This window comes from Somniosus microcephalus, chromosome 6, assembly GCF_052327205.1.
Source record: "Somniosus microcephalus isolate GS21.2 chromosome 6, FLI_Smic_1.0, whole genome shotgun sequence".
NCBI lineage: Eukaryota > Metazoa > Chordata > Chondrichthyes > Squaliformes > Somniosidae > Somniosus > Somniosus microcephalus.
Window position 1 is genome coordinate 212,268,060 of NC_140992.1, and position 288,358 is coordinate 212,556,417.

Genomic DNA, 288,358 nt, shown 5'->3' on the forward strand with positions numbered 1-288,358 from the left:
CATGAAATGGGAGGAAAGTTGTGTGCAGTTGGTACCAAAGATTGTGATAAGCACTTACACCTCAGTAAGTTCTTACACTCAGGCGCTGAAGGGGAAAATCCACCCCCGCTATCTAACCTGTGCCAGTGACAGATGTTTTACTGGCTAATTAGAGGACTTTCCACCCTCTCATTAAATAAAAGGAATTATTCTAATTATTACAAGGTAACATAATATTTATATAACTATAGAAGGGAAGCTATTCAACTGAAAGTTTATTTAGGTTGGTGCCAGTAGGCATTTTCCTCTCTCCTTCCCTTTCTGCCTCCCCTGCCCGAGTATTTACCTAAAAAGAGACCTGCTGCCAGATGTGGAAATGCCAGATCACGCTCCAAAACAAGGAATGTATGCTTTATGAACAGTAGCCAAAGATACAGAAAAAACAACGAAGCAGATAGAGATTCCAATCTGCCTTTGTTCACTATATAATTGATGAAAACGTACAACCTCAGATTTTCTTTTAAAGCATTGCATTTTTTAAGCAAGAAGACTGGAAGCACTTAGTCAGAAGGCAGACTTTTCCATAGTCTTCATTCAGGAACTGAAACCTACTTCTGAGCTCACCGCCTTTCGGCAGTTGATGGCGTGGTCGCCGTGACGGTTTTCACACACACATTGGCACTGAAAGCATTCACATGCAATGTCGGTAGTGAATATCACAGATTGCACAGTGCTGCATAGGACTTTTGCCCTGCCCTTCTAGATAAAAGTACACCTGCAGGAAACTGAGTAGCTTAGGAAGTTCCTTCAACCCATGCAGCAAACAAAAGAGAGAGCTCAAGCTGTGCATCTTAGTACAGGCCAAACCACCAACTCCCTTCTGCTAAAGAAGACCCAATTAGAGAAATAAAGATCCGACTGCCTATCAGAGCACATCGTGAGATTTGAATCTGGGTGTTTTTCAGTATTTATGCTACATAATGATCCACGGATGGTACACCCTTACTACAGCTATTCTGGTCTCGGACCAGTAGTTGTGGTATCAGTTCGATACAGCCAATACCTCATTTTTACTAGTACGATAGCAAAATACTGCAGATGCTGGAAATCCAAAATAACAACAGAGAATGCTGGAAAAACTCAGCAGGTCAGGCAACATCTGTGGAGAGAAATTCGAGTTGACGTTTCGGGTTGAAACCCTTCTTCAAAACTGGAAAGAAAATAAAAAGATCGAAGGCAAAGCTGCGATCAAACAAAAGAAGAAAAGGAGACAATAAAAGGTATTAGAAGCCAGATGAGATGGTAATGGGCCGGTGGAGACAAAAGGCAGCTGAGATTAGGTGTGAAGTGTGCCTGGTTTCAATTGCAATTGTCCTGCCCAGGAGAGAGATTGGCTTATGCATGCACACAGCTCATAGTGATGCATTTTCTCAACACTTGAGCCAACTCCAGGTTTAACACTGTACTCCACATAGTAGCAAATTCAAGTTGTGTGAGACTACATCTGCAGGGGGACATCTGTCCAGCAGTATGGGCTTTAGGGGTAAGCAACCAGGGCAATTTCCTTGGGACCCAGGCCATCTGGGGGCCCCACTAGGCTAAGTTAGGTCGTATCTACAGAGTAGTGGAAAACATAAATTGAACCACATATGTCATCATAGAGTGCCGCAGTCTAGTTCGTCAATCTGTTTAATTTGATGACAATTATTACTATAAAGTGTCAGCTGTGGCTCAGTGGGTAGCACACTCACCTCCTGAGTCAGAAGGTTGTGGGTTCAAGTCCCACTCCAGGGACTTGACCTCATAAATCTAGGCTGATACTCCAGTGCAGTGCTGAGGGAGTGCTGCACCGTTAGAGGTGCCATCTTACAGATGAGATGTTAAACCGAGGCCCCGTCTGCTCTCTCAGGTGGACATAAAAGATCCCATGACACTATTTCGAAGAAGAGCAGGGGAGTTATCCCTGCTGCCCTGGCCAATATTTATCCCTCAATCAACATAACAAAAACAGATTATCTGGTCATTATATCATTGCTGTTTGTGGGAGCTTGCTGTGCGCAAATTGGCTGCCGCGTTTCCCACATTACAACAGTGACTACACTTCAAAAGGTACTTCATTGGCTGTAAAGCGCTTTGAGACATCCGGTGGTTGTGAAAGGCGCTATATAAATGTAAGACTTTCTTTAAAATGGCACGATTACCCTTTAACAGGTACGCAACAATAATTAGGCCTAGTTATCTTTTTGTTCTTATTTCAGTTTCGTATCTCCGTATTTGGTTTGTAGCAGGACATATTTGTTCCACACATACTCTGCAAAGCTCGACAAGCACACAGTATTGATGTGCGAGACACCAAGTGTTGCTTTCGTCCAATGAGCTGGTGTCTGAAAATTCTAGAACCCTGTGCTGGCCTTGACTACACGATCGCTACCTATGCGTCACACGGCAGTTTGTCTGTGGGCTGCAGTGCCGGTCAATCACACTGTAGTAGCAATGGAAAACTTGCATTTCAGCGGTGATCAAAGATGACGGATCTCACAGGAGAAAGCCAAATGCTTGGTGGCAGATCCCAAATTAACCACACTCTTTGCATCACAAGAGGCAGAAAATGTTGGAACTTTCACCTCTGTTGAACAAAACGCTTCTTTGACTCACATATCGGCTTCGACAAGCTGCAGGTACTCGGGCTGGAATTTTCCCGCTGCCGTGCGTGCGGGTTTGGAGACAGGTCGGTGGTAAAAGTTGCAGAAATTGCGAACGCGTCGGGAACCTGCCGTCATCCCGTCTCCTCGCACCTTTAACTCGGGCGCGTTTGCCAGTGTACCACGGACCCAAACAGCAGAGGTAGGTGACTTAATTAAGCTCACTAACTCCTTGTTGTGCGACCCTTAACAGGGTTTTTAACCAGACCTTTTGATTTTTACTGGATGACCACTGGAATCTTGCAGCTCGGGATCCACAATTGTCCATTAATGGAGAGCATGCAAATCCCAATAAATACTCCCACATGACACCTCATTACTTGCCTAAGGGAAAGCCCTTGCTGACTCCATTTTGAGCACAGATTTAAGTGTCTAGAATTTGCAAGTCTTTTCTGCAACCTCAGAAGCCACTTTCACCACATTGCTAGTAACTATCACAACATTGACAGATTGCTCCCCTGATCTCTACTTGACCTGCCATCTATTACATCAGCATGGGTGCTGCTTATACTGTCTCACCACCAGTAGCTGTAGGCACACCAGCAGCAACAACAGTACCAACCTTCTCCTCAACCACCTGATGCTCCACAGGACAGAGGGCATCAGCGCAGGGCTGCACCGCGCCGGAGGCAATACCCCCAACACCGGGTATACAGGCAGAGTATGAGCTTCCTCAACATGACTGAGCAGCCAAAGGAGGCTCAGGCTATCGCGCCAGGTCATCGCAGACATTTGCAGATTGCTGGAGCAAGACCTGCAGCCCAGAGGACCTGGTGGACATGCCTTACCATTGGCTGTCAAAGTCACCAGTACCCTCAACTTCTTTGCCTCAGGCTTCTTCCAGGGATCTGCAGCAGACATTTGTGGCATCTTGCAGTCAGCTGCCCACAGATGCATCACACAGGTTACCGATGCCATGTTTAACAAGTCAGCCAATTATGTGAACTTTGCCACTGATGAAGCCAGTGTTACTGAGCGGGCGCTCGGCTTGCCACTCTAGCTGGCTTCCCATGGGTGCAGGGCATCATCAACTGCACACATGTGGCCATCAGGGCACCCCCACATCACCTAGGACTGTTTGTGAAGCACAAGGGCTTCCACTCCCTCAATGTGCAGCTAGTCTGTAACCATAGGAAGATCATCATGCATGTGTGCGTCAAATTGCCTGGCAGCTGTCATGACTCTTTTGTCCTGTGGCAGTCCACCCTCCCTTAGCTCTTGGCACCGCCAAACAGACTTTCCGGCTGGCTGCTTGGAAACAAGGGCTATCCACTGAAGACGTGGCTCATGACACCCCTGAGGAGGCCAAACAATGATGCTGAGGAGCGTTATAATGAAAGCCACATGTCCACCAGATGTCACTGAGCAAACAATAGGTATGTTCAAGATGCGCTTCTGTTGCCTTGACAGATCTGGAGCAGCCCTTCCGTATGCACCAGCCAAGGTCTCCAGAATCATCGTCATCTGCAGCGCCCTGCACAACACAACGCAGCAACGAGGATTAGAGCTGCATGAAGAGCAAGGCGCAGAGCGCACAGCCTCTTCAGAGGAGCAGGAGGAGGAGGGGGAACATCAGCTGGAAGACAAGAAGGAGGAGCAGGAGGAACCTGAGGTGCAGGTGGCACCAGCAGTGGCACACATTGCTGCCCGGGAGGCCAGGGATGGCCTCATTATGGCTAGATTTACTTAACTTCCTGTATTGCACCCACATGCTGTGCCTAGTTCTCCCCCACCCACAACACCATAAAGCATCCCTACAATGAACAACCATTCCTTTCACATTGACCCCCATTGCTGGAGGTTACGTTATGTCTCACCATTCACTCCAACTCACAAAGCCACTTCCAAAGTAGCAGACAAAAATGGGCATGACCGGAAAGTGGTGAAAATAGATACTTTTATATGTGTGATAATAGTAGCGGAACCTTAACAATAATACTTCTTTATACACCCATGTGCTTACCCTTGTGCATCTACTTTTGTGTCATTTTTCTTCTACGCGTGCTTCTACGAGATGCAACCCCTGTGGCTTCAGCAGAGGTAGAGGCAGGTTGCTCACTTCCCTGCTGCAAATGCTTTGACACTTTTAGTGGACATCCTCTGGGTTTTGGAGCCTGTGAGGGCCCCACTAAAGTCTGCTCCTCTTGCGACTGTGCAAGGGCAGACTTGGCCATCGGGATCCGAGGAAGTATCTGGGACTTTGACTGTGGGGGAGGGGGGGGGCAGCGGGGGAGAAGTGTGAGCACTTTGAAAGGAGCCCCCATTTCCATGTCCCCTGTCACCATCATCCCTCTCATGGGCCACCTGCACTTCCCTGCTAGCAAGCAGCTGGAGAGCACCTTGCTGCGCAGCAGTGGGGCCATGAGGACCCAAGTCTAGGTTTAGATCCTTCCTTGAGAGGAGGTCTACGAGCCTCTGCCATCTGTTCTCCATAGCTCGCATGTGCTCATACGACTGGCGCATATGCTGCTCCATGCAGGTGGCCACCCTTTCCATGGACAAGCACATCGTCGCCATCACCTGCAACATGGTGGAGCTCATGTTGGAGATGGACTCTTCCATTCTCTGAACATTTGCAGACATTGCAGCTGCAAAACCAGCTAGAATCTCTTGCATTTCTTGCTGCCTCTCCAGGATCACCCTCTTTCTCAATGGCCCCTGAGACTCATAAGAACATAAGAAATAGGAGCAGGAGTAGGCCAATCAGCCCCTCGAGCCTGCTCCACCATTCAATAAGATCATGGCTGATCTGATCCTAACCTCAAATCTTCTATCACTCTGCATCCACCCGAACCCATGTGATCTCCCGGGAGAGGCGAAAAACCAGATAAAGACCCAATGGCCAATTTGGGAGAAAAAAATCTGGGAAATTCCTCTCCGACCCATCTAGGCGATCGAAATTCTTCCAGGAGATCACTCTGTCCCTATATTTTCTACAGTACTTACCTTCTGTAAAGGCGATCTCCACCCCAGCCAGGAACAGGAATAAAACCATCTCCTGAAATCTAACAGAATTAGAACACAGTAGGAGCAGAACAAGGCTACACGGCCCCTGGGCCCGCTCCACTACCCACAGGGCCATGACCATTCCGAACCCAGACTCATGTCCAATTTCCTGCCCGCTCCCCGTAACCCTTAATTCCCTTTACTTCTAGGAAACTATCTATTTCTGTTTTAAATGTATTTAATGATGTAGCTTCCACAGCTTTCTGGGGCAGCAAATTCCACAAACCTACCACCCTCTGAGTGAAGAAGTTTCTCCTCATCTCAGTTTTGAATGAGCAGCCCCTTATTTTAAGATTATGCCCCCTAGTTCTAGTTTCACCCATCATTGGGAACATCCTCACCGCATCCACCCGATCAAGCCCCTTCACAATCTTATATGTTTCAATAAGATCGCCTCTCATTCTTCTGAACTCCAATGAGTAGAGTCCCAATCTACTCAACCTCTCCTCATATGACCACCCCCTCATCCCCGGGATTAACCGAGTGAACCTTCTTTGTACTGACTCGAGAGCAAGTGTGTCTTTTCTTAAGTATGGACACCAAAACTGTATGCAGTATTCCAGGTGCGGCCTCACCAATACCTTGTACAACTGCAGCAATACCTCCCTGTTTTTATATTCCAACCCCCTAGCAATAAAAGCCAACATTCCATTGGCCTTCTTAATCACTTGCTGCACCTGCATACTAACTTTTTGAGTTTCGTGCACCAGGACCCCCAGATCCCTTTGTACTACAGTACTTTCCAGTTTCTTGCCATTAAGATAATAACTTGCTCTATGATTTTTCCTGCCAAAGTGCATAACCTCACACTTTCCAGTATTGTATTCCATCTGCCAAATCTCTGCCCACTTACTTAGCCTGTCTATGTCCCTTTGCAGGTTTTTTATGTCCTCCTCACTCACTACTTTCCGTCCCATCTTTGTATCATCTGCAAACTTTGATATGTTACACTCGGTCCCCTCCTCCAAATCGTTAATATAGATTGTAAAGAGTTGGGGACCCAGCACTGACCCCTGCGGAACACCACTAGTTACTGGTTGCCAATCTGAGAATGAACCATTTATCCCAACTCTCTGCTTTCTGTTAGAGAGCCAATCCTCCACCCACGCCAGAATATTACCCCCAATCCCGTGATTTTTTATCTTGAGCAATAATCTTTTGTGTGGCACCTTGTCAAATGCCTTTTGGAAGTCTAAATACACTACGTCCACTGGTTCCCCTTTATCCACCCTGTATGTTACTTCCTCAAAAAACTCAAGCAAATTTGTTAAACATGACTTCCCCTTCATGAAACCATGCTGAGTTTGCCCTATTAAATTATGTTTATCCAAATGTCCCGTTACTGTCTCCTTAATAATGGACTCTAACATTTTACCAACCACAGATGTTAGGCTAACAGGTCTATAGTTTCCAGCCTTCTGCCTACTACCCTTTTTAAATAAGGGTGTTACATTAGCAGTTTTCCAATCTGCCGGGACCTTTGCTGAGTCCAGTGAGTTTTGGAAAATTATTACCAATGCATCCACAATCCCTACCGCTACTTCCCTCAAGACCCTGGGATGCAAGCCATCAGGTACAGGGGATTTATCCGCCTTGAGTCCCATTATTTTACCAAGTACCACTTCCTTAGTGATTTTAATTGTATTTAGTTCCTCCCCCCCTAGAGCCCCCTGTTTGTCCAGTGTTGGGATATTCTTAGTGTCCTCTACTGTAAAGACTGATACAAAATAATTGTTCAGTGTTTTTGCCATCTCCATGTTTCCCACCATTAATTTCCCGGTCTCATCCTCTAAGGGACCAACATTTACTTTAGCCACCCTTTTTCTTTTTATATAACTATAGAAACTTTTACTGTCTGTTTTTATATTTTTTGCTAATTTACTTTCATAATCTATCTTCCCTTTCTTAATCAATCTTTTTGTTATTTTTTGCTGTCTTTTAAAGACTTCCCAATCTTCCATCCTCCCACTAGATTTGGCTACCTTATATGCCCTTGTTTTTAGTCGGATACTATCCTTAATTACTTTACTTAGCCACGGATGGCTATCTTTTCTTTTACACCCTTTTTTCCTCAGTGGAATATATTTTTTTTGGAAGTTGTAAAATAACTCCTTAAATGTACACCACTGGTCATGTACCGTCTTACCCTTTAATCTATTTTCCCAGTCCACTCTAATTAATTCCACTCTCATACCTTCATAGTCTCCTTTATTCAAGCTCAGCACGCTTGTTTGAGATCCAACCTTCTCACCCTCTAATTGAATATAGAACTCAACCATGTTATGGTCACTCATTCCAAGGGGATCCTTTACTAGGACATTTTTAATTAATCCTGTCTCATTACACAGGACCAAATCTAAGGTTGCTTGCCCCCTGGTCGGTTCAGTTACATACTGCTCAAGAAACCCATCCCTAATACACTCAATGAACTCTTCCTCAAGGCTGCTCTGCCCAATTTGATTTGTCCAGTTAATATGATAATTAAAATCCCCCATAATTATAGCTGTTCCCTTATTACAAGCCTCAACTATTTCCTGATTAATACTCCGTCCAACAGAGTTGCAACTGTTCGGAGGCCTATAGACTACACCCACTAGTGTTTTTTTCCCCTTATTATTCCTTACCTCCACCCAAACTGTTTCACTATCCTGCTCCTTTGACCCAATATCATTTCTCTGTATTATAGTGATTCCTTCCTTTATTAACATAGCCACCCCACCTCCTCTCCCTTCCTGCCTGTCCTTCCTGATTGTTAAATAACCTGGTATGTTTAATTCCCAGTCATGGTCACCCTGCAGCCATGTTTCTGTAATGGCCACAAGATCATACCCATATGTCATTATTTGTGCCGTTAACTCATTCATTTTGTTACGAATGCTACGTGCATTCAGATAAAGAACTCTCAAATATGTTTTGTAACACTTAGTTCCTGTTTTTTCCCTTTTTAGTACTTTACTTTTTACTCCATACCTTCTGTCCCTTCCTGACTCTTTCTGTTTTTTAATTCCCCCACTGCTACCTAAGTCTATGACCTTCTCTGTTGTCATTTCTATTATTTGCTCTCTAGAAACCTCCCCCCCACTAATTAGTTTAAAGCCCTCTCTACAGCCCTAGTTATATGATTCGCCAGGACTCTAGTCCCAGCACTGGCCAAGTGGAGTCCGTCCCAACAGAACAGCTCCCTCCTGTCCCAGCACTGGTGCCAGTGTCCCAAGAAGCAAAACCCATTTCTCCCACACCAGTCTTTGAGCCACGCATTTAACTCTTTAATTTTATTTATCCTAGCCAAATTCGCTCGTGGCTCAGGTAATAACCCAGAGATTATTACCCTTGAGGTTCTGTTTTTTAATTTGACCCCTAGCTGCTCATACTCCTTTAACAGAACTGTCTTCCTTGTCCTATCTACGTCGTTTGTACCAACATGGACCACGACAACTGGATCCTCCCCCTCCCACTGCAAGTTTCTTTCCAGCCCAGAAGAGATGTCCTTAACCCTGGCACCAGGCAGGCAACACAGCCTTCGGGACTCCCGCTCTTGACTGCAGAGAACCCTATCTATCCCCCTAATGATACTATCCCCTACCACTACAACATTTCTTTTTACTCCCTCCACTTGAATGGCCCCCTGTACCACGGTGCTGTGGCCAGGTTGCTCATCCTCCCTGCAGTCCCCGCTCCCGCCCTCACAGGGAGTAAGAACCTCGATCCTGCTGGACAAGAACAAGGGCTGCGTCTCCTTCAACACTACATCCTGGATCCCTGTACCTTCCTCACTCGTAGTCACACCGTCCTGTCCCTGACCACGGACTACATCTGCAGTAATTAACTTCATAGGTGTGACCATCTCCTGAAACATAGAGTCCAGGAACTTCTCCCCCTCCCTGATGTGTCGCAGTGTCCGAAGCTCGGTCTCAAGCTCCATAACATGGAACTTGAGTTCCTCTAGCAGCAAACACTTGTCGCAGATGTAATCACCGTTAGCCTCAATGGGGTTCAACGGCTCCCACATCTCGCAACAGTAACACATCACCTGCTCCATTCTATATAATTAATTTAATTTCTTATTATTAGTTATGAAGACCCTGCCCGGATATATATGATAATATCACACCACTATTCAATAGGACTTACCAACTTAAAGGTATGAAAGAGAAGAGAAGGAAGAAAACCAACCAACCAGCTGATCACCAACCTCCTCCTTGAATACTGTCTGTGGAGCCTGTTTGGTTGACTCGTCTCGCTGCTCCTCCTCCGCAGTGCTGTCTAAGCCTGGGAGTGGGGAATAAAACAGAGCAAAAAACACACCCTCACCTCCCACTTATCCGAACTCTCCCACTTAGCAAAACTCCAACAGCACTCAATGCACAAAGCACTCAGCATCTGCATGCAGCTGAGCAGAGCTTGGAGCATCCTGCGCCCTCCAGTGAGGAGTCTCCACAGCTGTTCCTGTCAACACCATCTGCTCTTGCTCACTTGTGAAGTGTGAGACACCAGGTGACAACACTACTCTATCTTGCATAGGACCCACCGAGGTGTGCGTATCTGTGCTGGTGCTGGGTGCGCTTGGGTCTGCTGACAGTGCACCCTCAGAAGCTAGAGGTTCCTCTGAGGAGTCGTCTTCCTTCTCTGGCTGGACAGTTGGGGGGGGGGGGGCTCTTGATGGACCTGTGGGAGAGTAAAGAGATGATTTATAAATGTTACTTTAAAGAATGGGTAACGATACCATTATGCATATGATGAACATTCACTGGCTGCTGACATCAGTCATCAAGTGACGGCTGTATGCCATGTGGCTGTATGAGATGTATTTCTGTCACCAGGTTGCTGAGAGGTCCCCCCTCCCACCACCATCAGCTCTGCAACTCTTGAGAACCTCCAGGACTACCTCCTCTGCTGCAGTTAAAGTACTGAAGGATGGAGGACCACCTCCAGTTCTCTCCCTCTTCCTGTTGTTGTGGGCTCTCTTCTCCTGTAAGGAGGGAAAGAAAAGTTTGAGTGAGAGTGATGGCATAAGTGTAAGGAATGTGTGGGTTACATCTGTAGATGGTGACTATGAGGGAGTGTGGTGCCAATGCCAAGTGGCCTCTTATGTGGTGTTACTTGGTATGATTACATTAGGATGAGGGTGAGTGTGAGGGGTGGTTAGTCAAATGGGGATGTGAGTATGTAGATAGAGAGAGAGGGATGGGTGGATGTGCAAGGTATGTTGGTGTGAGTAATGATGTGCAGGAGAAGGGTTGGGAAGGCAGAGTGATGGGGGATGTGGTGACAGGCACATCAGGATGAAGGTGAGTGTGGCTTGGCACTCACCTTTCCTGTTCTCATCAGATCATTGAATCTCTGCTGTTGACCTCCTCAGCAATTTGGAGCCAGGCCCTTTTGGTCTCTTGGGAAGGTCTCTTCTGCCCATCAGCAGGGAAGAGGACCTCCCTGCGCACTCTGACTCCCTCCACAAGAATATGTAGGGATTCATCAGAAAAGCAGGGTGCAGCCCTCTCTCTTTGTGAACTCATTTTTATAATTCTCAGCAACAACACACTCCTCTCCAATCTTCTCTCCACATTCCTACATGAACCTTCAAAAGCGATGTGGCTAAGGCTGCTTTAAATATCCCCGCTGGAAATGAGTCATCGATGACGTCATCAGACCAGCACCATTTAATAGGGCTGGGAAACGCATATGCCTGCTTTAATAGGGGCCATTATGCTAAAGTTGCTATGAAGAGCAGACTCATCAATACATCACGGCCTGCACGTACCCGACTCGACTCGGTAGGGAAAATTCCAGCCTTGGTCTTTAGAAATGGGTGACGTTGATGCTGATGACTTGAATCAGGAGATTCGCTCAGCTGGAAATGCCTTGCCAGCTGAAGTGTCCAATTCGCTGTTGGAGATGCTCAACTATATTTACACGGAAAACTTGCTGGATCTTTATCCAAACTGTAACATTACATTGTGTCTCCTCTTGACTCTGCCTGTTGCTCTTACAGCAGGAGAGAGACGCTTTTCATGATAATCAACAACTATATGCGTTCAACAAGGTCACATGAACATCTGAACATTCCGGCTTGAGATATCCATTGAGCCTGATGTTTGTCGCTAGTTGAACTTCTCTAAAATAATTGAGAACTTGCCTCCACAAAAGCACGAAAGATCAATTTTCTAATTGATTGGGGCGAGTTTGCCTAGTTTCAGTCGCTAAAAAATGTATCCCGATTTTTTTTTACTGGTTTGTTTACTTTTTATGTGGAAGTCCTTTTCCAAACATAGTGCAGGTAGAGGCCCATGCCTTAGCCTCTGCCCAGAGACACGAGCCTAACACCGGTGCAGTTGTCCAGAGTTATGTTGGACCCCGCTCACCACCAACTCCAGATTTATATTACAACTTTACCATCGCCGAAACTGCTTCACAGCAATGTGACAGTTGCAGTATAAACACAATCTTATTTTCCATCTCCACATTCCCGGCAGGCAGTCTCACCTGCTGAGTGCATATTGGAAATTCCAGCATACACTGTCCATTATTGTGCATTCAATAGTTGGAAAATCATGTGCAGCACGCACTGGAATCTCCAAAATGCACTCTTGGCAGGAGACGTTCCCTGCTGGAAGCACGAAGGTTGGAAGAGTATCCCTTTGGTGCCGAGGAAAGCACGTTCAGCTTCCTCTACTCACAGGCCAACCGTTTCAACAAAAGGCTACTTTTAAGCAGTTGCCCTTTATTGTTTTGGCTCTCCAGAGTCTGGTGCACTCTGGGGCAAATTACTGTTAAAAGGTCATTACTGATTCACAACTTGATATTTCACATTGCAAGTAAAACACCTTTGGTAGCAGGCTCAACACCTCCGTTCAGTCCGTAAGGGGGACCCCGAGCTCCCGGTGACCTGTCACTTTAATTCTCTGCTCCACTCCCACTCAGACCTCACCGTCCTCGGCCTCTTGCACTGTTCCATGGAAGCTCAGCGTAAGCTCAAGGAACAGCACCTCATCTTTCGATTAGGCACTTTACAGGCCTCAACATAAGAGTTCAACAATTTCAGATCATAACCTCGGCCCCGATCACATACATATATTTTCTTTTTTTTTTATCCACAAGTTTTGTTTGGCCCCCTTTTTTCTTCTTCCCTCCCACATGGCAGCTGCCCTTCATTCTGCCAGCGCAATTCACACCCCATCTAGAGCCATCCTTTGTTCCTTAACCTGTCCTATTACCACCTCTTCTTGCCTTGAATATCTCTTAATGTCTCTTAATCTCCCCTGCTTTCTATCCTATCACTGGCCTTCCCTTTTGTTCTTTCATCCCCTTCCCCTTTTCCCAGCCCCTAAACCTGCTTTCCATTTCCTGCTTTTTTCCAGTTCTGACAAAAGGACATCGACCTGAAATGTTAACTCTGTTTCTCTCTCCACGGATGCTGCCCTGGCCTGCTGAGTTTTTCCAGCATTTTCTGTTGTTTTTCTATTTTTAATGTTTGTTATGAGGTTAGTGACATTCATTGATGATATTTTATTGCAGAAAACAAAAGAAAGTTGTTTAATGGTCAATCTTGTGTCATGTTAGGCAGTAAAAGTTGTGTATAAGTATAGAACTTGAAGAACTTACATAGAAGAATTAGATTCTACTCGAAAGTCTGTAACCTGCTGCAAAGAAGTGCATGGAAGTGGGCTGGGGTGACTCAGCTACCCACTTTGGCTCCTTCCTGTACAGAGGCATCTAGCTCCCTCAGTTCCTGTCCTTGATAAGCTGGCTGAGATCATGAGATTAGTGTGTGGGGAACCCTTGCCACGAGGTTACATTCATGACTTAATTACACAAAAAGAACCTGGTTCCCCACTCCCCTCCCAACACACATCAACAGTTACGAGAGGAGCCATGGCACTAGTAAATAGAAGCACTTAGAACCAGGGGTCACAGTCTCAGAATAAGGGGTCAGCCATTTTGGACTGAGATGAGGAGAAATTTCTTCACTCAGAGGGTGGTGAATCTTTGGAATTCTCTACCCCAGAGGGCTGTGGAGGCTCAGTCGTTGAGTATATTCAAGACAGAGATCGATAGATTTTTGGATATTAAGGGAATCAAGGGATATGGGGATAGTGCAGAAAAGTAGAGTTGAGGTAGAAGATCAGCCATGATCTTATTGAATGGCGGAGCAGGCTCGAGGGGCCGAATGGCCTATTCCTGCTCCTATTTCTTATGTGCTTATGTTCAGTACTAGCAGAGGGAGGGATGGGTGGGCTCAAGACAGTTGAGCTGGTTGCTATGTTTTTTGGCTGTTTCTTTCTGTCCTGCTGGTGAAATAGTCCTGAATAAAGTTGGTGGCTTCATCCATGGGAGGGTGAAATCTCAAATATTACAGAGCTGCTTTCAATAGTGAATCTGTACTATAAACATTATTAGTGAACCAAACTTCTGCTCCACTGGGGCTGCCTTGTTGCTGAGAGCTGTGCGCCTTGCTTGTCCTGACTTGTCCTTTTGTTTGCTAATCCTGAGGCCGTCCATGTACTTGGCCAGAACTTGACTTTTGGTTCCTTGGGATTCCCCCATATTTACTTCATTATTTGATAAACTACCTTCAAGACACAAGTCTTTATTCTTTTGGGGGTTTGGGGGGGGGTGCAGGGGAGAGACTTTCAAACACATTTTCCCAGCAAGGAAGGTTATAATGTAATAAGATTTTTTTTAATTTTAAGCAGATGCAAAATCAATAGTTGGGGTACCAGAAGATGTTGTTTGGTATCATCCAGGGATTTACAATATTGACTTTTTAATGCTAATGAAATAAAAATAAAATGATCTGATCAGGTGTTCAGTATCACACAATGTTATTAAAGAAGTCATGTGTTAGCACAAACAAGTCAAACAAAAGGCAAAGATCAAAAGCAGCTCAATTGTCATCGTTGGTTTTCTAAATTTAACTGCTGCACTGCATATGTCAACAGGTACAGTTGATGATATATCAATACTCTGCTGTACTGTGTATTCACAAACAGCCATACCTCATTTTATCCAACAAAAGATTCTCCTTCAGTTTAATGCATTATATTCCTTGTTTTGTTGGGAGAAAGCCTTCAATGGTGATCCCTTTTAAATTGATTATTTGCAGTAATTATATGTTCAAAGGCTCTGCCCTATTGTGCTAAACATCCTTTTTCATCTAATATTTATTTCAACCACATCAAAGTGATCATATTTTAATGCAGTTGTACATAGTAAACATGCATACAAATTGAACATACGGTTACAGTTCAGGCTTTCTGTAAAGGTGTGTTTTCATAAGTAGAACATAAATGCTGGGAGTGGGATAGTGTGCTACGGGACGATCAATTACCCTCGAATTATGGTGCAACACACTGGAAATAAGGTGGAATGCCCATCACCTTTCCTGTCTTCTCCTAAAGGCAGTAAATACTACACTATATCAGACCATTATATTCAGGCTTAATTACAAAGAGAGAAGCAGTAAAGCACTGTCAGAAACTAGTGGTACAATACTTAAAACAAAGATAGAATCAATTCACAAGGAATTACAATTACACTTGCTAGAATATATTTTTTAACCAGTCTGATAATCTGCAAGAGTTTTGAATGAAACAGATTTTGGTAGACTTCCCAATACATCATCAGACATGGGTGACATGATCCTTATGTTGACCAACTGTGGCCAGCTGATTGATTCAGAACATAAGAACATGATTCAAAACATAAGAACATTGGAAATAGGAGCAGGAGTATGACCTACGACCCATCGAGCCGGCTGTACTATTCGTTAAGATCATGGCTGATCTTCTACCTCAACACCCGCCCTATTCCCATAGCCCTCATATACTCATGGACTGAGCTTCCACAGCCCTCTGGGGTAGAAAATTCCAAAGATTCGCAACCCTCTTAGTGAAGAAATTCCTTCCCATCTCGGTCTTAAATGGCCGACCCCTTATCCTGAGCCTATGACCCCTAGTTCTAGACTCTACAGCCAGGGGAAACAACCTCTCAGCGTCTAATCTGTCAAGCCCTCTAAGAACTTTATATGTTTCAATGAGATCACCTCATTCTTCTAAACTCCAGAGAATATAGGCCCATTCTACTCAACTGAACAAAAAGGCATTAAAGAAATCTCCAGAGCTTATTCCATTCTACAGGCCCCTGAAGGTGAAGTTGACAATCAACCAAGATCAAGGACACAGGGTGGCGCAGACACGATGGGCCGAAGGGCCTCTTTCTGTGCTGTAAAACTCTATGACTCTATGACAATGAAGTGTGCATAGGATGACTCAACAAGCAGGTGTTCCTACCTCATGTAGGTCTCACATATCAATGCTTTGACCATATATAATTTGATTAGTATCTAGGCAAATGTCTCTGTATTATGACTAATTTGCAGATCTAACAACTTGACCTGGTTCCATAGCCAAATTGGCTCCAGACCTCCATCTTTAAATTGGGATGAAGGAAAACCTAACTGTAGTTAGTTCATAAAATTGATAAATTTCCCCTATTTGATGCAGGATGAAAACTCTGCTTTCCTTAGACACACTTAACTGAAGGAGGATATATTTAAAGAAAAAAAACAGATTTTATGTATATAGGAGGAAACACTTAAATCTTCTGAGCCACATCACTATGAGTAAGTGCAATTACTTTGGTTTGTGTCTGTTGGCGATTAGTATTTTATGATTCACCATGACTGACAACAATTTTCCTACCTTTGTAGACCTTTGTTCACTGCAATTTTTTAACTACAAAGGGATGATCTCATCATTTCAGCAACCTAAAGAGTGATTGAGTACTTTTTGCTGCACAGAACAAATCAAACAATATTGAGACAATATGATCCTAATCACATCCCACGCAACAGTGAGACCAGTGCTCCAATTATTCTCATACAGTAAACACATTGGCTTATTATGTTTTTAAGAGGCTATCTGAATTGAGATACATACATTTTTCAGAAGCAGTTAAATATTTTATAAGCAACTAAAAAGAATTATATGTGCCAAAGAGTGATTACAAACAGCAATGGCAATTTTAGGTTCAGATGACATCACAAAACACAAGAGATGCACTTGAGTCGCTCATAACCATCAATTTAACCCTGAGATCAACACCGTGCATCAGATTTTATATTTATATATATGATGTACAGGACAATTTGATTATTTTTTGTTTGTCACATTGACTAATAACAGTGAGGATGCTCCATGACTAATAACAGTGAGGATGCTCCATGTAATGATGTCCACACACTGGAGGATTAACAAATGGGTCATATTCACTGCAAATTCAGGGTGACAGCCTACAATTATAAGAAAACAAGTCTATATGTGTTATAATAGAAATAATCTATTTCTTCTACATAAGAGGTCATCTTTATCTTCCACATATATGCTGACATCACCGCCTCCTCCCTCAACTTTAAGGTCATTGACACTCGCTCCTATTGCTTGTCTGACATTATGACCCAGATACGCAAGAACCTCCTCCAGTTTAAGATTGACATAATGGAAGCCACCTTCTTTGGCTCCCAAAAATACCCATGCACCTCTGCCCTCAACCATCAACCTCCTTGACATACTGCTCAACCTGACCTCAGTAACCACGCTTATCTAATTACCAAGATTATCGTCTTCTAACTCTGCAACATTACGTTTCTCCATCCCATCTCTCCTCCTCCATGATAAAAATCCTAATCTGTGCCTTATTAACCTCCAGATTCAATTTTTCCAATGATCTCTTTACTGGCTTCCCTTGTTCCATCCTCCACAAACTGCAACTCATCCTGGACATCATGGCATATGTCCTCACCCAAACAAAGGCCCACACCTCCATTGTCAAAATGTTCCTTTGGTTCTTCTTTTCCCAGTAAATTTACTTTAAGGTCCTCGGCTTCAAATACCTCCATGTTCTTGCCTCACTTAACAATCTGCTCCAGCTTAATGTCCATGTGCATCATTCCACTCCTTTGTTACCGCCTCAATCCTTACATCGGTGTCGTGTCATTCTTACAGTCACTATATCCTGTCCCTCCGAACTCTCTTCCTCCATATCGCTGCCTTGGCACTTCCCTCCCTGTTTTCAAAAGCCTCCTAAAGACCTTTCTCTTCAGCCATACTTTCAACAACAAAAACAACTTGCATTTATATAGCGCCTTTAATGTAGTAAAACGTCCCAAGGTGCTTCACAGGAGTATTATAAGGCAAAATATTTGACACCAAGCCACATAAGGAGAAATTAGGGCAGATGATCAAAAGCTTGGTCAGAGGGGTAAGTTTTAAGGAGCGTCTTAAAGGAGGAAAGAGAGGCGGAGAGGTTTAGGCAGGGAATTGCAGAGCTTAGGGCCTAGGCAACAGAAGGCACGGCCACCAATGGTTGAGCGATTATAATCAGGGATGCTCAAGAGGGCAGAATTAGAGGAGCGCAGATATCTTCGGGGGGGGGGGGGGAAGGTGGGGGTTGTGGGGCTGGAGAAGATTACAGAGATGGTTGGGGGGGGGGGGGGCGGGCAGCGAGCCCATGGAGGGATTTGAAAACAAGGATGAGAATTTTGAAATCGAGGCATTGCTCAACTGGGAGCCAATGTAGGTCAGTGAGCACAGAGGTGATGGGTGAACGGGACTTGGTGCAAGTTAGGACACGGGCAGCCGAGTTTTGGATGACCTCAAGTTTACGTAGGGTAGAATGTGGGAGACCAGCTAGGAGTGTGTTGGAATAGTCTAGAGGTAACAAAGGCATGGATGAGGGTTTCAGCAGTGGATGAGCTGAGGCAAGGGTGGAGACGGGCAATGTTACGGAGGTGGAAATAGGCAGTCTTAGTTATGCGGTGGATATGTGGTCGGAAGTTCATTTTAGGGTCAAATATGACACCACGGTTGCGAACAGTGTGGTTCAGCCTTAGACAGACGTTAGGGAGAGGGATGGAATCAGTGGCTAGGGAACAAAGGAGTTTGTGGCGGGGACCGAAAACAATGGCTTCGGTCTTCCCAATATTTAATTAGGGAAAATTTCTGTTCATCCAGAACTGGATGTCGGACAAGCAGGCTGACAATTTAGAGACCGTGGGGTTGACAGAAGTGGTAGTGAGGTAGAGCTGCCTGTCGTCAGCGTACTTGTGGAAACTGACACTGTTTTCGGATGATATCGTATGAGAAATAAAAGGGGCCAAGAATAGATCCTTGGGGGACACTAGAGATAATGATGTGGGAGCAGGAAGAGAAGCCATTGCAGGTTTTTCACCTCTTCCAAGAGATTACATGGCTTTCAGCTGGAGGTGAAGAGTGTATATATTATGATGCACAAGACATCGCAGTTGGGTGGGACAGGCTGGATGGACCAGATGGTCTTTTCCTGTCCATCATTGTTTGTATATTCGTATGAAAGTCAAAACTGAGTAACTTTAAAACTTGGCAATACTAAATTCATACATTCTTAGTACAGTTTATTTCTGCGACTTCTCTTTTCAGTTGAAATTCATTGATATCTCAAGTTCAGGAATTACACAGTGAAACATTTTTATTGCAACATTTCACAGGATTATATAAAAGTTGTAGTTTTTTTTTAGAATGTTGACCGTTAATCACAGAGTTCGTATTTAAATCTTAAGTTTGATGTGTGTTTGAACTCAGCTACTGTCCTTGCAGTAGTTTAACCAGTTCTTATCTGAGCTTCTAGATATGATGTCTGGGTAGAAAAATTGCTTGGACCCATCTGACATAAGTTCAAGTTAGTGCCAGCAGCCATAGAAATGGCCATAGCCCAGATTGTTCTACCTTACAAGTTGAAGGCAAGAGTTAACTTAAGGAGGAATTATGGCAACAGGTGGCAAGAGTGGGGACCTAAGGGAGTATATAAATAGGAACAAAGTTGCTTTTTTTTTTCTAAAGGTAACTGCAAATGTTTCAGTATTATTTGTCAACTTGTGATATTCTAAAATTGCATGCAAGAGGCAAAATATAGCACCTTTCATGACCCCCAGGACCCCAAAGCGTTTTACAGCCAATGAAGTACTTTTGAAGTGTAGTCACTGTTGAAACGTAGGAACAGCCACAATAATGATTTCCTTTAACAGGTAGAATTCAGATGCACGTCAGCAGTTAGCAGTAAAAAGGCTTTGCATGTCTTTAGCCCACCTGAAACATGTAGAATGCCAGAAAATAATTTTGCTCAGTCCGAGACAACGACCAGAGTAGAGAAGGTTGCCAAATTGCACATATTTATTAGCAACCAACTGCAAACAGCAATGAAGGTGCAAATATTGCCCTGTCTTAAAAAAATTGAGGCTTGTCTGTTTTTAATGTGCTGCAGAGTGTGAAGTTCACTGATCCTTCAGCTAGGATACCAGAGGTTTGGGTTTCCAAACTCTCAATGAATCTCGATATTAGGGCTGCTCCTTTGTTGAACCCCTCATATGTGAAGATGAAAAGCAAATAAAGATAGATCTTAAATAAAATAGCTGGAAACAGTCAGCAGGTCACTCAGAATCAGAGAAAATAAGACAGTTTAGTGTTTCAACTGGGACCCAGCATCAGAAGTTCGGATGAAGGGTCGCACTCAAAACATTTAACTATCTTTTTCTCACTCAGATGCTGTGCAATTCAACAATTTCTGCTTTTGTTTTAATTTCAAGCATTTGTGTGTTTTCTTTAATTATTACTATAGGTGAGCCTCATTAGTCATCAACGTCTACACATGCAACTGGTGGGGAGGGACATACTCCTCGCAATCCTGATTGCAGATGGAAATATTTTATGCAGCTTTATCATTTAACTGAGGTTGTGAAAGGTGCAAGTTTGTTCTTTCTTAGAGCAAGCGAAGACTATATTTAACCCTCCAAAAGTCCATGCACGTTTCACACTGCCATGGTCTCTCCTCAATCACATGAAGGAGATGAATAATTGTAGAAAAAAATTAAGACTTTTAAAGCAAGCTTATGAAACTTTTAACCAATTCCTAAAATTTGGCATAAACTGCAAGATATCAAGCTAATATTTACAAAATAAATTTAGACCTGACCCAGCATTCCAGAGGACAGCAATGGAACCATAATGTTCTATAAAGTACTTGATCAGCCATGTCCAAGTTTCTCCTTCTAATCATCAACACCCTTCATAACCAAATATTCATCTGCAACCCCCTTCATAACCAAATATTCATCTGCAAAGGAACTCACTGGCACTGAATTAATTACTTGTGATGGCAATCTATTTCACAGATCTGCTACTCTATATCGATTTATATAAAAGTTATGAAAGTTAATCATACTCCAGGTATCACATATCAGTGTCAAAAGTAATAAGCAGAAAGGCAGGTGGTTTTCCCCTGACCTGGAGCTAGAAATTTACAAGTGCTTAGTTGATCAACAAACTTCTCTCACCAAATAGCAATTATACTCTGACTGACCTTGAGGCGTATTTAGACATTTCCTCACAGAAAATACCTGAGCAATGACTTTAAAGGAAAATACCTGATTATCAGCTAAATATCACAACCAAGGTTCCTTGTAGGCTGCACTATGTTTTGCGTGGCCTGTTTCTGTCAATGCGCGGTCCCTTTAAATTTCTATGCATGCGGGTGATTTCAAATGTAAAAGTTTGAGCGTGGTCTGCGTGGGACCTTGCCGATTACTGTGCGGCTGCGCACACATGCAGCTTAGAGGGAACATTGATCACAACCATGCTCCAGAGCACAGACTATCATTTTTATTTCATATAAAAAAAATCTCATGTCTAGCATTCTTTCACTGAACTCTGGAGGTCACACTTAGAAGTGTCAAACTTATTATAGATGCAAAATAATGTTAAAAAGACTGTCTTTTTATACAGGAGTCTTCTGGACTGGAGCCTGACGTATACAAGCAGCTACAATTACCTGGATTTGTCAAATCATACAACTTCCTCATAGGAAGTGCCTGAACCAGATAGGCCTGGTTGGCAGCTAAACATCACATTGTGCTCCAAACCACTGATGGGTAATGCTGCAAACCATCAACTAGCAGAGAGAAAAATAAAATCTCCTAATTTCACATCTCACTTGGGGGCTCATTAACTTGAATTCTAATCCTGTAATCACAACTTACATTAAAACTAGTTTGTATCCTTTACTTTCAGGATTATAAAGACTAGGATCATGTCCCCCTCATTTTCAAGATGCACAATATATTCCAAATATAACCTCACCAATGAGGTATACAGGGCTAAGATAACCAGCAGTGTGCTATTACTTGACTTGGCTTGTTGACAAGTGGCATGTTGAGACTTTTAATTAAATACTTTCAGTGAATGGTTAATAATCATCATGCATCACTTTTCCAATGGATAGTCATCCATTATGTACAGGTTGCATGTTTCCTGTTCTGTGAATAGCCACTATTTTACATTAAATTTTATTGACTTTTCATCTCATCTATTTAATTTGGATAACATTTGAGTGCTGTAAATCTTCCTTTACACGGATCACCTGGCCACATAGTTTTATTAATGGAGGGGAATACAAGTGACAACAGCTATGCCTAGTTAAGAATGGAGAAACTTGAAAGACTGAGACACCTCATAGAAGTACATAAAAGGTAAATCCAAAACATTACTTCAAATTAAACACAGTAAGACAGTACATTTACAATAACTTGCATTTATATACTGCCTTTAACATAGTATAATGTCCCAAGGCACTTCACAGAAGCGTTATCAAACAAAATTTAACACCGAGCTACATAATGAGATATTAGGGCAGGTGACCAAACGCTTGGGCAAAAGAGGTAGGTTTTAAAGAGCTTTTAAAAGGAAAGGTAGAGAAGCGGAGAGGTTTAGGAAGGGAATTGGAAAGCTTAGGGCCTAGGCAGCTGAAGGCACGGCCATCAATGGTGAAGTGATTAAAATCGGGGATGCACAAGAGGCCAGAATTGGAGGTGCGCAGAGGTATCGGACTGATATTAGGAATTATCAACACATGGAATGGATTTTATAGGCCAGGTAGAAGAGTCAAAATCATCAAGAAATAGTTGGATCATGTGATGGGCGGTTCTATACTTTTTGGATGGTTGAGTGACCTTACTCATCCATATCTCTCAGGCACTTTAATCTCCTCAGTACTACATCCTTAGATTTATTTTCAGTTCTTGCTCTACACCCTATGCAACTAAAGCCAGTGATGAGTGAAAAGGAGGGAGCAGTGAAAAATGCTGAAGCAAGGAAGTATGGAACACATCAATTGTGATATTATTGCTGTATACTATGTGTGATTCAATGGGCATAATCCAGAAAACTGCTCTTAAATTTGCAGGATTGCAAAACCTTACAATGTGAGAGTGATATAGTTGAGCACATGGTTTAAATACACCAAGTGTAAAATTGTAAAGTGTTATATAGTAAAGATTAACGGTTCTAATACATTTGTTGTATTATAGAAGCAGTTCTGTAATTGACAGGTTTCATTGCTGTCAAATTGGCCCATTTATATTGCAGGATGTATTTGGTAACAACAGAACTGTACATGTATAAAGTTGTATTTGCAATTCAGTCATGCTGGCTGGGTCTTTTCCTGACAAAGGAAGTTAAGTATGCTTTGCCCTTGCTGGCTTGCAGCCTGAGCCAAGACCCAAGTACTAGCTGTGACACTTTGTTGTTAGAGGCACACAGAAAAATGTTTTTCTGATGAAGGTTTAGTGCCTCCAACAGCACCGAGGCAAGGTCATTTATGTCATAGAACTGTCAGGCAAATGGGACATTAGAAGCAAAAGATTTTCACAATGGCTAATAGGCATAACAGGCTAATAGGCAAACTTAGCCTTTGAACGTACCAAAGATTTGGGAGTTAATTACTGGGGAGGTGGGGTTAGGTGAAGAACCTCTTATGGACTTTCCTGCTAGATTTTGACCAAACACCTGGGTTACAGATGGAGGCATGACAGACTTAGCCACTTCCTCTTCTCACCTATTTTAAATTTTAAAGACCTTGGATACAAAGGAGTAATTTCGCAATCCCATGTCTCAGCAGGGAAGCCACACTTGACGGAAGTGTTGGATCAAGAAATTACCCCAACAGAATTTTGCCAAAAAACCTTCTGAACATCCAAAAGATGGTCAGGTTGTATTGTTGCAGCTGGAGAACTGTTGCCTACTACAACTGTTTTGCACCATTAGCAACATTTCATAATTGGATATTGTAACTCAGAAGTTTGTTGTCATTTAAAAAAAAAGATTTCAATAAAATCTAAGTAACGCCTACAGATTTCAGCTCCTTACTTCAGCTCTATCACAGCCAAGCTTGGAGGTAGGGAATGTTGTTTTTCCACCTGTTTGGGAATGGTTCATGTGTACAAGTACCTACTGCACCATACCTTGAATTTTACATTATCCTCAAACTTAATTTTTTTTGTAACAGATTTTGTATCCTTCTTGCTTTTAGCAAGGAGTCTTTGATTTCTTCAATCACCCAAATCATACTTGTGGTGAGTCTAGCAGCATGGCTACAAATGGTGGTCTTGTTTTAATTTTTCCCCCTTTTCCACTTCAAACTTTGACTCCCTGCTAGAGTATGGTTTGCCAGACACCCTCTGGTACCTCAAACTCATTGTTCCATTAGGCCTGCCCAAATTCAGGTAATTTAATGTCTGAAATAAGGAGAACAGGAACCCCAGATGAAGAAACTTCAAAAGCATGGTTAATAAAATGTTTCCTGATGACTGCAAATACACAGTTGTAGTCCTATCCACCGAGGACACTGTTTCTGACAGGAGAAACACAAAATCAAAGTGTCGTTGTTCAAGCTACTTCTATTCGTCCTCTTTGGGATCAGGGTAGTAACTTTGCTAAATTATCCTCCAAGTAATGTTATTCGAAACACGTGGGCAGTAAGCCATTATCAATATGAGGGAGAATTTGGAAATGGTTTTGCCTAGCAGTTACCATGGTCCATTGCAGATTCTGTTTTTATCCTCTCCAGTTTCATAGTAGCTAACATAGGGTGCCACAGATTGCTTCCAGATTTTTTTTCTCTAGATCTTATTCCTAGCAAGCTACAACTGTAGCAGTGCTAGGCAGGCAGAAACAATATTGAGGAAAAAGCCAACCAACACTTTAGTGGCACGAACATGGATAGTACTACACATGATAGAAGATATAGAAACTTGGTCCTACTGGGGTCAGTTATTCTTTTCTAGTGTAGGTATGTTGCAACTAACAGTCCTATATTTGAAAGTTTTTGATAATACTAAATTGGGACAAGGACCGTGAAAGACTCCAGAACATAGAATAGGCGAGCAAGGTAGGAAGCTGCATTTCAATGCAGAGAAATATGAAATAATAAATTTTGAACGCAATAGGGAAAGCAAGTACACCTTAAGCAGCAATATTTCAAATGGTATAGAGCAACAGAAACCTTGGTGTGCAGATCATAGGTCAATAAAGGTGGCAGTGCAAGTAGATAAGCCACAAAAAAGACAAGCAGAACTGTATCTAGTGGCATAAAAATACAAAAGCAAGCCGGTCATACTGAATTTGCACAGGATCTTCATTAGGCTACAACTGGAGTATTATGTACAGTTTTGGGCATCTCTTTATAGGAAGGATGAAAAAGGTGCAGTCTACACTCACATGGATGTTAACAGGGATGGGGAGCGGGTTACTGTTATTAAGAGATACTTGAGAAATTAGGGCTTTCTCACGAAGGTGAGAAGGTTAAGGGATGACCTAATAAAAGGTGTTCAAGATTCTGAAGGGTTATGATAGGATAAATAGCAATACTATATAGTGTTTCCATTTGTCAGCAAGATGGCAACAAGAGGGGACAAACATACGATCATCAAAAAAATAATTGAAGGAATAATGCGAGAAAAAATATAATTTGAGCGTGGTCAGAATTTGGAATTCTCTGCCACAAACTGTTGTTGAAGTAGTGTTAGCAAATTATTTCTGGAACCTGCAGTGACAACATCACAGCTTTGAATAGTTTTCCACAATGGCCATAATATAGTTGCTTGTACATCAGCTTAATGCACAATCTTGGAATCCACATAAAAATGGAGCCACCTTACTTTAGTTTGAAATGAAACAGTGGAAATTACAACTTAATTACAACTAGATTTTTATATTCTTACTTATAATCAAGCATAGCTAGGAGGCAGTGACTTGAAACTTGCATTATAATCTCTGTGCTCAGATAACAGTCAGAACCTGCTATTGTAGTTTAGGGCAACATCTGAACCACTTGATCAAGGGCCATTTACTTTCTGTTATTTGTTATTTTACTAGTAGCTGACATATTATGTTAGTATTACAAATCTATTCTCCCTATTAAAAGAATGTGGCATTTACAAAGAGTGGAATATATAGCAATTAGAAAGAGAACATTCAAGCCTTCTGCCTATGTCAAGTAACTGATAAAAACACTCAAGGTTACACATCTTACATTTTATTTAAACACTATGATTTAAGAGCCTAGGATGCAAGTTCTTTCATTTGTATGTCTCTCAACAGCACAGCAATCTTAAAATTCCTTACAAAATTTTAAAATACAAAATGTACATGAAATTACAAGGCTCTGTAAACATCTGCAAAACAGTTGACTTAGCCTGTAGTAGTTTTGCTCCTTTTACAAAACGTACAATTGTTGAACAAATCCGACCGTTAGGAATGACATCTGTTTTGAGTATCAAAAATAGAGTTTTAAAGCAAGTGTTCACACCAGCAAGTGAAAGTTTTTATTCTTTGGTTAAAAAAAGGATGGCAGTTCCATTGACACAGTAATGTTTTCCAAAGGATGAACATAATTGCACTGAAGCCAGTTTCAGTTCCAAATTATACAATCCTATTCCATCCTTTTTGTAACTAACATGATTATAATCCAGTACCCTTAATGTAGTTTATTTTACTAAAATGCAACCACAGTTCATTGAAATTTACAGATTTTTTTTTCTTGTAGCTTTTGAACAAAAGAAGAATTAAGGCTTTCCTACAGCTTTCCAAACATTCTACACGAGTCAGGAAACTGTTTTTTTTAAATACACATCAGAGCAGCACAGAGTACCACGTACATCAGCTTATTTTTTTTTAATGAATACCAACAGGCCAAAACCCCAACGTGCTGTTTACAAAACTGAATTTGCATAGCCTAATAAGTCTGTGCTTTTACGACAATCGATTAAAACAACTGAGAGTCATAAAGTTGTTTTTTTTTCTACACTCCTATGAAAGAATTAAAGCAACAAAATGCAGTTTTATTAAGACCCTTGTACGTAATCCTTAACAAAGCAGATACATAGAAGAAGTGGTTGCCCACCGCTATAGGTTTTTTAGGATTTTAATTTTTTTTTTAAAGCCGTTCTAGAATTTCTACGTCTTTAGGCGTCACGGTAATTTGAAGGCATCGGGAGGCTCAGTGCATAGGATTTTCTGGGGGTTGTACGGGCTTCCATACACTAGTACAGTACAGCTTCACAAGTCACTCCAGAGGATTTGCAAAGAAAACTCGGATGGTGTACCAGTCATTACAAACTCCACATGCTATGATATCCAAGGTCAAAAGCGAAGGCAGGAAAACAGTCTAATCCTTCATAGATTTCTTTATGCAATAAGTGCTAGATATATTGTGAAATAAAACATGCCTGAACACTGTATGGTGCCGGTTCAGTACAGGGAGATGAAAACAACAGAACCTTTCACTACTGCATAAGTGCTATCTAACATTAAGAGTGATACTCATCTCAAAGATTCTGATTATGGAGATCAGTGGCATTAAAAAAATATCCTGCTCAGTTAACCATTTTATATTTTTTAGAATAATGTTTTTAATGGTACTTAACCAAGCAATAATCTAATTGTAATTTGGCAGTTAGAAGGTCGACCCTAAACTCATAAAAGCTCACAACATAATTACTCCCAATTAACTATGAATAGGACTTTTCACTGGCCCTATAATAATCTGAATTGTGCTCAGATTTGTGTTCTTTTGGGATGGGTAGTAAAATTAAACGTTCTCATGTGTTCTTTTTATATTCCTCATGTATGGTGCAGATTTTTTTTTGCATTTAACAAGCAATTTCCTTAGCATTGCAAGCAAATAAAAAACAAAATTTATTATGCTGATAAAAATAAAAGCAACCTTTGTTTCACCTTTTATATTACGTCATCCCCTGCCTCGTTCTGTAAACTGCATTTATGCCATTTCATAAAACAGCCTTTGAGTGTGCTTTCTGCATGAAACAGATACAGACTGGCCTAATAACGGAGCGGCATCATTTGAATTTCATTTGCTTTTATTTAAATGTTTAGACTGGTATCCCTATTTCAGTGACTATTGCATTGTTTTTATAAGAGTTGATGATTAGGGATGCTATGGAGCTGTTAATAAGGTGAGGAACATGATTTCAACTATACTTTATGTGCCAGTCCTTTGTATGTTGCACAATTTCACTGGGATGAAAAACACATATATGGTGTTTCTCAATTACAATATATTTCCACTTTACCAACAGCAATGCTATAAATTATAGTTACATCTACAATCATTTTAGATGTAAACCAGAATATATCTGGTCTAAACAATCCTAATCATAAATCAGATATACCAGTAATGCTGTGCGAATGAAGCACTAGTTTTCTCCCCACCTGTCGCATTTTGCATACACAGCTTGTATGACTGCTCCTTCATAGAACCTTCTTGATGTCAACCAGTGGAGATTCACGTGTCACATGGGCTATTACAAATGACCAAAACACTTCAAAAGCACTTGAAATCCTCTGCAAACTGTAGTCATTTAACTTATATTTCAATGGCTTCAACTTAAATCCTGTACATAGTAAAAGTTATTTATTCCAGAAGCCCCATTTTATTACAAAATGCATCAATTCTATGAAAGCTTCTGACAAATTCTAAAAGCTAAATTAGTAAGGCGCTTGTATTTGTGCTAACTTGAAGTATAGAGAAACATATCTACAAAGTTTCAAAAACTCCTTGCATTTGGAATGTTGTGTCCCCCCTCCCCTCCCCACCACCCCCCCCCCATCCCGACCACATATTTCCATGATGGAATGGTCTGTTGAATCTACAAGATACCATTTTAAGTTTAGAAACAAATGCAGTACTACAGTTGGCTTTGCTTCCTATTAACAAAGAATTGTTAGTCATTTTACATGATGGCTTCCATGCCATTGGCTACACTGGACAGGTTTTCTTGTCTCTGGAAGTTTTCATTTTCAAGAAACCTTTTGCACAGCCTACAAGCTTAAGCACTCTTCAGAATGACAAAATGCAGAATACGTCACTACTTACAGCATTTCTTTTACCATCCATTTATATTACCACCAAACCATAGACCATACTAAACCCCCTTTTAGCTTAAAATGTGTGTAATATTTATGGTAGATACTACAGCAGATACAAATCACCCTAATTGTGATAAAACACTCTATCCATATACAGTATACTACTTGAATTAATCTACTAAAGGAGAGTTAGCTCTCTAAAATGTATTTCTAAAGTAGATTAAAGTCACTTCTATGTTTTTTCAGAGATTTCGGAGACGGCATTTGTAGAGCATTACGATGTGGGACTGACACCGTATGGTTCAGTTTCAGTAGAGAACTGCAGCACCCCTTGCAAGGGTCCACTGTTCCAGTTTATAAAAGGCCACAATGTTGGAAGCACAACAATTTTTTTTTTTTTTTTTTTGAGGGTTGGGTGGGGGAAGGGGGGAAAAGAGGGCTTGATGTTGGGTATCAATCGGAAGAAGAACAGCAAGACAACGGAATACGTGGTGTTTGTAGTTGACATTAGACTCCCTCGGGTATTCCACTTTCCAAAGCTCCAGGGCAGGCACACTGTGATTGGACATGCACTGCTGTTGCACGAGAAGTTGGAATCTGTGACATATCTCTTCCTATAATTTCGTTTACTAGAGAGAAAAAGAAAAAAAAAAATCAGGAAATTTCTAGGTATACATAATTTAGGCATACAAATTTCTACAATCATAAAGGCAACTAAAACCTCTTAACGGTTTAGAAGCACAGGATTCAGAAAAAGGCACATGAATGTATTTCAGTAGTTCTACGATTTTATTGAAGACCCCTTTTACAAGTCAAATCATTATATAATTAATTTGAACAGTTTTTAATCTATATATTTTTTAAATATTAGTTAATAACAGCAACCCCTATTGACATCACTGGGAGCACTGTCTTGGAAAATTTACTGATTCTAACAGAAAGAAAGATGAATAATCAGCAAACTCATTAACCCAGAGTGGTGTATTTTAGTCCTGTTTTCTCACACTACTAGGTTCATTGAGTCTTTATATTACACAGTACGACTTCAAGTAGAAATTATCTTGATTCTCAAAGCTCTAGAATCTATTTAATTCATACTGGAGGGGTAGTGGATTTCAGACCACTGGTGCCAACATAAAAGCAACTTTCACAAGCCAAACTTGCACAAGTGCAGTTAGTTATTTAAAAGTTCTCATTTCTCCGACAGTCAATTTTTCCCAACTAGTAAAGTCCTTACAGGCCACTGATACAAATTCACCCACATTTCTAGCTTGTGTAGATGGGCCGATTACTCAGCCCATCTATAGCCAGAAAAAGTAGTGGCCAGCACTGCCAATTATGGGACTGAAAAACCACCTTTAGAGCCCAGAGGTATTAGGCACTTACATTTACATTATAGCTCCACTGCCAAAAATAGGATCGCACGTGGCCTCAGCACTTCAGTGGAAATGCAGCATGCCATTACCCATCTGATCAACACTCGCTGGTAAAAAAAAAATTGTAAATAAATCCAATTTGATTGTAATTGTTTTTAAACTGTTTATTTATTTTTAAATCACTCTTTGCAACAATAACTCAATCTATGAAGGGAAATTCTGTGGTTCATGCCGGAAGTACATGGGAAGATGTTTACATGTTTTTCAAAAGTGAACTCAAGGTATCTTTAGTCGGAGGTGCCGTCTTTCAGACGAGACGTTAAACCAAGGCCCCGTCTGCTTTCTCAGGTGGATGTAAAAGATCCCGCGGCACTATTTCGAAGAGGAGCAGGGGAGTTCTCCCCGGTGTCCAGGCCAATATTTATCCCTCAACCAACATAACAAAAACAGATTATCTGGTCATTATCACATTGCTGTTTGTGGGAGCTTGCTGTGCGTAATTTGGCTGCCGCGTGCATTTCCTACATTACAACAGTGACTCCACTTCAAAAATACTTCATTGGCTGTGAAGCGCTTTGAGATGTCCGGTGGTCGTGAAAGGCGCTATGTAAATGCAAGTCTCTCTATTAAGAATATCAGTGTACAATAGCTGGTCAAGTCTGGGTTATTTGTAATTTTACAGCAATTCAAACAGATAGGCAAATATTAGCAATAAATCAGAGGCTTTGAAATAAAAAGGTAAAATGTTGCATGTATTTACCTAGAAAAGAAAAAAAATTAACTATTACTATGAAAAGTTCAGTAGAAGCATTATAGAAATCTTTCTGCCGATTGAGTCTTTGACCAAAAGGAATTTGCTGCTGGTGATGTTTTTCCTTTTAAGAAAATTAATAAATTTTACTCAAAATGGAGATCATAAAGATTAAATGTTTATTTATGACAATACAAACATAGATCTACATATATTGCAGGACAGTTCTCTACTGACCACTGCTGCAGGACAGCAGGACAATTTGTTTCTGTACTAAGTGTACTCTTTCATTACATGCTCTGTGGCTACAAGAGGAAACAGTAAGGTGTTGTAGACAAGGGTACAGATAAAGATGTTAATTCTTCAAATCAATGAGTGTAGGTGGTTGAAAACAAGCCAATGACGTCAATGGGTTGCATTTCTTTTTGGTCATTTGAGGCCAATTGAGGTAGAAATTAATTGTTTTTGAAGGAAAATTTGTTATACAAGCTTAAAATGCTACGAACTGAAAAAGGTAACTGTACACTTAATGTGCAGCAAGTTAATCAAATGAGCCACAAACACAGGACTGAAGTTATGTTGAAACTCTCAAAACACTGAAAATATAAATTTAATAGAGAGAACATTTTGCATTGATAACAGATTTCTTTTGGAAAAGATTACAAGTCTATGCATGATCTCAGCTTTGTTTACTACATTAGGGACTGCTACAATACTTCTATTTTCTAATTGTGAAAGCATGCCTCTTGTCCACTAGGCTTCTGTGGTAAACCACTGTATTGTATATTGCCACCTCTGGGTGGCGCTGTGTATGGAGGCATGCCTCAGCTGACTCCACCCACCACTGTGTGGGTTTCGTTCAGACTTGTTCAGTCACTCACGAAGAAGCATGGTCTCTTCTTAGCTAATAAAAGCCTTATTCATCTCTTCTTCGACTCATCACCTTTTATGAAGTAATTGATAAGCGTATCAATTTTATTAGCTAAAAGTTAAATGGCGACACCTGAGGAGCAACAACAGCAACGGATACAGCAGACATTGCTGAGAGCCCTCAGACCACCACGCCTGGACCTCGACCCTCAAGATGTGGGTGCATCAGCCAAGTTTGAACACTGGCTGAGCTGCTTTGAATCCTTCCTCGCAATCTCACAGGTTACAGAGGAGGATCACAAACTGAAAATTTTGACCGCCCAGGTGAGCCATCAAGTATATATGCTAATCCGGGACTCTAATACGTACGTGGCGGCCCTCGAGCTACTAAAAGGGCAATATACGCGCCCAGTGAACACAATTTACGCCCGACACCTCTTGGGATCCCGCAGGCAGCAACCGGGAGAATCGGTAGGGGCATTTGCACGGGCGCTACTGGCACTCTGCAGAGACTGCGATTGTAAAGCGGTAACGGCTGTGGAGCACGCGCAGGGACTCGCCTGTGATGCCTTCGTCAGGGGCCTCCAGTCAGACCACACCCGGCAGAGACTGCTAGAAAGCAAGGAACCCGACCTGAAGACGGCCATTGCCCTTGCGCTCTCGTTAGAGGAGGCCCACCGAAACCTCGAGGCATACCCCCGTAACGGCGCCGAGACATGGCAATCGAAACCGTGGGACACGGGACCGCCGCCCCCGGCACCAACCGCTGCAGCGACCCAACCGAGACAGCAGCCTCCGGTAAGAACTGCTTCGATGCCCAGTAACCAGGCCCAAAAATGCTATTTCTGTGGCCAGTTAAAACATCCCAGAGCGCACTGCCCAGCTAAGACAGCTACCTGCTCGGGCTGCGGGAAGAAAGGCCATTACGCTAACGCCTGCAAGGGGAAGCCAGCCAGCAGCACAGCGTGCGGGCCGTGGGAGCAGCCATCTTATCCGCCATTTTGTGTACCCCCGGCCGCATGGCATCCGCCGCCATCGTATCCAACGCACTCAACCGCCATTTCGTCACCGGAACCGACCACCGTCTCGGCGGATGACTATAGTGACTCACTAAGCCACATACTGGCCTCCGTGACGCTGGATCAAGGCCACCCTCACCATCTATCCAGCTCCATGATGGATATCGCGGTAAACGGCCGCGCCACCAGTTGCCTGATCGACAGCGGGAGCACAGAGAGTTTCGTCCACCCCGACACGGTACGTAGCCACTCCCTCACGATTCTGCCAACGCACCATCGCATTTCTATGGCGTCCAAGTCCCAGTCAATGGACATCAGCGGCTACTATGTGGTGACCCTGTCAGTAGGGGGCACTGAATATCAAAAATTTAAACTGCTAGTCCTGCCCCGTCTTTGCGCTGCCGTCCTGCTAGGGTTGGATTTTCAGTGCCACCTTAAGAGTGTCACACTAGCATACGGTGGACCCCTCCCCCCACTCACAGTCTGCAACCAACAACTTTTAAATCGCCCGCTGCAAACCACCTGCAGCCTTTCCACATTAAAAGTCCCCCCCCCCTCCCCTGTTCGCTAACCTCACCCGCGACTGTAAACCCATCGCTACCAAAAGCAGGCGGTACAGTGCCGGGGACAGAGCTTTTATCAGCTCTGAGGTGGAGCGGCTCTTGAAGGAGGGCATTATCGAAGGTAGCACTAGCCCCTGGCGAGCCCAGGTTGTAGTCGTTAAAACCACTGCAAAACGCCGCATGGTAATCGACTACAGCCAAACCATAAACCGGTACACCCAGCTGGACGCGTACCCCCTCCCTCGCATATCTGATATGGTCAATCAGATTGCGCAATACAAAGTATTCTCCACCATCGACCTTAAGTCAGCGTACCACCAGCTGCCCATCCGCCATGAGGACCGCCAGTATACTGCCTTCGAGGCAAACGGCCGCCTCTACCACTTCCTTAGGGTCCCCTTCGGCGTCACCAACGGGGTTTCGGTCTTCCAAAGGGAGATGGACCGAATGGTTGACCAGAACGCGCTGCGGGCAACCTTCCCCTATTTGGATAACGTCACCATCTGCGGCCACGACCAGCAGGACCACGACGTTAATCTAGCAAATTTCCTCCGTACGGCCCAACGGCTGAACCTAACGTACAATAAGGAAAAATGTATGTTTCACACCAAGCGCCTGGCCATCCTCGGCTGCGTGGTGGAGAACGGAGTCATCGGGCCCGACCCCGACAGAATGCGCCCCCTAATGGAGCTACCCCTTCCCCACTGCCAAAAAGCACTGAAGAGATGCCTGGGGTTTTTCTCCTACTACGCCCAGTGGGTGCCCCTCTATGCAGACAAAGCCAGGCCCCTCATCAAAGCCACCTCCTTCCCCCTGACACCAGAGGCGTGTGCAGCCTTCACTCTTATCAAGAACGATATCGCGAAGGCCGCAATGCACGCGGTGGATGAGTCCATCCCCTTCCAAGTGGAGAGCGATGCCTCCGACTTCGCCCTAGCCGCGACCCTTAACCAGGCGGGCAGACCCGTGGCCTTTTTCTCAAGGACCCTCCAGGGCCCCGAGACGAGACACTCCTCCGTCGAAAAGGAGGCCCAGGCTATTGTAGAAGCGGTGCGTCACTGGAGGCATTACCTGGCCGGGAAACGATTTACCCTGCTCACTGACCAGCGTTCAGTAGCTTTTATGTTTAATAATAAGCAGAGGGGTAAAATCAAGAACGACAAGATCTTGAGGTGGAGAATCGAACTCTCCACCTACAATTATGATATCTTGTATCGGCCAGGGAAACTCAATGAGCCCCCAGATGCCCTATCACGTGGTACATGCGCCAACGCGCAGAGTGATAGGCTGCAGTCCCTCCACAATGACCTCTGCCACCCGGGGGTCACCAGGTTTTTCCATTTTATCAAATCCCGTAACCTGCCCTACTCCATCGAGGAGGTCAGGACCATGACCAAGAGCTGCCAAATCTGCGCCGAGTGCAAACCGCACTTCTATAGGCCGGACAGAGCAAGTCTGATCAAGGCCACCCGCCCCTTCGAACGCCTGAGCGTCGATTTTAAAGGGCCCCTCCCCTCCGCTGACCGCAATGTGTACTTCCTCAATATAGTTGATGAGTACTCCCGTTTCCCCTTTGCCATCCCTTGCCCAGACATGACCAGTACCACGGTCATCAAGTGTCTGAATGACATCTTCGCTCTGTTCGGGTTCCCCAGCTATATACATAGCGACAGGGGCTCATCGTTCATGAGCGACGAACTTCGGCAGTACCTGCTAACAAGAGGTATCGCCACGAGCAGGACCACCAGTTACAACCCCCGGGGGAACGGCCAGGTGGAAAGGGAGAACGCGACGGTTTGGAAGGCAGTCCTCTTAGCACTAAAATCTAAGGGCCTTCCGACCTCCCGCTGGCAGGAGGTCCTCCCTGCAGCGCTTCACTCCATTCGGTCACTGCTTTGTACTGCCACTAATGCGACCCCTCATGAGAAAATGTTCGTTTTCCCCCGGAAGTCTACATCGGGAACCTCGCTACCGGCATGGTTGACTTCTCCTGGGCCCGTCCTACTGCGGAGGCACGTGAGGACGCATAAAACGGACCCCCTGGTCGAGCGGGTGCACCTCCTACACGCCAACCCCCAGTATGCCTGGGTGACATACCCAGACGGGCGGGAGGACACGGTCTCCATACGAGATCTCGCACCCTCGGGTACCCCTGAATTACCACCGTTATCCCCCTTACCACCGTTATCCCCCTTACCACTGTTATCCCCCACCACCCCTCCCAACCCAACCCCTGCAGACGGCATGCCAAAGCCCCAGGAATCTTCGCCAACCACCCAGACACCAGACCCGACGTCGGATGCTGCAACACCACCGCCGCCACGACGACGATCAGGACGTCAGACAAGGCCTCCTGATAGACTTAACTTGTAGTACCCTTCACCCCGCCGGACTTCACATTAAACAAGGGGTGAATGTGGTAAACCACTGTATTGTATATTGCCACCTCTGGGTGGCGCTGTGTATGGAGGCATGCCTCAGCTGACTCCACCCACCACTGTGTGGGTTTCGTTCAGACTTGTTCAGTCACTCACGAAGAAGCATGGTCTCATCTTAGCTAATAAAAGCCTTATTCATCTCTTCTTCGACTCATCACCTTTTATGAAGTAATTGATAAGCGTATCAGCTTCGCATCCAATTATAAAGTGCATGGCTGTATTCTCGTCAGCCACATTCAGGAATACAGCCCAAGGGTAGAATAATACTTTTTATTATATAGCAGTAGTGCAATTGCTTTATAACTTGGAATGGAACAAGTGAATATTTCATTCAGTTTGGTCATCTGAATGAAGATTATAAAGGCTCTTGTATAGACAATGCTCGACATCAACTTATAAAGAATTAGAACTAATTTCAAAAATCTCATTTAATGAAAAAGGTTGACTGCGAAGGCTCTGCAAATAGCAGACCTAAGTGCCATATAAAATCCTACATTCTTCAAATGAGTCTCACAGGTACAGCTCAACAGTTACATCCCTATCTACTAATGAATATAATGATGTCCAGCAGGGGAACCGGAAATGCTTAAAGCACACAGCTATACTTCATCTTCTCATCTCTCCATCTGTCTGCTATATGATCAAAAAACATGCATTCTAAACATAGCACAACACTAAGTATCTGCCATAGGATTTAAAATATCCATTTGGCTTGGACCACACCATAATGATTTTTTTTATAATGGCCCAGAAATTCGGGTCAGGGGCTTCCCGCGGGTGCAAGCCCCCGACCTACACTTACCTAGCGCGCCGGCAGTTGAGCTCTGGGCCTGCGTAAAATTCCTCTCCGGGGCCTGGCCCAGAGGCCGGCACGCTGTGCTGGCGTGTCCCAGGGACGTAGTTAGTGCGATGCGTCCCCTGGGATCACGTGAGCCATGGGCAGCCAATCGGAGGAGGGAAAAGCCCATTCATAAGATTGACAGAAAGACCTGTCAAAATGTATGAATGCTGAGGGCCCAAAATAGTAGTTAACCTTCAAATAATTTTTTTTTTTTTTAAATCACTTTTTAAATAAACTCTAAATTACATTAAATAACTATTTTAAACAATAATTTAAATATTTGAAAAAATAATTTTATAAAAAAACAGGGCTAAAAATATACTTACCTTGCTTTAAAGTATTTAAAAATAATAAACCTGTGGAAAAAATGTTTTAATTTTAATTAATTGACCACTTACCTTTTAAAATGCAGTCCTTGCGCCTGCTTTTTACATTTCTAAAATCTAAAGACTTACCCTCACGGAAAAACCTGTAAAAAAACCGTAAGTTCAAAGCGCGCGCGCAGACTCCCGCGCGCACGCGCAGAATCCCGCGCGCACGCGCAGACTCCCGCGCGCACGCGCAGACTCCCGCGCGCACGCGTTAGACCTCTGAACCCCTTCGTTCAGAGGATCGGAAGTGCTGGTTTCCCGCGCATGCGTAGTGCATGCAAGAAACCGGCACTTCCATCGGGTCCACGCGTGAGTACCCCATGCGTATTCACGTATTGGGACCCGAATTTCTGGGCCAATAAATAAAAACAGAAAATGCTGGAAATACTCAGCAGGTCAGGCAGCATCTGTGAAGAGAGAAACAGAGTTAACGTTTCAGGTCGATGACCTTTCGTCAGAACTGGAAAAAAGCAGGAAATGGAACAGATTTTTAAGCAAGTGTAGGAGCTGGGAAACAAAAGGGAAGGTCTGTGATAGGATGGAAGGCAGGAGAGGTTAAGAGACATTAAGAGATATTCAAGGCAAAAGGAGATGGTAATGGGACAGGTTAAGAAACAAAAGATGGCTCTAGATGAAGTGTAATTTGTGCTGGCAGAATGAAAGACAGCTGCCATGTGGGAGAGAAAAGAAAACACAAACAAAAAAAGTGAAAATAATGATTTTTTTTATACTTGCTGGGTTCATGTTATAAAATATTAGACCACGTATCGTTGCCATGTGAACCAGTCATATGTGTCGACAACACCATGTCATAATTAGTAAATTACATGGTCAGTCAGTAGATTAGAGCATCTGCATACTAGAACACAAGACTTTCCAAAAATTAAGCCCCGGGTTTCAGCTGCACCAGAGACGAGGTATCATTATGGTGATCAATCCCATTGAGAGAAAAAAAAGGACGGCAAACCCTGAAAAACTTGCATATATTTCTTAGTGACACTGGTAGAAAGCTGAGGTGATCTCAGCCAGAGTGAGGAGCCTTTACAAAGGAAAAAGGAAACAAAACAAAACATAATGGTTCATTTCATATTCTGCTAAGATGTTATATTAACTCCATCTTTCAATGTTTATAATTGTTGCATGGATGACCTATCATAATGTAATTAAAAATGTAAGAGGCAATGATTTAAAAAGTTCCTGAAATCAGAATTACCTGCAATTTAACCTCAGCTGTATTTTAAATCTTTACCGATTTTCTCCCCTTTCCTCCCCCCTCATGCCATAACCCCACCCCCAAAAATATTGATTCTCTGTTGGAGAAGTCGTGCATAGGTACCAGGTGCTGCCCTATGGTAACGCTCCCAAATGGCCATTATTCGCAGATACCGACAGTGAATGTTAGCAGACTATTCAACCACATGGCACATCACAGATAAGCCAAATTCCGTTCTTAATCAATATCCACTTTCCAACAGGTCACTGATTTGCGATCAAGTGAGAATTCTGCTTTTTACCTTCCTAGTCCAAGAGAACGGAGGTCAGTAACTTACTGCTTCCTCTATCGATTTAGTATTTCATAGATATAGTAGATAATATGGGGACTGTTACCAGAAATGACAGAAACTTAAATAGACAGTGACGCATGAGCAGCAACCCCTTTTAGATCTTCCTACATGCTCTGAATGCATTTCATTAATGGTAGTGTTTAAATATTAATCAAATTCTAAGCATTGTAAACATACAGAAAGCACCTTCATTGGGTTTTTAAAATTACTTTAAATACCCAGATGATTAAAAAAGTTATATGTTGTGCTGCTGTTTGTGAACAGAAACTTGTCTTTGGATTTCAATTTGTGGATAGAGGTATTGTGACTCCAATATTTCCTGTCTAAATACAATTCACAAGACCATGACTAATATTTGGTCTGGTCTGTGTGAACATGGCATGTTTATACCACATCCTAGGGCTTAGTGTGACTGTGAGGCTGAATTAAGATGAGCCACCCCATTTACACTTCAAATCCTTAGCAGTGTAACTCCATGGAAGCTCTGTTCATTCCTTTTTTGTGCTTGTGCTCTTTGTGCCATAAGTACAGTTTACTCCTAATAATTTGCAGTTGTTTGTACTAAAAAATTGAATTTTCCAATAATTTGAATTAAAAGGAGTAGACTGCATATAATGACACCAACGAAATGTGGAGGCCACGCAGATGATTCATTCTATGGGAAACACTTTACTCCTTCCGCATTATTCCTCGTGTTAAGCTCTTCTTGGTACCGTCTGATTGCCTCTTGTCCTGGAAAGGGGCCCTGGTAATAACTGAATGGGTTGTCTTCTCATGGAGATGCCCTTATGCAGTTGAAGATGTCTTTAGTTTAGTTCTACAAGTCAGTCAGGTGCTGGGCTGACAGATCCACAGAATTTGCAATATGGCATTGATATAGGGGCAAGGGAATATTCCTGCCCGTTTGTTGATACTGTAAACCATAGTTATGTTGTCAGTCCACACCCTGTCTTGTTCTGAACGATGTCCTTGTGGTAGGTCAGCAGCCACACAAATCATCGTTCCAATCTGCTTGTGTGTCAGGAGTATTGTGGGGGGATCTCAGACCCCTTACACCCAGTGTCCCTCAAGGTGCGCTTTTCATTCAGAAAGGGAGGTAGTCAACAAAGTTGGATGGTTAAGAGAGCTGCAAAGAGATGATAGCAGCACATTTGAGCTGTTACCATCAGAGGAGACAAGCTGGTTCATTACAGCTGGTTAAGGGTTATAAACAAGGTGCACATATTTAAATATTCCTCAATATCATCTTTGTTATATGGGTGAGTTGGAGCAAAATGACAAAAATGATTTTACTAAAGTTTCTTTGAATAACATGAACGATAAATAAAAGTGACATGTCTCAATAACCTGAAAACAGATTTTGAACTGGAACATTTAAAAAAGACATTAATTGACAGCTAGATGGATCAAACCATGTTCATTTTCAAATGGAACTAGTGTCTTGTGAGTGGAAAATATTAATGAACTTTGGTTAAAATTCAGTGAAGCCTCCTGAAGTTAATTAAAGGACAAATTTTTGTTCACAAACAGCAGCACAACATATAGCAAGGGTCTAGAAGAGAGGGTCTATCAGGCTGGTTTCTAGGAAGAAGACTGGTAAGTAGGTATATATTGAACCGAGTGTTTCCACATACCGTACCCCAAGCTAATTTGAAATTAATTTGAACACAGGTACACAGGGTTTTTTACTGCCACTTTGGTAATGCCCACATGACTGGAGAAGTTGTATATTCAATCTTCTAAAATTCCCATTCTATAAGAGGTTTAAGGAAAACTTGTTGGCACTGCCATTAGTACAGTTTGCAAATGCTATAAAGTATAGCACATATAAAGTATATGACACTCACAGAAACCATGATATTGAGTCTCCAAACTGAGGTACAGAAAATTTTACACAAGTAAAATTTTGTTTGCCCAATATTATTGCATGCTTCCTTCCCAGAGGGACAGCCCCACTTACCCAAAACTTGGTGCAGGTTGACTTAGGGAACTCCAAGTGTGTGCAGGAGTACTGTTGGAGTTTAACCAGCTAAAACCATACAAATTACCTGTTCACGAGCATTGGCAAGCTTTCCGTTGCATGGGCAGCTGGGACCACCTTACCAGATAGAGCATTGGATTGTATGGTTATTTGCAGTCAACTGGGGAGAATCACAGCCTCCTGTGACAGTTCTACATCTCCAAATCACAATCATGAGCCAGATTGGCTGGTTATTCATCAATAATGTTCTTGAGTCACAAGTTGGTTATTAGAACCATCACTAGGTAAGACTGCAGATACCGGAATGGCACAACTCACCTTAAATGTGTGACTCTTTTGCTAGCATCATCCTGACCACGTGTACTGACACATACTTTACCCCTTATATCTTATTTCTGTAAAATTTAAAGTGAAACTAGTTGACAGTTCAATGCTTCTAATGTGACATAATTGGCGTTACGCACTTTTACATTTGTAAATAATTACCTTCATCAGCGATTACACACATTGGCCCGTATTTTGCGGCCCCTACGGGTACATACGCACCGTGCATGTACAACAACCCGGAACTTGTGATCTGTCAAGAATCTTCTTGACAGATCCAATGCATACTCGGGAAAAGGGCATCCATGGGTGGAGAGCCCAACTCCTGCCCAGCGAATGCCTGTGAAATTCTTATGCCTGGTAAAAGCAGGCATAAGGCCAGCTTTTACCCGCCTAAGAGTTTAAATTAATATAAAAATTACTTTTTTAATCATTTAAACATTAAAAAACCTGTACAATAAGGCATGGTTATTTTTAGCCCCTTTAAAACATTTAAATGTATTTTTCAAAAAATTAATTAAAATTAAAAAAAAAATTAAATGGCATTTTAATTAATTTTAAATGTAATTTTTTAAAAATTTATTTGATGTGCACATGTATTTTTTGGGGTATTCCCATTCATGCTTATGGGGTTTCTGTACATATGGAATCCCCATAAACATGAATGGGGATTCCCTTCTTTCATTCGTTGGACCGGCCCAAGTGATCCTGGGGCGCTCGCAAACCGCATGCGCCAAGGGATACATGGGCCTGTACCCACGGGTATCCAGAAAGCACCAGGACCGTGGAGTCTCCGTACCTCCTGGGCCACCAGGTACACGGGCACTTCCCCGCGGGAAGCTTCCGACCGCAAATTCAGGGCCAATATTTCAGTGTATATAAAGAATAAAAAATAAGTATAAGCCAATTTGAACGAGCAAGCTAACATATTACACAAGTGTGTACACATACAAATGTGCAAAATAGGAGAACAAAGACATTTCTAATCCTTTCAAAACTGATGGGCATCTTGGAAGGACACGTTACCCTTCTGAAGGTTTTGAAGATTTATTCTGGTTGTAATGTACAGCCAGTGGATATGCTTTTAAAGATTTAGCTGCAAGCTAAGTAATTTTTCATGTAAAATAAAATATGGATTTTTTTTTAAATCTACCATAGTAGCTGGTGAGAAATTCAAATTATGAATTACTGGATATTACATTTTAACAGGAGATGCTGTTTTAGAAGAGCTCGTGTGGTTAAAGATAATGAACAACCCCAATAAACCACCTGCAACTCAGGATTCTTTTTTATATGCTAGTTTGCTGACTCAAATTTGCTTAATCAACAACATCTTTTATCCTTTATACACTGTGCATGAAACACCTGCTTCTGCAAATGCATAGTCAAAGGATGCATTATTGTCAATGCTTCCAAATAGTTGATGACAGCCAGAAATACATGGCACTGAATCAATAACTGAGTAGCTTGTTAGCTACAATTGTCTTTTTGGTATCTGAGCAAAAATATAGCACTACTCCCTGAAGGTGAAAATTCTAATTACAATATATTTATCTCAATTTAGTTTGCTCAATCATAGTGCACTGTTAGATGGAAAAATACTAGCAATCTTGTGTTTTGTGCCATTAACTCCACCCTTTTAAAATTAAATGTTTAGTCCACAGAGGAAAAAAGCCACATTTGTGTTTCTATTCCCATGGGTCCTTTTTGCTATCAACTTAACAATATTCATGATCCTGTGTTTCATGCCACTAAGTTAAAGTGATAACAGAAGGAAAAAAAGAAAATGATATGGTTTTCTACTTTGTTCAATTAAAGAATATAGGAAGCTTTTAGCAGCTATATTTTGGTTATTATGCAAAATTAATAATGAAGTGCTATATGGAATTGTGACTTTTACAATATTCAGAGAACAGTGCTACAATCATATTTTATTTTAAGGAACAAGAAAAAGCTCCTCATCCACATTAGGCTTTCTCCACAACTTAGTTTTCAGAGAAAGTTACCAACTACAGGAAACTTTCGTTTATCCGGAGGTTAAATGTCCGGAAAGCTCTATCTACCGGCAAAATTCAGGAGTCGGTTCAGATAATTTTTTTTCTTTTCGTTGCTTCTTTTCTCCAGTCCTGGCTCTGCAAGCGTCTCTGTAGCTAAGCAACAGCTTCAGCTAGATGCTTGCAAGCTGCGCCGACTGTTTTAAAGCTGTTGCTAAGCAACAGGGTTTGTTGCTTCACACGGAGCTCTGAGCTCCGTATGTTTTAACATTAGCACTGGTTTCTACGGCAGTTTTGATCTAACGGCACCAGCTCGGTCCCGTCGGTGCCGGATACCAGAAAGTTTCCTGTAATATGATTCGGAGTTCAAAAGAAATTCCAAAGATAATCAGAATACCAACCTACCATAGCATTATCATTTAACTTTGACCAGCTGCAGTCCACAGGTGCTTTTCAACAAATATCTTCCCCTAAGCAAACCTCTTCAATATGTTCATTTTTTCTTTGCTTTTAATTATCTCAAATTAAATAGAGCCAATTTTTGGATAGAATTATTTATTTTGTGTATGTGTGCTGAAAGTTGGTCCAAATCCTTTCTTGTTTTGAGAACAAATAAAATTATAAATGACTGAACAGGGTTGTTCTTTTCATGTTGCAGTGAACTTTCTCTTTAGAGGAGTTGAACTGTGCTCACTGGTCTCTTCCAAAAGATTCTACACGATCACCATACAGGAAACTTTGGTTTATCCGGAGGTTGTAGGTCCGGAAACCTCGATCTAACGGCAGAAATCAGCAGCCGTTTGGGTTAGGTTTTTTTTCTTCTCCTAGCATTTTTTTTCTTCTCCTAGCATTTTTTTTAATAAAAACAGTCAGGCTCTGGAAAGCGTCTCTGTAGCATAGCAACAGCTTCAGAGACGCTTCCAAGGTACCGGCCGAGTGTTTACAAGCTGTTGCTAAGCAACAGTGTTTGTTGTCAGATACGGAGACGAAAACCTCTGTATCCTTCAACATTAGCGCTGGTTTATCCGGAAGTTTTGATAGATCGGCAGCAGCTCGGTCCCGTCGGTGCCGGATATCGCGAAGTTTCCTGTATTTTCCCTTTTCTGGATAGAACCACCTGTGTTTTTACCATCTGGGATGGAAAGCCCTCCAATATTCATCCAGTGTGGCCCAAATTACCACCCTTGGTCCCCCCTCCTATTCTTCATCTGCATGTTGCTTCCAGACAATATTTTCTGGACGCATGGGGTCAGCTGTCACAAGTATGTGGACAATACTCAGGTTTACCTCTTATCTCATGCTCAACTTCACAAATGTCATTATGTTGTCTTACATCAGGTTGTGGATCAGCAATACTGGCAAGACTCAAACTATTTGTTCAGCTTAATCCCGGTTCCCATACCTATTTTTAGATGTCTGTTCGAGCTCGACCCAATGGTGTACAACCTTGGTTCCTTGTTCAACCCAGAGTTGAGCTTCAAATCCCACATCCAGTCTATCAAGAAAATGCTCTACTTCCACCACGGCCCCTCGCCATCCTGATCTCACACCTATTGCCACCAAAACCATCATTCACTTTTCTCATCTCTAGATTTGACTTTTTCCAGTGCTTTCTGGGTCAGCCCACTGAGCTCAACTCTACATAAGCTCCAACTTATTCAGAACTCAATCATCCTCATCCTACCCCACACAAGTCCCACTACCTATCACTCCATACCTGACAGCCTCTTTTGCCTCCCTGTCCCTCATTGCACTGACTTCAAAATCCTCACCGCAATAGATGCTCCGCCATACATGTGGAACCTCTTTCCACCCTGTTTCTGCTTGCAACATTTCTTTTTTCAACTCTGGTATATTGTACATTCTCCTCTTCCTGCACTCTATCATCATTGGCAGAGCCTTCCACCATCGTGCCACCACACACACAATCTCACAATCTCCTTAAACTCCCACCTTGTTACATCTCTTCCCCATCCTTCTAAAGCCTCAGTAAAAACTTTTGGCCACCACCCCAAAATTCCACTCTGTTGCTGCTCGGGTCTGACCTCCAGCTGTGAAGCACTTTGGGATATTGTGCTAAAACTGCTATGTAAATGTATAAAGTTGGTACGGTTGCATATACCTTTAAGACAATTGCATGTGCTCCAGGAGTTGAAGAGGACAGCAGTAATATAGCTCAAAAGTTTCATTGTGAAATAAAAACACCCTGAAAACCTCATGCCAGGAGTGTGATGGAATACTCTCCACTTGCCTGGATGAGTGCAGCTCCAGCAACACAAGATGCTCGGCACCAGCCAGGACAAAGCAGCCCGCTTGATTGGCACCCCATCCACCACCTTAAACATTCACTCCCTACACAACCGGCGTACCGTGGCTGTGGTGTGCACTATCTACAAGATGCACTGCAGTAACTCGCCAAGACTTCTTTAGCAGCACCTCCCAAACTCGCGACCTCTACCACTTAGAAGGACAAGGGCAGCAGGCACATGGGAACACCACCACCTGCAAGTTCCCCTGCAAGTCACACACCATCCTGACTTGGAAATATATTGCTGTTCCCTCATCGTCACTGGGTCAAAATCCTGGAGCTCCCGAACTAACAGCATTGTGGGGGTACATTCACCTCACAGACTGCAGCGGTTCAAAAAGGCGGCTCACCACTACCTTCTCAAGGGCAATAAATGTTGGCTTTGCCAGCGACGCCCACATCCCATGAATGAATAAAAAAAATACCAGTCATGAAAAAGATTTGAAAGAAAGTACTGTTGCAATATTTTTGGTCATGTTACTTCTTGTATGTCATATAATATGACTGCTGTTTAATTAGTAAAACTTTGCTTCACTACGTTCTGTCCTAAAAAAAATGTAAAAAAACTTGCAGGATACAGCCAAGATAAAACAGTTACTCTGTAATGCCCAAAATGATGAGTGAGGAAACCATTTTATATTTCATTTGTATTACTGCACTGTTACCAATAGCAGCAAGACTTCTGTGGCAGCCCTATATTAACAAAGCAATACTACTGCTGTCAGAGGGGCCAGGAACTATTTTACAAGGTGGTTTTCTAAGGCTCCTCTGGAGGCAGCAATGCTTGCACTTCTGAACATAAACAGCTGCAGCAGCCATGTTTTCAAGTTACTGGTGAGCTAAATGTGGATTTTACATTGCTGGCTTTACAGATCTTCTCCAATATTGGGGAATGTCCGTAGCCAGAACTGTAATAGCATCTTGAAAGTAAATGTAAGTGTGCAGTTGTTTCCCGGTTACCACGCTGCTCTGAACTTTACCCTGCGGTTCTGCGCACCAGCAGCTTTGTCTTTCTGCTGGGTAATGTTGTATTTTACTAACACCCATCACTGTCGCATGGGTACTGTGAATAGCACCAACACTTGCACTACTAAAGTTCTTGGTTCAAGTCTTGATGGCAGCTGGCATTAATACTTGACTATTTTACCTGCAACAGTTTCACGGTTGGTAAGAGCACCTTCTATCAAAAAAGACCCATCATTTAAAGACCGTGCACCTACTGTTACCTGACTGTACCTGTACTAAAATTTCACACCAAGTTATTCCCTCCAATATGATTTTGCAGTAAATACTCCCAACTGAGTCTTTTCAGAACTGTATGATGCTGTGAAGCTGGAAATTTAAATCAAACTAGCTTAAGCACCTAATGCAAAACTCATTTCATCAGTCCATGCTTGAATGGGTAATTTACCACCTCCCTCCGATGACTTGGCTCTGGGGAAATTACATTCACACCCAAACTAAATACAATCTATGGAGATGGAAAGTGTATCGACATGACTTTGGAGTGGAATCAGTGGTTCATAAAGTGCAGTCTCTGAGCTACTGCTCACAGCCACAGGTGGTGGAGGCTTCGCAATTTTCAAAAGGGGAAAGGAAACGAGGAAAAAGGAACCCCGCAAAATACAATCATTTTCTGCCCATATTCTAAAATTATCCCTTCCCCCACTATCAGTGACTGAATGCACCATACAGAACTGGTTCATGTTTGCAATAAATTGTATCTAGATTGAATTTTACTTGTTCGAGATTGGCCCTTTTGAACTTTTTCCATCTTTATCACCTGCTCTGTCTACAGCTTCTTCTTGTAAAGCACCTTGGGGTGTTTCACGACGTTAAAGACAATTTATACACAGAATTTACAGGCCAGTTAAAGACAATTTATACACAGAATTTACAGGCCAGTTAAAGACAATTTATACACAGAATTTACAGGCCATTCGGCTCAACTGATCTATGCCAGTGTTTATGTTCCACACGAGTGTCCTCCCACCCGACTTCATCGAACCCTATCTGCATATCCTTCTATTCCTTTCTCTCTCATGTGCTTATCTAGCTTCCATGGGGTAGCAAGTTCCACATTCTCACCACTTTCCTGAAGTTTCTCCTGAATTCTTTATTGGATTTATTAGTGACACTCTTATATTTATGGCCCCTAGTTTTCAACTCCCCCACAAGTGGAAACATCTTCCCTATCAAACCCCTTCAGAATTCTAAGGACTTCTATTAGGTCACCCCTCAGCCATCTCTTTTCTAGAGAAAAGAGCCCCAGCCTGTTCAGTCATTGCTGATAGTTATAACCTCAGTGTTCTGGTATCCTCCTTGTAGATCTTTTTTGCACCTTCTGCAGTGCCTTTATATCCTTTTTGTAATATGGAGACCAGAACTGTACAAAGTACTCCAAGTGTGGTCTAACCAAGGTTCTACATAAGTTTACACTAACTTCACTGCTTTTCAATTCCTCGAGAAATGAATCCCAGTGCTTTATTTACATTTTTAATGGCCTTGTTAACTTGTGTTGCTACTTTTAATGATTTGAGAATGTGTACGCCTAGATCCCTTTGTTCCTCTACCCCATTTAGTCTCTCAATTTCCAAGGAGTATGTGGCCCCCTTATTCCTCCAACCAAAATGCACCACCTCACAATTAACTATATTGAAATTAATTTGCCATTTACACGTATACTCTGCAAGTTTAACGTCTTCTTGTATTTTGTCACTCTTCCTCAGTATTAACTACACCCCCAATTTGCTGTCATCTGCAAATTTTGAAATTGTACTTCCAATTCCTGAATCCAAATCATTTATGTAAATGCTGAACAGCAGTGGACCCAGCACCAATCCCTGTGGAACAAGATTTCCCACCTTCCGCCAGTCTGAGTAACTAGCTCTAATCCCGACTCTGTTTTCTGTTTTGTAGCCAGCTTGCTATCCACTCTAAGTTGTTGTATTATCAATAGGGCATCAGCTTGCAAAGACCCCAAATCATTCTTACTAACTTCTCTGAGCACTTTTCAATGGATCATATGCCTTTTGAAGGCAAGCCACCCAAAACTGCAAATAATGTTCCAAATGTGGCTAGATTAATGAGCTAAACAAAAGAATGCAATCTATTTTTGACTTATACTTAAATGCCATCCAAGTGTATTTTAGTTCCCGATTAGACTTTTCGGTAATTTCATACTGACTGGATACTTTCAATGAACTGTCAATCACATCGAGATCCTTTTCCTTTGCTAATGGACACTTTTTTTTAGTACACATTTCATGTTTCCTGTTCCAGTGTGCATAACCTTACATTTATCTGCAAACAGTCCCCTCCTACGCACACAAATATGTTTTGCTCTTATAAGCTTTTCTCTTTTGCCAGCAGTATATCATCCCTAGAAAACAAAGTGCATAAATGACTGACATATTAACTATTTCTTGCACCTCGTGCTTTTTCCTATGGTGGTGACTGTTGCTTTCTTGGCCATTAACATAAGATTTTGTTGGGTCTGTATGTGCTCATTGCTGTAGTATTACAACATGGCCAGGAATTCACTGTTATTAATGCAGAATTTATACCCTTCATTATGGATCCCCCCCCCCCACAGAAATTGTTTTGCACTTGTGCTTCACATAGAAACAAAAGAAGCGCAGGTAAAATAACTGAAAAGGAAGTTAGATCTTCTGTCAACTGTTGCTCTTTTGTTTCCTTTTATGATGACACTATAAAAGCATCAACGGCAGAGCCGTACCCACAGTGCGGGACACAAAATCCTGTGATAATAGAACTATTAAACCTCAGTAGCCATACTGTCTCACTTGCAGCATATAGCCATTTTGTCCAGCAGTACAATTTCAATATGTTGCTTCTCCATATTCCCCACGACTAACTAAGGTACAACTTAAACCTTAGTTGCATAATTTTTCCATTTTGTGTTTACAAGTATTTCCTAATTTTTAAAACAGAGTTTATCTGTATTCGCAAGTAAAAATAAAAATAGTATCAAAGCTCTTGCATAACAGGAAACAGACTTAAATGTGGTCTTTTATAATACCTCCCTGTGCAATAAATCACAGTTGTGGCAGTCTCTTTTCAATTAGGCAAGCCAAAAATTAACTGAGGCAAGCATGACTATCAAACTCTGAATACATTAATATGAATTTCATAAAATATACCCTGCAGCCAAATTGAACTCCTATTTCTCATTTTTAAATTTGTGGTAATTTTCTTTCAATTTAAACATTACCAAAATATATATAGCTTACACCTCATGCTTTCTTATTTTTGCTATATTCTCTCTTACTCTTGCTATATTAATTCCCAGCTACACTGCCTGGTCACACATGTCCAGATTTAACAAAAGTAGCCTTTATTTCACAATTGCCTATTTATTGGCATGTTACTAAGCCAAGATGAACAAAAACAAACCAAAATTTTGACGTTTTAAGTACCTGCATTAATAAATTTAAATGTCAATATTAATCACGCACTTCTTTAATTTACTGACACTTGATCTTGTTGCTACATCACAAGCAGCAATGGATCACTTTCATTAGAGGTCAAACAGCTGCACTACACACTGTAGAACAGAGGCCTATACATTAACTTTGTTTTTTCTTCTAAAGGGAACTGGCTAAAATAACTTGCAATTGCGGAGAAATATTCCAGACTCCGAATTCATCAAGTCATAAATTACTAATGGCATGGTAGAACAAAGAAAAAAAATGGCATTGTGTATAATGGGTATAGAATATCAATAATTCAGAATTGGAAATGAGTTACAAAGCTGTAGTCTAATCGAAGGCTCAGATCAGGTTATAAACTATGAGCCTGAAGCTATCAGTTAATTGTCACCGAATTCTTTTTGAAGGCTACCAATCCAAAAATACTAACCTCAAACTGGCAAGTAGCAGGAAGCAACCAAACACTTCCGAAAATTGTGTGAAGTTGGTTTGAGCTATCTTGATTTTTTCCGCAGAAGAAAATGTATGAGGAAAAATAGCATTTATAACATAAAAAACCCGTTATAATATCTAAACAATTTTGAATAAAATGCTTATTCACATCAGCAGGGTGACTGAGAATAACTTAGATTGGGTTGGGTGGTCTTAACTATGAAAGTCTCCCACCAAGAGTATTTCTTGGCCCGCCTGCCGAGTAGTTGCTGGCCTGCATGGGCGCACAACTATTCGCAGAACTTCCCAATCTGTCCACTCCAGGTGTTTACCAATCAAACCTTCTGCCCATCCAGAGTGATTCCCAGTCTCCCAGCTTGCTCACTTGTCTCTCCACCCATCCCAAGTGCTTTCTGACCCACTTGCTCAGTCTGAGCGGTTCCCAGCTTGCCAACTCGGCCTATTTACCTGCTTTTACCCTCTTGCCTTTAGTGTTTGCTGGTCAAGTGCTTCATGAACTGCCATGAACTAGATATGAAGGAAAAGAACAAGAGTGCAAAAGGTAAAGAGGGAGAAATTGAAGTGATGGAGAACAAGAGGGAAAGGTGATAGTGAGAAAAATACAGAAGTGAAGGTGGAATAGGAGGTAGAAGAAGGATAGAGAGCATGAGAGAGAAAGAGAGCAAGAGATAGTGATGGGGAGAGAGCACAAGAAAAAGCATAAGTGAGGGAGCAAGAGATCGTGAGTGAGAGAGCAAGAGTGAAAAAGAGCACAAGAGTGTAAGAGCAAGACAGCATGAGTGAGAAAGAGCAAGTATTAGATTGTTTTGGTGATATTTATCAAGGATGGGATTGGTTACTCAAATGAGCTGCAAGTGAAGGCCAATGGATGTCACGTATTACTGGCCTAACTGGGAGAAAGTTCTATCATTCTACTTAGCAGCCAAAGGAAAGGACTCAGAAGCTCGCCATGTAACTAAAGATGCTGAATAACACATTTGTCAGACAGTATTTCTTACAGCATTAACACAGTTGAGTACAATCAAAGTTTCTCACTGGGTTGCTAAGTGTTGATCTTTGATTTGATGAACTGTTATACTCAACACAAATAAAGAATTAAAAATACATTTTCTAAGGATAAACTCTACATTACTATCAACAAACAGTGGGGAGGGAAAGGGGAAAAATATTCCCGGAAATAAATACAGGAATCATCCTCAGTCATTTAATGACTATGGTGAAACATCGAACAGATTTACACTGGGGTAGGGCATCTAAAGTTGAGGAGTTTGACTCTAATCTTGAGCTTCAATTATCTTTCAAACCCTGATCCAGCACAAAACTATGGTTTGATTCTGAATATTTTATTATTATTTTAAAATACTGAAAGTGAATTATTGACTTTATTTACCCACAATAGCTCTAACCTAGAGAACACCATCTGCTTTTATAAACAAAAAATTATGTTGTCTTCAGTGTGTACTATACTGGTAATTACTATGTATATATGCTTGCACTGCAAACAAGACTGTAATAAAGAAAATCAGATACCTAAACAGAAAAATAATCTGTTTTATGGGGTCAGACTTCCAAAGAGAACATTTTAAGCTCTGTAATCTTGGTTAAAAGGCTGTAGCTTTTTATAGCATCTCAAGACACCTCAGCTTACCATTGCAATAACCTGTAACTTTTGATAAGCAACATACACACGTAAATGTTCTTCGTTTTTAACAAATTTATATGCTTTCTAATTTCTAACAATTCTGTTTAATCCAAAAATCTTCCACCACAAATACTACACACTGCCGTATTTTTTATATTATCTGAGTTAGTTTGTAAAGAAACTTACTGCCATAAAAATAGTTACTGAAATGTTGTATTTGGCTCAATAATTTGCGTTAGCTTTCATACTGATCCCATTTCTCTGCTATTGCCCTGAAGCCTGTAACTTTTTTCTGTCTAATCATAACCTGCTCCATATGTATGTAATTTCTGTATGGCAATATAGATGTGACATTTACTCTATTATCTACTATACAACAAATGCCATTTTAGCAAATCATGTTCCTATCTGCATGAATACAAGAGCATATTGCATCAACTTAAATGGAAAGATCATCATTTTATTAGTGGGAGCTGTTAAAATATTGGAATTTGTGATTATTGATTCATTGTTGAAGCATTAAAATTGAAGTTTAAAGATTCTACATATGGATTCTACAACTGATTTTTCAGTGTCAATGTCCAGAAATACAGAACTGATTACAAAGAACCCCTTCACCAGCATGTGTCATGGGTAGACTTTCTAGTTTTTAGTGTTTACTTTAGTGGTTTATGTTTTCTGACTTTTTTTTTTCTGGTTAAAGAAGTCAGTAAAGGAATGGAAGGAGTCATCAGTAGTGCTATCAAGAGACAACGACTCACCAATAAGTTCAGGATTTGCCAGAGCCACTCAGCTCCTGATTTCATCACAGTCTTAACCCAGACACGAATGCAAGAATTGAATGGCAGGAGAGTAATTGCGCTCAACTTCAAGGCAGTCTTCCACTACCTACAAGACACAAGTCAGGAGTATGATGGAATATTCTCTACTTGCCTGAATGGATGCACCCGCAACAACACCCAAGAAGCTCAACACCATCCAGCACAAAGCAGTCTGCACTTCATCCAATAGCCAAAACATCCACGCCCTCCCTCCACCACCGTACCATGTACCATGGCTGCAGTGTGTACTATCTGCAGTGCAACAACTCTCCAAGGTTTCTTCGGCAGCATCTCCCAAACACGCGACCTACACCACCTAGAAGGACAAGGACAACAGGTGCAGGGGAACACCATCGGCTCCAAGTTCCCCTCCAAATCACACCTGACTTGAACATACATCACCGTCCCTTCAACGTCGCTGGGTCAAAATCATGGCACTCCCTACCAAATAGCATTTTGGGAGCACCTTTACCACATGGAGCATCTTTACTGCAGCATTTCAAGAAGGTGTATTCACCTCCACCTTCTCAAGTGGGGATGGGCAATAAATGTCGGTCTTACTAGTGATGCCCACATCCTGAGAATGAGTAAAACAAAAAATTTCGACCAAATATGACACCAAGGAGTCCTAGCAAAATTGAGATCCGTGGGGTTCAAAGGGAAAACCCAATTATACCCAACACAAATGACGGATTTAGTTATCGGCGGCCAATCATCACCACCAGGACATTGCTGCAGGAGTTTCTCAGGGAAGCGTGGTTAGCCCATCTTCAACTGCTTCATCAATGGAATTTCCCTCTGTGAAAAGGTCAGTGATGATTCCAGTGTCCAGCACCATTCGCAACTCCTCGGATAACGAAGGAGCATATGCCAGCCTACAGCTGGATTTGGATATCATCCAGGCTTGGGCTGAGAAGCGGCAGGTAACATTAACACTACATAAGTGGCAGGTAATGACCATAGAATCATAGAATAGTACAGAACAGAAGGAGACCTTTCGGCCCACCGAGTCAGCACCGGTTCTTTCGAAGAGCAAACCAGTTAGTCCCACTACTCCGCTCTTTCCCCATATCCCTGCAATTTTTTCTCCTTCAAGTATTTATCCAATTCCCCTTTGAAGGCTACTATTGAATCTGTATCCACCACCATCAGGCAGTGCATTCCAAATCCTAATCACTTACTGCGTAAAAAAGCTTCCTCTTATGTCGCCTCTGGTTCTTTAGCCAACTATCTTAAATCTGTGCCCATCTAGCCAAGAGAAAGCCCAGCTGTCACTCCTTGATCTTCAACAGCACCATCACCGCCTAGACCCTCAACATCAATATCTTGGAAGTCACCATCGATAAGAAGCTTAACTGAACCAGCTATATCATCACCTTGGCTACAAGAGATGGACAGAAGCTGGGTACGCCACAGCAAGTGGCTCACTTGTTAACCCCTCAATGCCTCATCACCATCTACAAGGCTCAGCAAGAAGCATGATGGAAAACCTAACACTTCCCGCAACAATACTCCAGAAAATCAACACCATCCAAAACAGAGTAGTTTACTCAATTGGCCCCGTATCCACCCCCTCCAGCATCAGTGCACTGTGGCTGTAGTAAATACGATCTACAGGATGCACTACAACTCGCCAAAGTTACTCTGACAACACCTCCTTCCGCTGCAACAGCTACCACCAAGAAGGAAGAGCAGTAATGTCATGGGAATACCATCACCTCCAAGTCACAATGCCATCCTGACTCGGACATATACATCACCGTTCCTTCATAGTCGTTCTATCAACATCTGCTGATGGGTCACTAACTGAAATCTTCAGATGTTTATATTTTCTGTGAAGTGAGCTGATCGGTTATAACATAGTACAGTATCACAAATTTTTGTTCTACAAGCCAGATTGGCATTATAAGATACTCTTGTACAAAACCCTTAGATTTCCCCTGTCCCTGACAGGACTGTGAAAAGTCAGTAAACCTGGCTAAAATAAAGTCAAACCAATTTTGAGAATCAGAGCCTGGAGCAAATATAAAACTGGTACATTCAGTACATCAGATGCAAGATCATTCTACTGAATAAGATCCATACTACAACATATCCTATGTGTCACAGAAATGTGGCAAAAGTATGCCTTCATGGTTATGACAGAATGCAAGAACTGCTATATCTGCATCTCATTTTGCATTAATACAGAAAGTCTAAATAGAAGACTAGATTCAAAGCTTTACAGACCAGTGTTGTCACCTGTCCCTTGCATGCAATTCAAAAGTACTTCAATTAAACATACTCAAAAAAGTTAAACATTTTAACACCCAAAAACAGGTGGGTTGAGTTAGATGCTAACTTCTTTAAAATCTCAAACCCGCCCATTAACAGAGGCGGGACAAGGGGTATACAGCTAACTTGCTCCCAGGAGGCGGGTTGACAATTTAAATATTTTAATGATGCTGGCAGCCTCTGATTTAATCTGTTTTACAGGTTTAACTGTGGCCTGCCAAGTTTCCCAGGCTTCGGGAAACCCGGCAGTTGAAGGGAGGCGAGGACAGCTTCGGGGAGAAGGTTAAGTGCCTTTACAGCACTGTTTGTGGGCCAGGAGGAGCAAGAGCGCTTCCCCCAACAATGACGTCCTGAATCGGGGATCGGACCTACCTGCTCCTGCGGTCTGGTTATTTATTAATTTATTTTAAACGGGTTAAACCTTGGGTTAAAGTAGCACAATTATCAAAAAACTCCAGAAACAGTTTTCACATTGACTGTTTCAACAGAATCGTAGCTTGCCCATATTTATAAAGCTGGGAGAAAGATGTACCCTATGCAGATCTTCCTTAACCTCTTGTAGGTTTTAGTAGGATTGCCAACCCTCCTGGATTGTCTGGGAGTCTCCCAGTTGGGGGCATGAATCTCTCGGCTGGGAATCTGGGAGAATTTCATCAGTTAAAATTCTTACCGCAGTAGCTGCCCTTCTGCTCCATGTCCACGCCGGCTGCCACCGCAGAGAAGCCTCTGGCTTGGTGACTTAAAAAATGTTAAAATTGTGGGAAGGCTTCAGGATTTTAATCTGGAAATCTAAGATGAGGTAAATGTAACACACAGATATACAAACTGAAAAAGATTGTTTCAGTCCTCAAGTTTCGGAACCATTAGCATCTGTTGGAAATTAGTACACGCACAGAATTAGTAATTATAGTTTACTTCTATATTATAAAAATCTAGACGGTTTTATAAAAAGTCTAATTAAATATTACCAGAGTATCAAACAGAAGTGTAGATTATTTTCTTTTGCTGTGACTAAAAAGATTTAATTTTAAAAATACAAAAGCAAGCCTCCACTTCAGTTGAGTAAGCTTTAAGAAACACAAAGCATCTGGATAACCACAAGGATAAAACTTAGAAATTCAATTACTATAAATTTAACACATAGGCTGAAGTCTGTTTAGACTAGTGTCAGAAGAAAAACCTGTTAAAAATTTATTACAGTTAAAAAGTTAACTTGAACTCCAAGGCACCCTCCAGTAAGCTATCTGACATGTAATAAAAAGACAGCATGATCAATACATGGGCAAAGACAATGCTGGTCTAAGTGGAAACTATTACCACAAACTGACGTACATTAGGTAGAACTTTCACTACTACTTTTTCCATGCCAAAAACACATTTAATCAATTAGCTTTACAAGTGCAAATTTGTGGTAAATATTTAAACCCAATTTAAATACATATCACTACAGCGTCCAGAAACCACACTGCATATTAAATGTTCCCTGTTGAAATTTAGGGTGCATTTACACTGCAAGTTTAGTGTTGGTGCAATGCAATTTCAGTTTTACACCAAAGCTAAACTGGCAATGTAAGTCTCGATTCCAGAACAAAGTTGAATGAGACTCCCTGACGAGTAGGTACTCCTGCACTGTTTTGGTTTGACATCATATGGAGTGTAAATCCAGTGTGGTGTGAAACCTGGCTTAAAAATGCTCAAGGGGCTCCTTAGGCCCAATGGACACTCTGCAAACCCACCCAACCCCAATTTAAATGTTGGGAGAACAGGGATTCTCTTCTCTACTTTCTAAACATTTTAAGTTGTGAAGCTATTGGGAGAGAGCTCTACCCACATCTGTATCTGAGCATACTGACAGCTCTATCCTGGGTAGGGCTGCTACAGTTCCAGCCAGACAGGAGCTAGGTCATGTAAATGAGGTATGCCTGGTTGGAACCTAGTCTGAGACCAGTGGTTGCAGTGCAAATGCACCTGAAGATAATTATCTGGAAAACAGTGATTGTAAATAGCTCTAAGGCCTTGTTCTGTGGATTGTTGAATTCACATTTAAAAAATTACTAGAACTCATAAAATGATCAAACTTTTCATAATCAAAAATTTTAAATGTCATTTAAGAAAGCACTTTGCATCATTTCAATACAGTACAAGATTAAAATATTGCAATATCATTGCTATAGATAGATTTACCAGTTCTTATTTAATTGAATGCAACTTTGTATGTCTTCTGATACAGGCATTTCAGGGATCCAAACACCCACAATGACAGCCCTGGCTGCAATGATGCAAGAGGCGCTCTACAGGCTTCTCCCAGAGTGCATCACTGGCAAAGACAATGCCTGCGACACAGTCATACGTAAGGAAGAACCCCTCTTCTAGAACAGCCAAACAGGTGTGTACTCGATTCCATATCGGATCATATAATTCTGGATAAGGAAAAAATCCATGTTTCACAGTATAGTTTAATAACAGCAGTACTTTATAAAGTTCGCCAATATATTGGCACAGATTTTGCTGGAGCGGGGCATCTTGTGGCGCCCCGCTAGTTAGACTTGTTCCCTCAGCCGTCAGCTTAAAAAAATTTTGCCCTGTAAGTTGCTGGAAGTGCGAGCTGATAACGGAGGGGGCAACGGGACATCTGGGACTTTGGTGAACAACGGGACCAATGATCTATCTCCTTAACCAATGAGATTTAACGATTGAGAAAGAAACAGGGGAATGATTGAGAAGGAAATAGAGTGAATTAAGAGTCAAATCACATACGAAGAGAGAAAGATTGATTAAGAAAGAGAAAAAGAGGCAGAAAGGAAAAGTAAGAAAATGTTAATTTTTTAAAATCTCCAACAACTTACGATCTGCAGGAATGAGACTTCACAGTTTAAAATTGTTTCCTTTATGGGCCAGAGAGGTTGACTGGCATTGCAGAAATATAAATCTCCTCATAAAAAGGTACTTACCGCTGTTAAGTAGCAGCCCTAACCTTCTACAGGGTGTTTAATTGACAGTTCATGCGCTAATGCAACAATTTCATGAAATGCACGGGGAGGTTGAGGATGAGCTGCCATTTTTGTGAGGCTAGAGGCGGAGTACTGCAAATCGTCCAACAACTTGTTGCGATGGCAATTCACGGGGTACCTCTTACTTGCCACAAGGTGCTGGACAATTTACACATTAATAAATGCCGTGCAACCTGCTGTTATTTTGGTAGCAAAATCTGGGCCATTATATTACATGTATTTTAAGACAAACACGGATTTGTATAAAATATAGGATATTGTTTCCTGTTGACCCATCTTGTTTTTGGTGTGACATGCACCACAAGATATTTATTCGAAGTTTAAACAACCCACGCACACTTGCAAAAAAAACTGCTTGCTCAAGTGATAAGTTCAAAACCACATCTAGTTCCTAGGTTTTAAATTGATAGTTTAATTTTATCTCCATTTTACTGTGATAAATTGTCTTTTCCAGAGAAAGCAAGGCACAAACTACAGAAAACAATTTAAAAAGAGTTCCTGTATTTACATATACAGTATTACAGGAGTCCTTTACAAAATATTCTCCCAAAAGTATTTTTGTTGAGCTGTTTAACAAAACCCTCCTCTTAACATTTAAAACTGAGAACAAATTAAAGAGAACACAAGAGGAGGAATTGGGTTGAAAATTAGAAACCATTTAATTCAAAATATTGCTTCATGTTTGGTTAGGAAACAATGGGCTCACCACATGGCATGAAACTGATGTTATCACCACATAACAATACACTGGCAGCTATTCTGAAAATGTTAAACTTTACAAGCTCAATGCCAAATACATTTTGGCACTTCATATTACCTTATTCTATACAAACTTTACAACAGTACATAAATTATTTTCCTGTTTGACATTATAAAGTTGTTTCACTTATCTTTCAATATAGCCATTATATATCAAGGTCATACATCATAATAGATACACACTTTGCAGGAGATTATTCTAAACAAAATGATAAACAATGCAACAGTTTTATGTTAAAACGACAGACACACTTCAGTTAACTCTTTGGAAGCTGCCATGCTATCAAGTCTCCACAACACCTGTTCTACTGGGCTCCCATCAAGATAGCTTACCAAGTGGCTAGAGCGCCAATGTTGAGATTGGAAAAACATCAAAGATTTGGTCTATTCACTTTAATGGCACAAGGTAAAACTACGATGTCCTAAGTCACAACTGGCTGAAAAGCAGCCTGTCATGAGATTTGATCCTTTCAGGAGGTCAATACTTGACAATGCAAATCCCAGATCCAAAATGGAAGATGTAGGAAAATGGGAAAGTTTGTCTGAACCCAAGAAAAGTTGCAGAGAAGTTAAAAAGATTATTTAAAATAATGTAGTAGATTTTAAACAGCAAAAGTAGAAGAGAATGGCGACGGAGCGTGCATAGGGGAAGAAAAGTGAGAGGGAGGGAGAGACAGATGGGGGAAAAGAGAAAAAAAGAGAATGAATGTTTAAAATATTTTTAATTTAAGAAAAAGACTCCCAACATCTGAATGGCTCAATGAGCCATTAAGAGTGTTGCAGTGTTACAAAGACCAAAAAAAACTGGCTGGCCCAAATTGCACAATTCCCTGGAGTTGCCAGCAGTTTACGGGCTAAAATAAAGAAAACATTAAATGGTGTCTAAGTTTTCATGAAGCAATTGAGCATAATTGTCAGGCTTAAAAAGTTTGCAAAGTGTTTACTGGACTCTTAAAAATATAGTCAGAACTATCACCTTAAAGCAAAGCACAAGTTGTAATTACAGTTTGGCCAGTATAATGTTGAACGTTTCTACCTTTTTGTAGTGGAAATTACATTTCTATTTATTTAACTGTTACAGTATTATGAATACTCACTTTAAAATGATAAGCTATTTTTGAATTACATACTAAAACCCAATGGACAAGAGGCAAATATAGTTTTAATCAGCTGTTTTACTTTAGAGTAAGTATGTTTTAGAAAGTCAACTTTGGAAGAAAACTACAAATCTGGATCTTGTATCTAATTTATTTAAGTAGAGCAGGTAGAGGTTGGAGATTGTAAATAAACAACCATAAGAATGGTACCCATTTAATTTATACCTATAGTGGAACAATTTGTTTACCCCCAGATAATGTCCAGGTAATGGTATTCTCATATTTATGTTAGAAGTACTGAAGGCCTCAAGTGGACTTAAGACCCGCAGGATTTCACTTAAGACCTAAATAAATTATAGAAAATGTGCGCGCGTACATGGACTGGTAATACAGTACCATCGAAAGCAACACTGAAGACAGGGCCATAGGCAAGAGACATTTGGAATTCTCATCCCAACAAAGAACAACCACCTTTGCGACAGAGGGAAATTTAAGCCATTATTTTTAGCTTCATATACTGGTGCAAATGAGGATGAAAAGGGGTGGATAAAAGCAGTTCAAAAAATTATTTGAGCAATTTGATTAGTTTCATGGTAGTTGGCTTCTTGTCCCTAATTGGTAGTGGTAGTAATCAAATATCTGGGCAAACTAGAATGGTTAACTGAACATTTTCTGATTGTTTAAGTCAGTCATTGAAATGTACCAGACAGACTTAAACTGTGATGTTCAGATTTAAAAAGTGTTAAATGCACATTTGATGTGCAACACATCATACACAAGGTTTAAAGTAATGCATGGTATATTAAGCGACACCAAATGCACAATTAAAGCGAAAGAAAAATTGTATGATTATTAATTATTCATGAAAGTTTACAGTTAACACAAAACTTAACAAATCTAATCAAATACTCAGTTATATCTCAAGAACATTTGAGGGCAGTAGTTGGCCACTGAATAATGAGGATTTGAAGATGGATAAATATTTTTAGTTTTGCTAAATTACCTTTAGAATCTGAGTGTATTTATACATAACTTCTCCTTCAGAAGACTAAATGGGTTGAGTAGAGTTCATAATAGGTAGAATTTGTGCAGTGAAAGCTGATCTGCAGGATGACCATAAATCCTCGTGCAACTGTAATAATGGATATTATGCCGTGGAACACACTGTTTAAGCAAATCAATGCTGAGGCCTTTGATAAATCCTCAGAGTCAAGAATGTCCAGTATATTTGGTGATGGGTTACTGACTTCTGTAAAATGTCTTTCAGGGAATATTATATACATCCTAAGTGGTCAGTCATTCGAATTCCTCTTTTATTTTCCTGGATCTGTATTTCATCATGCTTCTGCCAGACTAGGTACATGACAGCTGTCAAACACAAAAGCCCCAACAACAGATACAACAGTCAGAGTTGATGTGTCTGCAAGGCCCAGCATCGGTGAGCATTATTCAGATCTTGCCACATTTCCCTTTGAGCATAAAAAGCACACTAAAACAGAAGTCAAAAACTGATGGGCTAATTTTCAGCAAGGCCTTCTAGGACCAAGACATTCTGACCCCAGGCTACTCTTGCATTAATGGTATCAAAAGGTCAATATATCCAGAAGCAGCTAAGGAAGCAGAAAGATGATGTTTCTTGACGACCAAGATCAACTCATCTACAAAGGAAAAATTGCGATCATATACAACTACCCCATTTCAAAAATTGACGAGACTAGCGGATGAGGTGAACACTCTGTACCTCCTACAGCTCTTGGAGTCAAGGTGTCCATAATTAGGTACATTCGCCAACTCTGACAGCAGTAAGTGGGAAGACGGCTTAAAGAACCATTGGATAGAAATCACAATGTGGATAAGTTCACACTTCAGATAGAAGAGTGTTGATGCATGCCTTTACATGATGCAAAGTAAGGCATTGCTCTCACAAAATTCTCTCTCAGGAAATGCATTCAGTCATTCTCCTTATTGGCAACCTGAATTTACTCCTGTGGGACAAGAAGGGTACTGAGAAAGGAAGAACACCTACTGTATTTTAAATTTCAAATTTAACATTGCCACATGAATGCAGCGCCTTGGCTATAAAATGTGGGCGGGCATGGAAATAGGGCAGAACTCGCAGATGTGTTAAGATAATCAGTATAGTGATTCAATTTCTGAATAGTGGGGAATAAAGGTTTGAGCAGCTTAAAGGGAATTATGAAATCCCTCTTTTCTCCTATCAGACAAAAACATCTAAAAAAGAAACCACATCCATAAGACTGAAAAGTGGAATTAGATGATCAATTTTGGTGAGGTGAGATTTCACTTCAAAACATTCATCTTTCTTCTAGTACCACCTCTTGGAAAATTGTTTGGTTGTGTCAATAGATTATGTAATACTCAGGAACCGAAAACACCTCGTTTGAAGTCATCTTCAACACCACTATGTTAATTGAGACAGCATTCATTTTTGAAGTACACGAGGATAATTGTTTTTGTGCCAGCACATGTAAAAATATTCCTTTGCAAATTGGTTACGGTCTGTGTGTTGTTTTTACACAAATCATATTGTATGTTATACATCATTACCTCACATGCCACCAAGACAAGACGTTATCTTTTCCAATATAGATATTTCTCACAGGAAAACTATTTACTTTAGGTCTGTAATGTACTCTCTGCATCTTGTTTAAGTAGGATGATGGCTTGTCCCATTCCATAAATCTCTACAGACTCAATAATTGCCACTTACTGGAAAAGTACATGTGGCCTGGAAGGGAATAGGGTCACATACTGCTCACATTCGCTTTCTAAACCAGGTGAAAATCCACAAACTCGCTTTTGAAGGTAAATCCATAAGAAAATTTCAGTCAAAACAGGTTTTTAAATAGAAAGCAACCATTTGATGCAATTTTAGTGCAAGTCCCAAATTTAAAAGAAAATAAAACTACTTTTTAAACTAGAAAGATGCATGTTTAATGATAAGAGAAAAGAACCTTAAACCTGCCAACAAACTTGCAAGTTGTTTATTTAGCTCAGCACTTTAGATTATAGGGGAACCATTTGAGGCACTCTTCTATAAAAGGAGTTAAATATGTCAAACATAGATTTATAAATGTTTTTGTGGAAGGTAGTCACAGCATTATAATTTTAATAACAAAAATAAAATATAACTTATATTGTCATTACCGTGGCCATTTTTATCAGAAATGCAACAAATTTTGAAATGTAACAATAATTATGCATTTCACTTTCTTCACAGCCCATTTTTTGTTGATTTATCAACATTGTAGTTTACGATAACACTGGGGAGGAAGTCAACAGTAAGTTTATAATGGTTCTCATACAATATCACAATTTTAAATTGTAATAAACAGAATTTTAACACTCAAAATCTTTTATTTACAGAATTAATCTGTAGACATGAGATTTTCATCTTCACCGTCTGGGCGGTTACCTGGTGTAGTGTATTGCCAACTCGTCGTAGAACCGGTCCAATTTCCATTCAACAGAATGAAAACCAGGCAAGTTCTATAATGGCCGGACAATCCGCTCCGCTAGATTACTGCCTTGGCAATGAAAATGAAAATCTAGCACGAGCATCAATTCAACCAACTACATTGTAATTAAAATACAAACAGTGATCAATTTATTTGTTATATATGTGCTTGCATTATTAGCCATTCCCAGAGACAGTCCAGTTAATTCCAAAAACCTTAGGAAGCAATTATTACCCAGTTAATCAAGATTAACAGTAAGGCTCAAGGAAGCTTAAGGGCAACACTTGACATACAGAACCTATTGCTTGTCATCTAGATGCACGGTTTTAACAGCTGTGGCTGTGTAGAGATTCCCTGTAGCTGCACCAGATTATTTAGCAAAGTATATTTAGATTTGTCCGTGACTGAGTGCAACCTGCGAGTGGTATGGTGTCAACTTTCACCATAGCAGCAGCCTTCACCTATAATTAACCCAGATTATTCTTATAGCTGAGCAACAGCTGCAATCTCTTTGCGCCTGTATGATCAATGTTAGACATTTGGTAGACATCGGAACTTCATGGTGAAATGAGACTGTGCAAATAGAATCATTCTAAGTAGACTAATCTTTTGGTTAATGCTAACAGAATATCTAGCCATTTGGTACAATATATATTTAGTATCTCTCAGAATAGAGACTCTATTTCACAAACTTTTACAACCCATGATTTGGTAAAACATCGAGCACTTAATATTAGCCAAGGAAAAAATAACAACGTGCATTTATATAGTGCCTTTAACGTTAAAAAAAAAAATCACAAGGCACTTCACAAAGGTGTAAGTAAAAAATAGTATCCAAGCCATAGCTGGAGGAGTTAAGAGGGTCGATCAAAAGCTTGACTAAAGAGGTGGATTTTAATGAACAAATACAGAGCAAGGGGCCTAGACAGCTGAAAGCAAGGCCGTTATCGTGAGGCAAAAAAGGCCAGTATTGGAGGAATGGAGAGTTCTGGGGAGGGAGTGGGGAAGTGTGTAGGACTGGAGGGGTTACAGAGATAGGGAGGGGCAAGGCCATGAAGGGATTTAAACACTGGCTACGATCAGTTGGAAAAAAGAGTGCAATCAAGTGATGGCAAGACCAAAGAGGAGGGGCATTGGAGGAGGATGGTGTGGTCAATCATGACAAAAGCTATAGATGGGGTGAAAGAGGGACCACAGGCATACAGCCAGAGGATGCCATTTGTGACTTTGGTTAGGATAGTTTGTGCTTTGGCAGGGGCAGAAACCTGATTGAAAGAAGCAGTGTTACAGATATATGTAGACTTCATTAAAATACATCTTCCTTTTGAGTCTGAAGAAAAGTATAATAGAAAGTTTGAATTAATATGCTATTTAAGTCTTTGAAATTCAAATACATACCAACCAGGTTGCAATTTTCTTTATTCAAAAGATTATGCAAATGAAGAAATTAATATTTTGTACCAAACTAGATTTCACAGGTAACAATTACGTTGGAGAATACTCAGGGCAAAAGGGGTTAAATTAGTGTCAACTGCAACATGTATTTCTGGGAACATAGGATTTTTCATTGGCAATGCACATTCATCACCTTTCATTTCTAGCAAGTTTAAATTTTAATAATTTTTTGTGGCAAACAGGAGGGTACTACCTGTACAGCTGTTTATCTTTTACTGTGCTATCCTTTACTGTGCATTAGTCAAATACACAACAGTTCAGTTCTAAGTTTTCTTTAAGAAATGTATAAAACACTCCAGAATAAAACAAAACATTAATAAAATTAGTCAGGTTCAAGGTCAAAATATCGCATACATCCACAGTTATAAACTGCATCAACCTAAAGGACTTTGAAATAAAGACAGTTAATATTTAAAATGTCTTTGAATATCTTCTCTTAAATGTTGCAGTAGCTTGGTAAGCTACAAGTGAACTTCGAACACTGAGGGCAGACTAGTGGTGCACTGGCTGCAGGTTTGTACTTGGCATATTTTCTACCTTTCTCTTTCTCCTTCATGGGCATATGCTAGTACACGTACACGCTCGCGCACACACGTTCTTGATTTCACTTGAGCTATCCATGAAGTCCTCTTCAGAGAGGGTGGAAAAATTAGTAGTCTCTCTCTGCGTCACTGCCCAGTCTCGGTCAGAAAATGATGCACGAGGATTTCAAGTATGGGATTAATAAAGTAAAATTGGTAGGATGTGGAATTAGAAACCAGACAATTTTTTGGGTGTATATCAAAAACACTTTGCCAATAGCTATTTTAGCTTGTAGCAACAGTGCCTTGAAGTCTCCAAATTAATTGGCGTCACACCCAATTGCAAAGGGAATGAGCAGGAGGGGCTCTGTTGAAGGTGGAAAACTCACATTTAAAAAAATATATATTTTGGCAATGTCATTTTGTCTCTTGAACAAAAACTACCCCCAGATGTTCCTACCCCTTTTAAATAAAAATCGAGATGCTTCCTCTGGCCTCTGTACCAACTTTGCGCAAATTAAAATAATTTTTTTTATTCGTTCATGGGATGTGATCCTCGCTGGCAAGGCCAGCATTTATTGCCCATCCCTGGTCGCCCTCGAGAAGGTGGCAGTGAGCCACCTTCTTCAACTGCTGCAGTTTATGTGGTGAAGGTACTCCCAGTGCTGTTAGGGAGGGAGTTCCAGGATTTTGACCCAGTGACGATGAAGGAACGGTGATATATTTCCAAGTCAGGATGGTGTGTGACTTGGAGGTGGTGGTGTTCCCATGCACCTGCTGCCCTTGTCCTTCTAGGTGGCAGGGGTCACGGGTTTGGGAGGTGCTGCCGAAGAAGTCTTGGCGAGTTGCTGCAGTGCATCTTGTAGATGGTACACACTGCAGCCACGGTGGTGGAGGGAGTGAATGTTTAAGGTGGTGGATGGGGTGCCAATCAAGCGGGCTGCTTTGTCTTGGGTGGTGTCGAGCTTCTTGTGTGTTGTTGCAGCTGCACTCATCCAGGCAAGTGGAGAGTATTCCATCACACTCCTGACTTGTGCCTTGTAGATGGTGGAAAGGCTTTGGGGAATCAGGTGGTGAGACACTCGCTACAGAATACCCAACCTCTGACCTGCTTTTGTTGCCACAGTATTTATGTGGCTGGTCCAGTAAGTTTCTGGTCAATGGTGACCCCCAGGATATTGATGGTGGGGGATTCAGCAATGGTAATGCCGCTGAATGTCAAGGGGCGTTGGTTAGACGCTTGCTTGTTGGAGACAGTCATTGCCTGGCACTTGTGACACGAATGTTACTTGCCACTTATCAGCCCAAGCCTGAATGTCGTTCATGTCTTGCTGCATGCAGGCATAGACTGCTTCATTATCTGAGGAGTTGCGAATGACACTGAACACTGTGCAGTCATCAGCGAACATCCCCACTTCTGAGCTTATGATGGAGGGAAGGTCATTGATGAAGCAGCTGAAGATGGTTGGGCTAGGGCACTGCCCTGAGGAACTCCTGCAGTGATGTTCTGGGGTTGTGATGATTGACCTTCAACCACCACAACGATCTTCCTTCATGCTAGGTATGACTCCAGCCAGTGGAGAGTTTCCCCCCCCCCCCCATTCCCATTGACTTCAGTTTTACTAGGGCTCCTTGATGCCACACTTGGTCAAATGCTGCCTTGATGTCAAGAGCAGCCACTCTCACCTCACCTCAGCTCAGGAATTCAACTCTTTTGTCCATGTATGGGCCGAGGCTGTAATGAGGTCTGGATCAGAGTGGTCCTGGCAGAACTCAAACTGGGCATCAGTGAGCAGGTTATTGGTGAGTAAGTGCTGCTTGATAGCACTGTCGACGACACCTTCCATCACTTTGCTGATGATTGAGAGTAGACTGATGGGGCGGTAATTGGCCAGGTTGGATTTGTCCTGCTTTTTGTGGACAGGACATACCTGGGCAGTTTTCCACATTGTCGGATAGCTGCCAGTGTTATAGCTGTACCGGAACAGCTTGGTGCGGCTAGTTCTGGAGCACAAGTCTTCAGCACGACAGCCGGGATGTTGTCGGGGCCCACAACCTTTGTTGTATCCAGTGTGCTCAGCCATTTCTTAATATCACGTGGAGTGAATTGAATTGGCTGAAGACTGGCTTCTGTGGTGGTGGGGACCTCAGGAGTAGGCCGATATGAATCATCCACTCGGCACTTCTGACTGAAGATGTTTGCAAACGCTTCAGCTTTGTCTTTTGCACTCACGTGCTGGGCTCCACCATCATTGAGGATGGGGATATTCATGGAGCCTCCTCCTCCCGTTAGTTGTTTAATGGTCCACCACCATTCATGACTGGATGTGGCAGGACTGCAGAGCTTTGATTTGATCTGTTGATTGTGGGATTGCTTAGCTCTGTCTATAGCATGCTGCTTCTGCTTTTTAACATGCATGTAGTCCCGTGTTGCAGCTTCCCCAGGTTGGCACCGCATTTTTAGGTATGCCTGGTGCTCCGCCTGGCATGCTCTTAGACACTCCTTATTGAACCAGAGTTGGTCCCCTGGCTTGATGGTAATGGTAGAGTGAGGGATATGCCGGGCCATGAGGTTACAGATTGTGGTGGAATACAATTCTGCTGCTGCTGACAGCCCACGGTGCCTCATGGATGCCCAGTTTTGAGCAGCTAGATCTGTTCGGAATCTATCTCATTTAGCACGGTGGTAGTGCCACACAACACGATGGAGGGTGCCCTCAGTGTACAAGCCTCTAAATGTGGGTTTCTGCATTTAAATGGGAGAGGAGGATAAAAGGTGTAATTTGTAGGCGGACAAATGTTTTGTTGTAATCCAGCCCACTGAGATTGAAAATAGTGGCTCTGATAGACTAGCAGACGAGCACAAGTGCAATCAAACCATGATACGGTAGATTTAGAAATAAAAATCTTGTGAATAGTTCACAGTGGAATCATACAAGTGATTCTACAGTAAACAAATTCAATCCAGCTCGTGGTTACTGTAAATGTAGAAACATATAATTTCATTACTGATTAAAGATCATTTTCAAAAACCTGAATTACATTAAAAGATCAATATGTTCAATTTTTAATTTTTCTTAAGAGCATATTATTCTTAACTGCAGTACCTTGCCAATCATTACATCATATCACTATTATACAAAGTTCAGTTTCAGTGCTTAGCACTCAATTACAAATTATCTCAATTGTGTGAAGTAAGAATTGAGTCAAAAGCAGAAACATGCAGCGCTCCATAATTAATTTCAAGTTATAATTCAAATTCTATCTAAACCTAGCAGCCCACAAAGATCTAGACTACAGTACCTTTACTGTCGGTGAGTTCTTAAAGATAGCTATAAGTTACAAGTTGAAAATATGTTTGCGAATCACAGATATCACAGAAACCTCTCAGTGCAGATAGAGGCCATTTCGGCCCATCGAGCCTGCACCGACACATATCCCACCCGATCCCCGTAACCCCTACACCAACACATATCCCACCCTATCCCCGTAACCCCACGTATTTAATCCCCCTAACACTAAGGCCTAGAAATTGGGTTCTGGTCTTGCCAGGGCTGTAGCGCCAGAAAGTTTGCGCCAGCGGTAACGCGGCAGTGCCCGACGAAAATTCGGGTGCGCCGGGCCCAGACGGCGGCGGGCGCTAAAACCCTCCTTTAGCGCCTCAAAACGGGCGTGAACTTGGGTTTCCCGGCGCTAATCCCCCGCTGCGGCACCCGATGCGGTGCGGCAGGCGGGGGAACTGCAGGCCTCCTCCTCCTGTTAAGGAGGAGCTGCCTGCAGCCGACAACTGTCCGGCGGATTGACCCGACATCTGAGCCCGGCACCTCGGGGAAGTGCCGGGCTCGCATGAGACACTGATCAGGGCCGCGGGGGGGGAATGCAGGAGTCCGGGAAGGGAGGTGCGGGCAGGCGGCCGCCGGGAACGCGGCCGGCCGCCGCTCCACCTTTATGCGCCGGCGCACACTGGGGGAAGACTCTGTTGCCAGAGTCTTAGTTGCGCCTGCCACGGGCGAGGCGGGCGCAACTGAATTTCGGCTTGGGGCCGGGTTACCACGGCAACCGGGACGCTGCGCACACCGATGACGTCATCGGTGCCGGCGCAGCGCTACCGGTGCAACGCCGATTTAGGGCCCCAGGGAATTTCTCAACTGGCCATAACTCCGGCGCTAGGCCCTCTAGCTCCTCAAATGCGGCGCTAAGCCTACCGAATTTCTAGGCCTAAGGGTCAATTTTATCATAGCCAATCAACCTAACCCGCACATCTTTGGACTGTGGGAGGAAACCGGAGCACCCGGAGAAAACCCACGCAAACACGGGGAGAATGTGCAAACTCCACACAGACAGTCACCCGAGGCCGGATTTGAACCCGGGTCCCTGGCGCTGTGAGGCAACAGTGCTAACCACTATGCCACCGTGCTCATTAAAGCACCGTATTTCACGACAACTCATTCATTCTGCAAAAATTGACAGATTAACTGCTTTCTTCTACACTGTAGACACGAAGATTAACTTAAAAAAAAATCTTTCTCCTTTTTCACATATTTTCTTCCCACCCCTCAAAGAGCGGATTCCTTGCAGGGGTATGTCTCAATTGGCCCAGGTGCACTCTGGTATCTGTGAAGTGTGACAATGAGTGTTAGCAGGGGGCATCACAACCATACCACATCTGGTTTCTCTGCATCCACACATCTGCATTTCCAGCAGGGGTCACTAAATAATGACCAGGAGCAGAAATGCTGGCCAATTGTGTGCTCCCATTACTGCCTGGACTCAGATCAGCTAACTAAGCATAGACCAAAGATCAAACTTGGAACATTCTAGGATCGTATAGTTTAGCTACTCACTGCCTTAACCAGATGAACCGTTGTGTTAGCTCCTAGTATTAAGATTAAAGATCTATGACGTACAATGTACAAGAAATTGCACAATAATCTTCAGGGACACAAACAATGGCATAAAGTTAGCTTTAGATTAAGTTGCAAGTGTAAAATTTTAATCTACTTGATGGTATATAGTGAAAATTTGGGGTAAAATAAAGAGGTTAATAGCCATGACAATCTATTATTAATAAACTTATTTATACGTACTTCACTTGCATAACTGTGAAAAATTTGACAAAGTGACTTATTCCTTTAAAGGTTAATAAAATAATACACCTGAGCCACGAGCAAATTTGGCTAGGGTAAATAAAATCAGAGAGTTAAATGCGTGGCTCAAAGACTGGTGTGGGAGAAATGGGTTTTGCTTCTTGGGACACTGGCACCATTACTGGGACAGGAGAGAGCTGTTCCGTTGGGACGGGCTTCACTTGGCCAGTGCTGGGACTAGAATCCTGGCGAATCGAATAACTAGGGCTGTAGAGAGGGCTTTAAACTAATTAGTGGGGGGGGGGAGGTTTCAAGAGAGCAAAAAATAAAAATGTCAGCGGAGAAGGCAATAGAGCAAGGTAGCAGTGGGGGAATTAAAAACCAGAGCGTGTCAGGAAGGGACAGAATGTATAAAGATAAAGGTAAAGTAGTAAAGGGGATAAAAGCAGGAATAAATTGTCACAAAACATATTTAAAAGTTCTTAATCTGAATGCACGCAGCATTCATAACAAAATAGACGAGTTGACGGTACAAATAACTACACATGGATATGATCTGGTGGCCATTACAGAAACATTGCTGCAAGGTGACCATGACTGGGTACTAAACATCCAGGGGTATTTGACAATTAGGAAGGACAGACAGAAAGGAAAGGGAGGTGGGGTGGCTATGTTAATAAAGGATGGAATCACTGCAATAGTGAGAAATGATATTGGGTCAAAGGGTCAGGATAGTGAAACGGTTTGGGTGGAGATAAGGAATAATAAGGGGAAAAAGTCACTAGTGGGCGTATATAGGCCTCCTAACAGTTGCAACTCTGTTGGTTGGAGTATAAATCAGGAAATAGTTGGGGTTTGTAATAAGGGAACAGCTATAATCATGGGGGATTTTAACTTTCATATTGACTGGACAAATCAAATTGGGCAGGGCAGCCTTGAGGAAGAGTTCATAGAGTGCATTAGGGACGGGTTCCTTGAGCAGTATGTAACTGAACCAACCAGGGGGCAGGCAATCTTAGATCTGGTCCTGTGTAATGAGACAGGATTAATAAAAAATGCCCTAGTAAAGGATCCCCTTGGAATGAATGACCAGAACATGGTTGAATTCCAAATTCAGTTGGAGGGTGAGAGTTGGATCTCAAACCAGCGTACCAAGCTTAAATAAAGGAGACTATGAAGGTATGAGAGCAGAGTTGACTAAAGTGGACTGGGAAAATAGATTAAAAAGTGTAAGACGGTACATGAGCAGTGGTGTACATTCAAGGAGATATTTCACAACTTTCAAGAAAAATATATTCCACTGAGGAAAAAGGGGCGTAAAAGAAAAGGCAGCCATCCGTGGCTAAGTAAAGTAATAAAGGATAGTATCCGACTGAAAACAAGGGCATATAAAGTAGCCAAATCTAGTGGGAGAATAGAAGATTGGGAAGCATTTAAAAGCTAGCAAAGGATAACTAAAAGATTAATTAAGAAAGGGAAGATAGATTATGAAAGTAAACTAGCAAAAAATATAAAAACAGATAGCAAGAGTTTCTACAGTTATATAAAAAGAAAAAGGGTGGCTAAAGTGAACGTTGGTCCCTTAGAGGACGAGACCGGGAAATTAGTGGTGGGGAACATGGAGATGGCAAAAATGCTGAACAAATATTTTGTATCAGTCTTTACAGTAGAGGACATTAAAAATATCCCAACACTGGACAAATAGGGGGCTATAAGGGGGGGGGGGAACTAAACACGATTAAAATCACTAAGGAGGTGGTACTCGGTAAGATAATGGGACTAAAGGCAGATAAATCCCCTGGACCTGATGGCTTGCATCCTAGGGTCTTGAGAGAAGTGGCGGTGAGGATTGCGGATGCATTAGTGGTAATTTTCCAGAACTCCCTGGATTCAGGTAAGGCAAAATGCAAAACTGCTAATGTAATGCCCTTATTTAAAAAGGGAAGTAGACAAAAGGCTGGAAACTATAGACCAGTTAGCCTAACATCTGTGGTTGGTAAAATGTTGGAGTCCATTATTAAGGAAGCAGTAACAGGGCATTTGGATAAGCATAATTTAATTGGTCAGAGTCAGCATGGTTTTATGAAGGGGAAGTCATGTTTGACAAATTTGCTCGAATTCTTTGAGGACGTAACAAACAGGGTAGATAAAGGGGAACCAGTGGATGTGGCGTATTTGGACTTCCAAAAGGCATTTGACAAGGTGCCACACAAAAGATTACTACATAAGATAAAATATCATGGGATTGGGGGTAATATACTGGCATGGGTGGAAGATTGGCTATCTTAACAGAAAACAGAGTTGGGATAAATGGTTCATTCTCGGGTTGGCAATCTGTGACTAGTGGTGTTCCACAGGGGTCAGTGCTGGGACCCCAACTCTTTACAATCTATATTAACGATTTGGAGGAAGGGACCGAGTGCAACATATTCAAGTTTGCCGACGATACAAAGATGGGAGGGAAAGCAGTGAGTGAGGACATAAAAAACCTGCAAAAGGACATAGACAGGCTAAGTGAGTGGGCAGAAATTTGGCAGATGCAATATAATGTTGGAAAGTGTGAGGTTATGCACTTTGGCAGAAAAAAATCAAAGAGCAAGTTATTATCTAAATGGAGAGAAACTGCAAAGTGCTACAGTACAAAGGGATCTGGGGGTCCTGGTGCATGAAACACAGAAGGTTAGTATGCAGGTACAGCAGGTGATCAGGAAGGCCAATGGAATCTTGGCTTTTATTGCAAAAGGGATGGAGTATAAAAGCAGGGAAGTCTTGCTTCAGTTATACAGGGTACTGGTGAGGCCACACCTGGAATACTGCGTACAGTTTTGGTTTCCTATTTAAGAAAAGATATACTTGCTCTCGAGGCAGTTCAGAGAAGGTTCACTCGGTTGATTCCGGAGATGAGGGGGTTGACTTATGAGGAAAGGTTGAGTAGGTTGGGCCTCTACTCATTGGAATTCAGAAGGATGAGAGGCGATCTTATCGAAACATAAGGTTGTGAGGGGGCTTGATCGGGTGGATGCGGGGAGGATGTTTCCACTGATGGGTGAGACTAGAACTAGGGGGCACAATCTTAGAATAAGGGGCTGCCCATTCAAAACTGAGATGAGGAGAAACTTCTTCACTCAGAGGGTAGTGAATCTATGGAATTTGCTACCTCAGAGAGCTGTGGAAGCTGCGACATTAAATAAATTTAAAACAGAGATAGACAGTTTCCTAGCTGATAAGGGAATTAGGGGTTACGGGGAGCGGGCAGGAAAGTGGACGTGAGTCTAGGTTCGGATCAGCCATGATCCTATTGAATGGCGGAGCAGGCCCGAGGGGCCTTATGGCCTACTCCTGCTCCTACTTCTTATGTTCTTATACTATTTTGTACAGGGATCCTTGTAGTCCCTTGATATTTTATGTACTAACCACTGAAATAAATATTTAGCTTTTGCAATACTCATTTTAAAACAACACTTCTTGAAACTTCTCAAATTATAACAGATACTGAAAGTGTAACAATATTAATGGAAATAACTATCTGTAATTTGCTTTTTGGTTTTGTTTACAAAAAGAAAAGAGCAATGGCTTGAACGCTGATCTGGCAGGAAAGGGGATGTACAATTAGCACAATGTCTCGATAACTGTTTCAGATTAATGGCAAAGATAGTGCAAATTAGAAGGAAAAAATTATGAGGAAGTACTATTTTTCACAAAAATGAAATTATTCTACACTGGTCATTATTTAAGCACTCCAGCTCTGGAGATTTTAAAATCATTGGAGAAAACGGTATACCTAGTTCTTAAAGTCTTAAAATACACACACCATTTTGTACACTAATTGGAACCTTCCTTGTTATAAAAAATATTTTGGGCACAAAAAGTCAACTGAACTCAAAAGGTTGTGAAAGTTGCAGGTTTAGTTCTTGCTAGTAAATTTACTTGAACAGTTTAAAAAAAGATTGAGAATTGGAAGTAATTTTCTGTAGTTTTATAACAGAAAACTTTACTCGCACCACCATGAGGTGCTAGGGATTGGTGAATTATAAAAGCTGAACTTTTATATTTGAATGTATAATTTTTTATGACAAATATTTTATATTAGTCATCGTGTGAATCATTTAGAAGCAGATCAGAACATCTGTGTCCATGATCGTGAAGAGTAGATATTTGTAGGCAGTTGATGCTTTATACTACTGAAACATTTCATAAAAATACAAAGCATATTTGCATAAAAATACAATTAATTGTCACAGTCACCATAACTGGCAATTAGTTATTTTAAGATTTCTGCATTTGAAATAAGATGGACTTTAAAAGCTGGTTATAGTTGTGCAGCATTTTTTTAAAAACTTAACCCCCTATAACAAACAAAAGGTTTCCTTCAACTTCTGGTGGATCTCCAGTAGGGCAGCACGGTGGCATAGTGGTTAGCACTGTTGCCTCACAGCGCCAGGGACCCGGGTTCAAATCCGGCCTCGGGTGACTGTGTGGAGTTTGCACATTCTCCCCGTGTTTGCGTGGGTTTTCTCCGGGTGCTCCGGTTTCCTCCCACAGTCCAAAGATGTGCGGGTTAGGTTGATTGGCCATGATAAAAATTGGCCCTTACGTGTTAGGGGGGATTAAATGTGTGGGGTTACAGGGATAGGGCTTGGGTGGGATGGTTGTCGGTGTAGGGACCGGGTGCTAGGGTTTGGATGATCAGCCATGATCTCGTTGAATGGCGGAGCAGGCTCGAAAGGGCCTAATGGCCTATTCCTGCTCCTATCTTCTATGTTTCTATGACCCAGAGTCTGGAGCACTGTTGTGATCTTTGGCTAAGTAAACGAATCCAGCTAATTGCAGCTGCTTGTAAACTGGAGGCCAATTAGAGAGCAACTGTAACATACATTTCTGGCTCTTGGTCTAAAGAACCAAGCAAAAAATATTTGCTTTTCTTTTCAGTTTTTTTACAACTGTAACAAAATGTGACTGACATATGCTAGCTTTTTTAATATATAATTGCAGATCTCCTGTGATGGTAGTCACCTTGAGTCAGACAATATTAAAAAAAATCAAAATAGAGTTGTTATACCATGGTGAAACAGCAATTTACCTATACTTCTTGCAATTTAGTATACTGTATTCGCTGCTCACAATGCATTCTCCTGTATATTGGGGAGACCAAACGCAGATTAAGTGCCTGATTTGCGGAACACCTCCGATCAGTCCACAAGCGGGACCCCAAGTTTCCGGTCATCTGCCATTTAATTCTCCGCCCCACTACACTGTTCCAATGAAGCTCAACGCAAGCTCGAGGAACATCATCCCTTTTGTCACTGAATCTCTCCTGCCTTCCCCCCCTTTTGTTCTTTCCTCTCCTCCCCTCCCCCATTTCCCTGCCTCTGTACTTGCTTAAAACCGGTTACATCTCCAACATCTTCCAGTTCTGATGAAAGACCATCGATCTGAATTCTACACAGCAGGCTGGAGCCAGCAGCAAGACCAGGACCTGCCACCGACCCACCGAGATTGGTAAAATACAGCCAGTTAACTGTTTCTCTCTCCACAGATGCTGCCTGACCGGTTGAGTGCTTCCAGCATTTTCTGTTTTTACTTTAGCTTTCCAGCATCTGCAGTATTTTGCTTTTGTATTTTTTGTTATACCATGGAACGTACAATGTATTATCAGGGCCCATGACTTAGTGACTGAATAAGTCAATTTCTACTTTTCGAACATGGTATTCTGGAATTACTAAACCAGTATTTTGGGTATCAACCATTTATTATTCAGTGAAAACTGTAAATAAGTTGATTTGATTATATTGTGGCAGAGCCACTGAGGGACTCGGAACAACTGTACATAATTCCCTTTAACCATGTGTTAGCTACAGACTAAATCTGTACCATTGTATATACTGTTTGCATGTACAGTGCGCGGTCCCTTTAAGAGCGCGGGCAAACGAGATGATGTCATGCCGCTAATCACGTGATCACCCAAATGCGGGAAAAACGTGATGACGTCATGACGCCATCCACGGGACTGCCCAGGCAGTCCTCGTGGAGCCTCCGACCTGTATTCATAGTTCTCTTGCATCAATCTGTTTAAAGTCGTTAGTTTGACATTAAAAACCTTTTTGATTGATTGCCTGCGACGAACTCAATCTCTAGATAGGAATTTGACCATTCCTACATTGGTGACCCCGACTTTTGCGAACGGATTTCGCAAAAGGAACACAGCATGGAGGCAAACGGCGTTTCGTTGAAGCTGCCGCAGTTCTGGGAGCAACAAGCGACCTTGTGGTTCATCCAAGTTGAAGCCCAGTTCACCCCGAGAGGCATCGTTGAGGATCAGACCCGATACTTATACGTGGTCTCCGCACTCGACGGCTCTACCGCCTCGCGGATCGTCAGTCTTCTCGAGAACCCCCCGACGGACCGCAAGTACGAGACCCTCAAGGCGCGGTTGCTCCAGGTTTTCGGGCTCATGAAATCAGAGCGCGCCCGTCGGCTGCTCGCTATGCCCGGGATCGGGGACTCCAAACCTTCCGAGCTGATGAGCCAAATGCTCACACTCCTCAGCTCCGAACCGGAATGCTTTCTCTTCAGAGAGTTATTCCTCAGCCAATTACCGGAGCAAGTGCAAGCGGCCTTGGCAAGATCCGAGGTCGAAGACTGCGCAGCGCTCGCTGCCGAGGCAGACAAAATATTCGCAGTTACGCAACAGTACTGCGCTGCCACGAGGCGCCCATCCCCCACAGACGCTGCCCCAGCTCCTCAGCCCGCGGGGCTGTGCTTCTACCACGCGCGGTTTGGCGCAAAGGCAAGATGTTGCCGCCCTCTCTGCAGCTTCTCAAAAAAAAACTCCGTCCAATGAAAAACAGGTCTAACGGGTGCCCCGCAGCCACGATGGCAATCAGCAATGCAGGCAAGCTGCTCTTCATCACAGATACCCTCTCCGGTCGTCGGTTCCTGTGCGACACCGGAGCGCAGTGCAGCATTCTACCCGCGTCAGCTCTTGATGTACAGGCTGGGAGGCATGGCCTCCCCCTCGAAGCGGCTAATGGCGGAGCTATTCGGACCTTTGGCAGACGGCGGGTCCAGGTGTGCTTCGGCGGCCAGCGGTTTTTCTTGGAATTCGTTACGGCCAAGGTTTCGCAAGCCATTCTCGGTGCAGATTTCCTGTGCGCCAACGGCCTCCTGGTCGATGTAAGGAACCGGCGGCTGATCAACGCGGCCACGTTTCACTGTATCCCTTGCCACCGTAGTAACACCACGTCGCGCACCGTCTCCTGCACTTTCCCGACTCCGAATGAGTTTGCTCGCCTGCTAGGCGAATTTCCAGACCTGACCAGGCCCACGTTCTCCTCCACGGCCACGAAACATGGTGTGGAACACCCCATCACCACCACCGGCCCCCCGGTCCATGAGCGGGTCCAGCGCCTCGAACCTGGCAAGCTAGCGGTCGCGAAGGCGGAGTTCGCAACAATGGAACGCTTAGGGATTATTCGCAGGTCGAATAGTCCCTGGTCTTCGCCTCTTCACATCGTTCTGAAACCTGGCGGCGGATGGCGGCCCTGCGGCGACTATCGGCACCTAAACGACGCCATCACTCCTGATCGATACCCGATCCCCCACATCCAGGATTTCTCTGCCCATTTGGCAGGAAACACCGTTTTTTCCAAGGTTGACCTTGTCCGAGGCTACCACCAGGTCCCGGTGCACCCGCAAGATGTCCAAAAGACCGCAGTCATCACCCCTTTCGGTCTCTTCGAATTTTTAAGGATGCCGTTTGGGTTGAAGAACGCCGCCCAGGCTTTCCAGCGCCTCATGGACTCCGTGCTGCGGAACCTCAAATTCCTTTTCGTCTACTTAGACGATATCCTCATTGCCAGTCCTAATAAGGAGGAACACATCTCGCACCCTCTTTCGACGCCTCAGCCAACACGGCCTGATTATCAACCCAGCCAAGTGTCAGTTTGCTCTGCACCAAATTGATTTCCTGGGACATCGCATTACCTCAGAGGGAGCGGTTCCTTTGCAAGCGAAGGTAGAGGCGGTGACATCCTTTCCACGCCTGCAGAACATAAAGGCCCTGCAGGAGTTCCTCGGCATGGTAAACTTTTACCACCGGTTCGTGCCTAAGGCAGCACTGCTCATGCAGCCCCTGTACAAGGCCCTCAAGGGCAAGTCTGGCAAGGATCCGGTAGGCTGGACGGTTGACATGGACCAGGCATTCACCGACACCAAGAGCGCCTTAGCCAACGCGACCAGGCTGGCGCACCCGCTACCAGGAGCCACCATCGCCCTCACCACCGACACGTCAGATTAAGCAATCGGCGCCGTTCAGGAGCAGTGGTGAACGGGACGTGGCAGCTGTTGGCATTCTTCAGCCGTCAACTGCGGCGTAACGAGCGGGCGTACAGTACTTTCGACGGAGTTACTAGCCCTTTTTCTGGCCATCCGCCATTTCCGGTTCTTGTTGGAAGGACATCCTTTCACCGCTTTCGTCGACCATAAGCCACTGACTTTTGCCATGGCCAAGACCGCCGAACCGTGGTCATCTCAACAACGTCAGCTGACATACATCTCCGAATTTACCACAGGTATTCAGCACGTGGCCGGTAAAGACAACCTGGTGGCAGATTGCCTCTCCCTCGCGACCGTGCATGTGGTCCAGCTGGGCATCGACTACGCCCTCATGGCAGAAGACCAAGTCTCCGACCCAGAAGTGCAGGCTTACCGCACCAACACCACTAGCCTCCAGTTGGCCGACGTCAGGTTCCATTCGGCTGGTACCACGTTGCTGTGTGACGTCTCCGTTCGGGACCCTCGCCCTATTGTGTCGGTCGCCTGGCGCCGCAAGGTGTTTGACGCCATACATGGGTTGTCACACCCAGGAATGAAGGCTTCTCAGAAGCTAATGTCATCTAAGTTCGTTTGGTGGGGCATGCATAAAGATGTCCGCGACTGGGCCAACACCTGCGTGGTCTGCCAAAAGGCCAAGGTACAGCGCCACATCAAGGCTCCATTGGCCACTTTTGCAGTTCCTGAGCGGTGGTTTGACCACGTTAATGTGGACCTGGTAGGACCACTTCCACCTTCCCATGGTTTTACGCACATCCTGACCATAGTAGATCGTACCACCAGATGGCCGGAGGCGGTTCCCCTGTCATCTACTACTTCGGCGGATGTGGCCAGGGCGTTCATCTTTTCATGGGTCGCCCGTTTTGGAGTGCCTGCTGACATCTCTTCGGACCGGGGACCGCAGTTTTCCTCCGAACTCTGGAATGCGGTGGCTCAACGACTCGGTGTCAAGTTACACCGCACCACAGCCTACCACCCACAAGCGAACGGTCTGTGCGAACATTTTCACAGATCGCTTAAGGCTGCACTGAGGGCCAGCCTCCAAGACGCTGGATGGGCAGACAAGTTGCCGTGGGTTATGTGGGGCCTTCGCACGGCCCCCAAGGAAGATCTTCACTCTTCCGCGGCAGAGCTCGTTTATGGCCAGCCGCTGCGAGTGCCAGGGGATTTCCTGCCAACACCAGCGGAGCCGTGGTCCGCCTCACGCCAGCTTATCAGTCACCAGGAAGCAGCCAGATGTTTCGCGCCGGTTCTCACATCGCATCACGGGTTTCAGGGCTCTCACGTTCCAGTGGAGCTGAAACAAGCCGACTACGTGTTCATCCGCCACGATGCTCACCGGGATCCACTCAAGGCCCCATACACTGGTCCTTTCCGTGTGTTAGAGGCAGGAGACAAAACCTTCAAGGTGGATGTCGGTGGTAAACCGGACCACATTTTGGCCGACCGTTTGAAGCCGGCACACCTGGACCTTGACCGTCCCGTCGAGGCCGCACAGCCACCGAGACGAGGTCGGCCGCCCACCGTTGTCACGCCAGAACAAGTGCAACCACCCGCCAGACCGCCCGCCGTCCAACAGCTTCCGCTTCGGGAATACAGGAGTCGTTCCGACAGGCTTGTCAGACTCCCTCACCGTTTGACTTTTTCCGTTAAAGACAATTCTGGGGGGGAGCATGTGGCAGAGCCACTGAGGGACTCTGAACAACTGTACATAATTCCCTTTAACCATGTGTTAGCTACAGACTAAATCTGTACCATTGTATGTACTGTTTGCATGTACAGTGCGCGGTCCCATTAAGAGCGCGGGCAAACACGATGACGTCATGCCGCTAATCACGTGATCACCCAAACGCGGGAAAAACGTGACGACGTCATGACGCCATCCACGGGACCGCCCAGGCAGTCCTCGTGGAACCTCCGACCTGTATTCATAGTTCTCTTGCATCAATCTGTTTAAACTCATTAGTTTGACATTAAAAACCTGTTTGATTGATTGCCTGCGACGAACTCAATCTCTAGATAGGAATTTGACCATTCCTACAATATGTTCCTTTACAGGGAATGGTAGCATAGTGGTAATGTTACTGGACTAGTAATCCAGAGGTCTGGACTAATAATCTGGCGACAAGAGTTCAAATCCCACCACTGCCTTTGAGCGCAACCTTTTCGTGGGCAAATTTTACTACAACAACAACTTTTATAAATTTTACACCAACAACGGCAGCAACAGCAACCACTTAAAAGCATACATACAGTAATGCCAGATTTCCACCCCACCGTCTCAAATCATGAGACAATCAGACCAGGTTCCATACAAGTTTAACAGAACTTCTCTGCTTTTGAATTCTATTTCTCTAGAAATGCTTTATTTGCACTTTTATGGCTTTTTAACCTGTATTGCTACTTTTCTTGATGTGAATCTATACCCCTAGACCCCTACTCCATTTAGTCTCTTACTTTCCAAGGAGTAGGTAGCCTCCTTATTCCTCCTACCAAAATGCACCACCTCACACTTATCTATATGGAAATTCATTTGTCGTTTACATACACATTCTGCAACTCTGTTTACAGTAAAATTAACATCACTTTCACATTTTTTTCCGGCTTTAAACAATTTTCCAAATTAAAAAAAACTCTCATTTTTGTTTCTGACAAAGGCAACCTGTGTTGCACCCAGGCGGTTTGAATTCTTTCAGCAGACAGATGTGCTAATTGGGTTGGCCTGTAGAAAGTGATGTGCCTGAACATTTCTAAAAATAAAAATATAAACTCGACACCAGAATTCTGATTTTCAAATGTAAGCTCCAATTTTCCCCACTTTTTATGTTACGGTTTAGATGAACTTTCATCAGCAATAAGACTAAAACCATAAATCCCGGTGCAATATTGGATTTATTAAAAAGTTGCAAATAAAAGTAAGTTAAACTTAGTGTTAATCACTCTTCTACCCTGCTAAAATGCTTCCTTGCTTCACCTAATGATTGAACGCCTGATCTTGCAAACGCATTTGCAGTAAGATCATTTTATTTTAAAAAGCAGATTCACGTACAGCTCAAAATTCGTAAAAACTCGTTTCTCATTTCCTCTCCTAAAACATGTCACTGCCATCTGACAGCAACAAAGTCCCTTTTTACTCACCTGTTGCAGGTAAAACTCGGCGACTCACTCACCTGTAACAGGTTTAATAAGTTGAGGTACACGTGGTTATCGACCGATCTCTCCCCCGATTTTTTAAAGCGGTGGCTGGCTGCACTAAACTGGCCCGCTCTGGAATGGCCCCGCTCGAACCACGGAGTTTGCGTAACACAGGACCCTGGTATCGTGGCACCAAAGGAGGAGGGGGGAAGATGCTGCCCTCATCACCATGGCAACTGGCTGAGTGCACGGCTCCTCTATAGCTTCTGCCTGGAACTTCCCAGAGAGCGACACAACCAACCCCTCACCCACTCCCTTATCATGTGGCCGCTGCTCCAACTCTTTCGTTACTTTCCAATGTAGATTGACTCTGAGGTCGTAAGACTCGCAAACGACTCTGTCTGCATTCCGGGCCATTGTGTATTGGGCCCCTCCCCCAATCCAGCTGTCCGGTTCTCCACACAGCATTTAATTTGAAGTGCGTGCGAGCTCTGGGGCGTGTGCGCGGCTGCGCACCTTAGAGGGAACAGTGATCGTGGGGTTTAGAAGTACTTTGGAAGTGGTTCTGGGGAATGACAGCACTGAAGAGGGGAGCTGAGGGCTTGGTTGCACTGGGAAGGGATTGTGGAGTTTGGCAGTTCAGGATGGGGGTTAGATTATGTGGTTTGAGGTAATTATTGAGGTCTGTTTGCATGGCGTTGATCCAAATCTGAAGGTTTGTTCACATCAACCATTATGAAAACCTGAAGTTTCCAAAATGTCATCTGTGGATCAATGCAGTCTTACCAAACCAAGGTGGCTTAAATGTTGATTTCTATTTCTCATCTACATGTTGCCCCTTGGTGACATCATGCGAAAACACAGCATCAGTTTCCACATGTACGCTGACGACACCCAGCTCTACCTCTTCTCTTGACCCTTCCACGGTGTCTAAATTGTCAGACTGCTTGTCCGACATACAGTTCTGGATGAGCAAAAATTTTCTCCAATTAAATATTGGGAAGACCGAAGCCATTGTTTTCGGTCCACGCCACAAACTCCGTTCCCTAGCCACCAACTCCATCCCTCTCCCCAACATCTGTCTGAGGCTGAACCACACTGCTCGCAACCTTGATGTCATATTTAACCCTGAAATGAGCTTCCGACCACATATCCGCGGCATAACTAAGACCGCCTATTTCCACCTCCGTAACATCGCCCGTCTCCGCCCTTGCCTCAGCTCATCCGCTGCTGAAACCCTAATCCATGTCTTTGTCACTTCTAGACTTGATTATTCCAATGCACTCCTGGCTGGCCTCCCACATTCCACCCTACGTAAACTTGGTCATCCAAAACTCGGCTGCCCGTGTCCTAACCCGTACCAAGTCCTGTTTGCCCATCACCCCTGTGCTCGCATTGGCTCCTGGTTAAACAGCGCCTCAATTTCAAAATTCTCATCCTTGTTTTCAAATCCCGCCATTGCCTCGTCCCTTCCTATCTCTGTAATCTCCTTCAGCCCCATTTGAAGTATTGGTCCTTTCTGGCCCACAAGATATTCAATCTCTTATTCAGAAATCAATTAACTCCACTTAACCAATTGATCACAGAACGAGCCCTACATCAAGGCAGCATTCAACCGAGTATGGCACCAAGGAGCTCAAGCAAAACTGAAGTCACTGAGGATCACAGGAATCCAGTAGCTGGAAAACTCTCCATTGGTTGGAATCATACCTAGCACAAAGGAAGTTGGCTGTGGTTGTTGGAGGTCATTCATCTCAATCACATGACATCACTGCAGGAGTTCCTCAGGGCAGTGTCCTAGGCCCAACCATCTTCAGCTGTTTCATCAATGACCTTCCCTCCATCAGAAGGTCAGAAGTGGGGATGTTCGCTGATGATTGCACACTCTTCAGCACCATTCGAGACTCGTCAGATACTGACGCAGTCCGTGTCCATATGCAGCAAGACCTGGACAACATTCAGACTTGGGCTGACAAGTGGCAAATAACATTCGGACCACACAAGTGCCAGGCAATGACCATCTCCAACAAGCGAGACTCTAACCATCTCCCCTTGACATTCAATGGCATTACCATCGCTGAATCCCCCACGATCAACGTCCTGGGGGTTACCATTGATCAGAAACTGAACTGGACCAGCCATATAAATACTGTGGCTACAAGAGCAGGCCAGAGGCTGGGAATTCTGCGGCGAGTGTCTCACCTCCTGACTCCCCAAAGCCTTTCCACCATCTACAAGGCACAAGTTAGGAGTGTGATGGAATACTCTCCACTTGCCTGGACGAGTGCAGCTCCAACAACACGCAAGAAGCTCGACACCATTCAGGATAAAGCAGCCCGCTTGATTGGCACTCCATCCACCACCTTCAACATTCACTCCCTCCACCACCGGCGCACTGTGGCTGCAGTGTGTACCATCTACAAGATGCACAGCAGCAACTCGCCAAAGCTCCTTCAACAGCACCTTCCAAACCCGCGACCTCTACCACTTAGAAGGACAAGGGCAGCAGACGCATGGGAACATCACCACCTACAAGTTCCCCTCCAAGCCACACACCATCCTGACTTGGACCTGTATCGCCGTTCCTTCACTGTCGCTGGGCCAAAATCCTGGAACTCCCTTCCTAACAGCATTGTGGGTGTACCTACACCATATGGACTGCAGCGGTTCAAGAAGGCGGCTCACCACCATCTTCTCAAGGGCAATTAGGGATGGGCACTAAATGCAGGCCTAGCCAGCGACGCCCACATCCCATCAATGAATAAAAAAAAAGTTACATGTGATGCAAAGGAAGACAGTTGTGGTTGTCAGAGGCCAATTACTGCCCCAGGGTGTTGCTGCAGGGGTTCCTAAGGGAAGCATCCTCAGCCCAACCATCTTTAACTGCTTCATCAATTACCTTCCTTCAGTCAGGAGGGTGGCTGTTCAGCTCCATGCTGGCCTGCAGCAGAACCTGGATAACATCCACGCTCAGGCTGACAAGTGGCAGGTAACATTCATGCCACGTAAGTGCCAGGTAATGACCATCTCAAATAAGAGAAACCCCCGCCATTTCCCCATACCTTCATTACCACTCCAAGTTACACGCCATTCTGACTTGCACCTAGATCACTGTTCCTTCATCATCACCGGGTCAATATCCTGGAAGTTTCCCTCAAAGGCTTTTCATCATCTACAAGACTCAAGTCAGAAGTGCTAGAAAACCCAACACTTCCGCAACATCATCATCTAGGATAGAACAGTTCATTTGATCGGCCCCTGTGTCACTGGATTCAATATCCATCCCCTCCACTACCAACACACTGTGGCTGCAGTAAGTACAATGTACAGGATGCACTACAACAATTCAAGGTTACTTTGACAACAGCTCCTTCCCCTGCAACCTCTGCCACCAGGATGGACAAGAGTAGCAATGTTGTGTGAATACTAGCACCTCTCTAAGTTCTCCTCCAAGTCAAACACTATCCTGACTTGAATATATATCACCTTTCTTTCATTATCACTGGGCCAATATCCTGAAATTTTCTAGAGAATATCATTGTGGAAGCACCATCACCAGAAGGACTGCAGCAGTTCAAGGAGAAGGCCCATCACCACCTTCTCAGGGAAACAAGGACTGGGCATTAAATGCAGCTTTGTCAGCAACCCAAAACCATATTTTAAAAACTTTTAAAATATGGATCATTCTGTGTACAATTTGCAACCAAACCATTTCCACTGATAAATGTTACAAGGTAAAAAAAAACCACAAACATATAATTGCAAAATACTGCGGATGCTGGAAATCTGAAATAACAACAGAAAATGCTGGAAATACTCAGCAGGCCAGGCAGCATCCGTGGAGAGAGAAACAGAGTTAACGTTTCAGGTCTGGGACCCTTCATCAGAACTGGAAAAAGCTGGAGATGTAACAGATATTAAGCAGGTGCAGAGACAGTGGGGTGGGGGGGTGGGGGGAGGAAGAAATAGAAAGAACATCCTGTACTTTTGTAAGAGGCAGGAAAGATAAAATGTTGCAAATGGGAATGGCAAAAATCATACTGCATGAAAAATGGGGGCAGGGATAATTATCTGAAATTGTTGAAGCCAATGTTGAGTCCGGCAGGCTGCAAAGTGCCCAATCGAAAGATGAGGTGCTGTTCCTCGAGCTTACGTTGAGCTTCATTGGAACAATGCAATAGCCCGAGGACAGAGAGATCAGAGTGGGAGTGAAGCGGTGAATTAAAGTGACAGGCGACCGGAAGCTCAGGGTCACCCGTACGGACTGAACGGAGGTGTTCCGCAAAGCGGTCGCCCAATCTGCGTTTGGTCTCCCCAATGTAGAGGAGACCGCATCATGAGCAGCGAATACAGTATATTAAATTGCAAGAAGTACAAGTAAATCACTGTTTCGCCTGGAAGGGGTGTTTGGGGCCCTGGACAGTGGGAAGGGAGGAGGTAAAAGGGCATGTGTTGCATCTCCTGCGCTTGCACGGGAAGGTGCCAGGTGAAGGAGCAGGGCTGTTGGGGGTGATTGAGGAGTGGACCAGGGTGTCACGGAGGGAGCGGTCCCTTCGGAATGCTGAAAGGGGAGGTGAGGGGAAGATGTGTTTGGTGGTGGGATCACGTTGGAGGTGGCGGAAAATGATCCGTTGAATGTGGAGGCTGGTGGGGTGAAAGGTGAGGACAAGGGGAACCCTATCCAACTTAACCTAACTCCCTCTGAACTTGCAGCACTCCATTCTCTCCGATCCAACCCTAACATTAAACCTGCTGATAAGGGTGGTGCTGTTGTTGTTTGGCGAACCAACCTCTACCGTGTGGAAGCTGAACGCCAACTCTCCAACACCTCCTCCTACTTCCGCCTGGACCATGACCCCACTAGCAAACATCAAGCCATTGTTTCCAAGTGTGTCACTGACCTCATCTCCTCTGGAGATCTTCCCTCCATGGCCGCCAACCTCATTGTCCCCCAACCCCGCACAGCCCGCTTCTACCTCCTTCCCAAGATCCACAAACAGGACTGTCCTGGTAGACCCATCGTTTCAGCCTGTTCTTGCCCCACGGAACTCATCTCTTCCTATCTCGACTCTTTTTTCTCCCCTTGTCCAGTCTCTTCCCACCTACATTCGCGGCTCTTCCGACGCCCTCCGTCACTTTAACAGTTTCCAGTTTCCTGGCCCCAACCGTCTCCTTTTCACCATGGACGTCCAATCCCTCTACACCTCCATCCCCCACCAGGACGGCCTTCGGGTGCTCTGTTTCTTCCTTGAACAGAGGCCCAACCAGTCCCCATCCACCACCACCCTCCTCCGCCTGGCTGAACTTGTTCTCACATTGAACAACTTCTCCTTGACTCCTCTCACTTCCTCCAAATTAAAGGTGTTGCTATGGGAACCCGCATGGGCCCTAGCTATGCCTGCCTGTTCATGGGACATGTGGAACATTCTTTGTTCCAGTCCTACTCAGGTCCCCTCCCTCACCTCTTTTTCCGGTACATCGATGACTGTATTGGTGCCGTTTCCTGCTCTCGCCCTGAACTGGACAAGTTCATTCACTTTACTTCCAATTTCCACCCTTCCCTCACCTTCACATGGTCCATCTCCGACTCTTCCCTTCCCTTCCTTGACTTCTCCGTCTCTATTTCTGGCAATCGGCTTTCAACAAACATCCACTACAAGCCCACTGACTCCCACAGCTACCTGGACTACACTTCCTCCCACCCCGCTTCCTGTAAGGACTCTATTCCTTTCTCCCAGTTTCTCCGTCTCCGCCGCGTCTGTTTTGACGATGCCACCTTCCATACCAGTGCTTCCGACATGTCTTCCTTTTTCCTCAACCAAGGATTCCCCTCTACCGTGGTTGACACGGCCCTTGACCGTGTCCGTTCTATTTCCCACACTTCCGCTCTCACCCCTGCCCCTCCCTCCCAGAACCACGATAGGGTTCCCCTTGTCCTCACCTTTCACCCCACCAGCCTCCACATTCAACGGATCATCCTCCGCCATTTCCGCCACCTCCAACGTGATCCCACCACCAAACACATCTTCCCCTCACCTCCCCTTTCAGCATTCCGAAGGGACTGCTCCCTCCGCGACACCCTGGTCCACTCCTCAATCACCCCCAACAGCCCTGCTCCTTCACCTGGCACATTCCCGTGCAAGCGCAGGAGATGCAACACATGCCCTTTTACCTCCTCCCTTCCCACTGTCCAGGGCCCCAAACACCCCTTCCTGGTGAAACAGCGATTTACTTGTACTTCTTGCAATTTAATATACTGTATTCGCTGCTCACGATGCGGTCTCCTCTACATTGGGGAGACCAAACGCAGATTGGGCGACCGCTTTGCGGAACACCTCCGTTCAGTCCGTACGGGTGACCCTGAGCTTCCGGTCGCCTGTCACTTTAATTCACCGCTTCACTCCCACTCTGATCTCTGTCCTCGGGCTATTGCATTGTTCCAATGAAGCTCGAGGAACAGCACCTCATCTTTCGATTGGGCACTTTGCAGCCTGCCGGACTCAACATTGGCTTCAACAATTTCAGATAATTATCCCTGCCCCCATTTTTCATGCAGTATGATTTTTGCCATTCCCATTTGCAACATTTTATCTTTCCTGCCTCTTACAAAAGTACAGGATGTTCTTTCTATTTCTTCCTCCCCTCCTAACCCCCACCACCCCCCCCCCCCCCCCCCGTCTCTGCACCTGCTTAATATCTGTTACATCTCCAGCTTTTTCCAGTTCTGATGAAGAGTCCCAGACTTGACACGTTAACTCGGTTTCTCTCTCCACGGATGCAGCCTGGCCTTCTGAGTATTTCCAGCAATTTCTGTTGTTATTCCAGAAAAATATAAAATTGATGAACATTACTGAATTCACTGTATTCCTGGAATATTTATTATATTCATGATTTTGGTGTAGGAATGTTACCACACTATTTAAAGGATTAAGAACAATCCTAAACCTAGCAAGTTTAATTTTAGCGCAAGCTTACTGCTTGCAAGAATATTTCCTCATTGATTTGAAAGATACCACAGAGGTTTCTTTTTTTTTTAAATTCCTTTATGGGATGTGGGCGTCGCTGGCAAGGCCAGCATTTACTGTCCATCCCTAATTGCCCTCGAGAAGGTGGTGGTGAGCCGCCTTCTTGAACTGCTGCAGTCCGTGTGGTGAAGGTATTCCCGCAGTGCTGTTAGGTAGGGAGTTCCAGGATTTTGACCCAGTGACGATGAAGGATCGACGATATACTTCTAAGTCAGGTTGATGTGTGACTAGGAGGGGAACTTGGAGGTGGTGGTGTTCCCATGCGCCTGCTGCCCTTGTCCTAGGTGGAAGAGGTTGCAAAATGTATAGGGCTCAATGCCTTACTCAGATAATCCTAGCTTCCTGACCAGTCTGCATTGCAACCAAAGGGAGAAAAACATACATATTTTTAAATAACAGCAATAGATTGCTCTGATCATGACATATGATTCCTTATTTTTATAGCTCAAGGAAGAGTGTAGGTGGTAAACATACACTAGTTTTAAAAATAACCTTTACCAAGTCTCTATAGTGCTGGAATTCTTTTGTAACATTATTGCAACTTAACAGATACTTTATAACTTATGATTTTTCTTTACCAAGTAGCTGTCATAGACGTAGAAATCACTCCTGAACATTTTATGTGGAGACGTGACATGTGGCTGGTGGCTACTCGTTCTGTAACAACTTTGGACATTTACAGGGGTCTGCTTAGTTTACTTTTCACTACATAAATTTCTGGCTTGGGCATGCCAGAATTTGTACAACATTTTGGAACTTCCCAATGCCCAACAAGACCAGGACATACTGGTGTAAAACGATGGAAAAGTCAAATTAGTCGTAGTCTGTGGTATGAATTCAATTTCTTCCAAGTTTATATTTAGGTATTGAAGAGTCAAGAGTTTTATTAATAGCTTTTAGAAAGAAAGTAAAAATGATTTATTTCTTGCACAGTATGTGTTTAATCTCAGCTTGAGTCATAGGACAAATGGGAAACAATCTAAAAGTGAACCCAGGTTGCTCTTATTACCTCCTTCCCCGAGGAAAATTATGGAGAAATGCTGACAAAAAACTGCAAAAAAAGCTAGTCACAGTCTCAGTGGAGAACAGTTTAGACCACCAGAATACCTTTTTCACACCAGTTTCTGTTCAAAAAGTTTAAAGCAATTCGATACAATTCCTTTAAAAAGGAGCAACTCTGTCCCCATGTGATAATTCTGTGATTCATTATAAACAGTGTAAACAATTGCTGATAATTTCAATACTGACATCATAACCACTGCTCTCTTTTTTGGACAGCTGGTGCTGGTAATGGTTCTGCTGTTGTCATTTACAGCTCCTCTAGACCCATCTTTTGTTTCTTTACTTGTTCCACTACAACCCCTTTTTGCCTTGCACCATCATCCCTTTTGTCATTTAATCACTCCTGCCTTTCACCCCATCATAGGCCTTTTCATTTATTCTTTCCTCCCCTCCCCCTTCCTCTGTACAGGAAACTGTGTGTTATCCGGAGACTAAATGTCCGGCAAGCTCGAGCCACTGGCAAAAATCAGGAGCCGTTTCGTTAGGTTTTTTTTCTTTTCATTGCTTTTTTCTCAGTCAAGCTCTGCAAGGTCTCGCTGAAGCTGTTGCTAAGCTACAGAGACGCTTGCAAGGTACGGCCAACTGTTTAGAAGCTGTAGGGTTTGCTGCCAGATACGGAGCTCAAAATCTCCGTATGTTTCAACATTAGCGCTGGTTTGTCCGGCAGTTTTGATGGGACGGCAACAGCTCGGTCCCGTCGGTGCCGGATAGCACAAAGTTTCCTGTACTTGCTTAAAACCTATTACATCTCTAATATCTTCCAGTTCTGATGAAAGGTCACCAGCCTGAAACGTTGGGGGGAATTTTCCGGGGTGGGGGGAGGTCACGGGCATGATTGATGGCAGGTTGGTGGGGAAAATTTTTTTTTGATAACGGGTCGGGACCCCACTGTCAACCCACCGCCACGCGCCAGCACTGAGCAGACCCAACACGCAGCAGCAGGGGATACAACTGAAATCATTAGTGGCTTGTTTACAGCCACTTAATGCTTTTTTCCCCCCCCAGCTTTTTGATTTTGACAGGTCTCCCACCGCTTTCCCGCTGTGCTTAGACCTCGTCAGTGAAGCTGAGGTGGGAGGTCACTTGCCATTGTTTCAGCTGATGAGTTGACAGCTTCAAATGTCATGTCAAAGCTCCCAGCTGATTCAGATATCTTCCCTTAACCACTAGCTTCTCTAACTGTATTTCCACTACAGATTCAGAATGCTGCAAGTCTTTACACAAGTCTCCATCCAGTCTGACCTCATTACCTCTCCCACCATTGACAGATCGCTTCGGTCATCTCTACTTCACCTGCCATCTATTCCATCAGCATCGGTGCCCTTTATACTCTCTCACCTTGGTTCTCACAATTCCACCACAATCAGCCAGAACACCAGCATCACCAGGCACACCAACCTTCTCCGCAGTCAACTGATGCTGCACAGGACTCAGGGCATCAGCAGCTGACCACATTGCTGCCCGGGAGGCCAGAGATGGCCTCACCATAGCCAGATTTACTTCACTTGACGCTGTACACCCTGGCTGCCACATGATGCGCCAGGTTGGTGTGGTAAACCACTGTTATTGTTGTTCACTGTTGTTGTTGTTGCACACTGTTGTACCTATGCATGCCTCAGCATGTCTCTGCTGGCTCCGCCCCTGGCTCCACCCACAGGCCCAGGTACAAAGGTGATTGCCCTGCAGCCCCCTGCTCTCTTGGAACCCAGTCAACCACGAGAGGCATGCTCTGTTCTTTGCTAATAAAAGCCTTTAGTTACTCTCCTAACTCTCCGTCTTTTATGAGTAATTGATAGCGCATCAATTTTATTAGCAAAAACAAAATGTCGACAACAAACGCTGAACAGCAGGCTGCTGCACCAAACGCTAAGCAGCAGGAGCTGCTGCGAGCCCTCAGACCAACATGCCTGGACCTAGACCCCCAAGAAGCGGGTTCGGCTACCAAATTTGCGCATTGGCTGCGTTGCTCCGAGGCCTACCTGCAAGCCTCAACTGTGACCCTGGACGAAAACAAGTTGGAAATCCTGGCCTCAAAGGTGAGCCACCAAGTTTATACAATAATCCAGGACGCGACGACCTACGCGGTGGCTATCGATCTGCTAAACGGGCAATACGCACGCCCGGTAAATACGGTCTATGCCAGGCACCTCTTAAGATCCCGCAGACAGCAGCCCGGGGAATCGGTGGAGGCCTTCCTACGGGCACTACAGATACTCGGCCGAGACTGCGATTGCAAAGTAGTATCAGCCGCAGCACACACGGAGGGACTGATCAGAGATGCTTTCGTTGCGGGTCTAAGGTCCGACTACTCCCGGCAGAGACTGTTGGAAAAGGGAGAAATGGACCTGAGAAAGGCAGTGTCCCTCGCGCTCTCGCTCGACGCGGCCCACAGGAATATGGACGCCTTCTCCCCTAACCGCTCCGCAATGTGGACGCCACAACCTTGGGTCATGGGACCGCCACCTTCAACTGCTGCTGCGATGTCCAAGGCACAGAAATTTTATTTTTGTGGCCAGGCAAAACACCCCAGAGCACGCTGCCCGGCGAGAAACGCTACCTGCTCCGGCTGCGGGAAGAAAGGACACTATGTAGCGCCTGCAAAGGTAAAACCGCTAACGCCAGCAGCGCCGCGTGCGAACCGTGGGGGCAGCCATCTTGTCCGCCATCTTGGGCTCCCCCAGCCGCGTGGGGATCGGGACAATGGGCGCCGCCATTTTGTCCGCCATCTCGGACGTCTCCAACTTCAACCACGGGGGACCCGGACTCAACCACCGCCTCATCTGACGACCACATCGACTCGCTCGACCATACGCTGGCCTCCGTGACGCTGGACCAATCTCTCCCTCATCAACTGTCCAGGTCCATGATGGACATCACGGTAAACAGCCGCGCCACTACCTGCCTTTTTGACAGCGGGAGCACGGAGAGCTTTATCCACCCCGACACGGTGCGCAGTTACTCTCTCCCGGTCCTGCCGACGCGACATCGGATCTCTTTGGCTTCCAAAGCCCAGTCAGCGGACGTCGGTGGCTACTGTGTAGTGACCCTTTCAGTAAGGGGCACAGAATACAAAAATTTTAAACTCCTGGTCCTGCCCCATCTTTGCACTGCCGTTCTACTGGGGTTGGATTTTCAGTGCCACCTTAAGAGTGTCACATTAGCGTACGACGGACCCCTCCCCCCACTCACAGTCTGCAGCCAGCAGCTTTTAAATCGCCCGCCGCACACCATTTGCAGCCTCTCCACCCTTAAAGTCCCCCCCCCTCCTTGTTCGCTAACCTCACCCGCGACTGTAAGCCCATCGCTACAAAAAGCAGGCGTTACAGTGCCGGGGATAGGAGCTTCATTAAATCCGAGGTAGCAAGACTCCTGAAGGAAGGGATTATTGAAAGTAGCACCAGCCCATGGCGAGCACAAGTGGTGGTAGTGAAGACTGGCGAAAAACAGCGCCTAGTTATTGACTACAGCCAGACGATCAATCGCTACACCCAGCTAGATGCATACCCACTCCCCCGCATATCTGACATGGTCAATCAGATAGCACAATACCGGGTGTTCGCGACGATTGATCTGAAGTCGGCATACCACCAGCTCCCCATCAGGGCTGAGGACCACCAGTACACAGCTTTTGAAGCTGACGGTCGTCTCTACCACTTCCTCAGAGTTCCCTTCGGCGTCACCAACGGGGTTTCAGTCTTCCAACGGGAGATGGACCGGATGGTTGACCAGAACGCGCTCCAGGCCACTTTCCCCTATCTAGACAACGTCACCATCTGCGGCCGCGACCAGCAGGACCATGATGTTAATCTAGAGAAATTCCTCCGTACGGCCCAGCGGCTGAACCTAACATACAAGGACAAATGTATGTTTCGTACCAAGCGCCTTGCCATTCTTGGCTGTGTAGTGGAGAACGGAGTCATCGGCCCCGACCCCGACAGGATGCGCCCCCTTATGGAGCTCCCCCTCCCCCACTGCCAAAAAGCACTGAAGAGATGCCTAGGGTTTTTCTCGTACTATGCTCAGTGGGTGCCCAACTATGCGGACAAAGCCAGACCCCTCATCAAGTCCACCTCCTTCCCCCTGACAGCAGAGGCCTGTGCAGCCTTCACTCTCATAAAAAGAGATATTGCGAAGGCCACAATGCACGCAGTGGATGAGTCCATCCCTTTCCAAGTGGAGAGCGACGCATCCGACTTTGCCCTAGCTGCAACCCTTAACCAGGCGGGGAGACCCGTGGCCTTTTTCTCAAGGACCCTCCAGGGCCTCGAGATTCGACACTCCTCTGTCGAAAAGGAGGCCCAGGCCATTGTGGAAGCTGTGCGACATTGGAGGCATTACCTGGCCGGAAAACAATTTACCCTGCTCACTGACCAGCGTTCAGTAGCTTTTATGTTTAATAATAAGCAGAGGGGCAAAATCAAGAACGACAAGATCTTGAGGTGGAGAATCGAACTCTCCACCTACAATTACGATATCTTGTACCGGCCCGGGAAACTCAATGAGCCCCCAGATGCCCTATCACGTGGTACATGCGCCAACGCGCAGGTCGATAGACTGAAGACCCTCCACAATGACCTCTGCCACCCGGGGGTCACCAGGTTTTTTCACTTCATCAAATCCCGTAACCTGCCCTACTCCATCGAGGAGGTCAGGACCATGACCAGGAACTGCCAAATCTGTGCCGAGTGCAAACCGCATTTTTATAGGCCAGACAGAGCAAGTCTGATCAAAGCCACGCGCCCCTTTGAACGGCTGAGCGTCGATTTTAAAGGGCCCCTCCCCTCCTCCGACCGCAATGTGTACTTCCTCAACATAATTGATGAGTACTCCCGTTTCCCATCCCTTGCTCAGACATGACCAGTACCACGGTCATTAAATGTCTGAATGACCTCTTCGCCTTGTTCGGTTTCCCTAGCTATATTCATAGCGACAGGGGCTCATCCTTTGAGCGACGAACTCCGGTAGTACCTGCTCTCGAGAGGTATCGCTACAAGCAGGACCACCAGCTACAACCCCCGGGGGAATGGCCAGGTGGAAAGGGAGAATGCGACGGTCTGGAAGGCAGTCCTTTTAAACTTGAAATCTAAGGGCCTTCCGACCTCTCGCTGGCAGGAAGTCCTCCCTGCGGCGCTCCATTCCATTCGGTCACTGCTCTGTACAGCCACCAATGCTACCCCTCACGAGAGAATGTTCTCCTTCCCCAGGAAGTCCACATCGGGGATCTCGTTACCGACATGGCTGACTTCTCCAGGACCCGTCCTACTGCGGAAGCACGTGAGGTCCCATAAGACGGACCCCCTGGTCGAGAGGGTGAGCCTCCTCCATGCCAACCCTCAGTATGCTTACGTGGTGTACCCGGACGGGCGGGAGGACACAGTCTCCATACGAGACCTCGCACCTTCGGGTGCTCCCGAAACACCTCCCTCGCCACCCACCACTACCCACGCCTACCCCCAGTACGCTTACGTAGCGTACCCGGACGGGCGGGAGGACACAGCCCCCACACGAGATCTCGCACCTTTGGGTGCCCCTGAAACAATACCATTGCCATCCACCACTACCCACAACCCAACCCCGCTAGACGGCATGCCGCAGCCCCAGGACCCGTCATTGACCACCCAACCACTCAATGAGACGCCAGATTCAACGTTGGATGCTGCACCATCACCGCCGCCACAACGACGACGATCAGGACGGCATACAAGGCCACCTGATAGACTTACTTACACGAACCTTTAGTACACTTCACCCCACCGGACTCAATTTTAAACAAGGGGTGAATGTGGTAAACCACTGTTATTGTTGTTCACTGTTGTTGTTGTTGCACACTGTTGTACCTATGCATGCCTCAGCATGTCTCTGCTGGCTCCGCCCCTGGCTCCACCCACAGGCCCAGGTACAAAGGTGATTGCCCTGCAGCCCCCTGCTCTCTTGGAACCCAGTCAACCACGAGAGGCATGCTCTGTTCTTTGCTAATAAAAGCCTTTAGTTACTCTCCTAACTCTCCGTCTTTTATGAGTAATTGATAGCGCATCAGTTGGCACCACCCCACACCAACACCATAAAGCATCCCTACAATGCCCAAGCCATTCCTTTCACACTCATTGCGGGGGGTACTGTTATGGCTCACCATTCACTGCACCTCGCTAAGCCACTTCCAATAGTGCAGACAAACCTGTTCATGAATGTAAAGTGTTGAAAATAAAGATTTCAATGTTTGACACCACATTAACAGAAACTTCACATGATCATTGGCAAAAACACACAAGTGCCTACCTTTGTGTGTTGTGTGTTAATATTTAAAATAATTATTTCAAATTGTTAGCTAATTAAAAGGATGTGTTTGGTTTGTGTTAGCAGGGAGAGAAAACCTGATGGTAAAAGATAACAGCTGTTTTCCTGTTAACGGTTAATATATCATGCAGATTCTTTTCTGGAATTGCATTAAAAATACAATTTCCAAAAAGAGTACAAATTCAAGAGGCTGTGTGGTAGGAGTTGTTCTGACAAATCTCTTCCTTGTTACATTAAGTATTCATGTGTATATGTTTTCTAAATTTGTTTATTAATTCTTTGGTAACAAGAATGTCCTTTCAAAAATAGAATTATAATTTTAAAAATAGGTTAGATTACTTACCATCATCAAGTGTAATATCCTGCAGGCCAATGGTCTGAAAAGGCAGCTCACTATCCTCTGGTTCTTGTTTAATGTTCAGGGATGCTCTTTCTGGTGTTGAAAATGGAGATGGATTACACACATTGTGATGTGTCAATGGAGGGGGTGCTGATAGACTTCCTAAACTCATATTGTGTAGCAGCGGTGAGGTTTGTCCAGAGTGTGGAGAATGTCCCAGAGAATGAGCTGCTGTTGGAGATGGTGATGAAGCTGGACCTGGATTTGGAGAACAGTACATCTGCTGCATTTGTTGACATCCAAGGTTGATTTGAAGTGGGCCAGCTACATCAGGCTGATAAGATATTCTTTCATATCCCTGGCTAGAAGCAGAGTTCATGGGAAGACCTGGCTGTCCATTAAACATCATGTTAGATTGCATAGGCTGATAAGAAGGCCTGATAGGTGGAGCTGGTGTTGGGAAGGGCTGGTGCCCCAAGGGAGGCATAATGGGACATTCTGAACCTGGACTTATGCTTCTTGTTGGTAGGTGTGGCATACACGTTACTGATGGAGAAATCATAGGTGCATAAGTTTGCTGCATTGGAGGACCAAGGTTCGTCTGTGAAGTAGGTACCAAATTTTCATGAGGGTGTCCAGTATCTGAGGAAGGCAGCTGGGGCCCAACTTGATGCAGACCAGATACACTAGCAGTGTGTGCAATAGGCATTGGAAGGGTAGGAATGGTAGGCAATTCTATCTCATCAGTATGCTCCCGCTTGATTAAAACTGTGAAGAAAACGAAAAAAAAATAAATGAAGGTGTACAAACAAATACATGCCATGAATGCATCAATGCACCCCAGTTTTCTCACCATTTCTCCTGAAGGTGTGGTCTCATGTTGGGGTATGGCCCCTTAAGTATCAGCTCAGCTCAGCTGGCTCTATTCGAAGTCAGAAGGCTGTGGGTTCAAGCTCCACTCCAGGACTTGAGTACACAATCTAGGCTGACACTTCAGTGCAGTACTGAGTGATGCATTGTCAAAGGGACAATTATTCATATGAAATGTTAAACTGAGGCCCCGTCTGACTGTTCTGATGATTCACATGGACATAAAGATCCCATGGCACTATTCGATGACGAGCAGGAATTGCTCCTCTGAAACAACACCATTAAAAACAGATCAATTGGTCATTCATTTCACTGCTATTTCTGGGATCTAGCGGTGTACAATATGAATGCCACACTGGCCGAGGTAACATCACTTCAAAGTAAATTCTTGGATATGAAGTGTTATGGGATAATTGAGAGATGTGATGAAGTGCTATATAAACGGTGGCATAGTGGTTAGCACTGTTGCCTCACAGCGCCAGGGACCCGGGTTCGAATCCGGCCTCGGGCAACTGTCTGTGTGGAGTTTGCACATTCTCCCCGTGTTTGCGTGGGTTTCCTCCGGGTGCTCCGGTTTCCTCCCACAGTCCAAAGATGTGCGGGTTAGGTTGATTGGCTATGATAAATTGACCCTTAGTGTTAGGGGGATTAAATACGTGGGGTTACGGGGATCGGGTGGGATGTGTGTCGGTGCAGGCTCGATGGGCCGAAATGGCCTCTATCTGCACTGTGGAGTTTCTGTGAATTCTCTACCGTAATAAATACAAGTTTTTGCAGAACCATGCCAAATGGCCATTTTTTAGCAGTGATCCTAGACAATGAGAATTAACTAGCTATTTAAACACAGAGGATAGCACACTGAGCTTGATATTCCCTCCTGTGATATCCACACGCACACTAATACTAAGGGGCTAATGGACAGAGATCAGGACTGTGATTCCTGCCCAATTTTTCTCCTCCTTAGTCCAGGTGCACTGAGGCCAAGTTAAACATCCCTACTCCGATCAGTGAATTCAGCACAAACTAGGGACTAAATCTCCTGACCTGTGGCTCCGGACCATACAAGGTAGTACTTTTATCCACTCAGTCATTAATGGTGAAGTTTTAATATTCTGAGCACAATATGAATAGCTCTACTTCTTAATAAGTGTAACTTTATGGGGAGATTTCTTTATCTTTTAGAAACTGATTTAAAAACCTGAAATTACATTCACTGCAATTAGTGTTTCTGCTCATGTATCCTTTTCTATTATAACACAAAAGTTTTATCTAAACAAAAGTGTAGCTCAGCAGTAGAGTGCTCACTCAAGGAGAAGACAGCTGCTTAATGCATGCACACTGCAGCAGAATGCACCTGCTTTTCAAGCCAACTCAGTTCCACAAATTATGAACGTGCTCTTAAACTGGGGCCACAAAATGCCAGGTGATTCCTATGTAAATTGCATTAGACACATAAATTAGCAATGTATTTTCTTGAGGCAAAAACTAACAATGTAGGACTTTAAAAAAAAAAGGCACTTACCCTTGTTTTGAGAGCACTGTTCACTTACTCCCGGGTATGACAGAACTGCAAAGTGTCAAGCACGGGAGGACAACTCAAAACAAAGGGAAATACCTTGATGAAAAGGTTGTTTTTAAAGCTACATAATTTTCAGTTTACTAATCGAGTTTTTAAATGAGTGTGGTAAAATTCTATAGTCACGTTACTTAGCCTAATTTTTGTCAGTGGAATTTACAAACTGGTAGAGGGATAACACAGCTATAGTACAGTTAGGAAACAAGTTAAGAAACATTCTGAATCAAGTCATATTTTGCAGTGTAGCCAGATAGTATCTCAAACTTCAGAGCATTGGTAGTTTGTTTCCATTTAAACATATCGAATAGTTTGTGAACCCTGCCAACAAATGTTAACAGCTGCTTTCAACATCTCCACCCAACTTAACTTTGAAGACATATGTACAAACATCACTTATACCACTTCCAGTGCTCCATTTAACAGTTTCATATTCACGAAAAGGTTAAGGCCTAGAAATTCATTGACGCCACTTTTGGGGCGCTAAAGTAGGGCGTCCGCTAAAGTTTGCGGCCGCCGCCAAATCTAGGCCACTTCTCCGATATTCATTAGCTTCGCCCTACTAGTTCGGGCGAGCGCTAAAACTGCTGTTGGACGCCTCTCTTTGGGCGCTAAGCCGGAGGTGGTGATCGATAGCGCCGAGGCCGGGCGCAGCGCAGGTGCGGCCATCGTGTGACTGACAGCAGACACCCTGGTGCCGGCCAGCTCTTAAGGGGGAAGGGTCGACTGTGTCTGCTGCCACGCCCTGGATAGTGGAGCCCTCCAGCTAGGCCTGAACACTGCTGCTGGACCCAAATAGCGCCTGAAGACATGGAGAAGGCCCGTGAACGTGCGCAGCGCTTCTCAGAGCGTGATCTGAGTGTGCTGCTTGCTGCTGTGGAGAAGAGGCGCCATGTTTTGTACCCGGACAATGGCAAGAAGGCGACGGTCCGCGTCTACAGGAGAGCCTGGAGGCATGTCGCCAGCAAGCTGTCAGCCAACAGCGACGTCCCGCTCAATGCCGCAAAAAGTTAAATGACCTCACACGCATTGTCAGGGTGAGTACCCTTTCCAATGACCTCATCCTTGCATGTGCACCTCACATTATGGGCAAAGGGACCTGAAAGCTCTAATGGCCAGCCTTCATCCAGCAGCTATGGCACAGGCATGAGCATCAATTGCACATTCTGCACTGAACACACTGGCCAAGCTATTCCACCATGGGAGGCAGTGCACAGCAGATCATGGCGACACACTGGCCAGGCTATTCCACCATGGGAGGCAGTGCACACCAGATCATGGCGACACATTGGCCAGGCTATTCCACCATGGGAGGCAGTGCACACAAGATCACGGCGACACACTGTACTTAGAGGCCGTCCTTTCTCTTGCAGGCCAAGCTGGCGAATAATCGCAAGAGCCGGACTGCGACCGGGGAAGGACGACCCCATATCCAGCCACTCACCGACCTGCAACATCGCATGGAGCGCCTCATGGGTTGCCGGGTGATTGGGCCCGTTGCATGTGGAGATGCCGACCCTGTTCTGGGAAGCAATGGTAAGGACATCACCTTTTGCACCTCTCTCGTCCCACTTGCGCATCAGATCTACATCCTTTGCCACTGTCCGACCAATGCGCTGAATGCCACCACTCATGCATCCCGCACTGACGCCCTCTCCTCACTCTAAAGCTACTCTTGTGCCTTCCTGCTTTCAGATGGTCAAGAGGAGGTCCCTCAACTTGCCAGTGACAGACCCTCCGAGGAGGAGCAGGAGGAGGAGCAAGAGGAAGGCGGCCCATCAGGGGAACCCTCAGCCGCGGCCACCCAGGCCAATGTAGGGGACACGCCTTCCCTGGAGGGCAGCGTGGCGGATGTGTCGAAGGGGAGGGGAGCTCCTGGGACCTGCGTGCTGCAGAAAGGCGGGAGGGGGGTGGAAGCTCGGCGGCCTTCTCCCCAGAGGGGGGATGCGTCGGAGGGGAGTCCAATTGCTGGGCCCAGCGGCTTCCAGCAACGCAGGAAGGGTCGGCCAGCTCGGCGGCCTTCTCCCCAGAGGGAGAGTCCGGCCTCCAGTCAGGAGATGCTCTTCGCCGAGGAGATGGAACGCCTCGAAGACTTGTCCGCGGACTCAGAGCGCCGGCACACGGAGCTCATGGCGGCAGTGGCACGGTTGCCTGAGTCCATCGATTCCCTCTCTCGGAGTGTGGCCGAGTTCGGGCCCTTAGAGGCCACCAGTCGGGCGGAATACCGGGCAGATTTTTCAGCGACCGGCCAGGTGATTAGTGGTGCCGTCCAGTCACTGGCTGCTCTGCTGCGGTCAGTGAACAGGTCAACATGGGCACTCACTGCTGCCACACTCGCTGTGTCAGCCAGGCATCGCCAGGGCACCCGGCGCGCTGCAGCAGCACATCGGTCTGTCCCTCGGCAGATTGGTGCGCATGCTGCAGTGCTGGCCCGGGCGAGTGCCAGTGTCTCAAGCGACCAGCGAGCGCCTGCCATCCGCCAGCTTGCCGCCATTCCTCCAGCCGCCACTGCCACTCCCCCAGTGGAACTGCCAGGAGCTGCTGCAGCGACTGATGCTGGCCAGCCACAGCTGCAGCAATCAACAGCCGGCCGCTCGACGCCCAGACCTCGACTAGGCCGACCCCCAAGGGCATCTGCCGTCACGACATGTGCCCCTCAGGAGCCTGCCCCCAGCCTTGCAGCAGCCAATGGCCTTACTTTGAGGCGGAGCAGCAGGGCGGGCAGGGGCCACCCAAAGATGGCCAAGGCATCGCCCTAGCGGGCCAAATAGTCGAATGTGTGGCCATTTGTGTTTGTTTCTTGAGGCCGAGAATTGGATGTTTGTTTTTTGAAGGCCGATGATGTGATGTTTGTTTTGGACGAAGGCCGAGAATGACGGCCATTTTAGTTGCCCTATTTTGTTAATCCTCCCCAGGTTGTGGGAGCGAGTAATGTGTTTGAGTGTTTTTTGGGGGTTTCCTCTGTTTTTGGTTTTCATGTGGGAAGGGCCCAGAGTTTGTACAATAAAGCATTTTATTTATTCACATTGTCCATGTTTGATCTTTGAAGTGTTTGCTGCCTTAACCGGCTGAGGGCTTGCGGAGCAGCTGCAATCATGTTCTATCATTGGCACAAGCCATTCCCTGACAGGGGGCCTAGAAGTGACGTTCAATAAGCCGACGACGGGCGGCCCTTGGACCTTGTGCGTCCCTCCTGGGCTGGTACTCCTCGTCCTCATGCTCCTCCTCCTGAGGTGGTGGTCCAACGTGAGGTGGCAGTGCCCGAGTCCTGCGGATAGCCAGGTTGTGCAGCATGCAGCAAACGACGACGAATTGGGAGACTCGATCCTGCGAATACTGGAGGGCTCCCCCGGAGCGGTCGAGACAGCGGAACCGTTGCTTGAGCACGCCGATTGTTTGTTCTATGAGGCTCCTCGTCGCTTGATGGCTCTCGTATGCCTCTTCAGCAGGGGTCATGGGCGCGCGGAGCGGGGTCATGAGCCAGGTACACAAAGGATAGCCTTTGTCCCAGATAAGCCATCCTCTTGGGGGAGGCTGTGCCTGGAACATGTCAGCCACAGTTGTCTGTCGCAGGATAAAGGCATCGTGGCTGCTGCCTGGAAAGCGGGCATTGACAGCTAGGATGCGCTGCCTGTGGTCACACACCAGCTGTACATTGAGGGAATGGTAGCCCTTCCGGTTGCGGTAATCCTCGGCATGCTCAAGAGGTGCCCGCAAAGCCACATGCGTGCAGTCAATGGCGCCCTGCACCATGGGGAAGCCCGCTATTCTTGCAAACCCCACTGCACGCTGCTGCTGCTTGTCCAGGGTCATGGGGAAGGAGATGAATTGATGTCTCCTTCTGAAAAGGGCTTCGGTCACCTGGCGGATGCAGCAATGCACGGCGAACTGGGAGATGTTAGCGATGTCCCCAGTAGCGGATTGGAAGGAGCCGGAGGCATAGAAGTTGAGAGCCACCGTCACCTTCACTGCCACCAACAGAGACGTCCTGCGCATCAGCTGTGGCTGCAGATCTCTCTGAAGCAGCCGGCAGATGTCTGCAACCACCTCCCTTCGGAATCGCAGCCTCCTAACACACATCGCGGCAGACATGGTCAGATAGGAGGTCTGCTGGCGGTATACCCTGCGTGGGTAAGGCCTCAGTTGGCGACGCCTGTTGCCCCCTCTGCGTCTAGCCAGGGCTGCCACTCTCTCACGGCGTCTGTAAGCCCTTCTGGCATAAGGCTGAAATTCGGCGTTGCCACCCAATGCAGCCCCCATTATATGCTGGCAAACACTGAGCTCTGAATGAAGGCTAAGATAATTGGTAAGCTCTGGCCTGAGCCAAAAATACCTGTCCAAGTGTTGGTCCAAAGCAGTAAACTCTCCTCCTTGGTCTCTGTCCAAAAAACCGTTGCACAAGAGTGAATGCTGCAAAATGGCTGGCCTTTATACTGCTGGGTAAGTGCCCTTTAATTAGCGCTCCCCCCGGCCCGGCTGGCCTGTGTACCGTTCCACTTCACAGTCGCTCGGGACGCCCGGCGCACAATGGGCCGGCGCGAGTGAAGTTCCGGTTTGGGGTGCACAAAGGGCGTTGCACTATTAAATGACGTCATGATCTGCGCGCGCAGCAGGGCGCGCTAAGACTTTGCGCCGGCGCTAAATGTGTCCTGAAGTTGGGGAGAGGCACAGATCGCGCTGCGCCCGGGCGATAAGCGCCTAGCGCTCGAGATCTACTCCCCCTAAGGCGCTAACGGCTGGCGCGCCCAACTGAATTTCTAGGCCTAAGTGTTTTGATATTGTAAAATGAAGTTGCTTTTGAAAAATACACTCGTGGATCTCTCATGGCATTGCTCATTTGGTTGGAGGATATGTTTTGTTATAATGACAGCAAGCTTACACCAAGTAATGCACAACTTATTATAATATGGTTGATGTTCCGCACCATTGCTCACAAACAAGAAAAATATATCTATTCCTATAATATTATAAAAAGTTAGTCATTATACAGTCCAATCTTAATCCAGAGTCATGCACATGAAGATCATCTTCTGGCAAACTTTGTTGCGTGCATCCTTAAACTGCAAATTTCATACTACAGTAACTGATTTGTCTCTTTTTTTAATCTCCTGTCAAAAATCTATTGCATACAAATGACTCTCCTGGCTACCAACTCTAATCTTTGGTTGCACATGTAAATACTCAAGACAGACAATACAATAGCTGTCTTTTTTTTTTTAAAGCCAGCAAAATATCATAAAAATAAGTTATTTTACAAGGTTTCCAGAATTTAGGTGATTTGAAAACAGTTATGGCAAGGTGCACTGTGTAAATGTTGTGTCCTGTAGGTTCTCTCGAGATTCCATGGCGAGGTTCTAATGTCTAAGAGGTAGATTAGCAAACGCATCAAAACAGAGAAACGTGGCTTTCCCAAACCAAAAGAAAAACGAAGCCAACGCATGAATTTGCTAACAGCCAGTTAAGAGCACGATCTCCCAGACCTGCAGTTAAGCTGACCTCTTGTTTTCTGTGGCAGAATGTTTTTAAATGAGCAAGTAATATTCAAAGAGGAATGAGGGGCGTTGAGGGGGAAAAGAAAATTGAAGCAAGGGAGAGTAAATAATATCTGAAAATGAGATGAAAAATTGCTTCACTTTGAAAGGGGACCTTAACTTTATCACCTTTAGCCTTTTTCTAAAATAAACCAATTCTTAAAACTGATGATGTGAGACAAGTAACCAAAAAGGCTTGGCTGCTTTACTTCAAATGCTCACATGACAGCAAAAGCCTACACATTTCACACTGCTTTCCCATTGCTTTGGGTGCCATACGCCCACACATACACTGTTGTTAGCGACAAACAATTTGCGACAAGTTCAAGCCTCAGCTTCTGCCACTCAGTTTAGCAGAAAACCGTGGTTTACAGATAATAACTGGTTGCTGCTTAGCAGTACAACAAGCCACTTCCTGCCAACACCTGTCCTGATCCATCATTGGTCCACTAAACATTTCTTACAATGAAAACAGGAAACACATCAAGTGGGCTGCGTTATGAGCACTCGGCTTTGATGAAATATCTCATTATTTTACTGTTCTATGATAATACTACAGCTAAACTTAGGACATTATTCACACAAACAGACATAATAGGGGAAATTTAATTCTCTCCTATTGGCTGGAAAGGAGCAGGGGAACAGTTAAAATTGAGCGGCTCCATTTTCTGCCAATTCTCCATTTTAATGCTGCTGGTTTAAGGAGAGGGTGAGGCTCCTGCCGGACTCCTGTGGAAGCCTCATTATAAATGTAAAATGGGGTCCCATGACTTACATGGGACCCCAATGGCATTGTTATTCGCTCCTGCCAAGTAAAGCGGTCGGGTAGCCAGTGAGGCTCTCGAAGGTGACTTAAAAAACAACGTTCCTTTGTGGGGCCAGGAGGAGCAGGAGTACTCCTCTGGGTCCTAAAAGGAAAGTCTGGGCTTCTTGCACCCTGGGCTACCCCCTCCCCAGCTGCAACACTCCTCCCACCCTAACTTACCTGGCTACCTGCAGTCTTCTCTTTGTGATGGCAGGCTGCCTCCGGACTGTCTGATCTTTGTATCTCCCCCCCACCCCCCCCCCAATTCCTTGCATTCTTGAATATTTTGACATTGCTCAAATCGATTAACTGCAATAAGTTTAATACTAGTTTTCTTACTATTCGGAGGTGTTATTTTGTCTGTTGAGAATAACAAATGGGTGGAAAGGATGCATAACAATCAATGAGTTCTGATAACTTAAGTCTACAAAAGCAAAGCTCAAATTGTGTTATAAAATACAAACACTTTTTATTCTATACATTTCGATTTCTTTCCCCGCAGAGGAACTTTCTCAATTGATATTCTGGCAAAGTTTTGCTGTGCTATTTATAACAAGAAAACATCATTACAGCAGAGTTTTGGGAAGAAAAAAAGTCTTAGGAGGATATTCATTGTACTGTACAATCTTTCATATAAAACCGGAAAAGAGCTCCCATAACAACTCAAATGAGTTTATCCACTAAGTGATACAAATCAGGAAAGTATCTAGTTTGAACCCCAGTATGTACTGATTTAGCAGATTTCAGCAGAAGCAATGGTAGGAATGCTACAATTGGATTCAATGGGCTGGATTTTACTCACCGAGACGCGTTGGGGGTGGGACTGCTGCCTTCCAGGTTCTAGTGCCACCCCCCCCAGCGACGACTGATGAACAGACGCTATTTTGCCCTGACTGACCTTGTTAAGCCCGCCCTGTGGGCTTGCCGGCCAATTAAGGGAAAGCCAGTGTCAGATGACGTTTCATCTGCCAGTTTTCTTAAAGGCATATGCACCACACTTGTTTGACAAATGATTTGACAGTGTTTGACAGCATTGAGGTGCTGTCAAACACTGACAATCACTGTACAAAGGTGAGCCCTTGCATCCAGGCTCTCCAATCAATCTCCCCTTAGGATAATACAGATGGCAGCTGCAGCTGAGATTGCAGAAGCCATCTGTCACTTCTCCCAATGAGATGAGGCTACACAAACACTTCACAGCTTGTCACCTGCAGAAACATCTAACCACATTAAAAATTACTTTCCCAACATTTCCTTACCTCTGATACTAACCAGTGTCCCATTGCATCCTTCACACCACTTCTGCAGCTGTCATCCAAACACCAACATAACAACAGACCCACAGCACGCCTCACTTACTCTGGTGGGGTTCCCTGACGTCGGGAAGCCCGCAGCAGCAGTCAAAAAATTGGATAAAGCCTCTTTACCCAAAAAATTGGATAAAGTCCAAAGGCGGAAGTCACACCCCCATCCACATCAATGGGGCGGAGGTGAAAAGGGTGGCCAGCTTTAAGTTCCTCGGAGTCCACATCACGGAAGACCTCTCCTGGTCCCTCAACACCTCCTCTCTGGTGAAGAAGGCCCAGCAGCGCCTATATTTCTTGGAGGCTGAAGGGATGTAATCTGTCACCCCCGATCCTCTCTAACTTCTACCGCTGCACTATAGAGAGCATCCTGACAAACTGTATCACGGTATGGTACGGCAGCTGTAGCTCCCATGACCGGAAAGCCCTGCAGCGGGTAGTCAAAACTGCCCAACGCATTACCGGCACCCGGCTACCGACCATAGAACATATATATCAGAAACGCTGCCTACGGAGGGCACGGTCCATCATCAAAGACCCTACCCACCCCAGCCACAGTCTGTTCGCCCTCCTACCATCTGGAAGACGCTACAGATGCATTCGCACCCATACGACCAGATTTAGGAAGAGCTTCTTTCCCAGGGCTGTCATCCTACTGAACTCCACAAATAAACACTAAAGCCTGCACATCTGCCGATGCACTTTATTATGGTCATATTTATGCTAATATATATGCACAAATGTATGTTGAAATGTTTAAGTGTCCTAATCCAAATTGTACACTCTCGGGAGCCGCAAGCCTACATTTCGTTGTACTGCACTTGTGCACTAACAATGACAATAAAAGTTGATTTGATTTGATTTGATTTAACTGCCGGCAGGTAAGTGGCTATAATCCTCTTCCCGCCGCGAGGAGTCGGGTTCCTGCGCAAATCGGGGGCCCGACTCCCGGGTAGATTGGTTGGAGGCGGGTTGGGACCCATTCCCATTTTTTTGGATTTTCCCAGCTGTCCCGCCTCCTCAGGGCTGGTAAAATTCAGCCCAATGTCTCTGCATGAGGTTGGAGAAAAACCTATCACAATTGGTCAGGATTCTTGCTTCTGATCGCTATCCATTGATCCTCGCTAGAAGTACATATTGGCCAACAGCAGGATCTGGTTTGGCATTGATGTTCTCTGCCCCACCCTGTGGTCAAATAGCCTGCTGACACTCACTGTTGCAGCTCATGAATAATAAGTGCCTGGCACACTTCTGTATCTTTTCAAAGAACTGAACACCAGCAAATAATCAATACTTTCAGTAGAACAAGGGAGAAATTTGACAAGAAAACTATAGGATCTTTCTGGCTTTGCTCATCCGTAATGATCTTGCCTCCTCTGTCCCTCCCCCTCCCATCTCTCTACAATCCACAAGCATAGGCTTCTAGTGGCCTTGTCTGCCAAGGCCACCACCAATAATGAAGTGAGAATACGACAGTAGTTTAAAGAGTACAGCTCAGCTAATCCCCTGAAGTCTAGCTTACCCACTTCATGAAAAATATCTTCTCATTGCTAGGACTTGACAAAATGGGGGGAAACTGAATCACAGCACCAAATGTAAAATCTGATGACTACAGATGGCAATATAACTGCCAGCCACCATCACTCTTCTCTCCCCAGCCCCATCTCCCGATAAATATTTATTCCAGAACAACAATTCTTTTAGAACAGTTATGCATGAAAAAGCAGACAAAGATGAGATACAATGTGGCCATCCTGACTTTTAAATACATGAACCAAAACCTGCTGCAGTATTGTTCATCTTACTTGCACATATATAGTGGGTCAGAATTTACTGTAAACTGCGAATGAATGGCGCCAGCATTCATTAGACTTGCCCTTGCCCATTTAATTTCCGTGAGCTTTTGCTAGGCAAGTTGCTGCAAGTGGGACATTGAAATAGGGCATTTGGGACCTGTGTGAACAGAGCAAGCAACTGTGTATCTCCTTAAACAATCACACTGAAAAATTGCTAATGAACAGCACAGAGTCTGAACCAGTAAGTGTAAGTTAGACTAGTGAATTCAATGTCAAATCAGGTACAGAAAGCAAAATAAAGAGAGGAAAATAAAGATTGGATTGAGAGAGAGTAAAAAGAGACAAAAAAAAGTTTAAAAGAATGTAATTTTTTTTTTTTAAATCTCCAACAAGTAAAAACTGAAGGAATGAGACACCACCTTGAAAAAGTAAATTTTCAGTGCATCAGAGTGGTTGTTTGGCAGTAATTACGCCATTAAAAGGGTACTTAGACTGAGACGGACAAGCTCTATCTTTCTGTGGTGAGCTTAGTCCATATCTACAATGTCAATATAGGAACTTCACGCCGTTCAATGCATTTGAATGAGAAGCCAGATGGCGAGATGCCGTTTTCACGTAGCTTATGGCAGAGCGGAGTGGTGCATCTCGGACAGAAACTTCTGGATTTTTGGGTTTAATTACACATATGCGCCTGCATGAAGTTGCTGTCTGATTTGTGCATAAATAACAGCGAACGCCGTTAGCCTCACTATTATTTTTACAGTAAATTTTGGCCCAATGTATTATAAAATATAACTACATTTCCCTGTATAAGCAAAAACCCGAACACCCCAAGTCAATCGTTTTTTAAAATATTCTCTTCTGGTTGCTTTTTTTGCTTGAAAGTAGCAGCAATCACCATTACAAATGTCACAACTCAATGGATTGCCGCCAAACGAAATAGTCTAACTGCCAGGACATACACGGAAACAAAATTCTAAACTAAAATAGAAAGAAAAATAACCACAAAAGCTGGAAATCACTGGGAGCCCCAATTTCTGCTGAACCCACTGCCCTCATACATTTTGCTTCATATTTGGGTGTGTCTTGATTGCATTAGTTTCCCCTCATCACCATCATCCTTGGCTTTTTCTAAATAAATTCTACAGCCAGTTTTCCCAACAGCTGCAATGAATCATCAATGATTTTTTTTAATTTTTTTTAAAAGAGAACTGTGACAGTGTCAGGTACCCAAGCTGCTCCAATTTTCAGACACTATGAACTGCAGTGCTGGGAGATCAATGATTGCTACAACACATCATGCCATCTTCCTTCTTACGCAACATTAATGAAGATAACAATTCATTTTATTTGAACAGCTCAAGATTCAGTACTGAAATGACAATACATATTTCTTAAAATTACATTTTATTGTAATTTTACTGCAGAGAAAAAACAATTTCCCTGTGTTTTTGTAGTCAAAATGAAACCAACTGAATGAAATGATTTACCTGGCATGTAAGTGAAGCGCTGGGACTGACTTCTTTTTCTCTTGCCATTGCAAACATAAAACTGAACTTGAACTGCCGATGTAACATTTTTATTATGGTAGGGAGGGACTTCAACAACAAGATTAACCTGAAACAAGACAACTTTAAAGAATAAGTTCATGCACAATTCACTTTCTAATGTTTAAAGTAAAAAAAAAAGTAAATTTTGATGATCATTATTATCAAGGTGGCCTTTGAATATTAAGCAGCAAATGAAGATCAGCTATAGTAAAATTGCAAGGACAGTTCTTGATATCTTTCACGTTTCATTTCATTCCTCAATGAAATGAAGAATGGATCTGGGGGCTGGGAGGAGGGAGATCAAAACTGAACTTGTGGTTTTAAAATAATGAAATATGCGCCAAATACTCAAATGGTTTAAATTTAAAAATAAAAATGGCATCCAAAAATTAGGTTTTCCATAAAACTCGAACAGAATTTTCCAACCAGAAAACAAAGGATTCCGATTACCAAGTAGAATAATGGCAGGATAGTGGAATTTGGCTGAGGTCAACAACAGACATAGTAGCATTATCATTGGCACAAGACCAAAATTTCTAATATCAAGCTAGATTAACTCTTTGAAGACTTTAGACTATTTTGATTTTTGACCTAAAATACTGAGAATATGACTTATTTGCAAAAATAATATGAATTAAGGAGTAATGTGTGGCTTTGTACAATTCTCCAATGTTACTTAAAGCACTAGAAATATTTTGCACATAATTAAAAAAGAAAATATATTTTCCAAGATGAATTTTCTCTTACTCAAAACTAGTTAAAAAGAAAGTCAACTTTGAAATTCAGTTTCATTCCTTTAGCCCATAAGATAGTAAACAGCATTAGAGTAAGTCCTACATGCAATAAAAAAAAAATCAATTTTGACCAAAACTTCATGTTCCAAATAAATTTCAACGTAGTCAATGAAGATTTGGGGGGGGGGGGGGGGGGGGGGGGGGGAATAGATCAAGACTGCTTTTCACCTTCAGAGTTCATACAGTTCAGCACTATTTTGACAAGATTTTGAACAAATTTACTTATAATTTCCTAACATCCATCCAAACTGTGGTAATAACCACTCAAAACACATACAAAACTGTCTAAATTTTACTATACTGAATAACATTAAAAAGAAAATGAAATATCTTACCCCTTGAAACTTCTCCCTGATAATTTTTCCTTCTACCTCCCACTGAGGGCGCCCATCTGTAGAACATATTAGAGCAATCTGAGAATTTACCTACAAAAAATGATCTTGCATCTTGCAACTGATAAGGATCAGTAATACTCAGTAGTATGGGCATAAACAACCCTCTGAATCCTCATCCAAATGGTCATTCTTTGTGTGCAATCACACAGAAATGTGATCTTGTAGTCAGCTAATAACCATTCACTTTTCATCAGGGTGTCTGGACAGAGGAGCACGAAACTACTTGGATTTTTACATTCCCTAGCTCCGTGTGTGCGCACACATGCATAAATGCTAGATATAGATATGTGTCTAGCGTGCGCACACATACACAGGCGGACAGGCTTGCATTTATATGGTGCTTTATCACATCTCAAACTATTTCATGCATAATAATATCGCAGAAAAAAAAGAGATGAATGGACACTAAATCTCTTTTGATAATGTTAGTTGAGAGGTGAACATTGGCCACAGTACAGGGGGAATTTCCTGTTCTTCAAGTTGTGCAATGGGATCTTTAAATGTCCACCTGAACAGGCAAATGGAGCTTTGGTTTAATGCCTCATTAAAAGGATGGCACCTCTTGATAACATAATAATTTGAGAGTACTCCACTGGGCTATCAGGCTAGAGCACGTGCTCAAGTCCACGAGAAGGGCTTGAACCCAAAACCTTCTGACTTCAGAGCCACATGCTGTCAATTGAAACAGGTTGACTCACAATTACTGGATCTGTTAACTCAGCCCAGACCAGGAGTCAAAGTGGGACTCTCCTGGTTTGTATAGGTCAGTGCCACACAGGCAGACAGGCTTGCATTACCACACAAAGGTAGAATAAAATCACAATGACATACATAGCCTTTTATATTTTCTACACATACATACTTTGTAAAAAAAATATACTGTTTGGTTTTCTTTACAATTATTTGTGTTGTTTCTAAAGTACTATATTCATACAGCACTTCATTTGTATTTAAAATAAAATCTAGACAGGTATAATCTGTTGGTAAATTCTAATACATTATATTCAACATTTCTGGAAGGTAAAGTATCTGGAACTGCTTTATTAAGCTGAAAAAAATGCTCTCAGTACTCAAAAAAGGTTAATTCTGAAAATAGACCTGCAGCTTTTGCAGTAGTTCCCTGGAGGAGAGTTTCCCAAATATTTTTCTCTTCACTACGCGAAAACCCCAATACAAACTGCCAAAGCTGGCATTTTTGTTTGTTGTTAACCCCTTGGACTATGCAAGTGGCAAACATTCTATTTGGATTTCATTCCTTGGTCACTGAAGCTTCTGTTTCTAGACTAATCAGGTAAGGAAAAATAAAACTACACCTAAAAATCAATTCTAAAAGTAAAAATTGAAGTGACTTTTGCATTTTTTGCAACAATATTTTGTGAAGAAACAGCTGAACTTAAGGGTGCAAGCCATTTACTTTACAAGATAATGAAGGCCATACAACCAATCAGTTTACCCATTGAAAAAAACACTAGCAGTCCCATCATGGCACTGTTTAAACAATTCCAGGATTTTTGCCTCCATTGTCCTAACCATAGGTCTATTCCATGTGTTAATCACTCAGTGAAGAACTTTGTGCCACCATGCCTAAATTTGTCTTTTATAACTTTGAACCTGTGTCCCTTTGTCCTGCTATAATGGTTTAGTTTGAAGTAACTGTTCCAGATTTACCTTTTCCATACCATTTATTATTTTGAATTGCTTTAAAGTGCTTCCTTTCAAGACAAAGCCCAGGTTTTTTCAGTCTTTCCTCATGACTCAGTCCTCTGACACTAGGGATCATTGCGACTTTCTCTGAACTGCTTTCATGGCTTGAATGCCTCCCTTGTATCTCAGTGACTCGAATTGAAATGTGGTCTGACCAGAGCACTATACAGTTTGAATATGACTTTCTCCAATTTGTATTCCAATGCTTTGGCTATATAGTTCAGTATTTTATTTTCTTCTCCATAGTGATTGGACATGATGAGGCTTGAGCCTACTAAAACGGCTCCACTTTTTAAAAGTGTCATTCCTAGCTATTACAACATCATTCATAAAGTTCTTATGCAACTCACTTTCTTTTCTTCCTATGTGCATTTTGTATGAAATTTCATCTATCACTGTTCACTTACAAGCTTTGTTTAACTCATTTTGTAGTTCTACCATATTCTGTCCTTCATCCAACTGCACATCATTACTTGTTCTTTACATATCCATTTCATTGCTAGGAACAGTTAATATAATTTTATTCACTACCCGTGACTAGGATTATACATTTTTCTTCTGATATGCTAATATTTTTACTACATTATACAGCTAAATAGACTTCTGCATAAATCATTTCATAATCTTGTGGACTCCCTAATTGTAGTAAAAACAGGAAGATTTGAGGCATATTTGTAATCAATAAGACATTTTAATTTTCCTGTCAGGAAAAGAAGGGAATTGTAGTCACATCCATGTTGATTTAACCTTTTTGCTCACTTATGACATTGAAATAAAAATTTAGTATAAACTGAACAGCATTTTCAGCACCACACTTCCTACAATTCTGATGTCTGGTTACTGACCCAGAATACAGGAGTCAAGTTCTAACACTATGGAAACAGTTTTTGACCAGGAAAAATTATAATGGTTTGGGCTCAACACTGATGATTTATGATCAATTGTTGAACTTGAAAAAAATAAAATTACTTGCAAAACTGTCCAAGACAAAAGAAATAAACTGCTTGCCAAAATTTGTACATTTTTACAAAATTTCTTTAAAACCATTGGCATAACCCGATTTAATTGTTTTAAGTGATCACCTACTTAAATTATTTGGAAAATAAACAAATTTAACTCAAATATTTTTTTAAAATTATTACTGCATCACATACCACTTCAAATTAGAAGTTTCACTGGGTTAAAAAAAACCTGAGACCACCATCTGCCAACATCAAATTATTCCCAGTTTGCATGCTCTATTTTCTCATGAAGAAATTCATTTTAATGTTATCTAAGTTTTTACACATGTTCAAATTCATTTTAGGTATTTCTTGCTCTCAATTTTAGGCTTATTGTAATGCCTTCCAAACAATTCTATGTTTTTACTAAGGGCAGAAACTGAACTATATAAAAGAGAGAGACATACCAGTTGCCATTAGGTGACAGCTGGAGAGATGCAATGTTCTTATACTGCAAATTACTTGTATTCTCTCTCTCAATTATTCCAAAACAAAGAATAAATAGAGGCAACAACTGAGAGAAAATTTACTACAATTGATTTGCCACAATATTTTCATTATATAAAAATGAAAACATGCAAAAGTACAAAAATTTTGCCTCCTCTAAAACAAGCCGATTTAATGCTGGGGAGAAGTTGTACATGCTGGGAGTATCGTTCCACAGGCATTCCATTACCTCAATCAAGTGGCTGTTCTTGCCAAGGAAAAAGTAAAAGAAAAGGAAAATAAACCAAATTTAACAGTTAACTTTGTTGAAACGAGCCATGATTGTAAGACATTTTCCAAGGACCAAAAATCTCCTCTTCCAAATTTCTACAACTAATGGTGTATAAATACACACGCACTACTCATAGTAAATTGGGGAGTACAGTACATAAGAGTCGGATCATTAGATCATGTAACACAGAATGCATTACACACCTGCACTTTAGAAACAGAAAAATAGAAGATAGGAGCAGGAGTAGGCCATTCGGCCCCTCGAGCCTGCTCTGCCATTCAATCAGATCATGGCTGATCATCCAAATTCAGTACCCTGTCCCTGCTTTCTCCCCATATCCCTTGATCCCCTTAGCCTTAAGAAATATATCCAACTCCTTCTTGAATATATTTAATGAATTGGCCTCAACTGCCTTCTGTGGTAGAGAATTCCACAGGTTCACCACTCTCTGGGTGAAGAAATTCCTCCTCATCTCAGTCCTAAATGGCTTACCCCTTATCCATAGACTGTGACCCCTGGTTCTGGACTCCCCCGCCATCGGGAACAGCCTTCCTGCATCTAGTCTGTCTAGTCCTGTTACAATTTTATAAGTTTCAATGAAATCCCCTCTCATTCTTCTAAACTCTAGCGAATATAAGCCTAATCGACCCAATCTCTCTTCATAAGTCATTCCTGCCATCCCAGGTATCAGTCTGGTGAATCTTCGCTGCACTCTCTCCATGGCAAGAACATCCCTCCTCAGATAAGGCGACCAAAACTGCACACAATACTGAAGGTGTGGTCTCACCAAGGCCCTGTACAACTGCAGCAAGACATCCTTGCTCCTGTACTCTAATCCTCTCGCTATGAAGGCCAACATACCATTTGCCTTCTTAACCGCCTGCTGCACCTGCATGCTTACCTTCAGCGACTGGTGCACAAGGACACCCAGGTCTCGTTGCACTTCCCCCTTTTCCCAATCTATTGCCATTCAGATAATAATCTGCCTTCCTGTTTTTGCCAAAGTGGATAACCTCGCATTTATCCACATTATATTGCATTTGCCATGCATCTGCCCAATCGCCCAACCTGTCCAAATCGTACTGGAGTTTCTCGGCATCCTCCTCACAGCACACACGCCCACCCAGCTTTGTGTCGTCTGCAAACTTGGAGATATTGCATCTAGTTCCCTCGTCTAGATCATTAATATATATTGTGAATAACTGGGGTCCTAGCACCGATCCCTGCGATACCTCACCAGTCACTGCCTTCCACTCGGAAAAAGACCCGTTTATTCCAACTCTGCTTCCTGTCTGCCAACCAATTTTCTATCCAAGTCAGTACCTTACCCCCAATCCCATGTGCCTTAACTTTGCACGCTAGTCTCTTATGCGGGGCCTTATCGAAAGCCTTCTGAAAGTCCAAATACACCACATCCACTGGTGCTCCCTTATCTAGTCTACCAGTTACATAGCAGAAGAATGTCACTTTATGACTACAAGGTGTAATTGATCTGAATTCTTGAAATCAGTTCATGCTGATCTGATCCTCCAGTTAATTAGGTTACACTGGTGTTCTTTGCACACGAAAAAAATGACTCAGTATTTACTGTACCTTAGTTCAATTAGAGGCTTATTTTTAAACAACTGCTCAGGGTAATTAGAGGTCAGACAAATGTATTATATATATATATATTTTTTTTTTTTTAAAAAGCGTGACACCTGAAGTGTGATGGGCACACACACTATCTGCAATGTTATTGTCAATTTTTACATGATTCAAAGACACAGCCTCTTCCTCCCACAACTCCCTGCCACCCCCCCACCCACCCACTTGGTCTTATCGTGGTGTTGGTGCACCACAGCCCAGGGAGGTTTTTTTTTTTTTTAATTCTTGAGATGCGAGACCAGCCTAGTTGTTCTGAGGGCATAAAGAGTGAACCACACAGTAAAGGATTAGAGTCACATTTAAGCCAGACCGGGTAAGGAGGATGATTGAGACATTCAGGTTTTTACAACAATCAAGCTTTCATGGTTATTTTTGCTAGTACTGGCCCATAAATCACCAGACTTACTGAATTCAGTTTCACAACTTGTCAAAGTGGGAGCTGCCTCTAGAATCTCTGGGTTGCTAGTCCATCATATTGGTTTCTCCACTGATCAACATCTAAACAGGTAGTCATTAACAGGACATGACTGACTCCAGTCTCAATATACAAGGTCAGCATTTGGGTGTCTCATTAACATCTCTTTCTAGCCCCATTTGCAAACATCAATCCCCCTCAGTGATACCAAAAGATCAAACTCATCCCAGACATTAGCTCAGAATATTTTGATTTAATTACTTAAAAAAAAATCATTTTATACCATTTAAGATTTTTTTCCCCTTCCTCCACCACTTGCCATTTAGTTGTTATTTTTTAATTTTCAATCTGGTTGTCACAGTATGCTCTAGTTACTGTAGTTTCACAGGCGCAGGTTAAGAACTATAACTCCTCAGATTGATCTCTACCTCTTCCTCACAGACACAGGCAGACACAAAATCTGCCCACAGTAGCTGGAAATCCCACCACCAAAGCACATGTTTAATTTTTGAATCAGACGATAAAGAGGCAGGATATGTGGAGAAATTTCTCTCAGGCATTTTGAATATTAAATAACCAATATAATGGATGAGTTTAGTGATTTTTTTGTATCATTTGTTATGCTATTTCAAGTTGTACACACTCGAGTGATGAATGAAATTGATGTTGGAAAAGAGTGCAAAGAAATTATCTGAACAATTTTATGTTGTACTTGTTAGTTCATAAATAGCAGCTTAAAAAAAATGAGGGATTTGATTGCTTTTCTTTCTGCTAGATACTCATGCCTCATTGGTACTTTCAAGCACTTTAAAAAATTTGTTTACACTTAGTCAATCAGATATTAAATTGGCAACACCACAGATTATAGATGATTTGAGCTAATTCTGACTTTTTAACATTACAGAGAAGTGATGTTTTGGAGCTGTGACACCTTGTGGTATGACACTTCTGGAGGTGCGGTGCAACAATTCCAAATGTGATGCCTTTGAAAGATGTGACATGATTTACCAAGAGTATCTCTCAAGGTATTTTCATGGCAAAAAAAAGACTTGCATTTATATAGTGCCTTTCATGACCACAGGGCGTCTCAAAGCACATTTTTTTTTTTTATTCATTGATGGGATGTGGGCGTCGCTGGCTAGGCCTGCATTTAGTGCCCATTCCTAATTGCCCTTGAGAAGATGGTGGTGAGCCACCTTCTTGAACCGCTGCAGTCCATATGGTGTAGGTACACCCACAATGCTGTTAGGAAGGGAGTTCCAGGATTTTGGCCCAGCGACAGTGAAGGAACGGCGATACAGGTCCAAGTCAGGATGGTGTGTGGCTTGGAGGGGAACTTGTAGGTGGTGATGTTCCCATGCGTCTGCTGCCCTTGTCCTTCTAAGTGGTAGAGGTCGCAGGTTTGGAAGGTGCTGTTGAAGGAGCTTTGGCGAGTTGCTGCTGTGCATCTTGTAGATGGTACACACTGCAGCCACAGTGTGCCGGTGGTGGAGGGAGTGAATGTTGAAGGTGGTGGATGGAGTGCCAATCAAGCGGGCTGCTTTATCCTGAATGGTGTCGAGCTTCTTGCGTGTTGTTGGAGCTGCACTCGTCCAGGCAAGTGGAGAGTATTCCATCACACTCCTGACTTGTGCCTTGTAGATGGTGGAAAGGCTTTGGGGAGTCAGGAGGTGAGACACTCGCCGCAGAATTCCCAGCCTCTGGCCTGCTCTTGTAGCCACAGTATTTATATGGCTGGTCCAGTTCAGTTTCTGATCAATGGTAACCCCCAGGATGTTGATAGTGGGGGATTCAGCGATGGTAATGCCATTGAATGTCATGGGGAGATGGTTAGAGTCTCGCTTGTTGGAGATGGTCATTGCCTGGCACTTGTGTGGTCCGAATGTTATTTGCCACTTGTCAGCCCAAGTCTGAATGTTGTCCAGGTCTTGCTGCATATGGACACGGACTGCGTCAGTATCTGACGAGTCTCGAATGGTGCTGAACAGTGTGCAATCATCAGCGAACATCCCCACTTCTGACCTTATGATGGAGGGAAGGTCAGCTGAAGATGGTTGGGCCTAGGACACTGCCCTGAGGAACTCCTGCAGTGATGTCATGTGATTGAGATGAATGACCTCCAACAACCACAGCCAACTTCCTTTGTGCTAGGTATGATTCCAACCAATGGAGAATTTTCCCCTTGATTCCCATTGACTTCAGTTTTGCTAGGGCTCCTTGATGCCACACTCGATCAAATGCTGCCTTGATGTCAAGGGCAGTCACTCTCACCTCACCTCTTGAGTTCAGCGCTTTTGTCCATGTTTGGACCAAGGCTGTAATGAGGTCAGGAGCTGAGTGGCCCTGGCGGAACCCAAACTGGGCGTCAGTTAGCAGGTTATTGCTGAGTAAGTGCTGCTTGATAGCACTGTCGACGACACCTTCCATCACTTTGCTGATGATTGAGAGTAGACTGATGGGACGGTAATTGGCCGGGTCGGATTTGTCCTGCTTTTTGTAGACAGGACATACTTGGGCAATTTTCCACATTGCCGGGTAGATGCCAGTGTTGTAGCTGTACTGGAACAGCTTGGCTAGGGGCGCAGCTAGTTCTGGAGCACAAGTCTTCAGTACTATTGCCGGAATGTTGTCAGGGCCCATAGCCTTTGCAGTATCCAGTGTCTTCAGCCGTTTCTTGACATCACGTCGAGTGAATTGAATGGGCTGAAGACTGGCATCTGTGATGCTGGGGACCTCAGGAGGAGGCCGAGATGGATCATCCACTCGGCACTTCTGGCTGAAGATAGTTGCAAATGCTTCAGCCTTGTCTTTTGCACTCACGTGCTGGGTCCACCATCATTGAGGATGGGGATATTTTTGGAGCCTCCTCCTCCTGTTAACTGTTTAATTGTCTACCACCACTCACGACTGGATGTGGCAAGACTGCAGAGCTTTGATTTGATCCGATGGTTGTGAGATCGCTTAGCTCTGTCTATCGCATGTTGCTTCCGTTGTTTGGCATGCAAGTAGTCCTGTGTTGTAGCCTCACCAGGTTGACACCTCATTTTTCAGTATGCCTGGTGCTGTTCCCGGCCTGCTCTCCTGCACTCTTCGTTAAACCAGGGTTGCTCTCCCGGCTTGATGGTAATGGTAGAGTGAGGGATATGCCGGGCCATGAGGTTACAGATTGTAGTTGAATACAATTCTGCTGCTGCTGATGGCCCACAGCGCCTCATGGATGCCCAGTTTTGAGTTGCCAGATCTGTTTGAAATCTGTCCCATTTAGCACGGTGGTAGTGCCACACAACACGGTGGAGGGTATCCTCATCTCCACAAGGACTGTGCGGTGGTCACTTCCATCAATGCTGTCATGGACAGATGCATCTGCAACATGTAGATTGGTGAGGATGAGATCAAGTAGGTTTTTCCCTCTTGTTGGTTCCCTCACCACCTGTCGCAGACCCAGTCTGGCAGCTATGTCCTTTAGGACTCGGCCAGCTCGGTCAGTTGTGGTGCTACCGAGCCACTCTTGGTGATGGACATTGAAGTCCCCCACCCAGAGGACATTTTGTGCCCTTGCTACTCTGTGCTTCTTCCAATTGGTGTTCAACATGAAGGAGTACTGATTCATCAGCTGAGGGAGGGCGGTAGGTGGTAATTAGCAGGAGGTTTACTTGCCCATGTTTGACTTGATGCCATGAGACCTCATGGGGTCCTGAGTCAATGTTGAGGACTCCCAGGGCTACTCCCTCCAGACTCTATACCACGGTGCCACCACCTCTGGTGGGTCTGTCCTGCCGGTGGGACAGGACATACCCAGGGATGGTGGTGGTGGTGTCTGGGACATTGGTTGTAAGGTATGATTCGGTAATTATGACTATGTCAGGCTGTTGCTTGACTAGTCTGTGGGACAGCTCTCCCAATTTTGGCACAAGCCCCCAGATGTTGGTAAGGAGGACTTTGCAGGGTCGACAGGGCTGGGTTTGCCGTTGTCGTTTCCGGTGCAGAGGTCGATGCCGGGTGGTCCGTCCGGTTTTATTCTTATTGTTTTTCGTAGCGGTTGTTTACAACTGAGTGGCTTGCTAGGCCATTTCAGAGGGCATTAAGAGTCAACCACATTGCTGTGAGTCTGGAGTCACATGTAGGCCTGACCAGGTAAGGACGGCAGATTTCCTTCCCTAAAGGACATTAGTGAACCAGATGGGTTTTTGCAACAATCGACAATGGTATCATGGTCGCCATTACTAAGACTAACATTTAATTCCAGAATTAAATTGAATTGAATTTAAATTCCACCAGCTGCCGTGGTGGGATTTGAACCCATATCCTCAGAGCATTTGACTGAGCCTCTGGCTTACTAGTCTAGTGACATAACCACTACGCCACCGCCAATTAAGTACTTTTGGAGTGTAGTCACTGTTGTAATGTGGGAAACGCGGCAGCCAATTTGCACACAGAAAGGTCCCAAATAATCTGTTTTTGTTATGTTGATTGAGGGATAAATATTGGCCTGGACACTGGGGATAACTCCCCTGCTCCTCTTCGAAATATTGCCATGGGATCTTTTACGTCCACCGGAGAGCGCAGACAGGGCCTCGGTTTAACATCTCATCCGAAAGACGGCACCTCCAACAGTGCAGCACTCCCTCAGCACTGCATTGGAGTGTCAGCCTAGATTTATGTGGTCAAGTCCCTGGAGTGGGACTTGAACCCACAACCTTCTGACTCAGGCGAGTTTGCTACCCACTGAGCTACAGCTGACACATGGCAAGTCAAATAATATGCTGTTTTACAATGGCAAGAATGCTTTACAATCTATTAATCTGCTGCTGTTTAAAATGCCCCAGCCAATTAAGGCCGCAGTGTCTAACTGCTATAACCCAAGAACAATCAGAGTTTAATTGCTGTTTGGCGAGGGATGTCTGCAGATTGGCTATGCCTGTAAATTCCCAACTGCAGGTCAGAAAAAAAATCAAATGACTGTCACTAAGTTTTTATTCTCATATTTTAGGTCTTTAAGTGCGACAAATCCTGTCAAAATTTCTGTAGAGATAGATATAAAAGGCAAAGCACACAACCCATTACCAGAGTCCATCACCTCATCATCTATAATTTCTTTTTTAAATATCCTCCACGTATTGCAAGATCACCATGTCAATGTGGAAAGTCAGGTGTACATTTACCTTTAAAACTTTCAGTCAGACCATGTGACTGCGAGTTACTTGTTCACATTATTTACAAAGGTCAATTGTTTTTGGCCAGAAGAGGCAAAAGTAAATAGGAGCAAATAGGTGCATTTAGAAGAACATAAGAAATAGGAGCAGGAGTAGGCTATACAGCCCCACAAACTGATTCCGCCATTCAGTAAGATCATGGCTGAACTTCTACATCAACTCCACTTTCCTGCCCAATCTCCATATCCCTTGATTCCCTTAGTACCCAAAAACCTATCAATCTCAGTCTTGGATATACACATCGACTGAGCATCCACAACCCTCTGGGGTAGAGAATGGAAGATTGAGTGAATTTTTTTCTTCCTGATCTCAGTCCTAAATGGCCAACCCCTATCCTGAGACTATGACCCTTAGTTCTAGACTCTCCAGCCAGGTGAAACAGCCTCTCAGCATTTACCCTGTCAAGCCCTCTAAGAATTTTATATGTTTCAATGAAATCACCTCTCATTCTTCTGAACTCCAAAGAATATAGGCCCAGTCTCCTCAATCTCCCATCATAGCACAGCCCTCTCATCCCAAGAGTCAATCTAGTGAACCTTTGTTGTACCACCTCCAAGGCAAGTACTGTATATCCTTCCTTAGGTAAGGAGACCAAAGCTGTACACTACTCCAGGTGTGGTCTCACCAAAGCCCTATATAATTGCAGCAAGACTTACTCTTATACTCCAACCCCATTTGCCTTCCTAATTGCTTGCTGTACCTGCATATTAACTTTTTGTGATGTGTACAAGAATCCCCAAATCCCTCTGCATACCAACATTTACAAGTCTCTCACCTTTTAAAAAATATTCTGCTTTTCCATTCTTCCTACCAAAGTGGATAATTTCACACTTCCCCACATTACACTCCATCTGCCACCTTCTTGCCCAATAACTTAACCGGTCTATATCACTTTGCAGCCTCTTTGCGTCCTCCTCACAGCTTACTTTTCCACCTAGCTTTGTATCGTCAGCAAATTTGGATATATTATACTCAGCCCCCTCATCCAAGTCATTGATCTAGATTGTAAATAGCTGAGGCCCAAGCACTGATCCTTGTGGCACTCCACCAGTTACACCCTGCCATCCCGAAAATTACCTTTTTACTCCTACTCTCTATTTTCTGTCCATTAACTAATCCTCAATCTCATGAGCCCTAAAACTTGTGCAACAACCTCTTATGAACATACGAACAATGATGGACAGGTAAAGACCCTCTGGTCCATCGAGCCCGTACCACACAATTGTGATACCTTGTGTATCACAATATATACACTCCACCCCACCGAAACCATACGATCTCCTGGGAGAGGCAAAACAAATAAAAACCCAGGCCAATTTAGGGGAAAAAAATCTGGGAAATTCCTCTCCGACCCATCTAGGCAATCGAAACTAATCCAGGAGATCACACTGGCCCTGAATTCCCTGCAGTACCCACCTTCGGTAAGAGGTGATCTCTGCCCCAGCCAGAAACAGGTCCAGCTCTCCCCTGAAGGAATTCAGCGAATCAGCATCCACTGCATGGGATGGCAGCCTGTTCCAGAGGTCCACTATTCTCTGGAAAAAGAACCACCTCTTGACATCTAGCCTTATACAACTTAAAATTGTGACCCCTGGTCCTCCCTAACCTAGTTAATTGAAACAAACTGTCAACTGGAACACAATCTATTCCCTTCATTATCTTATAAACCTCAATCAGATCACCTCCAAGTCTACACTTCTCTAAAGTGTAGAGTCCCAACTCTTTTAGCCTATTTTGATAACTAAAATGCTTTAGTCTGGGAATTAGGCTAGTGGCCCTCCTCTGCACCCTCGCCAAAGCCTCAATATCACCCACCATGTGAGGAGTCCAAAACTAGACACAGTATTCAAGTGCGGCCTGATTAAGGTCTTGTACAAGGACAAAATAGTATGCCTAGTCTTATACTCAATTGTCCTATGGATACACCCCAACACCCGATTTGCTCCAGCTATCGCTTCACGGCATTCCTCATGTACCTTTAAGGATGTATGCACTGGAATGCCCAAATCTCTAATGCTTTGCCCTGAAGGGTGTACGAATGTTGAGCATTTGCCCTGCTTACATGCATAAATAACACTGCACCTAAGTTATACATCATTTTCCCGTAGTGAACCCAATCTCCCAACGCATCAAGATCCGCCTGAAGCAGACGAGCATCATCTACAGTCCTAATACTTGCACAGATCTTGGTATGATCTGCAAATTTGCAGATCGTTCCCCCAACACCTACATCCAGATCAGTAAAAATAGTAAACAGCAATGGTCCCAACACCAATCCCTGCAGGACACCACTGTTGACCGGTCTCCAAACAGATACAAATCCATCTGTAACTACTTTTGCCTACGTCCTACCAGCCAGTTCTCAATCCAGCTCAATATATTACCACAAATACTAGAGACTTCGATCGAACAGAAAAGCCTCTTGTGCGGTAGCTTATCAAAAACTTTTTGGAAGTCTAAGTAGATGTGGTCGACTGGGCTTCCCTCATCCACCAATTTTGTAATTGCTTAAAAAAAATACAATAGATTTGTAAGACATGACCTTTTTATGAAGCCATGTTGGGTGTCCCAGATATGTCCCTCTCTATTCAAACATTCATATATTGCATCCCTAATGTTTCCCTCAAGCATCTTACCTATTACTGATGTTAAACTAATGGGCCTATAGTTACCCAGGTCTGTCCTGTCACCTTTTTTAAAGATGGGGACTACATTAGCGTCCTTCCAGTGTATAGGAACCATTCTAGAGTTGTTTTTTTAATTCGTTCATGGGGTGTGGACTTTGCTGGCAAGGCCAGCATTTACTGTCCATCCCTAATTGCCCTTGAGAAAGTGGTGGTGAGCCGCCTTCTTGAGCCGCTGTAGTCCGTGTGGTGAAGGTTCTCCCACAGTGCTGTTAGGGAGGAAGTTCCAGGATGTTGACCCAGCGACGATGAAGGAACGGCGATATACTTCCAAGTCAGGATGGTGTGTGACTTGGAGGGGAACTTGGAGGTGGTGGTGTTCCCATGCGCCTGCTGCCCTTGTCCTTCTAGGTGGAAGAGGTCGCGGGTTTGGGAGGTGCTGCCGAAGAAGCCTTGGCGAGTCGCTGCAGAGCATCTTTTAGAGGGTACACACTGCAGCCATGGTACACCAGTGGTGGAGGTAGTGAATGTTTAAGGTGGTGGATGGAGTGCCAATCAAGCAGGCTGCTTTGTCCTGGATGGTGTCAAGCTTCTTGTTGGAGCTGCACTCATCCAGGCAAGTGGAGAGTGTTCCATCACACTGCTGACTTGTGCTTTGCAGATGGTGGAAATGCTTTGGGGAATGCAGTAAGCTATTAAAAATACAGGCTATGTCTCATCTCCCTGGCGACCCTCGGGTGGATATCATCTGGCCCGGCTGCGCTATCTATTTTCAAGTTCTTATTGTTTTAGAAAGAATTATGTTCATCTATGTTAATAGATACAATAGGAACAAAGGGATCTCGGAGTACAAATGCACAAATCACAAAGTTGCACCACTGGTTAGCAAGGCCATTAAAAAAAGCAAACCAAGCACTAGGGTTTATTTCCAGAGGGACAGAATTGAAAAGTAGTGAAGTTATGCTAAACCTGTATCGAACCTTGATTAGACCACACTTGGAGTACTGCGTGCCACTTGGAGTACTGCGTGCCGTTCTGGTCGCCATATTGTAAAAAGGATATAGAGGCATCGGAGAGGGTACAGAGAAGATTTACAAGGATGATGCCAGAAGTGCGAGGGTATACATATCAGGAAAGGATGAACAGGCTGGATCTCTTTCTCTTGGAAAAAAGGCTGAGGGGTGACCTATTAGAGGTCTTTAAAATCATGAAAGGTTTTGATAGAGTGGAGAGAGAGAGATTGTTTCCACTTGTGGGGAAGAGCATAACTAGAGGCCATCCATATAAGACAGTCACCAAGAAATCCAATAGGGAATTCAGAAGAAACTTCTTTACCCAAAGAGTGGTGAGCATGTGGAACTCGCTACCACAGGGAGTGGTTGAAGCGAATAGTATAGATGCATTTAAGGGGAGGCTGGACAAGCATATGAGGGAGAAAGGAATAGACGGTTACGCTGATCGATTTCAATGAGGAAAGACGGGAGGGGGCTCGAGTAGAGCATAAACGCCGGCATGGATTGGTTGGGCCGGATGGTCTGTTTCTGTGCCGTATATCCTATGTAATATTACTAGTTTTGTTAGTAAAATTGTTAAATTCTAATAGTTGAGCATCATTGTCAAGGGTGAAGACCTCGTGTGGCACTTTATGGAATGCCTTCAGAAAATCCAAATATACTACATCCACTGGTTCCCCCTTATCTACCCTGCTAGTTACACCCTCAAAAAACTCATTTGTCAAACACAATTTTTCTTTCATAAAACCGTGTTGACTCTGCCTAATCATAGTGATTTTCCAAGTGCCCTGTTACCATGTCATTAATAATAGATTCTAGCATGATTTCTCTTCCCTCCTTTCTTAAACAGCAGGGTTACATTTACTACCTTCCAATCCACAGGGACCGTTCTAGAATCTGGGGAATTTTGGAAGATCAAAACCAATGCATCCACTATCTCTGCAGCCACCTCTTAAAACCCTAGGATGTAGGCCATCAGGTCCAGGGTATGTCAGCTTTTAGTCGCATTAATTTCTCCAGTACTTTTTCTTTACTAATATTGATTACTTTAAGGTACTCGCTCTCATTAGACCCCTGGTTCCCCACAATTTCCGGTATGTTCGTTGTGTCTTCTACTGTGAACAGACATCTCTGCCATTTCCTGATTACCCATTATAATTTCTCCTGTCTCTGCCTCTAAGGGACCCATGTTTACTTTTGCTAATCGTTTCCTTTTTACATACTTATAAAAGCTCTTACAATCTGTTTCTATATTTCTTGCTAGTTTACTCTCATTTTCTATTTTCTCCCTCTATCAATTTCTTAATCATCCTTTGCTGATTTTTAAAACCTTCCCAATCCTCAGGCTTACTCCTCTTTTTGGCAACATTGTAAGCCTTTTCTTTGAATCAAATACTATCCTTAACTTCTCTCGTTAGCCATGGCTGTACCACTTTTCCATTGGAGTTTTTATTCCTCAAGGGAATGTATATTTGTTGAGAATTATGAATTATTTCTTCAAATATGTGTCATTGCTTATCTAATGTCATATCTTTTAATCTAATTTCCCAATCTACCTCAGCCCTCATACCACCATAATTGACTTTGTTTAAAGTTAAGACCCTAGTTTCGGACTTAACCACATCACTTTCAAACTTAGATGAAATTCCCAGAGGATCCTTTACTACAAGGTTACCAATTAATCCTGTCTCATTACACAATACTAGATCTAAAATAGCCTGTTCCCTCATTGGTTCTTCGACATATTGCTCTAGAAAACGGTCTCGAATGCATTCCATTAACTCGTCCTCCAGACTATTTTTGCCAATTTAGTTTGCCCAGTCTATATGAAGATTAAAGTCCCCCAACATTACTGCATTATCTAGTTACATGCTCCTTTAATTTCCGGATTTATACTCTGTCCAACACCATGATTACTGTTAGGGGGCCTATAAACTACTCCCACCAGTGTTTTCTGCCCTTTGTTATTTATTTATTAACTCCACCCATACTGATTCTACATCCTGATTTTCTAGGGTAAGATCCTTTCTTCCAACTGCTTTTATCTCATCTTTTATCAGGGCTACCCACCTCCTTTTCCATTTTGCCTATCTTTTCTAAACTAATTTAGTTCCCAACCTGTGTCACCCTGCAACCACATCCCAGCAATGGCTACTCGATCAAACCTATTTATCTCTACTTGTGCCATTAATTCATCTATCTTGTTACGAATGCTTCGTGCATTCAGACATAGCACCTTTAATTTTGACTTTTTACTATTTTTTCCTGATGGGGCCTTAGTTGCTAATGCCCTATTACCATTATTAAACTCTGTCCCTTCCTAACACAATCTGCTTGATTTTACCCAAATAGCTACTCTGCTCTACAGCCTGGACTTTTCTCTTCAGACGTATAAATTTATCCTTACCTGAACCCTTCCCCACCCCCATTAGTTTAACGCCTTATCTACCATCCTAGTTACTCAATTCTCCAGAACGTTGGTCCCAGTCCAGTTTAAGTGGAGTCCGCTTTATCCCATTGAAACATCTCAAACTGCTTCATACAATGAATTACTCCAATTTGTGTGTTCAAATACACAGTCCGACTCAGATACTTGCCAAGGGAATTAAGAGCGTTACAACTGTGCCAAGCCAACAAACAAGATTGGAGAGACCTAAATGAGAAGACCAGCAAGGAAGCCACTGCTCTTTGATTCGCAGTTTAAAGAAATAATCAACAAACTCTTTGTACTGCTCTGCTGATTAAAATGCATCAAGGCCATTACTATTACACAAATGCAGCACCATCACACAACTCACCAATTACTAAGGATTGTTCTAGTCACTGTAGTGAAATACTAAACAATATGTTGGCTGTTTGCTGACCATAGTGATTCTTCTGCCTAATCAAAATCTCTCTCCAGGATCTGAAAGGTACAGCAGCATGTGGAAATAACTGTTCAATTGCAAGGGTGCCAAACATTCTGGCACTGGAATTAGGATGGTTACTGGTAATGAGTTTGAGGCTTAGAAGTAGACTTATTAAGAATCTGTGGCTTGAACTGGTTACATCTGAATATCTAAAAAAATCCTCTGATAGGGTTACTAGACTTAAGTGCTAGATTTTGGATTGCCTTATGTCTTGATGTCCTGTGTACCTTGATTAGAATTTTCAAGTTTCACTTCTAAGAAAAGTGAGCTTTTATCTGAAAATCAGCTCAAACATTGTTTCTAAACATATAGGGGGAGAAATTGGGTATAGCCCCGTTTGGGGCGCTAGTTCTGGCAAAGCGCAAAGCCTAGCGCCAGTTGCGGTTTAGCGCCACCTGGCGCGATATTGGGTTGCAGCGCCCCTAAAGGTGATTGCGGCGCTAAATCAGGCGCTGCACGCTACTCTTGAGGCGCTAACCCGGCGGCGCAACCCAATTTCGCGGCGGCAGGGTGCAGCGAGGGTGCTGTCAATAATCACTTTCCCGGAGACACAGTGGCGCCGGCCACCTCTCAAAGGGGCAGGTCAATTGGCATCACCAGACACACTCACTGCCTTGTAGGCCTTCAAAGCGGTGGGAGCCTACCTGTGGCGCACCAACCTAGCAAAACATGGAAAGGGTGAGGCAGAGGGCGGAACGACTCACTGATGGGGCATTGGATGCTTTGGTTGGCACAGTGGAATCAAGGCCAAGGAAGATGGTCGGAATGTGATTTATGTTTTGGACAGTCTCCCGGGTGTGAGAGGCAGTTATGTGTCAGTGTATTAGTTTTGTTTTCTGTTGCCGTAACTTTCTCAGGTTTGAAGGAACCACATTTTGTTTAATTAAACACTTTCTTCATTTACAATGGCCATGCCTGCTATTTACATGCATCTTGCCCTTCACAGGCTTGGGGGTATCAGACCAGTTCCATTCCTGTTCTTGGAATGGCAGCAAGCATTCCGTGAGAGGGGCCGAGAAGCTACTTCTGATCAGCCTCTGACGCGCAGCCTGAGAAGAGCTGCTCGCGTAGAAGTTCAGGCCAGCAGGCATCTTCTCAGCCACCGACAGAGATGTCCTGCACCTTATCTGAGGCTGCAGATCTGGCTGAAGCAGCTGGCACAGCTCAGTCACCACCTCCTTTCAAAATCGCAGCCTTCTGACACACTGCTCCTCCGGCATGTTCATGTAGGAAAACTGCTGTCGGAAAACCCTGCCAGCGTAAGGTCTGCTGTGGAGACGTCTGTTGGCCCTCCTCCGTCTGGCCATGCCCGCCCCCCTCTTCCAGCGTCTCAGTGCCCTTTCCAGATGATTCAGCAGCAGGACGTTCCCCTCCAATGCAGCCCCCATAATAAGTGCCCACAGGAAGGTTCCCCATTGTCAAGGCTCACCAACAGCAAGGTGATGGTCAGAAGGCTGAAGATCGTCTGCCTGCGCTGGCTCAGTGGTCAAATGGCTCTCAGTGTGCAGCTCAGCAACTCTTTGTAGCTCTCGAGGAAGTTGCGCTCCAAAAATGGCAACCGCTTTTAAACCACACCAGTCCCCTTTAAATAACGCTCCTCCAGCCTGAGAGTGACTTGGTATGGTCCAGGTAAGCTGTCACTATTGGCGCCAGGCGCTACGGAGGGGGGCGCCACTGAATTTCCGATCCGGGGCGCCCAAAAGGTGTTGCACACTCAAATGACGTCATAATCAGCCTGCGCCCATGAGTGGGCGCTAGCGCCAGCGCTAAATGCATGCTCAATATGGGGCGAGGCGCTAGGCGCCTTGTGCCCGCCCGGAAATTGGCTAGCGCCCCACTTCTCGGCCTCTTTAGGCGTTAATCGGTGGTGCTAACAACCGAATTTCTCCCCCATACTCTCAAACCAACTGTCCATACAATAACAGGCTTTGCCGACCTTTCAGCTGTGGGTGAGCAGCTACCAAAAGCAGGTTTAGTAAAACCATGGAAACAGCTAAAAAGGCTCTAAATACACAGGTAGAAAATAGACCAGACACTAGATCAGAGAACATATTTTCACACTCGGTGGAGTTGCATGAATCGAATAGAGACAAATAGGAGAAAAGGAACTAAAAATAATCATGTAGATGACGTTGAGAGGGTACAGCCATGTAGTGCTGGCTAAAAACTTTAAGAATTTATTCTTCTTGATTTTCCCATCTGGTATGCTGACTTTAACCAAACCAAATGAAGGATAACAAAGGAAAAGAAAACCAGATTTGAATTTAAGCAAGGCTGCATTTGGGGTGAAGATCAGAATTGTGACTTTTTTGGAATAAATACAACTATAGACATGTATAGCTTAAAATGGTATACACTGCAGCTGATTGCTTGATCACGTACCTGGGCCCTTTTCAAGGAAGACAATCTTAGACTCCGGAAGAAAATTGAAGCCATTAACGATCATTTCTTCTCCACCACTGACTGAGCATGAATTGATGCTGTACTTTTCAATCTGAGGAAGCTCCTGGGCAGAACGCTGGGCTGTATTAATCAAATAATTGGGATTACTGAAAAAAATGACTTTTCAAGTACATATTTATTAAAATATCAATTCTTATCCAATTCCACACAATGTATTAAGAGTTACAGGAAATGTTCAAAAAGCAATCATAGTGCATAATAATCAAGTACACAGACATGCAAGTATCACTAAGCCAAATTTAAAAAAAAGTACAGGTGCAAATATTCTTCAGCTCTATTTCTCCAGCTCAAAAGATGCGTGTGCTCTGTTCAAATACGCACTCTATTCTGGCACTCTTTTTATGCAGTTTTGGATACCCTCAAAATCAACACAGCATTTAGAGGTTATGATCATGCACAGTTAAAAAGGATCCAAAACGCTCACAAGTCTCTAATAAAATCCTGACGGTGTTTCTAGATAATTGAGATAACTGGATAGTATTCAATGATAAAATGTTCAAATACACAATCCGACTCAGATGCTTGCCAATATGCTCTTTTTTTTTTTTTTTTTTAAAAGGAATCCAGAGGATTAGAGAAATCAACAAGTTCAGAAGAAATTCAACAATGAATTAATGTTGTGACATGACATTACTCCTTTCAGATGTGAAGGTGGTTCTCAGTGCGACTGTTTTTAATATGAACCGAGACCGAGATGGGAAAAGGGATTTTGTGTCTGAAATATTTAATTACTGAGGCAATAAGAAGTTTGTGTTCATACACAAGTGAACAGTAGCACAGCATACATATGTGCTTCTGCTAGCATTCTGGACAGTGTGGAAAAAGAACCAATATTCAAAACAAGTTAGCAAAAATATCTGACACAGTGGACAGCGCCCAAGTGTATTAACCCAAGGTAGCACTGCTTGGATCCATCCCACAATACTCCACATGATGAATCCTTAATTGCAACTACTCCCTGATGAAGTTAGAAGTTGAGCACATTTTCCTGCTTCCTTACTCTTTCCTCTCTCAAGTCAATGACCAGGACTGCCTATGCTTTTTAGGAGCTGGTTTTGTCAATTTTTATGGTGACAGTAGTGTCGTGTTTTAGCAAGTTGGTACACTTCATGAAGTGGACAGGCGGGAAAAGGGGGAAGCGGAAGTGAAATGGGGGGTACGTCAAATTTCACTATAAGCTCACCTCCCACAAGCTAATCATACAGACCCCGACAACAACTGGTGGGAGGCACAGTATCTAGACATCTACACCCTGCCAAATGAAACAGGTCACAAAAGCAGCAATACCTGTGGGAAGATTTAGAAAGATGAAGAAAAAAATTGTAGGAAAAAAAGTTTGACGAATGTGAATTTAATACTAACAGCATTCAACAGGAATGGAAGCTGCTTGCAGTGAGACAACTTTTCCATTGGGCTGTGGGATGTGCACACGGAAAACAAGGCGAACCCTTGTATTTTTTCTACCAATGTCAGTTTCACCCTTGCGAAGTTCAATATCAGAGTTGCGTAGTTTCAAAATTCCTGCACAGTCAATGCTACAAAGAAACAAGAAAATAAATTTATACGTATGATTACATGAGTCAAAATATGATCACTTTAAAGTGGTTTAAATTTAAAATGGATTCTGAATAGAACTTGAACAGTCAGCTGTCCCACATTAAAACAAACAACAAAAAAACCACAAAACAAGTTTAGTGCTAGGCCACACTAATCATTGTATTCTATGAGTAATATAAACCAATGTACTGATTTTCATGCATTTAGTCTGGGGCTCTCAAAAGGCAAATTTACAGTCAAGTTATCTCCATTTCTTGCTCAGTTTGGTGCACATGAAGTTTAAAGTATGAGACTTGATCCTGCAATTCAATAAAATTCATGCGCATCCTGCTAACAGTTTCTGAAGGGAGTATTTGCTCAGTTTCTGAAGGGAGTATTTGCTCAGTTACTAATGAATGTAGATTCTAACTCAAAAGCGAACAGCTCACATACATATTAGTTTTACACTGGAATGCTGCTTTAAAAGTATGGTTCTTGAACACTGCTGCAACAAAACTATGACTTCATTAACGAGTGTAAATACAGAAAATTCTAATGCACAAGATGTGCCCAGGTACAAGTCAGTCCCCTATTTTACCATTGCCATTTTGGTTAAAAAAAACTCTAAATAGAGGGGAGGGCTTAGACACTTCCAATTTAGAGGTCAAAACACAAACCTTTAATTGGTCATTCAGATTTTATAATACTTTAAAACAAAAGTGATAGTTTAACTGAAGTACCACAGTAGGGTTCAAATGCATCAGGCAATTTCCCAGAAACTGGTTCAGGGTAAGACAAAACTGCGAGCCTTGCACACAAGATCATTCCTTTCCCCACCCGATCAAACACTCAGAACTGCACAACAATATCTCCTTCTTGCAGTCAGGTAATCAATACTAAATGTTTCTGTAAACTATGTGGACTTAGCATCTGATAGAAACATAGAAGATAGGAGCAGGAGTAGGCCATTCGGCCCCTCGAGAATGCTCTGCCATTTAATGAGATCATGGCTGATCATCCAAATTCAGTACCCTGTCCCTGCTTTCTCCCCATATCCCTTGATCCCTTTAGCCTTAAGAAATATATCTAACTCCTTCTTGAATATATTTAATGAATTGGCCTCTACTGCCTTTTGTGGTAGAGAATTCCACAGGTTCACCACTCTCTGGGTAAAGAAATTCCTCCTCATCTCTGTCCTAAATGGCTTACCCCTTATCTTTAGACTGTGACCCCTGGTTCTGGACTCCCCCGCCATCAGGAACATCCTTCCTGCATCTAGTCTGTCCAGTCCCGTTAGAATTTTATCAGTTTCAATGAGATCCCCTCTCATTCTTCTAAACACCAGCGAATATAAGCCCAATCGACCCAATCTCTCCTCATACGTCATTCTTGCCATCCCAGGTATCAGTCTGGTGAATCGTCACTGCACTCCCTCCATGGCAAGAACATCCCTCCTCGGATAAGGCGACCAAAACTGCACACAATACACAAGGTGTGGTCTCACCAAGGCCCTGTACAACTGCAGCAAGACTTCCTTGGTCCTGTACTCGAATCCTCTTGCTATGAAGGCCAACATACCATTTGCCTTCTTAACTGCCTGCTGCACCTGCATGCTTACCTTCAGCGACTGGTGCACAAGGACACCCAGGTCTCGTTGCACTTCCCTTTCTCCCAATCTATTGCCGTTCAGATAATAATCTGCCTTCCTGTTTTTGCCACCAAAGTGGATAACCTCGCATTTATCCACATTATACTGTATCTGCCATGCATCTGCCCAATCACCCAACCTATCCAAATCATACTGGAGTTTCTCGGAATCCTCCTCACAGCACACACGCCCACCCAGCTTTGTGTCGTCTGCAAACTTGGAGATATCACATCTAGTTCCCTCGTCTAGATCATTAATATATATAGTGAATAGCTGGGGTCCTAGCACCGATCCCTGCGGTACCCCACTAGTCACTGCCTGCCACTCAGAAAAAGACCCCTTTATTCCAACTCTTTGCTTCCTGTCTGCCAACCAGTTCTCTATCCAAGTCAGTACCTTACCCCTAATCCCATGTGCTTTAACTTTGCACGCTAATCTCTCATGCGGGACCTTATTGACAGCCTGCTGAAAGTCCAAATACACCACATCTCCCTTACCTATTCTACCAGTTACATCCTCAAAAAATTCCAGTAGATTCGTCAAGCACGATTTACCTTTTGTAAATCCATGTTGACTTTGTCCGATCCCGTCACTGTTTTCCAAGTGCTCTGCTATTACATCTTTTATAATGGACTCTAGCATTTTCCCCACTACCGATGTCAGGCTTACCGGTCTATAATTCCCTGTTTTCTCTCTACCACCTTTTTTTAATAGTGGGGTTACATTAGCTACCCTTCAATCCATGGGAACTGTTCCAGAGTCGATAGAATTTTGGAAGATGACCAGCAATGCATCTACTATTTCTAGGGCCACTTCCTTAAGTACCCTAGGAGGTAGATTATCAGGCCCTGGGGATTTATCGGCCTTCAATCCAGTCAATTTGCCTAACACCATTTCCCTACAAATACTGATTTCATTCAGTTCCTCCCTCTCATTAGACCCTATGTTCCCAGGCATCTCTAGGAGGTTATTTGTGTCCTCCTTTGTGAAGACAGAACCAAAGTATGTATTTAACTGGTCATCCATTTCTTTGTTCCCCATTATAAATTCCCCTGATTCTGACTGCAAGGGACCTACGCTTGACTTCACCAATCTTTTTCTCTTCATATATCTATAGAAGCTTTTACAGTCAGTTTTTACGTTCCCTGCAAGCTTACTCTCATACTCTTATTTCCCCCCTCTTAATTAATCCCTTTGTCCTCCTTTGCTGAATCCTAAACTGCTCCCAATCCTCAGGGTTGCTGCTTTTTCTGGCCAATTTATATGTCCTCTCCTTGGATCTTATGCTATCCCTAATTTCCCTTGTTAGCCACGGTTGCACCACCTTTTTTGTTTTATTTTTATGCCAGACAGGGATGAACAAATTCTGTAGTTCATCCATGCGACCTTTAAATGTTTGCCATTGCCTACCCACCATCAACCCTTTAAGTAACATTCCCTAATCCATCCTAGCCAACTCGCACCTCATACCATCGTAGTTTCCTTTATATAAATTCAGGGCCCTAGTCTCTGAGTCAACTACTTCACTCTGCATCTTAAATGAAGAATTCTATCATATTATGATCGCTCCTCCCCAAGGGGCCTCGCACAATAAGATTGCTAATTAATCCTTTCTCATTACATAATACCCAGTCTAAGATGGCCTGATCTCTAGTTGGTTCCTCAACATATTGGTCCAGGAAACCATCCCATATACACTCTAGGAATTTCTCCTCCACAGTATTGTTACTAATTTGGTTAGCCTAACCTATATGTAGATTAAAGTCACCCATGATAACTGCTGTGCCCTTATTGCATGCATCTCTAATTTCCTGTTTAATGCCATCCCCAACCTCAGCATTACTGTTTGGGGGTCTGTATACAACTCCCACTAATGTTTTCTGCCCCTTGGTATTTCTCAGCTCTACCCATACAGATTCCACATCATCAGAGCTAATATCCTTCCTTACTGTTGTGTTAATCTCCTCTTTAACCAGCAATGCTACCCCACCTCCTTTTCCTTTTTGCCTGTTCTTCCTGAATATTGAATACCCTGGATGTTGAATTCCCAGCCTTGGTCACCCTGGAGCCATGTCTCCGTAATCCCAATTATATCATATCCGTTTACATCTATTTGCTCAGCAAATTTGAAAAAGTTAGGCATAAACAATTTGGAGCTCCAAGATTTCTGTCGAAGTAGACCAGCTCTGAAAAACATTGAGCAAGGTACAATATTACTCTTCTTTGGTTCAATACTAGGAAATGCATCAGTCGCATAAAGGTCCTCACCACCCATACTTCGGTTTACAGTCAAAATGCAATCCCCATCTATCGGAAGCTTCTTAATATTCCACAAATATCTTGGCCACATATTAGACATCACCCATTTATGCCAGATACTTCACACTCTTCACCCAGGATCACAATTTTGTAGAAGGTCTGCCACTGAATGAACACTTCGAGCTTTCTTCATCTTAACACATGGTAGAACAAGCATCTGTTTAAGAAAACTGCTTTATTAGCACTCCTAAATTAGGAATGACCAACGATATGGGTCACAAACGCATCCCTTTTTTGCTTAAAAAGGAATACTCTAGGTCAAGTTCCTACATTAGTCTTGTTCTCAAACATTCAATTGAAAAATATACATTCATATCCTATTTTCTTCTTAAATTTGTTATATACCTCTTGCTGGTGGCTATCATCTTTTCTTCATATTGGAATCTAGTTGCTGAAGCATGACATTGTTTCATCATTGATTTCCTGTTGCCTTCAATAGGAACAATACACTTAAGAGTGATGGGAGCTGAGAAATCTAATTTTTCAGTCCTGGGCTTGTGAATAAAGCCTTGAAGTGAGACTACCACTGCATCGTGGACACTGAATATATTTTTCATTTATAATTTGTGTAATTAATTTTCAGAATAGTCAAAAGACAAGGCCTTTGCGATGCCTTATCCTGGAATATTCCTTTGAATAAGATAACTGAGGCATATGTGTCTCTCTCCACCATGTGTAAATTCTGCCAGTAACTTATTTTCAGTAAATTATAAAGGACTGTAGCTTTAAAGTAGATGTAACAAATTTAACAAAGTTCCAATGACTTTAGCAGTTAAGGGGTTACACTATCAAGCTTTTATCCCTCAAAAATGAAAGGATTTAAACAGGAGAGAAGACAAAAAGATAAATATCATTACACTTAGAGGTTTGGACAAGTACCTGGCAGTCATATTGTTTTCAGATAGAAGAGGAATTTCAAGAACCTTTGTACTGGTAACTATAATCTCCTGGCTAGCTGTAGCAACAGTCTTCCCAGTGATTCTGTGCACCTGGTAGAATGCATGTGGTCTTAAATAGCGATCATCAGCAGTTCCAATGAACATCTGCAGGTTGATTGGCTTTTCATTGTAACCTTGAAGCTGTGAAAGACATGTTTACAGTAAGCAAAAACTACTAGATTTTCTGGAGAGAAAGAAACAGAAAATGAGCACCAAAAGATGAATCAGGTTCTCTTCAGTGAGAGCTGCAGAACATCTTCAAAACCTCCCCCAAGTTTTTTTTAAAACCATAAGACTTTCTTTTAGCAACGCAGAATTAATAAATCGGAGTCATTTTTCCCCCTCTCAATTTGACATCTTTTTTCAGTTTTTCCTGGTTCAACATAAACAAGATAACTGCAAAATACAGCAATGGTACATCAGAAATACGAACATAAAACTGCATATTCATTATTGCGGTGCTCTATAATCATTCAACACATCGTTAGGCAACAGATACACTGCAGATGCAAAAAAATTCACTTGTATAGTGTACAAAATTCATAATGCATTGTAAAAAGGATTCTGGATTTTTGTAGTCGAGAACTTTGGTGCATCAGTGCCCAAACGTAGAAACAGAAACACAGTTTTTCAAGTTTTTGGTTACAGCAACTGTAAATTTATAACTATATTGACATCTGCCATGTTTCTGGCTTCTATCAGAAAAAACAAAATATTGTAGCAATTTACAAGGACATAGAAAATGACCATATTGGAAATCAAAAACCTCAACTGCATTTTTCTCTCCACTAAAGATTTAATCTGTGCTGTCCATCTTTCAGTCTCCAAACTGTATGATCATTAGTTTTAATACAGACAACTGAATAATTTCCCTGTTGAAAAAGAACAGCAGAATTTCATTTCCAACTACACTACAAGTCTCATGGAGTTTTTTTTCCAGATTTTAAACACACAGCTACAGCCATTGAAGCTTCAGGAGTTAACTTACATTAATACTTCGAGGGTCAGATGTATGAGCGCATCAAGGAAGAAAGGATCTCTCAAGATGCAGACCTATTTCCTCCCCACACCCCCAAAAAAATGCCCACCTCTTTCCTGTGTACAAGACTCTTGTTGCCAAAACTCTTGTTGAAGGATACAAATGAAATTGAAAACTGTTGTCAAAGTCAGAAGTTTGCCAGACAAAAAAAAGTTGGGGTGTGGGTGGATGTTTTATCATAGCATCAAGGGCAACTAGGGATGGGCAATAAATGCTGGCCTTGCCAGTGATGCCCAGATCCCATAAACAAATAAAAAAAAGACTAAGTGGATCTCTAAATTTTAGAGAAAACCATACCGGCCAGCAAAATAGGAAGTTTAGACTGCTCATTACTTGGGTTGACTGGTTAAGTAACAAAGTTCAGTTTCACTTAACTAATTTCTCCGTAAGGTGAATTTCATTACTAGGATGACGTATGAGGAGAGATTGGGTCGATTGGGCTTGTACTCGCTGGAGTTTAGAAGAATTAGAGGTGATCTCATTGAAACTTATAAAATTCTGACAGGACTGGACAGACTAGATGCAGGAAGGATGTTCCTGATGGTCGGGGAGTCCAGAACCAGGGGACACAGTGTAAGGATAAAGGGTAAGCCATTTAGGACAGAAATGAGGAGGAATTTCTTCACCCAGAGAGTGGTGAACCTGTGGAACTCTCTACCACAGAAGGCAGTAGAGGCCAATACATTAAATATATTCAAGAAGGAGTTGGATATATTTCTTAAGGCTAAAGGGATCAAGGGGTATGGGGAGAAAGCAGGGACCGGGTACTGAATTTGGATGATCAGCCATGATCGCATTGAATGGCGGAGCAGGCTCGAGGGGCCGAATGGCCTACTCCTGCTCCTATCTTCTATGTTTCTATGACACCATTACTTGGTACATTTGCTTCTTTGTGTAAGGCAAAATTCAAATTAGAAAATGATGTTACTTTTAGTCTTTCAAAAGTGCACCTCATCTCGCAACACCTGAAAAACATATCTTTTTTTAAGCAATCTTCTCCTCCCCTGAAGGTGCTCGAGTACAACTGCACAGGTGACACTCAGGTAAGTCGCAGGGAGAAAATTTCAGGAGGGTCTCGTGATCGGGAAAAGAAGGAGCCTGGGGATCTGTGCAAGCAGTGGCCCACTGCTAAATTTGTTGAGCCCTATTTATAGGCGTGCCAGACAGATACCTAAAACATGAGTTAGGCACATTAAATATGTAAATTAGCAGCCTAACGCCCATTAAAGGACCCCTTTTCAAAATGTCAGCCCATAGCCGCTAAAAAAGGCAAGTGATGAGAAAAAAATATATAAAATTACTTTTTTATTAAAACCTTCTTGGGGAGCCAGGAAGAGCAGGAGTGCCCCAGCCCCCCAGTAGCCTGCTCCAATCGCCACGCCTGTGATTTAACGGAGGGCCACTGCCTGCGAGGCAGGTGGCCTGACAATGATGTCTTTGCTGGGCAAGCTGCCTGTGGAGGCATGATCAGTGCCGACATCTCATGCCAAGTATATTGATGAGGACCAAATTTCCAACGATCCTTGGGCCTTTCGGTTTAGGCACGCTGGTCGTGCAGCACCGGGTCTGAGCCCAAACCAAGTTCTAGGCCCATGTCTTTCACGAGACCTCACATGCATTTATCCTTTCTTTGAGCAGATGGACTGAAATATTTTAGTGAAATGAAGCAAGTAAGCATACAGAGTAATAGTTATAATCAAAATTCACTTACTTTACTTCAAGCCTCTCCTCCATGAATAGGAAAAATAACCCATGTCACACTATCCACATTAGTAGGCTACTTTAACATTTTCTGGTCAGCTTTCTGATTCTGAGCTTAAATGAGTGAGTTTTCCTTCAGTAGGCCAGGCTCCTTTCCCAGGCCTAACTGACCTAAAATATGGAGTTTTTCCTCTCCTTTTTGTTAGACGTTGTCCCACCAACTTAATCAGCCTAGCCCAAGATTTCAACAAAAAGTCTATGGAGTCCTCTGCTGCAAAATTATTGCTGCAATATTACTGTGTATTCAGCCAACAAACACAAGTACCAATGATAGATTATTTCAAGGAGCAATTATCTGTGATGTAGTTTTCTAAAACAGGCCAAATACATCTTCTCAGACATCAACTATATATTTAACAAAAACAGAAAACGGATATAATCAGCATTTGAAAGCAAAAGGTGGATGAATGTTGAGCAAGACACTTCATAACAGTTCAAATGTGCTTCGTGTTTAAGAACAATTTAAAAGATAAATAAATAATTGGAGTTGAATAGTGGTACTGGCCTGTCCATGAACATTAAGGCCTTCTTAAAGTAAAACGACAAAGTCAGCACAGTGGTGTCCTTGTTTCTCCATAATCATGGCATAACTCAGCCATGAGAAACCCAAAATTTAAAAATGTGACAGAATCCAAACGGACATTTAGTGGGGGTGGGGGGCGGGAAGAGAGGAGGCTGGTTAACAAAATTGAGGCTTATGGAATAGGAGGGTCAGTGGCAGCTTGGATAAGGAATTGGCTTAACGACAGAAAACAGCAAGTTGTGATAAATGGCTGTTTTTCCAGACTGGAGGATGGTAGACAGTGGTGTTCCAAGGGTCAGTGCTGGGGTCACTGCTATATATATATATAAAAAATGACCTGGATATTGGAATACAGAGTAGAACTTCTAAATTTGCCGATGACACCAAACTTGGGGGGGTGTGGCAAACAGTGAGGATGATACCAATCGACTGCAACAGGACATAGAAAGGCTAGCAGAATGGGCAGATGGAATTTAATACAGAGAAGTGTAAGGTGATGCATTTTGGCAGAAAGAACAGGGAGAGGCAATATATACTTAATGGCATAGTTTTTAAGAGTGGTTAGCAAAACATATGGGATCTTGGGCTTCATAAATAGAGGTATTGAGTACAAAAGTAGAGAAGTTATGCTGAACCTTTATAAAGTGCTGGTTAGGCCACAACTGGAGTGTTGCGTCCAGTTCTGGTCATCACACATTAGGAAGGATGTGAAGGCCCTCGAGAGGGTGCAGAGGAGATTTACCAGAATGGTTCTGTGAATGGGGGATCTTAGCTACAAAGACAGGTTGGAGAAGCTGGATTTGTTTTCATTAAAGCAAAGGAGGTTGAGGGGTGATTTGATGGAGGTGTACAAGGTTATGACATGTTTGGATAGGTTAGATGGGGAAAGGCTATTCCCACTAGTAGATGGCACAAGGACTAGGGGACACAGATTGAAGGTTTTGGGCAAGAGATACAGGGGGGACATGAGGAAAAACTTTTTTATGCAGCGAGTGATGACGACCTGGAATTTGCTGCCAACAGAAGTGGTGTAAGCAGAGACACTCAATGTTTTCAAGGAGAGACTGGATAGGCACTAGAGGGAAATAAACTTGCAGGGCTACGGGGATAGAGCGGGGGAATGGAACTGACTGGATTTCTCAACAGAGACACGGCACGGACTTGATGGGCCGAATGGCCTCCTTCTGTGCCGTTATGACTATGACTGAGTACACTCAGTAGTCCTGATTATTTCTATGGGATTGCATTTGTTTTCCTTTCACAAAAGTTCTAGTAATTTGTAGCCACAAAGATAGATTTCAAGTTTAATCTAGTTTGAATAGTTACTCTTGGTAAATTACACTATATAGAATGTTAGTGCCGGTCACGTTCAATGAGGAAGTTTCATGTTTGTTAAAGAATGCTGTTAGTTCATTAGTACCAGTGACGTACCCACTAAGTATTTAAAACAACTTGCATTTATATAGCATCTTTAACGTAGTAAAACATCCCAAGACACTTCACAGGAGTATAATCAGACAAAAATCACACAGGAAAGAGATTTTTCCTGGTAAACCAAGGGCTGTGATACGAATTGTGAAAGGTCCACAGGGAGGTAGGTATGATGAGTGCTCACTCTTGGTACTCATGTAATTAAGTGTTGTGCATGTAATTGCATGTAAGATTTCCACAATACGCAAGATGTCTGAAATCATGAAAGAGACCCAGTAGTGACATAAATTAAGGCCTTGAGCATTTAATTTCAAATAAGATGGCCTGATGATTTAAAGCTTGGCAACAGGTAAATATCAAAGTCCAGAAACATTTCAATATCAAAATATGAAAGGCAGATCAGCTCCCAAACTAGATTTGCTTTGGAAAACCCGTATCTACAATTATCAGAAAATATTAATTTTCAAATTGCCAGGTATTAGTGGAACTAAAGTAGTAACCCAACTGTAGCTCATTTCCAAATTCTCAATGCTGAAAAGATAGGCATTACTTGCACTGTAAACCATTTGACAACTATTAGCACTAAACAAAATAACTTCTACAAAACAAAATAGCTTCACTATAAATGAATGCTGGATTCAGTTTACTTTTTAAAAAATAAATGTGTGTATAAAATTCAACAAATATTTTGCAAACAAAAACAAGGCCCAATACTATAAGTCATACAGTACTTATCTGCCAACCAGAAAGCCAAGGAATTGGGCCCAATTTCTCAGTCATTCAAATCTAACAATCTAATCTGACTGAGCTTTGTCAGCCCTTGAACAGGACGTAAAAATTTGTGTCCACTCACATTCATGCATTTGTCCCCTCCAGGCTCAACCCAGTGACCTCCTCACTGCCCCAGATTCCACCTTACATAAACTTTGACTTACCCAGAACTTTGCTGCTCTCATCCCACCAGCCTGCTCCCCCATCACCCTGTCCTCAGTAAACTTCATTAGCTCCCTGTTCCTCAACACATCCAACTTCAAAATCCTCATCTCCATCACTGATCCCTCAATAGCCTCTCAATACACAACTCTGCAACCTCCTCTAGTCCTATATCCCTGCTTGCATTTTCCACTCCTTCAACTCTAGTCTACATGTGTATTTCCTCCTCTCTCCATGTTACCATCAGGGGCAGAACCTTCAGCCATCTTGCCCCAACACTCTGGAACTTTCTCCCTAAACCTGTCCACCTTGCTATGTCTCTCCACACCCTAAAACTTAACCTCTTCAACTGTGCTTTCAACTAGCTCCACTAATTTCCCTCCCACTCAATGCTGACCCCTAACTGTAAAACACGGTGGGATATTTTGCTGTATTAAAGGCAATGTAAGTTGTTCTTAAGTGTCTGGTTACAGTGTCATGTAGGAGAGACAGAACTTGCATTTTGTATAGCACCTTTCATAACCTCAGGATGTCCCAAAGCACTTTACAGCCAATTAAGTAGTTATGAAGTGTAGTTGCTGTTGTAATGTAGGGAAATGCAGCAGACAACTTGTGCATAGCAAGGTCCCACAAACCACAGAGGTAAATGACCAGATAATCTGTTATAGTGGTTTTGGTTGAGGGATAAATGTTGTCCAGACACTGGAGAACTCCTCTGCTTTTCTTCAAAAAATGCCATGGTATTTTTATGTCTATCTGAGGGCAGACAGCGCCTCGGTTTAACGTGTGAAACAAAAGATGGTAACTTCGACAGTGCGGAACTCTCTCAGAACTGCACTGAAGTCTCAGCCTAGGGTAGGACTTGAATCCATCGCCTTCTGACTGAAGGCAAGAATGCTACCACTGAGCCACGGCCCAATGCCTTACATCGTAAGTTGGATAAGGAAACTGAATAAACCCTTCATGTGTCCTTTAAAGACTAACATTCTATTCTGAACAGTATTTAAATAAGCAATAAGACTGATATTTTTGGTGCAATTCTGTTTCCTAATTGTGTGTGGGGTTTTGGACCAATCCATTTTGGCTCCTAAATTGAGCACAATTATTCTCAGCAAAATTAAGGTGATAAATGAAACAATCATGAAATGTCTTCAAATTAATATAAATAAATTAGAAGCAAGAGACACATTTGAATGGTATGCAAATATCATATGATCAGATGATGCTATCTGGATTTGGGAAAATGCCTGAACTACTTTGTCCCTCGCTCTTTTTTTTGTAAATCACACTACACTCACCTCCGACTTTGATGCCTTGTCCCCAGTAAAATCCTTACTCTTCCCCACCAAGATTGTTCCCCCGTACGGACCATCTTCACTCCCAAAGGGCACAAAGTTGAACATATATGGTGCACAAATGGTTTAGATATTCATCGCCAGATGTGGCTGGACCACCTCAAGCACTAACGGGCCCTTCACTCTGGTCAAAACAGCTCACTACAGGAAACTTTTTTTTAATCTGGCACCGACGGGGTGCCGGTTCATCAACAATTCCGGATAACCGAAAGCTATAGTAAAAGATACGGAGCTGAGAGCTCCATAAAAAGCAACAAACCCTGTTGCTTAGCAACAGGTTCAGAACAATGGCCACAAGTTCCAAGCGTCTCTGTAGCTTAGCAACAGCTGCAGCCACACCCTTGCACAGCAACAGATCGAGGAAGGCAAGTAATAAAACTTAGCTGAACCTACTCCTGAATTTTGCCGGTTAACCGAGATTTCCAGTTATTTAGGCGCCGGCAAATCGAAAGTTTCCTGTACTCCAGAATTATCCTGGAATGCAAAGATAACCCCCAGCTTTTTCTCCACTACCAACCGTTTCCTTAATCCCCTCTCCCCTGCCCCCTCCACCCTCACCTCCAACAACAAGTGCAACGAGCAAAAGGACTTCTTTGTTACTAAGATTGAGACCATCCATTCAGCTGCCTCCGCTGCATCCTTCCCTTCCCCACCAAGCCAATTGTCCCCCAAGATTCCACCCTCCCCTAGCCTTGAACTTGCATCATTCTGGTTTCTCTCCTCATTCCCTTTCCGAGCTTATCTTGTCCAGGAGACCCAGCCCCTGCTCCCTCGACCCTATTCCCACTAAACTCATGACCACCCAACTTATCTTCCTGGCCCTCATGCTAACTGATATTGTAAACAGATCTGTCTCCTCAGGTACTTCACCCCTCCCTTTCAAATCTGCTGTCATCATCCTCCTCCTCCTCAAAAAACCCACCTTTGACCCTTGTCCTTGCAAACTGCCGCCCCATCTCCAACCTCCTTTGCCTCTTCAAAGTCCTTGAACGTGTTGTCACCTCCCAAATCTACGGCCATCTTTCCCTCAAATCCATGTTGGAACCTCTCCAATCAGGTTTCTGCCCCTGTCACAGCAGTGCAATGGCCTTAATCAAAGTCACAAATGAAATCCTCTATGACAGTGACTGTGGTGCACTATCCATCCTCATCATTCTCAATCTCTGCAACTTTTGGCACGGTTGACCACACCAACGACTTGATTTTAAAATTCTCATTCATGACCTCGCCCTTCCCTATCTCTATAACCTCCAAAAGCCCTACAACCCTCCAAGAACTCAATGTTCATCCATCTCTGGCCTCAAAGGATAGACTACCTCAAAAGTAAAACAGCAGCAAATTAGAATTTAAGAGGTAGGTCTCTTGTGCATCCTCCACCCCACCATTGACAGCTGTGCCTTTAGCTATATAGACCCAAAGCTCTGGAATTCCCTCCCTAAAACTCTTCCTCTTCACCCCTCTGCACTCACTTTAAGATTCTCCTTTGGGATGTTTCCTATGTGAAATGCAAGTCATTGTTGTTTGTAGTCTCAGGTTGATTCTAGTGTACAGTATTATGAACTGAAAATGCATCATGTCAGTTTTCCTTTTTTTTTAATAAGTTAAATTAAGTTACAGGGAACTTTGGTTTATCCGGAGGTTGTATGTCCGGAATATTCGATCTAACGGCAAAAATCAGGAGCCGTTTTCTATACGTTTTTTTAGTTCTCTTTTTTCCCCCCAGTCAGGCACTGCAAGGTCTGTAGCTATAGCAACAGCTTCAGCTAGAGATGCTTGCAGCTGCAGCCGACTCTTTAGAAGCTGTTGCTAAGCAACAGTGTTTGTTGTCAGATACAGAGATGAAAACCTCCGTATGCTTCAACATTAACTTTGTATGTCCGGCAGTTTTGATAGATCGGAAACACGCCGGTCCCGGATATCACAAAGTTTCCTGTATTTTCAATTAGTGATTAAGGTTTGTACCATGTAAAGTTTCTTTCATCGATAGTACCAAAAATACTTTTTATTTTCCTGCCAGTACTAGATATTTTTGCCCCCATACTGGTTTGTGGTGCAGTTTTAGTTCATTAAGTGGTAACTTTTTAAGATGTACAACTTTTTAAAAGATGTACAAAATTAATTTTAATGAAACATCACAGCAAAACACTACAGGAACACTAAAATGCCATAAAACATTCACACAACTATCAAAATACACATGACAAAAACTTGAGCATTGTACAAGCTGCACAACAAAAATTCAGTCATTTTGCAAAACCCTCATTGGGCCGGATATTCCGACCCCCACGGGTGTGTACGCACCCATAGGGTCCTCGCAAGTGCCGGATTCAGGCATGTGAAGCGCATGCGTTGAAAACCGGCACTTCCAATCCGTCAAGAATTCTTGACAGATCTTCCGCTGCCTGGGAGATGGGCCTCTACGGGTGGAGAGTTCCGCTTTCTGCGCAACCTCCGCCTGCTGAAAACCTTTAAAAATCTTACGCCTGGTAAAAGCAGCCGTAAGGCCTGCTTTTTACCTGCATAAGAGTTTTAAAAAATATTTATTTCTCCACCCCACTCATTTATAATTTAAAAATACTTTTAAAAGGCGTTATTTTTAGCCCCGTAAAATTATTTTTTCAAAAAATTAAATGTTTAAAATATTTAATTTGATGTAATTTTAACTAATTTTAAAATGTATTTGATGTTTAACTGTGTTTTAAAATGTGATCCCCATTCATACTTTTGACAGATCTATGTGTAAAGACCTGTCAAAAGTATGAAGGGGGATACCCTTCTTTGATTGGTTCCCCATGGCCCACGTGATCCCAGGGACGCTTGCGAACCGCATGCGCCCCTGGGCCTCTACGCACGCGGACCAGGAGAAGCCCAGGATCGGATGTCTCAGGACCTACAGAGCCAGCAGATAAGTGCGTAGATTTTTCCAGATCGGAGGCATCCGCACACAGGAAGTCTCCGATTGGAAAATCTGGTCCATTATGTTTTGCTTCGTGCTGAAAATGCATTCGTTCACAAAGCATCTAGTGCAGCGAAATCTTCCATCGGGGCATGTGGCTTCGTTGTCAGTGACAGCCGCAGCAATTGTACACAAGTGGAAAAATTGGGTGAGATGGTTCCTTTACCTCCAACTGCCAGCTTCATCCTCTCACTTGGGCCTTTTCCCCACTCTCCACAGCACCAGCCTCCTCCTACTCAGCAACAACAATTTCTGTCAGCCAACAATCTGTTCATTCGGACTCCATTATCATCAACAACTATGAATTCAAAAGTTCTCTCTGCTGGCAGTCACAGCAGAGAATGTATTCGCACAAAGTGGTTCACTGCTTCAGAGTCATCAGTGCCTGTGTGGGATCCTCTCCTGTGTTTAATACAGCGGCTTCACCTGCTGCTGGGGTGAATTTACAGTGCATACATTTGATTGAATTGTGTAGAGTAGAATTGTGTAGAGTAGTTTGTGTATATCTATCTACATATGGGCAGAAAGGTGTGTGCACGTGCACGAAAGTTGCTGTGTATGAGGCAGAAAATGCACAAACACCAGGAGATGGACAAAAAGAACACAAACCTTAGTTATGGGACTAAAGAAACAACAGAACTGTACTTAAAAACACATACAACTGGAGTGGGAGTTAAACAAAAAATTGAGAGAAATAACACAAACATCAGGACTAAACATAAGAAGAAAAAGTTGTATTAATATAGCAGATTTCACTCTTTGAATGTTGGACTGAAGTCTCAGCCTAGGTTATGTTCTCAGATCCTGGAGCACAATTTCAGCCCAAGACCTTCTGACTTAGAGGTGAATGTTCCACCACTGAGCCAAGCTGACACTTAAAAGTCTGTTTCATAGCTCAGTGTTTAACGGATGATATTCTACTCCAGATTAAGTTTAACCTTTTCCGCATAGCTGCTGGTACAAAGATAGCTGGCAAGAAAATGAGCTGACTGCCCCCATTTTTTTGTTGTCAGCTCATTTGAAACATTCATAGCTGCCTCGGTGGTTTTCGTGTTGTGGAGGGAGGCAGCCGGCCGAATGGGGCATTCAGAAACTCTGACCAACGGGTCAAATTTAAAGGGATGTGAACAATTAATAGTTAAGTTGCTACACAAGGGGGTATTTATTGTTTCAGCTTTTGTAAAGCTTCAAAATTAATTTTAGATATTTTTCGACCTTTGTCAAGGCGGAGGATGGGGTTTGTGTGGGGAAGTACCAATCAAAAATGAATCAAAAGGAAACCCAACATCGATGTGCAAAACAAATTCTGTGAGCAAGAGGATGACCTACTGTTTGATGGCTGGCAAAATGGATGTGCAACAGGGTGTATGTTGTCTAACTGCCCGTGAAGTTAAAGCTGTTAACATTTTAATTATGAAACTGGCCTTAAATAAAGTTTTGAGAATTCAATCTACAATTTGTTTCAGTCATTTGGGAAAAACAATGAAACTCAATTCCCTCAGAATAAGACGACCCCACCCCTCTACATCGACTCAGAAAAAATTATTTATGCAAACTGAACGTTCTCAATGTATGAATGTGGTTGGTAACTCCTTTGAACTGTTCTGGGAAAATATATCTTGCTGCAGCCTACGCTTTTGAGACATTGAGGCCTTGAGGTAAAAATTTTAATTAAGGTATTAAAAGGACAATTCAATTGGCAAATTTGATCACATGATTGTGAAGTGCCTTTTCTTTTTTTTCTCATTTTGTTTATTTTGGACAGTAGGAATTTTAGTTAAAGAAATTGACCAATTTTATTCCCAAAAGCATTGTGAGTGATTCAATTGGTTCAACTTCTCTTACATTCATTCTTAGGTTTTCCTGACTGGTCATTCAGGGTTGGTTATTTTCATAAGGCCTTAATAATTTATCCTTGGTAGTGCTGCAGCAACCTTTGATTGATACTTTCCCTACCTCTTCAATTCTGAATTGCTGCTGTTTTACTTTGAGGTCAGAGGTCATCAGATAGATAAAGCCTTAAAAAGGGCAAGCAGCAATTAAGAGTTTTATAAATAGGGACAGAGAGTAAAGAAATCATAATAAATATGTGTACAAAACATTGGTTAGACTACAGGTAGGAATAGTGTGCGCAGTTTTGGTTGCCCCATTACAGAAAGGATATTAAAGTCTTGGACTGCATAGATTCATCAGAATGATGGCAGGGATGAACAACTATGGTCATGAAGAGAGACTTAATATACTGGACTATTTCCACTGGAGCAGACAAGGCTAATAAGAGGTTTAATAGAGATTAGGATAGTGAATAGGTTCTGATGGGGTGAATAGGGAAGCACCATTTCCCCTTGTTCAGAAGTCAGTGACAAGAGTCATCAATTTAGTGTCACAGAGTGAAGAAACAGATTAGGAGATTTCCCCCCCCCCCCAAGATTATGGAATGCTTTGCTACAGGGAATTGTTGAGGCAGAAATCATTGCACCTTTTCAGGGAACAATAAATGAGTATTTGAAGCAAAGGAAAATACAGAGCTGTGAGGAGTGAGCAAAGCCGTGGAATTAATTTTAGATTGCTCTAGCAAACAGCCAGCCGAATGATCCCCTTCTATGCTGCAAACTTCTATGGTGCTATGGCCCTATAAGTGAACATTCAGGACTACCAACTCTAAAGTAAATTTTACAAGTTTTAAACAATAGGATGACAAACATATTTGCACAATTTTAAAACTTCTCAAACCTAAAAATGGTATACCTACACATCAGTGATTTTTTTTTTTTTTTTTTTAAAGTTAACTTTTGTAATGCCACTATTTATTACATTTTAGTCATTTGGTAGTGAAATTATTGAAAATACATTACATCAGAAAATTCACATAAAACAGTCAATTAGATCAAAATAATTCTGATTCGAACAGTGTTCTCAGTAAACCAATGCCTGTACTGTATCAGGATTCCAACACATTTGCTCCAAGCAGCATTTGGGATTGGGTAATTTTCTGTATTACAGTACAACAGAAATTTCTTGAATTATACTAGTGTGCAAACCAAAAATTAAAAAAAAATCAAGGAATCAGAACCAATAGGATAGGACAGTAACACTGTCAAACATAAACTACAAACATCTTCGGTAGTGGGGAAAATGCTAGAGTCCATTATAAAAGATGTAATAGCAGAGCACTTGGAAAACAGTGACAGGATCGGACAAAGTCAACATGGATATACAAAAGGTAAATCGTGCCTGACTAATCTACTGGAATTTTTTGAGAATGTAACAAGTAAAATAGATAAGGGAGAATCAGTGGATGTGGTGTATTTGGACTTTCAGAAGGCTTTCGATAAGGTCCCGCATAAGAGATTAGCGTGTAAAGTTAAGGCACATGGGATTGGGGGCAAGGTACTGACTTGGATAGAGAACTGGTTGGCAGATAGAAAGCAAAGAGTTGGAATAAACGGGTCTTTTTCCAAGTGGCAGGCAGTGACTAGTGGGGTACCGCAGGGATCGGTCCTTGGACCCCAGTTATTCACAATATATATTAATGATCTAGACAAGGGAACTAGATGTAATATCTCCAAGTTTGCAGACGACACAAAGCTGGGTGGGCGTGTGTGCTGTGAGGAGGATGCCGAGAAACTACAGGATGATTTGGACAGGTTGGGTGATTGGGCAGAAGCATGGCAGATGCAATATAATGTGGATAAATGTGAGGTTATCCACTTTGGTGTCAAAAACAGGAAGGCAGATTATCTGAATGGCAATAGTTTGGGAGAAGGGGAGGTGCAACGAGACCTGGGTGTCCTTGTGCACCAGTCGCTAAAGGTAAGCATGCAGGTGCAGCAGGCAGTTAAGAAGGCAAATGGTATGTTGGCCTTCATAGCGAGAGGGTTTGAGTACAAGAACAAGGATGTCTTGCTGCAGTTGTACAGGGCCTTGGTGAGACCACATCTTGAGTATTGTGCGCCGTTTTGGTCGCCTTATCTGAGGAAGAATATTCTTGCCATGGAAGGAGTTCAGCGAAGATTCACCAGGCTGATACCTGGGATGGCAGGAATGACGTACGAGGAGAGATTGGGCTTGTACTCGCTGGAGTTTAGAAGAATGAGAGGGGATTTCATTGAAACTTATAAAATTCTGGCAGGACTGGACAGACTAGATGCAGGGAGGATGTTCCCGATGGTCGGGGAATCCAGAACCAGGGGTCACAGTCTAAGGATAAGGGGTAGGCCTTTTAGGACAGAAATGAGGAGGAATTTCTTCACCCAGAGAGTGGTGAACCTGTGGAACTCTCTACCACAGAAGGCAGTAGAGGCCAATTCATTAAATATATTCAAGAAGGAGTTGGATATATTTCTTAAGGCTAAAGGGATCAAGGGGTATGGGGAGAAAGCAGGGACCGGGTACTGAACTTGGATGATCAGCCATGATCGCATTGAATGGCGGAGCAGGCTAGAGGGGCCGAATGGCCTACTCCTGCTCCTATCTTCTATGTTTCCATGTTTCTATCATGCTTCTAGCATACATCATACTTCAAATCTACCCACAGCACAAAAATGTCACACTTTTCAAAATGTCTTTAATAACAATGTGATTTGCCCAAATACAGGCAATTACAAAAAGCTACAAGCAGCCTTACTGCTTCCTCTATACTCATGCAACTTTGCTCTATACTCATACAAATACCATTATGACATTAACTCATTCAAGAATTCAGAAAAGCAAACAGAAAATAGTTACCAATTATATCTTGCCATTCACTAAACAACTTTTGACTCCTTTCTCAGCAGCCTCAGCCTCATCTTCTGTTCCTCCACTCCAATTACACACTAGTCCAATGTTGCTCAATTCTTCTCCTGCGTGTGATTTTCCTTTCAGCCCATGCAACCTCTGACCCTCCCCAACACACTAATCTAATGCCTCTTGATGCCTTCTTAGCATCTCTCTGCCTTTTCCCCATAGGACCACTGACCCCTCTGTGCATGCACACTTATCAGTGACACTACCCATGCCACCAATGTTGAGGATAGCCCATTATCTCCAATTCCTGTAGGCAAAGCCACAGGAGATCAGCAGTGAATAATTACTGTAAAGTTCGAGAGCCAAACCACGCTTCAGATTCAGTACTTAACAGAAAAATTAAAATAATGGACCTGGCAGAATTCAACATATAATCAACTGATTTCAAATGAATTTTCACTAAAGTTATAATGCAGCTTCAAAACTCATGTCTGAGATGATTTTGTTTTCATATATTATAAATAAAAATAAAACAGACAGATCGTAAGGGTTTCTAATATGTTGAGATGCATGTAGGCTTAATCCCAAGAATCTTTGCTGGGCAGGAGGAAAGAGATTGGGAAGGAGAGGGATGTTTACTTTTCAACTTATTGTGATAAAAGCACAACTCCTTTACCTCATTAAAATATCCATGAATAGAAGGACAACATTGGACTGTCGCTCTCCTAAAACGCACCTGGCATTCTTTCGTCAATCATATACCAAATTTCAATTGGCAAGTACGGATCAAACACACCATGTTACAGGGCAGAATGCAATGTCTGCAGGGTTTGTGGTTATTTAATCTAACAAGACCTCAGCCGACCAGCTGTTACACATCACAACTCAAGCATATGAATTCTGAGTTATATTAAAGTACTGACATTTATACCTTCCAGATCAGTAAAACCCCACATGTCCTTTCTGCAGGGATAGTAAACAGAAACTAAAATAAAACTGCTGTATAATATTACATATGTTGATCATCTAATTTAAGGACATTTTATTTTGGTCTCCATCTGTCCTTTCAACACTCTCCAGTAATAGCAAAAGAAATCAGCTTATAAACACTGCAAAAACGTAATTCTCAAGATCTTAAAAACATTTGTAAAGTTTAAAAATGATATACATCATCTTTAGGGTACTTTAGTGGTGCATTAGGTACTACACAATGCCAGCAGTGAGGCCTATTTTCTCCCCCCACCTCCACCCACCTACAGCCCATGTAACACTACACTTGCACTGACACCCATTGCTTGTACATGGAACCATTGCCAAGTTGTTTCTCTATGTTTCTCTTGTGTTTCCATGGCAAAGGTCAGTGTGTGCGTAAATAAAATTGCAGTGAAGGGGCTAACACCAAAGGTCATTACAGGATAAAAAGCAATCCCAAGCAACTGTGCAGCTACAGTCATTGTGGCTGCTCTAGGTCATATACCACTTAACTAAATGACAAAACAGCGTAAAATAATTTTAAGCCAAATTATTCAACTGAAAAACAAAAAGTATAGATATGGTATTTTAACAGATTCTTTAGTAACCTTTAAACCAACAGACACAATGCTGTACTAATCACACAAAATCTATTTATCCTGCAATGCAAGGGAGCTAACTATTTCACATGTAAAAACATACAACTGAAGTGTGAATAGGGTTAAGTTAATAAAATGAGCTTCTAACTGAACGGTTAACCATTCAGGCTCACAGCTTAGCAGTAATCGATGGCAATGAAGCAGCAAAACCTGGATAACATTTAGGCTTGGGCTGATAAGTGGCAAGTAACATTCGCACCACACAAGTGTCAGGCAATGACTATCTCCAAAAAGCAAGAGTTTAACCACTGCCCCTTGACATTCAACAACATTACCGTCGCCAAATCCCCCACAATCGACATTCTGGGGTCGCCATTGACCAGAAACTTAACTGGACCAGCCACAAATACTGTGGCAACAAGAGCAGGTCAGAGGCTGGGTATTCTGTGGTGAGTGTCTCACTTCCCGACTCACCAAAGTCTTTCTACCATCTACAAGGCACAAGTAAGGAGTGTGATGGAATACTCTCCACTTGCCTGGATGAGTGCCGCTCCAACAACACTCAAGAAGCTTGACACCATCCAGGACAAAGCAGCCCGCTTGATTGGCACTCCATCCACCACCTTAATCATTGTGTGCACCATCTACAAGATGCACTGCAGCAACTCGCCAAGGCTTCTTCGGCAGCACCTCCCAAACCCATGACCTCTACCACTTTTAAGGACAAGGGCAGCAGGCGCATGGGATCATCACCTGCGAGGTCCCCTCCACGTTACACACCATCCTAATATAGCACCGTTCCTTCGTTGCAGAGTCAAAATCCTGGAACTCCCTCCCTAACAGCACTATGGGAGTAACTTCGCCAAACAGACTGCAGCGGTTCAAGAATACGATTCACCACCACCTTCTCAAGGCGCCCACTGACATCAATCAGTCATTCATGAAAGAAAGGCTTATGAAATAATACTGAGTGGCCTGCGGGTGGCGTTGTCCAGGGAGAGTATAAATACTCAGGCACGAGCCCAGCTTGCGCAGGACATTCTTAACAGGAACTAGTGAAGGACACAACTAGACCTCCATGTTGTAAAACAGTTGATTAAAGCTTTGTTTAGCGCTTAGACCAAGTGCCCAGTAGTTTTCTTATGTCACCCACATCCCAGGAACGAATAAAAAAAAATAATGCCTTGTTCCAACTCTGCGTAAAAGAAACAAAAAGAGCCACTTCTATAGGCTGGTTTTTCCCAGTTCACTGTTGTAGCACAGCAATGCTACACAAACTGTGCATGCATATAAATCTGCTATCTCCCTTCCTTATAGCCACAATGCAATATGCATATATTTACAAAGATTTAATAATGTGTGGTGCACCCTTGCCCTACGACAGCATGGTAAATTGCCTTTCCTTTTTTCCCCAGAATATATTTTTCAAATCAGAAGGAAACATTCAATAGAATATAAAACCATCTGGACTTTTCCTTTCCCCTCACAACGTGGTAGACTCCTTCTGTTACCCTAATATTCTGGAATTCTCAGGAGAAACCCCTCCCCCCTCAAATCAACACCTCGCTCCAACTTTTCATATGCCCATACAGCTGGGGACCAGTGTATTCCAATGTGGTTGAACAAAACCAACAAATTTCAGTATTACCCTTGTTCCTTCAATATAGGAAGAGAGTATTTTTTTTAATACAAGAGGCGCTGGATAGATAATCGTAAAAGCAGCAGTTCATTTTCTTCATTTCAACATTGTCTTCATTTCAACACATCCATAAATCTGCAGTCAAAAATATTAATAAACAGGATTGCTTAAATTTGATGTACAAGGACACATACCCACTTGCACAAACGAAATAAACGTTTCATACTTTCAGCAGCAGAAAGATTCTAACATAGCAAAGTCTTGAGCCATCAGGGAAAGACATTCCCTTCGAAATGCTAGTGGTTCAGTGGGGCTGAAAGGAACAGTTTCCAAAATTCCAAATTGGCTTCAAAAGCCTTCCTTACATAACCAAATCCACCTTTGTCACACATCCCATATTTTGGGGAAGAGGAAGGGAAAAGAAGGGTTGTAATTTATACCTGAATTTGCATGCAGCCGAATTACAGGCAGGACACCGGACACTACCCCTCCTCCACTGATCACTCAAATTTAGCTAGTAAATTATTCAAGTGGCACATGCCTCATTACAAAATAAAACACCAAAAACTACAAGCTCCCTCACTTTCAAAAATAATTCAGTGTCCAAAGGAACACACTCAAGAAACGTATAATGAAGTTAAAAATTTATCCAAGTACAATGGCCTGGAATTTGCAGTTGTAATGACGACGAAACTGTCAGCACTCGCCGCCATTACGGTGTAAAACTGACAACAACTTCTGCCGTCCACTCATGCGCAGTTAAATGCGGAAATTAGGAAGTTGCTGTCAATTATACCAAGCTCCTCCACAGGGTTGTTGCAGTCTTTGCAGATACAATCAACACACTATTCTCACGGTAAAAACCATTGAAAATGTTACACCTTGTTGAATGAGGTGTAACTGAGTTGTTAAATGGCGTACTAAGTTATAATTACTGCTGAACAACCTCTCTAGCCCTGAAAAACTAATTTTACAAGTGTGGAGAGTCATTCTCTCCATTCCATGATAAAAATTCCATATTTAAAATTAAAATTTTATTTTTTTTAAAGTTTGATATTTCAGCTTCTACCTTAATCCAGTGTATATGCCCCAATCTTTATTTTGCTTTCTGCAAAATGATTAAATAGTGAATTATAATCTGTGCTTTTTACTCCCTGGTTTGCTGTCTGAGAATTCTTCAATCCGAATGGCTGCTCAGCCTGCTTGATGACTTCACTATTGCTGGACGCCAGAGATCTCTTAGAGATGGCGCCAGATTGAAAGTTGTCGGAATAGGGGAAATCAATGCTCTGTAGCCTGCTAAATCTTCGTGGACAGCTTTCTTCAAGGTCAGCGACGAGTGCCATCCCTTCGCCACTGACCACAAAATCCGGGCCAATAACATTTTCACCAAAACTTGTCACAAATGTCTTAAAGATCAGAATGATCAAAAAAGTAGAAATATTCCATATAGATGATTTACTGCAAGAAGTAAAATGGTAAACAGACAAAAAAAAACAGCTAACCAATTGAAAAGAATGGGTTTGCCACATAATAGAAGAGACCCTAATTTCCCCAACATTCTGGTCACAACTACATAAAATAAAGCTGACTACAACATTGGATTCCGTACCTGTTCCAAACTGAATTGTGGCCATGAAGGGTCTGCTAGTATAGAAGTTACGAACAGAAAGGGTGATTCCCTGATCAATACGGAGTCAGTCAATCTCTGTCAGGGCTAAGTGTGGGTATTATAAATAAAAAGGACCAAATCTGGAGGTGCGACATTCCCATGCTGTGTGCACCCATCAATTAGAGATGTAGTCCTTCTAACCTTGAAGCTTCGCTAGAACGGTATCTCACCGAGAGACTTGGCACTGAAACACATGAAAGGTGTTAAGTTTCAGTATTCGCCAAAAAAGTTGGGGCTTGTCCATTCGAGTGTAACTAAATTTATTATGGCGTGTTAAGTCTTAATTACTGCCAAACAACCTCTCTAGTGCTGAAAATAAACTTGTACAAGTGTAAAGTCTCATTTCTTCAGATTTTCATTATTGTTGAAGATTTAAACATTTTAAAAATGTAATAAAAATGTATTTTTTTAAAACTTTTTCTTTGTCTCTTACCTCTCTCTCTCTTCATCTAATCTTTCTTTCCCTCTTTATTCTGCTTTCTATACCTGATTTGGCATTGAATTAACTATTCTAACTTACACTTTTTGGTTCAGGCTCTGCATGCTGCAGTAAGATTTTCTTCAATCGGATTGGTTAAGGAGGTACACAGTTGCTGTCCTGTTCACACAGGTCCCAAATACCCGGTAGAGGGCACTGCGCCAAAATGGCTTTCCAACCACCCCAACTTCCAGTGTAAAAGCACATAGAAAGTCTGTGGGCAAGTGTAAGTGTAATGCATGTGTAATGAATGGCTGGGGACGTTTGTTCGTCGCTGACCGCAAAATCTGGGCCAATATAATAATGGGCTATCTATATATGGATATTCATTACAAAAAGCACAATTGTATTCATGGCAGAAGACATCCACAGACAAGGAAATTGACATTGAAAGTATATATTTATACGGTTTCTATGAATTGCACTGAAACATTCAAGTCCAAACTTTTTTTCTACAAAAGCGCAAAATTAGACTTAAAAGTTTTAAAGTTACATCCGATTGTGTCTTAGTTTTCACACTGGCCCAAATGTAAAATAGTCTCCCCATCATAACTAGGTAAAAACATACTGCCACTTCATTTGCTGAGATTTCTGTTTCAGTCACAGACACTACAGTCAAAATGGCTACTATCGCCAATGTTATCAACCTCTGATGCTTATATTAGGGCACTGTAAATTGTTCACTATGATTCAAAAACTGTCAAAATGTTTAGACCAACTAAATACTGCCAAATCAGCATTGTGTAATATGTGATAGGATTAACAAAAGGATTATCAAGATGTCTAACAGCTGCACTGAGGTCTCACAAAATAGCTGTTTAAGTACAGGAAACTTTGGTTTATCCGGAGGTTAACTGTCCGGAATGCTCGATCCACCGGCAAAAATCAGGAGCCGTTTCGTTAGGTTTTTTTTCTTTTCGTTGCTTTTTTTTCCAACCAGTCAGGCTCTGCAAGGTCTTGCTGAAGCTGTTGCTAAGCTACAGAGACGCTTGCAAGGTATGGCCGACTGTTAAGCAACAGGGTTTGTTGCCAGATACGGAGCTCAAGCTCCGTATGTTTCAACATTAGCGCTGGTTTGTCCGGCAGTTTTGATGGGAAGGCAACAGCTCGGTCCCGTCGGTGCCCGATATCACAAAGTTTCCTGTAGTTAGTAGTTATTTTTATGTACTTAGAATACATAATTTTATCATTACTTCCAGAATGGAGATTTTTTTTTTTTACTGCAGTTATACTTGGCATCAAAGGGGGAATCATTTTGACGCGTCTGCATAAAAATAGCATCCCCACCTGCAAAGATATGAAGGGAAATGAAAGAAAAGACACATACTCAATTCCAAACAACTACACATGGTGGGAAAGAAAACTGTATTTGGAAATTCTTCCATAAGTCTCAAAATAACATTGACGAAATGGCATAAGTATACTAAAGCTACAGAAAGCATGCCAAAAGAGTATAACATAGAACTTCGGCTAAGGCACAATTGCAGAAGCTGTGCAAATGGTCTCAACTGAAATTTTGTTACCTGTCACCACAACTGATATTTCTATCAATTATCTACATATGGCAAGTTCAAAAAATATATATATTTATTTCCACCTTTTTTGTTGCAGCTCCATACATACCTCTTCTAGATGACAACTAACAAGCAGGTGACTTACTCATCATCACAGCATTCAGATTTGATTGCTGAGCATATTTAGGGCAATTGCACTCGGCAGTTAAATAAGGCAACAAACCCAATTTCAAATTGTATTGACGTCTGGGAATCATGTGACTTAAACAGCTGCCCGACTTTCTATTTCAGTCACATGCTCCCTAGACAACAGTAATGTTTACATTACAATTACGCGTTCTCTGCCAATGCCATTCAAGCTGGCTGCCATAGAGGCAGTGTGAATCCCCCTTCCTCCAGTGGAAAGCACCTCATCTCTACTTGGGCCACTTCTGCTCAAAAGAATGCGACAGAAAACAATGACACCAGTTGGGTAAGAACAATATGGTGCATATTTATCATAGGATAAATAGGCATTCTTAAGCATTACTGTACTCACAAGGAGACCAATATTGCTCATTTGCAACTTAATCATCAGCTATGCAGCTACCATCACAAATAAAAATCAAACACTTCTACAATGGTTTGCTATCCAAAACTATTCTTGGAAATTCTGATGTACTATAGAGAGCATCCTGACAAACTGTATCACAGTATGGTATGGCAGCTGTAGCTATGACCGGAAAGCCCTGCAGCGGGTAGTCAAAACTGCCCAACGCATTACCGGCACCCGGCTACTGACCATAGAGCACATATACCAGAAACGCTGTCTACGGAGGTCACGGTCCATCATCAAAGACCCTACCCACCCCAGCCACAGTCTGTTCGCCCTCCTGCCATCTGGGAGACGCTACAGATGCATTCGCACCCGTACGGCCAGGTTTAGGAACAGCTTCTTTCCCAGGGCTGTCATCCTACTGAACTCCACAAATAAACTCTAAAGCCTGCACATCTGCCAATGCACTTTATATGGTTATATTTATGTTAATATACTACAAGCCAAATGTATGTTGAATGTTTAAATGTCTTAATCCAAATGTACACTCTCGGGAGCCACAAGCCTACATTTCGTTGTACTGCACTTGTGCACTAACAATGACAATAAAAGTTGATTTGATTTGATTTGATGTTTACTTTCAAATTAGAATTAAATATAAATGAGCTACAGACTTTTGATTGCAGTTGGTAGCATTCCATCAACTGCAGAAAATGGTTGTGGTCATCATATTGAATCAAAAATGCAGGTTTACCAAAGCATTAATAAGGCTATGTCAAATTGTTCCAAAAATGATACAGTACATTTCAAATACAGCACTAAAATACAGAGCTGCATTTAGATTTCTAAACAATATCCAGGCACTTGGCAGATCATATATTAAACACACATAACTTATCATTTCACAAGCCACAAAATGAACTTAAATGTCACATATTAATCACATACAAATAAACTGTAAAAGTCCAACATCAAGCTTTTAAATTAATTTTAGTTCTGTGAAAAGTTTCCCCAATTAATGTGTAAAATAGAACAAAAGTGTTCAGTTAAATTTGATAAACTCCTCTCTTGGTCACCTTAAGTGTTGGTAAGCTTTTTCTATGGGGAACTTATCATTGAGTGATCTACCAATTTCAAAATGTTATTCCTAATTTTCTTTCAAATGTTCAGTATTTCTCTTTCTGCTCGCACTATCTTTCTTTTATGTCTTTTCCACTTAAAAGCACCACAATATCTTCAAGTATTTTTTAAATGCATCTCATCAAGGTATTATGATACTTCACTTTCTCTCCTTACCATTCATTCCTCAGAACTTCTGTTGAAGCTTGGCACTAATTTGAAAATTTTAGGCATAAAAGTAAGTCATACAGATGAGTAAGCTGCATTCCATCTTGTTTGGACAATACATATACAGCTGCTTAAACTACAAGGAAATTGCTCCCATTTAAAAAAAATTAATTACAATGCCAATTTGTCAGCTTCCAGATACTGTACGATCTGTCCAGCCTGATGACAGGCTTAAACGTAGGACCCTCAAACTAACAGTTATGGTTCTCAGCTCGAAATTAATACATATGAATCAGTGTATATTTAACAATTCTACTGTGAACAAGTGCAGTGTTGTCCAATAAGTTAGCCATTAGCCACAAGTGGCTAATTGGGAATCCAGATGTGGCAATTTGCATTTCTTATTAGCAAATAAAAAGGATGGTCAGATTTCATGATATAGCACAACTTTAACTGTCTCCTGAGTGAAATGCAGCCTCTGAAGGTAGTTTTCCTTTGACATTCTAAAATAGTTATACTTCAGCTTTCTGAATGTGGCTTTGTGGGTAAGGGTGCCAAAAGTACACCTCAGATGGAAACTGACCAGCCTTACATCCTTTATTTTCTCCTCTTCCTCATCCTCCAAGTAGTATAGAAAGTGAGGAATCCCCATTGTTAAATTATAATTATAGCATCTAAATATGTGGCAACCAAAACGGAGGTCAAAACCTTAAAAATAAACTTATAAAAAAAGCAGTGAAAATCTAGCACAAATCGAAAACCAAATTAAACTTTCAGATATCTTTTCAAAAACAGATGGATGCAGCTTTAAAATGCTGAAACCCTGCCAGTTAAGAACGTACCTACCCCAAGGCCCATTTTATATGGGCAAACTCAAGGCAGACTGCATTCCCAGCAAGCGTGGCATTCCAATTACAATATTAAAATGAAGCGATCACCTGGTTTTAGCAAGAGGTCCCAAGTATATCCAAAAGTTCACACATGGCACATAATTAGCAGAGGTCCAGCCCCACTCGATGATCTGACAATCCCTGCAACCAACCCCCCCACCGAAAGCATCAGTCCTGCTCTAGTGCCACCAACGACAGTGATAAGAAAATTCTTCCTTCCACCACGTTCTCCCTTTGCCTTTCCTCAATGACTCATGCTGGGGTACAGTTCGATAGGTAGCACAATACTCTTCAAGTGAGCCTGAACTATGAGTGCCCACAAGCTATTCAACAACTGGGCATCAGCCATTAGCCAAGCCAGACTCTGTCCTCATCAAATGTTCACACAAGCAGAGTCCAAGATCTGTCCACCACTGGGACAGCAATCAGGAGTGGAAACACCGGTCAATTTTCTCTCCTTTTTCCAGAGAATCAATGGCTAAATGCAGAACTTAGATTAGGAATTTAACCAGGAACTCTTGGGTGTGTAAGCTTAGAAACATTGCATATAGTGTATTTCACTATTGAAATATCAAGACCCAATAATAAAATATAATTTAAATTGTTAATGAAAAACAGTTATCCAATACAAGTCCTCTTTGTAAATAATAGTAATAGGCAGCTACTTTCCTGCATCCAGATTGTTACATTATTCTATGTGCATTGTGAAGTAAAGTCTTTGTTTTTCACTTCCAAAGACATTGTTTGCACAGGTACTAATGCAATTGAGCAAGTGAGGTTTGCTCCAATAGAGACAAAATGTTAGATTTCTCATCACAGATCTGTAAATATGATAGCATTGCTGGCAAAAACCACTTAAGTTTCTAAGAACTTAAAAACACTTCCATCTTGCATCATGCTTCCACAGATGTCAGCAAAGATAGGAACAGAGATCGTCAGAATCACTATCCTTCGAAGCCAACCCATCCGAAAGCCAGGGTGTCAGTTGAGCCTTGAGCTTTACGTTGGCAGTTTTGGAGTTAGTAGATACTCTCTGCACAGGATCTGGAGAGGCTGGCCAATCTCAAGAGCTAGACTCCAAGAGTAGCTTGGAAGGGCATTGGGAAATTGAAAACACCTTTCCCACAGAGGAAGCTTTTATGACAGTAGCTTATACTGCCTTTACATTGGAGCCATTCTTCAAATGAGACATTAAATAGAAGCTCCGGCTGCCTATTCCAGTGGGTTCATGGGCGTTGATGATGCCACATTACAGGAGACTTTGGTTTATCCGGAGGTTGTATGTCCGGAAACCTCGATCTACCGGCAGAAATCAGGAGCCGTTTTGTTCGTTTTTTTTTTCTTCTCATGGCTTTTTTTTTTTCCCCAACAGTCAGGCTCTGGAAAGTCTCTCTGAAGCTGTTGCTAAGCTACAGAGACACTTCCAAGGTACGGGCCGACTGTTTAGAAGCTGTTGCTAGGCAACAGTGTTTGTTGTCAGATACGGAGATGGAAACCTCCGTATGTTTCAATATTAACGCTGGTATGTCCGGCAGTTTTGATAGATCGGCAACAGCTTGGTCCCGTCGGTGCCGGATATAACAAAGTTTCCTGTAGTTGAGGAAAATCAGAGATTTCTGCTTGCGTTCTGAACAACATTCCTCCCCTGAACCAATACTACCAAAAACAGAACCAATCACCAAGTAAAGGTGGAAGTGCTCCCAGCCATCTTGATGAAACCATTACAAAATTCAAAAGGTCACAAGGTTTAAATCAATGCTGCTCATACATTTACAGCACATGTTGTAACCTGGAGCTAGTTTAAAACAGACTGATGTTTCCTCCTCTCCCACCACCCCCAGAAGAGAGCTCATGCTAAGAGGTTGCCAAAATCCATCCAAATGTATGAAAATTATCTCCTGAATTATTTCTGGCTGACATTCAACATTTCAGAATATTAATTCATGGGGTCCACCTTTAGATGGTAATTGAATGAAGCTCCAAAGATACATAAGGATTGCTTTACCTTAGTGGTTTTCAAACTTTTCTGTTTGGGGGTACCCCTGCAAATAACACACTCCCAGAGACCTCCTCTCAAGAACAGTATCTGTTACCCAAATGAATAGAGTGATATTATTGCAGAAAATGTTCATTAGTATAAAGCAACAGAAATGAATGCGCTAGTAAGTGAACAAAAACATTTTTTTTTAAATCCAAAATCTCAGGGACCCCAGTTTGACAACCTATGCTTCACCCTTCTAATTAAAAGCAGTAGAGGGACAATAAGTGGTGGAGTCCCATAACACTGTGCTCAACGATGCTTGATCTGCTGGATAATTTCCAGAAACAGTAAGAAGATATGGAGTTCCTATGGAGTGACTCTGCAAGTTGCATAATAAGAATTGTTATAAGACTTACAAAAAAGGCACAGCTTTATAGTCTTTGACCCATGCCATTTACTTGATTGATTCTTAAAATGAGCTTTGAAGACCTCCAGTGTAAACAGAAATCCTGTTACATAGAATTACAGCACAGAAACAGGCCAGTTGGCCCAACTGGTCCATGTGATTTATGCTCCACACAAGCCTCCTCCCTACCCTGCTTCATCTCACCATATCAGCATAACCTTCTATTCCTTTCTCCCTCATGTGTTTATCCCTTAAATGCTATTCGCCTCAACTACTTCTTGTAGTAACGAGTTCCACATTCTCACCACTCCCTGGGTAAAGACATTTCTCCTGAATTCCCTATTGGATTAATTGGTAACCGCCTTATATCTATGGCCCCTAATTTTGGTCTGTCCCAAAAGTTGAAACATCTTCTCCATGTCAGAAAGCTAGGTGGGACAGTAAGCTGTGAGGAGAACACAAAGAGTCTGCAAAGGGATATAGGTAGACTAAGTCAGTGGGCAGTAAGATGGCAGATGGAGTATAAAGTAGGGAAACGTGAGGTTATTCACTTGGTAGGAAGAATAAAAAAACATGGTGAGAAACTTTCAAATGTTGGTGTTGAGAGATTTGGGTGTCCTTTTGCAAGAAACACAGAAAGCTAACATGCAGGTACAGCAAGCAATAAGGAAGGCAAATAGCATGTTGGCCTTTATTGCAAGGGGGTTGGAGTATAAGAGTATGGAAGTCTTGCTACAATTGTACAGGGCGTTGGTGAGACCACACCTGGAGTACTGTGCACAGTTCTGGTCTCCTTATCTAAGGAACGGTATACTTGTCCTGGAGGCGGTGCAACGAAGGTTCACTAGATCGATTCCTGGGATGAGAGGGCTGTGCTATGATGAGAGATTGTGTAGAATGGGCCTATACTCTCTGGAGTTTAGAAGAATGAGAGGTGATCTCGTTGAAACATACAAGATTCTGAAGGGGATTGACAGGGTAGAGGCTGAGAGGTTGTTTCCCTTGGCTGGAGTGTCTAGGACTAGAGGGCATAGTCTCAGGATAAGGGGTAGGCCATTTAAGACTGAGATGAGGAGGAATTTCTTCACTCAGAGGGTTGTGAATCTTTGGAATTCTCTGCCCCAGGGGGTTGTGAATGCAGAGTCTTTGAGTATACTCAAGGCTGAGATATAGATTTTTGGACTCATCGTGAATCAAGGGATATGGAGATCGGGCGTGAAAGTGGAGATGAGTTCGATGATCAGCCATGATCTTATTGAATGGTGGAGCAGGCTCGAGGGGTCGTATGGCCCCACCCCGCCTCTTACTACCCGCTTAATGTTTACATGCCGGTAGAAGATTTTTGGGTTCCCTTTTATGTTAACCACCATTCTACTCTCATATTCTCTCATTGACAATCTTTGCAAATGGTGAGAGTGACTGTCCTTGACATCAAGGCAGCATTTGACCGAGTGTGGCATCAAGGAGCCCTAGTAAAACTGAAGTATATGGGAATCGGTAGGGGGAAACTCTCCACCGGCTGGAGTCATACCTAGAACAAAGGAAGATGAGTGCATGTCAATCATCACAACCCCAGGACATCGCTGCAGAAGTTCCTCAGGGCAATGTCCTAGGCCCAACCATCTTCAGCTGCTTCATCAATGACCTTCCCTCCAACATAAGGTCAGAAATGGGGATGTTCGCTGATGACTGCACAGTGTTCAGTGCCATTCACAACTCCTCAGATAATGAAGCAGTCCATGCCAGCATGCAACAAGACCTGGACGACATTCAGGCTTCAGCTGATAAGTGGCAGGTAACATTTCCGCTACACAAGTGCCAGGCAATGACCATCTCCAACAAGTGAGAGTCTAACCACCTCCCCTTGACATTCAACAGCATTACCATCACCGAATCCCCCACCATCAATATCCTGGAGGTCAACATTGACCAGAAACTTAACTGGACCAGCCACAAATACTGTGGCAACAAGAGTAGGTGAGAGACTAGGTATTCTGCAGCGAGTGTCTCACCTCCCGACTCCCCAAAGCCTTTCCACCATCTACAAGGCACAAGTAAGGAATGTGATGGAATACTCTCCACTTGCTTGGATGAGTGCAGCTCCAACAACACGCAAGAAGCTCGACAGCATCCAGGACAAAGCAGCCCGCTTGAATGGCACTCCATCCACCACCTTAAACATTCACTCCCTCCACCACCAGCGTAGGTGGCTGCAGTGTGAACCATCTACAAGAGGCACTGCAGCAACTCGCCAAGGCTTCTTCGGCAGCACCTCCCAAACCTGCGACCTCTACCACCTAGAAGGACAAGGGCAGCAGGCGCATGGGAACACCACCACCTCCAAGTTCCCCTCCAAGTCACACACCATCCTGACTTGGAAGTATATCAGCATTCCTTCATTGTAGCTGGGTCAAAATCTGGGAAAACTCTCCCAAACAGCACTGTGGGAGAACCTTCATCACAGGGACTGCAGCGGTTCACCACCACCTTCTCAAGGGCAATTAGGGATGGGCAATAAATGCTGGCCTTGCCAGAGAAGCCCACATCCCATGAACGAATTTAAAAAAAAATCTAATTACTCTCACTCTCCTGCTCTTACACCGTAGCCCTGCAAATTTTCCCTTTTCAAGTATTTATCCAATTCCCTATTGAATCTGCTTCCTTCATCCTTTCAGATAGTGCATTCTGATCATAACTCCCTGCGTAAAAACATTCTCCTCATCTCCCCTCTGGTTCTTCTGCCAATCACTTTAAACCTGTCTCATCTGGTTACTGACCCTCCCGCCAGTTTCTCCTTATTCACTGCATCAAAACCCCTCCTAATTTTGAACACTATTAAATCTCCCCTTAACGTTCTCTGCTCTAAGGAGAACAAACCCAAATTTTCTAGTCTCTCCACATAACTGAAGTTCCTCATCCCTGGTGCAATTCTGGTCAATCTCCTCTGCACCCTCTCCAAGGCCTTGACATGCTTCCTAAAGTGTGGTGCTCAGAATTGGCCACAATACTCCAGCTGAGTTCTAACCATCACTGAATATTTTTTTGATAAATCACATTACTACTGTTAAATGACCATAACTTGGAAGAGGCCTGACTGAAGGCCTCAGGCTCTCGCTCAGCAGAGACTTCCCTCCCAAAGAAACCTACAGCATTTACCGCTGCTGCCGCCATCTTGTGTGCGCATGCGTGTTCAACTTTGTCATTGACTCAGATGTCTTATTAGAGTGCATGTGAACTGAAATGAAAATAATCAGTTTGCCAAGAATGGGAATGATTTTAAGAATCATTCTATCTGTGACACAAAGCAAATGGCATTCAGTTATCGAAGGAGTAGGCATGTTGCTGATAGTGTGGCATTACTTCACAGAATTTTTGTTCAGTCAAGAACAGAAAGAAATGTTAATTACATACCTATAATGAATGAAGAGTACAACAATTTAATGTGTAATACAATTAAGTGAGTATAACTCCTATTGTGGAAATAATACAAAGGATAAAATCTAAGAATATCTCGTCTGCGAATTATTCAATACATTTGGGGTTGATACCAGAATTCTATTTGACAAGGTTACGCTTTGGGATTTTTTGACTAATTTTGCACAGAAAGGATTTGGAAAAGAGCTATATTTAAACATTGCGGTTTTAGACACGCAAGCTGCTAAGGCAACCTCTAGTCAGACTTAAAAGGCTAGGTTGCAGGCAGGTAGTTAGAAGTTATTTTGTTTAAGTCATGCAAGATGATCTACTGATTTACAGAAGGGTAGCATGTTCATTTATTTTTAATTATTATTCAAAGACAACTTAGACTGATGGAATTAGTGAGTCTGATCCTAACTGTTGCTCCGTAATGTTCACTTCATGTTTGAATGGGGGGGGGGGGGGGGGCAGGGGGAGCTGAAGTGCCGATCATGGGAAAGGAGTCAGACAGTGGCAGGTAAGCTTGGGGGGCCGGGGAAGCACTACTGCTCCTCCTTGCCCACAAGTAGTGCTGGAAACGCACTTAGCTACTGGATCCAGCAGTTCTTGCCTCCCTTCAGCTGCTGGGTTGCCCAAGCCCTGGGAAATCCGACCCACAGCCGTTAAATCTGCATGGCTACTAAAATCTGAGGCACGAATATTATAATTCCTGACCTGCCACGAGAGCAGGTTACTTACCCGACCCCCAACCCAGAAGTAGGCTCGTTTGCAGCGGGTTGGGGTCAGGTTACCCTTTTTTATTTAAGAATCTAACCATATAACTAATCCCTCCCTCCCCCCACTCATCCTGGGGGTTAAAATTTCCCCCATAATATCCAGTTCATTTGTCTAGCGAGATGCACTGAAATTCCCTGGGTTAACTATCATATAGGTACATGTATTTTTAGTTTTAGGGTTCCTTTGGTCATGATGCATTACATATGGCAAATATAAATGGTAACAATTTCTACAAGTCTCAATGCCCATTGAAGGGGATGAAAGATAACTTTTATATTCAGCATAAGGCACTGATCCACACAGAAAAGGTGAATTAAGTTGTCTTCAATCTTTGAAGACTGCAAGTTTATTTTTTGGTTTAATGGCTCTGATGGCTTTAATGTGATCTCCGAGTGCACTCTGCAAACAACAAACTACAAGGTCATCAATTCAGAAAGGGAAAGCTTAAGTTTCCATCTATTTTGGCCATGCCAATGTTGAATGGCTTTCTAAGACCATATGGCCCCTCGAGCCTGCTCTGCTATTCAATAAGATCATAGCTGATCTTCTACATCAACTCCACTTTCCCACCCAATCCCCATATCCCTTAATTCCCTTAGAGTCCAAAAATCTATCGATCTCAGCCTTGAATATACTCAACGACTGAGCATCCACAGCCCTCTGGCGTAGAGAGTTCCAAAGATTCACTACCCTCTGAGTGAAGAAATTTCTCCTTATCTCAGTCCTAAATTTCTCAAGATATCCTTCCACCCACCAAAGACAAAAGCAACAGCAGGGCCAAGTAAATGATTAAAATACTTAGCTTCAGTCCAAATTACTTAAAACAAAAATTAATGCTAGTTGTCCAAATATTTCCACTTGCAAGACTCCTCTGTGGAGACCTATGTATACGGAATATCAGCATCAGAACAGAATTGATGCCCTGAGGTGATACAAGCAGATATAACAAATACATAAATGACCAGTGATCAGTCTGAAAATGAAACAATAACACTGGCACAGTGGATATGCCCAAAGAGATCCCCCCACTCCTTTCAGTTGCTGAAATGGAGAATATATAAGGCTCCACAAGCAAGCCTAAAGAATGGGAATGTTGGTTGGGGGGGGGGGGGGGGCGAGATTATCTGATCTAATCTAGGAAAAAGCATTCACTCAGCTTTTTTAACATTAGTGAAAAAATAAACTACCACATTGTGACAAGGACACAAGTGTCACGAGCATTGCTCATGTTTCTAGTACATTCATGAGCAACACTAAAACTATGAGCAACACCAAAAAGTGCAGTTCTCATACATAAAAAGTCAAAATGAGCTAAGATACACAAGTATTCAAATATTACAAGATGAAAACCAACTTGTGCGGAATTTGCTGAATGCTTGGTTTCCTTTTCTGGTGGGTTTCCAGAATGCAGTTAGTCACATTTACAAAAATGCCAATACATTTTTTTTTTAAGTTATTGGATTTTTATTAAAATATCAAAACAATTTCAGTGAAACGAAAGATGTGAACAGCACTATTACAATAAGAATAAATCTTCACAAAAAAATCATCACATAGGTCTTGGTAAAGGCAGGTCACCATCTCAAAGTGATGGAAAGCAGATATAACAAGTACTTTCCCACATAAATGCACCATTATTGTCAAACTTGGTACAATTGATAGAAGCAGTTAGAAATATTTTCTTGCATGCATTAATTGCGTGTCAGGAACAGGTCCCTGGCGCCACCTTTAAATTCATGATGTCATGGTGATGCTGTCTGTTACAGGTAAGAGAATATGAAACTTTCCCAACACAATGAAATTGCAGTGACAATCAACTGTCCCTGCTGCTTTGTTTTGAGTGCATCAACAGGTGATGTAGACTTGTGACCCCGAGCAATCACATCACAACCACTAAAGATACTGGGCCAGAAATTCGCGGCCAAAGGCGTGAGTGCGCGCGGGGTACTCACGCATCTGGCCGTTGGAAATGCCGCCGTTCAGCATGAACAGCGCATGCGGGGAACGCCGGCATTTCCAGACCTCGAGCGCGTGCGACTGCACAGGCAGCGCTTGCGCAGTGAACTTCGTAGATTTCATTCATGAAATCCGTGAGGGTAAGTCCTCAGAAGTTACACGTAAAAAAAGCAAGTGTAAAGTGGTTCATTGGCTGCGGAGGAAGAAACATTTTATCGTGGAGCTTCTGAAATGCAATATTTTTGTTTGGGAAAGGGAGGGAAGTTATTTTAAGAAATTTTAAGTAAGTTTTAAAGTTAAAATTTTTTTTTTTTTTTTTTTTTTAAAAAAAGGGTTTTCAGAACGGTAGGTAGAAGGAGCAATTGTGGCTGTGTGAATGGAATGTGAGAATGAGTTATGTATGTATGTCCACATATATTCCTTTACGTATATGTATGTATGTTTTATATTCCTTTACTAATGTGTATGAATGTATGTTTTTAATTATGATTTTCCAATAAGTTACTTTCTCTGAAAGTCATAATTAAATAATACATTCATACACATAAGTAAAGGAATATATACATAACACGCAAAGGAATATATACAGACATACATACTTTCAGAAGCTCCACGATAAGAAATATCTTCCTCCGCAGCCTCTGGAGCAACTGTGCCCATGCTTTTTTCATGTGTAAGTTGTAATGACTTGACCTCACTGAAAGCATTAATGAAAGCGGCGAATTATACTGCGCACGCGCTGCCTGTGCAGTCGCACGCGTTCTGCCTCTGAACCCCTTCGTTCAGAGGACAGGAAATGCCGGTTTTCCCCACATGCACTGTGCATGCTGAAAACCGGCATTTCATCCAGCCAGATGCGTAAGTACCCCGACCGTACTCGCGCATTTGGAAGGGAATTACTGGGCCAACATTTTACATGTCAATAAAATGAAAAATTTAACAATTGCACGACTTGCCCCCTCGCATCTGCGACTGAGGGTCCAAGGAGGTGCATTGCGCAAGAGGTCATCATCGTACGTATCCTCACACTGTTCCCTTTGGGGAACTGTATGAAGTGGTGGAAGGATTTATGGCCGTGATTAACGCTCATTCCGTGACCGTAACCATCTTTGAACCAGCCATTAGGGTGGTTAGTCCTATGGCGGGAGGGTTTTACGGGCTCCCACAACCCATCTGAGGGGGGTGGGGGGGGGGGGGGGGGCCACCAACACCCACGGACGCAAGTATCCCGCTGGATGTCCACCCAGAATTTAAAGTTGGAGCTCCGACTCCACTTGCCGGGACTGTCTGGAGTGGGGTTCAAAACCCTACTCCTTCTGGCCCAGCGGCGGGGATGCTTACTGCTACGCAAAAGGCCCACTCCGCACAAAAGGTGACACCCATACGTTTCCTGCGCCTTTTCCCTCCCCGTGACTGGAGCCCTATGCTGCCATTTCACGTTGCTAATCGGATTGGGCCTTTGTCATAGCGGTAGGATCCCCGCCGCTGGGCCAGGTCAGGGTAGGGTTTCGAACCCCGCTCCAGACAGTCCCGGCAAGTGGAGTCGGAGCTCCGGCTCTAAATTCTGGGTTGACATCCAGTGGGATATTTGCGTCCGTGGGTGTGGGTGGCCCCCCCTCCTTGTATAGCTTGTGGGAGCCCGTAAAACCCTCCCGCCATAGGACTAACCGCCCTAATGGCTGGTTCAAAGATGGTCACGGTCACGGAATGAGTGTTAATCATGGCCATAAATCCTTCCACCACTTCATACAGTTCCCCAAAGGGAACAGTGTGAAGACACGTATGACGACGACATTGCTAAATAAATAAATGGAATTAAAAAAATTCTTTTAGGGCTTTTAAAAGTCTTTAAATTGCTTTAATTCTGTTTAAAACTACTTCAGATTACTCAAAATAATGTAAACATTTTAAAAAGTTTATAAAAGTTACCAAAATCTTCAAAAAACTTCCAAAAACCTATTTAAACTGCTGCTTTGCATGTAAAAATGGTTAGCAGCTTGACAGAAACATTGGGGGCGTGTCCAGTGAAACTGAGACCTCAAGGGGCGTGTCTCACTTGCACTGCACGCTACAGGCTTCGCGCTGGCTGCACTCCTGGGCGGCGTGACGTCATACGCTGCCCGGGATTCTTCTTCTGGAAACACCAATTCCAGGCGTCCCTGGAGCTGATCGGCAGTAGCGCGGGGTAAGTGTAAATACGGGGCTTGCACGCGCTGCAAGCCCCGTTCTGGAATTTCTGGGCCATTATGCTGCAGAATTATGATGAGAGAAAAAAAAGGATATGCAAATTTTAGTTTAACTTCCTTTTGCCCATTAGCCTCACTAAGAGACGGTTGTTAATATTTGACAAACCAGGTGAAACTGGCTGCAGTCACATTTTACTGAGTATTAAAACGCTGCTAAAATAACATAAACTTTCTGGCAACAAGAAAGCCCAGCAAGAAAGAAGCCCATCACATAATTTTGCAGTATTTGTGCTTATGTACGATCTTTCCTATAGTGCATTGTTACGGATATGGTAAGTATCGGACTCCACTCTTTTAAGAGAAAATAAAACAGGATTGCCAGCTATGTCAAATTTCACAATAACTATGGCATTTCTAAAAGCAAAATTTGATATGCACTCAAAACACTTTACTCTTTCTTTTTGTACGGGTAAATTGGTTTACATAATCAACTTCTGTCAGCAATTGAACAAAATGAGGAAAGTACCTTAACAACCGGGTGTCCTCCAGAAGATGCCTTCACAGCTCCTCGACTCCCTTCTGTCTCATAGTGAGCTCTGTGATGGGTCTTCGGCTGCATTTCAATCTTTAGATCATACTGCATATACTGACTTGGCAAGGGCCAGTCTAAAGAAGGCAACGATGATGTACTGAAAGCCCAAAAAAACATATGCTTTAAGTACACTTTGTGAAATTTTATTACACGTATTTCCAATACACCCATCGTACGGACATTTCAAGTAGTATCTTACATTGGGTATAGATAAAACATATTTCCATTAAAAAGAATGTGCTTCTCTTCAATACTCTTTCTGCTAACATCTACAACCATATTTGTCCCTTCCAGCGCAGTAAACAAAACACCACAGGTCACAAACTTCCCTACTGCCCTCTGGCAATGCTACTGCATGATCAACCAAAAAGAGGAAGCATTCTGTGGGATGAAGATGGTCACATAAGTTGATTCCCAATCCCAAGGGGCAGCATGGAAGCTGGAAGGCTGTGTTAAATTAGGCTAACTAAATTATAATTTAAACACAAAGTAATCATGCTTCTATCAATTTCAAAAAATTTAATTAAAACAAATAGAATGCATTTTCATACAAGCTACAGATAGTCAGTAAAAAAGGATATGCGTAAATTTTAATTATGGTTAGAGTTACATCTTTTAAACCAAAAATACACGACAGTGGTGCAACGGATATGGAACACTAATGTGCTGATTCCAGTTCAATTCTCATTCTACAGAAATCTGACCTTAACCAGGTGCACGGTGGCTCAACAAGAGATCGGGCCCTTTCCAAAGATAGGTAGAAGGAAAAGGAGATCATTGGCAGTTCCAGTGCATTTTTTAACCAGCTGGTAAAAGGTGGAGAAGAGCAACTTCCTTCATTTTTACATACCTTCCCACACCCTGGCATTGGTGGCAGAGTCTTCAATCGCCTGAGCCCTACTCTTTGGAACTCCTTCCCTAAACCCCTCAGTCTCTCTACTCATCTGTCCTCCTTTAAAACACATCTTTTTGACCTAGCCTTCAGTTACCATTCCTAACTTCTCCCCCATGGTTTGGCATCTGTTCTTTTCAGTAATTTTCTTAAGTACACACACACGCACTGCTGTTGGTTCAGAGCGATAGTCGCAGACTTACATGGTGGTTATCCCCCTGGGAGATAATTGGGATGGGGGGATTTTATTTTCAATAAATAAAAAAAAGAGTAGAAACTCTGTGTTGATGTCCAGTGTGACACTAAATACAGAATGCCAAAAGCCTTATTGCTATCTTCTAAAATGTGCGCCTCTTTCATAAGACACTACAAAACTGACTTTCTCTTTAGTTTCCAGTGATGAATGTTATATAGGATCAAATACAGAGAAACAAGGATTAGTGATTAACATACATTATGCTAGGACTATGAAAATAGATTTATTTTTGACTACAGTGCCGAAATATTACTGCAATCTCCATGAGTTAGGGGAAGCTAAACCCCAAGATGAAGTAATTTATTTCACATTATTACACAACCCCTTCACCCAATTTAATTATTGTGACTTTTTCACAACTCATCACATTTCTGTAGTAAGCGTAACCTGTGCTTTTTAATCAGGCCACTGAGGCTGCCGTTACACATTTTCCTGTTGAGAATTATGGGTAAATTATACAATCTCGAGTTGAATGTTTGTGAAAAGATATATCCTTGTATCATTCTCATTTGTATATTGAAACCAAGAGAAGAGGATGCAAGCTATGAATAAGAAGAGGAACTTGACTCAGTTTCATGATTTACACATTAATTCTCAACCCCTAAAGAGGTCACTAATCTATTTAAACTGAAAAAAATTAGGGGAGAGGAAGAGGATAGTAGAGGAGGATTGGGAAGATGAAGAACTATGCGGTGGGGGGGGGTGGGAGAAGAGGAGACTATAAGAGACGGGGACGGGGACAGAAGAGAAGACAATATAAGAGAGAAAAGAAGAGAATGGAGTAAAGGGGGAGGGCAGAGTGGGGAAAAAAAGAGAGCCAAAAGACCAAAAAGAACGTATTGGAAATTACACACTATTGCAGTACAGGCTGCTTGGAGGTTGGCAATTATATAGCATTCTTGAGGCATTGCAGAGCTTTCAGAGTCTCAGTTTGGTTCATTAGTAACACTCCTGCTTCTGAGTCAGAGGATGCAAGTGCAAACTCCACTCTAGGACTTGAGTACATAATCTAGGCTCACACCAGTGCAGTACTGAGGAAGTGCTACATTGTTGGGAGATGCTTCCCTTTGGGCAAGATATTAAACTGAGGTTTGTCTGTTTGTTCATGTGGATGTAAAATGAGAAAAAAAAAATTCAGCCTCTTAGTGTATATAAACCAAGCGCATTTCAGGCACATGCGAGCTCACATATGCACACAAACAAAAAACAGAATTATAAACAATATATATTTTAATATGTTCAATTGTTATAAATTCTGATAATAAACCGCCATCTCAAATGGTTGATGATACTTAAATTAAGATACATATCCTACAATCTTCAAGTCTCCTGCATTTTTTGGTAGTAGTCTGCTCTATATTCAGATTAGAGGTTTAGGTCTGGACACTTTTGATAAGAATACAATCAACTCCCTATTTTCACACAAGAACTTCTAACTGGAACAGGTATGAGTCTTTAATAACTATTCACTACTGTCAAGTCAGGCTGGCAGAATGGTATAAAACTTTGTCGGTTAAAAAGAAAAAGGAGGACAAAGGATGTTTTTGCATCTTTTTGGTCATTAAACATACGATGGGTTTCATGATAAACTGGTAACAAGGGTTGACTACAGACACCACTGCCTGAATTACTTGCAAAGCTCTTTAGAAGCAGCTCTGAACCATATTTCAAAACAGACCTACTGAATTTTGGTTTCAACTCAATTTCACACAGTCACACTATGTTAGAGCATAAAGAAACATTTTAATTCATTTTGATTCAAGCAACTTCACAAACACATTCAATTAGCACTATGAAACTCATTGGAAATCGCAAACATTTTCAGAATTTGAGTTGAGCACAGAAGTGCTTAGCTTAATCTCTGATACTCAATTGCTAAAATTAATTGAGACTATTCTCTACATAGCATCAGTTTCAGATCCCTGAATGTTGGATTATCACAAATTCTACATAACAGAGAACAAAGTACATGAAATTATATCATGTACACATTTATCCAGACACTACCATCATTTAATGAGCAGAATGAACCAATTAAGTTAAAATCACCCATGTGCTGATTACTAACATAACGTAGGACATCCAAAGTTACTCTATCTTTTTCTAACTGATGTATGAAATAGTAAAGGGTTAAAGAACCAAGGGTAAAAGTAAGCTAGACTACAGATTAGATCTTAATCATTAACTGGTAAAAGGACTTTACAATACTTACAGTAATTAATGATCAAATAATACAGTCCCCTTTTATCCTGAGACCATTACCAGAACTATTTGCATCCTATCTCTACTACTGAGAGCAAGAGTCTAATTTAAATACATACTAAAACTAACATGAATTGAAGGGTAAGAATTCAGTATTGCAATTTCCCACCCATTTGTTTCATACAAATGGGTCTATAATTCAGAACAATATTATATTATTTGACCTACCTAAATTACCCCAGTGTTAAAATATCACAATGTTTTAACCTAGTGTCTAAGTTACCCCATTTAGTCATTTCTATTCAGACAAAGCCTTTCGCAAACTCTACAAACTGACAATGCACATGGTATCTATATTTAAACTCTGCTCACAATAAGATGAACACTGGCATCATCACACAGGCCTCTCTACCATTGCTAAGCAGTCCAGGATATTTTTCATTTTTTGCATTAATATAACATATAATGTTTTCTAAATTTCTCAATGGTATTCAGTTATGGTTTGATCACGATGATGTCAAAATTAGTAACAGTAAAATTCAAATGAAGTACAATGTTTGCAATACAAAATTTATTTTTAATACAGTAACAGCTAACAAATTTTCTACTTTCAATTATTAAGATTAAATTTTTATGCTCATTGATTATGATTTTTTACATTATTTATAGCTCCAATAATTGCTCCTGTTTACTCTCAAGAGCCTCTGCAAAGGAAAATCATTACAAAGCTTTTAACAAGACCTTTTTGGGTTTTAATAGTCAATATAGGCAAGAACTTACTTCTACCCTTGGTTCTTTAACCCTTTACATTAGTCGCAGCATTTTGGCATTCATGTTGCAATTTCCTTATTATTCTTTAAATAGTGTCAACTCAGCATGAATTGTGAGAACATCAGATAGGGGAAGACCACTGTTTACAGAATAAGTGGAATTCAGTTTGAATGATACTGATCTTGATCTGAATTTGATCTCCTCAGCACTTACAATGCACTACTGCACCTGAAGCAGGCCATGCAGCAGATGGTGTCAAATTACAGTCTGAGATACGCACTGTGATACACCATGAGGCTGCAGATTTGCTGGGGACTACACTAACCCAATTCATGTCACAGTCACTTGCAAAACAAATATAAAGCAAGACTTCATTCCAAACTAAAAATGGAGTTTAACATTTACACGGGACGGTGAATTGAAAATATATTTAAATTAGGAACGAAACACCGAAGTGCATTTATATTATCACCTTTAACATAATAAAGTGTGCCACGGCATTTCATGTACGAGAATGGATTGAGATGTAGGAGAATTAGGAGAGCTGACTGAAAGCAGAGTCAAAAATATGTTTTAAGCAGGTTTTCAAAAGATAGCGAGTGAAGTAACAAGGCACAGGTACAGGGATGAGAGGGTTGTTCCAAGGGGTGAGACCTGGGTGACTGAAAGCACCATCACCAAACGCCAGGGGGGGAGTTTGCACGGAGGCCAGAGTGGGCAGAACGCAGACTCAGGCAGGATTGTAGAGCTAGAGGAGATTGTAGAGGTAGGGTGGGATTACACCAGGGAAAGATTTGTAATTAAGGACAAGGCTTTCAAATTTAGACCATTGGGAGAAAAATTGCTAATGGAGATTAACAAAAACAAGGATGGTGAGTGAGCAGGACAGGATGCAGTGGCAGAGATATGGGCAAGTTGGAGTTCACGTGAGGAGGAGCTTGGGAAGTCAGCAAGGAGAATGTTCCTATATTACAACACTGACTACACTTCAAAAGTACTTCATTGGCTGTAAAGCTCTTTGGGGCATCCTGAGGTCATGAAATGTGCTATACAAATGCTAGTCTATCTTTCTTTTTAATGGGTAGGGAGATGAGCAGAGATGTGAGCAGATAATTTCATTAAAATAACAGGTTATTAAGACTTGCACAAACCAGAAAAATATATTTGCCCCAAATTTAACTGTCTGGACATGTCATTCTCAAAACACAAAACTAATTTTGCAACTGTATTAGGTACAACTTGAGATTGATATGCAACAAAAGGATTCCACAATTCTAATTTGATAGTTCAATCTTTACAATGGACCTACCTTTCAACACAATTAGGCTGAAAGAAGACTATAATAGGTTAACCATCTGCTTTGGAATCACTTGAGGGAACAGGTAAACTGGGGTATTTTATTTAAAAAATCTTTGATCCTTTTTCTAAAATAGTCATTACTGATTCCAGTAAACTAGAATTCTTGCTACAAGCTCATTAGCTTTTGGTCCAGTCCTATTAAAAACATTTCTGTTACAGCTAGATAGCTGGATCATTGTATTGCAAAATTATAGCATCAGCAACACCCTCCTGATCATTTAACATACAAAGTTTAAGTGTTTCAACAACACTAAATAAAATTAACTTAACTACATAGCAATTTAGCTACCACGTTCAGGAGGTTCCTTCAGAATCTGTCCCTTCAGCATTCTGTAAATAAGATTTCTGATCCCACAATCTAAATTATTTAACCTTCACTTAAGTTTATTTTAGTTGCTGGTCTGCTGATTATTTCCCAAAAGGCTAGCCAGCATTCCCTTGAAGCAAGTAGCAAACGCTGAAAAAGCACCAAGGGACTAAGGCTGCAACAAGCCTGGTATTTTTAGCTTCAAGGCTTCTCGAGGCTTAAGTCAATGTATAAACAGAAGCCTGTGTTTTGAATCTGACTTTGAGGTCTATACAAGTCTAATTCAAGAGGAAATTTTATTTGGGGGTGTACATGGAGGTTTGAATTGAATTCTTCAGAGGCACGCCTGCTTCGAACAAGCAACACTTCAAATGTAGCTTTTGTTACAATCTTAGGAGAAATCAATTTTGGTAGTTGCACCTTATGCAACAAGTCTAAGCAAGTCAGCTGCAAGCAGTGGGACTACATTGTTACCAGTCCCAGAATCTACACAGTCATCACTCAACTACAAAAGCAATATTTTTGTTGCTGAACTAGTTTAGAATTTCTAGTTCTGACTCATGGGGAGTCTAATTATTTCACTTTGAATATATTACACATTTTGCAGCTGTACCGTCAAGAAGAATATACACTCCAAGTCCAGTGTGTGGTAGTTAGGGAGTGGAACAAGACCCTGACCCAATAAACAAATATAATTTTAGACTTCGAGTGTCTTAATGTGTGAGGTAGGGTTGCCAACCCTCCAGGATTGTCCTGGATTATCCAGGAATTGAAGATTGATCTTTAGGGCACTGCTGCGAGCAACCCTGGAGAAAACTCATAAGGGCATTAAAAAAATATATTCTTTGTACACATTCACTTAGTAGTTATGAGATGGGAAAAAAGGCAGTTTGACTGAAGTTGAAAATCATCCAGTCAGGTAATGAAGAATCTGTTCACTTCTCAATTGGCATGGGAAGGCGGTATGCTGCGAGGATGGATGCATTGGTAGACCGATGGTGGAGGCGGGCTGAGGGAGACGGGAGGTCATGTGATGAAACCTCCGGGAATACGTCCAGCATTAGCAACCCTAGTGGGAGGCCTTAAATAGACTTCGTAACAAAACATTCATGTAATGGTTTGGGGGCAGGAGTTTTCCACATGTTGGGGGGCGGGGGGGGAAGAGAGAGAGAGGGGAACATGATCAGGAATCACTTGAGACTTTGTTACTTAGGAGTCACAGAATCATAGACATTTACAGCACAGAAGGTGGCCATTTGGCCCATTTTGTCCATGCCGGCCAACAGAGTTATCCACCCTAATCCCATTTTCCAGCACTTGGTCCGTTTCCTTCTAAGTTACGGCACTTCAAGTGCACATCCAAGTACTTTTTAAATGTGATGAGTGTTTCTGCCTCTACCACCCTTTCAGGCAGTGAGCTCCAGATCCCCACCACCCTCTGGGTGAAAAAATTTCTCCTCAAATCCCCTCCAAAACTCCTACCAGTTACTTTAAAACTATACCCTCTGGTTTTCGACCCCTCTGCTAAAGGAAATAGGTCCTTCCTATCCACTCTATCTAGGCCCCTCATAATTTTATACACCTCAATCTCCTCTGTTCCAAAGAAAACAACCCCAGCCTATCCAATCTTTCCTCATAGTTAAAATTCCCCAGCCCAGGTAACATCCTCATAAATCTCCTCTGCACCCTCTCTAGTGCAATTACATCCTTCCTGTAATGTGGTGACCAGAACTATTCTAGCTGCGGCCTAACTAGTGTTTTATACAGTTCAAGCATAACCTCCATGCTCTTATATTCTATGCCTCGGCTAATAAAGGTAAGTATCCCGTATGCCTTCTTAACCACCTTATCTACCTGGTCTGCTACCTTCAGGGATCTGTGGACATGCACTCCAAGGTCCCTCTGATCCTCCGCACTTCTCAGAGTCCTACCATTTATTGTGTATTCCCTTGCCTTGTTAGCCCTCCCCAAATGCATTACCTCGCACTACTCTGGATTGAATTCCATTTGCCACTGTTCTAATTGTAGTGTATGTACCTTTAAGAGGAACTATGTTTTTGAAGCCCCTGTATACTGTAGTACCAGTAGTGACCACTCGGGTATATAAGCCTGTGTAGCATCTTGTGTAGTTAGTTCACCTCCAGACTTTGTTCAGTAAACACTTGTTAAATCAACTCCTGCATTCCATGTCTCCATTAACACACAGATCTAACAGTGGCGACGAGTTAGAAACGAACTTACCTGCAATTCGGCAGCACCGCAAGGGGATCGATTCCTCAGACGAAGGTCGAAGCCAGAAGCAAGAAAAAAAAACAACTGTGGTTTCACCAGCTAAACGGGCTGGTGGCAGGTAGTGCACTGATCCTTCCTGGGCTGCGGCGGGCTAGAGCTCGATCGAGTGGCTCTGCAACGGGGCCGGGCAGCGAGTCGGGAAGCAGAAGCAAAGAGAGAGGGTGGAGCACTCAGGGCGCGGCCGGTGCTGCAAAGCAGGTCGGCGTTCAGACCGAGCAGAGGGAGGGGAAAGTCCCAGAGGGTCCGCTCCACGGCGGGAACGGTTCTCCAAGTAACGGAGAAACTATTGAAGCGATATATAAAAATTAAAAAAAATAGAAATACCGCGAAAAGCTGCAGGTCGCAACGGGAACCGCGGAGAACAGCGTTGGCAGCAGCGGCAGCAGCGGGAAAGCGCGGGAGGCGCCATCTTAACTCGGCGGGGAAGAAAAGCGCAGGAAGCACCATTTTAGATTTTCAAGATGCCGAAGACTGGCAATATTACTGCTTTCGATAGTGATATAGAAGATTGGACCACATATGTGGAAAGAGTGGAGGTATATTGCAAGGCGAATGAAGTAGCGGATGATAAAAAGGCATCGGTACTTCTAAATCTGATGGGCGCAAGGACATACGGGCTGTTACGAAACTTGATCACTCCAGCCAAACCAATGGACAAGAATTTTAAGGAGATTGTTGATACCTTACAGGAGCACTTAAACCCAACACCGCTGCTGATAGCGGAATGATTCAAATTCTTCAAGAGGAATCAGCACAAGAATGAAAGTAACGCTGATTACCTCACCAAATTAAGAAAGCTGTCAAAGCACTGCCAATTCGGGGCAGGACTGGCAGATTCTCTATGAGACAAATTCGTCTGCGGTCTCCTAAGCGAAGAAACACAGAAAAGACTACTTTCTGAGAAAGATTTGACACTGGACAAGGCTTTCAGTGTGGCTGTATCATACAAAGCAGCAGCAAGAGGAGCTGCAGAGATACAGCAAAAGCCACAGGACTTCGGCACCCATGAAATGACACGGGGTTTCGAGAGATGTTATCGCTGTGGCAGATCCACCCATGACCAGAAGGACTGCTGGTTCAAGGACAAAGCATGCAGGCAATGCGGAAAGATGGGACACATTGCACGTGTATGCAGATCTGGAAAGAAATCCGCTGACAGTAAAAAAAAGTCAATAAGGAAAAGTACAGAAAGGTACAAATGATGACGGACAGTAGCTCCGAAGACCAGAAGAGCGATAGCGACTCCGGAAACAAGAGACTAAGCTGTCTCAAATTACATAATGTAATTGCCAAAGAAGATTACCAGACCATTTGGGTTACCCTCGCGATAGCGGGGTCCCCAGTCAAAATGGAGCTAGATACAGGATCAGCTCTGACCGTCATGAGTCGACGGGATTACGAGTGGCTATTTCCGCATATACCTTTGAAAGACACATCTATTATCTTGAAGACATATACGGGGCAGAAAGTATACCCCAGAGGGAAAATAAGGGTGCCTGTTGTATACAACGGCAAGGAAATACAGAAGTTGTATTTATACGTTCTGCAAGATGGTGGTCCACCGTTGTTGGGACGTGAATGGATCAGAAAGATACGTTTAGACTGGCACTCCATTCAGGTACTGACGGTGACCAGTAAGAAAAAAAACGATGATGAGGTCATACCTGGACGATTAAAAGAAATCTTGGCTAACACCAAAGAAGTGTTTCAACAGGAACTAGGAACCCTGAAAGGCGCCACCGCCTCAATAAAAGTGGAAGGTGCGGCAATTCCCAAGTTTTTTAAGGCAAGGCCGGTGCCATACGCAATTCGTCCAGCCGTCGAGGCAGAGCTGGAGAATTTGGAAGAAGCAGGCGTGTTATCCAAGGTAGATTAGAGCGAGTGGGCAACACCCATCATCCCGGTCATGAAGAAAACGTTGAATAATGATAAATCTGAAGAACAGAGAAAAGTTCGCATCTGTGGGGACGTCAAGGTGACTGTAAACCCGGTTCTTCACACGGTACAGTATCCTCTTCCGAGGATAGAAGATATTTTCGCCTCACTATCCGGAGGGAAACGTTTCACCAAAATTGACTTAGCACAGGCATATCTACAGATGGAGGTTGAGGAGGCCTCTAAAAAGTATCTCACGATAAACACACACAAAGGCCTGTACCAGTACAATCGACTGGTTTTCGGAGTGGCATCAGCTCCGGCTATCTGGCAAACAGCTATGGAGCAAGTCCTGCAAGGGATTCCGGGGACTCAATGCTACCTAGACGACATCCTTGTAACAGGAGAAAACGACAACGAGCACCTTGCCAACTTGGAGCAGGTGCTCACGAGGCTGAGAGAACGGGGCCTACGAGCAAATCGCCCCAAGTGCGAATTTTTCCAGAAACAAATATCATATTGTGGCCATGTCATTAACGAAGAAGGGTTGCATAAGTCACCTGAAAAAATTGAAGCGGTCGTAAAGGCCCCAGCGCCTGAAAATCTCTCACAATTAAGGTCGTTCCTGGGATTAGTAAATTACTATCATAAATTTTTACCAAACTTGTCGACGGTTCTGCACCCTCTTAACGCACTGCTACCAACGGGAGTGGTTTGGAAATGGAGCGAAGACTGTAAACGTGCCTTCCATAAATGCAAAGGCTTGATCACGTCCAGGGAAGTGTTGGCTCATTACAACCCATCACTGCCAATCAGACTGGCGTGCGATGCATCCCCTTACGGCGTGGGAGCGGTATTATCGCATAGATTCCCTGATGGCTCGGAGCGGCCGATAGCTTTTGCGTCACGCTCATTCAACTCAGCGGAGCGTAACTATGCCCAGATCGACAGGGAGGCACTCAGCTTGGTGTGGGGGGGGGGGGGGGGGGGGGGTGGTGAAGAAATTCAACCATTACCTACACGGACAAAAATGTACCTTGTTGACTGACCATCAACCCCTCGTCTCCATATTCAACCCTAAAAAGGGCGTTCCCATTATGACAGCGCAAAGGCTACAGAGGTGGTCCCTTTTCCTAGGGGCACACCAATATGACATAGAATACAAAGGAACAAAACAGCATGGGAATGCTGACGGGTTATCATGCCTACCGTTGCCAACGGTGGAAGAGGCGCCTACAGTGGACCCAGTGGAGATGTTCCACTCGACCATAGTGGAATGTCTACCGGTGACAAATTCTACCATTGAAAAGGAAACGCGAAATGACCCAACTCTCTCACGAGTCTACGATTTAACGGTGAAGGGATGGCCAGCACATGGCGAGCCACTGTTGCCAGCATTCTCGCAAAGAAGAGAACAGCTGTCAGTGTGCCGAGGAACTTTGATGTGTGGATCCAGAGTGGTGATTCCACCCAAACTCAAGGATAGAGTGCTAAAGGAGCTTCACGAGGGGCATCTGGGTGGAGTGAAAATGAAGAACTTAGCCAGAGCGTTTGTGTGGTGGCCAGGTATCGATGGAGACATCGAAGAAATGACCAAGAGCTGTCTAGGATGCCAGAAGGTCCAAAACGCCCCACCACAAGCCCCTCTACATCCATGGGAGTGGCCCTCATCTCCATGGCAAAGGGTACATATCGACTTTGCTGGTCCATTTATGGACTCAATGTTCTTAATCGCGGTGGATGCACACTCCAAGTGGCCGGAGGTAATAAAGATGTCCTCCACCACCACGGAAAAAACCATCACAGTATTAAGGACCATATTCGCCAGGAATGGGCTGCCGGAACAGATCTGTTCTGCTAATGGACCGCAATTTGTATCCGAAGAATTCAGGAAGTTCTTAAAAAACAATGGGGTTAAGCACTACACGTCCGCCCCATACCATCCCGCCACCAATGGATTGGCTGAAAGGTTTGTCCAGACCTTCAAGAAGGCCATAAAGGCCATGGGTAATGAAGACATAAATCTACAACATAAGGTAGATAACTTCTTGTTTGCGTACAGGAATGCGTACAGGAATGCAACACGTGGTTACAAACCAAACCCCCGCCATGATGTTTTTCAATAGAAGCCTAAGATGCCGGCTGGATTTGGTCAAGCCAAACGTCAGAAGGGACGTAGAGAACCGGCAATTTCAAAGCATGAATGAAAGGCCAACTAGAACCTTCCAGATAGGTCAACAAGTTTTGGCCCGGGACTACCGTACCGAGAAATGGCAGCCTGGAACTATTTGCACACGACTAGGACCGCTGATGTATACCGTGGACATTGGAGAAAGCATAGTAAGGCGCCATGCTGACCAGATCATAGAGTCATCCGAAAAAGGACAACCTACACCACAACTCTATACGCCTAGTGATGAAGCAGAGATACCCATAGTATCTACCTCCGATCCGGTGATACTGGAACCAGATGAACCCGACACTGGCATTGAAGCCGAATTGACCTTGCCAAAAGAACCTACTACACCACCGAGGCGTTATCCGGACCGAGTCAGGAAGCCTCCAGACAGACTGAATTTGTAATTGATTAACTTCAGCAAATGTGTATATTATTGTTCTTGTAAAAATGTTATTTAATGATTACTTAAAATGTTATGTACTATTTATCTAAAAGGGGAGGAATTGTAGTGTATGTACCTTTAAGAGGAACTATGTTTTTGAAGCCCCTGTATACTGTAGTACCAGTAGTGACCACTCGGGTATATAAGCCTGTGTAGCGTCTTGTGTAGTTAGTTCACCTCCAGACTTTGTTCAGTAAACACTTGTTAAATCAACTCCTGCATTCCGTGTCTCCATTAACACACGGATCTAACACTGCCCACCTGACCAATCCATTGATATCTTCCTGCAGTCTACAGCTTTCTTTTTCATTATCAACCACATGGCCAAATTTTGTATCATCTGCAAACTGCTTAATCATACTTCCTACATTCAAGTCTAAATCATTGATATATACCACAAAAAGCAAAGGACCCAGTACGGAGCCCTGCGGAACCCCACTGGAAACAGCCTTCCAGTCACAAAAACACCCTTCCACCATTACCCTTTGTTTCCTGCCTCTGAGCCAATTTCGGATCTAACTTGCCACTTTGCCTTGGATCCCATGGGCTTTTACTTTTGTGACCAGTCTGCCATGTGGGACCTCATCAAAAGCCTTGCTAAAATCCATATAGAGTACATCAAATGTACTACCCTCATCAACCCTACTTGTTACCTCAAAAAATTCTACCAAGTTAGTCAGACACGACCTTCCCTTAACAAATCCACGCTGACTGATCCTGATTAATCCGTGTCTTTCTAAATGAAGATTTATCCTGGCCTTCAGAATTTTTTCCAATAATTTTCCCACTACCGAGGTTAGGCTGATTGGCCTGCAATTACTCAGTCTATCCCTTTCCCCCTTTTTAAACAATGGTACCACATTAGCAGTCCTCCAGTACCACACCTGTAGCCAGAGAGGATTAGAAAATGATGGTCAGAGCCTCTGCTACTCCCTCTCTTACTTCTCTTAACAGTCTGGGATACATTTCATCCGGGCCTGGGAATTTATCCACTTTCAACAACAACAACTTGTATTTATATAGCGCCTTTAACGTAGTAAAACGTCCCATGACGTTGCACAGCAGTATTTTAAGACAAAAAATTTGACACCGATCCACATAAGGATAAATTAGGGCAGGTGACCAAAAGTTTGGTCAGAGGTAGGTTTTAAGGAGCGTCTTAGGGGAGGAAAGAGAGGTAGCGAGGCGGACAGGTTTAGGCAGGGAATTAAACATTCAAAGATGCTAAACCCCTTAATACTTCCTCTTTCATAATGCTTATTTCATCTAATATTGCACACTCCCCCTCCTTGATTGCAATTTCTGCATCGTCCCTCTCTTTTGTGAAAACAGACGCAAAGTATTCATTAAGAACCATACCCATGTCTTCCGCCTCCACACACAGGGACATTTATGGTCCCTAATAGGCCCTACTCTTACTTTAGTTATCCTCTTGCTCTTAATGTATTTTTTAAAAATCTTTGGGTTTTCCTTGATTTTACTTGCCAATATTTTTTCATGCCCTCTCTGCTTTCCTAATTTCTTTTTTTAATTTCACCCCTGCACTTTCTACACTCGAGTTTCTGCTGTATTGAGCCCTCGGTATCTGTCATAAGCTTCCCTTTTTTTCTTTATCCTTCCCTGTATGCCCCTTGACATCCAGGGAGCTCTAGATTTGGTAGTCCCACCCTTTTTCGTTAAGGGAACATACTTGCTCTGAACCCTCACTATCTCCTCCTTGAATGCCTCCCACTGCTCTGACACTGATTTACCTTCAAGTTTCTATCTCCAGTCCACTTTGGCTAAATCACATCTCAGCTTAGTAAAACTAGCTTTTCCCCAATTGAGAACTTTTATTCCGGGTCTATCCTTGTCCATAACTACGCGAAATCTAACTGAATTATGAACCACCAGCATGCTCCCTCACTGATATCCTTTCCACCTGCCCAGCTTCATTCCCTAAAACTAGGTCCAGAACCCTCTACGTACTGGCTAAAAAAGTTCTCCTGAATGCATTTTTAAGAATTCTGCTCCTTCTATACCTTTCACACTAATTTTATCCCAGTTAATATTAGGGAAGTTGAAATCCCCTACTATAACTGCCCTATTTTTGCACGTCTCAGAAATTTGCCTATCTATTTGCTCTTCTATCCCCCTCTGACTGTTTGGGGGTCTATAGTACACTCCCAGCAGTGTAATTGCCCCTTTTTTGCTTTTCAGTTCAACCCATATGGCCTCGTTGGATGATCCTTCTAAGATATCATCCCTCCTCACAGCTGTAATTGTTTCTTTAATCAATATTGCAACCCCCCTCCTTTTTTATCCCACTCTCTATCTCATCTGAAAACCCTGTAACCAGGAATGTTGAGCTGCCATTCCTGCCCTTCTTTGAGCCATGTCTCAGTAATAGCTATAATATCATATTCCCACGTGTCTATCTGTGCCCTCGGTCATTTCAACTTTAGAAACAAATTCTGTATTGAAAAATTAACTATTTTCAATATTTATCACTTAAATGAGGTATAAAAAATATGGACTTATTTTTCTGATTCAACACATAAAACTATAACCTGCCATTCAGAATTGATGTGTTTAAAGAAGGTAGTTTATAAGGTAATGTTAAATTTGATTCCCTAATCTAGTAAGAGGTGGTGGTGACCGGACGATGTGGAAAAAGAGGAAGTGGAAGGGAAGGTTAGTGAGAAAAGGTGGTGATGAGGGAGAGGGGAAAAGAATTTGAGCCGGGGGAGGGGGGGTAATCAGAGGAGTGGAGGAAAAGAGTGAAGGGGATGAGAGGATAAGGAAAAGGAAGGGGAAAAACTTGTTTATTTGGTGTCTTTCATAACTACAGAACATCTCAAAGTGCTTTACTGCCAATGAAATACTTTTGAAGTGTAGTCACTGTTGTAACGGAAGGAATCTAGGAAATGCAGCAGCCAATTTGCACAGCAAGGTCCCACAAACAGCAATGAGATACATGACATGAACTGAAGTTGGGTGAGAAATAAATAGTGGCAGGACACCAGAACTCCTTTGCTCTTTTTTGAATAGTGCTATGGGACCTTTTGTGTCAACCGGAGAGCAGATGGGGCCTTGGTTTAACATCTCATCCAAAAGGCAGCACCTCTGACAATGCAGCACTCCCTCAGTACTGCAGTAAAGTTTCAGCCTGGATTATATGCTCTTTGCTGGACTGAGGAGTGATCCCTTTCATTCACAAAGCCTACAATTAGCTCTTAGTGGGGGCATTTGCAGGAATTTCTATCCACCTGGCCACCAATTTGTTTCAATGGGGAGGGGGGCGGAAATAGTGAGAGTAATTACCCCTCCCTTCAATAGGCCCAGAGTTTGCACCGAAGGGGGTCACAGATTCTAATGTCAGGTGTTCTGAGAGCACAACCGAAATTCTAATTCAACGTGGAAAGCAAGTCACCTGCAATCTCAGACTCTCTGTTGCAGCAACAGAAGAGCAAGCAACATTAGCAATCTGGTGCGGTACAGGTTGCCAGACAACTGTTGTTGGCACCAGTGGGGGGTTCGAGGATTCTGGTATTCAGAAATGGGATAGGAGGAGTTGTGAGCACAATTGCTACTTTACTGCTGCACTTCCAATTAACTACTCTGTTAGAAGACAATCTGCTGCTTTCACGCCAAAAAGATGCTCGGGGGACATTCTGACTGCACAAAATGTAAAACCGCTAATTTCCATTTTCCTTGATTTGTATTCCTACTTGCATTTCCTCCCCCACGCTGTCCTGGTTTCATTTTAAATACTACAACATATGCCTGCCTTTCAAATACTGTTGCATGGAAGAGACCCCATTTCTGCAGGGACACATTATCGCATCCACATTGTCAGCAGTGTAGTCATGCCCAGACAACTCAATCAAGGTTCAAGAGGAATGAAGCCATACAAACTCTTAATACTTTATTCAAGTCAGATGCTTAGGGGAGAAACTTCAGTTCTTAAGAGCAGCACCATTCACGTTTGCCAATGACAATGTTACCGACCTTTGCATTTTTTTTTGGGGGGGGGGGGCGGGGCAGGGTGGTGGTGACATTTAACAATTCTATTGGGCTGATTTTACAAATGAGCCATACTGGGGAGGAGCCTCATCCACCACCTGTGTATATTGAGAAATTGGCTGTTTGCCTCTGATTTTTAATTCATTAAGATGGCACAAAATGTAGTAAGCAGTGAGGAGGGTAGTCGCAGACTTCAGGACAGACAGCAGACAGACTGGTGAAATGGGCAGACACATGACAGATGAAATGTAATGCAGAGAAGTGTGAAGTGGTGCATTTTGGAAGAATGAGGAGGCAATATAAACTTACTGATACAATTTTAAAGGGGGTGCAGGAAGAGAGAGACCTGGGGGTTTACGTACACAAATCTTTGAAGGTGGCAGGACAAGTTGATATGGCTGTTTAAAAAAAGCATACAAGATCCTTGGCTTTATAAATAGAGGCAGAGTACAAAAGCAAGGAAGTTATGCTAAACCTTTATAAATCACTGGTTAGGCCTCAGCTGGAGAATTGTGTCCATTTCTGGGCACCACACTTTAGGAAGGATGTCAAGGTGTTGGAGAGGGTGCAGAGGAGATTTAATAGAATGGTACCAGGGATGAGGGACTTCAGTTACGTGGAGAGACTGGAGAAGCTGGGATTGTTCTCTGGAGCAGAAAAGGTTACGGTGAGATTTAATAGAGGTGTTCAAAATTATAAGGGGTTTTGATAGAGCAAGTAGGGAGAAACTGTTTCCAGTAACAGGAGGGTCAGTAACCAGAAGACACAGATTCAAAGTAATTGGCAATGGAACCAGATGAAGAGAATTTTTTTTTTTTTTTTTTTTATAAACTCAGTGAGCTGGAATGCACTGCCTGAAAGTGGGGGTGGAAGCAGATTCACTAGTAACTTTCAAAAGGAGATTGGATAAATACTTGAAAAGGAAAAATTTGCAGGGCTACAGGGAAAGAGCAGGAGAGTAGAACTAATTGGATAGCTCCTTTTGTGTTGTGGGATTCTATGATTCCAAGATAAATGGACAGAAGATCATGGGCCCGTGGTTTCACAACGAGTTTGGCCAGTAAGCAAGGCTGGTTATGCACCTTAGTAAAATCAGCCATTATAATTTTAATTAAATACTAGGGAGTACATTTTTGTCTTTAGCATTTCAGGTGCAGGAATTTGGGAGCGTGCACCCTCCAATTTTTAATTCATTAAAATGACTGGTCTGTGTACCAGGCATATGAGGATCTGCGCCAAGAGTGAAGAAGGTACGGCTCATTTCCTTTCAGTCTTCTATTTTTAAGTGTATTTTATTTCTATTCAACAAGGTGCAGGGGGAATGCACACTTTATAATTTTATAGGAGACCAATGCCAGAAGCAAGCACATCCAGGTCACTTCAGAAGACTACTCCCCTGCACCAGCATGAATTCCATTTCCCTCAATATCTATCCTTCGTACCTTGAATTGTAGACCCATGAACACTAGGACCCAGTCCAAGACTACTCGATCTCTTTTCATATAGAGACCCTTATAGGCAGCAGAAGCACCTTCATCCAATTACCTAGTCTGGATTTGTACCCATGTTTAAAACTGATGAAATTAATTTTAAATTTTTATCTTCGATATTATAAATTCCTTTCTTTCATCCCTCTTATGGCATGTTATTTCTTCACTGCTTAATGTCAATAGTTCTTGTTCAGTACAAGTGAAATAGTTCTAAAGATCACATAGCAACAACTTGCATTTATATACTTGTACCACCTTTATCGTAGTAAAACGTCTCAAAGTGCTTCACAGGAGCATCATCAGACAAAATTTGACAGCGAGCTGCATAAGGAGATATTAGGACAGGTAGGAACATAGGAACAGGAGTAGGCCATTCAACCCCTCGAGTCTCTTCCGCCATTCAATTGAATCATGGCTAATCTGTATCTTAACTCCATCTACTCACCTTGGTTCCATAGCCCTTAATACCCTTGCCTAACAAAGATCTATCAACGATAGCAAAATACTGCAGATGTTGGAAATCCGAAATAACAACAGAAAATGCTGGAAAAACTCAGGTCAGGCAACATCCGTGGAGAGAAATTTGAGTTGACGTTTCGGGTCGAACCCTTCTTCAAAACAAAGGGTTCGACCTGAAACGTCAACTCAAATTTCTCTCCACGGATGTTGCCTGACCTACTGAGTTTTTCCAGCATTTGCTGTTGTTATTAAAGATCTATCAATCTCAGTTTTGAAATTTTCAATTGGCCTAAGCTCAACATCTTTTTGGGAGAGACAGAGTTCCAGATTTCAAAAAGCTTGGTCAAAGAGGTAAGTTGTAAGCACCATCTTAAAGGAGGAGAGGGGTAGAGCGGCGGAGAGGTTTAGGGAGGAAATTCCAGAGCTTGGGGCCTAGGGAGCTAAAGGCACAGCAACCAATGATAGAGCGAAGAAACTCGGGAATGCACAAGAGGCCAGAACGGCAGAGTTCTCGGAGGGTTGTAGGGCTGAGGTTACAGATATAGGAAGGGGTTAGGCCATGGAGGGATTTGAACAGAAGGATGAGACTTTCAAATTTGAGGTGTTGCAGAACCGGGAGCAAATGTAGGTCAGCGAGCACAGGGGTGATGGGAGAACAGGATGGCGAGAGTTAGGGTCTGAGCCGCAGAGTTTTGGATAAGCTCAAGTTTACGGAGGGTGGAAGATGGGAGGCCAGCCAGGAGAGGATTGGAGTAGTTGAGTCTAGACCAGATACTCCTCATCTAAAGTGGCATGGGTAAGGACTACTGTTGTTTGGAGTTATACATTATATACTCTTTAGTACAAGAGAATCTACCCTATAAACAGCAATTTTATTTAAGCTAAGGACCATAAATAAGAACCATCTTCATTTTGACTTGTGCATGACTAGTGTAACTAATTTACTTCTTCATGACGTACTCTATGGCAGGTACTGTTTACATGCCAAATATATTTATTTGCTTCCAGGTCAAAGAATTTTAAACACTGAACATACTCCATCAATTTGGATTGCTGGAATTATATCAACAATTTAAAAGCACTGTAAAAAGCTTACTACATTTCCATTCTAATCAATACAACAACCCGGTTACTTCCCAGTCAGGGTACAGGAAACTTTCTGGTATCCGGCACGGACAGGACCGACGTGTTGCCGGTTCATCAACAATTCCGGATAACCGAACGCTATAGTAAAAGATACGGAGCTCAGAGCTCCGTATAAAGCAACAAACCCTGTTGCTTGCTTCAAAACAATCGGCACAAGTTGCAAGCGTCTCTGTAGCTTAGCAACAGCTGCAGCTACACCCTTGCACAGCAACAAATGGAGTAAAAAAAGTAACTAAAAGTAAAAAAAAAGTTACCTGAACCGACTCCTGAATTTTGCCGGTGGATAGAGCGTTCCAGTTATTTAGGGGCCGGTTAATCGAAAGTTTCCTGTACTATTTTCAAAATGGAATTTTGTCTCAAGGTCAACCAAGAGTTACTTTCAAAAAGCACACATTACACCACCAACATTGAGATTAGCTACATTAACTCTGCTATTTTAACTTCACTTTTAGCTACAGCTTTTAAAGGAGGGAAACATACACTATTTCGAGAAACTCTCATCCTTTTCAGTCATCAAGTCCTTGAATTGGACTTCTGCAATCTTAGTATGTATAACAAACCAAGCATTCATTACCAATGGTACAACCATCTGGAGGTGCCCTTAGCTCCACAGTATTTACATTTTTTATTCCCCTTTTCTTTTAGAAAAACATCCTAAAGGCAATATTCTAAAACTAGTACAAAGCAAAATACTGTGGATGCTGGAAATCTGAAATAGAAACAGAAAATGCTGGAAATACTCAGCAGGTCAGGCAGCATCTGTGGAGAGAGAAACAGAGTTAACGCAGAACAAAAGGTCATCGACCTGAAACGTTAACTCGGTTTCTCGCGCCACAGATGCTGCCTGACCTGCTGAGTATTTTCAACATTTTCTGTTTCTATTCTGAAACAAGTGCCGGACTTACCGAAAAATAGGTGTATGGCCACCAGGTTTTGGTTTATTCCAAGTAAAATGTGAGGGAACAGAAAGAAACTGTTCACTTGACAAATCTTTCTTTAAAGGATGTGGAGAGCCAGAAAGATCATCTACTGGAGATTCAACTGAAGGTGACAAACTTCCCTGATCTTCTGAAGTCAAATCTATTTTTCCTGACACTGTAGCAGCCTGGTCCTGAGAGGTCTTCCTTGATTTTAAAGGGATGTCAGTCTCTGGAGGACAACACTGAAAAGGTATGAACCCATGATTTAGACTTGAGGCACCTTGAAGAGCAGTATTACCAAGCCATGTATCCTCTGTGACACTTCCTCTTGGAGAATGCCCTGGAGATGGTGTTGGTGAATGGTGGGGTGAAAGTGAACCTGCGTAACAGATCTCTGCACTTGAATGTCGTCGCTTTCCCCAAGGAGAAGTGGGCCTAGATGATGGCCTTGAAGTTGGGCGAGGGCTGAGCCAGTTTTCATCAGTAACACTAGCTCTAGGTGAATGGCAGGGTGATTGTCTGGACGATAGCGAATGTGCAAATGCATAATTTGGCTGCCATGTCTCATCTGCTGGACAACATCTAGGTGACCCACTTGGAGAACCAAGTGTAAACCGAGCAGCAGCTTCATTCAACTCAGAGTCTACATCATCGTATATGTGAGAGAAAGATTCGCATGATGAAGCATCCGAAAACCAGCTTCTGGAAGAAATGCTGCTAGCAGGACTTGGGCTTAGTGATGCATCTCTGTAATAAGCAGGATCAAGAGGAAGATATAGATGGTCCCTGGATGGTCTTTCCATATAGTCATTATCTGTGCCATTTGCATGCACTTCTTCATTAGGCCCTATTCCTTGGTGACAATTGGGAGAAATAGAGGTGATTTGAATACTAGGGCATTCAAATGCTTTTGGAGCACCTACAGGATTATATTTAGACTCCTGGATATTGGACGTCTGCAGCCGATGTGGTGCTGAAAATATTGTAGAATGTGTCTGCGTTTCATGGTGATGAACGCCTATTGGTTGGATTATACTTGACTGAAGGTTGTCTTCATTAAAGATGTAAAATGATGCAGAATCATCTGGCTCTGTATCTGAAAGAAAAACAAAACAAATAAGCTATGCCTTTCATTTACCATGTGTTTCTTGTGGCTTTGATTATGGAATGCAAGAGCCGTTGACTTCACTAATATAAAGATGAAGTGCGCTACCTCCTTTTTTGCTTTTTGTTTCTTTCACATAAAAGTGAGTATTAAACATGCCAGGATCCGTTTCAGAAAGAGGCACATGTAACTGGTATACACATGTATGTTTGAGTCGATTATCCTAATTTATTCATTGTTAAATTTAAGAATTTATTCCCCATTGATTTCTGCAATCCTTGAAGTTACAGGCACTAAGCAATGAATGGGCGAGTTGCAGAATTACACTTCAAGAGAAGGAAAAATTCTCAGCTACCATAATTCCTCTGTGCCCTGTCCCATAATTTAATGTTATATCAGTATCAATTTGGCTCAGTTAGTTGCACTCTCATGAGTCAGGCTGTAGGTTCATGCCTGCTCCAGGACTTAAACACATAATCTAGGTGAGCACTTCTGTACAGTACTGAAAGAGTGCAACATTGTCAGAGGTGCTGCCCTTCAGGTGAGACATTAAACCGAGACCCCATTTAGCTGTTCCGGTGATACGGAGAAGACATTTTAAAAATCCCATGGTATTATTTAAAAAGGAGCACAGAGTTCTTGGTATGTGGATAACACTCACTGCAGTTTGTGCAGAATATGGCTCCCATATTCACCAATATAACAGCGACTGTACTTCAAAGTAATTAATTGTATGTGAAGTGCTATGGGGCGTTTGAGAGATGTGATAAGGTCCTAAAAATTATTTCTTTACAGATCTAAAATTCACTATAAAAAATACAAAGATCAGAAGCTCCCTCTAAACAAAGTTACAACACCTCTACACGTAGTATTGTGCTGCTATGAGACCACAATAGCAGTCAAGATGATTAATATACTATAATTAAAACACAAGGAAATTAATACCACAAAACACTGATACAATAGCAGTAGCATTGTGATGTACCATTACTCAACCTGAGCTTTACTAACCTGAAGTTCATACAGGTATAAGAAAAACATCTAAAAAGTTGAACAAAGAGTACAAAGACTGTACAACTGCAGTTTAAGTCTGTAGTTACCCAAATGTGTTTCCGCAAGTCTGCCAAGAATATAGATTAAAACTTTCATGGGATTCATAAAAACTTTAGAATTATGGAAAATTTAAGTTGAGCATCTGTTGCAAATTTTAGCCCAGTGCAAGATCCAAAGCCAGATGTTTACATATATACGTACTGCACATATGCAGATAACCTTCAAAGCAGCAATCAAGTATTCTTTGCAATTTTCACTCAACAACCAGTTGACTTACACAATTTACTGTAAACTGCTAGCAAGATGAATTCCAGTTTTGTAACAATGAACAGAACTTTCAACCTCAGCAGTGGTGCAAAACGGGCAATAGTGGATCAGCCGTCCGTTATACACCCTGTCCGATTTTCCAAAAACCAGGCGGGCTGTTTAACAGGTGGCTGATCCGCTATTGCCTGTTTTACACCCCCAAAGTTGAACCTTCTGCAAAATGTAATGAAACAGCAGAAGATAGCAGGTAACTAGTACTAGCAGGTGCTGTAAATATTGGACTGGGGCAATAATTTATAACTTTGAAAGCACTTTAGGCAGTACTGTCCATTAAAATGTCAAATGCCAGCTCAACTGACTCACTATGTTAGCAGACTGCATTATACCAAGTCAATCTGACCACATAGAGCTAACAGAATGGAACCATTGTTATGTCCAGATGCATTTAAAAATTCATAGTTCTCTCTGCAGTTTCTAAATTGGTGCCAATCCAGAGTTTTCATTTGTCAACCTAGTTATAAATTCTACTTAATACTATATTCAATAACTCAAAGAAATAAAAAAAAATCTCAAGGTCATCATAGTCTTTGCCCAACTACAGGGACACAAGCTAGCTCACAATAATACTCTTTGTATTTAATAAAACAAAAGTTTATATTGACTGACCATTTTGTTCTAGGGTTTATGAGCTAATATTAAACCACTAAAGGAAATAGTTTAAATTTTGTGTATATTTCTCTGAGCGTTTAGGTAGATACAAACAACCACATTTTTAACTCATTCCAAGTTCACAGGAATTCCTTGTCAGCACTCACCACTGCAGAGGGGCAATACACAGACTTTTATGACATTAATGCATAGTTTTACACAAGAGGTGAATTCTTGGAAGATGACTATTTGTTTTGTATCTTTTTTTGGCAAGGTAGAGGAATATTTTGTTGATCAAGGTAAAGATCAGTGCTGTGTAGTGAAACAACTTTTCCACTTTTGTCACAAACTGTCAGGCACTTTAGGGTTAGGTTGTAACACAGCAAGCTGCACAGTAAATCTCTCTACTTAAATCCTAATTATTTGCCTTAGCACCAACCTCAGAAGAACAAACGCCCCATACTGCACCTATAAGAATTTTTCAATTTCCATGCTGGCAATCCTTGTAACCTGAATGATATTGTCGATTTAATGACATAGCCACAAGGAATTGGGTTCAGACTATCCAAATGCATTAACACAGAACAGTTACAGACAATAACAGAGGAAACTTTCATCCACTAAATCCAATCTGCATCCAAAACCTTATCTTCCTGATGGTGCTAACTGAAGTTACCTATTAGAACAATAGAATATATATAGAAAATCAAACTATGGCAAATGCATCTGACAAGCAAAAGTGAATTGTGAGCAGTTGGTGAAAGATAATCCATTTCTAAAGAGGTCTTCCTTTTCTTCACAATTAGTTCTGTCCAAAGGACTTCAAGGAACTGGTTTCTATATTTTGTCAATTGATGTTTGAAATACAAGTCAATTCCATCATCATATGTGCCACAGTCCTACTACTAAAACAGATCATATCAAGGAATGAATGCAGCCTTGTTCACTATCTGGGCCATTGAGAATGATCCACAGATAACTTGTGCATCTGGACTAGCATAAACAGCAACACTAACAAGAGACAACTGGTTGGCCCAAAGGCATGAGTGTTTCATATAAATTTATAATGTACATTAAACAATGACTGCTGATGACATCATTGTGGGAACTGAATAGAGTAGTTCCCGAGCCCTGAAGTATGAAGGGATGTATGAGCATCTGTAGAAACAGTCCATTAAGCTATGCTGATACAACTGTGTGTTAATTCAGCTCCCACGTACAAACATAGTTTAATTGAAGCAGCCTGGCTTAATGACTATAGTTAATTCAGTTCCCTCACATTGTCAGATTCAATAACTTCTCTAAAATGAGTTTCCTCCAGTGATGTCACTAGCCTTCATCATGCTTTTAAGATGTTTAACAGGAAAAGTTAACTTTATTAAAATAATTTTTAATGGGGTCCTAATGGTGAGATACCTAAATTGTCATGTCATGTTAATTGCCTGGATGAGTGCAGCTCCAACAACACTCAAGAAGCTCGACACCATCCAGGACAAAGCAGCCCGCTTGATTGGCACCCCGCTTGATTGGCACCCCATCCACCACCTTAAACATTCACTCCCTCCACCACCAGGCATACCTTGGCTTGCAGTGTGCACCATCTACAAGATGCACTGCAGCAACTCACCAAGGCTTCTTCGACAGCACCTCCCAAACCCGCAACCTCTTCCACTTAGAAGGACAAGGGCCGCAGGTGCATGGGAACACCACCACCTTCAAGTTCCCCTCTAAGTCACACACCATCCTGACTTAGAAGTATATCGCCGATGCTTCATCGTCGCTGGGTCAAAATCCTAGAACTCCCTACCTAACAGCACTGTGGGAGTAGCTTCACCACATGGACTGCAGTGGTTCAAGGCAGCAGCTCACCACCACCTTCTCAAGTGCAATAAATGCTGGCCATGCCAGCGATGCCCACATCCCATAAACAAATTTTAAAAAACAATTTTGGAAGGAAAAAAATTTTTTTTTTTTTTTTTTTTTTTAAAAAAAGGTATACAAACTTATTCTGGCCAGTTCATTTGCAAATCATTTAGAGATATTCGAGTGTGACAGAGAAATGCATGTGCATTAGAGATACCAATTTGTATTATATAACTAGCAAATGTCCCATAGTGCTGCTGATGGTAAATCAGATGATGCAAAACACAATGGCCTAGAAATTTGTCTCGGGTGGTGGTGCAAAACATGCGGCATTGGATCGGTCACCAGTTATACGCAGTGCCCGATATTCAGTTCCATTGCAGTCAACCATGCTCTGGATGGAGAGCAGGGGTGGGTCTGTGGCACTTCAATGCAGAGAATGTTGACTTGACTTGCAATCACTCTGATGAAGTCAAAGTACCACTTGCAGCTGCTGGACAAGAAACTGCACTAAGATGTACAATATCTGATAAATTAAAGCCAGGATCCCAACCTTTGGTGAGAAAGACTGCAAAGCTCCGCAATGAATGGTGGTAGATGTTTATTAAGCAAATATGCACATGAAATACATTTACCTGCATTCTGTGCGAGGTGTTTTCTACTAAAATTAGTGCACATGGCTAAAACAGTATCGCTGTAGCCATTGCTGTGCCTAGTCAGGTGATTTCTACTGGTCAACACTGCTCTAGAATTGTATGTTTCAGGAGAGCTTTTCTATACATTTCATATTACTGCCTTTACTTATACTTTTCCCCCCCCCAAAAAAGGTGCGACAGCAATTTGCATTTAACAGTGTAAAGTTTGAATGGTGACAGATATGATATGTGACAGATAGGAAGTTTTTATAACATAATATATAGATCTGATATCTAGCATGTGTCCACTGCACTCAATGTCAAAAGCATAAAAACAGCGGTCATTCCATATTGGTTCCTTTTGATCTGGAAATTTACATCTGAAGCTGCAAATCTCCCTCATCACAACAAATAACCACTTACATAGAAACATAGAAGATAGAAGCAGGAGTAGGCCATTCGGCCCCTCGAGCCTGCTCCGCCATTCAATGAGATCATGGCTGATCATCCAAACTCAGTACCCTGTCCCTGCCTTCTCCCCGTATCCCTTGATCCCTTTAGCCTTATGAAATATATCTAACTCCTTCTTGAATATATTTAATGAATTGGCCTCAACTGCCTTCTGTGGTAGAGAGTTCCACAGGTTCACCACTCTCTGGGTGAAGAAATTCCCCCTCATCTCTGTCCTAAATGGCTCACCCCTTATCCTTAGACTGTGACCCCTGGTTCTGGACTCCCCAACCATCGGGAACATCCTTCCTGCATCTAGTCTGTCTAGTCCTGTTAGAATTTTATAAGTTTCAATGAGATCCCCTCTCATTCTTCTGAACTCCAGCGAGTATAAGCCCAATCGACCCAATCTCTCCTCATATGTCATTCCTGCCATCCCAGGTATCAGTCTGGTGAATCTTTGCTGCACTCCCTCCATGGCAAGAACATCCTTCCTCAGATAAGGCGACCAAAACTGCACACAATACTCAAGATGTAGTCTCACCAAGGTCCTGTACAACTGCAACAACACACCCTTGTTCCTGTACTCGAACCCTCTCGCTACGAAGGCCAACATACCATTTGCCTTCTTAACCGCCTGTTGAGCCTGCATGCTTACCTTCAGCGACTGGTGCACAAGGACACCCAGGTCTCGTTGCACTTCCCCTTCTCCCAATCTAGTGCCGTTCAGATAATAATCTGCCTTCCTGTTTTTGCCACCAAAGTGGATAACCTCGCATTTATCCACATTATACTGCATCTGCCATGCATCTGCCCACTCACCCAACCTGTCCAAATCATACTGGAGTTTCTTGGCATCCTCCTCACAGCACACACGCCCACCCAGCTTTGTATCGTCTGCAAACTTGGAGATAATTACATCTAGTTTCCTCGTCTAGATCAATATATATTGTGAATAGCTGGGGTCCTAGGACCGATCCCTGGGGTACCCCACTAGTCACTGTCTGCCACTCGGAAAAAGACCCGTTTATTACGGGTGCTTAATACTGAAGATGATTTTGAACTGTGTAACATAGAAATGGTCTAAAACAGCGGTGAGCACTAATTATAATTATATATACACTTTATGTATACTAGTAAACTACAACTCAAGTTATTACTGACCTTAGCATAAGTTATGCAAGTCTAGAACTAAGTTAGATGTCAGTTTCTCTTTTCACAGAGGATCATGGACTTTTGGAACAAGTTTCCAGCTTGGGCAGCGAGTGTGGATTTCCAGCAAAAAGGAGCTGGACGAGTTCCTGGAATATCACTGTATACAAAAGGTAGGTGGGATACTGGGCGACGTGCCTCCTAGCCACTGTGCTCTCCTGGAACTTGTTTTAATTTCCTTTGGGGATCAGAGAGGAATTTCCCAGAATTCTTTTTACCCTGTATTGGCCTACGATTTTTTTTTAAATCTGGGTTTTTTGCCTCTTCAAAAAGAGATTACGTGACTGCTGGTGGGTGGGGAGCATTGGGGGTCATGGTTTTTATTTGCAACATTACAGCAAGGTATAAGCTCAATTGTTCAGCTGATATTTTCCCGCCTGTTAGTTTCATATGAACAGCAATTAGACTTGTAACCTTAGAGAGGCAGGACATCTTAAACAAAGCTTCACACGAGCAACAAAATAATACAATGTGTATTGCATGATATAATGCTCCTACTTCATAAAATAATCGGTCATCTGATTTACCATGAAAGATCTACCAGAGAAAAACTAACTCCAATTATTTAAAACTCTACAAAATATCTATCAGGGAGGGGGCCGTAAGTTTAAATTTTCAAACTTGTGCTTCCCAACCAAGATGCTTTGCTTTTGAGACTAACACTTCATGGCTTTCCTGAATTGTTCACAACCAACCACAGGACCCAAAGCATTTTCTTAGTGCTTAATACTGAAGATGATTTTGAACTGTGTAACATAGAAATTGTCAAAAACAGCTGTGAGCACTAATTATATATACACTTTATATATACTAGTAAACCACAACTCAACTCCTTACCCCTTCCCAAGAAAATGCAACTATTACACGCCCATCACACCATCTTGTACACCTTCAGTTTAAGCAACACCCTTGGTCACACTTCACAAATGCTCAACCTTACATTGCACACTCACCACAAATACTGCCCACTCACCACAAATACTGCCAAGAAAAAATGTAATTATATAAAATAAATATTAGGAGGACAATACAATCTCAGTGTGCAGAAGCTGACAAACTTCACTATCATCCCTACCCTCTCAAAAGGTGGTACAGGCTGTATTTACTATGCTGTATGTTAGCTACAATATTTCTATTATAACCTCAACTGTTAATCATTTTAATTAGGAACACGCAATCCATAGAATAATATTTTAAAAGCCAGCATTTTCTGTTTTGTTTTGTCAAAATCCTATTGCTGAGCCATAGATAAACAGTGTTAAGTGTCAGAGCTAGAAATTAACATTTCAGGTGGCAACTTAAAAATAACAGCAAAGTTGCAATTCTCGCTTTCTTAAAAAACAAACTAACAGGCAACAACAGCCAACAACACAAAACCACATAATATTAAGGGTAAATTACACAATCGCAACATTCTTAAAAACATAGCAGCACACTAAAGTGAAAAATACTTTATCCGGCACTAAAATGTAATTTCTTTCTTTTTCCAAAATGATGCCAGGCATGGGAACAAGATTACATATGCTAACCAAGAATAAATGTTCTCAAAGTAAAATGTGAATATACACAGTCATTCACAAAAAATGGGAGTTAGCAATGTAAAGAATCTCGTGTTAATTAGCAGGATTTTCTCTGCAGTTTAGTGAACTGAGAACAGTTGTTTTTGTAAACACAGCTGTAGATATCATTTGGCACTAAGGCAAATGACAGTTCAAACACTAGCTCCGTAATTCACAGCAGTAAACAAATAACATGCTTACAATGAATAAATGTCACTGTTTGTGATAAATAATGTGACATGAGTAATCAATGCCGACCAGGCAAAAATTAAAAAAGCAGTACACTGAACCCCAATAATAGATTAACAAAATCACCACAACTAAAACCCCGACATGTAGCTGAAGCCATAGTTGATTAGCCCACTCAGAAAATACTCAAGCAACTCTGAATGCTACTAACTGTCAACACTGATGCACTACTTCAAAATACCACTGCTATAATTAGCAGCCACCTACGCAAAGACTTACACAAGGCCTAAACATTCCTACTGATGAACAGTTTCATTTTTATTATATCTAAACTTTGTGTTCATTGATAAAATGAATATATCTTACACAAATGGACCAAAAAAGAAACAAAATTGCTGAAGTCTGATGTCCAGCTTTTGAATGAAGCCAAAATGAAGCCCTTTTCACATTTCACCCAATGCACGTGGCAATAATCAATTAAGACTGGGTGAACACACATTATTAAACCATTTCATACTATGAACTTAGTCCACTGTATCCTGCACAAATGAAACCAAACAGATCACCAAATGACAATCATAATTTGTAAAATTCTAACCAACATTTTCTAAAGCCTAAATCGCATTTACAATTCTTAAGATACCCATCTCATTCACTACCAAAGAGAACAGAAACAGACATACAATGCACTAACTATTTACAAAAAATAAAACCATTTTCATATTTTATTGGTAATTTTCACCCCCTCCCCCAAGACTTGCGTCTTAATTGAGATACACATTGTCAAAGGAGGAATGTCAGTCTTTAATACTTCAGTGATGCAAGACTTTTCAAAATGCTGAGGATATTCTCCCCATAGCTTATGAACAGATTTCCTTAAAGTATTGCAATATGCCCCCTTATATTCATATATAATGGAAAATAAAAATGTTTGACATATTAATGTACTCCCATGTATTAATATTGCAAAACAGCAAACCACATTTAAAATGCAAGCTCTGGTCAGAGTTACCACTGTCATGTCCCACCTATTAAAAGATTACAATTTAGGTTCTCGCTCTCTCCTCTGCCCTTTCTTCCATCCACATCCACATGCGCATGTAATCACGGTGCTGTCAGTCAAATTAGAGGTCTGTTCTTTACGATTTTTAAAAAATATTTCAAAAAACTCCTCTCCTGTCTAAACCAGCTTTACAACAATATGTGCATCTTCCACACATTTCTGCTGCATTCGAATTCCATCAGAGATATCCCACAATCAAAATTATTCCTTTAGGTATCCCATATAAATCATGAGTATACAATTAACTGGAGTTGTGTGGATAAGGTATACATTAGGCCAGAAATAAAACAGAGGTTTTTTTTTAAATCTTCCTTTCCTTCCTTGTTCTTCAGAAGGCAATGAATTTGGACAAATAAATATAGCAGCCTGCACTCCTCTGGTTTACAGAATTAGAATGAAAGTTAAAATCAGACAGTGGTGTGTGACTATTCAAAATGACAAATCTACAGGACAAAATATATTAAAGAAACTCAGTGGACTTTAGAAGGAAAAGACACAGACAATTCTAAACTTCCGCTTGATACTAGAATTACAAAGAGTAAGTTGATGTAATTACATTTCAGTAACTATATTCTGCATTTTTAAGAATGAGCCATGTCACTGCACTACTATAGTTACTATTACACTAAATTTAAACTACTGAAATACCACACATAGCTATCTGATCTCTACTCCATGGAAACAAATCTCCTGCGCATTATTTAGCAAAACACATAGTAACCAGTACTTAAACTAGTCACTCTAGAAATTATAGAAAGCTCCCTTCTCATAAACTGACATAACAAATATAACCATATAAAGAAAAAAGGTATAACACAATAAAAAGCACTCTTTTTGAAAAACTATTGAACTTGGTTAAAAAGTTCCAAGAAGCTGTGAAAGCCAACACAGAAACAACAGCTGCAATTTTAATTAAATCAAAATCATTAAATTAAAATTAATTCTTATATCAATATAACAACAACTGATCCAGCTCAAATAATCAAGAAAACACTAATTCAGAAACTGCTGCTCACCTGCTGATGTGGCACAAAGCATCATGTACTTCGTAGTCCTGGCACTGGACAAAATAAACCTGAAGTCTCAAAGAAACGCACTCCTACAAAGTTTAGAAACCTTGACAGTCCTTTCACAGCAAAGTCAGTCTGATATTTAATTATAATTAACCAGGAGGCTGATGAAATTACAGTCATCCAATCACTCAGGCACTATAGTAGCTCGTACTCCACTTTCTTTTTCAAGTCTTTTACTGTCTATGTCCCTATCAAACCTGGAGACCACTTGAAAGAACAAAGACGACATTATGAAAAGGTAAATAAGTGGGTGCATGGCATCTATTTATGTGCCAACATTAGCGTTCACTTCTAGCAGCAGATTAATACTATGCCATGGGCTGCTGGAAGTGGATCTACCTTTCTGATCATTTCCCTCGTCTTAAATTCCACTGTCATCTGAACTGCACATGGCGTGTCTAAGCAAATTTGATGACTTGGATGTTGGGCTAACTTCCAAGTCTACTTTAGTATATTCCCACGTCCCATAAGGGCTCGCAGAGATACAACACCTTCCCTTATTTACGTTTTGCAGCGTGATGTCTGATAGGACACCGAGGAAAAATATACACACACACCACACATACAAGGCGTTTGCCAAACCAGTTTTAAAACAAGTTTAAGGGGGGGGGGGGGAAGCTAACGTGTGTAATATCCAGTTATACATTAGATTCTGTGGCAAGCTAAATTTACACATGAAACATTCCATAATTCATGCCAAGCTGAAGATGTTGCAAGTGCATTACGGCATAATTTCGTTTCCCTGGTGAAAAATAATCAAAGCTGGAACTTTTAAAGACCGATGACCTCTATATACAATCAATATGTGTACAGAACACTTGTCGCTGGCAGAGCAAAACATAAACGGCACCCCGTTGTTGTGTGTGTAAATAATAATACAATTCATCGCCATACGACTCGAGCATATATTCCGCGCGATCAAATCGCATGAGTACAAAAAGGTACAGATATGAACGCTTGCTAAACCTGGCCTTTTGCTTTTCATATTTATTTCAAAACATTAATGCAACAAGAATAATACCCGAAATCTCTCAACATTTACATTCTGGATTTTTTTTTAATTCTTTTTAAAAAATCCCATAAAAAATCTAAAAGATTGTAACTTTTTCTGTTGTTGTAATCCCCTCAATCTGGAAGCGCCCCCACTCTCTCCCTCATACAAACCTGCAGGGCCTAGGCCAGGCTGCGGACCGTCTTCACCAAATATCAGTCTAAAGTCAAACTCGTCATTGCCACTGTTTACAGTAGTCATCGGTTATCAGTTTCCCTTTTCCCCTACTTGTTTAATAAGTTCATAACAGGAGGGTTCCGAACTCTGTCCGCCAACTTTGCCGGGGTGGTTGTTTTCCGCTCGCTCCCCCGCTCAGTCTCCTGTCCCGTTTTACCAACACTTAACCCCCGTCCTCACTCTCGTGCGCCTCTCAAACTTTACGAAGCCTCATCCCCTCCTCGCGCGTTCCCCCTGCTCGTTCTGCCTCGGCCGTGTTTGTTTAACCCTCTGTGACGCCAGCCGCAGCCCCGCCCCTTCCAATACACGCTCAACCGAGCCCCAGCGCCAGCGTCCTCCTCTCTTACGTCACCAGCCCACGCGTCGACAATCCCCTCCTTCTTGCCCCCCCCTCCCAACAAACCGCTCGGTGCGCATGTGCGACTGCCGCAGTGCGTAATAGGAGCTGTAGTCTTTTTTTTTAATTCCGCACTTGCTCACTCTTCTTCAAACACAAAAGCAAAATACTGCGGATGCTGGAAATCTGAAATAAAAACAGAAAATGCTGGAAATACTCAGTGGGTCAGGCAGCAACTGTAGAGAGAGAAATAGAGTTAACGTTTCAGGTCGATGACCCTCAGAACTGGAAAAAGTTGGAGATGTAAAAGTTTTTAAGCAAGTGTAGGGGCAGGGAGGAAAGAACAAAAGGGAAGGTCTGTGATAGGATGGAAGGCAAGAGAGATTAAGAGACAAAAGGGATGATGGTGCAAGGCAAAAGGAGATGGTAATGGGACAAGTTAAGAAACAAAAGATGACTCTAGATGAAGTGTAAATGGCAAAGGCAGAATGATCGACAGCTGCCATGTGAGAGGGAAAAAAATGATAGGGGCCGAGGTTATGGTCTGAAATTGTTGAACTCGATGTTGAGTCCAGAAGACTGTAAAGTACCTAATCGAAAGATGAGGTGCTGTTCCTTGAGCTTAAATTGAGCTTCATTGGAACAGTGTAAGAGGCCGAGGACGGAGAGCTCAGAGTGGGAGTGGAGCGGAGAATTAAAGTGACAGGCGACCGGAAGTTCGGGGTCACCCTTACGGACTGAACAGAGGTGTTCCGCAAGCTCTTCTTATTGCTCACTCTTATTGCGCCGGGGGATGGCAATTGCCATTACCAATTTAGAGGTAAGCATATGCACCCTTCTTAAAGGGGCACAACCAATAAAAACTGTAACTTAACCAAAATTAAAAGGAAACTTGACAAATTAAATCAAAGTTCTATTCCCCGGGTGATGATGTACTCCAGTCCTGCCAGTGCCCACCGGTTAATCCCACTTAGAATCATAGAATGGTTACAGCACAGAAGGAGGCCATTTGGCCCATCGAGCCCGTGCCGGCTCTCTGCAAGAGAACTTCAGCTAGTCCCACTCCCCCACTTGCTCATTGTCATCTGGGATTCCAAGTCTGTTAACATTTTGGGATTTTCTTTTCCTTTGATAAGTTGAAAGTCCCAACATTAATGTTTCCACATCACGACACAGAATTAAGTGAAAAAACAGATCTCTATTTTAAAATAAAAAACAGAAAATGCTGGAAATACTCAGCAAGTCAGGCAACATCTGTGGAGAGAGAAACAGAGTTAACGTTTTAGGTCGGTGACCTTTCATCAGAACTGGAAAAAGTTAGAGATATAGCAGCTTTTAAGCAAGTGCAGGGGCAGGGAAAGGTGGGAGGGGAGGAAAGAACAAAAGGGAAGGTCTGTGATAGGGTAGAAGGCTGCTTCTCTCTCCACAGATGCTGCCTGACCGGTTGAATATTTCCAGCATTTTCTGTTTTTATTTCAGATTTCCAGCAGCTGCAGTATTTTACTTTTGTATTTCTGTTTTAAAATTTGGGTTTGATGTCCAGTTCACATTAGAAACTTTCAGACAAGTCAACAACAACAACAATTTGACACCGAGCCACATTAGCAGATTTTAGGACAGACTTGGTCAAAAAGGTAGGTTTTAAGGGGCGTCTTAAAGGAGGAGAGAGAGGTAGAGAAGCAGAGCGGTTTAGGGAGGGAATTCCAGAGCTTAAGGCCTAGGCAGCTGAAGGCATGGCTGCCAATGGTGGAGCAATTAAAATCGGGGATGCGCAAGAGGCCAGAATTGGAGGCGCGCAGAGATCTCGGAGGGTTGTAGGGCTGGAGGAGGTTACAAAGATAGGGAATGTTGAGGCCATGGAGGGATTTGAAAACCAGGATGAGAATTTTAAAATTGAGGCGTTGCCAGACCGGGAGCCAGTGTAGGTCAGCGAGCACAGGGGTGACAGGTGAATGGGACATGGTGCAAGTTAGGGTATGGGCAGCTGAGTTTTGGATGAGCTCAAGTTTATGAAGGGTAGAAGATGAAAGGCCAGTCAAGAGAGCATTGGAATAGTCAAGTCTAGAGGTAACAAAGGCATGGGTGAGGGTTTCAGTAGCACATGAGCTGAGACGGGGCGGAGTTAGGCGATGTTACAGAGGTGGGAGTATGGTGTTTTGGTGATGGAGCGGATATGTGGTCGGAAGCTCATCACAATGTCAAATACGACACCAAGGTTGCGAATGGTCTGGTTCAGCCTCAGATAGTTGCCAGGGAGAGGGATGGAATCAGTGGTTAGGGAATGGACTTTGTGGTGGAGACCGAAAACTATGGCTTCGGACTTCCCAATATTTAGTTGGAGGCATTTTCTGCTCACCCTGTATGTTGGACAAGCAGTGCGACAAATCAGAGACAGTGGAGGCATCAAGAGAGGTGGTGGGGTTGGGGTGGGGTGGGGGGGTGGTGGTGGTGGTTAGAGCTGAGTGCCATCAGCGTACATGTGGAATCTGACATGTTTTCGGATGATATTGCTGAAGGGCACCATGTAGATGAGAAATAGGAGGGGACCAAGGATAGATTCTTGGGGAACACCAGAGGTAATGGTGCAGGTGCATGAAGAGAAGCCATGGCAGGTGATTTTCTGGCTATGACTGGATAGATAAGAATGGAACCAGGCGAGGGCAGTCCCACCCAGCTGGACGATGGAGGAGAGGTGTTGGAGGGCGATAGTGTGGTCAGCCATGTTGAAGGCAGCAGACAGGTCGAGAAAGATGAGGAGGAATAGTTTACCACGGTCACAGTCACACAGGATGTCATTTGTGACTTTGATAATGGCTGTTTCAGTACTGTGGCAGGGGGTCGGAAACCTGATTGGAGGGATTCAAACGGAATTGCGGGAAATACGGGCAAGGATTTGGGAGGCGTCAACACATTCGAGCACTTTGAAGAGGAAAGGGTGTTTGGAGATGGGCCGGTGGTTTGCAAAGACAGAGAGGTCAAGGGTAAGCTTTTTGAGGAGTGAAGTGATGATACCAGATTTGAAAGGGAGGGGGACGGTACCTGAGGAGAGGGAACCATTAATAACACCAACTAACATGGGGGCCAGGAAGGGAAGTTGGGTCGTCAGTAGTGCGGTGGGATAGGGTCTAGGGAGTATCAGGTGGGTCTCGTGGACAAGATGAGCTCAGACAGGGCACAATGGGAGATAGGAGAGAAACTAGAAAAAGATGCGAGTTCAGAGCTAGGGCAGGGGGGAATCTTAAGGGAAATTTTGCCTTGTGTGTTAGGGGAAGGGAGGGAAGCAGCAGAGGCAGCTGAATGGATGGTCTCAAACTTTGTGACAAAGATGTCCGTGAGCTACTTGCACTTGTTGTTGGAGGTGAGGCAGGAGAGAAGAGTTTAAGAAGACGGTTTGAAGTGGAGAAGAGAAGCCGGTGGTTATCTTTGCATTCCAGGATGGTCCTGGAATAGTGAGCAGTTTTGACAGAAGAGAACAGGACCTGGTACTGCTTTATGTGGTCTAGCCAGAACCGACGATGACTGGTTAAGCCAGTTGACCACCATTGCCGGTCAAGCCTGTGTCCCTTAAATGAGTGGAGATGAAGGCCATATCATGGGGAATGACCAGGGTGGGAGAGAGTAATGGTTTTAATGGGGACAAAGGCATCAAAGGTGGAGGTGAGGGTGTGATTGAGCAGATTGGTAGCTTTAACATAAACATATAGAAATGTATGATTCATAAAAATATTTTAAACTGTCTTTTGGATGAGATATTAAAATCAAGCTTCATCTGCCCTATTAGGTGCACATGAAAGATTCCATGACACTATTTGTGGCAGAGCATGGGAGTTCTCCTGACTGATGTCCTGGTTAGCAGTTATCCCTCAACCAGCATCACAAAAAAAATTATCTGGACATTTATTTCATTGCTCTTTGTGGGACCTTGCTGTACACAAATTGGCTGCTGGCTTTCCCTACATCACAACAGTGACTACACTTCAGAAGTACTTCAGTGACTGTGAAGCACTTTGGGATGTCCTGAGGTCATGAAAGCCACTATATATGCAAATAAGTGCAAAACACAAGGCTGAAGCATTTGCAACCATCTCAGGCAGAAGTGCCGAGTGGATGATCCATATCGGCCTACTCCTGAGGTCCCCACCATCACAGAAGCCAGTCTTCAGCCAATTCGATTCACTCCACGTGATATCAAGAAATGGCTGACCACACTGGATACAACAAAGGCTATGGGCCCCGACAACATGACGGCTATCGTGCTGAAGACTTGTGTTCCAGAACTAGCCGCGCCTCTAGCTAAGCTGTTTCAGTACAGCTACAACACTGGCAGCTATCCAACAATGTGGAAAACTGCCCAGGTATGTCCTGTCCACAAAAAGCAGGACAAATCCAATCTGGCCAATTACCGCCCCATCAGTCTACTCTCAATCATCAGCAAAGTGATGGAAGGTGTCATCGACAGTGTTATCAAGCGGCACTTACTCACCAATAACCTGCTCACTAATGACCAGTTTGGGTTCCGCCAAGTCCACACGGCTCCCGACCACCTTACAGCCTTGATCCAAACATGGACGAACGAGCAGAAGTCCAGAGGTGAGGTGAGAGTGACTGCCCTAGATATCAAGGCAGTATTTGACCAAGTGTGGCATCAAGGAGCCCTAGTAAAACTGAAGTCAATGGGAATCGAGGGGAAAACTCTCCACTGGCTGGAGTCATACCTAGCACAAAGGAAGATGGTTGTGGTGGTTGAAGGTCAATCATCACGGCACCAAGACATCGTTGCAGGAGTTCCTCAAGGCAGTGCCCTAGGCCCAATCATCTTCAGCTGCTTCATCAATAACCTTCCCTCCAACATAAGGTCAGAAATTGGGATGTTCGCTGATGACTGCAGTGTTCAGTGCCATTCACAACTCCTCAGATAATGAAGCAGTCTATGCCCGCATGCAACAAGACCTGGACGACATTCAGTCTTCGGCTGATAAGTGGCAGGTAACATTCGCGCCACAGAAGTGCCAGGCAATAACTATCTGCAACAAACGAGAGTCTAACCACCACCCCTTGACATTCAATGGCATTACCATCGCCGAATCCCCCACCATCAACATCCTGGGGGTCACCATTGACCAGAAACTTAATTGAACCAGCCACATAAATACTGTGGCAACAAGAGTAGGTCAGAGGCTAGGTATTCTGCGGCGAGTGTCTCACCTCCTGACTCCCCAAAGCCTTTCCACTATCTACAAGGCACAAGTAAGGAGTGTGATGGAATACTCTCCACTTCCTTGGATGAGTGCAGCTCCAACAACACTCAAGAAGTGCGACACCATCCAGGACAAAGCAGCCCGCTTGATTGGCACCCCATCCACCACCTTAAACATTCACTCCCTCCACCATCGGTGTACCGTGGTTGCAGTGTGTACCATCTACAAGATGCACTGCAGCAACTCGCCAAGGCTTCTTCGGCAGCACCTCCCAAAACCTGCGACCTCTACCACTTAGAAGGACAAGGGCAGCAGGCGCATGGCAATGCCAGCACCTCCAAGTTCCCCTCCAAGTTCCCCTCCAAGTCACACACCGTCCTAATTTAGAAGTACATCGCCGATCCTTCATCATCGCTGGGTCAAAATCCTGGAACTCCCTCCCTAACAGCACTGGGGGAGTACCTTTATCACACAGACTGCAGCGGTTCAAGAAGGTGGCTCACCACCACCTTCTCAAGGGCAATTAGGGATAGGCAATAAATGTTGGCCTTGCCAGTGACACCCACATCCCATAAATGAATTTTAAAAATGCATTTTTTTCTTTTCATTCTTTCCTGTAGCATGTTTTGTACATCTGCGATTTCTATCCCAATACTTTTTGTGCTACCAAAGATTGGCTGTACTGTGTTCATGCAGACATTAAAAAGGAAACTGGGAGCTTTTCTGTTGGAACAAAGAGCATGGTGTCATTTGTATAACTGGGAGCAACCAAAGAATTTTCCTGTCAATAAATAATCCATGTTTATAAAAACAAACACAACATTTTGGCAACAAAGATGCTTCAAGAATATTAATGAGAGTTAAAAAAAATTTTTTAGGATGATAGTTATGAGGATGAGCTTGGGAGTAATGAATATGGTGAATTAACTCCTGTAGGTTACCCATGTTTTGCTTAGCTGTTGTCTGGAATCAGTCAATAACCATAGATCCAGTGTATCCCATGTACAAATAACAATACAATTCTAGTAATATTGCAAAACTCCATTCAATCTATATAACAACCAGACCTCAGTCCCTTCAAAGTGGGAGAAATAGGTAAAATGGGTGAGCCATTACAGGTATTGATACATGAAAGAAAGTTTTGCAGTATGGGGGAGAGCATTTTAAAGATATATTCAACACGCGACTAGATATAGTGAAAATAATGTAGTCTGTGATAAGGCTAAGACCTGACATCATTTCACTCCCAAGCGAAATGCAACTGATGAATCAATCATATTTCAGCAGGCTGAACAATACAAGAATGAATGTGCAGATGCCTTTCGCACTTGCTTACATCGGCAAGCAATGAAATGTAATGTTACTTGTTGTGTTTTGAGTTTTGCTTCAATTAAGTTTGTCCCAGTTCCCGGGTGTTACCTGAAGGGGGTGCTGGGGGGCTCGGTTTTACTTTTTCTTTCACTTTCAGTTTCGGGTTCTGCCATGCAGACAATGTGCTGTAATGTCCACCCATTTACTCAGTAAATAGTAAAAGGTTCATTCCGTCTCCTCTATTCATTACTGTTCGGTCAAGATGCAATACTGGCGATGAGGCGGCTGTTGAACTCTCTAGAAGGACGGAGATAGACATGCGAACCTACAGCCGTGATATTGGAAATTGCGACGAGCGGGCCACTCAGCTAGCAACATCAATGGCATTTTGATAGTTGGCTAGCTGCGACGTAGACGGCGGACAGGGTATTGTGCGGGCCAGGCAACTACCGTGAGTGTAGCTACCGTAACTCTGGCCGGAGGAGAAAAAGAATTTTTAAAAAAAAGAAAAAAGTCCGTGGATCTTAAAGGGACAGTGCACATTAAAACTATGATGACCTTGGGACGTATTGAAGAGTTCTCTGGGGATAAGGACAGTTCATGGGAGGAATACGCAGAAAGACTGGGGTGTTTCTTTGAGGCCAATAATATTGACAAAGAAGAGAAGAAGCGCTCAGTGTTGCTAAGTGTATGCGGAGCTGCTACTTACTCCGTCCTGCGTTCATTGGTGGCTCCTCGTAAACCTAGTGAGGTGGATTATGCTGATTTGATTGAGAAGCTGCAGAAACATTTTAACCCAAAACCCTCAGAGATTGTGCAGCGTTTCCATTTTCACAATTGTAAACAACAGCCTGGACAATCTATTTCAAGTTACATTGCTGAGTTGAGGAAACGCTCATTACATTGTAATTTTGGTGACCAGTTAGACAATATGCTCCGTGATCGAATTGTGTGTGGAGTGCTGGACTCGGCATTGCAGAGACAGCTGTTAGCGGAGAAGGCCCTGACGTTCCGACTGGCCGAGGAGAAGGCTTTAGCAGCAGAGGCTGCATCGATGAACACACGTATGCTCCGTACAGAGGCAGCGCCATCTCAGGCCGCCGAGGAGGTGCACAAGACCACACACGCAGCTGCTGCTGCGAGAGACATGGAGGCAACTAAAGAGACAGGAAGAAAATGTTTCCGCTGTGGGGCTCTCCATGGTTCCACTACATGCAAATTTGTGTCAGCGGTATGTCATTTCTGTAAGAAAAGAGGACACATAGCTTGTGTCTGCATGAAGAAAGCTCAGGCTGCTGCAGCAGAGCCAACACAAGCATTGCAGACACACACCCTGACACTGGAGGACAACGATGAGTACACAGTGTATACCATGGAAGCTGAGCAGCTACCCCACAGACAGTGGGGATGCATGGCAAATGTGATCATGAATGGGGCACCACTCTGCATGGAGGTGGATTCAGGCTCAGCGTGTTCGTTGATAAGTGAAGAGACTTACAATAGGCTGTGGCCAAGTGAACCCCCGGCGATGGCTCAGGTCAGTGGCGTGCTACGGCAGTGGTCCCAAGCTCAACTCCAGGTGCTGGGTATGATTCATGTGGAAGTTAAGTATCAGGCAGTCAAGGACACACTTCCAATTTATGTGGTGGCGGGGCAGGGCACAAGCCTGCTGGGCAGAGATTGGTTTGAGCCCCTCGGTATTGAAGTGACAGGAGTACACACGGTACAGCGACAGCCCATAATGCCTATGTTGGAGAACTATGAAGAGGTTTTTGGTGAGTTCGGGGCCTGTCGGGGACCACCAGTCTCAATCGAAGTGGACCCAGGGGTAGCGCCTAAGTTCTTCAAGGTGCGACCAGTTCCTTTTGCGTTGCGCAAGAAGGTGGATGAGGCCCTGGATAAGCTGGTGAACCAAGGGGTTCTCTTGCCAGTGAAGAACTCCCGTTGGGCCACCCCTATCATGCCCATTGCAAAGAAGGATGGGGGCCTGCGAATCTGTGGAGATTACAGATGTACGGTTAATACTGCTGTGTTACCAGATGTGTATCCCTTACCAACAGTTACAGAGCTGTTTTCAACACTGGCTGGAGGCACTCTGTTCACCAAGCTGGATCTCAAGCAAGCATACCAGCAATTGGTCCTGGATGAAGAGTCAGCCGAGCTGTTGACAATCAACACCCACAGAGGACTTTTCCGAGCCACAAGGCTGCAGTTTGGGGTGTCTACGGCTGTGGCAATCTTTCAGAGGTTCATGGACACCCTGTTGGCTGGTGTTCCGGGAGTTCAGCCTTACTTGGATGACATACTGATTACAGGCAAGACACAGGAAGCCCATGATGAGCAGTTGCAGGAAGTACTACGCCGGCTGGCTGAGGTAGGACTATGCCTTCAGAAGGAGAAATGTGTGTTCGCTGCCAATGGGGTGGAGTTCTTGGGATTCCGAGTGGACAAAGACGGTGTGCATCCTGATGTAAGAAAAAGGAGTCTCACACATCAAGTAGCTCTAAAGTAAGCTTTAAGCAACTTATAATCACACTATATACAGGAGAGGTCTTCACTGTGCCTCTGGTAGAAGCCCCTTACAATACTGAGCAGTTCAGTATTTATACCAGTCCAACAGGAAGTGATGTATGACAGGAAGTGATGTATGTACAAAGTTCACAGTTCATAGTTTCACAGTTCACAGGAAGTGACACATAACTTCCCGGAAGTTATCATTATTATCACATTCTTCCCTCCTGCAGGATTAGAAGGCTGTGGTCTTCCTTTTGTTCCGCAGCCGCCGAACGAGGAAGAGTCGCACCCGTTTGGGTTCCCGTCATAGAGGGTCGCTGGTCCGCTTACATGTGGTTGGCCATTGGTCAGAGTCTGTGTGGCCTGGATTACCCTGTGAAGGGTCGGAGAGGTCATGGCTTCGCGTATGAGCCCCAATAGGTTCAAAGTCGGTCTGCCTCTGTTCAGAGGGAGGTGCAGAGCTGGTCTGTGGCGGATCAGTACTTTTGTGCGCGGTACTGGGAGGATCGCAACTTTGAGTACGTAGTTCTACCGGCACCAAGCTAGTTGGTGTCCGATCAGGATCCTGGAGAGGGGTACCCGATAGGTTCCAAGAGTTTCCTGGTGAAATACCATCACCCAATGTCCCACTAGGTCCTGGTGGGCAGGGAGCCAGATCCCGTAATGATACGGTAGATTCTCGGCCGTCGGGATATCGTATGTTTGCATAAGTGGGGTTGGCATCGGTTAGTTCGACCTCGTCTACGAGAGGGTCATTTTCAGACGTCCGAACGTATCTTCGGAGTAGAACAGGTCCAGGAGTAGTTAGCCATGACGGGAGTGATGTCCCATGAGATGAGCGACGCTGGAATCCAAAGAACCGCTCATGAGGTGTATTTGTGGCTGTAGAAAGAAGGGACCGTATAGAGTGCAATGCATCCAGAAGCACTGCTTCCCATTGCTGGTCTGGTAGGCCCCGAGATCTTAAAGCAAGACGTACGGAATTCCAGATGATACCGTTATACCTCTCTACCTGCCCATTTCCGATGGGATGGTATGGTGTTGTTTTGCTTGTAGCAACTCCCCGTTCTGAGAGGTAGTCCTTGAGTTCCTTTGACATAAAGGATGGACCCCGATCTGAGTGAATATAAGCCGGCATGCCACAGAGAGAAAATACCTGCTCAAGGCAGCAGATTACTGTGGACGCCAGCATATTGGAGCAGGGGAAGGCAAACGGAAAACATGAATATTCATCAATCATGGTGAGCAAATATGTGTTCCGAGTGGAAGAGGGCACTGGGCCCTTAAAATCGATGCTAAGTCGTTGCATCGGTTGGGTTGCGTGTATGAGCATACCATCTGAGGGGCGGAAGAACTGAGGTTTTAATTCCGCACAAAGCCGGCATTCTGAGCATATTTTCTTTACATCTCCAGTAGAAAAAGGGAGATTCCGTGATTGTACGAAATGTAGCATGCGCGTAACGCCAGGATGACACAATCCATTATGGACATCTATGAGAGTAGAGGATGACATAGCGGAGCAGAATGCCCGTGTGAGGGTGTCCGGGGCCACATTCTCCTTGCCAGGTTGATAGTGAATGGTATAACCAAAAGAGGCCAGTTCCATCCTCCAAAGTTGTATTTTATTATTCTTAATTTTGGTTCGTTTTCGATTATCGAGCATGAAGGCGACTGATCGCTGGTCCATGATTAATGTAAAGTGCTGGCAAGCTAGAAAATGGTTCCACTTCCGTACTGCCTCTATGATGGCTGTGGCTTCCTTCTCAACCAGAGGATAATATAGCTCGGCACCTTGTAAGGTCCTGGACATAAATGCTACAGGACGACCTTCCTGATTTAGAGTAGCCGAGATTGCCACCTCCGAGGCATCACATTCAACTATGAAAGGGAGATTCTCATCGATGGAGTGAAGAGCCGCTTTCTCCAACTGTTGTTTGAGAAGGTTAAAGGCTGCAACAGCCGCTGTTCCCAATGGAAATGATCTAGCATGCAGCAAGGGTTGGATTTTGTCCAAAAAATGAGGAATCCATTTAGCGTAGTATGCAAACAGACCGAGAGCCCGATGTAAAGAAGCCGGATTCTTAGGTGATGGGAGCTCTTGGAGCGGTCGAAGTCTTTCTGGGTCTGGCTTAATGATACCATTGCCTACGCAGTAGCCGAGGATGTTGATGGTCGGTTGCGACTCAACAGATTTAGATTCATTCAGGGTTAAGTTACGGCGATGGAGGGCATCCCGAAATTTTTGGAGGTTGGCGTCGTGTTCCTGTTGATCGTGACCTGCAATAGTAATGTTATCAAGATAGGGAAAAGTGTCCCTTAGGTTTTCCTGTTTAACCAGGCCATCCATTGCCCGTTGGAAGACAGCCACTCCATTAGTAACCCCGAATGGGAGGCGACGAAATTGGTACAGCCGTCCATTAGCCTCAAAGGCCGTATACTGCTTATCTGAGACCTTCAAGGGTACTTGATGATAGGCACTTTTTAAATCGTAAGTTGAGAACACTTTGTATTCGGCCAGTTTATTAACCATATCATCAATGCGTGGCAATGGGTAGGCGTCCAAGTCGGTATATTGATTGATGGTTTGCGAATAATCAATGCATAGTCGTTGTTTGTGAGGTTTTAGAGGGTTCTTGACAATGACGACTTGAGCCCGCCAGGGCGACGAACATGGTTCGATGATATCCTCTGCTAGAAGTCGAGAGATTTCAGCCTCAATAAAAGATTGGTCTTCCTGATTAAAGCGCGCGATTTCGTTATTATTGGTTTGCATCGAGGCGGAATACTGGCAAATAATGAGGGTTCATCAAGTGAAGCTGCTGATAATGCACAAAACGGTAATTTAGATGGTATATTAGAAATAGTAAGTCCAGGTTTGGATCCGCCGAACTCAATGGTGAGTTTCTTATGCTGTTTTTGGAAATCCAGCCCTTAGAGGAGATCACTACATAAGTCCTTGAGCACCGAAAGTCGGGTGGAGGGATACATGCGACCATTAAGTGTCATATCAACAACACAAAAGCCGGAGACTCTGGTATTAAGTGATGACTGAGCCATCGCAATTGCCTGGTCCGATGGGAAGACATGTAGTTTCAATTTCGCAACAATCTGTTCTTTAATGAAACTATCAGTACTTCCTGAGTCAATTAAGGCATCTAAGGTATGCCCTTTAATTGAAACTTTTGTAGCTGCATGAAACAGGTTCTGTGGGCAAGCAGCTGTAATTGGTGTCGTTGCACAGAGAGTGGCTGAAACTCTCGGTGTGCTTCTTCGGGAGAGAGCTCGAGAGGAAGCTTGATAGGTCCTAGCTGGAGCATCTTGATAGGCCCTAATTGGGGCAGTTCGGTAGGCCTTAGCTGGACAGGCCCTCGTAGAGGCTCTTGATTGGCAAACTTTAGCAAAGTGTCCTTTTTTTTTGCAATAACTGCAGATTGCATTGCGAGCAGGGCAGAATTTCCTAGGGTGAAAAGCATCCCCACAAAAGAAGCATTCCTTCCTAGATTGCCAAGAGGCTGCTAAAGTGGGGTCATCCTCCTCTTCTTCATCAGAATTATCAGGATTAGATTCCTCCAAGATAGGGTTCACCTGAGACCACTTGGATTGTCTGGTTGCAGTTACAGCAGCAGATCGAGATCTGGGCAGCTGATAGAGGTCTGCATTTCTCTTTGCCGAATCCAGCGAACAAGCTAGGTCAAAAGCTTTTTCTAGCTCAAGTGTTTTACTTTCTAGTAGACGCTGGCGTATAAATGGAGAGGCAATCCCGCAGATGACAGCATCACGAATCAATTCTTCGCGATACAGCTCAGCTGAGGCTGCCTGAAAGTTACAATCTATGCTGAGCCTGCGAAGTTCTTGAAGGAATTCGTTAATCGATTCCCCTGGCCCTTGTCGGGCTGTGGCCAGTAGATGTCTAGCATAGACCTCATTTGGAGTCTTGGCATACAGTTTCTTAAGTGCCCGAATCACCTCATCATAATTATCCCATTCATCAACATATTCAAACACTGTTGGGGTCACATAGTTGATAAGTATCCTCAGTTTAGTAGGAGCATCCGCTTTACATTCATCCAGAAAATTCTCAAAAGTACGGTACCAATGCTTCCATACTCTGCCAGCTGCTGGTGTGTTCGGGTCCAAGTCCAGACGAGTAGGTTTAAGGATTTTTTCCATGATGGGTGGTTCCCTGGATCCTTAACTCCGAGTTTGTCCGAAGGTCTAGTATTTGTGAGTGTAGATACTAAGTTGCTTAAATTGATGTAAGAAAAAGGAGTCTCACACATCAAGTAACTCTAAAGTAAGCTTTAAGCAACTTATAATCACACTATATACAGGAGAGGTCTTCACCATGCCTCTGGTAGAAGCCCCTTACAATACTGAGCAGTTCAGTATTTATACCAGTCCAACAGGAAGTGATGTATGACAGGAAATGATGTATGTACAAAGTTCACAGTTCATAGTTTCACAGTTCACAGTTCACAGGAAGTGACACATAACTTCCCGGAAGTTATCATTATTATCACACATCCGACTACGGAGAAGGTGGAGGCTATCAGGAGCGCTCCCACCCCCAAGAACAAGACCAAACTGCAGGCATTCCTCGGACTGTTAAACTTCTACAGTTGTTTTCTCAAGGGCAAAGCCACAATCTTAGAGCCACTGCATAGGCTGTTAGAACAAGCAACAGTGTGGAACTGGACCTCAGCTCATGAAACAGCCTACAGACAGGCAAAGGAACTGCTACAAGCAGATAAGGTTCTGGCACACTATGATGAAAACAAGCCATTGGTGTTGGTGTGTGATGCCTCACCATATGGGCTGGGAGCTCTGTTGGGTCACATAGAGCCAGATGGCCGGGAAGTGCCTATCAGTTTTGCCTCAAGAACGCTCTCAACAACAGAACGTAATTACGCCCAGATTGACAAGGAGGCCCTAGCCATCATATTTGGGGTAAAGAAGTTCAGCCAATACCTGTTAGGGAGACAGTTTGTCATCTACACAGACCACAAGCCACTCTTGGGGCTCCTGCATCACTCCAAGCCCATGCCCCAGATCATATCACCGCGTATGCTTCGGTGGAGTCTGATGTTGGGAGCCTACAGTTATGAACTTTGCTACAGGCCTGGGAAGATGCTGGCTAATGCTGATGCTCTGAGTTGCTTGCCTTTGAACCGGCCGATGGCTGAGACGCCACCACCCCTGGAGGTGCTGCTACTGGAGGAGGTTCTGGAGGCCCCACTCCATGCCCAGCGGATTGGCAGCCTCACACAGAAAGATCCAGTCTTATCACGGGTGCTACGCTGGCTGCTGCATGGCTGGCCCTCCGAGGTCCAGGAGGAGCATTTCAAGCCCTTCGTTCAGAGGCGCCATGAAATGTCTGCACACAAGAACTGCGTGCTCTGGAGAAGCCGTGTGGTGGTTCCTGCCGCCGCAAGAGAGGAGGTGCTGAAAATGCTGCATGACTCACACCCTGGGATTGTGCACATGAAGGCGTTGGCGAGAAGCTACGTCTGGTGGCCAGGGTTGGACCGAGACGTGGAGGAGGTGGGAAAGAGCTGTGAGACATGTCAGCTGACTCGCCATAGCCCATCCAAGGCTCCCCTTCACCCCTGGGAGTGGACGACTCGTAAATGGTCAAGACTCCACATTGACTTTGCAGGGCCATTTCAGGGGAATGTCTTTTTGATAGTGGTGGATTCTCATTCGAAATGGCTGGAGGTGGCTATCATGAGCTCCATGACATCCAGTGCAGTGATCAACACGTTGCGTTTGCTGTTTGCCACACATGGGGTCCCCGACGTGCTGGTTTCGGACAATGGAGCAGCCTTCACGTCAGCGGAGTTCAAGGCTTTTGCAGGCAGAAATTGGATCCGCCACGTGACCACAGCGCCCTATCACCCCTCCTCTAACGGGCAGGCAGAGAGGATGGTGCAAACCACAAAAGAGGCACTGGTGAGGATATCGGTGGGGGACTGGCAAACTAGATTGGCTAGGTTCCTGTTATCACAGCATACCACACCAAACTCAGCAACGGGGAAGAGTCCTGCCAAGATGCTGATGGGTCGCCGGCTGGCAACTGCACTGGACCGGCTACACCCGGACTACAGGGATGAGATGCACACAAAGCAAGAAGAGCTGGGTAAGAAGCACCAGGGCACCGCCAGGCAGTTTGAGCCGTCAGAGACTGTGTTTGCCCGTTGCTATGCAGGAGGAGACAAATGGATGCCTGCCGTGGTGGAGCAGGCCACGGGTCCCCTGTCATACAGCGTCCGTACACCTGATGGCCAGCTACACAGACGCCACATAGACCAGCTACGGGGTCGTACTCCGGTGAGAGTAACAGAGACGTCACAGGCTAGGCCATTGTCTCCGCCACCTCTGCCAGGCAGTGACGGCCTGCTTCCTGCAACAACGACGGAAGCCACATCGACAGAAGGTGTCACGGAGTCATCAGCCACGGAGGAAGGTTTTCCTGCGGCTAGCAGTGGCACCCCGACTATGCCTGTCCAGCGGCACTCAAGTCAGGTTAGATTCCATCCCAGACGCCCGGAGGACTAAGGGGTTTTATCCGGGGGGAAAGGAGTGTTGTGTTTTGAGTTTTGCTTCAATTAAGTTTGTCCCAGTTCCCGGGTGTTACCTGAAGGGGGTGCTGGGGGGCTCGGTTTTACTTTGTCTTTCACTTTCAGTTTTGGGTTCTGCCATGCAGACAATGTGCTGTAATGTCCACCCATTTACTCAGTAAATAGTAAAAGGTACATTCAGTCTCCTCTATTCATTACTGTTCGGTCAAGATGCAATATTACTGATGCCAATCCTGAAAACAAAATACAGATTACCAAAACTAATTACCATCTAAAATGGTGCATTGCTGAGCCCTGGAGGAAGAGTGCATCTTAGATGAGCTTTTAGAACTGGACAGAGCAATTAATTTGGCTAAATGTAACACAGCAGATGTGGAAACTAAGTAACAATAAGCTGTTGCAAACCATGTCATGTCAAGGCAAAGTCATTTTAAGTCCACTCCAGTTGAATGCGGTCTTACTACAGCGTAAACTTCTCCATACTGGTGATTGTGCGGCAAAGGGCAAAGAATGTCATGCATATGAGAAATGAAATCACTTCTCTATGTGCTGTCAATCATCCTACAAAACATTCAATGAAACATGGCTGCTCAGACAGTGATGACTCATGTTTAATAATAAATAAAAACAGAAAATGCTGGAGAAACTCAGCCGGTCAGGCAGCATCTGTGAAGAGAGAAACAGAGTTAATGTTTCAGGTCGATGATCTTTCGTCAGAACTGGAAAAAAGCAGGAAATGGAACAGATTTTTAAGCAAGTGTAGAGGCTGGGAAAGGGGGGAGGAGATGAAAGAACAAAAGGGAAGGTCTGTGATAGGATAGAAGGCGGAAGAGGTTAAGAGACATTAAGAGATATTCAAGACAAAAGGAGATGGTAATGGGACAGGTTAAGAAACAAAGGATGGTTCTAGATGAAGTGTAAATTGCGCTGGCAGAATGAAAGACAGCTGCCATGTGGGGGAGAAGAAAAAAAAGACAGACAAAGAGTGTGGATAAAATATATATAATAATATGATAGGGGCCGAGGTTATGATCTGAAATTGTTGAACTCTATGTTGAGTCCAGAGGGCTGTAAAGTGCTTAATCGAAAGATGAGGTGCTGTTCCTCGAGCTTACGCCGAGCTTCCATGGAACAATGCAAGAGGCCGAGGACGGTGAGGTCTGAGTGGGAGTGGAGTGGAGAATTAAAGTGACAGGCGACTGGAAGCTCGTGGTCCCCCTTATGGACTGAAGGGAGGTGTTCCGGAAAACGGTCACACAATCTGCGTTTGGTCTCCCCAATGTAGAGGAGAGCACATCGTGAGCAGTGAATACAGTACATTAAATTGCAAGAAGTACAAGTAAATTGCTGTTTCACCTGGAAGGGGTGTTTGGGGCCCTGGATAGTGGGAAGGGGGGAGGTATAAGGGCACGTGTTGCATCTCCTGCGCTTGCACAGGAAGGTGCCGGGCAAAGGGGAAGGGAGTGTTGGGGGTGATAGAGGAGTGGACTAGGGCGTCGCGGAGGGAGCGGTCCCTACGGAGTGCTGAAAGGGGAGGTGAAGGGAAGAAGCGTTGGTGGTGGGATCACGCTGGAGGTGGCAGAAATGGCGGAGGATGATCCGTTGAATGTGGAGGCTGGTGGGGTGAAAGGTGTGGACAAGGGGAACTCTTTCGTGGTTCCAGGAGGGAGGGGCAGGGGTGAGGGCAGAAGTGCGGGAGATAGAACGGACACGGTCAAGGGCTGTGTCAACCACTGTAGAGGGGAATCCTCGGTTGAGGAAAAAGGAAGACATGTCAGAAGCACTGGTATGGAAGGTGGCATCATCAGAGCAGATGAGGTGGAGATGGAGAAACTGGGAGAATGGAATAAAGTCCTTACAGGAGGCAGGGTGGGAGGAACTGTAGTCCAGGTAGCTGTGGGAGTCAGTGGGCTTGTAGTGAATGTTTGTCAATAACCTATCCCCAGAGTAGGAGACAGAAGTTGAGGAAAGGAAGGGAAGAATCAGAGATGGACCATGTGAAGGTGAGGGAAGGGTGGAAATTGGAAGCAAAGTGAATGAAATTTTCTAGTTCAGGGCGAGAGCAGGAAACGGCACCAATACAGTCATCAATGTACCGGAAAAAGAGGTAAGGGAGGGGACCTGAGTAGGACTGGAACAAAGAGTGTTCCACGTATCCCACGAAAAGGCAGGCATAGCCAGGACCCATGTGGGTTTCCATAGCAACACCTTTGATTTGGAGGAAGTGAGTGGGGTCAAAGGAGAAGTTGTTCAATGTGAGAACAAGTTCAGCCAGGCAGAGGAGGGTGGTGGTGGATGGGGACTGGTTGGGCCTCTGTTCAAGGAAGAAGCAGAGTGCCCTCAGGCCATCCTGGTGGGGGATAGAGGTGTAGAGGGATTGTACGTCCATAGTGAAAAGGAGGCGGTTGGGGCCAGGAAACTGGAAACTGTTAAAGTGGCGGAGGGCATCGGAAGAGTTGCGGATGTAGGTGGGAAGAGACTGGACAAGGGGAGAAAAAATAGTGTTGAGATAGGAAGAGATAAGTTCCGTGGGGCAAGAACAGGCTGAAACGATGGGTCTACCAGGGCAGTCCTGTTTGTGGATCTTGGGAAGGAGGTAGAAGCAGGCTGTGCGGGGTTGGGGAACTATGAGGTTGGCGGCGGTGGGGGGAAGATCTCCAGAGGAGATGAGGTCAGTGACAGTCTTAGAAACGGTGGCTTGATGTTCGGTGGTGGGGTCATGGCCGAGGCGGAGGCAGGAGGAGGTGTCGGAGAGTTGGCGTTCAGCTTCCGCTAGGTAGAGGTCGGTTCGCCAAACAACAACAGCACCACCCTTGTCAGCAGGCTTAATGACAATCTCGGGGTTGGATCTGATAGAATGGAATGCTGCAAGTTCAGAGGGAGGTAGGTTGGAGTGAGTGAGGGGAGCAGAGAAATGGAGACGGATGATGTCACGCCAGCAGTTTGCAATGAAAAGATCTAGAGAGGGTAAGAGGCCAGAGGGAGGGGTCCAGGTGGAACGAGAATTCTGAAAGCAGGAGAAAGGGTCAGCCATGCGGGGGGAAGGCTCCTGGCCAAAGAAGTGGGCATGGAGATGAAGGCTGTTAAGTCTGTGTGTTATATTGAGAATTACTACACAGACCACAAGAGTAAACTTTAACAGGTCTTTACTATTTGAAGGTCAGGGCGGAACTGCCCAATAAATCATTACACAGCACTTATATACCGGTGTGGTCATCACTGGTATTACAGTATACAGCAGCCAAGATAAAGTAGTGCAACTCTTAAAATAGTTCTCTTAAAGGTGGAACGGTTACATACACCACAATCCTCCCTTTTTAGCTTAACAGTATATATTCCCCATTAACATAACATAATAACATATATACACAACTTCATGTAAAAACAGTTCACAGATTCAGTCTCTCTGGAGGCTTCCTGACTCGGTCCGGATAACGCCTCGGTGGTGTAGTAGTTTTCGGTGGTGTAGTAGGTTCTTTTGGCAAGGTCGATTCGGCTTGAATGCCAGTGTCGGGTTCATCTGATTCCAGTATCACCGGATCGGAGGTAGCTCCTATGGGTATCTCTGCTTCATCATTAGGCGTATAGAGTTGTGGAGTAGGTTGTCCCTTTTCGGATGACTCTATGATCTGGTCAACATGGCGCTTTATTATGCTTTCACCAATGTCCATGGTATACATCAGCAGTCCTAGTCGTGTGCAAATAGTTCCAGGCTGCCATTTCGCGGTACGGTAGTCCCGGGCCAAAACTTGTTGACCTATCTGGAAGGTTCTAGTTGGCCTTTCATTCATGCCTTGAAATTGCTGGTTCTCTACGTCCCTTCTGATGTTTGGCTTGATCAAATCCAGCTGGCATCTTAGACTTCTATTGAAAAACATCATGGCGGGAGTTTGGTTTGTAACCGCATGTGTTGCATTCCTGTACGCCAACAAGAAGTTAGCTACCTTATGTTGTAGATTTATGTCTTCCTTACCCATGGCCTTTATGGCCTTCTTGAAGGTCTGGACAAACCTTTCAGCTAATCCATTGGTGGCGGGATGGTATGGGGCGGACGTGTAGTGCTTAACCCCATTGTTTTTCAAGAACTTCCTGAATTCTTCGGACACAAATTGCGGTCCATTATCAGAACAGATCTGTTCCAGCAGCCCATTCCTGGCAAATATGGTCCTTAATACTGTGATGGTTTTTTCCATGGTGGTGGAGGACATCTTTATTACCTCCGGCCACTTGGAGTGTGCATCCACCGCGATTAAGAACATTGAGTCCATAAATGGACCAGCAAAGTCGATATGTACCCTTTGCCATGGAGATGAGGGCCACTCCCATGGATGTAGAGGAGCTTGTGGTGGGGCGTTTTGGACCTTCTGGCATCCTGGACAGCCTTTGGTCATTTCTTCGATGTCTCCATCGATACCTGGCCACCACACAAACGCTCTGGCTAGGTTCTTCATTTTCACTCCACCCAGATGCCCCTCGTGAAGCTCCTTTAGCACTTTATGCTGGAGTTTGGGTGGAATCACCACTCTGGATCCACACATCAAAGTTCCTCGGCACACTGACAGCTGTTCTCTTCTTTGCGAAAAAGCTGGCAACAGTGGTTCGCCATGTGCTGGCCATCCCTTCACCGTTAAATCGTAGACTCGTGAGAGAGTCGGGTCATTTCTTGTTTCCTTTTCGATCGTAGAATTTGTTACTGGTAGACACTCCACTATGGTTGAGTGGAACATCTCCACTGGGTCCACTGTAGGCGCCTCTTCTACCGTTGGCAACGGTAGGCGCGATAAACCGTCAGCATTCCCATGCTGTTTTGATCCTTTGTATTCTATGTCATATTGGTGGGCCCCTAGAAAAAGGGACCACCTCTGTAGCCTTTGCGCTGTCATAATGGAAACGCCCTTTTTAGGGTTGAATATGGATACCAACGGCTGGTGGTCTGTCAGCAGTGTAAACTTCTGGCCCTGCAGGTAATGATGAAACTTCTTTACTCCCCACACCAGGCTGAGAGCCTCCCTATCTATCTGAGCATAGTTGCGCTCAGCGGAGGCCAATGATCTGGATGCAAATGCGACTGGCCTTTCCGAGCCATTTGGCAACTTGTGTGAGGGTACTGCTCCAATACCATAAGGAGAAGCATCACAAGCTAAACGAATAGGTAGCATTGGGTTGAAGTGAGCCAACACTTCCTCTGAGGTGATCAATGCCTTGCTTTTGCGAAAGGCCTTCTTACAGTCCTCGCTCCACTTCCATGGTACTTCTTTCTGCAAAAGAGCATTCAGCGGGTGCAGCACCGTGGATAGATTTGGCAGAAACTTATGGTAATAGTTAATCAACCCTAGGAACGACCTCAACTGGGATACATTTTCCGGAGCGGGAGCCTTCACAACAGCTACGATCTTGTCAGGTGACTTGTGCAGCCCCTCCTGGTCAATGACATGACCACAGTACGAGATCCGTTTCTGAAAGAACTCACATTTCTGGCGATTAACTCGAAGGCCATATTCCTTCAACCTGGTGAGCACCAGTTTCAAATTTGCAAGGTGTTCCTCATCGTCATCTCCTGTAATCAGGATATCGTCCAAGTAACATTGAGTGCTTGGAATTCCCTGTAATACCTGCTCCATGGCCCTCTGCCAAATTGCTGGAGCCGAAGCCACTCCAAAAACCAGTCTATTATATCGATACAAGCCTCTGTGCGTGTTGATTGTGAGATACTGGCGCGACTCTTCCTCAACTTCCATCTGTAAGTACGCTTGCGCCAGGTCTATCTTGGTGAAGTGTTTCCCGCCAGACAATGAAGCAAAGATATCCTCAATCCGCGGAAGTGGATATTGCACCGTATGAAGCACCGGATTAACTGTGATCTTGAAGTCTCCACAGATGCGGACCATCCCCGGTTCCCCTGGCTTGTTACTCGATGGACGCTTCATGACGGGAACAATGGGCGTGGCCCACTCACTCCAGTCCACCTTAGACAACACTCCTGAACGTTCAAGCCCTTCCAGCTCAGCTTCCACAGCAGGTCGTATCGCATAAGGTACCGGTGTGGCTTTGAAAAATTTTGGGTTTGCATGTTCTGCAATCTGGATTTTTGCCTTAATTCCTCTCAATGTTCCCAGTCCCTGTTGGAACACCTCTTTAGCTTCATCCAATATTCTGGACAATCGTTCAGGTTTGACATCTTTTTTCTTTCCGGAATCTACCGTTATTGCATTTAGGGAGTGCCAGTCCATATTTATTTTCCTGATCCACTCCCGTCCCAGAAGTGGTGGACCTCCCTCAGGTAGTACATATATGTCCATTCCTTGGTGTTCTTTGCCCTTGTGTACCACCTTGACTTTTATCTTTCCGATGGGGTATACTTTTTGCCCCGTGTATGTCTGCAATACTATCTCCGTCTCCCGTAGGGGAATATGTGTGAATAACTTTTTGTAATCTTGCTTATTCATGACCGTCAACGCCGATCCGGTGTCCAATTCCATTTTCACCTGGACTCCTGCTATCTGAAGTGTGACCCAGATAGTTTGTCGGTCAGCTTCCTTACTCACATTGTGAATTCTCAGACTACCCAGTTCCTTGCTGTTGGAGTCTGAATCCGAATTCTGTTCATCCGAACTCTTCTCAGCCACCTTATGTACCTTTCTGCACTTTTCCTGCGGTGACTTTTTGTTGCTGGTCTTCTTTCCTGACCGGCATACTTTAGCTATGTGACCAAGCTTGCCACATTTTCTACATTCCTGGTTTTTAAACCAGCATTGGTTCTGATCGTGTGTTGTCATCCCACAACGATAACATTTCGTTGTACCCAAAGCCATTTGATCTACGCTGAGTACCGCTGCCTTCAGCTGCATTTCCACAGTGCCTCTCGCTGCGGCTTTGTGCGATGCTGCAATAGTGACAGCCTTATCAAGTGTAAGATCATTCTCTTCAAGCAGCCGCTTTTGTATTCCTTCTTTTGACAATCCACACACGAATTTGTCTCTCAGTGCCTCTGTCAGACTTTCCCCAAACTGACAGTATTTCGCTAGCTTATGCAGTTCAATTAAATACTCCGCGTTGCTTTCCTCTTTCAGTTGCATTCTCGCATAAAATTTAAATCGTTCCGCTAACATCAGCGGTGTGGGGTTCAAATGATTTTTCAGAACAGCAACAATTTTAGCGAAAGTCTGATCCGCCGGTTTAGCTGGTGATAGAAGATGCTTCAGTAGCCCGTATGTCTTTGCACCCATTGAGTTTAGTAAGGTTAGTGCTTTATCTTCATCCGATATTTTATTTGCCTTACAATATATCTCTATGCGTTCTACATACGTGGCCCAATCTTCAACATCGGGATCGAAATCGTTGATGTTACCACGCTTAGGCATCCTCGCAGTCTTCTTGAGAACAAAAAGAAATTTTTCTTTTCTTTTTTTTTCAAAATGGCGGTTTCCCGTGCTTGTCTTCTTCCCCCGCCTACGAAAATGGCAGCTTCCCACGTTTGCCTTTCTCCCCCGCTGGCTGTAATGGCGATTGCCGTATTGCTGCGTTCGCCCTCCCCAGCGGTTTTCGAATCATGCCTCCCAGCCCCTCTTGCAGTCCGGTCCTTTCCCCCGGCTGCGGCTGAGTTCTCCGCGGTTTTTTATTTTCTCCCGCGCCTTACGCTGACCCGGTCACTGCGCCTCGCGGCCTCGGTAGCTGCCCGGCCTTTTTCACCGGTCGCGGTCGAGCTCTCTCTTGACGCTGTTGCGTCTCCCAGCCCGCTTGCAGCCCGGTCTTTCGCACCGGCTGCGTTTACATTCACCGCAGCTCCCGTGCCTTACGCTGCCCCAGTCTCAGCGCCTCTGGCCCCGACTTCTGTCCGGCTCTTTTCCCCGGCCGTGGTCGAGTTCTCCGCCCTTAAATTCTCCATTTTTCCCTCCCCTACTTCACAGTCAACGTTGCCGACTGGCTGCTCGTCGCTGATCGGCTTACCCACCACCGTGATAGAAGGGATGATCACTGCCTGTTGCTGATGGAAGGCTTCATGTCAGAATTCTTCCTTTGCTCTGCAGACCCGCGTCTTCTCTCAGCAGAATGATGAGGGCGGATGCCTCCTCTCGACGCCCGTTAAACTGCCTTGGATGTATCTCTGCCGCAGGGTAAGATCGTACTCATCGCCACTGTTAAGTCTGTGTGTTATATTGAGAATTACTACACAGACCACAAGAGTAAACTTTAACAGGTCTTTACTATTTGAAGGTCAGGGCGGAACTGCCCAATAAATCATTACACAGCACTTATATACCGGTGTGGTCATCACTGGTATTACAGTATACAGCAGCCAAGATAAAGTAGTGCAACTCTTAAAATAGTTCTCTTAAAGGTGGAACGGTTACATACACCACAATCCTCCCTTTTTAGCTTAACAGTATATATTCCCCATTAACATAACATAATAACATATATACACAACTTCATGTAAAAACAGTTCACAGATTCAGTCTCTCTGGAGGCTTCCTGACTCGGTCCGGATAACGCCTCGGTGGTGTAGTAGTTTTCGGTGGTGTAGTAGGTTCTTTTGGCAAGGTCGATTCGGCTTGAATGCCAGTGTCGGGTTCATCTGATTCCAGTATCACCGGATCGGAGGTAGCTCCTATGGGTATCTCTGCTTCATCATTAGGCGTATAGAGTTGTGGAGTAGGTTGTCCCTTTTCGGATGACTCTATGATCTGGTCAACATGGCGCTTTATTATGCTTTCACCAATGTCCATGGTATACATCAGCAGTCCTAGTCGTGTGCAAATAGTTCCAGGCTGCCATTTCGCGGTACGGTAGTCCCGGGCCAAAACTTGTTGACCTATCTGGAAGGTTCTAGTTGGCCTTTCATTCATGCCTTGAAATTGCTGGTTCTCTACGTCCCTTCTGATGTTTGGCTTGATCAAATCCAGCTGGCATCTTAGACTTCTATTGAAAAACATCATGGCGGGAGTTTGGTTTGTAACCGCATGTGTTGCATTCCTGTACGCCAACAAGAAGTTAGCTACCTTATGTTGTAGATTTATGTCTTCCTTACCCATGGCCTTTATGGCCTTCTTGAAGGTCTGGACAAACCTTTCAGCTAATCCATTGGTGGCGGGATGGTATGGGGCGGACATGTAGTGCTTAACCCCATTGTTTTTCAAGAACTTCCTGAATTCTTCGGACACAAATTGCGGTCCATTATCAGAACAGATCTGTTCCAGCAGCCCATTCCTGGCAAATATGGTCCTTAATACTGTGATGGTTTTTTCCATGGTGGTGGAGGACATCTTTATTACCTCCGGCCACTTGGAGTGTGCATCCACCGCGATTAAGAACATTGAGTCCATAAATGGACCAGCAAAGTCGATATGTACCCTTTGCCATGGAGATGAGGGCCACTCCCATGGATGTAGAGGAGCTTGTGGTGGGGCGTTTTGGACCTTCTGGCATCCTGGACAGCCTTTGGTCATTTCTTCGATGTCTCCATCGATACCTGGCCACCACACAAACGCTCTGGCTAGGTTCTTCATTTTCACTCCACCCAGATGCCCCTCGTGAAGCTCCTTTAGCACTTTATGCTGGAGTTTGGGTGGAATCACCACTCTGGATCCACACATCAAAGTTCCTCGGCACACTGACAGCTGTTCCCTTCTTTGCGAAAAAGCTGGCAACAGTGGTTCGCCATGTGCTGGCCATCCCTTCACCGTTAAATCGTAGACTCGTGAGAGAGTCGGGTCATTTCTTGTTTCCTTTTCGATCGTAGAATTTGTTACTGGTAGACACTCCACTATGGTTGAGTGGAACATCTCCACTGGGTCCACTGTAGGCGCCTCTTCTACCGTTGGCAACGGTAGGCGCGATAAACCGTCAGCATTCCCATGCTGTTTTGATCCTTTGTATTCTATGTCATATTGGTGGGCCCCTAGAAAAAGGGACCACCTCTGTAGCCTTTGCGCTGTCATAATGGAAACGCCCTTTTTAGGGTTGAATATGGATACCAACGGCTGGTGGTCTGTCAGCAGTGTAAACTTCTGGCCCTGCAGGTAATGATGAAACTTCTTTACTCCCCACACCAGGCTGAGAGCCTCCCTATCTATCTGAGCATAGTTGCGCTCAGCGGAGGCCAATGATCTGGATGCAAATGCGACTGGCCTTTCCGAGCCATTTGGCAACTTGTGTGAGGGTACTGCTCCAATACCATAAGGAGAAGCATCACAAGCTAAACGAATAGGTAGCATTGGGTTGAAGTGAGCCAACACTTCCTCTGAGGTGATCAATGCCTTGCTTTTGCGAAAGGCCTTCTTACAGTCCTCGCTCCACTTCCATGGTACTTCTTTCTGCAAAAGAGCATTCAGCGGGTGCAGCATCGTGGATAGATTTGGCAGAAACTTATGGTAATAGTTAATCAACCCTAGGAACGACCTCAACTGGGATACATTTTCCGGAGCGGGAGCCTTCACAACAGCTACGATCTTGTCAGGTGACTTGTGCAGCCCCTCCTGGTCAATGACATGACCACAGTACGAGATCCGTTTCTGAAAGAACTCACATTTCTGGCGATTAACTCGAAGGCCATATTCCTTCAACCTGGTGAGCACCAGTTTCAAATTTGCAAGGTGTTCCTCATCGTCATCTCCTGTAATCAGGATATCGTCCAAGTAACATTGAGTGCTTGGAATTCCCTGTAATACCTGCTCCATGGCCCTCTGCCAAATTGCTGGAGCCGAAGCCACTCCAAAAACCAGTCTATTATATCGATACAAGCCTCTGTGCGTGTTGATTGTGAGATACTGGCGCGACTCTTCCTCAACTTCCATCTGTAAGTACGCTTGCGCCAGGTCTATCTTGGTGAAGTGTTTCCCGCCAGACAATGAAGCAAAGATATCCTCAATCCGCGGAAGTGGATATTGCACCGTATGAAGCACCGGATTAACTGTGATCTTGAAGTCTCCACAGATGCGGACCATCCCCGGTTCCCCTGGCTTGTTACTCGATGGACGCTTCATGACGGGAACAATGGGCGTGGCCCACTCACTCCAGTCCACCTTAGACAACTCTCCTGAACGTTCAAGCCCTTCCAGCTCAGCTTCCACAGCAGGTCGTATCGCATAAGGTACCGGTGTGGCTTTGAAAAATTTTGGGTTTGCATGTTCTGCAATCTGGATTTTTGCCTTAATTCCTCTCAATGTTCCCAGTCCCTGTTGGAACACCTCTTTAGCTTCATCCAATATTCTGGACAATCGTTCAGGTTTGACATCTTTTTTCTTTCCGGAATCTACCGTTATTGCATTTAGGGAGTGCCAGTCCATATTTATTTTCCTGATCCACTCCCGTCCCAGAAGTGGTGGACCTCCCTCAGGTAGTACATATATGTCCATTCCTTGGTGTTCTTTGCCCTTGTGTACCACCTTGACTTTTATCTTTCCGATGGGGTATACTTTTTGCCCCGTGTATGTCTGCAATACTATCTCCGTCTCCCGTAGGGGAATATGTGTGAATAACTTTTTGTAATCTTGCTTATTCATGACCGTCAACGCCGATCCGGTGTCCAATTCCATTTTCACCTGGACTCCTGCTATCTGAAGTGTGACCCAGATAGTTTGTCGGTCAGCTTCCTTACTCACATTGTGAATTCTCAGACTACCCAGTTCCTTGCTGTTGGAGTCTGAATCCGAATTCTGTTCATCCGAACTCTTCTCAGCCACCTTATGTACCTTTCTGCACTTTTCCTGCGGTGACTTTTTGTTGCTGGTCTTCTTTCCTGACCGGCATACTTTAGCTATGTGACCAAGCTTGCCACATTTTCTACATTCCTGGTTTTTAAACCAGCATTGGTTCTGATCGTGTGTTGTCTTCCCACAACGATAACATTTCGTTGTACCCAAAGCCATTTGATCTACGCCGAGTACCGCTGCCTTCAGCTGCATTTCCGCAGTGCCTCTCGCTGCGGCTTCGTGCGATGCTGCAATAGTGACAGCCTTATCAAGTGTAAGATCATTCTCTTCAAGTAGCCGCTTTTGTGTTCCTTCTTTCGACAATCCACACACGAATTTGTCTCTCAATGCCTCTGTCAGTCTTTCCCCAAACTGACAGTATTTCGCTAGCTTACGCAGTTCAATTAAATACTCCGCGTTGCTTTCCTCTTTCCGTTGCGTTCTCGCATAAAATTTAAATCGTTCCGCTAACATCAGCGGTGTGGGGTTCAAATGATTTCTCAGGACAGCAACAATATTAGCGACGGTCTGATCCGCCGGTTTAGCTGGTGATAGAAGATGCTTCAATAGCCCGTATGTCTTCGCACCCATTGAGTTTAGTAAGGTTAGTGCTTTATCTTTATTTGATATTTTATTTGCCTTATGATAAATCTCTATGCGTTCTACATACGTGGCCCAATCTTCAACATCGGAATCGAAATCGTTGATGTTACCACGCTTAGGCATCCTCGCAATCTTCTTGAGAAACAAAAAGAAATTTTTATTTATTTATTTTTTTACGAAATGGCGGTTTCCCGCGCTTTTCTTCCCCCGCCTACGAAAATGGCAGCTTCCCGCGTTTGCCTTTCTCCCCCGCTGGCTGTAATGGCGATTGCCGTATTGCTGCGTTCGCCATCCCCAGCGGTTTTCAAATCGTGCCTCCCAGCCCCTCTTGCAGTCCGGTCCTTTCCCCCGGCTGCGGCTGAGTTCTCCGCGTTTTTTTTTAAATTTTCTCCCGCGCCTTACGCTGACCCGGTCGCTGTGCCTCGCGGCCTCGGTAGCTGCCCGACCTTTTTCACCGGTCGCGGTTGCGTCTCTCAGCCCGCTTGCAGCCCGGTCTTTTACACCGGCTGCGTTTGTTTTCACCGCGGCTCCCGTGCCTTACGCTGTCCCAGTCTCAGCGCCTCTGGCCCCGACTTCTGTCCGGCTCTTTTCCCCGGCCGTGGTCGAGTTCTCCACCCTTATATCCTCCGTTTTTCCCTCCCCTACTTCACAGCCAACGTGGCCGACTTGCTGCTCGTCGCTGATCGGCTTACCCACCACCGTGATAGAAGGGATGATCACTGCCTGTTGCTGATGGAAGACTTCATGTCAGGATTCTTCCTTTGCTCTTCAGACCTGCGTCTTCTCTCAGCAGGATGATGAGGGCGGATGCCTCCTCTCAACGCCCGTCAACTGCCTTGGATGTATCTCTGCCGCAGGGTAAGATCGTACTCATCGCCACTGTTAAGTCTGTGTGTTATAGTGAGAATTACTACACAGACCACAAGAGTAAATTTTAACAGGTCTTTACTAGTCGAAGGTCAGGGCGGAACTGCCCAATAAATCATTACACAGCACTTATATACTGGTGTGGTCACCACCGGTATTACAGTATACAGCAGCCACGATAAAAGTAGAGCAACCCTTAAAATAGTTCTCTTAAAGGTGGAACGGTTACATACACTACAGTCCCCACGTTCTTCGCGCCACTGGCGGTCACGTGATAGGATAGAAGGCGGAAGAGGTTAAGAGACATTAAGAGATATTCAAGACAAAAGGAGATGGTAATGGGACAGGTTAAGAAACAAAGGATGGTTCTAGATGAAGTGTAAATTGCGCTGGCAGAATGAAAGACAGCTGCCATGTGGGGGAGAAGAAAAAAAAGACAGACAAAGAGTGTGGATAAAATATATATAATAATATGATAGGGGCCGAGGTTATGATCTGAAATTGTTGAACTCTATGTTGAGTCCAGAGGGCTGTAAAGTGCTTAATCGAAAGATGAGGTGCTGTTCCTCGAGCTTACGCCGAGCTTCCATGGAACAATGCAAGAGGCCGAGGACGGTGAGGTCTGAGTGGGAGTGGAGTGGAGAATTAAAGTGACAGGCGACTGGAAGCTCGTGGTCCCCCTTATGGACTGAAGGGAGGTGTTCCGGAAAACGGTCACACAATCTGCGTTTGGTCTCCCCAATGTAGAGGAGAGCACATCGTGAGCAGTGAATACAGTACATTAAATTGCAAGAAGTACAAGTAAATTGCTGTTTCACCTGGAAGGGGTGTTTGGGGCCCTGGATAGTGGGAAGGGGGGAGGTATAAGGGCACGTGTTGCATCTCCTGCGCTTGCACAGGAAGGTGCCGGGCAAAGGGGAAGGGAGTGTTGGGGGTGATAGAGGAGTGGACTAGGGCGTCGCGGAGGGAGCGGTCCCTACGGAGTGCTGAAAGGGGAGGTGAAGGGAAGAAGCGTTGGTGGTGGGATCACGCTGGAGGTGGCAGAAATGGCGGAGGATGATCCGTTGAATGTGGAGGCTGGTGGGGTGAAAGGTGTGGACAAGGGGAACTCTTTCGTGGTTCCAGGAGGGAGGGGCAGGGGTGAGGGCAGAAGTGCGGGAGATAGAACGGACACGGTCAAGGGCTGTGTCAACCACTGTAGAGGGGAATCCTCGGTTGAGGAAAAAGGAAGACATGTCAGAAGCACTGGTATGGAAGGTGGCATCATCAGAGCAGATGAGGTGGAGATGGAGAAACTGGGAGAATGGAATAAAGTCCTTACAGGAGGCAGGGTGGGAGGAACTGTAGTCCAGGTAGCTGTGGGAGTCAGTGGGCTTGTAGTGAATGTTTGTCAATAACCTATCCCCAGAGTAGGAGACAGAAGTTGAGGAAAGGAAGGGAAGAATCAGAGATGGACCATGTGAAGGTGAGGGAAGGGTGGAAATTGGAAGCAAAGTGAATGAAATTTTCTAGTTCAGGGCGAGAGCAGGAAACGGCACCAATACAGTCATCAATGTACCGGAAAAAGAGGTAAGGGAGGGGACCTGAGTAGGACTGGAACAAAGAGTGTTCCACGTATCCCACGAAAAGGCAGGCATAGCCAGGACCCATGTGGGTTTCCATAGCAACACCTTTGATTTGGAGGAAGTGAGTGGGGTCAAAGGAGAAGTTGTTCAATGTGAGAACAAGTTCAGCCAGGCAGAGGAGGGTGGTGGTGGATGGGGACTGGTTGGGCCTCTGTTCAAGGAAGAAGCAGAGTGCCCTCAAGCCATCCTGGTGGGGGATAGAGGTGTAGAGGGATTGTACGTCCATAGTGAAAAGGAGGCGGTTGGGGCCAGGAAACTGGAAACTGTTAAAGTGGCGGAGGGCATCGGAAGAGTTGCGGATGTAGGTGGGAAGAGACTGGACAAGGGGAGAAAAAATAGTGTTGAGATAGGAAGAGATAAGTTCCGTGGGGCAAGAACAGGCTGAAACGATGGGTCTACCAGGGCAGTCCTGTTTGTGGATCTTGGGAAGGAGGTAGAAGCGGGCTGTGCGGGGTTGGGGAACTATGAGGTTGGCGGCGGTGGGGGGAAGATCTCCAGAGGAGATGAGGTCAGTGACAGTCTTAGAAACGGTGGCTTGATGTTCGGTGGTGGGGTCATGGCCGAGGCGGAGGCAGGAGGAGGTGTCGGAGAGTTGGCGTTCAGCTTCCGCTAGGTAGAGGTCGGTTCGCCAAACAACAACAGCACCACCCTTGTCAGCAGGCTTAATGACAATCTCGGGGTTGGATCTGATAGAATGGAATGCTGCAAGTTCAGAGGGAGGTAGGTTGGAGTGAGTGAGGGGAGCAGAGAAATGGAGACGGATGATGTCACGCCAGCAGTTTGCAATGAAAAGATCTAGAGAGGGTAAGAGGCCAGAGGGAGGGGTCCAGGTGGAACGAGAATTCTGAAAGCAGGAGAAAGGGTCAGCCATGCGGGGGGAAGGCTCCTGGCCAAAGAAGTGGGCATGGAGATGAAGGCTGTTAAGTCTGTGTGTTATATTGAGAATTACTACACAGACCACAAGAGTAAACTTTAACAGGTCTTTACTATTTGAAGGTCAGGGCGGAACTGCCCAATAAATCATTACACAGCACTTATATACCGGTGTGGTCATCACTGGTATTACAGTATACAGCAGCCAAGATAAAGTAGTGCAACTCTTAAAATAGTTCTCTTAAAGGTGGAACGGTTACATACACCACAAAGGCGGCGGAAAAAGATCACAGCATCGTGCTGAGCTCGAAATGCATTGAGGTGGGGGCGTAAGGGGATGAAGTTCAGGCCTTTGCTGCGGACTGATCATTCGGGGTCAGAGAGGGGAAGGTCAGAGGGGATAGTGAAAACGCGGCAGGGGGTGAGATTGGGAGAAGGGATGGGGCCAGAGGAAAGTGAAGGGGAAGGCAGTTCCAGAGGGGGCATTGGTGTCCAAGAGTTGTTGAAACTTGCGATCCTTGACACCTGAAAGGAAGAAAAAAGTTTTTTGTTAAAGCGCCGGATGAGGCGAAGGATGAAATGGAACTGTGGACCAGGACAGCTTTGAGATAGAGTGAGTCGGTGCTGCTGAAGAGAGAGGTCGAGGGTGTTCATGTGGCGTTGCATGGCACTCAGCATGGATCTCAGGATATGGCAAGAGCAGTGGTTCAAGGAACGCTGAATATCTTGGAGATATCTGTAGTCCTGGGTGGATCCAAAACACGAAGGGTGGAATTTCAGTTAAGAACATAAGAACATAAGAAATAGGAGCAGGAGTAGGCCAATCGGCCCCTCGAGCCTGCTCCGCCATTCAATAAGATCATGGCTGACCCGATCCTAACCGCCAATCTACTATCACAGAACCATCTCCTGAATCTAACAGAATTAGACACACGAAATAGGAGCAGGATCAGGCTACACGGCCCCTGGGCCCGCTCCGCTACCCACAGGGCCATGACCGATCCGACCTAGACTCATGTCCAAATTCCTGCCCACTCCACATAACCCTTTATTCCCTTTACTTCTAGGAAACTGTCTATTTCTGTTTTAAATTTATGTAATGATGTAGCTTCTACTGCTTTTTGGGGCAGCATATTCCATGGACCTACCACCCTCTGAGTGAAGTAGTTCCTCCTCATCTCAGTTTTGAAAGAGCAGCCCCTTATTCTAAGACTATGCCCCCTAGTTCTAGTTTCACCCATCATCGGGAACATCCTCCCCGCATCCACCCGATCCAACCCCTTCACAATCTTATATGTTTCAATAAGATCGCCTCTCATTCTTCTGAACTCCAATGAGTAGAGTCCCAACCTACTCAACCTCTCCTCATATGTCCATCTCCTCATCCCCGGGATTAACTGAGTGAACCTTCTTTGTACTGACTCGAGAGCAAGTATGTCTTTTCTTAAGTATGGACACCAAAACTGTATGCAGTATTCCAGGTGCGGTCTCACCAATACCTTGTACAACTGAAGCAATACCTCCCTATTTTTATATTCTATCCCGCTAGCAATGAAAGCCAACATTCCATTGGCCTTCTTAATCACTTGCTGCACCTGCATACTAACCTTTTGAGTTTCGTGCACCAGGACCCCCAGATCCCTTTGTACTTCAGTACTTTCCAGTTTCTTGCCATTAAGATAATAACTTGCTCTACGATTTTTCCTGCCAAAGTGCATAACCTCACACTTTCCAGTATTGTATTCTATCTGCCAAATCTCTGCCCACTTACTTAGCCTGTCTATGTCCCCTTGCAGGTTTTTTATGTCCTCCTCACTCACTACTTTCCCTCCCATCTTAGTATCATCTGCAAACTTTGATATGTTACACTCGGTCCCCTCCTCCAAATCGTTAACATAGATTGTAAAGAGTTGGGGACCCAGCACTGACCCCTGTGGAACACCACTAGTTACTGATTGCCAGTCCGAGAATGAACCATTTATCCCAACTCTCTGCCTTCTGTTAGATAGCCAATCCTCTATCCATGCCAGAATATTACCCCCAATCCTGTGATTTTTTTTATCTTAAGCAATAATCTTTTGTGTGGCACCTTGTCAAATGCCTTTTGGAAGTCTAAATACACTACGTCCACTGGTTCCCCTTTATCCACCCTATATGTTACTTCCTCAAAGAACTCCAGCAAATTTGTCAAACATGACTTCCCCTTCATAAAACCATGCTGACTTTGTCCTATTAAATTATGATTATCCAAATGTCCTGTTACTGTCTCCTTAATAATGGACTCCAATATTTTACCTACCACAGATGTTAGGCTAACCGGTCTATAGTTTCCAGCCTTCTGTCTACTGCCCTTTTTAAATTGGAACCCATGTGGAGTAAGTCGGAGCCAGAGACAGTTGCTGAGGAAAAATATGTGGTTGTGAAAGCGAGATGTTTGTTCACCCTTTCACTACACCATCAATTCGGTAATCAGCAACAAGCCAACAACAGCATATTTTCAAGGTTTTACTGATACAAGCCACTGTTATTTTGGTTGTCTACAGAACATTATTGATGAATCCATTTACCAATCTTTTGTTGCTGGCTCTGAATCCTGAGTGAAGCTCCCTCACACGCATAGCCAGCTATACACATGTACTATATACACATTTTTGTCAATAGGCAAACAGCAAACAAAGCAATTAATCATAAACAATGTGGTCCTCCAACCCCGAATGAGATTAATGTATAACAAAATGGATTCAGCGTTTTTCAAAGACCTGAAATATGAGTATCACCAGCTAGAGCTCAGCAATCAAAGCCACCATTTTATGACAATTGCAATACACATCGGTCTGAAGTGCTGCAAAAACTAACTTCCGTATACCTTCAATAGCTGAGGTATCTCAATATACCATCTGATAATCAAAAGAATTTCAGGCATCCTGTGTGTAAGGGATGATGGGCTAGATTTTCAGTTGCTTGCGTCAGCAGTTAGCGCCTTAAGAGAAGTGATTTCCGGGCGCTATGCGTGTAGCGCCCGGGCGCAGCGCAGTTTGCGCCTCGCCCCACATTAAGTTGGCCGTTAGCGCCGGCGCAAAGTTTAGCGCCCGCCCGGATGCGCGCGCAGAAAATGACGTCACATCCTCGTGCAACGCCCTTTGGCCGCCCCGATTCCAAACTTCAGTCGCACCGCCCCATTGTGCGGCTGGCGGCCGGAGCGTTTGAAAAAAGGAACGCAACACAACCAGCGCGGGCCCCGGGGGGCGCAAATTAAAGGGGACGTGCCCTCCAGTATAAAGGCCAGCCATTTTTCAGCAAACACTCTAGTGCAACGCATTTCTGGACACACAACAAGGAGGATAGCTAACTGGTTTCAAGCAGCAACAGCTCAGGTATTTTTGGACTCAGGCCAGTGCGCTGCAAGTGGCCTTTTGGAAATTTGAGTGTTTGCCAGGATTTGATGGGGGTTGCATGGGGTGCCAACGCGGAGCTGCAGCGCCATGTCCGTAGGGCTCGCAGACGCATTGTGAGAGGGGCAGCCCTGGCTAGAGGCAGAGGGGGCTACAGGCGTCGGCCACGTAGGCCTTACCCAGTCAGGCTATACCGCCAGCAGCGCTCCTACCTAAACATGAGTGCCGCGCGATGTGTTAGAAGGCTCCGATTCCGAAAGGAGGTGATTGCAGAGATCTGCCACCTGCTTCGCAGAGATCTGCGGCCAAAGCTCAGGTGCAGGACGTCTCTGTCGGTGGAAGTGAAGGTGACGGTGGCATTGAACTTCTATGCCACCGGCTCCTTCCAATCCGCTGCTGGGGACATAGCAAACATCTCCCAGTACGGCGCGCATCGCTGCATCCGCCAGGTGACCGAAGCACTGTTCAGAAGGAGAAGCCAATTCATCTCCTTCCCCATGGCCCTGGAGAGCCAGCATCAGCGCGCATTGGGATTTGCCAGACTCGGGGACTTCCCCTTGGTGCAGGGCGCCATTGACTGTATGCATGTGGCTTTGCGGGCCCCTCTGGAGCATGGCGAGCAGTATCGCAACAGGAAGGGCTATCATTCTCTGAATGTGCAGCTGGTGTGTGACCACAAGCAGCGCATCATGGCTGTCAATGCCAGCTTCCCAGGCAGCAGCCACGATGCCTTTATCCTGCGGCAGAGTACTGTGCATGACATGTTCGAGGCACAGCCTCCCCCAAGAGGATGGCTACTCGGGGACAAAGGCTACCCTTTGTGTACCTGGCTCATGACCCCGCTCTGCGCACCCAGGACCGCTGCTGAAGAGGCCTACAACGAGAGCCATCAAACCACCTGCAACATCATCGGGCAAACTATTGGGGTCCTCAAGCAGCGGTTCCGCTGCCTTGATCGCTCCGGAGGAGCTCTCCAGTATTCGCCGGACCGGGTCTCCCAATTTGTGGTAGTTTGCTGCATGCTACACAACCTGGCTATCCGCAGGACTCAGGCACTGCCACCTGACGTTGGAGCAGCACCTCAGGAGGAGGAGCAGGAGGAGCATGAGGAGGAGGAGGAGGTGCAGGAGTACGTTCCCAGGAGGGAGCGACCAGGGCCAAGGGTCGCGCGACGCCACCTTATTACACGGTACTTCTGATGCGCTATCAATTACTCATAAAAGACTGAGAGTTAAGAGAGTAACTAAAGGCTTTTATTAACAAAAGAATGAAGGTCTGCCTCGAGTGGTCGACCGGTCCAGAATACAAAGGGGGCTGGGGAGCAGTCACCTTTATACTAGGACTTGTGGGAGGAGTCAGCCGAGGCATGTCCAGGCATGTACACAGTGGAATACAAACAGTGGTTTACCACAACTTCTAAGCCCCCTGTCAGGGAATGCCTTGGGGCCATGAGGGAAGATGAATGCAGCCGCTCCGCAAGCCCTCAGCCGGCGAAGCCAACAAACACTAAGAAGAACAACCATGGAGACTGCATGAATAAAGATAAATTTTTATTACACAAAAATGAAAACCCCTTCCCACATGAATCCCCAAAAACAATCAACGGGCCCAACAAAAAGCCCAACAAACGACTCACTCCCACAAACTGGGGAGGAGTCACTCCACATTTGTACAACCCGGGCCTCAACCTCGGCCTAACGCAAAAAAAAAGCCCACGAACCAAACAACCATGGGCAAAAGAAAGATGGCCACTGCCATATAAAACGAAAGCTGGCCACACCCTCTACTGAGTGGCCCGCGAGGGCGAGACCTTGCCCAGCCTTTTGCCTCCCCTGCCCGGCCTGCTGCTCCTTCGCAAGCTCTGCCCAGTGGCTGCTGCGAGGCTGGGGGAAGGCGCCTGAGGCTCAGATGTCCTTCCGCCAGATGCTGCTGGGGGGCGGCCTACACGGCCTTTGGGCCTCGAGGGGCCGTCTGCTGAGTGGCGCACCTGAGCCTGGCCAACATCAGCTCCAGCCGCTTGCCCTTGACGCCCCAGTGGGGGAATGGCGGCGACGGATGGCACAATGTGGGCCAGCTGGCGTCTGGGATGGGCTGGCTGGTGCTGTGGCGCGCTGGCACTCGGCCAGGCCCGCACTGCAGGATCCGCAACAATCAGCCGAGGGGCGGCTCGCTGGGATGCTCCAGCGCGGCGGCTGCCCTGGCGATGCCTGCCTGAGGCAGCGCATGTGGCAGCAGTGAGTGCCCCTGTTGTCCTGGTGTGCGCCCGCATCACACCCGCCAGGGTCTTGACGGCATCAGTCAGCATTGGGCCACTCGCGGCAGTTGCTGCCCCGAACTCGCGCACACTGGTCGCCAGCGACTCGATGGCCTCAGGCATGCGCCCCACCACGCTTATGAGCTCCGTGTGGCGCCGGTCCGAATCCTCGGCCATCTTATCCAGCTTCCGCACCTCCTCCGAGGTGAAGGTGTCCGGACTGGATTCGCGACTCTCCCGCTGGGGAGGAGGGGGCCGAACTCGGGGAACCTTGCCACGTTGGTGGCGGCGAGTGTGCCGATCAGCAGCACTCCCCTCTGATCCTTCCCCCCTTTGGGGGGAAGGCCGCGGGCCACGCGCACGGCTCCTGGGTGGCTGGACGCCACTGGTCCCAGAAGCTGCATTCCCCTGCGACAGTTCCTCCAGGCACTCGTCCAGTGAGGACGTGTCAAGCCTTTCGTCCTCTCCGGCGGGACCTGAGTGTTCCCCCGATGGTCCGGCTTGCTCCTCCTCCTCCTCCTCCTCCTGCTCGGAGGGGCTGTCACTGGCAGCTTCAGGGTCCTGGTCGTCACCAGCTGAAAGCAGGAATGCACAAGAGTAGCTTCAGAGTGAGGAGACGGCGTCAGCGAGGGAGTTAGGACTGGTGGCATTCAGCGCATTGGTGGGACAGTGGCAAAGGAGGTAGCTCGGATGCGCAAGTGCGACGCGAGAGGGCCAAAAGGCGAGGTCCTTACCATTGCCGGGCAGTGGAGGGTCGGCTACTCCGCACGCTGTGCGCATGATCAGACGGGCTCCCATGAGCACACACACGCGCTCCTCCAGCCGAGTGAGCTTCTGCAGCTTTGCGCGGCCTCCCCTGGCCCTGGCACGGGCCTGGCGATTATACGCAACTTTAGCCTGCAAGAGAAAGGACGGGCTGTAAGTGCGCAGTGTAGCCCTGATGTAGTGTGCACTGCCTCCCATGGTGGAATAGCTTGGCCAGAGTGTAGCCCTGATGTAGTGTGCACTGCCTCCCATGGTGGAATAGCTTGGCCAGAGTGTAGCCCTGATGTAGTGTGCACTGCCTCCCATGGTGGAATAGCTTGGCCAGAGTGTAGCCCTGATGTCGTGTGCACTGCCTCCCATGGTGGAATAGCTTGGCCAGAGTGTTGCCCTGATGTCGTGTGCACTGCCTCCCATGGTGGAATAGCTGGGCCAGAGTGTAGAGTGCAGAATGGCCAATTGATGCTCATGACTGTCCCAATGCTGCTGGCTGAGGGCTGGCCATTAGGACTTTCAGCTCCCTTTGCCCATCATGTCAGGTGTACATGCAAGAATGAGGAGGAGACTGGAAAGGGTACTCACCCTGACAATCCTGGTCAGGTCGTTGTATTTTTTACGACATTGTTTGTGGGTCCTGGGGGCATCGCCGGTGAACGTCACCCTCTGGGCGATCTGCTTCCAGGCTCTGGTGTAGTCGTGGTGGTTCGGATTCCTCCCACTCTCTGGGAACAAGATCCTGCGCCTCTGCTCCAGAGCTGTGACCATTATGTCCAGATCACCCTCTGAGAAGCGCAGGGCACGCTCACGGGCCTTCTCTGGCGTTGCCATGACTCCCTGGGGCTGAGCAGCAGTGTTGAGGCCTCTTTGCAAGGCTGCAGTGTGCAGGGCGTGGCAGCAGACCAATTCATCCCTTCCCCCTTTAAGAGCTGGTCGGCGCCACGGGGTCTGCTGTCAGTCAAAAAATGACCGCACCCGCGCTGCGCCCCGCCTGGGCGCTATCCCTCTGGACCGCCGGCTTAGCGCCTAAAGATAGTAGTGGAACGCCTCTTTTAGCGCTCCAACAACCTCTTAGGGCGAAGCCACTGAATTTCCGGCAACGGGGCGCTACTTTGGGGCGGGCGCTAACTTCGGGCCCAAAACTGGCTATACTGAAATTCTAGGCCGATATACCTACACCCTGATGTGCCTCAATAATTCCGAGACTCGATGTTAGCGAAACAAAACAAGGCTTTTATTAACTTAGAAGGTAACACGCAGTGGAGAGAGGTATCTTCCATCTGGAGGTCTGCAGTACTGGATATGAGGCCAGACTGAGCTTGCTTACATAGGGGCCAGGTATGGGCGGAGCCCTACACACAATACATTACAATATACAATACAATGGTGAGGAGACGGAACTGAGGTAAGGGAACTGAAACCTGAAACCAACCACAGTCACAGGCAGTGATGAATGGAATACTTCATCACACACCCTACTGTAAGCATCGAACACAGGCCCCAAGGATTTTGGTATCAGACTTTTTGAATGACTGTTACTGCCTGTTTGGAGAAGATGGGAGGGGCCCAGGTGTTCATTGACAGGAGACTCCAGCCAGGCCTACAAACTAATTATGGGAGAATGTCTGGGCAGACAGAATTCTCTGGGAAGACAATGGGTCCGGGGAGGTGACTCATACAGTAACGAGCACCTAGATGCGATAGCCCCGAAAGGCGGAAACCGGACAAAAGAGGGCCATTGTAAATTAATGGGAAGCCATTTAACCCAGGATCAGGTGAGAAGTGCGGCCCATCATCTGCCATTAACACCAGCACCTAGATGGGATAGCCCCGAAAGGCGGGAAATCAGACAAAGAAGACAAAGAAAGGGTGATTAAAAAGACATCACTGCAACTACACAGACCAGAGTGAACTTTTGAGATATAGAGAAGGCAGCTTTGGCTATTCTCTCTCATTCTCTCTCTCTCTCTCTCTCGCTCTCGCTTGCACTAAACCACCACGAGCGACAAGAGCCTTGCCTTGCTCTTCGACTGTAGGAACGAACCTCGAAACTGGGACTTGGATACTGCATCAGCGATACGGAACCAGGAAACACGCTCTACACAGGGGGGCAGCGAGCAAGAAAATTGACAATCGGGGTGAGCATTGTCCAAGCCCACGCATCCTTAAGACCTTAAGTGAGGGGGTTGTGTGTCCCAACCAATCCAGAGGGGTTTAGTGGGGAGGTTCTGTGTGTATTTTTTTACTCTGTATGCAACACAGTGTGATTTTAGGCATCTTAATACAAGACAGGGGCCTGTTTGACGAGCCAAGTTGTATTGTTGTACTGTTGTACTGTTTGTTTTACGCCACCAGGCATTTTACGTACTGGAGGCGGGTGTGTGTGTTAACCTTATTAAGCACCAGACGGTTGAGTCTGAAAAGCTTGTCTGTGTCCCAATCCTGTTCACTGTAATTGCTGTCATATAGAACTAAGTAGGAGGGGTGATTCGAACCACCTACACTACCAAGCAGAACATGATGCATGTCTTAAATGGAATTTTACACCACAGAAACAGGCCATTCAGCCCAACAGGTTTATGCCAGTGTTTATGCTTCACACGAGTCTCCTCCTACCTTACTTCATCTCACTCTATCAGCATAACCTTCTATTCCTTTATTCCTCATATATACTTATCTAGCTTCTCCTTAAATGCATCTATGCTATTTGCCTCAACCACGTCAGGTGGTAGAGAGTTCCACATTCTAGCCACTCTCTGTGTAAAGAATTTTCTCCTGAATTCCTTATTGGACTTATTAGTGACTGTCTTATATTTATGGCACCTAGTTTTGGACTCCCCCACAAGTGGAAACATCCTCTCTATGTCTACCCTATCGAACCCCTTCATAATCTTAAAGACCTTTATCAGGTCACCTCTCAGTCTTCTCTTTTCTAGAGCCTGTCTTTCCTGATAGTTGTACCCTCTTAGTTCTGGTATTATCCTTGTAAATCTTTTTTGCACTTTCTCAAGTGTTTCTATTGCCTTTTTGTAATATGGAAACCAGAACTGTGCACAATTCTCCAAGTGTGGTCTCACCAAGGTTCTAGAAAGTTTAACATAACTTCTCGCTTTTGAATTCTATTCCTCTAGAAATTAACTCCAGTGCTTTGTTTGCATTTTTATGGCTTTGTTAACCTGTGTTGTTACTTTTAATGATTATGAATCTGTACCCCTAGATCCTCTTTTATTCTGTAAGGGGTTTCGGGAACGAGGCCGCAGAGGTTTCTCTCGCCAGAGGCCTCTCTCTCTCTTTTGCACAGTAAAACCTTGAGTGGTATGACCCACTCACCCCTTAGATTCTCAACACTGGACTGAGGTGCAGGAACTACAATGCAGAGAAGACTCTTGTAGACCAAGTTTAATGAATCAAAATGGAATTTTATTGCATAAGGAAAAACAAATCAAATGCAAGCAAACAAGAGGATACATGGGAGGGAAAAACAAATCATAACAATGCAATACTAGCTAAAATAGATACAGGCATAATATACATTACAAAAGTCATCATGAAATGGGGAAACACACGGAACATCGAGGGACAACAACTCATGTTAATTATACCCAAAATGACTACCCCCTTTTACCTATCTAGATCCGATTACGAAGGGCCAGGAACATGCTCACCAATCCAATGGGAAGAGTATAGAGTTTTGAAACAGGTCTGTGTTTTGATCCTTTCAGGCGTCCTGTCTCCATGTGGTTAGTGGAGCCCCAGCGAGCTGCGCCACACCTCTCTCCTGAGGTGGGGGTTGGGGATGGCTGGACACCGGCTGGCCTGGATGTCGGCGGAGATCATTTGCTTGACCACGGTTGGAAGCCCCTAGCCGGCTTTCATATAGGTTTCTTCAGTATTTCTTTTATTACCTCCCGTTTCGTCAACGGCCCGGGGTTGGTCGATGATCTCCCGATGTTTTACCCCGGGGCGGGACGCCGGCTCGAACCACCTTCTTCTTCTTCTTCAAGCGATGGTGCCACCCATGCGATGGTAGCACCACGATGACTGTCCTTTTCTGCTACCCCCGGGTTCCCCAGATATACTTCTCATCAGAAGCCCTTATCTCGCGCCAAATCAGGTTAGTCTTTTGTTTTAATTTTGGCGGGCTGGGAGCACAACGGGGTAGTTATTATATTTTAAAATACTTTGGGATGGCCGGTAAAGGGCCATCTCTGGTCTGGAATGACCTTCATTGTTTTTAATGTCCTGGTGATGTCCTTAACGGGTCCTTGATGCTCTTCTCATGAATACGAAACTGTTCCCTTTTGTCTGGGTAAACATTTAGATGGCCTTTATCTACAGGCCGATCTTGACTGGATCTGCATCCAATCTATATGTATAAGTTAAAGTCTGGTTTCATTTTCTCAGAAACGGCTTCCAGAACCTACTGTGGGTTGAATCCACAAAGCTGTCTGTGGACTGCAGGACCCATTTTAAAGTGTCCCAATAAGTTGGTCACAGGGTCTGGTGGCCATTTTGAATGCCCCTTTTTCCTGGGCTTTTAAAACAGTCTTTAAAATCATGGCCTCTTCTGCCATTTGGCCCTTATTAATACAATATCAATTTTGCGAATCTTACAGTCCCCCCTGATGATACTACAACTTGCTTGAAGTATCATAATTCTGGGTGAGCAAAATTTTCTGACCTTCCACAATTAAACCATCCCCTGTAATTACCTGTCTATGACCCCACGACACATGTATTTCCCATTTCAGAAAACCTACAGTGTGCGTAAAGCATCTATAGATGGCAATACATTGGGTTTAAAATCTTGAAACACATTCTTCCAGGTGTGGAGGGGGGCCTAATAACCCTACACCACCTGGTTCATACACATTGGCCTAGAAATTGGGTTTTGGCTTAGCCAGGGCTTTAGCGCCGGAAATTAGTGCCGGCGCTAAGTCCCCTGCGCGCGCCAAAAATTCAGTGGCGCCGCGCCCAAACGGCTGCCGGCGCAACTGAAGGGTCTTAGCGCCTGGAAAAGGACGCTAACTGCCGTTTCGCGCCGCAATTCCGGCGCTGCGGCACCCGATGCGGTGCGGCAGGCTGGGGAAGTGCAGGCCTCCTCCTTCCGTTAAGGAGGAGCTGCCTGCACCCGGCCGTGGCCCGCGCAAATCTCCTCAAAAATGAGCCCGGCACCTCGGACAAGTGCCGGGCTTGCATCTGTTCCGGGGGGGGGGCGGGGGGAGAAGTCCGGGGAGGGAGCTGCGGGCAGGCGGCCGGCGGGAAAGCGGCCGGCCGCCGCGCCTCCTTAAAGCGCCGGCGCAGACACCGGCAGCACTCGTTTGCCGGAGTCTTAGTTGCGGCTGCCACTGGCAAGGCGGCCGCAACTGAATTTCGGCTTGGGGCCGGGTTACCACGGCAACCGGGACGCTGCGCACACCGATGACGTCATCGGTGCCGGCGCAGCGCTACCGGTCTACCGCCGCGGAAGGGCCCCAGGCAATTTAGGAACCGGCGCCAATTGCAGCGCTAGGCCCTCTAGCGCCGCAAAATCGGTGCTAAGGGCACTGAATTTCTAGGCCAGTATCTTTTATTAATACCAACTCGCTTAATAAACTTCAATAATAAAAATAAAGTACACTCAAAAATCACACATGATCAAACATTAAACAAAAAGGAGGGAGAATAGCAGCAAAAATCTAAACAGGTGTCTCTTCTTCTACCCGCACATAATGCTCTCTCCATTCTCCCCTGTTCTCATACTTCTGTGAATGTCTGACCTTTTTACAGTGTACAGACAGTAAATAAATCACAATAAAAACCTGACACACTACAAGGATGTGGGAGGCTATCCTAATCCAAGAAGGGACTTCTACATTAGTGAACAGGTCCCACCACGGTGGGGTTACTATATCCAATATGTTTGCCCCTATCTCTAAGGTCTTCTGCTCCAGTGTGTAAAAATGTTTCTGTGACACGACAACAGCTTTTAATATCTTGGTGAGGTGTTCAGGGAGAGGGGGAATGATATATCCGAAATGTGCAATGAATCGTTACAGATCGGTGAAATTCTCTTTAACAGTGATGTGAACAGTGGAAGGTTCAGGAATGGGGACAATTCGCTCTTGGGCCACTTGAACTTCTGCCTTGGGCTTGAAACAGAAACTGCTGTCACTCACCGGACACCAGCCGTGCTGTCCATGTTGGTAGTGGGATGCTGCAGTAGTGACACAGTATGTCCCACCTCCTATATATGCTACCTGCGGGGGCACATGGCCTTGTGCCATTGCCACCATGGTGCAATTTATAGGCTTCGCGCCATCAGTTCTGAACCCGCACTGCGGTTTCGAATAGGCATTCAAGTGCTGGGGACACAGGATGATGTGTGCTCCCCGGCTCCAGCACCCCGAGAGGTCGGTACCCGTCATTGCATGCTCCCATCGAATGATGTAAGGTGGGACCGCTGTACAGCGAACGTGTGCACCCCCCTGAATGACTCCAATGTTCTCCACCCTGTATACCAGGGTGGGCTTAGCTGTCTTTCCCATCACCGGCATTCTTACCACTATACCCATAATGGTGTGATTAGACCGTCCACAGTCCACTGAGACTGGGTAGGCTTCTGAAGCTAGTCTGAGCTGGCACGGACTTAATGCGTTTTCAAAAGGGTGGAGGGCTGCGAGGTGCTTGTTGCTGATCCAGGAGGGGACTAAACCTTGTTTTAAATCCTCCAGATTACTGCGGCCCTCGCCCAGTAACCACGCCCCGTACAGCACGCAAGCTTCGTTCTGCGCAGCCTGATCGGACGCATTCCGATCCTCCCTGATGAGAGCATTTACCGTTTTAGCGTGTTTCTCCAGCTCAGCAATAATTTCTTTTAAGTGTAGTGTCATGGCCTGGTCCTCATGTAACTCAGAACCCACTACCTTGTTCTCGTCAGTCAGTATCTTTCGTAACTGTGTTTTCAAACCATTAATCTGGGTCTGCAGCTCTACGTCATCCAGAGTGTTGATGACGGAAGTCCCTGTGTTAAAAGCTGTAAAAATATCATTTACTGTACCCCTTCTTTGTCTCCCTACCCTGTCCAAGACCTCATGTGGTGTGGTGTACAATTCGGCTCTGTCTACATCAGCAAAGTCTATTATGTCCGTGTATAATTGAGACACGGACTGCAGGAGTTGATTATAACAAGTCTTTACTGAATGGAGACAACCTGGAAACTGAAACTACAGAAGCCTGCTGGGGCCTTTTATACAGGGGTGGTCACTGCCGGTACTGCAGTCTGAGACCAGTTATTCCCTTAAAGGTACATACACAACAACTCCTCCCCTTTTAGATAAACAGTACATAACATTTATTTAACAACTAAATAATAACTAATTACAATTACAATTACGATTGCTAGATACATTGGTTGAAGTTAAGCAATTATAAGTTCAGTCTTTGAGGAGGCTTCCTGATTCTGTCTGGATAACACCTCTTTGGGATATCAGGTTCTTCTGGCAAGGTTGCGTCGGGATCAATGTTGTTGTTTGGTTCGTCTGCTTCCAATATCACCTATTCTGCGGTAGATGCAATTGGTACTTCGGTTTCATCGCCAGGTGTATCAGATCGTGGTGTGGAGTTGACGTTTTCCAGTGACTCTAGAATCTGGTCAGCATGGCGACTTACAATGCTCTCTCCAACGTCCACGGTATACATTAGAGGTCCTTGCCGTGTACAGATCGTTCCTGGCTGCCATTTCTCTGTGCGGTAGTCCCGGGCCAAAACTGGTTGACCTATCTTAAAACTCCTGGTCGGCCTTTCATTCATATTCTGAAACTGCCTGTTCTCCACATCTCTTCTGACGTTTGGCTTAACCAAATCAAAGCGGCATCGTAGTCTTCGATTGAAGAACATCATGGCTGGAGTTTGGTTGGTAACCGCATGTGTCGCATTCCGGTAGGCAAACAAGAAGTTAGCCACCTTGTGTTGTAGGGGTATATCTTCATTACACATTGCCTTGATAGCCTTCTTGAATGTTTGAACAAACCTCTCGGCCAACCCATTAGTGGCTGGATGATATGGGGCGGATGTGTAATGCTTAACACCATTGTTCTTTAAGAACCTCCGGAACTCTTCAGACACAAACTGTGGTCCATTGTCAGAGCAAATCTGTTCAGGCAGCCCATTCCTGGCGAATATGGTTCGTAAGACTGTGATAGTTTTTTCTGTGGTGGTTGAGGACATTTTTATTACCTCTGGCCACTTTGAATGTGCATCCACCGCAATTAAAAACATCGAGTCCATAAAGGGACCAGCAAAATCAATGTGCACCCTTTGCCATGGCGATGAGGGCCACTCCCATGGATGTAGAGGGGCTTGTGGTGGGGTGTTTTGGACCTTCTGGCATCCTGTACAGCTCTTGGTCATCTCTTCGATTTCTGTATCGATTCCCGGCCACCACACAAACGCTTTGGCTAAGTTTTTCATTTTTACCCCTCCCAGATGACCCTCATGAAGCTCATTGAGCACTCTATCCTTCAATTTGGGTGGAATTACTACTCTGGATCCACACATCAAGGTTCCTCTGCACACTGACAGCTGTTCTCTTCTCGGCGAGAATGCTGGCAGCAGTGGTTCGCCATGTGCTGGCCATCCCTTTACCGTTAAATCATAGACCCAGGAGAGTGTCGGGTCATTTCATGTTTCCTTTTCTATGTTTGCATTCGTCACAGGCAGACATTCGACTATAGTCGAGTGGAATAACTCCACTGGATCCACTGCCAGTTCTTCTTCCACCGTCGGCAACGGTAGGCGCGACAATCCATCAGCATTCCCATGCTGTTTAGTTCCTTTGTACTCGATGTCATATTGGTGTGCCCCTAGGAAAAGGGACCACCTCTGTAGCCGTTGTGCCGTCATTATCGGTACGCCCTTGTGAGGGTTGAAAATGGAGAGAAGAGGTTGATGATCAGTTAGTAGAGTAAATTTCTGACCGTGCAGGTAGTGATTGAACTTCTTCACCCCCCACACCAGGCTGAGGGTCTCTCTGTCAATCTGGGCGTAGTTACGCTCGGCTGAAGTTAACGAGCGTGACGCAAAAGCTATCGGCCTCTCTGAACCATTAAGGAATTTATGTGACAGTACCACCCCAACACCGTAGGGAGACGCATCACACGCCAGTGTTATCGGTAGTGATGGGTTGTAGTGAGCCAATACTTCTCTTGAAGTGATTAGGTCCTTACTCTTCTGAAAGGCCTGCTTACATTCATTGCTCCATTTCCATGCTACTCCCGTTCGTAGTAGGGCGTTCAGTGGATGCAGAATTGTGGACAAATTCAGCAAAAACTTATGGTAGTAATTCACCAATTTGAGGAATGACCTCAGTTGCGACACATTTTCAGGCGCTGGAGCCTTAACTACCGCTTCAATTTTGTCAGGGGACTTATGCAACCCCTCTTCATCAATCACGTGGCCACAATACGATATCTGTTTCTTAAAAAACTCGCACTTTGGGCGTTTGGCTCGTAGCCCATGTTCACGTAGTCTAGTGAGCACCTGCTTTAGGTTGGCAAGGTGTTCACTGTCATCTTCACCTGTCACTAGGATGTCGCCCAAGTAACACTGAGTCCCCGGAATCCCTTGCAGGACTTGTTCCATCGCTCTTTGCCATATCGCCGGAGCTGATGCTACTCCGAATACCAGTCGATTATACTGGTAAAGACCTTTGTGAGTGTTTATCGTGAGATACTTCCTAGAGGATTCTTCAACCTCCATCTGCAAATATGCTTGTGCTAGGTCAATTTTTGTAAAACACTTCCCTCCAGATAGTGAGGCGAAGATATCTTCTATCCTTGGAAGAGGATATTGTACTGTGTGAAGGACTGGGTTCACCATCACCTTGAAGTCCCCACAGATGCGAACCGTCCTTGGCTCCTCAGACTTATTGTTTAACGTTTTCTTCATGACAGGAATGATGGGTGTCGCCCACTCGCTCCAGTCTACCTTAGATAACACGCCTGCATTCTCCAGATTCTCCAGCTCTGCCTCGACGGCTGGGCGAATTGCATATGGTACCGGTCTTGCTTTGAAAAACTTGGGAATTGCATTCTCCTCTATTTTTATCGAGGCGGTTACGCCTTTAAGAGTGCCCAGTTCTTGTTGAAATACCTCTTTGGCGTCAGCTAAGATTGTTGACAATCGACCAGGAGTGACGTCGTCATCCTTTTTACCAGCCACCGTCAGTGCCTGAATGGAGTGCCAGTCTAAACTTATGTTTCTGATCCATTGACGTCCCAATAATGGTGGTCCACCATCTTGCAGAATGTAGAGATACAATTTCCGTATTTTCTTGCCGTTGTATTCGACAGGCACCCTTATTTTTCCTCTGGGGTATACTTTTTGCCCCGTATACGTCCTCAAGATAATGGACGTCTCTCTCAAGGGTATGTGTGAGAATAGCCGCTCGTAGTCTCGTCGATTCATGACGGTTAGAGCTGATCCTATATCCAATTCCATTTTGACTTGGGACCCTGCTATCGTGAGGGTGACCCAAATGGTTCGGTGATCCTCTTTTGCGATTACGTTGTGAAGTTTGAGACAGCTTAGTCTCTTGTTCCCGGATTCACTATCGCTCATCTGGTCTTCGGAACTACTGTCGGTCATCTTTTGTACTTTCCTGTACGGTTCCTTAGTAGCCTTTTTGTTGTCGTTGGTCTTCTTCCCAGACCTGCAAACTCATGCAATGTGTCCCATCTTTCCGCATTGCCTGCATATTTTGTCCTTGGAGCAGCAGTCCTTCTGGTCATGGTTTGTTCTGCCGCAGCGATAACATTTTGCAAATCCCCGTGTCATTTCGTGGGTGCCGTATTCCTGTGGCTTTTGTTGTATTTCCGCAGCTCCCCTTGCTGCTGCTTCGTACGATACTGCCACGCTGAAAGCCTTATCTAGCGTCAGCTCTTTCTCTGAGAGTAACCTCTTCTGGGTTCCTTCACTCAGGAGTCCACAGACAAATTTGTCCCGTAAGGTATCTGCCAGTCCTGCTCCGAACTGGCAGTGCTTTGATAGCTTGCGTAGTTCCGTAAGGTAATCAGCATTGCTCTCATTTTTATGCTGATTTCTCCTGTGGAATTTAAATCTTTCTGCTATCAGCAGCGGTGTAGGATTTAGGTGTTCCTGTAGGATAGCAACAATTTCGTTAAAACTCTTCACCTTCGGTTTGGCTGGAGTAATCAGGTCCCGCAATAGGCCGTACGTTCTTGCGCCCATTAAATTTAGCAATACCGATGCCTTTTTCTCATCGGCTATTTCGTTTGCCTTGCAATATACCTCGACTCTTTCCACATACGTGGTCCAGTCTTCTGTTGCATTATCGAAGGCAGTGATATAGCCAGTCTTTGGCATCTTGAAAATCTAAGATGGCGCCTCCCGCGCTTTGCCTTCGTCCCCAATGGATCAAAATGGCGCCTCCCGCGTTTTTCCTTCTTCCCTGCCGAGTTAAGATGGCGCCTCCCGCGCTTTCCCGCCGCTGCCGCTGCTGCCAACGCTGTTGCTGGCGATTATATTTATTTTTCTATCGCGCTTCAATATTTGCTCCGTTAATTGAAGAACCGTTCCCGTCGTGGAGCGGACCCTCTGGGACACTTCCCTCCCTCTTCTGAGGTCCGAACGCTGCCCGGCTGCGAAGCACCGGCCGCGCCCTGTGTGCTCCACCCTCTCTCTCTCTCTTTGCTTCCCGACTCGCTGCCCGGCCCCGTTGCAGAGCCACCCGATCGAGCTCTAGCCCACCGCAGCCCAGGAAGGATCAATGCACTACCTGCCACCAGCCCGATTAGCTGGGAAACCACAGACTGGAGACCAAGCCTGGCTCTCGACAGTCTCTCCTGCACTTTTCAATTCGATGATTTGGAGGGCGGTTGCCCACAGTCGACGCCCGTTTCTCGAGTTTCTTTGGATTATTATTTTTTTCTTTCTTCTGGCTTCGACCTTCAATAACGTCGTCTGAGGTGCTGCCGAGTTGCAGGTAAGTTCGTTTCTTACTCGTCGCCTGTATTATGTCCTTGTATAATTGAGACACGGACTGCAGGAGTTGATTATAACAAGTCTTTACTGAATGGAGACAACCTGGAAACTGAAACTACAGAAGCCTGCTAGGGCCTTTTATACAGGGGTGGTCACTGCCGGTACTGCAGTCTGAGACCAGTTATTCCCTTAAAGGTACATACACAACAAAGTCGAATTCATAAAACTGTCTGAACATGCTTGTTAACAGGACCTGGTACAATTGCTCCGTTTCCTTGGGGCACCACTTTGGCAATCGCACCTCGGTGAGGTTTAAAAGGCCACCGCGTAGTGCACCCCTTGGTACAGCACCTGACCTGTGGGTACGAATACCAATCCGTTCCCGGGTCCCTTGGTAGTGGTGGGGCACCCTTCCTTGTGGGCTTTGGCTACCGGAATCATGGGCAGGGGCTTGCGGGGGCGGGTGATGAGCTCAGTGGCGTTTACTGGGATCTGAGAGTATGGGACTCCGCACGCCCGTGTGCTAACGTCCCACCTCATTCCTTTCCCAGCATCCTGCCACTGCCTTTGGAAAAAGATGGAGACGCCTGTGGGGCAGGCGCGTTCTGAACCCCACATACAGATGTAAATCCCCTCATCTGGTTCCCACCATTTGTCCCAACAGACACTCAACCCCCCTTGAGTCCCCGTAATAGTCCGATGGGTATTGTTACCCAGTCTTTCCCACTCGACCGTGGAGTTCTTCATGGTTCTGCTCAACTTGCGCAGCCACCACCATTGGTCCAAAGGAACATGTCCAAAACACACAAGGCAAATCTTCTTCCCGACGGTAACGCTGACTCTGGGTGCTATGACCCTCACTCGGGGGCACATCAAGGAAGTCTCTCGGTACGCAAACCCGGACTGGCTGGAGTATTCCGTAGAGTTCGACCCCAGCCATCCTGGCCACCTCCCTTCGTGGAAATAGATTCAAGATTCAAGATTCAAGATTCAAGATCATTTTATTGCCATATGTAACTAGTACAATGGAATGCTTACTCCCCACTCACTCCCACAATACAAGCATATAAATATAAAAGCAAAAAGTAAAAACAAGTATAAATAAAAACAATAAGCAAATAAGCAGAAAGTATAACAATAACAGTCCAAGTTGCAGGATATGATGAATAGTGCAAAAAAGCCTGTCCCATCAGTCGCAATGGGGGCTGTGCTCCCTGAGCACCCGTAGATCGTGGAGTCCTTGGTGCGGCCCCGATAGGCCCAGCTCCACCCGATCACCACGAACGCGACGAGAATCCCTCTCATCTCTCTGGGTCCTTTAACAAAATTAAACGATGTAGCCAGGCTCCCGAGAGATTCTGGCTTAGGTGAAGGCATGATCGGGTCTTTCGACCTCGATCCAAAAACACACACATACTGAGCAGATTCCAAAACTACTTAACATTAATCACTTTAATATTTACACAACTTAAACTTAACTTATGTACAGTGCCGCCCATCCCCGGGCGGCTTGCCTAATCCCTGATTGGACTGCAGCTTGCCGCTCCCTGTGGCGGGGCTGCAGTGACCTGTGGCTTGGGTTCCCCGCAGCCTTTTGCTGTCAATCGGGGACTGCGTTTTGTCAGGGATTTCCCAAGTTGGCGTTTACTGAGAACGGGGAATCGGGCCAAGGTTTTACCGGCTGAGGCATTCAAGTCGACCTGCGAAGAGGTACTTTGGGCGTGGCTCCCTTAGCGAGCGGACCTTTGGTTGGGACTTTAGCCCTCACAGCCCGTGGCCCTTCCACGGCTGCTGGCTTTGGCTCCCTTCCTTCAGGCTCCGCCCCTTTGGGATTTGGGCAGGCTCCCTTAGCGAGTGGACCTTCGGGTGGGACTTCAGCGTTCACAGCCCGTGGCTCTTCCACGACTGTGGGCTTCGGCTCCCTCCCCTCAGGCTCCGCCCCTTTGGGATTTGGGTTTGTGGCAGACGGCTCCTCCTCACCTGTCCCTACAGGTGGAGAATCTCCGCCCCCAATTTCTACCTCCCCCACGCTTGAGCCGAGGGCGGGACCTCCGTCCTCCGACTCCACCTCCTCCAGAATCGTATCGAGGGCGGGGCCTAGCTGTTCGGGCGCCTCCTCGTCCGAGTCCCAGGCCAGTGGGGAAACCTCCCAGGTGGGCGGGACAGCTTCTCCCTCCAAGCAGGCTTGAAGTGAAACCACTTATTGCGTTGGGGTACCTTCACTACGCGACTGGCGGGGACCGGTGGATCTTGCACCGATTCCGGTTTATCCTGGTCCGTGTCTCTCTCGCCAGCGCGAAGGGTCAGACCCAAGAATTTTACTTTCTGCTGGCCGACCCGTGCTTTCATTGGGTTGGCCTTGGCATCCTCTATCCCTTTCATGCTCGCACCCGCTCCCCAGAGACAGTGATTTCTCAGGTCCACGAGGATCCCGTGGGCTACCAAGAAATCAGACCCAAGGACTCCTGTTCCACCCCCCACCTCCCACTTCATTAGTGTACACTTCCACGTGGTGCGGAGTGGTCCTAAATGAATGGAGAGGGGAATGGAATGTGCGCCAGCCTGTTCTTCGCCCGTGAAGCCCGACAGAAGGTATGGGACCCCGGTGGACAGAGGCGAGGCGGTGGGGTTATCTGCGTGGATCATGGTGCACGATGCCCCCGTATCCAACAAATAGATCCCTTTTACCTCCTCCACCTCCATCTCCACGAGGGGTCACCTCCATACATCATATCGCAGCGCACACAGGTAGACGGGCTGCGCCGGCTCCAGTCATTTGGGCACAGGAGTCGGGGTTTCGGGAACGACAAGACCAATGGTGACAGCTATCTTTCCCTGCGCGATCATAAGAGACCGCATTGTCTCTAAAATTGATTCTATCGCAGCGGGATCCATAGCCGCACCGGCTCCCTTTGCTGGGACAGGAGCTGCGGCTTGTGTTTGGGCTGGTGCTGGGGCGGCGGTCTGGGCTTGGGTTTGGGCTGCGGGAAATTTTCCCTTACTATCCTTCCACGGATTTCTACAGTCCTTGCGCCAATGTCCATCCTTCCCACACCCGTAGCAATTGAGCTTGGCTTGGGCAGGGCGATTCCCCTCCTGACGCCACTCCTTCTTGCTTGGGGCTGCGGGTTTTGCCTCATGCACTTTTCCCTTAGAGGGAGGTGTCTCCTGACCTCTACAATTCTTGTATGCCACAGTGAGCTGGCGGAGCACCGTTTCCTCCGTGACACCGGGACCTTGGGGGTCAAACCAGGACCTGGCTAAGGCCTGTATCTGTGGCAAGCTGTTAGCAACCAAGCAACGGAGCCAATGAACCCGCTGTTCGGCGCTCATTCCAACCCGTTCAGGCATGCCCGGACAACTGCGTCAATACACTGGCCACAGCCTTTCTGCGAAAACCCACGGGGGTTCTCCAGCTAGCTGCACAGTCCCTTCCACCCATTGGAACGGATTACCGTCGTCCACTCCCATAACTTCCAAGACTTCATCCCTGAGATCCGTATACCCTTTCCGTCCCCTCTTACTCTCGTCTGAGAGGCACTGAAGGATTGTGCTATCCAGGGAGAAGAGCAGCATCTTTGCCTGTTCAAGATCATCACAATCATTGATGGCGGCTGTCTCCTCTATCTCCCTGAAATGAACTGACGGATCTCCCTTTACTGTGAGTCTTGGGAGGTGGCTCACCATGGATCTTAGTTGTGGGGCACCGTAGGGCACCACGAGCTGGTTCATGTGGGGTCCGGGATCACCATTGTCCTCGTTGGGACCGAACCTCTGGTGCCGAGCAGGACACATTGGTGCCGGCTTTGCTACCAGGGGCTGTTCCTCCTCCTTTACCATCTCAGCTGCCCTTTCTTCCACCACCCCCTTTTCGGGCCAAGCCTCACTATAGCTTGGTGGGGCTGAGGGTTCAGTGACTGGTGCCACAACTACTTCGCAAGGAACCGGATGTTTGGACTCCTGCAAAAAGTCAATCTGACTTGCTTTTGGGCTTACGAGGCATACCATGCCTTTTGCCTTAACTAGGGCTGTTCTCAGGTCCTCTATGGTCTTTTGGCAGGGGCCATGGTCTGCGATCTCAAACCCATGTTCAAGGGATAGCTTGTAAGCTGCCTTGACTTCCACTACTCTCTCCTCCTGCGCTCTTAGCTGTTGTGCGAGGCGGGCGTTCTTCTCTCGTATTCTCACTTCATGGATCTTTGCCTCAGTAATCTGGCATTCCAGATACTCTATTCTAGCAGAATAATAATTCAACTTTATTGTCATTGTACAATGCACAAGTACATGAACAACAAAATGTGATCTTGCAAGCTCCCATGAGTCCAGTACAAATAACATTAACATTAAACGTAAATAACACCGTCCTGGGAGAAGCAAAGCCGCTGCGTCTGTGCGCGCCACCATTCCACCTGTCCGACAATTTTCAGCCCAAAGCCCGGGCCTGCTCACCAGCCGCCCCTCCCGGGGCTCCTCTCCATGACCTTCTGCACCTGGTCTTCCCTGATGGTTACCCCTCTAGGTACTAACCAGACCTGACTCTGCTTAGCTTCCAAGCCTTGCCAGTGACCCCTCAATTCAGTGTCATCTGCAAATTTTGAAATTGTATTTGCGATTCCCGAGTCCAAATCATTTATGTAAATGATGAACAACTGTGGTCCCAGCACCGATCCTTGTGGAACACCACTTCTCACCTTTTGCCAGTCTGAGTAACTACCTTTAACCCCTATTCTCTGTTTTCTGTTTTGCAGCCAGCTTGCTATCCATTCTGCTACTTGCCCCCTGACTCCACATGCTCTGACCTTAGTCATGTGTCTAATATGCAATACCTTATTTAAGGCATTTTGGAAATTCAAATATATTACGTCTACTACATTACCCTTATCTACCCGTTCTGTTACTTCTTCAAAGAATTCAATAAGGTTTGTCAAGCATGACCTTCCCTTTTAGAATCCGCGCTGATTACTTTTTATTACATTTTAAGTTTCTAGATGTTTTTCTATTACATCTTTGAGTAAGGATTCCATAATCTTTCCTTCCACTGATGTTATGCTAATTTGTCTATAGTTCCCTGGACTTGTTCTAGCTCCCTTTATATATATATAATATATATATAAATCACATTAGCTGTCTGCCAGTCCACTGGCACTACTCACTTTTCTAATGATATTTTTTGTATGTAATTGTGCCTCTGCTATCTCTTCCTTGATTTCTTTTAATATGCGCGGATACATTCCATTCAGACCACCCTTTAAAAGTTATTACTAATTTACTACCTCAATTATTTACTGCTTCAATATTTTTCTCTGAAATCTATTTATTTAAGCTATTTGTATAGCACTCTGAAACATATAATAGTCTTTCCATGGTTTCATAGATCTTGACAGTATCATAACTGAAACAGGTACAGCAAAGTTGATACTTGCATTGACAAGGACAAGAAATCACCAAACAAAACTTACTGAAATGTGGAAGGATCACCCAAAAGAGATTACATAAAATCTTTACAATTCACCAGTGTTCGTGACCATCCTCCATGCTGCAGCGGTATAGCTGTTTAAAAAGACATCAAAAGAAGGCTCAATCCACTCCACATTATAGCTTATACACAAGATATTAAGATTCCAATGGAACATGTTAGGACCCAATTCAGGCATACGTCAATGCAGAAAGCAGAAGGAATACAATCCCCCAAAATAGATCATTAAGGCTGGGAGCATTTAGTGGAAGGAAGACCAAAGGTTACCAAAACAAACACTGAAATAGATACCACCAAAGGGAAAGAAACAATCTGCCAGGCTGAGGTTTGGGACTGTGTCATGGAAAAGGATTTGCCTTGGTTAAATGTGAACCAGATATATCTCCCTCAAGTGTACAGCGACAGAATGAGGTGCCAACTGATGATGGTCCACATGAAATTTTGAATTGTCATTAACTCTAAAAATTCTACAAAGATACAGATTTCCTTTACTGCTACTTCTAGTCTGGTGTGTAAGATCTGCTATTCCGCAAAGTTTTTGCCCTTTGCTATATCAGAACAAACTATTTGGCAGGTGGAAGAGAATAAAATGTCCCCAATCCCCCTGTACCTAAAAGAGCCGGGGGCGAATACTGGAAAATGATACGCCATGTGCGGCGAGATTTCTGATATGCACTTCCAGTGGGTGAGGTTCCCTACTGGGGTTCAAAGTTAAGTAATGACCCCTTGTACTTTTAGCTCAGATGTAAGTACAAAGTTCTGAAACAGAGCTCCCTTTTCAGTAATTCTGAGATTGTATCCACTCCTGAGATTGTATCTCCTGAGATTGTATCTGCTCCTAATGCATCAGAAATACTTTTCTCCCCCCCACCCCAAACTAATTCTATTTGTCTATCTCTGACTCAGGTTGCTAATTAGTGCCATTCATGGATGAACATTTGTTCTGTTGATGTGCAACCCCAACCCCACCCCCATGGAATCAGGCTGCTTGTGTTAAATCTGTTTGTGATCTGAAGCTGTTAAAAAGAGGAAACATTCATGGAATCTCAATTGAATGTGAGTACAGGTGGCAGGGGTGAATGGATCATGTCAAAAAATCCCTAAAGTATTGCCTTTAAAGAAGTAGAAAGGTTTTATATATATTCCTAGTCACATCAAATCTTTCAGTCAATTTGATAACAATAGATGTTTTTTATGATATGCTATTTAGTATTTTATTGATAAATGTAAAAATGATGTCCACAACCAAGTATTTTGAGATTACTTTGATACAATTAAGGAACATGTTTATATAAGGGGCCCTGTTACATAGGGCAGAATAAATCTATAAAAAATGATATTGAATTTACATATTAACTTTCACTATCTTCAGAATTAGGTATCCATAACATGACTTTTTTTTAATTAGTTTTTATGGGATGTGGGCTTCGCTGACAAGGCCAGCATTTATTGCTCATCCCTAATTGCCCTTGAGAAGATGGTGAGCCACCTTCTTGAACTGCTGCAGTCCGTGTGGTGAAGGTATTCCCACAATGCTGTTAGGGAGGGAGTTCCAGGATTTTGACCCAGCGACGATGAAGGATCGGCGATATACTTCTAAGTCAGGATGGTGTGTGACTTGGAGGGGAACTTGGAAGTGATGGTGTTCCCATGCGCCTGCTGCCCTTGTCCCTCTAGGTGGAAGAGGTCACGGGTTTGGGAGGTACTGCCGAAGAAGCCTTGGCGAGTTGCTGCAGTGCATCTTGTAGACGGTACACACTGCAGCCACAGTATGTCAGTGGTGGAGGGAGTGAATGTTTAAGACTGCAACAAGTTTCTGCATTGTTATTGTTTAAAGGAACCAGGGTCCCTGTATTTGTACTGTTGGATATAAAGGCACGCGAGCTGGCTACTAGACATGTACATACACAGATACATTTATCACTGAGCTGCTAACTGCAAATATTCTGCTCCACACTTAAAGTAATGTTGGTAGAAGTTATGTAACCAAATGGAAAAATTAGTTAAAGTTATTCAAATTCTCCTTTTTAACAATTGGAAATAAAGGCTGGAATTTTCCCATTGCCTCACATGCGGGTTTGAGAGCGGGCCAGCAGTAAAAATGCCGGAAATAGCGAGAGCATCGGGAACCTGCTGTCATCCTGCCGCCTCACGCAATTAACTCAGGCGGCTTTAAAGGCGTGATATGGACCCAATCAGCAGAGGTGGGTGACCTCACTGAAATCATTATATGTTGTTTACAGACCCTTAAGAGTAATTTTAACATAGAAACATAGAAACATAGAAGATAGGAGCAGGAGTCGGCCATTCGGCTCCTCGAGCCTGCTCCGCCATTCAATGCGATCATGGCTGATCATCCAAATTCAGTACCCTGTCCCTGCTTTTTCCCCATATCCCTTGATCCCCTTAGCCTTAAGAAATATATCTAACTCCTTCTTGAATATATTTAATGAATTGGCCTCAACTGTCTTCTGTGGTAGAGAATTCCACAGGTTCACCACTCTCTTATCCTTACCCCTTATCCTTAGACTGCAACCCCTGGTTCTGGACTCCCCCGCCATCGGGAACAGCCTTCCTGCATCTAGTCTGTCTAGTCCTGTTAGAATTTTATAAGTTTCAATGAGATCCCCTCTCATTCTTCTAAACTCTAGCGAATATAAGCCTAATCGACCCAATCTCTCTTCATACGTCATTCCTGCCATCCGAGGTATCAGTCTGGTGAATCTTCGCTGCACACCCTGCATGGCAAGAACATCCTTCCTCAGATAAGGTGACCAAAACTGCACACAATACTCAAGGTGTGGTCTCACCAAGGCCCTGTACAACTGCATCAAGACATCCTTGCTCCTGTACTCAAATCCTCTTGCTACGAAGGCCAGCATACCATTTGCCTTCTTAACCGCCTGCTGCACCTGCATGCTTACCTTCAGCAACTGGTACACAAGGACACCCAGGTCTCATTGCACTTCCCCTTTTCCCAATCTATTGCCATTCAGATAATAATCTGCCTTCCTATTTTTGCCACCAAAGTGGATAACCTTGTATTTATCCACATTATACTGCATCTGCCATGCATCTGCCCAGTCGCTGTGATGAAATAACTCTGTGTTCTGGCATTTGTATTGTTGTTGTTGTTGTTGTACATGCTAATGTCTGGAATGTCGAACCAGTGTAACAACTTATGCTCCTCCCTAGCCCCGCCCCTCTACTGGAATGTTCTACCAAGGGCTGGGTCGGTGATGAACTGTGTTAACTTGATGCCATGTTCTTACTTAATAAAAGCCTTTAGTTTTAAGCTAACTTCACGGATTCAGGCAGTCATTTGGCACATCAATTTTATTAAGTAACAACTTTTGGAAGATGGATCGATTTTTGAAACCAGAGCGTCTGGATATCGATCCCCATTCGGCAGACGCGTCGAAGAAGTTTACACATTGGCTTCGATGTTTTGAACACTTCATCGCACCGCTCGATTCGACAGTTAACAAGTTGGGTCTTCTAACCAACTTGGTAAGTCATCAAACTTACTCGATAATTGAAGATATTACTACATATGAAGAGGCCCTCGCAGCCCTTAAGGCCCAGTACCTTAAGTCGGTTAACGAAGTATATGCCAGGTATCTCTTGTCTACTCGCAGGCAATTACCCAAAGAATCTCTGGACGATTTCCTGCAGGACCTTAAGGCTTTGGCTAAGGATTGCAACTACAAGACTGTCTCTGCCATAGTGTATCAGGAAGAAGCTATCCGCGATTCTTTCACATCTGGCCTCCGATCTAATTATATTAGACAGAGACTCCTCGAGAACGACTCGTTAGTTTTAAAAATGGTCGTCGCTACTGCTCGATCGTTAAATGTAGCCCAGAAGAATTTAGAAGTGTATGCATCAGCCCGTGCATCTCTCTCAGCCTCATGTGTTCCGAGTATGGAGGCATCCATAACACCGATGGAGCCTCCACTTAATCCTATTGTTGCGGCTGTACCCCATGGGTCTAAGTGTTATTTTTGTGGCCAATCTAAACACCCCAGGCAAAGATGCCCAGCCAGAGAGGCTACCTGTTTTAAATGTAAGAAACAGGGACATTTTAGTAAAGTGTGTAAGGGAAATCCTGTACCCGATGTCTTCTCTGCTGCCGCCTATCGTTTTACTCTAGCCTCGGCTACGGTTGACCAAACCATACCGTGTTCCTTGTCGAAATCTATGATGGACATCAAGATTAATGGTCGTCCTACTGGGTGTTTGATAGACTGTGGCAGTACTGAAAGTTTTATACACCCCAACCTTGTTAACTCCTGTTCATTGAAGGTGTATCCTACTCGAAGTGAAATTGTGATGGCGTCCAAGTCCCTTATGTTAAGTCTGTGTGTTCCAGTTATATTTAAGGTCAATTACTGACACAGACTACAAGAATAACTTTTCAATAGGTCTTTACTATTCGGAGGTTAGGGCTGTACTACCCAGCAAATTACTACACAGCACTTATATACCGGTGTGGTCACCACCGGTATTACCGTATACAGCAGCCAGAGAAAGTAGTACATCTCTTAAGGTGGAACAGGTTTAAGTTCTCTTAAGGTGGAACAAGTTACATACACCACAATCCTCCCTTTTTAGCTTAACAGTTATATCCCCATTTAACATAACTTAATAACATATATACATATACAACTTCATGTAGAAACAGTTCAAAGGTTCAGTCTCTCAAGAGGCCTCCTGATTCGAGTTGGATAACGCCTTTCAGGGGTCTCTGATTCTTGTTGCTGAGGTGACTCCTCTAGTTGGTCTCTTATGTCTTGGACATCATCATCAGGTACATTCACTGCCGAGGTAGATGCTTCAGGTTCACTAACTTCTTCCACGGTTGTCTCTGTCGTAACCATGGGTTCGACCCTTGTTCTCGATTCTACCAGTTGGTCAGCATGACGCCATATTACATTTTTACCAACATCTACCGTGTACATCAGGGGTCCTTGTCTGGCCCGAATTGTTCCGGATTGCCATTTCTCGTTTCCATAGTCCCTGGCCAACACTGTTTGTCCTACCTCGAAACTCCGAGTGGTCTTGTTATTTATATGCTGGAACTGTTTGTTTTCAACTTCCCTCCGCACATTTGGTTTTAACAAGTCCAACCTGGACCGCAACCTCCTGTTATAAAACATCATGGCAGGACTTTGGTTTGTCACTGCATGAGCAGCGTTTCGATATGCCAGTAGAAACTTGTCCACCTTATGTTGTAGTGGAATCTGATCTTCGCTCATGGCCTTTATTGCCTTTTTGAATGTTTGTACAAATCTCTCGGCCAATCCATTTGTAGCCGGATGATATGGGACAGAGGTATAATGTTTCACCCCATTCTTCTTTAAGAATTTTTGGAATTCTTCTGACACGAACTGTGGTCCGTTGTCGGAACATATTTGTTCTGGCAATCCGTTCCTTGCGAATATCGTTCTTAACACCGCAATTGTCTTTTCTGAAGTAGTGGTAGTCATCTTGATCACTTCTGGCCATTTAGAATGTGCGTCCACCGCAATTAGAAACATGGAGTCCATGAATGGACCAGCAAAGTCAATATGTACGCGTTGCCATGGGGCTGAAGGCCATTCCCATGGATGCAGCGGTGCAATCGGAGGTGCATTTTGCACTTTTTGGCACCCTGAACAGCTTTTCGTCAGCTCCTCTATCTGTTGGTTGATACCCGGCCACCACACATAAGCCCTAGCAAGGCTTTTCATCTTGACTCCCCCCAGATGACCTTCATGCAGTTCCTTTAGAACTCTTTCCCTTAACTTAGGAGGAATAATCACTCTCGTTCCATACATCAATGTTCCTTGACAGACGGACAGCTGGTCTCGTCTTGCCGAGAATGCCGGTAACAGAGAATCACCATGTGCTGGCCATCCCTTCACTGTCACCTCGTAGACTCTGGACAGTGTCGGGTCGTTCCTGGTTTCTCTTTCAATACTTGCATTGGTGACTGGTAAACACTCGATGATGGTCGAGTGAAATAACTCAACAGGGTCAACCTTCGTTGTCTCCTCTTCTTCAGGTAGTGGCAGGCGCGACAGCCCATCAGCATTACCATGCTGCTTTGTACCTTTGAATTCTATCTGATATTGATGTGCCCCTAGGAAAAGGGACCATCTCTGGAGTCTCTGTGCTGTCATCACCGACACACCCTTCTTAGGGTTAAAAATGGATACCAACGGCTGATGGTCTGTCAGAAGCGTAAACTTTTGGCCCTGCAGGTAATGATTAAACTTCTTTACTCCCCACACAAGGCTGAGAGCCTCCCTATCTATCTGAGCATAGTTGCGCTCAGCGGAGGTCAATGATCTGGATGCGAACGCGACTGGCCTCTCCGTGCCATTTGGCAACTTGTGTGAGAGTACTGCCCCAATACCATATGGAGAAGCATCACAAGCCAAACGAATAGGCAGTGTTGGGTTGAAGTGAGCCAACACTTCCTCTGAGGTTATTAATTCCTTGCTTTTGCGAAAGGCCTTCTTACAGTCCTCGCTCCACTCCCATGGTACTCCCTTCTGCAAAAGAGCATTCAGCGGGTGCAGTACCGTGGATAAATTTGGCAGAAACTTATGGTAATAGTTAATCAATCCTAGGAACGACCTCAACTGAGATACATTAACCGGAGCGGGAGCCTTCACAACTGCTTCGATCTTGTCAGGAGACTTATGAAGTCCCTCCTGGTCAATGACATGGCCACAGTACGAGATCCGCTTCTGAAAGAACTCACATTTCTGCCGATTAACTCGAAGTCCATATTCTTTCAATCTGATGAGCACCAGTTCCAAATTTGCGAGGTGTTCCTCGTCACCATCTCCTGTAATCAGAATATCGTCCAGGTAACATTGTGTGCCTGGAATTCCCTGTAATACCTGCTCCATGGCCCTCTGCCAAATTGCTGGAGCCGATGCCACTCCAAAAACCAGTCTATTATACCGGTACAAGCCTCTATGCGTGTTGATCGTGAGGTACTGGCATGACTCTTCCTCAATTTCCATCTGTAAGTACGCCTGCGCCAGGTCTATCTTGGTGAAGTGTTTCCCGCCCGACAATGAAGCGAAGATATCCTCAATCCGCGGAAGCGGATACTGCACCGTGTGAAGCACCGGATTAACAGTGATCTTGAAATCTCCACAGATGCGAACCTTCCCTGGTTCTCCCGGCTTGTTGCTCGAAGGACGTTTCATCACGGGAACAATGGGCGTAGCCCACTCACTCCAGTCTACCTTAGACAGTACTCCTGAACGTTCTAGCGCTTCCAGCTCCGCTTCCACAGCAGGTCGTATCGCATAGGGTACCGGTCTGGCTTTGAAAAATTTTGGTTGTGCATGTTCTTCAATCTTGATGTTTGCCATAATTCCTCTCAGTGTTCCCAGTCCCTGCTGGAACACCTCTTTAGCATCGTCCAATATTCTGGACAATCGTTTAGGTTTGGCATCTGTTTCCCTGGCATCTACCGTTAGTGCTTTTAAGGAATGCCAGTCCATATTCATTTTTCTAATCCACTCCCGTCCCAGTAGTGGTGGACCTCCTTCAGGTAGCACATATAAGTCCATTCCTCGGCTTTCTTTGCCCTTGTGGACCACCTTTACCTCTATCTTTCCGATGGGGTATACTCTTTGCCCCGTGTATGTTTTCAATACAATCTCCGTATCCCATAGGGGAATATGTTGGAATAACCTTTTGTAATCTTTTTTATTCATGACCGTCAATGCCGATCCAGTGTCCAATTCCATCTTCACTTGGACTCCTGCTATCTGAAGTGTGACCCAAATTGTCTGGAGGTCTGCTTCCTTACCAATGTTGTGTACTCTTAAGCTACCCAGTTCATTACTGCTGGCGTCTGAATCTGACTTCTGTTCATTCGAACTGTTCTCTGTCACCTTGTGTACCTTTCTGTACTTTCCCTGCGGTGACTTTTTGTTGCTGGTCTTCTCTCCTGACTGGCATACTTTAGCTATGTGACCAAGCCTGCCACATTTTCTGCATTCCTTATTTTTGAACCAGCACTGGTTCTGATCGTGCGTTGTCTTTCCACAACGATAACATTTTACTGTACCCAAGACCATTTGATTTGTGCTGAGTTCCGGTGACCGTAGCTGCATTACCGCCGTGCCTCTCGCTGCGGCTTCGTGCGATGCTGCCATAGCGACAGCTTTATCAAGCGTCAGCTCATTCTCCTCAAGCAGTCGCTTTTGTGTCTCTTCTTTTAACAATCCACACACAAATTTATCTCTTAGCGCATCTGTTAGTCCTGTTCCAAACTGACAGTACTTTGCTAGCTTACGCAATTCAATTCAAAATTCAGCATTGCTTTCATCTTTCAGCTGCTTTCTGCTGTAAAATTTAAATCGTTCCGCTAGCATCAGCGGCGTGGGGCTTAAATGATTTTTCAGGACGGTAACAATATCCGTGAAAGTCTTATCCGCCGGTTTCTCTGGTGATAGAAGGTGTTTCAATTGCCCGTATGTCTTCGCACCCATTAAGTTTAATAAGGTTAGTGCTTTCTCCCTATCTGGTATCTTATTTGCTCTACAATAAACTTCTATGCATTCTACATACGTGGTCCAATCTTCGATGTCGCTATCAAAAGTATTAATGTTCCCATGTTTAGGCATCTTTGCAATTTTTTTTTTTTTCCAAAATGGCAGCTTCCCGCGCTTGGCGGTCTTTCCCGCGCTCGTCTTCTTCACCCGCTGGCTGCAATGGCGATTGCTGTGCTGCTGCCGGTCTCGCCTCCCCAGTGGTTAACAACTCCCCCGACGCTGCTTCTACTCCACCGCGGTTCCCGTGGGCATTCACGCTTCCCTGCTGTCGTGCCTCGCAGCCCTTCTTGCAGCCCGGTTATGTGCACCCGCTGCATTCGAATTCACCGCGGCTCTTGCGCCTTCAGCTGCCCCAGTCGCTGCGCCTTTCGGCCCGAATGCGGCCCGGCCCTTTTCACCGGCCGCGGTCAATTTCACCGCCCTCTTTCCTCCGTCTTCCCTCCCCTTCGCTACAGCCAACGTGGCCGACTTTCGCTGATTGGCTTACCCACCACCGTGGTAGAAGGAAGATAGCTGTCTGCCGCTGATGGGGGCTTCGAGTTCAGAATTTCTCTTCTTCACTCCGGGTCCTCGATGCCTCCCGCGCGACGTGCTGTTCAGCAGGATGATGAGGGTGGATGCCTCTTCTTGACGCCCGTTCTGAGGACGAAGCTGCCGTGGATGTAAACTGCCGCAGGGTAAGATCGGACTCGTCGCCACTGTTAAGTCTGTGTGTTCCAGTTATATTTAAGGTCAATTACTGACACAGACTACAAGAATAACTTTTCAATAGGTCTTTACTATTCGGAGGTTAGGGCTGTACTACCCAGCAAATTACTACACAGCACTTACATACCGGTGTGGTCACCACCGGTATTACCGTATACAGCAGCCAGAGAAAGTAGTACAGGTAGACTATCCTTTATCCGAAAACCTCGGGACCAGCCAAGTTTCGGATAAAGGAGAATTTTGGATTTCGGAAGGTGGGTCGGCGGGGGTCCGCGGGGGGGTCGGCGGGGGTCCGCGGGGGGGTCGGCGGGGGGTCGTGCGCACGACTTACGCTGACGCTCAGCGTAAGTCAGTCGGGGTCGGCGGGGGTCGGGGCCGGCGGGGTCCGTGGGGGGGTCAGCGGTTGTCGGGGCTGGCGGGGTCGGCGGTTGTCGGGGCCGGCGGGGTCCGCGGGGGGGTCGGCGGTTGTCAGGGCTGGCGGGGTCCACGGGGGGGTCGGCGGTTGTCGGGGCTGGCGGGGTCGGCGGTTGTCGGGGCCGGCGGGGTCCGCGGGGGGGTCGGTGGTTGTCGGGGCCGGCGGGGTCCGCGGGGGGGTCGGCGGTTGTCGGGGCCGGCGGGGGGGTCGGCGGTTGTCGGGGCTGGCGGGGTCGGCGGTTGTTAGGGCCGGCGGGGTCCGCGGGGGGGTCGGCGGGGGGTCGTGCGCACGACTTACCCTTTATCCGAACTTCCGAAACCGGAACCCTCTAAAAACCGAAGGTTTTTTCGTTCGTACGCACGACTTACGCTGAACGAAAAAACCTTTGGTTTTTAGAGGGTTTCGGTTTTCGGAAGTCCGGATAAAGGGTAGTCTACCTGTACATCTCTGAAGGTGGAACAGGTTTAAGTTCTCTTAAGGTGGAACAAGTTACATACACCACACCTTACTTCAGAGGTAACTGGTTATTGTAAAGTCACATTGACCGTTAAGGATACGGAGTATAAGGACTTTAAACTTCTCATATTACCTCAGTTGTGTATGAACTTAATATTCGGCTTGGACTTCCAGTGTCAGCGTGAGAGCGTTACCCTTAAGTATGGTGGATCTCAGCCTCCACTCACAGTCTGCGGCCTTTCTACTTTAAAAGTAAGTCCGCCTTCTTTGTTTGCGAACCTTGCTCCTAATTGTAGACCAATAGCGACTAAGAGTCGACGGTATAGTTCAGAAGATAACACATTTATAAAAGAGGAAGTGGAAAGGCTTCAACGGGAGGGAATCATCGAACACAGTAATAACCCGTGGCATGCCCAGGTGGTGGTGGTTAAAATTAATGAGAAGAAAAGACTTGTGGTCGATTATAGCCAGACTATAAACTTGTATACCCAATTAGGCGCCTATCCTTTGCCTCGTATTTCTGAGATGGTGAACCAGATAGTTCAGTACCGCGTGTTCTCCACCATTGATTTAAAGTCTGCCTACCATCAACTCCCCATTAAAATAGAAGACCGACCTTATACGGCCTTCGAAGCTAATGGGTGCCTGTACCAATTCCTTAGGGTGCCCTTTGGAGTGACGAATGGGGTATCCGTCTTCCAACGGGAGATGGATCTTATGGTGGATGAATACGCATTGGAAGCAACATTCCCGTACCTGGACAATATTACTATCTGTGGGCGCGACCAACGGGAGCATGATCAAAATCTCATGAAGTTCCTAGAGACTGCAAAGAGGTTAAACCTGACCTACAATGAAAACAAGTGTGCCTTCAATACTACATGTTTGTGTATTCTTGGTTGCGTTGTGGAGAATGGGGTAATCAGGCCAGATCCTGAAAGATTACACCCACTTAAGGAATTACCTTTGCCTCACACTGTAAAAGCTTTAAGAAGGTGTCTGGGATTCTTCTCGTACTATGCCCAGTGGGTGGCTAACTACTCAGATAAAGTCTGACCTCTTATTAAGTCGACGTCTTTTCCGCTATCGGCGGAAGCTCAGGAGGCTTTCCTTGATATCAAACGGGACATTGAGAAGGCAGTGGTATGTGCCGTGGATGAGAAGATCCCTTTTCAAGTGGAAAGTGATGCATCAGATTTTGCATTGGCAGCAACTCTTAACCAAGCTGGTAGACCAGTAGCTTTCTTCTCTTGTACATTGCAAGGACCAGAAGTTCGACATTCTTCAGTGGAAAAGGAGGCACAGGCGATTATCGAAGCAGTCAGGTATTGGAGACATTATCTCGCTGGCCAACGTTTTACGCTCATTACTGACCAGCGATCCGTGGCCTTTATGTTCAACACTAAGCAGAGAGGCAAGATCAAAAATGATAAGATTTTAAGATGGCGAATAGAACTGTCAACATATGACTATGATATTCAGTACAGGCCTGGAGTATTTAATGAGCCATCGGATGCTTTGTCACGAGGAGCATGTGCTAGTCTAGGTATAGATAAGCTTCAAAGTCTCCACGAAGCACTCTGCCACCCTGGGGTTACCAGAATGAACCACTTCATTAAGTCCCACAATCTACCCTACTCTATTGAGGAGGTCCGGACAATGAGCGAAGAATTGCGACAGTTTTTGTTATCGAAGGGGAATGCAACGAGTAGAACTACCAGCTACAACCCTCGTGGTAATGGGCAGGTCGAGAAAGAAAATGCGACAGTGTGGAAGGCTATCGTACTGTCTCTGAAGTCGCAAGGCCTGCCGACCTCTCGCTGGCAGGATGTCCTGCCAGACGTGCTGCATTCCATAAGGTCTCTTTTGTGTACAGCGACGAATGCCACCCCTCATGAAAGGATGTTTAGTTTTCCAAGAAAAGCTACTAATGGAGTAATGTTACCCACATGGTTGACGACCACGGGCCCTGTGTTGTTGCGTAGACATGTGAGAGGCCACAAGACTGATCCACTGGTGGAGGAAGTACAACTCCTTCATGCTAATCCCCAGTATGCGTATATTCAATATCCGGATGGGCGAGAGGATACGGTCTCTGTTAAAGATCTTGCACCTGCTGGAGCTCAAAAAGAGTTCAACTCTGAGAGTAGAGTTTTCAATCGTGGTATTGGACCTTCAGAGACACAAACCCTCAGTGTGGAAAATACTGATGATTCTGGGAATTTGAATGAACCGGAGTTAGTACTCCGGGAGGAGCCGCAGCAAGAGTTACGTCATTCCCAGAGGATTATCAGAACTCCTGACAGACTGAATCTATAGCAGGAGGTGAATGTGATGAAATAACTCTGTGTTCTGGCATTTGCATTGTTGTTGTTGTTGTTGTTGTACATGCTAATGTCTGGAATGTCGAACCGGTGTAACAACTTATGCTCCTCCCTAGCCCCGCCCCTCTTCTGGAATATTCTACCAAGGGCTGGGTCGGTGATGAACTGTGTTAACTTGATGCCATGTTCTTACTTAATAAAAGCCTTTAGTTTTAAGCTAACTTCACGGATTCAGGCAGTCATTTGGCACATCAATCGCCCAACCTGTCCAAATCGTACTGGAGTTTCTCTGCATCCTCCTCACAGCACACACGCCCACCCAGCTTTGTGTCATCTGCAAATTTGGAGATATTACATCTAGTTCCCTCGTCTAGATCATTAATATATATTGTGAATAACTGGGGTCCTAGCACCGATCCCTGTGGTACCCTACTAGTCACTGCCTTCCACTCGGAAAAAGACCCGTTTATTCCAACTCTTTGCTTCCTGTCTGCCAACCAGTTTTCTATCCAAGTCTGTACCTTACCCCCAATCCCATGTGCTTTAACTTTGTACGCTAGTCTCTTATGCGGGACCTTATCGAAAGCCTTCTGAAAGTCCAAATACACCACATCCACTGGTTCTCCTTTATCTATTCTACCAGTTATATCCTCAAAAAATTCCAGTAGATTAGTCAAGCATGATTTACCTTTTGTAAATCCATGTTGACTTTGTTCGATCCTGTCACTGTTTTCCAAGTGCTCTGCTATTACATCTTTTATAATGGACTCCAGCATTTTCCCCACTACCGATGTCAGGCTTACCAGTCTATAATTCCCCGTTTTTTTCTCCTAGAATTAGTAGATGCATTGCTGGTCATCTTCCAAAATTCTATAGACTCTGGTACAGTTCCCATGGATTAGAGGGTAGCTAATGTAACCCCACTATTTAACGCCAGCTTCTGAGTTTTACTGCAAAAGCATGGGTTTCACAGAGATCGGGTGCCTTGCCTGTGAAGGGCACCATATGAGTGACTGTTGAATGCCATGTGGCTTTATGAGATGTGATTCTGTCAAAAGGTTGCTGGGATGTGCTCCTCTCTCCGTCTCCCACCGCCAGCGTCCCTTGAGCTCCTGCAACCTCCAAAGCCCTCTCCTAGGGTTAGGTGTGCGAAGACTGGAGGGCCACCTCCGGTTCTCTCCCTCTCTCTCTTGTTGTGGGCTTTTTTCTCTTGCAAGGAGGGAAGGAAGAGAAGTTTGAGTGAGAGTGATGGAATGAGTGTAAGGAATGGATGGATTACATCTATAGAGGGTGACTATGAGGGAGTGGGGTGCCAATTCCAAATGGCCTTCTTTTGTGCTGTTACTTGCTATGATTGCATTAGGATGAGGGTGAATGTGAGGGATGGTTAGTCAGATGGGGATGTGATAATGTAGATAGAGAGGGATGGGTGGGGCTGGAAGGTATGTTGGTGTGAGTAATGATGTGCAGGAATAGGCTTGGGAAGGCAGAAAGATGGGAATGTGGTGACAGGCACATCAGAATGAAGGCGACTGTGGCTTTGCACTCACCTTTCCTGACCTCATCAGATCATAGAATCTCTTCCTGAACTGGATTCAGGTCCTCCTCACGACCTCCCTACTGCTGACCTCCTCTGCTATTTCCAGTCAGGCCATTTTGGTTTCTTGGGGCGATCTCTTGTGCCCATCTGCTGGAAAGAGGACCTCCCTGCATGCATGTACTGCCTCGACCTGAATATGTAATGAGGCATACCCTTTAGGTATTAATATTTTTCACTTTGCACAATAATTCCAACCTTTCCAATGCTCCTTCCACACTCCTTTACCAACCTTCAAATGGGTTGCATGCAAGGCTGCTTTAAATATGGGCGCTGGAAATGAGTCATCGATGATGTCATCAGACCCGCACCCCTTAATAGGGCCGGGAAACGCACATGGCTGGTTTAATTGGGGCCATTACGTTAAAGTCGCTCTAAAAAGTGGGCTGATCAAGACATCACACTCCAGACCCGTTATGCGGCCCACATGCACCCGACCCGACTCAGAAGTAAAAATTCCAGCCAAGATATTTGATCTATGCAAATGAGAGTGTTTTATAATACCCACGTGGTGAAGGACAGAAAATGAAGCCAAATGGAGCATCAGGAATTCAGTGTGGGTAATTTTCACCTTCACCACTTAGGCAATAAACTGGCGGAGTAGATTATTCACCTGTTATAGAACTCACACAATTTTCATTTCCATTTTTCATTCGATGAAGGTGAAAATTATCTCCATTTTATTTAATGGCCTTAACACCATCCTAGTGTTTCGACCCACTTCTGAACTACTAGTCAGCAGGCATGGGGAGCACCTCAGCTAAACTGATGCTGTTCTCATCCAATCACAGAATCACAGAAACCCCACAGTGCAGATAGAGGCCATTTCGGCCCATCAAGCCTGCACCGACACATATCCCACCCGATCCCCATAACCCCTACACCAACACATATCCCACCCTATCCCTGTAACCCCACATATTTAATCCCCCTAACACTAAGGGTCAATTTATCATAGCCAATCAACCTAACCTGCACATCTTTGGACTGTGGGAGGAAACCGGAGCACCCGGAGAAAACCCACGCAAACACGGGGAGAATGTGCAAACTCCACACAGACAGTCGCCCGAGGCCGGATTCGAACCCTACTCTCTGGCGCTGTGAGGCAACAGTGCTAACCACTATGCCACCCATTGTAAGCATTTCACAGAAGGAGGTCACTATAAAATGTTCCAAAATGGGAACTGTTTGATTTTTTTAAAAGCTAGCTCAGGTACATTGAAGTCAATTATAGTACCCCCAACAAGTTACTATAACAGTTTATTAGATTGTTTTAAAAAGAATCACTGTTTTTTCTCTGTTGATTTTCCACCTATTTCTCCAATTGTACACATAACTAACTCTAAATTTATAGATTTTAAAGAAGTACATGCAGACATTAAATTTCCTTGCGGAGTTCTGCTGGGCTCCCACTGTAACTCACTCACTCCCTCCACCACCGGCGTACCGTGGCTGCAGTGTGTACCATCTATAAGATGCACTGCAACAACTCGCCAAGGCTTCTTCGGCAGTAACTTCCAAACCTGCGACCTCTTCCACCTAGAATGACAAGGGCAGCAGACTCATGGGAACACCACCACCTTCAAGTTCCCCTCCAAGTCACACACCATCCTGGCTTAGAAGTATATCATTGATCCTTCATCGTCGCTGGGTCAAAATCCTGGAACTCCCTCCCTAACAGCACTGTGGGAGTACCTTCACCACACGGACTGCAGCGGTTCAAGAAGGTGGCTTACCACCACCTTTTCAAGGGCAATTAGGGATGGGCAATAAATGCTGGCCTTGCCAGCGACGCCCACATCCCATAAAAATGAATAAAAAAATAAAACTCCAGCAGGACACCAGTGGAACCCACAGGAAGATGGCAGGTACCTGGTTGCGCCAGGTCTCCACTATTTCTAGGATTTTCCACCCTGCCTTATTAGGGGCAGAGCCATCGCCTACCCCTTATAAGGCAAATGTCATCATGGCAGAAGTGTGGAGTCGGGGTGGGAGGATGTGATGAAACTTGCAGGAATACGTCGAACCAGAGTTGGCAACCCCAATTCTGTATCCTTTGATGGTGAATGGAAAAAAATCCTATTCACAAAATTTCCTTAATTACATTAGGTGGTTAGCCATTCTGTGCCCCCAGTTTGAAATATCTGTCATAGTTGGAACTTAATGGGGTCGATTTTAGTTTAGGTGTGGGGAATTGGCGGGTTCCCCAAATTTAGTGATTCCGACACGATTGTAAATGGGTCTGTGAGATTGATGCAAATTTAACACAATTGGCCAATTGATTTCCAGCGTGCGGGAAGCCTTGGCAATTGAATATTTCCAGTCAGAAAGTTGCAGAATATGACCTCATCATTGCTGCTGCTTCAAAGGTCCACAGCAAGCCTTGCTTCCTCTGCAGGCTCCCAAACTTCACCATTAAGATGGCGTAGGAGTCGCAAAATTGAACTTTATATTATAAAGGGTCAAATGGCAGAAGAGGCCGTGATTTTTAAAGACTGTTTTAAAAGAAGCCCAGAAAAAGGGGCATACAAAATGGCCGCCATACCACGTGACCAGCTTATTGGAACATTTTAAAATGGTTCCTGCGAATCCTCAGACAGCTTTGTGGATTCAACCCACAGTAAGTTCTGGAAGCCGTTTCTGAGAGAACGAAACCAGACCCCCACATATACATATGGATTAGATGCAGATCCAGTCAAGATCAGCCTGGAGACAGAGGCCATCTAAATGTTGACCCAGACAAAAGGGGACAATTTCATATTCATGAGAACAGCACCAAGGACTAGATAACGAGATCAGCAGGACATTAAAAACAATGACGGTCATTCCAGACCAGAGATGGGCCTTTACCGGCCATCTAAAATATTTTAAAATATAATAACTACCCCGCTGTGCTCCCAGCCCGCCAAAAGTTAAACAAAGACTAACCTGATTTTGGGCGGGACGTGGAAGCTTCTGAAGAAAAAGTATAATTGGAAGAGGAGTGCTGGTTGAGCAGTGGAATTCGGCGGTTGTTGAGTGGAGAAGGAGCTTCTTCGGAGCGGTGGGGTGAGCCTCAGCCTTTCGAGCTCAGCCCTGGAGCGTTGGCAGCCGGTCCAGCTTTTGAGCTGGGTAAAGAGGAGCCGGTTTGGGAGAAGATCAGCGAACTCCTCTCCACCATCGGAGGAAGAAGAAGAAGACTAAGCCGCCATCAAGAAGACCGTTCAAGCCGGCGTCCCGCTCCGGGGTCAAACATCGGGAGATCATCGACCAACCCCGGGCCGTTGACGAAAACGAGAGGCCCTCTCCCAGCTCGGGAGGAGAGACAAAAACAAACGACAGAAGCAGCCGGTGTCCAGCCGCCCCCGACCCCCACCTCAGGAGAGAGGTGTGGCGCAGCTCGCTGGGGCTCCATGATCCACGTGGAGACGGGATGCCTGAAAGGATCAAACGCAGACTGGTTCAAAAACTTGCACTTCCTAGTTGGATTGGTGAGCATGTTTCTGGCCCTTCACAATCAGATCTAGATAGGTTTAAGGGGGTGGATTTAAGGGTACAATTAACATGAGTTGTTGTCCCTCGATGTTCCGTGTGTTTCCTTATTTCATGATGATCTTTGTAGAGTATAAGATGCCTGTATTTGCCTTAGTTAGTATTGTGTCGTTATGATTTGTTTGTGTTTTTCCCTCCCATGTACTCTCTTATCTGCTTGCATTTGATTTATTTTTCCTTATGCAATAAAATTTCATTTCGTTTCATCAAACTTGGTCTACAAGAGTTTTCCCTACATTGTAGTTCCTGCCCCAAAGTCCAGAGTATAGAATCTAAGGGGCGAGTGGGTCGAACCACTCAAGGTTTTACTGTGCAAGAGAGAGAGGCCTCTAGAGAGAGAAACCTCTGTGATCTAAAACCCCTTACAATGGCACAGGAGCCTGCAGGAGCAACGGCCAGCTGGAGGGCCAGATCTGCCCCCAAATTTGATGAGGCTTCACTCCAGGCATTACTGGATGGTGCTAGGGCCCACAGGGAGGCCCTGTTCCCTTCTTCAGGGAGGAAGAGGCCTCCCAGTCAGACCAAGGCTGTGTGGCTACAGGTGGCAGGTCAAGTCAACTCCTTGGGGCTCACACGAAGAATGTGGTTGCAGTGCAGGAAAAGAGAGCTCACAATAAAAGAGTACAAGCGAGGACAGGAGGAGGGCCACCATCAGTAGCCCACCTCACCCCCTGGAAGGAGGCGATCCTGGAGATCGCAGGACAGGAGGATGAGGCGCAAGTGGGGGACGGACAGACGGGTGCATCACAGCAAGCTGGTGGCAGAATAGTTTTCTATCTCTCTCATTGGCATTGCATGAGTCGCTGATAATGATTCTGAAGCTATAACAGATGGACCTATGATCATCTGCAATATGCAATGTGCATGTAACCCTGACCTCACATCTCCAACTCTTTCCTTCACTCCCCCACAGGACCATCGAGAGCCCCCATCCCCACTGTCCAGGAGGAAGAGCCTGAGCTTCCAGACTCCTCAGAGGAATCTGCAACCTCTGAGGGCGCAGCGTCATCAGAATTCAGCGTACCCAGCACCAGCGCAGACACTCACACCTCGGTGGGACCTTCGGGACATAGAGTACTGTTGTCACCTGGTGTATCACAGCTCACAAGTGAGCATCAGCAGATTGTGGAGACAGGGATAGCAGTGGGGAGTCCTAGCCGGAGGGCGCAGGACTCTGCCAGCTCGGCTCAGCTGCACGTCGACCCTCTGCCTCTGGGTCCATCCATAAGATCAGCGGTGCTGGAACTCCAGGAACAGATGCAGGAGTCTCTGGCAGGTTTTGTCTCCAGGGTAGCTGCAAGTGTGGAGCGAATGGAGGAGTCCATTGCGAACATGAGCAGAGCCTTTGTGGAGTCATTGGCACATGAATGCATCACCATGGAAAGGATGGCAACCTCCATGGAGGAGATAAGTCGCCAGGGTATGGAGAACATGGTGAGTGTTCATAATAGAATGACATCTCTTGAGGAGCGATGGGCATCTATTGAACAGAGAAACCAGACCTTCATGGAAGTCCTTCTGAGTAGGACTGCCAGTGCAGATACAGGTCCCCATGGCCCCCTGATGTGAGCAAGGTGCTCTCAAGCCACTTGCAAGCGCTGGCCCCTTCTGGCCTGTGCAGCTTCAGGTGGGTGAGCAGCAGCCTGGCGCTCCTGTTGCTGCTGCTGTTGTTCCTGGTTCTGCTGGTGCCGCGGCTGGTGTTCGAGCTCATCTAATGCCCAGAAGGGAAGGAAATAAATGGCTCCCATGCTTCTGGTGTATGACTCTGTTGAGGAAGCACTGAGTGAAGGTGGCGAGCGGGGTTTCCCAGGAGGTCACACTGGAGATGTGTGTGAGGCTCCAACCTTCCACAGGTGTGGCTAGGCCTGGTATAAGTTCCCCAGACCTGAGACAACAAAGTCCTGCCACCTGCAAATGATGACTGATCAAATAGCCTCTTTAATGTTGGACCTGCAGCTGATAGTCAGCAAGCCAATAGTGTTCACGCCAGGTTTCACAGGCGTCATCCCCACCAGGCACGTTTTACGTGGGAAAAGGGTTAAACAGGCAAGGGCCTGTTAAAATGGGATTATAAAGGCCAATCAGTGCTGTTTAAGGGCCCTAAAGACCAGTCCCGCCTGTTGTAGGCGGGACTGATTTGGGTCAATCAGACACACCTAGGTTAAAATGGCGTGGAGGCAGGAACCAGGCGGGGGGGGGGGGGTGGTCGTGACCCCTAGGTTTTGCGATTTTAACCCCCCGCACGCCTAAAAGCCCGCCTCACGGCCCAATGAAAATCAAGGCCAATGCGTCATCCATCAAGCCATCAAAAATATCTTGGCCATGTTTTTTGTTCAGTGCTCCTGTCACTTACCAAAAGTGCATATCTGGAAATTCAGTGTCCCCCTTCCCTTGATCTTCAAATCATTAATTTTAATGCTCAGGAAATCATAGGCTGGTGGGGGGTGAAGAATTTCACCTTATGCTCTCCTGGCATGTGCCAGGACATCAGGAATTCCCACCCCAGAAAATAGGTACAACCTAATTCCTCTACATTCAATCTGTATTAACATATTAAAACCAACTTTTGTTTCAACAGGAACCAGTCACTGACTGAAGAGATCGCAAAGTCTCTGTTTGAAGAATGGACTCAGTCGAAAATATTTTTGTGGACTTTATGGGCTGAGGGTGTTTTCCCTGTGGTGGGATTGCCCTGTGCAGATGCGTGGGGGACTGGTTTGTTAAAACTCCAGAGAACGCATTGCAGTTGGCTGTGACAAAAGAACTGTCAGTCATCCAGAATGTATGGGTTCGCCCGATTAGGCACTCTGCAGCCTTCCGGTCTCAATATCGAGTTCAACAATTTCAGATCATAACCTCGGCCCCTATTTCATTTTCACTTATATTTTTCCACTCCTTTCCTTTCCCCCCCCCCTTTCCTTTTGTTTCTCTCTCACACCTGGCAGCTATCTTTTGCCCTGCCAGTACACTTTACACCTAATCACAGCCTATTACCATCTCGTCTAGCTTCTAATCTCTTTTACTTCTTTTGGTTCTTTTATTCTTTTGTCCGATCGCAGCCCTGCCTTCGATCTAGTTCCTTTTCTCTCCAGTTTTGAAGAAGGGTCAAACCCGAAACGTCAACTCAAATTTCTCTCCACGGATGTTGCCTGACTTGCTGAGTTTTTCCAGCATTTTCTGTTGTTATTTCGGATTTCCAACATCTGCAGTATTTTGCTATCATCTTATTAGAAAATCACTCTAATGTGCAAAAGCACTTCTCACCTCCATCTCAGAAGAGAAGCAGAACAATGAACCCACTAGTCTAGCCAGCCGAAGAGGAGCCAGTATTTCCCAACACAAAGACCAAAGATGTGTCCCAGACTTAGGGCCATTAATCCAATCACGGAATACTCATGGGTCCGATGATGACCCATCACTGATTAAGCACCGGAGTGCTTAGAAACAAAAGGATTTTAAAGATTGGCGGGAAGGATAGGGGTAGCCAGACTCCTATAAAGATAGATCCTTTCCCACTATTCTCTCGCTCTCTCACTCCCGCTCCAACAAGATCGACCGAACGAGAAGTACCAGAGAAGCCGCCGAGCGGAGCGATCGAGACCGACTGTGTGTGGGGGTAAGCATAGTCTCGAGTATCCCAAGCCAGTAACCCGATATCCCAGGCGAGCTGGGTGAGCTGTAAGGGCTCTCGGGAGTAAAGTTTTTGGGTTATTCCGAGGGTGGGAGATTCGTTTGGTTCAGCCAGGCGAAGGGGTTTATGCGACTGGGTAATTCATTGGTAGGGGTGGAATTAGAGTCCACCATAGCAACAAGGGAATTACTGCTTGTTATAGTCCCCAGTTTTGTACTGTATGTATGTTGATTGTAACCTGGATTTTATTCTCCACAGAGACAGTGATTTCGTTTAGTAGTGCATGTTTTAGCCTGTGTATGTTAGACCAAATAAATATAAGTTTGATTTTTCACCAAAGCATTCCTGTCCATGACGTATTTCATTTACACTCTGAATAATAATTCCCGGGTATAGAACTTTCATAAGGCGGGGGTGATTCGAACCGTCCGTCTAGCAATTGGGCTAGGATCAAAAACCGCTTACAGACCTACTAATGCATGAGCATTTCCTCACCAATACCCATTCAGCATGTTCTGATGAAGGGTCCACATCTAAAAGGTTAACTTGTCTGTTCTCTCCATAGATGCTGCCGCACCTGGTGTTTGCCATTTTCTGTTTTTGTTTCCATAGAAACATAGAAACATAGAAGATAGGAGCAGGAGTAGGCCATTCGGCCCCTCGAGCCTGCTCCGCCATTCGATGAGATCATGGCTGATCATCCAAACTCAGTACCCCGTACCTGCCTTCTCCCCATATCCCTTGATACCTTTAGATCTAAGAAATATATCCAACTCCTTCTTGAATATATTTAAAGACTTGGCCTCAACCGCCTTCTGTGGTAGAGAATTCCACAGGTTCATCACTCTCTGGGTGAAGAAATTCTTCCTCATCTCTGTCCTAAATGGCTTACCCCTTATCCTTAGACTATGACCCCTGGTTCTGGACTCTCCGACCATCGGGAGCATTCTACCTGCATCTAGTTTGTCCAGACCTGTCAGAATTTTATAAGTTTCGATGAGATCCCCTTTCATTCTTCTAAACTCCAGCGAGTATAAGCCCAATCGACCCAATCTCTCCTCATACGTCATTCCTGCCATCCCAAGGATCAGCCTTGTGAATCTTCGCTGAACTCCTTCCATGGCAAGAACATCCTCCCTCAGATAAGGCGACCAAAACTGCACACAGTACTCAAGGTGCGGTCTCACCAAGGCCCTGTACAACTCCAGCAGGACATCCTTGCTCCTGTACTCAAACCCTTTCACTATGAAGGTCAACATACCATTTGCCTTCTTCACCGCCTGCTGCACCTGCATGCTTACCTTCAGCGACTGGTGCACAAGGACACCCAGGTCTCGTTGCACTTCCCCTTCTCCCAATCTATTGCCATTCAGGTAATAGTCTGCCTTTCTGTTTTTGACACCAAAGTGGATAACCTCGCATTTATCCACGTTATATTGCATCTGCCACGCTTCTGCCCAATCACCCAACCTGTCCATTCACACAACCTGTCTGGGCTCGCAGCCACATATAATAGCAGCAATCAGACAATGCATACCAAGGATTCCCAGAACTTGAAATCTCTCCACCTTGTCCTGAGGAGTGAATATTAATCACCTTGCAGAAAACAGCTAGAAACAGATCTTAACCCTGTATGTGTGACTCACATACAACCTTAACTGAGTGCCTCATCTTCTGACTTCCCAAAGCCTCTCCACCACCTACAAGGCACAAGTCAGGAGTGTGATGGAATACTCTCCATTTGCCTGGATGGGTTCAGCTGCAACAACACTCAAAAAGCTTGACACTATCCAGGACAAAGCAGCCCACTTGACTGGCAGCCTATTTACCACCTTAAATATCTACTCCCTCCACCGCATGTCATGGCTGCAGTATGTACTATCCACAGAATGCACTACAGCAACTTACCAAGTTTTCTTCGATAGCACCTCTCAAACCTGCGCTCTCCACCACCTAGTATGACAAGGGCAGCTGGTGCATGGGAACACTATCACTTCCAAGTTTCCCTTCAACTTATACACCATCCGACTGGGACATATATCGCTGTGCTTTCATAGTCACTGGGTTAAAATCCTGGAACTCCCTACCTAATAACACTGTGGGAGTATATGGACTGCAGTGGTTCAAATAGAAGGCTCATTTCACCACCTTCTCAAGGGTAACTAGGGACGTGCAATAAATGTTGGCCTTGCTAGTGATGCCCATATCCCCAGAACAAATTTTTTAAAATGTGCAGTGCGGTCAAAAATAAAGATTCTGAAAAATGGTCTGAACAAAGATGAAAATGTTTAATTTATGGCACAACCAACATATAAATTTTTACTTTTCATACTAACTTGGTATCAGCTATATCGCAGAGAAGCACATCATCAAACACATTACAGACGGAGGTCACTGCTGCAGTGAATTAGATACTGGGTTTTCACTTCTGGGTCCTGTTGTGTATGTACCTTTAAGAGAATAACTGGTCTCAGTCTGCAGTACCGGCAGTGACCACCCCTGTATAAAAGGCGCTAGTGAGCCTCGGTTGTTTCAGTTTCACTATTGACTTCCATCAGTAAAGACTTATTTTGTTCCACTCCTGCTGTCCGTGTCTCAATTATTCACGGACGTAATACTGGCGACGAGCAGATACGGACCTACCTACAGTCTGCACCACCTCCTGGGATCCATTCCTACAGCGAAGTGAGCAGAGGTCGAGGCCAGAAAGAAAAGAAAGTAAGAAGCAGTAGAAACGGGCGTCGACCGTGGGCATCCGCCCTGTGTTGCGGAGTTGAAGATTGCTGGAGAAGCTGTCGGAAGCGGGCCTGGTTCCTGTCGATGGTGCTTCAGCTAATCGGGCTGGTGGCAGGTAGTGCACTGATCCTTCCTGGGCTGCGGCGGTCATGAACTCGAGCGGATGGTTTGCAACGGGGCCGAGCAGCGTTGTCGGGAAGAAGAGAGAGAGAGAGGGTGGAGCACACAGGGCGCGGCCGGTGCTACGAAGCCGGGCTGCGTATAGACCCGCGAAGAGGGAGGCAAGAGTCCCACAGGGTTGTTCCATGACGGGAAAATAATAAAAAAAAAAAAATTAAACGCGCAAGAAACCGCGGAAAGCAGCGCTAACAACAGCGGGGAAGAAGGCAAAGTGTGGGAGGCGCCATCTTAATCAGCGGGGAAGAAGGCAAAGCGCGGGAGGCGCCATTTTGTTAAATCGGGGAAGAAGGCAAAGCGCGGGAGGCGCCATTTTAGATTTGCAAGATGCCGAAGACTGGCTGTATCACTGCTTTTGATAATACAACAGAGGACTGGACCACGTATGTGGAAAGAGTCGAGGTATATTTCGAGGCAAACGAAATAGCGGAGGAGAAAAAGGCATCGATATTGCTAAACTTAATGGGCACTAGAACGTACGGCCTATTGCGGGACCTGATTACTCCAGCCAAACCGAAGGCGAAGAGTTTTAACGAAATTGTTGCTGTCCTACAGGAACACCTAAACCCTGCACCGCTGTTGATAGCAGAAAGATTTAAATTCCACAGGAGAACTCAGCATAAAGATGAGAGCAATGCTGAGTACCTTACGGAACTACGCAAGCTATCAAAGCACTGCCAGTTCGGAGCAGGACTGGCAGATACCCTACGGGACAAATTTGTCTGTGGACTCCTGAGTGAAGGAACACAGAAGAAGTTACTCTCAGAGAAAGAGCTGACGCTAGATAAGGCTTTCAGCGTGGCAGTATCGTATGAAGCAGCAGCCAGGGGAGCTGCAGAATTTCAACAAAAACCACAGGAATATGGCACCCACGAAATGACACGGGGATTTGCAAAATGTTATCGCTGCGGCAGAACTAACCATGACCAGAAGGACTGCTGGTCCAAAGACAAAATATGCCGGCAATGCGGGAAGATGGGACACATTGCACGAGTTTGCAGGTCTGGGAAGAAGACCAGCGACAACAAAAAGGCTACTAAGGAACCGTACAAGAAAGTACAAAAGATGACGGACAGTAGTTCCGAAGACCAGATGAGCGATAGTGAATCCGGGAACAGGAGACTAAGCTGTCTCAAACTTCACAATGTAATCGCAAAAGAGGATCACCGAACCATTTGGGTCACCCTCACGATAGCAGGGTCCCAAGTTAAAATGGAATTGGATACAGGATCAGCGCTAACCATCATGAATCAATGAGACTACGAGCGGCTATTTTCACACATAACCTTGAGAGAGACATCCATCGTCTTGACGACGTATACGGGGCAAAAAGTATACCCCAGAGGAAAAATAAGGGTGCCTGTCAAATACAACGGCAAGAAAATACGGAAATTGTATCTCTACATACTGCCAAATGGTGGACCACCGTTATTGGGACGGGAATGGATCAGGAAGATAAACTTAGATTGGCACTCCATTCATGCAATGACGGTGGATGGTAAAAAAGATGAAGACGTCACTCCTGGACGATTGTCAACAATCTTAGCTAACGCCAAAGAGGTATTTCAACAAGAACTGGGCACGCTTAAAGGCTTAACTGCCTCGATAAAAATAGAAGAGAATGCAGTTCCCAAGTTTTTCAAAGCAAGACCGGTACCATATGCAATTCGCCCAGCCGTCGAGGCAGAGCTGGAGAATCTGGAGAAGGCAGGCGTGTTGTCTAAGGTCGACTGGAGCGAGTGGGCGACACCCATCGTTCCTGTCATGAAGAAAACGTTAAGCAATAAGTCCGGGGAGCCAAGGAAGATTCGCATCTGTGGGGATTTCAAGGTGACGGTGAACCCAGTCCTTCACACAGTACAATATCCTCTTCCAAGGATAGAAGACATCTTCGCCTCACTGTCTGGAGGGAAGCGTTTTACAAAAATTGACCTAGCACAAGCATATTTGCAGATGAAGGTTGAAGAGTCCTCTAGGAAGTATCTCACAATAAACACTCACAAAGGTCTTTACCAGTATCATCGATTGGTATTCGGAGTAGCATCGGCTCCGGCGATATGGCAAAGAGCGATGGAACAAGTCCTGCAAGGGATTCCGGGGACTCAGTGTTACTTGGACGACATCCTTGTGACAGGTGAAGATGACAGTGAACACCTTAACAACCTAGAACAGGTGCTCACGAGACTACGGGAACATGGGCTGCGAGCCAACCGCCCCAAGTGCACATTTTTTAAGAAACAGATATCGTATTGTGGCCACATGATTGGTGAAGAGGGGTTACATAAGTCCCCTGACAAAATTGAAGCAGTTGTTAAGGCCCCAGCACCTGAAAATGTGTCGCAACTGAGGTCATTCCTCGGATTGGTGAATTACTATCATAAGTTTTTGCCGAATTTGTCGACAATTCTGCACCCACTGAACGCCCTGCTACGAACGGGGGTAGCATGGAAATGGAGCGATGATTGTAAGCGTGCCTTTCAGAAGAGTAAGGACATAATCACTTCAAGGGAAGTATTGGCTCATTACAACCCAGCACTGCCGATCAGACTGGCGTGTGCTGCGTCTCCCTACGGCATTGGGGCGGTACTGTCATATAAATTCCTTTATGGTTTAGAGAGGCCGATAGCTTTTGCGTCACGCTCGTTAACTTCTGCTGAGCGTAACTACGCCCAGATTGACAGAGAGGCCCTCAGCCTAGTGTGGGGGGTGAAGAAGTTCAATCACTACCTGCACGGTCAAAAATTTACTCTACTAACCGATCATCAACCTCTTGTCTCCATTTTCAACCCTCAGAAGGGCGTACCGATAATGACAGCACAACGGCTGCAGAGATGGTCCCTTTTCCTAGGGGCA

At 44.4% G+C, this 288,358-nt stretch overlaps 1 protein-coding gene and 1 pseudogene across 5 annotated transcripts; both read right to left on the reverse strand.

Moving 5' to 3' along the window:
* Positions 1-21,358: 21,358 nt before the first annotated feature.
* Positions 21,359-25,962, reverse strand: LOC147116441 (large ribosomal subunit protein eL38 pseudogene; annotated as a pseudogene).
* A 103-nt stretch (positions 25,963-26,065) lies between these two features.
* nfatc3a (nuclear factor of activated T cells 3a) lies at positions 26,066-206,078 on the reverse strand. Of its 5 annotated transcripts, XR_015078810.1 has the most exons (11): positions 205,841-206,078; positions 193,545-194,655; positions 172,899-173,061; positions 137,279-137,478; positions 132,259-132,431; positions 130,816-130,956; positions 111,130-111,185; positions 109,941-110,067; positions 96,575-97,339; positions 30,320-30,416; positions 29,473-29,562 (listed from the first exon to the last, which is right to left on the reverse strand). XR_015078810.1 is itself a non-coding variant. In XM_085991366.1 (10 exons), exons 1-10 carry the CDS (start codon positions 205,926-205,928, stop codon positions 29,441-29,443), a joined length of 2,946 nt encoding a protein of 981 aa, XP_085847492.1. In that variant the 5' UTR covers positions 205,929-206,078; the 3' UTR covers positions 26,066-29,440. The 5 variants fall into 5 exon arrangements, 4 of the variants coding, with proteins under 4 accessions (XP_085847492.1, XP_085847493.1, XP_085847495.1 ...); XM_085991366.1 differs by lacking the exon at positions 30,320-30,416 and having other exon boundaries at positions 26,066-29,562; XM_085991367.1 differs by lacking the exons at positions 30,320-30,416; positions 205,841-206,078 and adding an exon at positions 204,620-205,147 and having other exon boundaries at positions 26,066-29,562.
* Positions 206,079-288,358: the final 82,280 nt, after the last annotated feature.

Bases quoted from the DNA above. Each gene is read 5' to 3' on its own strand.
- nfatc3a (XM_085991366.1), bottom strand. From the start codon at position 205,928: ATGACTACTGTAAACAGTGGCAATGACGAGTTTGACTTTAGACTGATA. The intron at 173,062-193,544 runs GTAAGTCCGGCA...TTGGGCTTTCAG, and splicing joins GGCCATACACCTATTTTTCG to TACATCATCGTTGCCTTCTT. The intron at 29,563-96,574 runs GTAAGTAATCTA...TTTTCTCTCTAG, and splicing joins GGATATTACACTTGATGATG to TAAACGAAATTATAGGAAGA.